The following is a 239,310-nucleotide window of genomic DNA, read 5'->3' on the forward strand; positions in this document are numbered from 1 at the left end:
GCCGCTGCGGGATGCAGCTGCGGGATGCAGCACCGGGATGCGCCGCCGCGGTTCCCCCTCCCACTCCGTGCGGGCGTGCGGCGCCGAGGGGGGGCTGGACCGCGGCGGCGCGCGCGCTGCCTTCATCCCCCCCTTCCTCCTCCTCCTCCTCCTTCTCCTCCTCCTCCTCCTCCTCCGAGAGCGCGCTCGCTCGGCCGGGAGCGAGGAGCCGGCGGGAGGATGCTGCAGACGGCGGCGGAGCCGGGCGCCTGGGCAGGTAGGGCGGGCGGGGGCGGCCGGGACCGGCAGCTGCGGGGCTGGGCTGTGGGCACGGGGAGTTGCAGGATTAGGAAAGTTGTGCGTGTGGTGCTGGGGGGGATGCGCTGGAAGGGCCCCGGGAATCGGGATCGGGGCCGGATGTTCGCCCGCGCTCCATCCCTGCGGGGCAGGGGCGGCGGGGGCGGCGGAACCCCGGCCACACTGACCACCCGGAGGGGTCAGGCTAGGAGGGAAACTTCTTGAGCGGAACTTTGCCGAGGCCCCGGCGCAGCCCCTCTCCGGCTCGGGGCTGAGGTTCCCACGCCGAGCGGGACCCGCTGGGTGCCAGTAACCCCCGGTAAGCCCCGGTAACCCCCGGTAAGCCCCGCCGGGGTGCCCGCGCTGGGGGTGCACGGCGTGGGATCCCCACGGTGTGTGCTGGACTCGGGTCTGCGGCAGCACCTGGGCACAGGCGGGGTTGGCCCAGGTGTGCGGTGTGCGGCCCGGCCGGGGCAGGGGGCGGTGGAGTGGTGGTCCTTGGGCCCCTCCGGGCCCGGCTGGGCTGGTGGACCCTGCGTGTCCCCCGGCTTGTTCGCGGGGTGCCCGGAGCTGGATGCTCCATGCTGGGATCGGGACTTGGAGAGCTGTGCTGGGAATGGAGCCGAGGCTCTGGCTGCCTCCACGGCGACTCTTGGCTCTTACGGAAAAGGACCTTCAGAGAGCTGTACAAAAGCACTTTCTGTTGGTTGTGTCTCCGGGTGGGAGCAGCGGGGTCTCCTGGTCCGGGAATGTGGAGGGAGAGCAGGATCCGCACTCAGCAGATTGACCGCTCTCCCCGGCCATTACCAATAGACTTTGCTGCTAACTTGGAGCAGCAGTGAGTTATGGTGGAAGCTTTTAAGGAGTTTGCATTGGGGTGGAGCAGGGCTGGGGCTTGCTGTGCCCCAGAGCGAACCCCACGGATCCCGGCACAGGGACGTGCCTGTGCCTGCCCTTGGCAGAGCCATGGCAGGGCGGTGAGCGCCGATCCTGCTGGATGGGCGGGTGGGAAAACAACATCTTGGCACAAGAGGCTGCGATTTGTTTTCGGAGCAAAATTTGAAAGTGCTGCTTAAATAGAGGAGGTGATTCTGTGTGAAGGTGAGGGGTCTAGAGCCTGGCATCAACACTCCTGGAGGCTCTAAGGGACTTCCAGGTTGATTCACCAGTGAGCAGAGATCAGCACCAGCTCACTGCTGCTGGAGCTGCCCCTGCCAGGGCTGGATGTGTCTGTGGGTCCCACGAGGTATGGCAGCACCTCTGCCCCACAGGGAGCAATTTTGGGTGAAAATATGAGGCAGGAGCTGGCCCTGCCCTGCTCAGTGCTGTGCACACATTGGGTTCACTCCTGGTTACCTGGGGTGTCTGAGTGGGGAATGGAGATGTTTGTGAGCTGCTGTGTCTGCATGTGGGGCACGGTGCCTGAAAATAGCATCAATGGGCAGTTCCAGTGTGTGTGACAGCCTGTGGATAAATGAGGCTCTGTCCCGGCTGCCAGCCTGGCTGGGAGTTTCTTCAGCCACTGCCATCCAAATCCATCACCACTGACTTTTTTTAAGTGACTGCAGGTGTTTTCCAATGGAGCATCCAGCCCAGCTGGATGATGTTTGTCATTTGGGTGGAAGGGCTCCGTGGGGATGGAGGAGCCGTATTGGTTCCTCAGTAGCTGCCAGTGTGATTCTGCCAAGCAGAAACTCTCTGTCCATATGCAGAGTTCAGGGCAGGGTGATGACACCGTGTGCTGTAGATTTCGTGCTTGTTCTATAATCTGCCACGTGTGTTGGAAAAAAAAAGGCTGGTGTGACCCTGGATGTGGCTCGGTCTGGGAATGCACAGAGCCAGGCTCTGCATTAGCAGGGTTGTGACGTCATGCCAGGCTGTGACTTCCCACTGTGAGTGTTGTACACGAGCATCCCTGAGCTCATATCCCTGAGCTTGCATCCCTAAGCTCGCATCCCTGAGCTCACATCCCTGAGCTCGCATCCCTGAGCTCACATCCCTGAGCTTGCATCCCTGAGCTTACATCCCCGAGCTCACTTCGTGCTTGGCTGGGGCTCCAGAGTGGTTGATCTCGGTGCCCCAGTGCTGTTTGACTCTGACAGAGCAGCAGCCTCTGTATGGAGAAATCAGGAGGCTGATTTAGTAGTCCCAAGAGTCAGAAATATTTCTGAGAGCTGGTGGCTCACTGGCCTCAGGGCTTGGACCCCAGTGCTGGACTGTGGAGGGCTGCATGTCCTGGCCATGGTAGGTGGTAGGTGAGGGTTGGGGTGTGGCTGCTCAGGTCTGGAGGTGCCATCCTGCTGGAGTGTGCACTGCCAGTGGGCTTGGAGCAGCCATCCCATCCCATCCCATCCCATCCCATCCCATCCCATCCCATCCCATCCCATCCCATCCCATCCCATCCCATCCCATCCCCATCCCTCCCCACCTGCCTGGCTGATGTTCTCTGCACTGTTTATGGGGGCTCATGTTCTGCCTAGCATTCCCAGCTGCACCAGGACAAGGCTTCTGTCAATGTGTCAATGTGGGACATGGACAGGGACAGAGAAGAGCTGCCCCAGCTCATTCTGCCTGCACCTGCCTGCTGTTCATCCCCATGGACTGGCAGGAATGTACAGAGCCTGGAGTGATGCTGTGGCCCCAGCTGAGCAGCAGCAAGAGCTTGCCTGGCTGTGGCCACCTACAGCCATTCCAACCCAAAAATACTCCTCGAGCATTGCCCCAGCATCCTCAGACATTGGCTGGAGGCTGGTAGAGGAACCCTGGTCTTTGGGCTCTTATTTGTTGTATTTCTGGGGATCTTCCTCTAGTTTGGCATTTATCTAATGTTTCTGGGGAGATCGATGTATTTCCACGAGTGCACAACACAAGTCTGCTATTGACTGAACAAGGACCTTTGCACGGATGTTCCCAATCCAGCACTGGATATGTCAATCACATTGCTTTACACTGGTGAATTTCCAGGGCTAAAAGCAAACCTGCCACGGAAGCACCAGACAGTCCCCAAAACGTGTCAGACTTACACATCACAGGGGCAATGATTGCTTTCCCAAGCCCTGCAGCCCTTCCAACTGCCTCTCCTGTTTCTCAGCTTGATCGGGACTGGAGTTTGAGTTTTCTAAAGCCAGAGCCCTCAGTTCTGCAGCTCTTTAATCATTTCTAGGGATGATAAAAATGCAAAAATGTGCACCCAGAGCAGAATAATGAAGCCCATGAGGGTCTATTTGTCAATTTAGCAATGATATTGTGATGTACAAAGGCTGTTTCTTAGTATGATGCTCTGAGATTGCCTCCAAAATAGTGCCATAATTTCTGTGTCAGAAAGCCCCTGCCAGGAATTATGTCTGTGCTCTCAAGGAAACCCAGGCTGCAGCTGCACCATAACAACTGCTCCATTTCTCTTAGAAATACAACAATTTACTTGCCAGTCATCAAAGGGAAACTGCAGATTTAGGAGCCATGACTGCTCTGCTGGCACGGGATGCCCCAGGTCCTGTGGGAGCTTCCCTGGTGTTCAACCAATGCAGGTGTTGGTATTTCAGAGGCATCAGGGTGCCCATGTGCCCAGCCTGGCTGCACCCTGGCCATGGCAGTGGGGCTGGCACAGGCACATTGGGCTGTGGGCACAAGGGGAGCTTTGCTCTGCATGTCTGTGAGTGCTTCCCCAAGCACTGCTGACTTCACAGGGGCTGAAGGTAGGGAGAATCCCTCACTGTCAGAGGGCCCTTTATGTTTTTTTTCTCTTTATAAAACCCACCACTTTCCCCCCTGCAATGTAAACAGCCTTTTCCCCAGGATGAATTCCCGGCAGGGTGCCAGGGAGAGGGGCTGGTGGTGGGTTTGGGGCTGCGGGGCCCTGCAGGGGTGGGCCCATGCTGAGTCCCAGTCATCAGGGAGGGTTCTGGGGGAACCTGGCTCTGGTGAGGGCTAAAAGCCCTTGATACCGAACAAATCTGTGCTGCTTTGAAATGGGAACGTTCCTGAGTCGTGATTTTCCCTGGCCTAATTATGGAGATTTTTTAATTAGTTGATAAGAAAGATCACTAGGAAATTGCAAAGGAGACATTGTGAGGTGAAGCCCTGATCTGTGCCTGTGTCTGCCTGGAGTCAGGAGCTGCTCCAGCTGCTGGACCTTGGTCAGGCAGCAGCAGTTGGGCTCAGGGTGCTGAGAGAACTGGGTATCCCTGTTCCTTCCTAGGGTGAGGTTCTGGATTCCTCTGGCCATCAGGTTTGATCCTGGAAGCTCTGCTCACTCCTCTGCCTTGTGCTCACCAGTCAGGGAATGAGCTGGGGCCTCTCTGTTGGGAGTCAGGCTGATGCCACTCTGTCTCCAGTCTGAGTATTTCTCCTTCTGACATCTGGCCACTGGCTCTTGCTCTGCATCAGGGGAATGAAGGAACTGTTGAATGTGGGGTGGGTTTTGTCTGTAAAAGATCAGAGGGGGTTCTCATCTTCCTATCACCTCCCAGTTCTCTGAGAGCTTTGCTGCCTTGGAATTGTGAGAATACTGCAGCCACTGCCCTGGGGACATCTTTGGTCACATCTTTGTAAAACCACACATGCAGCAAATCACACACGGCAAAGGGCTAAGAGCTCTTTGGAGGATATTTTTCCCTTTATCTGTTGGAGCAGGACACATGTGGAACCAATGACTTCCCTCTTGCCAATTGCCACTTGGCTCTTGCAGGTGCCACTGTGATGCTGCCCTGGATGTCCAGAGGCTTGCTGGACCCTGCCAGGAGCAGGAGCAGGACCCAGGACCGATGTGGCAGAGATGCCGGTGGCCACCACTGCTGGTGACTGGAAACCAGCAGAGCAGGACCCTAGCCTCCTGTTTTTGTGGATGTGCACATTTTTGGGGGATTGGTGTTTTTTTTTCTTCTGAACTTTTCCTGCTATCGTGTGTGATTTGCTGCCATCGGTCTCCTCGGCCACATGCCCAGGGGGCGCGGCGTCACCGCTGTTTGTCTTGGTCGGAAGCGCTGCTGCTCTGCATTCGTTTGAAGGGCTGAAGGCACAGAGCCGGTCTGTGCGCCGGGCTAGAGCCTCTTCTGAGGAAACTGAAATGCTTGTAGGAAAAAAAAAACCCACCAAAAAAATCAACATAAAAATCCCAAACAAGGGAAGCTTGTTACGGAGCCAGCAGGAGACTGGGAGTGGCACAGAGCGGCTGCTGGCCGGGCTGGGGGGCGAGAGCTGAGGTCAGGCAGAGGCTCCCCCCGGAGCAGGTTCCTCCACCTCAGAGCCCTCCCGCCCAGTGCTGGGTGTGCTTCGTCTCACGCAAGGCCAGAGCCTATAAATATCCCAACTCCAAATTTTCAAGAAGTATTAGGAACTCTCCAGGCTTATTTTTGAGGGCTGTTACGAAAGGGCTTTAGCGGATTAAAGCCCTCCCAGATTAATCTGTGCTCAGGAAGGCAGAGTGTGCAGGAAGGGCAGTGCTGGCACCCCAGGCCTGTGATGCAGGGGGTTCACCATGATTCCTGGGCTCTCCACTCCCCATCTTGCTGGGAGATGGGGCAGCAGCAGTGGGCTGGTGGGGCAGGGAGGGACACTTGCACAGAGCCATGTTTCCAGTTCTCCACCTCTCCCAAGCCCCACTGAGCCCCTCAGACCTGGCCAACATCTGTAGGGCTGCCGGTTTGCACAGGTCAATGTCAAATTTATGTGCCCTCTGGTTTCCAGAGGAAGTAATTAGCCAACAGGTGTAATAACAATCTAATAAGTGTGTCAAATAAGTGAGCCAGTTGTGGTATGGAGCATGCTGTGCCTTTGGAGGAGTCTTCCAAGGCCTGGGGATATGCCAGGTGGGAAAATAGCAATTCCCTTGTCCAGGCTGGGGTCTGTCCATCCTGAGTCTGTGCAGGAGCTCACTGCTGTCCAGGAGCTCGGGGAGGGACCTGGCACTGCAGGGTTCACACCTGTGCCAGAATCTCACCTTCCTGGCCAGATGTGGAGGGATGACTTGTGTGCTCTGTAACCACGGGAAGGCACAAAGCAGTGCCAGAATCTTGGGGCAGGATGAGTGCTGACTGATGCTGACTTAGGCAGAGTCAAAGGGATTTACAGACACCCAGCAGCCACCTGCATCTCCAGTGCTGGCCTGCTGCTGTGCCAGTGCTGCTCCCATGGGCATGGGGCTCTGGCCCAGGGAGGTGCCAAGGTGGGTTCTGATGGCAGAAAATCAGCTCCAGCACCTGCTGGCTCTTAGCATCTCCTTGGTTCTGGGAAAGCTTTTCACTTTGTCCTTGGGAACAGTTCTCCTTCTGAGGACTTGTGCAAACCTTCTGGCAAGAACACAGTGGTTTGTGACAGTGAGATATTGGCAGGTGGCAGGATGCTCCTGAGCACCCTGAGAGCAGCTCCCCACTGCCCACTCACCCCCTGGCTAGCCAAGGAGCTTTTCCTTCTCCTGACAGTGGTGGGAACTCCAACCCCTCTGCAGCCTGGCTGAGGGACTGCTGGCTGTGGAGTGACAGATAATGCAGGCAGGGCAGGCTGCAGGATCCTTGGAGGGTCAGGGTGGTGGGATGCTGCAGTCCCAGGTTGGGTCCCTACTAGGTGTGTCACTCCATGGTGAGGGTGATCGGGAGAGGCAGTGGTTGGTGAAGTGGCTGCTGCATCACAGATAAACAGCTGCCCCTTCAAAGCCTGTTTTGGCTGTGGGTGGAGCAAATCATGGCTGGCCCCAGGGTGCTCATGTAGATGGGGGTGATGGGTCTGTTGGAAGGTGGTCTCAGGTCTTGAGGGGCTGCAGAAGGTCGTGCATGGCCCTGCTGAGACAGCAACTCTGCCCCCAGCACAGGGATCCTCATGTGGGCAGGGCAGGCAGGGTCACAAAGACGCCTCTGTGGAGGATTTGGCCTCTCCATGCCTGCCCTGGCTCCAGCAGAGCTTTGATGGGTGTAAATCAGTAACAGAGAGCAGAAAACCCTGCAGAACCCAGACCCAGCAGTGCAGAGGTCTCTCACTCTCACCACCGAGCCCCATCCTGTGGTGGGATCAGGCACTGGCTGCCCAGCACCACTGGCTATCCCCACTGCCAAAAATCCTGCCTTTCTTCACCTGCTGACAAGGCATTGGAAAAGGGAGAATTCTTTAAAACATAAAACAAATAAATTTAGGTCTTCTGGTAAGGGATTAAATGGGGGCTCTCAGCTGTATTTATAGAAGGTTCAAAAGTAAATCTGTTCCCAGACTGAATAAATATTTTGCTCAGGCAGGCACGATCTTCAGTTCATCTGTCTTGCAAAGACTTGAGTGAGAGGGGAATTGATTTTCTCCAGCCTGAACAAGGCAAGCGCCTCTCAGACCCAGATAGAGAGTGAAGTCCCATTATCGGCTGAAATGGGGAAGCAGCTGGGAAATCATTAAAGAGAAAGCAAAGACAAATCTGCTTTAGAGAGGTGACAATTTGCTGTCCTCCACGGTAGCTGGGGCTGCCACCCCTGAAACTGCTTTGGGGCCGTGTCGCTGTGACCCCATAAGAGAGTTTGATGGCACTGGGTGACCATTGCCAGCTGCTCCCGGTGGGAGCTGGGAGAGGCTGGTGCCTGGCACTGGTTGTGTTGGTGACATTGATTGTGTGGATTGCACAAGGGAGGTGCCATGGGGGCACCTGTGAGTGCCTCAGCTCATCTCGCTGGGTGGAGGGGGATCTGTCCAGGTGCAGTGGCAGTGCCAAGAGCATTGACCTCATTCTCCACTCCTGCATGGATCACTGGGAGCTGCGGACACAGCGACAGCCAGGTCAGCGCTGCCGGACACGGAGTCACCCAGGGCTGGACCTGCTCTCACATGTCGGATTTCTGCACTCATACAGCTGCTGTGCTGTGGCTGCCCTGTCAGTAAGGATGAGAGGAAACTGCTGGCACATCCCTGTCACTGTCCCCAGCCTGCGGGACGCAGCATTCACACGGTCCTCGGGCTGATGCAGGTGGTCCGGGTGGAGGTTCCTCTGGCAGTGCTGGGTGTGCAGCACAATTCCAGCTCAAAGAACCTCTTAATTCAAGCCGGCACCTGGTGTTTGCAGACATCAGTCACCGCCAAGACAAGAGCTCAGTGCTTTGCTCTTGATAAAGGCAGCGCCAGCGCCGTGTGAGCTGCACAGCCGGGGCTGCCGGGGCTGCCCAGCTCCTCTCCCCTTGCCTTTTCCCAGGTCAGAAAGAAAACAATAAAAGGGAGAATGAAGAAAAAGTCAAAGCCCTTAGCAGTGTTTTCCAGCTTCTTCTCCCTGTTTTCCGAGACAGAACCACATCAAACAGATGTTTGCCTGTAAGGAGGTCCCCAGGCCCAGGTGGGTGCCCGGAGCTGGGACGGTGTGAGGGAGCGGTGGCGGTGCCTGGCGAGAGTTTGCTGTGTGAGCTCTGTCCGCCCCGCACTAAAAAAAGGCACAAAATGAGCAAAATTATGCGCTGAGTCACTAATCGTTCACCCGCTGCTTTAGTCACCAGTGCTCCCACACCGGGGGACGTTCGCTGAGGGGGCACAAACTGAGCTGTCACCGCGTTAAATGGATGTGGCCGAACGCAGTGAAGAGCTGCTGCTGCATGCACGGCTTCTGACACCAGCCGGACCATTGGGCTCCGTGGCCACAGGAGCTGCTCAATTAATGACACCTCCCTGATGAATGCATTGATTAATCGCGGCCGTGTGCGGCGGCGCCGGGGCGTGCAGGGCGCGGGGGTGGCGGCAGCTGCTGCCCGTGTCCTGTGACAGCACGGGTCACTGTCCTGCTCTCTGTCCTCCCACGGGTTGCTGTTCGGGTGGTGCTGGTGCAGTGTAGCACCCCTTGCTCAGGGGTGATGGGGCTCAGTGTCCCGTCTGCCGGTGCTCCCCAGTCTCCCCCACCCCACACGGGGCTGTTTCAGCCGCCTAACCCGCCGTGCCGGAGCCAAGCGTGTGTGAAAGAGCCTGTCTCAGCACAGGGAAGAGCCATAAAGGGCCTATTTATGGAGCTGGCTCCTCACAATGTTTTCAGACACAGCCCTCGCATGTTTTCATAACAGCAACGCCTCCACCTCTCGCCAGCTGCCAGTGGAGCTGAGCCTCACGCCGCTGTCCCCCGCACGCCCCGGGGGGCTGGGAGCCCTGGCAATGGGCTGGCTGCTGCGGGGCTTCCCGTTGGGATCCCGGCCCCGGTGCAGTCCCGAGGCGGCTCTTAGGGCCGTGCCTTGGCCGCCTCTCCCATCCTGGCTGCGACCTGGCACTGTGCCCGAGCAGGGACACGCTCGGACCCTTGGCACGGATGGGCCGCTTTGTGCGGCAGGAGATGGACTTGTCAGCAGCCCCTCTGCCCGGGCCGCTTCACCACCACGTTTCCCATCGCCTGGAATTCCCTGGCGGGCAGCACGGAGCACTGGGCTGCATCCGGCGCCCAGCTGGAGGAGCAGCAGCTCCCAGGCTTCATCCTGGGAATACTCTATGGAAGGATCAGCCTCTGTCCCAGCCGGGGCTCCGTGCTGCTCACTGGTCAGAGGAGCAGTCGATGTCTCCCCCCTGTGCCAGGTACTCTGGTGACAGCGTGGCAGCCGCTGCGGTGACAGCACGGCAGCAGTGGCAGTGTCGTGTACGTGTGGGAGGCAGGTGAGCACAGAGAGGGAGCAGGGAGATCTCTCCTGCTCAGCGCCAGTGAGCAGGAGTGGGGCTGTCTCATTGGCAGGGAGATAAGTAACTTTTCATTAGTTCATTTTGGAATTCCTTTCAAACAGGAACGCTGACCCACCCGAGCTCATTAAATAACATTAATGGCGCTGCCCAAATAAATATTCCAGCTGCCACCTGCACCGCCAGCCAACACTCGCTGCCCTCTGCCCTTCTGGGAGCAGAGGTTTCCCAGTCTAATTGGATACACGTGCTTCTCTCCTGACACCCATGACCTCCAGCGCAGCACAGGATTCTCACACTGCAGTGACTGGGTTCCTGCAGCTTCATCTGGTGCTGCAGGAGCGAGGCAGTGAATCCTGGGGCTGTGAATCCTGGGGCTGGCAGGAGCTGGGGGCTGGGAGAGGAGAGGAGACACCAAACCGTGGCGAGAGGAGGGAACGAATCCAGGCCATGCTTGTCACTGAGCTGATTAAACCCGAGCTCTGAAACTCTTCTTCTGTCCTCTAGCCAGTGAGCAATGTATAACTTCATTACTCCACATCCAGGAGACACTGAGGGATGTGGGCAATTCATTATCATCTGTCCCATTTCATTTCCCTGCCTGTCAGCTCTGGCATCCTGGTGTTCACAGACAAGTCAGGGTTTCAAGGTGTGAACTGAGGCTGAAGGCTAATGCTCCTGCAGCACAGCTCTGCACAGGACCCTTGCACCCCCATCACTCTTGGGCAACCCTCAGTAGCACCTCAGGGGGCTGAGGGATTTTGTGGCACCCCTGGGTGTGGCACCATCATCACCAAGCTCAAGGCTTTAGGGGCTTGACTTCAGAGCTGCCACTGTCAGCAGGGACCTCAGGTTCTGAGTGTACAGCATCATTCTGGGGAGCCCCAGCCCTCAACTGAGGGGAATGCAGAAGTGAGGGATGGTTTTGGACCCTGTTTTCTGATGCCTCTCTTCCCAATGGCTCTGGTGCCATTGTGCTGTCCCTTATCAGACAGGTTCTTCCTGCTGGGGCTGCCAGCTCGTCCCTGTCCCCCCAGGCTGCTCTGAGCAGCCACACCAGGGTGCTCCCCCCCAGCCCCAAGGCAGCAGCAGTGGGTTCTGCTGGGTGCTTGCCTCAGATCCTGGTGACTAATTGCTCTGCAAAGAGCATTTCTCACAAGTTTATTTTATAAGAAATGGTAACAAGGCTTTGATTTAGCTCTTCTTTTCCTTTCTTCCTGTCTTTTTTTATCCCTTCCTACCCCAAATGCAGAAGCCCCTTTGATCGTGTGGGTTCAGGCTCCGTAACAAGCATCTCTGTTTGTGTCGGGGAGTTGTCAGTGTGGTAACATGACAGCACAGTCTCCTTGTTGCCTCACACACAATGAATTATTCCTTCCACTCTTTCTCTGCGCCATCTCTGGGATAAATTACTGCTCCCAGATGGGCTCGTCACCCAGTGAAGCATCCTTAACCTCTGAGATGACCCCTGCCCAGCATGGAGTGCTGGCCACTGCGGCTCACCCAGGGCTGCAGCAAAACATTTGAGTGGGGAATTGTCAGCCTAGCTTGAAAGCAAATTGCTTTGCCAATTTATTTTCTTTCTTGTGTATGAACATATTTTTCTTAAAGGGATGCTGTCACATTAAATATGGAGCTGCCAACTGCAGGCATTAAAAAATCATGGGTCGTCCCATTTTCCTTCCTCCCACTCTAAATTCTGAGAAAACAATAAATTCGGGGTTCTTTTTTTACTTGTCACCTGCCTTTCAGCTTGAGATGCTTTTGCAAACTTTTCCCAGCGGCTGGGAGGTTTGGGAGCTCCAGCACCATGACAAGTGCCATGGAACTGGGGCAGATTGGGCTGGAGGTGGGGTGGCCCCTCAGCCACCTTGGGGTGTCCAGCTGTCCCTGGATCCATCTTCCCAGAGCTCTGGGCCAAGGGCAGACCCAGAGCAGTCCTGGGATAGTGCTCAGGAGCCTCCCCTCCCACCACAGCTGATGGGACTGAGCCATGTGCTGGTAAGGAAATCTTCCCCAAATCTATCCGTGAAGGGCGTTCACTGTCAACAAGTTGCCTGGACTCTGTGTCACTTTGTCACATCTCATGTGACAGATGCAGAAAGTCCTTTTCAGCCTTTATGTTTCCAAGCCCTTTTTTAGGGAAGGTAATGAAAGTAGTTTTGTTATCCTTTGACAAAGTGTGTTTCCATGCAGCCTTGCTGAGCTGGGGAAGGGAATCAGGCTTTTGTCACACTGAACAACTTTATAGCAGTTTCTGAAACGTGTCTGATGGATCTGGCATGGGAGCATGTCTGATCTGGTGTCAGGTAGCAGAAATCTCTCATTTATGAGTGATCTTATTAAAAACAGGTTCCATATGGGGCTGGGTTAGTGCTTTCCCTTTTTTCTGCTGCAGTGAATCTCCCTCCCACAGCTGCAGGTAGGGATAAGTCTCTTGCTACTCTTAAACTTTAAAGAAAAATCTCTTCTAAAGTTGCACAATACTGCAGCCTCATAGCTCAGCAGGGCTCAGCTGCGCCCCAGCCCCACCACATGGGCTCCAGAGCCTCCCCCAGCAGGGTGTTTGATAACATTGATTTTAATAAAGCTCTGGGCTTGTTTTGATGGACGGATCCAAAGCACTACATGGATTTAAACAGATCCCGTTGCAAATATCTCTATCTGATACCCCTGGCGTGACCGGACTGTAAATGTCACTTGCTTAGCACTATCAAATATTTAATTTGCGTTGTAATTGAGGAGCCTTTGAGAGCTCCAGCTTAAACTGGAGGTCTCCTGTTAGACAGCAGCTCTTCACAAATTCACTTAAAAGCCAATTTCTGCCCTGAAAAGCTCCTCAGGCAGAAGCAGGAGTGAGGGGAGCTGGGAGGGAAGACCATGTCAGCTATGGGACCTGCTGGAACCCTGCTCATCACTGTAAGTGCTCATGGTGGGTGTCCTCACCTTTGCCACAAGAACACATGGGTGGGGGAAGGGGATTGGCACCATGGTGGTTGTGCCAATGCTTGTGGTGTTGTGCCTCCAGTGGCGCTGCTGCTGACCTGGCTGTTGGTGCCTGCAGTGGGGGTATCAGCTCCCCAGGAGCTGGCCTGGATCTCATTCTGGATCCTGCACTTGTGGAAAATTGTCTTCTCTGGGAACTTCCTTGTGGCAGCTTTGGGGAACAGTGAGGGGATCACAAGGTGCTGCCAGGGCTCAGACTCTCCCAGTGCATCACCTGGTTCTCTGTATTTTATTTCCCAAGAGAGCATAGTGGCTCTCTGAGACGTGGCTCTGCCCTAATCTTTGTGCTGACCACAAGAATTCTGAAGGATGCTGTGATCTTGTTAGATTCTCCTCATCCAGAGGAGAGGCTGGGGGTGCACAGCCAGTGGGAGGTGATGAATCATGGAGCCTCAGTCCTTCCTCTCCCACTGCTGCCTGCACTGTGCTCACACCTACAGCCAAACTGTGGGGCAGAATGTCACACTCCCTGCCTCTGTTTGCTTTGCTCTTTTCCCTGCTGGTTTGAGAGCAGGTGTCACTGCCCAGGTTTGCTTTCTAGAGTGGACAGGCACGTTCCCTGCCCCACTGCAGAGCAGCAGCATTGTTCCCTCTATGGCATCTCCTTCTGCTGGGTTTCAGCTGTCCTGGCTGCCCGGGAGCAGGGCTGGGATCTGCTGATTCAGGGGACACGCAGCCCTGCGGTGTTAATGATCTTGATGTGCAAAGGAGAGGACAGGCGCAGTGGCACCGTGCTCCGTGTGATGCTCCCTGCCCTCCCGGGAGGCTGCAAGATGTCCCACTGCCCTTCAGCGTGAGGGGAACCCTGGAGAGCATCTGAGGGTAAGAACTGGGCATTTGGGGGATTCAGAACGGAGGGTTGAGGGTGGTCTGAGCCCTGTGTGTGCCCCGTGCCAGGAGCCAGCCTGCAGTCCGGAGCCCTTGAGGAGAGACAGCTCACACTAATCCTTGCTCTGACAACGCATGGTTTACGGACTGATCCTAAAATGTGCCTCGCTCTGGCATTAGTGGAGCATATGTCAGGGCTGGGGGGGCAGCTGGTTTGATGCAGTGTTATGAAATGCTGCAAGTGCTGCAGGCATGGCCAGGCCCCTCCAAAACCTGCCGTCTGCCTGGATCTGCTCAGCTCTCAGGCCAGGACAGTGAAGCATCTCCTGATGCTACAGCAGGTCCCCTGGGCTGCCTCCATGTCCACGGCAGAGCCCCCTGTGCTCATTGCAGCCAGGCCAGTGGCCTTCCCATCCCTCCGCCAGCAGCCGGTGCCTCTTTATGAAGTTACACAGGGAATTCTCTGGGCCCAACAATTGAGGCAGCCGGCAAAGCTGCCCCATTCCCCCATCTCCCCTGTCACTGAGAGCTGCTGTCAGGTGCATCCGCCTGCTCTTGGCTCAAGGTGGCTCCTCCAGTGCCACCCCTGCCAGCTGGCGCCCGCTGCCCCGCGTGACGCTCCGCGCTCTTTGGGAACTTGCTGAGCCACAGGCACCAACTCGGACGTGCCGGCTCTCGTCCGGAGGCTGCTGATGAGGGCTGATTTAGTGGCGATCGAACCGCATTTGAAATGCTCCTTGAAATATGAGACAAGTGTCTGCAGCTCTCCAGGCGTAGGGGCGGCCGCGGTGCCCTGAGGGCCGTGGCACAAGGGCAGGAGCCGGCTGTGCTCGGCGGTGCCAAGGGCAGGGCTCGGCGTTCCCTTCTCCAGCACCAGGTAGGAGCCTCCTGTGCCTGCCTGGGGCACCAGGTGCTGCCTTGAAGAGCAGTGTGCTGCTGTATGCCGAGCCCAAATGGGTGGGTGGGCTGGAAATTGCCTGGGCCAGTGGTGAGGGGGCTGTGAGGAGGCAGGATGGTGGGGCTGCTGCTGCAGGGGGTCTGGGGCTCCCTGGTGGCTCTGGAGGGGGGCATAGCCAGGGGCATGGCAGTGACAGGATCACAGAGCTGCTTAATGGTGCAGACCTGAGGTGATGGGATGCAGTGATTTGAGTTGTGCTTGGGTGAGGTGTTGTGGCAGCTCTGGCTTTCCTGAGGGTTCTTACAGGGACCACGAAATTGGTCCTTAGGGGATTTGAAGGAATTTTGTGACAACTCTTGGTGGTCACTTTCATATCAACACTTTCTTTTACTTCTGCTGCTTTTATTTACTGTTGTGTGTACTCAACTGGAGGGAAGGAAGGTGGATTCAGTAGAATGTAACCTAGTGAACTCAAGTAAGATTCTTTTTTTCCCTTCAGATTTCTTGCTCTCTTACCAAGTTAATGCACTTTCTGTTCAGGTGGTGTTTTCCCTGATCCCATATTGCTGAATGGAGAGATCTCCCAATCAGCTGTTGCCAGGTCCCCTCAGCTCTGTGGCAAAGGCAGTTTGACTTGGGGGAAGGTTCTGGTCCTGTGTGTTGGCTCTATTGAGTTCAGGCCAAATGAAAGTCCCATGGGACACAAACTGGTGCTGGTGGCAGGAGGGAGCACGAGGGTCACTGCTGGGATAGGACACTGAGAGAACATCCCTGCACAGATGTTCAGGCTGCATGAGCATAGGAATCTCTGTCCAGGCTGGGATCACAGCACTCCCTGTGCTCAGCGTGGCCTTTATGGGTCTCCCCCAGGTTATTCAGAATATAGGAAATGAGGGAAAGGACCTGACATGCATCAAACCTGCTTTCTCATCAGGATTTTGTAGCTTGGCCAGAACCCACTGCCCTGCTAATATATCTCATGCCCAGCTGGCGGCTTTTCTGGGATTCTGTGGGATACTGTGGGATGCTGTAGGATGCTGTGGGATACTGTGGGATGCTGTGGGATGCTGCTCCAGCACAGTGTGTGGGCACAGAGCCACTTCCAGTGACTCTGGCCTGTGCAGGAAGTGGAGTTTGTTTTGCATTTAGGTCCTGAGTAAAGGATGTCCCAGCATGGGTCTCCTCCAAAAAATCAGGAGCCAAAGAGACATCCCCTGTGAGGCTGGCAGAGCCCTGGGCTCTGAGGAAAGGGCAGCAAGAAGTGCAGGTGGCAGAGGGTCACCAGGGTCCTGGGAGGTGTCATTGATGCTGTTCAGCCGGGCCAAATCTGGGCAGTGGTGGGGGCATGGCAGCTCATCTCCCCCATCCAGGAGAACCCTGGGAGAACCTGAAAATTTGCAACTGCCTGCATGGAGGAGACAAAAGCTTGACCTCATTGGTCCTGGGGTGGGATGGGTGGTGGAGCTGGGATATGGTGACCCTGTGTTCTGAGCTGGGTTTGGCTCAGGCCCCTGGGTCACTCTGGAGGTGTCACTTAACCTTCACCTTGCCTTAGTCTCCATCCTGTGAAAAGTAACAGCCACCCATCCCCTGGCCAAAATTTCCTCAACGCTTTGCTAAAAAGAATAAATCTGCCCCAAAGTAGCCATCAGTCAGGGCACCACCACCCTGCACTCGTGCCATGACCTGTCCTGTGACCTGTCCCAGCCACGAGCCACCTGGTTCGTGGCCCTGACATCTGAGAAGCAGAACAGGCACAGAAGAAATTAAGTGAATGAGACAACAAGTGTGTGTGCAATTAGGACAGACCTTCAAACACTGCCCCGGGAGCCGGTACAGGAGCTGCTGCCTAATCAGAGCAACAGCAGTGCCCGTTTTAAAGACGAGGGAGACTTTGGGGATACTTTGTCCACATAATGTTCCAATTTTAGCTCTGAGTCCTGGGATGTAATTGCATTAAAAATACCCGGGGAGGGGGAGCATGCCAAGGGCACCCGGCGAGCTGCCTGGGCTGGCGTGTCCCCACCAGCGTGTCCCGCTGCGTCCCTGAGGCCCCGTCTCACATTCCTGCTGCTGATCATCTCCCAGATCTGCTTTCCGGTTGCTCTGCTAATGGTTATCCTGGGAAAGGCCTCTGGCTCTGTTAACAGCTAGTGGGAAAACCTCCCGCTCTTTTGGCTAAACGGGACTATTGATGGAGACACTCGTGGCCACCTCCGGGGTGCAGGAAGGCGCAGGAGGGGGCCGAGACCTGCTGAGGAGAGGGGGGGTGGGGGGTGGGGGGGTGGGTGCGTGGCAGCGCAGCACCGTCCTGCAATGGGGAACGCGCTGCCTTCTGTCCCCGCTGTCCCCTGTCCCCGCTGTCCCCTGTCCCCGCTGTCCCCTGTCCCCGCTGTTCCGTGTTCCCGCTGTCCTCTCTCCGCTTTGTCCCCCTGTCCCCGCTGCCCACTGCACCGTGCCCTCGCTGTTCCCCCCTGTCCCCTCCCCATCCCGTCCCCGCAGTCCCCTGTCCCCGCAGTTCCCCGGTCCCGCTCCCGCCGCCGCGGGACACACGCTCGGGACCGGCGCGGAGCGGCGGCGCCACCGCGGGGCCACGGCCGGGGCTGCAGCGAACCGAGACCCCCCCGGCTCCCCGGTGGGCCCGAGGACCGACCCCTGGTAGCCTGCTGGGTGGGCCCCCACGCCGGCACGACCCAGCGGGGTTTCGGATATTGCCTGAGCCTGAGCCAAAGCCCCCGGTGCGGACTCGCTGCCCCAGGAGCGTGCGGGGGACTGAGCCCCGCACAGTCCCCGTGCAGCCCTGCCCAGGATGCCAGGGACATCCCTGCAGGGCACCCTTGGGTCCTGCCTGGCCACCCACAGACAGCCCGGCCCCAGCCTTGGCCCCTTGGCGTGCCTGCGGGTATTTGTAAGCCGCAGCTGCCAGCTCCAAGGTGGTAACTGGATCACAGGGCTCGGGTGACCTTCGCGCCTCTGAGGCTGTTCTGGATGTCCCACCAATTCCCAGCTCGGGGTCGGGCAGCAGGAACAGTGTCCCTGCAAGGCAAAGGCCGCTGGAGGGCTGTCCCCAGCTGACCCCAGGGCCCTCCATGGGCAGCTCTGTTCTGTGGTGTCGCTGTGTGGGTCTGGGGCTCCAGCTCCTGCTGCAAGTTGGTCCCACAGAGCCCCGTGTTCAGGACAGGCACCCGCTGGTGGCCGACAGGGCCAGTGCCAGTCGTTCTCCTGCCGTGGTGGGGACGGGCTCTGGGACACCCTCACCGCACACGAGTCCTGCCAGCTGAATCTCTTGCCTGCAGAGAGTTGGTTCCATCCTAACTCTGCCTTGGGCCAATCCACAGTGCTGCCCACGAGTGAACAGAGAGACTTGACTTGACATAAGGAGTGTCATCTAGAGCTGGAAACTTGGAAGAAGTGGGTTCTTCTGTACTCCAGCACTAACCTCCTGGGAATGCTGCTGCTCATGTCGTCTTGCCCAAACGCTGTTGCACTTGCTCAGAGATCCCCTCGGATTCACACACACCACAGGCATGGGACCCGTGTTGGGCTCTCCTGCCTCACCTGGCACCTGTTCCTGTCCCCCTGTCCTCACAGTGGGTCTGTCCTTCCTCCTGCAGGCATGAAGCGACCCCTGAGCCCATCCCACAGCCCCGAGAGTGCAGTGCAGCTGGCAGAGGAGGCCAGCTGCCCACCCAGCCAGCCCGAGCAGCGCATGAAGAGGGAGAAGAAGCACCAGTCGTTCACACTTTGTGAGGTCTGCAATATCCAACTCAACTCGGCTGCACAGGCGCAGATCCACTACAACGGCAAGTCCCACCAGAAGCGCCTCAAGCAGCTAAACAAGGGGAAGATGCCTGCAGCCCAAGGTAGGAGCCCACCCAGCAGGTCAAGGTTGCCCAAAGGCTGCCCTTGCTCTGGCACAGCTGCTCTGTTGGGCTCGTGGAAAGATCAGAAATGCTGTATTTTGTCCTTGGTATCTGTCACTTGCTGGTCTACCTGAACTGCAGGGCTTCCCCCAGCTGTCACTGGCAGTCTTCAAGTGGTTTTGGGGCCCAAGAGGCCACGCTGCTGCAGCAGCAGAGGGATAGACACATGTGGGTCTGTCCATGTGCAAGCATGGTTGCAGCTGCTCTGTCTTTGTGGGTGTCTTCTTGAGTTCTGTAGAAGGTTTGTGCAGTGGGGACATGTGTGTCCAAGGCTGGAGTTGCTGTCAGTTGCTGGGCTACTGGATGCTGCTTTCCAGGTGCCAAGCTGACTGTGTCCCTGTAGGCTCCTGGTGTGCACTTCTCCTGTATCTGTGCTGAGTTTGACTCAAAATGCTGCTTAGATGTTGGTGCTGAGGTCTCTCACCTGTCGGCTGCGGCAGAGATGCTGGCATGTGCAGGTGCCGTGCTGCTGGGCAAGAGCTTGTGCAAGGGCAAGGACTCACTTGCCCTCTGTGCCATCTGCCAGCATTCACCTGGCTGGGCCCAGCTGGCTGCTGCATATTTTATGCACAAAAGCAGGGAAGTGTGCCCAGAAATGTCACCCTGTCACCATGGCTGACCTGCTCCGCCTGAGCCTTTGGCTGTGAGGGTTTGTCGTTAGCAGCAAACCAAGGGAATTGCAGAGAATCACAGAATGCCTTGGGATGGAAGGGACCTTAAATATTATATGGTTCCTTGCTCCTGCTCTTACTGGAGACTGGGCAGGCTGAAGCCATAAATTCCTAGCATGGAAATAGTCATGTGTGTGCCAAATCCTGCCCTGACTGATGCTGGTTTTGTTTGGGTAAGGCTTAGGATATGCAAAGGAGCAGGTCTCTTCATCAACATTACTGACAGATGGAAATATCGCCGGCTATTTTAATGGGGATAGGGCTCATAAATTCCAGCCTGCAGCTTCCAGCTTCTCCCCTCAATCTGGTTGTGGCCTGATGGGAGGCTGTCCAGGGATGCATTTCCTACTGAGCCAAAGAATCTTGGATCATGCCAGTCTGCTCTTTGTGCTTCTGCACCGTCCCTGACCTCTGCCAGTGTCACACCCCTGGGGCCCCGCGCTGTCGGCCCCACACGCTCCGCTCTGTGTGCACAGGCCTCTGATCTGCTTATGTGGGGAAACTGCAGGCAGCAGCTGCTCCCTGTGCCTCCCTGCCCTCCTGTTCCCACTGGAGCTGACCTTTCCCTGCACTTTTGGTTAAAAATGTCACTTCCAGTATTGTCACTGTGAGCCTTTCCCAGCCTCCTGAGACGTGACCCTGGTGGCTGGGAATGGACTGATGTGACTCCTGTGTCCCCTCTGCACCGGTCGTGCTGCTGGCACTGGAGGTACTTGGTGCCATATGTGTCCCCCCAAAATGCAAAAGGGATCAACCCTGTCTGCCTTGCCCCAGCGAGCTGAGGACAAGTACAGGATAAGCTCCTGGCTGGGCTGCAAGGCATGGGCAGGAGGGCACAGGCAAGGCTGGCAAGGTGATGAAGTGCTGGGGAAGCCCTGCCGTGCCTCACCACACTCCTCTAGGAGCCTTTCATCAGCCAGACTTGCACCTTCAGGTGCTGAGAAAATGCATCTGCCTTCAGTCCTGGGAGCAGTCGCCCCTTCTTGGGCAGCTGCCTGCTCCGGGGCTGGGCTCAGCCTGGCACAGCCCACAGACAGAAATGGCTAACACAGGTCTCCAGTGGTGTGTCAGCACTGGGAGAGTCTTGGGAGGTTAAAGACAGTGGATTAAATGAAACAATTCAGTTAGACAAAGATGGGATGTTCCTCTGGGCTGGAATCTCTGTCTCATGCTGACATCTACAGCTACATCAAAGGCAGCTTCCCAGCCAGCACTCAGTCTCCCTATTCCCCTCTGGCTCCTCAGATCTGTTCTTCCTGCACAGGCTGCGATCGCTGGCATCTCGTGGAGCAAAGCTGCAGAGGAGCATTGCTGGCAAACATGCTAATCAGTGTCATTATGATTCATTAGCTCTGTACCACAAAGCCCCTAACTTAAAAACAAATTATTGCTTATTAGCAATAAGTTTCATTTTGCAAGACAGATCCCAGACCCTTGTTGTCCTGTACGGAATCATGGTGAAGGTGGTGATTAGATACAGGGTGCCCACAGATGAAAGACGTTTTCGTGCCGCAGATGCCAGTTCTAATCCAACTGGGTCACGAGTGATTTAATTACTGCCTGTGATTTCCCAGGGAGCCCAAGCGATCTCAGTTTGCTCTCAGAGTGTTTGGGAACCAAAGCACTGTCTGGTGCTGAATGAGCAGGAAGAGCTGAACCACCCCAAAATGGGGAACTGTGGCTGCAGGGGCGTGGACAGGGAGGGAGCTGCTGCTTCCCCTCATCCTGGATCATCCCTGGGGCTCCTATCACAGGACAGGCTGAGCCGGAGCATTTCAGAACTTACACCCTGATCCCTTGCTCTCCCCAAAAGTCCTTTCCACCAGTGTCTCAAAAAAGTCATGGAATGTAAAGAACAGCTCACACACGCTGCTACCAGAGCATTGTCTCTGGGCTCTGCCAGCCCACATCTCCCTGAAAGGCAGCAGGAAGCACTCTCCTTTGGAGCACGAGGCTCTGGTTTCCCAGGCAAATCTGAGCTGACAGCAGCTCATACCCCTTTGGCCAGGGTCCATGGGAAGGACACACTGTTCAGGCATCTCCTGTGCCAGGAGGGTTCACACAAGCCCCAAGCCCAACTCAAACCACTTTTCTTGGCTTTGGAGGTTGCTGAGCTGCTCCCCCAAAACCGAGTGCCAAGGCAGGGCCAAAGCAGCTGGAGGCAGCTGTGCCGTGGGGCAGATTCGTGTCATAAGCTCTTCCCCCTCTCCAATATCCCGTGGCATTATGTACCCTGACCCTCTCCCTGGCTGCCTAGTGCTGTCACCCCCCTCACACTGGGGCTGCCTGGTGCTGTCCCCCCCCTTGGCAACACAGCCCTGGAACAACAGTTCCTTGCAAAGGGAAAGGTCCTGGTTTTCCCAATTATCCGCTGAAATGTCTGTCCATGCATGTTTGGGAGCAGAAAGGTTTGAGATGAGCAGAGAAATCGCTGTGACAGCTTCAGCATCACTGGGCCTGGAGCAGAGAGAGGGGCCCCTGGCAGGGGACATGGGGACCCTGGGGGTGCCTGGGCTGCTCTGGGAGTCAGGGGGGGCTGGCAGCTGCCGGGGAGATTATCTTGGGTTTCACAGGGGGTGCCAGATGAACTCCCTGATTTCAGCAGCTGGCAGGGAACCCACTCCCCTTGAATGGCTCCTGCAGAGCTGGGGTCACGGTGCCTGAGGCTGGGCTGTCGCCTGTTGCACTGACCAAGGAATCCATGGTTGTGCTCTCGGCTGCTCTGGGAGAGCCCTGCTGAGAGACAACTCCTGAAAACCACCCAGAGCAGCACCTGGGAAATCTGTGCCTTGGGGTGGAGAGCAGCAGAGGGAGGGGAACTGGTGGGTCTCACCACGGGCAGTCTGGCAGGTGTGTGATCCCATTCCATGATGCTGCTCCGTGATCCTGGGCCATGTTCCTTTTCCATGACCCTGCTCTGTGTGCTCCAGCATCTCATTGCTCAGCTGCATTCCCTCCTCCTTCCCCCACTGCTCTCTGCTGTCACAGCCTTTCAGCTGTTCATTACCCAGCAAACGGGTGCCAATCCATTTCAGCGATGTTCAGCGGGGCTTTGTCTGCAATAATCCCAAGGTATTGATTTAAATAATTTGCAAACATGTGGGATTAGGGTCTAATTGGGACTAATCGGGGTGCAGCAGTCATGTCACCACTAGGTCGGGGCTGGCACATTCTCACATCTGCCCTTGATGGAGCTCCCAGCCGTGCCCAGCCTTGGTCCCTGCCAGGACCTGCTCCAGCAATGCCAAAGGAAAAGTTGTTCTTTCTTGCTTCCTCCTTAACTCCTACAGCAGTTTGCTGCTCTCCTGCTTTTGGGACTTTTTGGACAAATTTGGCAGGAGCAAGCCAGTATCTGGCTGGCATGGGAACCACTTCACAGCGTCCATTGCCAGGTACACTGGCAGCACATCAGGCTCTCCCAAATAACCAATGGCAGATCCGTGCCCAGCCTAAGTGCTGAAGGGGATTTAACATTTGGCTGGGACAGACCCTGCATCTGCCAGGTGCTGATCAATACCTTGTGCCCAAGCAGCACCAGGGTTCAGATTTTAAGCTTCTGTGAATTTTTGAAGGACAAACATACGGAGTCCTCCTGCTCCATTGGCCTCGGCTGCTCCCTTCAGCTGTGAGCAAAGATGAACAAAAATAGCTTTTCAGATCAGATTTGAATAACCTGGAATCTCAGTGGGAGAAATATAATGGTTTTTTCATGTCTTAAAGATGTTGGCTGGGATCAGGAATAATTTGAAGAAGCTCAGTTGGGTAATTGTACATTTTCCTTCCCTCTGCTCACTCCCAGGCTTCTCCCTTCATGTTGGGGCATAGGGATGGGGTGCAGGGATGTCCCTTGTGGCTCCTGGGCACAGAGCTTGGAGGGCTGAGAAAGGGAGGGATTTACCCCTGCCACTGGGAATGGGCAGAAAACTCCTGTTTCACTAAATGCTCTTTTTCTACAAAAAACCCAGTTTCTGTGGGGGAAAGGACCTGTGGGTACCATGTGAGAGGCAGCACATGAGCCCAGACCCAGCACATAGACTTTGTGCTGGCCCATGAATCCAGGGAAAACTGCTCCCTTTCTTAAATCCTCAGAAAATACCCCATTAACTTGCTGTCCCTCTGAAAAGCCCAGCTATTCAGCTTTTTGTGGATTAATAACTGTAGCATAATTAATCTCTGATTTTATTGAGTCAGTAATTTCAAATAGAAAATGAATTGATTAGCGGTCAGCTTTGGCTGGAAGGTTTTTGTGGTGTGGAGCCATCCCCACCAAGACCTCTGGCTCTGCACCCCAGTTCTGGTCAGAGCTTCAAGGATATTTTTCCCTGACACACTTATTCTAAAAAGATCCTTAAAATTTAACCTCTTGGCCATAAAATGACACAGAGAAGCTGCAGGGCTTTTCTTGTGCTGCTGAGGCACAAAGGAGGTGGGAGCCTCCCTTGGCGGGGGCTTGGACACTCAGGTGGATGCTCCAGCTGCATCCATGGAAGGGCTCTGCCTTTAGAAATATAGAGACCAAGCCAAAATATATCAAGGCCAGATAATATATATCAAGTATCATCTTTGTGTGGGGCGGTGGGGGCTCCCCAGGCCATGAGAGTGTGGGGGTGCCACTGATGTGGTGCTGGCAGAGGCTGTGCTGCGCTGCTGGCAGCGGCTATTTTTCCCAAAATCAGTAGGAAATTGCCTCGTGCTATTTTTAAGCCCTGCAGTTGTGAGCCATCCCTCTTTAATCGCGGATTTCGCTGTCACTTTCTTCCACTCGGTTTGCTGTCAAGTTGCCTCAATGGTGTTTCACGGCCACAGCTCGGGGCTGCCACACACGTGACATTAATTAGAAGTGGATTAAGAACAACGAGGAACACGTAGCCATGGAATATTTCACAATTTCCCATGTAGCATCAGCTCAGCGGATTTGGAAGAGGAAACCTGGGATTTATTTTAAGCGGGGGGAAAAAAATGGTCAAAGCAGCAGCTAAACTGTGAGCGTGTCCCAGCTTGTCGGCACCGCTGGTCACCGTCCTGAGAGCTCTGAGCCTGGAGGGGCCTTTTCCAGAGCTCCATCAGCAACTCTGAGCAGGGGGTGAGGTGCCCCCTCAGGATGGGGTGATGCCCCCTTAGAAGGGTGCCCACTGCTGGGGATGTTTTAGGGTCAGACTTCTGGCTCTTGTGGCCGCTACAAGCATTGGATCCAAATCCATCTTGTTTGCAGGGCTTGGCTTTGCCCCCCAAGCACTTGGGGGCTGCTGTGTCTTAAACACCCCCAGGGAGGGCTGAGGCCATGGGGGACCTCGGCACCCTTGGGGGCTCTGCTGTTCTCAGGACAGAGGCAGCCACTGTCCTGCTCTGACATGGGGGAGAGGCAAACATCCTCCTGCATCCCACAGCTGCATCCCGTAGCTTCCCGCTCCCACCCCGGCTGTCAGTGGGGATTAGAGGTGCTGGGTGAACAGGTCGTGCCGGGCTGTGCGTGCGAGGGCCCCGTCCCAGAGAGCGCCGGGACTGAGAGGGGGGAACTGGGGAGGGGTGACAGCCACGGGGAAGTGACTCGTCTGCATCTCAGTGATGGAAACACTGCTCATCCCCCCTGGCCTGCAGCCTCGGGCCCCTCTCCGTGACCGCTGTGTGTGTGTGTGTGTGTGTGTGTCTGTGTGTGTCTGTGTGTGTGCACACGCGTGTGCTGCCCGCCCGGGGACACGGGAGGAGCGAGCGTTCGGAACCCGGCGAGTGGGTGAGGACAGGGGAGGCAGGTCGGGGGGAGCTGGGGGAGGGCAAGCAGTGGGTTGTGGGTAGTGTAGAGCTGTCACTGTGATTTAAGGTCGGCTGCTTAAACTGTTTTATGTTCCCAGACAGTAAGTCGTAAGCAATATAAAATTTTCTCTGAAGAGATGATCTCCCCTCGTCATGCTTCAGCCTCTTTCCCAGAGTGAGCTCTCCCTTCCATAACCCCGTGGTGTCAACACGGGTGTGCAGAGGGACAAAATGGGATTCTGGCCTTTGGAGCCATGTCCACAGCCTGGGACTGGGAACAGGGATCCAGGGGCCTGCTCTCTGCTCCTGGTGCTGCCGGGAGAGCTGGTGACACTGGGAACAGAGCTCTGGATGAGCTGCCCATGAGGGACTGTTCATAGCCATGTATCCTTCTGGCACAAGGACTGTGGCCTTTCCCTGCAGCCTCCCTGGGCTGCCCCCAACCCTCTGCTTTTGGAGCATGTGAGTCGGATCTGTTGGAGTTGTCAGAGCTGTTGGGGTTGCTGGAGTGGTTGGAGCAGGGCTGCCTCTGCCTGCAGGCACCGCCTGCTCACCTCAAATTCAGTTCCCTTCCTTTTGCACACCCCTGAGTTATCACTGCTTGTGGACAGCTTGCCCACAGCACTGCTCCAGCTCACCTTTGGTATTTTCTACTGCCACAGATTTATGAGGAATAGTTTGATTTATCTGGCCATTTCCATGCCAGCTGGAGTGTCTCAGTGCATTTGCCTGGGCACCAGCAGCGCTTGAGGGGCCAAAGCTAAGCAGGAACCTGATGGGCAAAACCAGAGACAGCATCACCCCTGGCTAATTAAACCTACAGAAGATTCTGGGTAGTTGGATTCCATGCCAAACCCCAGTTAGCTCCATATATACCCTGTGGCTCCCCAGGAAAGCTGCACTGGGCTAGGGGGAACCAAAGTGTGGTGGCAAGGTGGAACTCTCTGCTCTGCCCCTTCCAGGAGGGCCCTCCTCAATTCGATGGAAAATCTTACACTCTCTCTGAAACTATTTCCAGGTGTAATTTCCACCCCTTTTCTAGATAATTAAATATTTTTAGGTCATCCAATTTCTCCACCCTATTCACAGACCTGTCCTGGATGCCTTTATAATTAGCCATCTCCCTGGGAAAGATGATGAAAGTGGGAGGCACAGGCGATTGCTCCCTTACCAAAGCCCTGCCCATCTTGGCTCACCCTTGGGGGTCAGAGCTGGGGGTGTGTGTCCTCTAGGGCCACCAGACCCCTCCACTGTCACAAAGCTCCCAGGTTTGCTCCTTTTAAGTGCATAAAAGCAGAATTCTGCAGGAAGGATTCATTAAAAAACTGGGGATTAATCAAAAAATTGGATCCGGGTGGGCACTGTGAACTCAGTGTTTGGCAAGTCTCTGTTTATCGGGGGGGGGGGGGTGTCATGGGGGAAACTGTGAGCCACAAACCCCATTCTCTTTGTGTGGGAAGCCCCCCGGGGAAGGAGGATTCAGCCCTTAAAATATGTTACCTTAATCCTCAGCAAACTCAGGAGCAGGAAAGGTCAGCGCCTGCCTTCCTGGCCCGGCAGGGATGAACCGCCGGCGGCTGCTTCAGCCGGAGCCTTCTGCTTCTGATGGGGCTCAAGTTACAGAGCAGAAGAAAACTGATACACATTCTCCAGGTGTATCAGTCTTGATCCTATCTGGCGTCTTTCACCCCCAAATTATACCCTAAATCCTTGGTGAACAAAGTCAGCCAGAACGGCTCTGGAAGGCTCAGCAGACTTTGGGCAATTCTGGCTGGGCTTTTATCCCTGTCTCCCTCCTCCTTTACCGATGTGTTCATTTCCCAGTTCTGGTCACTATTTGCCTCTGGAGTCTAAGGCTGGGAAGAGCCAGTCCTGAATGCCCCTCAGCCAGCAAAGAATTTAACACTGCCCTCAGCAGGGTATGGAGTAATCTCTGTTGTGGTTCCTGGAGTCTGTTGTCACAAAGAACCCAGTGAACTGGTGACACAGGTGCCCTGGCTGAGCCCGAGCACCCTCCCTTTCTCCCTGCCCTCCCTCATCCTTTAAGCCACAAGCAGGATTCGAGCAGACCTGCCCAAGCAAGCCTGGCTCCAGGCGGCTGCTGGCAAATGCTTCCCCCTCTTAATGCATGTTTGGGATTTGCCTCTCTCGGGATGTGTGTGATGAGCTGAGGGCTGGGGCCTGGGGCTGTTTCACAGGAAACCCTCTGGTTCCATCCCCACACACTTGGAATGCTCAGCCATCAGTGTCCCACATGTGGATTTCAACCTGTGTCGGAAAGTGGCGACCACGAGGGCCTGTGGCATCTGACCCATGTTGCTTCTGGGGTTTTTTTAGTGCCTCCCACGGGATGGTGGAGCTGGTTGTCATGGCCTCTGGGCACCTTTCTCAGCCTCTTTGAGATAGATGCTTCAGCAGCTTCATCCCACAGTGGAGGTATCAGGGAGCTGCAGCCCTGGGCTTTGCTCCCTGGGATGTGGGGCAGCTGAGAGGGGGATGTGGGTCTGCACCCTGTGGGAGGGTTTGTGCTGCTGCCCTATGCCAGCTCTGGGGTACATGGACAAATATAGCAAGTTATGCACCGGACGGACCCACACTGCAGAGCCGGGAAATTCCAGTGATCCGCTGGGCTGGGCAGGGAGGGCCGGAGGCGTTAATAGCTGGGGCTGTAATCAGCACCTGCAATTAGCCTCTGCTCCAGCTGGCCTCAAAGGCTCGGCCACAAAGTGCAGCATCCCACACCGCCGTTCCTCCCTCCCCCCCCTCCGTGTCACTCCAGCTCGAGCCCTTTCAGCCGTGGCGATGCCGGCCAGGACCTGCTTGCCTGGCTGGGATAAATACAGCATGAACTGCAGCTGGGAGAGGATTTATTGAGGGAATTGCTGGGTAGAACTGCAAAGGCTGGTCAGGGCTGGGGGTGAGGGCAAATGGAGGATGGAATGGGGGTCAGGGCTGTAAATCAGCCCAGCCGGGCCCTGCCAGAGGGGCTGGAGGTCAGGAGATGCCAGACTTGTGCATAGCTTGTGGTTATCCCCGAGGAAAGGAGAACAGCCATCGTATGGTTGTCAGCCCCCTGCTCCTCCCAGTCTTTACATTTCCAGCTCTCTCTGCTCGACGCTCCCTGCAGTAACGCCAAACTGCTGATGACATTAAACAAATTAATATCGGGTTTAAATAGCCTGCGGGAGGCCCGGCCAGGCGTGCGGGGCCAGCTGTCAATCCCGGATTAGCGAGTGCCCCGGCTAAACTTACTGCTGCTGTTAACGACCCTGACAGCAACACCCTGCCCGGGGCTCTGCCAGTGCTGCCCCGGTGCCAGCCGAGCCAGGGTGAAGTCTGGGAGAAAGATCCGTGCTGTGCCCCGGCCCTGCAGCAGCACCCAGAGGGGCCCTGATGGCTTTAGTGCTTTTCAGTGCACCAAAATTCTGTTATTTACCCCAAAAGTGCCTAGTCTGGCTGTGGCACACGGGAAGAGACTCAAGCATCTCATGGTTTAACATGTTCATTTTCACTCTGCTTATGGCCCAGCGGTTTCTGCCCAACTCTTTGTATTGTTTGACTTGAGAAAAATATTGAATTCCTTCCTTGTTCTTGTCTCCTGTTCAGGGAGGCAGGGGAGGTGATTGTTTCCCCTTTTCACAAGCAGGTTTTTCATCATTTCCATGTTTAAAGGGCAGTAATGTAAGCAAGTCATGAGCCTCACCTCCCGAGAAGCCAAAAATCAGCACGGAGAAGGTGCTGCCATGAGGAGCCAGCTGCCACAGTCTTTGCTGATGAACTGATGAGGAGGACAGTGGACTCTGGGCTCATGAAAACCCCAGTCATGGGGGGGCTGAGATGAGCATCCCACCCGGTCCAGGCTGCCCTGGGTGTCCACTCGTGTCACCCCACAAGCTGATGACATGGCTGGGTCAGCCCCTGTGTGTTTCCAGCACTCAGGGCTGGGGCTGAACGGAGCAGGGACCCCCAGCTGCGGTCCCAGGCAGGGACACACGGTCCTGCTGCAGGAAAGCCTTTCCCAGGGCTCGGGATGCGCGGCTGCCGCTGAGTGTCCCCTCTCCGAGCAAACCCGGCGGTGGAGACCCGCGGGGGCATTTCGGCACAGGGTCACCTCAGAGCGCTCTCCGAGAGAGCCCCGAAGGCGCAGCGGAGGCGTTGAGGGTCCCCAAGTTTCGGGGCAGCCCCGGCGCGGGGGCGGCCGTGCGGGGAGGGGGAGCGCCCGGTCCCCCCGCCCATTTCCCCGCTGATACCCGGCGGCTCCGGCAGCTTCTCCCCCCGCTCTGCTGCGGGGCCGAGGCGGGGCCGGACGCGGGGCGAGGGGCGGCGGGAGCGGGGCTGCGCCCGGCCCTGCCCTGCCCGCAGCTCTGCCCGGCGAGCGGGAGGCACCAGCAGCGCGGAGGCGACGCAGCCGCATCCAAAATGCTCCTAGGTGGGTGAAACGCAACTTTCCCGCAGCCTCATCTCTCCCCGTCGCCTTCCATCTCTCTCCCTTCCATCGCTCCTCCATCCCCCGGCTCTCGGCTGGCGGAGCCGCTCTCGGGGCTGCAGCGGGAGCGGGGCAGCCGCGGGGCTCGGGGGCCGGTGGGGACCGGGGTATCGCCTCTTCGCTGTCCCGGGGCTACCGCTCCCCGTACAGCCCCGGCTTGAGCACTCCCGTCTGCTGCCGGCTTCCTTCAGCTGGAGGAAAGGGCACTTTTCAGCGTCCGAGCTGTTCTTTATGGGCAGAATGGGTTCTTATTTTGCCGGGAGCTCTGTGCAGACTATATGTATGTGGGGGTCTCTTCTCCACTTTGTGATTTTGGCCGCTAACTTAACTCTAAATAGTGAAACACTGAGGTGGGTTATTTACTGCCGGGAAAGAACCCGGGAATAAGCGGTACTCAATGAGTCTGGATTCAGAGTGAGGGGCTAGGAATGGGCTCGGCATCAAACTCAAATATTGATTCACCTGTGGGGTCTCCATCCTGTTCCCAGGAGGGCTTGGCTCCCCAAATCATCCTCATGAGATTTTCTTGTTTCTAAGCGAATCATGTCGTTCCCATTCCTTATTGCCATTCTGCCTGAAAACCCCGTAAAAGAGCTGCTCGTGTTATTTGCATCAGCTGAGGCTGTACCCTACACCCACAAAATGGTCCCTCCCCGCCCAGCACATAGGCAGCCTGTTCCCTCGGCTCCCAGCCTGCTAATCCTAATTACTTACGGGATTCAAGCTGAGTTTGACTCACTGCATCTTATTGATTTTTCCCAGGGCTGCAGAAAGAGGAGGGAAAAGGTTGTGTGCTGACGGGGCTGGATTTTGCCCTTGCTCTTTGTCTGGGTGTCAGCTCCAACTTGTGTTTCTGCTGCACCTGCGATGCAAATGTTGGTTGCTTTTTGTGTGATGTGAGGCTGGGGGAGAGTGACCAGCAGTGTCCTTGCGAGGGTGACCGGCCAGGGTGGCCAGTGGCCGGTGCTGGAGCTCCGTGGCCAGGCTTGGCCGGCGCGGACTCGAGAAGCGGAGCAGCAAACAGAACGTGACGCTGTTCTTGGACCCGTTTGGTGTGGATTCAGGGCTGGTAATTTTAGTGGTTTTGTTATTTATCAGCGTTTACTTTGCGGCAGGTGCTGGGGAGGGAGTGTGGCCCCCTGGCTGCTGGCAGCGATGGGTCTGGCACGTCCCTGTGGGCAGTGGTGCCACTTCTGTGTATGTGTGTGTGTGCTGTGCACATCCATGTAGGCATGGACATGCCTGGTAACATGTGGCTGGCATGTGCTTGTGGGTCCTGTGGTTGCCTGAGGGCAGTCAGGCCAGGAACATGGATGTTGTTAGCCTGGCACATCACTCAGATGCCCATGTTGGGGTGCCTGTCTCCCGTGAATCAAGCTGGCCCCAGCTGTCTTCCATGGATCAGTTTAATTTTTCTAATAGTTTGAAACACAATCTTTTCTCTGCAATGTCTTTCCCTGGCTCTCTGGAACGCGTAACGGCACACAGGATATTTATCTGGAATACTCGTCAGGCAACACAGGCTTAAAAGGAAAGCAAAAATCCAACCCCAGCGCTTGCTTTTCACTCTGTGTGGCCTCAGATATGGAGGAAACATTGAATAGCCACTAAAGCTTCAATTTTGACCCCGCAATGTCTTGGGCTCACTGATGATCCCCATGCCAGGACCTTGCTGCTCCAGGTGGAAGAATGTGGTAGTCAGACAGTGCTTTCATGGTGATTCCAGCCCTCTGGGGAGCTGTGGGGGTGATAGTGTGGGGAGCCTGGCCCCACTGAGCTGCTGGGTTTGGCTTTGGGGGTCCTTTGGCAGACGGTGGGACTAAGCTTTCCCTGGGGTTGTTTTGGGTGGATTTGCCTGTAAATGCAGCAGTTGTTTTTATTACTGAGACTTGCTCCAAGCAATGTCCTGGGGGACACATCTCTCCCCTGGTTTCAACCCTGAGCAACATTGTGGGGGGGCACAGGGGGCTCTGACCTCCTCCAACAGCCTCAGCCTCCCCTTCAGAGTATTTTTAGACCAAGCTGTCATCTAATCTTGACCTCCAGGATGATGTGGGCTAGAAAATATCAGTGCATCTCCAGCATCAAGCAGAGGATATAATTCACAAATCTCTTTAGTCCATTTTTAATTATGCCTCACCTTGCTGCAGTAATGAACTGCTAACAAGTATTTTGAGCAAATGTGAACTTTTTTTTTGAAGTTTTTCAGTGCCGATGCTCCTGGCAGGTGCTGGCGGCACTGAGGCTTTGATGCTTTGTTTCAGCACCCACCTGATGTCCCTGAGCTTGTAATGACTGCAGGGGCTGGGGATTTAGCAGATTGCTTTTTTTTGCCTTTCCTGAGCGGGATGTTGGAAGGAGTGGGCTGGCTGCTCCCACTCTCCTCCAGAGTGATTATATTAGCATGGCCTGGGTAGGAGTGGCGGAAATTACAATGAAATACTAGAGGTAGGAAATAAAAATCTAATTAAAAAATAATGACAGATGTGTGTCATCTTCCAAACCCTAGGCATGACCATCTTGGCTGTGGGGCAGCCATGGCTGCTGGGGGGTTGTGTGCTTCAGCTGTTGAGGAGCTGTGCTCAGGGAATAATGCTGGGAGCAGAGAGCAGGCGAGGAGAGGTGAAGGGCTTTGGTCTCTCTAAAACTTGGGAGGGGAAATAAGTGAGTGGACTGGGATTTGAAACCCTCTTGGTCCCCCAGGACTTGCCCTCCTGGAGTCTGAGTTGGTGGGCGCCCTTGGGGCAATCTCCCCTTTTCCCCCTACCAAGCAAAGCTGGGACTTGCTGAAACCCATATAGTTTCACTGCTTGGGGGGGTTTTGGGGACAGCTGTGACACTGTCACATGCAGTGGTTTAGGTGTCACCAGGGTGGTCTGTGTGCAGTGCTCTGGCACATGTGGGATGGCACTGCTGAGAGGGAACAGCCCAGCAGGGCTGGCCACTGGCTGGAGCCTGGCTCTGCCACTGACCTACCAGGTGGCCCTGGCCATGTCACTTATCCTCTCTTCTTGTGGGTCTCCTTGGCTCTCTGGGGGCTCAGTGCCAGCCCAGCCCCAGCTGTGTGAGGGAGGCACCTGCCTTCAGGTGCTTCAATAATAGAAATCATTAATTTTCACTGCTAATGGAAGAAACGCTGCACTATGAAAAATGTGCGTTGGCTTGGAGGCAATTCAAAAGGCTGGTGGAGACGGGAGCCCCTAATTTGTTCCAAATTGGTTATTTCACTGGAATGGTGAGAAAGCATCAATCTGAGGAGCTTTTCTCCCTTTTCATTTCTGTCAGCCATTCCTCAGCTGTAATGAATTGGACTTGGCTGCAATTTTTACAATTTAAACAGTGTCCAGAATAAAGGCTGAACTGATCAGGGGCTCTGGTGCACTCCTGAGCTCTCCGTCTCTTGGGAGGACCCAGCCCTCTCCCCCACCACCCAGGGAGGTGTTGGCAGGGCTGTGGGCAGTGGAGCCCAGATCAGGGTTCAGTGCTTGCCAGCTCTCTTCTGCTGCCTCCAGTCAGGATGAGCCCACATCCCTCCGGAGCCCCTCAGGACCTGTGGCAGAGGTTGGTGTGGTCTTGGCTGGGCTGCACCAGCCTGGCAGCACTGCTGCTGTGACACAGGGGACACTGAACTGATTGGGATCTCTGCTGGGGGAGGCATTCTTAAATGCTGTTTTTTCAGATCATTACCTGGCACATGGGGAGCGTTGGGAATTAAAATCCAAAGGGAGTTGGGCTCAATGCTTGTGGACAAGGGAGGAAAAGCTGCTATGTAGAGCAAAACTGATAATCAGTTTTGCTCCTCAGCAGCTGTTTTTGATATTGGTACTGTGGGGGGAAGTTCCCTATGGCTACTGGGGAACAAGATACAGCCCAACCACCTCCCAAGGACCAGGTGCATGGACTGGAGGAAGCCCAGGGAGCGAGATCACTCTGTCCCTGCTTCTGCTTCTTGACAAAAGGGCTTTGCCCTTCTCAGCTGCTGCTCAGAGGAGCCTCAGCCTGGAGCTGGGGTCGCCGGCGGGGAGAGATGAGCGTGCTCCCCCCCTTCCCCAGCCCAGCTCAGTAATCCTGTTGTGACCATGTCCAGAGTTTGCAGGAATGTCATCTGAGTTTATTTCAAGGCTTGTTCCCTGCCAGCTGCAGTCACGCAGCTGAAGGTTGTGACAAGGCTGTGCAGGGGAATGAGGCATGAGGATGCATCCTGCAAGCTGGCAGTGGCTGTGGGGTGTGTGTGGGGGTCCCATGTCAGCAAGTTGGGGGCTTCTTCTCCAATAGCACCTCATGGTTCCCTGTCTATGGCCCACTGCCCATCCAAGCCCCTCCACAAGGACCTGAGTGTGCTTGAGCCAGAGTCTTTGTGCCCACGGTGGTGCTGGAAGGGCATCTTCAGCAGAGGAGGAACAGCCCCTTGAGTTATGCAGGAGAGCTGGGACACAGCTGGGAAATACTGGGGTCCCCCAGTGTGTGTCCCATCCCCTTCTCTGCATGGGAACACCTTCTCCTCCCCATGTCCCTTCCAGAGTCTGCACACCCTGCAGGCCTTGTCCTTGCCAGATCCGCCCGTCAAGGCACCAGCCCGGGGGCTGAAGGAGTATTTTTAATTTGGCTGAGCTGACACGGTGCCGGGTGCTCTCTCCCACATGAGACAGAGGCTCCTCACAGCCTTCCCCCTCTGCCACACACAGCAGAGATTGAACTGAGCTGTCACCACCTTCGGGTGCGAGGGATGCAGCCGGGCAGCTCCCATGAGTCTTCCCTCCCCTGCATGCTCCCAGTTCATTTTGGGGGCTGTCACAGCTGGGGTTTTGGGTGCAGAGGGTGAGCAGGGACCTGCAGAGTGCTGGGTCTTTCCTGCCCCATGCCCTGTGATGGCCAGGGGAGAGAGGGCTGGGTGGGCAGGAGAACTGGGGGCTGTGTAGGGATGGGGCTCCCCAGGGTCAGCAGCTTTGGGATCACCAGCACCTCCGCTTCCCTGCGGGAAGAGTGTGCGTCATTCCCAGAGGCTGACTGGCTTAGAGCAGGGATGGAAACAAAATCTCATAAATATCTTTGGACTCGGGGATTTAAATTTTTTTAAGGTGATATGGCTGGGTTTGATCTCTTCTGTTCAGCTTCTTATAGATGCAGTAAGAAACCCTCGGGGAACCCATCCATGGATGTGGGGCTGGAGTGCTGGAAGGGGTGCCAGGGACCAGCCCGGAGCATCCCAGTGGGAGCTGCATACCTGGGGTCTGCTCTGGCTGCCGGAGGTGTGGGATGACAGTGGAAACTGGGACTCAGATGGAAACTGTGGCTCATGGCTGCTGCCACCCTCATGCCGCGGGGATGATGGATGTGCTGGTGTGCCCGGGGCACCTGCCCACCCAGCTCCTCAGGCACAGCACAGTCGGGAAAAATAGCAACAATTGGCTCGAGCCAAGGCGGCTGCTGCTGCTGCATGGAGGTAAACAGGAGTATCTCCACTCCAGTTCCTTTAGGAAAGACGTCTGACGTCCGGCAGCTCTGTGAGGGCAGAGTGCTCGGCAGGGTCAGGGACATCCTGCAAACGCTGCCCAAAATTCGTGTTAAAGCTTGAGGCTTCCAGCAGGAATGGATTTGCAAGGGAGAAGGGGTCAGTGGTTTCAGCCTTGCCCCTTGTGTGGAGCAGGCAGAGCAAACGTCTTCTCGTCTGGAGTCCACTGGTCCTGTGGATCCCAGTGCAGGGGTTCATGGAGGGGTCCCCAGGAGAAGTGGGGTTGGTTCCAGCGACTGCTAATTTGGGGTCGCTGACCTTTGCTGTCCTGCTCTGGATGCTGGGGACCAGGGAATGGGACCAGGGGATGCAGCAGGCTCCTGCCGAAAAACTCATTAAAAAGGCTCAATCCTCTTTTCTCGCGGCATTAGCACGAGAATAAAACGGGCGTGTTTTCATCCCAGGAGCCGGCTCTGGTTTCACCACCTCCTGCTCTCATTAACCCTGGGCTGAGGTGGCTCGGCAAGAATGTCCTCAGAGCAGGAAGAGCCTCTTGCCCCGGGATATGTGGAGGAGCCTAAAGAGAGGAATTAACTGGGGGCCGCCAGACCCCCCTGCTGCAGAGCCAGCCGGAGCCAGGTACAATGCAGCTCCTAATCCAGGCGAATTCCAGTGGGACACATCCCTCCTCATGGCCCAGCTCCACACCGGGAGAAGGGCGAGTCTGGGTGGGAGCATCCTTCAGCTCCCAGGCACAGGATATGTGCTGGGAAAGGAGGAGCCAGGCTCCCATCACGGGTCCCACGGGACTCTGGTGCCCATTGGGCTTTCAGTGTTCTCAGGAGCCTTGTTTGGGGAAAGCAAAGGTGGCACAAAATCTGGAAGTAGTCGAGAGGCTCTAAATTTCACCTGCGTTTATTGCCAAAAGAAAGTTTGTTGGGATGTGAGGACCCCTGGGTTCTCCTCGCTAGGCAGCCCTGAGGCAAGGGGGTAGGCTGCAGCCCCAGCCCTGCAGCTGTGGACCATGAGCGCAGGTAAGCAGGAACACCTGGCGCTCCCTAAAGGGCTTGGACTGGGATCCTGCCAGTGGAAACTCTGTGTCCACGGCTGGAGGGGCTGCCCTGCCCACGGCTGCTTGCAGAACACTTCCAAACCCAGAGACACCAGTCCTGGCTGGCTGCAAACCCTCCAGCAGCTCACCCTGCTGCATGTGCCCAGCTCTCAGCTAAGATACCCAGTCTAGCGTTCTGCGGGCACTGGCTGCCCCCCGCTCCTCGCACCTGGGGGAAGGGGCAGGTGAGCTGGGGCGGGCACAGGGCTCGGTGCGCTCCCCTCCCCAGGGGCCGCAGCCACCACTGTCCCCGTGGCCTCGCCACGGCCGCGCGGCCTTCCCCATCCCGGCCACCGCTAGTGGCCACTGCCGCCGTGGGCTGCCGGCAGCATCCGTGCTCCAGACGGTCCTCGCAGCAAGATGGCTGCTCCGGTGCTCCGGTGAGCGCGGGGGCCGCCGCAGGCTTTGTTCCCGCTCGGGGCCGCGGGGGCTGCGGGCCACGGGGGCGGTGCCGCCTCCCAAACACCCCGCTGCTTTTTTTTTTTGTTTTGTTTTATTGTTGGCTTCGCGTTGCTTGGCTGGGTTTGTTTTGGTGGGGTTTTTTTTTATTTTTTTTTTCTTTTAATTAGATGATTTTTTATTTTTTTCTGTTTAAAATCTGGGAAGTTTGCAAGCCCCCCACCCCAAAGCTTATGGCAGCCTTTCCATGGTACGTATGTAGGGGCGGGTGAGCGGGGTGGGCAGGCAGGGCTGGGCGCTGGGCTGGGCGCTGGGGCTGCTCCGCTCACCCTCTCGGGCACGGGGAGACGCAGCCAGGGCTGGTGCACCAGGACAAGGCTCAGGGCAGCGGCTTGTCCTCTCTCAAGTACATCCTGATCCTGCCCAAACTTCCCTGCGGGGGGAGAAACAGGCGGGTGGGGGGACCGGAGTGTGACCCCCCTCCATCCCGAGCTGCTGCCGAGCCCCCCAGGATGCGCAGTGCTGCTCTTGCCGTGGGCAGTGGCAGTGAGGGGCGCTGGGCTGGTGCCAGAGCTCCACGGGTGCTGCGGGAATGGTGCTGGTGGGAAGGGGTGCCACGGCGCTCTGCTCCATCCCAACCCCCGCCCTGGCCTCCTGCATCCCACACACTAATTGCTGCCTTTTTTTTTTTTTTTCTTTTTTTTTTTTTTTTCTTTTTTTCTTTCTTTCCAAGCAGCAGCTTCTGCTGGAGCAAAGTGCTGTGGGGGCTGTGGGGATGGCTTGGGAGCGAATGGGGTCAGTGACAGGGATCCTCCCCCTGGGGCCATTGCAGCCCGGAGCTCGGTGCCCGCCCTGTGCAGGGATGGATGGGATCGCTGTGCCAGCGGCTGCAGTGCCGGTCACTCCAGGGCCACTCGCCAGCATTGCCCCGGGCACACCGTGGGGAGCGCTGGCTCCGTGGGGTGGGCGTTTGCAGAACTGGGAATCGTGGTGTTGTTCTAACGCCTGAATTGTGAAGGCTCCTTCCCCCTGCTCCCACAGCGCTGTGGCAATGGTGCTGGTTTGGGGGCTTGTTCTTCACAAAAACCCCAAGTTACTCATCAGTGTCTCAGCAAGTCATGTGGACTGATGGTATTCCCCAGTTTCCCTGCTGCTGAGTGTCTTTCTTTTTTCTTCTGCATTTTGGTTCTCCCCTTTCCCCATGCAGCGCTGGGTTCTTTCCCCTCCTCCTACCGACACCTTTAGCAAGGCTCAGTTTGGATTTTCAGTCCAGCTCATGGAGAAATGTGAGGATCAGACTGAGTGGGCCTGAAGTGTAGGGAGGAGGTCGAGTGAATGCTTAAACCCATCAGGTCCTGGTCTGGTTACATGTTTAAGTGCTTTGCAGCCTCTAGCTCAGTAGATATTTGGGAGCCTGGCCCGGAGTAGATCTGATGTGTCACCCCCTGGGAGGGACACTGGGATGTCACTGAATGTGCAAAGCATGGCTCTGCTGCCCTGGGACTGCCATGGCTTTGGCACTTCCCTGGAAGAGAGACAAGCCAGGGCTGAGAGCACACGTGTGCACACAAGCACGTGTGTCTGAGCTGGCTCCCAGTCACTCTTGTTCAGCTCCAGGGCCCTGGCACTCAGTGCCAGCAGCGGGTGCTGCTCCTCTTTTTTGAGGAGGGCTGAACACTCTTTTTTGGCCATTTCAGCCAGCGCTGAGCCTTCCTCACCTTCCCAGTGCCAGCACAGTGGTGCAGGTTGCTCCAGGGGGAAGTGTGTGGGTGTTCTTGTGGTGATTGGACCATATATGTGTGCACCAGTCCCACCAGTGACACTGAGAGCTTCTGGTGATGCTGATGAGGTGCTTGATGGGATGCCCCCCGTGTGGTGCTGGGGCTGTTGCACAGCCTGACCTGCCCTCTGCATCGCTGTCACTGCTGCTGCCACCATGCCACTGTCGCTGTGCCACCACAGCTGAGCCCTGGCTGAGGTTTACAGGGCCCTAATCCCTTTCCCTTGTGTCTCTTTCATCTCCAGTCGGACCAGGAGAGTGGTAATAGACCTTCTTACTAAATTAAATGTGCAGGCTGCTCCTCAAGGCACGGTGCGGTTCAGCCGTAGTTGATTTCCCAGCCACAGCAGCATGGTGCCTCCAGGGAAAAAGCCAGCTGGGGAAACTTCCAATTCCAATAAAAAGTGTAAACGCTATTTCAATGAACACTGGAAGGAAGAATTTACCTGGCTGGAGTTTGACTATGAGAGGAAGCTCATGTTTTGCACAGAGTGTCGGCAGGCGCTGGTGAAGAACAAACACGGTAAAGCGGAGAACGCCTTTACCGTGGGCACAGACAACTTCCAGCGCCACGCGCTGCTGCGGCACGTCACCTCCGGCGCGCACCGCCAGGCGCTGGCCGTGAACCGGGAGCAGCTGGCCTTCGAGACACGTGTCCACGGCCACCCCGAGCTGCGCTCGCTCATCAAGGTGGAGGTGAACCCCGCCAAGGTGGCCGTCCTCACCACTGTCTACTGGATGGCCAAGGAGGAGATCCCGGATGAGAAGTGCTCCTCCCTGCTCAACTTCCAGAAGTTCAACCTGTGCCAGGCGCTGCTGGCCTCGGAGCACAGCGAGTACTACCACCCTGGCAGCGTCAGGGAGATGCAGGTGTGTATGCAGGGCTGGGGGTCTGCACCTGGGTGACCGCTGTGGGTGTGTGGCCACTGCACCTGGCAGAGCAGGGATGGTACCCGTGCCCACTCTCTGTGCAGAAGCTCCCCGAGTCTGCCAGGCTGCTTTTGCAGGATGAAAGCTCAGGAGTTCAATTAGCACATGAGCACTGTGGGTTTTGCCTCTTTTGCCCTAAACTGAGTGATCAGAAAGATCAAGTAGCTGGAGAGTTTAGAAAGGATTTTCTGAATTTTACGAATGCTTCATGCCTGCTAAAATCAAATTAAATTTTTAGTGAGTCTTGGCTGTTTGCCATGCTTTTCAGCTCTCCACAGAGCCTTATTTTGCTGCAGATAGACTAAACCCACTAATTAGGTTTCCCAGCCTGTGGTGATCCTAGCAGCACTTGCACACACAGAGGAAGTTTTCCCTCCAAACTGGGGAGTTTGCCTGAAATGGGGGGAGTGTGAGTAAATGAGTAAAGCTGGGAAAAAAATTGTTGCCATTTTGCTGCTGCTCCTGCTGGGCCAGTGAAGTGGAACTGCTGGAGTTGAATGGGGCAGGTGGGTTCCTGATGTCCTGCCTCACTGACAGCACAGCTGGGAATGAGATGTTGGGGGCTGAGGGGTCAGTGCTGCTGGTGGTGCTATGTCTTGCTGCATCTGTGGGGCTGACCCCAAGCTCAGGACAGGAACCTCCAAGCTCTCAGCAGCTTCCCATGGTGCTTGAGCTGCCAAACAGGAGCAGGAGGAGAAAGCTTATTAGGGAAGAAGAAAGTGATTTCCAGCCTCTGTGTGTGCAGCTAGTGTAAGGGCTTTTCCCTGGCTTGGGGCTCATGCACTGCAGGAGCCTGTGGGTGGGAGCCCACCCGCTCACTCTGTGCCAAGTGCTGCACATCTCCCACTGCTTCTGAATCTCATTTGTGTTTCTCTCTCCCTCCCTGCACCCCTCCTTCAACTGGCCCAGGCAGCCATTGCCAAAGTCCTCCACAACGAGGACAGGCACAGGATCAGAGCCTCGCCGTTCATTGGGCTGGTGGTGGACGAGACTGTGGACGTCCTGGAGCACCGTAGCCTCGCCATGTTCACCACCACTGTCTCCCCCTGCAACGGGCAGACCTCCACCACCTTCCTGGGCAGCTTTGAGCTGCCCACCGGGGAGGCCTCCACTGTGGCAGGCAAGGTGGGTGAGGTGATGCGCTCCTTTGGCATCCCCACCATGAAGCTCACCTGGCTCAGCGCCGACAGTGCCTCACTGGTGGCCGAGCGGCTGAGCGGGGTGGGGACAGCACTGACCTCACTCTGCCCACTCCTCACTGAGGTGCACTGCCTGTCCCACGGCACCTCCCTGCTGCTGGCTGAGAGCATCAGCACCATCGAGTACCTCCAGAAGTATGAGACCACCGTAGATGCTGTGTACAGGCTCTACTCCAGCTTCCAGGGGGAAGGCGATAGCCTCCAGGAGCTGCGGAGAGTCCTGGACCTCTGTGAGATAGACCTCGGGAGCCCCAAAGCCATCCACTGGACTTCTATCTTCCCAGCTGTAGAAGCCATCGACTCCTCGTGGCCCACACTGGTGCTGCTGCTGGAGAGCGAGGCGGAGCGCTCACCTGTGGCCCGTGGCCTTTGCGAAGAGCTCAAGAAGTTCCAGTTTGTGGCCTTCACCAAGATCCTCCTGGATGTCCTCCCCATCTTCCAGAAGCTCAGTCGCTTCTTCCAGATCGAGGACTTTGACCTCTCCATCTTGAAGCCCATAGTCTCAGCCACAGCCACCACGCTGCAGGCCCAGCAGAGCACCAGTGGCCAGAACCTCCGGGAGTTCCTCAGCGAGATGAACAAGCACCCACAGGACGGCCGGGAGGGCGAGAGCCGCCTCTACTACAAGGGTGTTGAGCTGGCCAACTGCTCCCAAGTGCACCTGAAACACTTTGAGCACCTGAAAGAGAGCTACCTGGAGAGGGTGCGGGGTAACCTGCTGGACAGGTTCCCCAGCAGTGTCCTGGAGGCCATCAGCTCCTTCTCTGCCATCTTCAACCCCAAGTGCTACCCCCAGTCTCTGGAGGACATTGGCAGCTATGGGGTCAGCGAGCTGAATTTCCTGCTGCAGGTGTACTCACGGGTGGTGGTGAGCGAGAGGGCCCTGAGCGACTTTCCCCTCTTCAAACGCATCGTGTTCAGCCTCAGCCAGCTCTCTTTCAAGGACCTCTGTGTCAAGCTGGTCTACAGCAGCTCTGAGATGCATGAACTCTTCCCAGACTTCGCTGTCCTGGCAGCTATTGCCCTGGCCTTGCCACTGGGCTCGGTCCTTGCCGAGAAGATCAGCCGGGGCCGGGAGCTGCTGAAGCGCGGCCGGTCGCGCCATGCGAAGGATGAGGGGCTCTCTGACCTCATGAAGATTGCCATTGATGGGCCAGCCATCAGCGAGTTTAACTTTGCACTGGCCATCGAGTACTATGAGAGCATGAGGGAATCTGGGTTCATCATGGCACAGGTGAAATGAGCATGGCTGGTAGGGCATGGCTGAGCCCTTGGGCAGGAGCCGGGGCCTGCGGGCAGCCCCCAGTGCCAGCTCAACCCTGCCTTTCTCCATCACTGGTCACTGCTGGGGCTGGGCAGCCACAGTGGATGGTGACCTGCTTTGTGCTGGGAAGAAAAAACAGGATCCTTTGCAAAGCCATGCTGCTCCCACGACCACCCCTCCTCCCTCATGATCCAAACCTCTGTTTGAATTGCCCAGAGTTCAGAATCCTGGGACCACCTGAGATCCCAAATTGTGATGATTTTTTTTTCCGAGGGTTTGTCGTTATTTTGTTTTAGGGAGATGAAGGCAAAGCTCTTGAGCTCAAATGTCACGTTGCCTTTGCACAAAGATACCTAGCAGCTTTTGCTTAATGCTCTGCAAAAATATGGGATTTCTGTTATTCTGGAGCCTGGAGAGTGAATGCAGAAAAGGCAGCGCATCCTCCGAGCTCTGCGCCGACCCCAACATGCCTGGCGGTGTCATGTTGGTGTTCCTTGCACACAGCACAGGGTATTTTTAGCAGTGGCATCAAGTCATGATCATTTCAAGAGCAAGAGATTTAGGGAATGAGATTGTAATGGCTGAGGAAATAGTAACTTTAAATGCATCATTGTGTACATATGTGTATGTGTGTATATATATATAAAAATATACATATATAAATATATATATATTAAAAAGGTCTATCTTAATTTTCCTAAAGTTTTAAGTATAAAGATATCTAAAAGGACTTTTTTTTTTTTTTCAAGGACAGAATAAATTATGAGCAGGGGTACAAAACCAGTCAATAGCTAATTCTTGTTCTTTCCCAAATGTCCTCATGTCCCGGAGTTCCCTTTTCACCCTGAGCTCTTGGTGACCTGCAGTCCAGGAGAAAGTCCTTCAACACCTGCTTTCAGGACCAACTGAAGGTGTTCAGCTCGTATTTCTGCTCTGGAGTGTTACTCTCTGTCCTGATGTGAGCAGAGCTGTTGGTGCCCTCAGCAGCCAGGAGCTCAAGCCCCTCTGCCCATGGGTTTGGCAGTGCCAGCACTGTGGCCAAGCAGGGCTGGGATGCTGCTGGTGTGTTCCAGTGTGACAAAAAGCTGGTTTTGACTTGGAGTGCTGTTTCCTTCAGTTCAGACTGATTCTAATCAGCAATAAACCCAGTGCAGCAGCTTGAAGCATTACCTCAGTTGAATCCTGAGCACCAGCTTCTCTGCTGGGGCTGCCAAAGGCTGGATATGGGAGGATGTAGCAGATCTGCTGCCCCATGGTCCAGGTCTGGTTGCTCTGGGAGTCCAGTGCAATACAATCTGTTTTTTACTAGTCCAGATCCCAGAGATGTTGGAGCTGCACTGGTGCTGCCATCATGGTCCAGCATTGTGACTGGGTGTTGCCCCTTTCCTCTGGCCATCAGCCTTTGGCATTGGGGAGCCTCCTGGAAACATGCTTGGCCAGAGACAGAAGCTTTAAAACCCTTGATAAGGATTTAGAGACAACATCAAAATTTGCTGAGAACATCTCCCAGGCAGGAGGGAGCCTCCATGTGAATAAACAGCTCTGTCTCCATCTGGCCTGGGCAGACTCTGAGCCAGATGCTCTCTGAGGCAGCGGCGTCTGCGGAGATAGGTCCTTGGCAGACTCGTGTTGGTATGAGAACCTGCAGCCTTGGCCCTGCTGCCTACAGAGGCAGCTCTGGGAGGTTCACGCAGGCAGGTGTCAGAGCACAACAGTTGCTCTGCTCTGCCTCACATGGATCAGGAGAAAAACCTGCTGCAGGTGTGTGTTCAGTGGCTGTGTAGAGTGAAGGGGTGGGGGGACAGGCTGGGGAGGACAGCCAGATACAGTTCAGGTGAGTTTGGTTAAATGTAGGGCTGAAAAGTCCTTTAAATTCCAAGGGATCCCTACAAAAGGCACTTGTCTGTGGGACAGGAGCTGGGCTGAGCTCCAGAGGGCTGGGAAGGGGCTGAACCCCAGGTAGAGAATGTGCAGGCTTCGATGGCTCTGGCTGAGCCCCAAGCAGGGGACATGCAGGACCACATCAGGGACGTTGTAGTTTTGACATCTCTTCGTCAGGCCTGGACTGTACCTGTGGAACCGGGGCAGGTATGGAGACAACATCCCAAAACTGCAGCAGGTGCTCATGCCAGGAACACGTGATTCCTGTGCTCCTCTCCTTGCACCAGCCCCTTGGAATGCTCTGCAGAGCCTGGAGCATGTCCTGTCCCAGGAGGACCCGCAGTGCCAGAGCAGCAGCATTTTCTGGGAAGGTGGGGGTTCCTCTGCCAAAACGGGGGGAGACAGAGCAGGGGTTGTGACAAAAGGCTGCACCACAAAAAGCTGCTCCACCAGCACAGCTCCACCTGCTGCTGGCCATGCCGGTCACCTTGCGTAAGGTCGTGTCATTCTATACAGACCTGGGACCCTGCCACTCTCCCAAAAGCAAATCCCCTTAATTGAGTGCCTAATTAATACCTAAAAATACTGCCCTCAGCTGCTGCTGGAATCTGCCCTGCAGCAAAGGTAAGGCAGGACCCACAATGCCACGGCCCTGTGACCTTGGGAAGGTGCTCCAAGAGCTTCCTGTGGGTGCCCCAGCAGGGTGTTGTGACCTGCTGAGGATCTTCACTGGGGTGGCCTCAGCCCTCTTCCTGTTCCTGGGGGTCTTGTCTGCTTCAGAGACAAAGCCAAGTGAGAAAAGACCTGCCCATCTCCAGGGTCTCACGGGGGTTTCTGTGCTCTCTCTAACTGCCTGGTTGATCCCAGTCCAGAAATGTGTTTAACCCACAAATTTGAGCTCAAGGATGTGCCAAAGAGGTTGACATATCTCCTCTGTATCTTCCCTGGTGGGCAGCAGCTGCGGCAGGTGGTGACCAGTCCTGGGAGTCTGTGTCCCCTCAGCAGTTGTCCTGTGCCTGCCCAGTGCAGGAGCTGCTCCCCAGGGAGTGAACCCTTCAGCCCAAGCACCAGCAGACCTGTAGCATCCCTTGTTGTAATAATTGATTTTGAGGATGAGGTGACCGCCCATCTCTTGTTTCTCCCATTTCTTATTTCTCCCATATATATACACATATATATATATTTATATATGTGTATATTTTATGTTTTTAAGGCCAGTATAGTCCATGCAAATCACACTGGCTGTGACGAGTGGCACCCCTCGTGACCCAGCCCCAAGTGCCTTTGCTGCTCTCGCGTGGGGCCCGGCTGTGTGTGCTGGGGGGTCCTAGGGCAGCTCCTCTGGCGCCAGCCCGGCAGTCTCAAATGATTTGATGTAGAAACACTGTTTCACGCCTCAGAAGGTTAATTATGCACCCCCTCACCCAGTCCTGCTCGCTGCTGCTGTGACTTTATTTATTTATTTTTAAGCGGTTTCACAGATTTCCCTTCTGGGCGACTCTGGAATTAACTCGATCAGTGCACGCCTGATGAAGCAAACTGTAATTCCTCCCTGGAGTCAGGCCTGGCTCGGGGATGGCTCCGGCGCCGTGGCAGAGCCGCCGTGTGCGCTCGCCCAGAAAGAGGTCGTTGGTGCCCGTGGGGCTGGCAACGAGCACTCGCTGCTCAAATCCAGGGAATCTCTCAAACTTTGAATTTCAGATGCATGTCTCAGATCCTGCACCAGCCAGGATCGGCATGGGGTGGGTGCAGAGCAGAGTGAGGAGCAGCACCAGCCTGGGGTCCTCATTCTGCATAGCTGGTGTCAGGGTGTGGGGGCTGGAGGGGGGGCTCAGGCTCCGTGCTGTCACAAGGGGTGGTGGTGGAGAGCGTTCCTGCTGTGAGAGTGGGTGCTGGCCACTGTCAGCCTCCCACAAGGGTATTCTCAGGTCCAGGGGGGTGGTGGGATGGGGTTGTGCTGTGCTGAGTTAAGGGATTCATGATGCCTTTGAGGTGAAAAAGAGCCTAAACCCCCCAAAAATCCAAAGGAAGGAGGAACATTGACCTTGTCCTTGCTGCAGGAAAAGGAATGGGGCTGTGAGTGCGTTGGAGGGGGTGTGAAGCTGTGTGGGATGTGAATGGGCTCTTCTGCCTCACAGCACTCAGAAACCGTTTCTTATTTATTGCATTTGATTAGTTATTTTTTATTTTAGCTTTTCTCCCTCTTCACTCCCAGAGTTGGGCATGGACTCCCTCTGCCACTTGGAGGATGCTTTCCTGTGCTCATCATCTGTGATGAGTCTCAGGTGGGATGGGGAGCAGGCTGGAGAGAGATCTCTGCTTGGCCTTCCCTCCCTCCCTCCCTCTGTCCCACGGGTGTTTTGTGTTGAAACAGAACATTATTAATAACTCCAGGCTATTTTTAAATCTCACGCTGGAGCGCGTGGTTCATTTGCGGGGGACGGGGAGTGGCGGCTGTTCCACAGGAGTGGGGGCAGCCCAGCCCCTGCTCCAGTCCTTTGGCTGCTGCTAGCAGCCAAAACCTCACCAGCCCTGGTGAAGAGCCCCAGTGGTGCTGGTGTGGGGAGCCCAGGGCTGTGTGGCTCCATGGAAGAACCCAGGGAAGGGGCTGCTTCCCTGAGGGAGGTTTGGATACCTTTTGAGGGTTTGGACTCCTGCTTGTGTCCATGCTCTGATGTGGAGGTGGCTCCATCCAGCTTCAAACTGGGGTGCTGGTTTTGAGCCTGGAAAGCAAAGGGGTGCCCAGGGCCACTCTGGACTGGGACCTTTCCCTGGGGGAGTTCTGGAGTCCATGGCAGATGTCCCTGTGTGCCGTATCTTGTGTGCTCTGTCCTCCTGCTGCAAGCAGGGATCACCAGTGCTAACACTGCTCTTTCCCTCTGCCTGCCCAGGTCCCTCCGGACACAGCAGCCCCCTCTTAGCATCATTGCCCATCCCTGGCCGGCCTCTTCATCCCCCCTTGGATATCAAGCACTTTCTGACCTTCAGACTCAACGGGACGTCACCGCTCAACCTCTTCCCCAACTTCAACACGGTGAGTCCCCAGGAGGGAGGATGGGCATCGGCTGCTGGACCCCTCCTCCCCTACAGCAGTCCCTCCTCTACATGGCATCAGTCCTTGAACCCTACCAGGTAGTTTCTGGATTGATTCCTGGGGTCTTTGGCTGCTGGACACCAGTTCAACATTCCACTTTGCCCTTAGCTCGGAGAGGTTCCTGCCCAGCCAGTGCCTGTCAGTACCAGAATTAAAAACATGGTTCATTTTAACCAAGATCAATTGGATTTTGCCCGTGGAATCAATAGTAATAAAGTAGCTCTGGAGAGCAGTTCATTAGTCGAAAATTAAATAAGGAAAAGAAAAGAAAGAGAGAGATTGTACTACAGATATGAGGAATGTGGCTGGTGCTGTGGATGTTGGAGGAGTCAGACTGCTGGAGGGCTGCTCGTACTCCCCGCTTGGGCTCCAGGTCCCCAACCTTGGACCACCAACCCAGGTGCCTGGGGTGGGCAATGACACGTATCTTTAGAGATGTTCCATTAGACAGTTAAACTGCCATGGATGTGGCCAAGGACATACCACCGTGTCGGGTGTGAAATGGTGTTTTGCTATGCTGCACTGCTCCCCCAGGCTGGTCCCAGTCCAGTGGGAGTGTCTGTAGCCCCTGGGTGCTGCCTGGAATTGTTGTGGAGCAGATTCTGCTCTGGAAAGGGCAGTGGGCCCGGGGGCTGCTCCCCATCTCTGCCCTAGAGGCACTGCATGCCGGTGTTTTGGGGTTCAGTCAATGCCCATTGTTTTCTCTCATGAACCTGGAAATGGGACTTTCCTGAGCCCCATCCCTGCTCACTGGCCTTTTGTGAGTGGCTTTGAGCTTAAACATGCTCGGAAGGTGCAAATTATCGCTGAGATCCTCAAAGACAGTTCAGAAATTAAGTGCAGGATTCCTGTTGCTATTGAATGGGATTCAGGCGTCTGAGTCCTTTAAGCTCTTTTGAAGCCCCAACCCAGTCTCTCCCCGGGCTAATGAGTTGGAACACAGGACAGGAGGGATTTTGATGCCATTATAGTTCCTGCTTTTTGTCTGGGCTCTTTTTTTAGTCACTGGAGTCAGGACTGAACTTGACCCAACGCCTGTTGTTCGCTCCTCTTGGCTCCCACCTGCCGCTGCCTCAGCACGTGTTCACCCACGGTTGTTGCTTTTAAAAAATTAGTAATTCGGAAAATGAATCTGGTACTTGCTGGAGCCATGCAGTGTCACATGGCTGCTGTACTCTGTGTGAGCTCCTGCCACAAAGGATGGGTCAGACATGGACAGAGATGCCAGGGGAGGCTGTCCCAGAGAGTCAACCACTCTGAGCTCAGACCTGAGCCCAGTGTGTTGGCTGATGGTCTGGGGCAGGAGCTGCCCCTTTGGGGTGTGTCTGTGGTGGAGATGTGGCTGAAGGAGGCCAAATGAGGTTCAGAGTGTGCTGGGCTGGTGGCTCAGGAGGAGCCAGGGCAGAGCTTCCATCCCACAGGATGAAGGGCTGGAGCATCCGTGCAGCCTGAGCTGGTCTGGCAGCTCTGAAGCAGCCAGAGCAGAGGCTCCATCCCTCAGGATGTAGGGCTGGAACATCCTTGCATCCTGAGCCAGGCTGGTCATACTCCACTTGAGCCTCAGTGTGGGGAGAGGGTAGAGGACAACAGTCAGAGTCTGCCCCTTGCTGAGGTCACTGCCACATTGGAGCTGCTCTACAGCAGGATCCGGGGTTCCCCTCTCATGCCCTGCATTGCTGGTGAGGCTGTGAGGGCTCAGCAATGTCCTGCAGAGCGAGAGCTGTTTGCACTGCCCAGCAGAACACTCTGCACTCAGAGCAGGTCACAGGGCTCCCACGAACCCAGCAGATGTTTTACTCCAGAGCGAACAAAACCCTTCCAAGCTGCCTCCTGTCACTTAGAGCAACAGCCAGGGAAAAAAAAAAACCCTAAGAGCACTGGAGGCATGTTGCTTGCTCCAAAGGCCCTTCCCTTAGCTTGAGATGTTGCAAATCCCCAGGACCCAGCAGCGCCTCGTAAAACAGAGGTGTGATCTGAACGAGGCTGCATCCCTGTGAATTCCTGCTCCTGACCTCAGCGGCGCAGGGAGCTCGGTGCAGGGATCGCTATTTATATCGGCAGGAACATCCAGGGATAAATAAAGTAATGTGAGTCAATACAAATTGACTATAAAGCTGGGATCTTTATTCCCCAAGATCACGGTGCCCAAAGCCACCTCTGTTACTGGCTCCATTCTTCTGGAAACCATCAGGAAGAGCCTCAATCCCTGGCTGCAAGCACTGGTATGTACGGCTGCAGCACAGCCCCCTGCCAGCCCTGCGGGAGCTGGGGGGACTTTTCCATATCTGAAAGAGCTGCCAGGGCATGCGATGGGGAGGAGATAGAGGGATGTTTGTGTTCATGTTCAGGGAGAAGCAAAAGGGCTCTCAGGTGGCACCAGGCTTCAGACGTGCTCAGTGCAGGCTGGGGCTGGGCTAGGCTTCTGACAAAGCACCTGGGACCATCCATGTTCCCATGGGGGTGACAGCTGAAGGCTTGAGACAGTGCTTGTGTTCGCTTTGGGAGCAGCAGTGGCCACCCAATGGCATGTGCCTTGGCTGGGATGCCTGGGGCTGGGGTGAGGAGCCAGGTTCTGAGTGTGCTGTCCAGCCCAGCCCCTGGGGACTCCTGAGTCCTGTGCCTGCCCAGAGCAGTTGCAGGTGCTCTGGTGGACACAATTCCTTGCTGTGCCACAGGGTTGAGCAGGGTGGACTTGGCAAAAGTGCAGGAGGTGGAAAGACCCAGTTGGGGCCATCACCCTGGCTTAACCCCAGGAGAATGAGTAGACCCTGTGCTGGGGCTGTTCAGCACCACCACTGTGTAGTTGAGGCTCAGACGTGGCCCTGCCACTGGCTTCACTGGCAGGTTTAGGATGAGGCCAAGATGGTCCCTGGCCTTATTTGTGTCCTTGTGCCAGCATCTGCCTTTCCTCTGCATCCTCCTCTGATCCCCACCCTGATCATGCTGCAGTGCTCAGGGAGTGGATGAGCCCATGGGAGCTGGCAGTGCTCGGTGGGTGCCAGTGTTGTTTGGTGGCAGCTGGTGGTGCTTGGTGCAGCAACCTGGTGGCTGACACTGCTGGGAAGGTTGGAGCCGTTTTTTCTTTTCTGGCAGCAGGGTGGGTGTTTCTTTGGAAAAGAAGTGCTGGCCCAGCAGCCCAGCAGCATGGGGGTGCTGCCGGCAGCACACTGCAATGTTTGTTGTCAGGCATGGAGCAGCATCTTGGCCATCTGTATCTTCCTCCAGGTCTCTGCCGAACCCCAAATGCCTCTTCATTTATATGCCAGATAAGTGAGTAAAATTTCATAGCAAACAGGCACTTCATTAATCACCTGCTTTTACCATTCTGCTCACTCCTGGAAAGGAATTTGGGGTCTTGATAATGGCACTGTTGTCCAGGCATGTGCCTCGAAGACTGATGCACCTGTCTCGGCAGTGAAATAGCTTTGCAGAGAAATACGATCGCTGAAAACCCCGGGCTCTCCTGACAGCAGGACTCAGATAAGATAATCTCCCTGTGCCACAGGGTAGGGAACAATACTTGCATTATAGATTGGAGCCACGCTCAGACAAAGAGGTTATTCTTATGTTTTCTTCCTTAATAAATGCATTTTGTTAAAAACAATTATGGCTTTTGGAAGCAGTTAGGTGCTTGGGCTGTGGAATGAGGCCGAGCCCTGGGGTGAGACAGAAGGGACAGGGCCTGGCACCGGCCACATGCTTGGCCCCACCACAGCCCTGAGCAGGCTGGAGGACAGACATGGCTCCTGGCAGGTCATGGAAGTGGTTCTGTGTGTGCCCAGCCCAGTGACTGAGTTGTCATTGTTGGGTTTGAGTGGCTGCAAAGTACATGTGGGCAGTAGTGGGGCAGCCCAGAGAGGCTTTTGTGGGCACTATATTTTGGGTGATCTGTGTTTGTGGCAGCAAGCACTGGTGTCCCTCCTGCCCTGGCACCCATGTGGGCTGTCATTGTCCTGTGGGCTGGCACACTTTGCCCTGCTCGTCTTTGGCATTGTATTGGGGACATTCCAACTTTCTGTTGGTGAGGAACACATGGAGAATGAATAGCCAGATGCTTGTTTTGGCCACCTCTGTCCCCCATTTTGGTGGTTTCTGCTTCTGCTGAAGTCAAGGGTAGCCACTGAGGTTCAAACAGAAACTGGTCATTTGCCACCTGTGGCACAAGTGTCTGTGTGGGGGGAGAGGAGACTTTGGCACACACTAGGGCTGATGGGATCTCATCCCTTCTGCCAGACCACAGCCAACACTTGGACATTGTGGATTTGATGGATTCAGGAATGGTTTAAGCAGGACAGGAGCCAGTGTTGACACAGCACATTGCTGTGTGCAGGGGAGCCTCCATGGCCACAGGGCTCCTCAGCAGATGCAGCCCCTTGCTCCTTCCAGCTACCCAGTGTGAGCTTGTGGTGTTGGCAGTGGCTCCTTGGGAGTGTAACTGGTGTGGGGATCACCAGGTCATGGTGGCATGCCAGGACAGCCATCAGGACACAGCACCCAGCCTCCTTCTGCCCTCCCTCCCCTTCCAGATGGACCCGGTGCAGAAGGCAGTGATCAGCCACACCTTCGGTATGCCAGCCCCGCTCAAGAAGAAGCAGTTCATCTCCTGCAACATCTGCCACCTGCGCTTCAACTCTGCCGTAAGTGGGGCCACAGATGGGGCTGGGAGAGAGTAGGGGGCACCGGGCAAGCCCCTGTCAGGGGCATCCTCAACAATTGCCCAGTCTCAGCCAGCAGAGCTGCTGGTGCTTGGTGTCTGCCAGCACGGGGGCTGTGGGCTACTGGAGCTGCTCTTGCCTCCCCTCCTCTCTGCCTTGCCTGCAGAGAAGCCATGCCAGCCTGGCTGTGCTGGATCTGCAGTGCCTGGGGCTGACGCTGCTCTTCCTAGCAAACTCCCTCGTTCTGGGCTTCATGATTCCGCTCCACAGCCAAGCAGCTCAGAAAAAGCATTGCTTCCCTTTTTCAGGCTGCTTCCCAGCTAGAGGTGCTGTGCTGGGAGAGTCAGTCTCGCTATGTGCTCCCAGTGTCCCTGTGAGCACCCCATGCCCTGGTTCCTACTCTGCCCCTGTCCCTCCAGGTCCCCCTGGCTGGCCCAGACCCTCGCAGCCTGCGGGTGTTCCAGCATGGAGGCTGTGACCTACTTTGGCTGCACCCAGCCCTGTTCCAGGCGTGTTATCCAGGAGGAGTTTATTGTCTTTGCTAATGAGGCACCACGCTTGGACTGGCCCTTTGCTTTCCCACATACCAGCCACGGCTCCAGCCCCTGTTCCCAGCCCTTGGAAAGCTACAGAGGGAGGGAAGGGAAGGGATGGGATAGGATGCTTCCCCCTGCCGAGCCTGTGAATCCTCAGCTGGCCCCCAGGAATGCTGTGCAAATTAATCTGTCCTACTCAGGGGTACAGTGTCTAATTCATACTGGGGTTCCTCTCCATAAATCACCAAAACAGGGTTGTTTTGGGGGACAATGCAGCATTGTCCCTGTTGGGAGGACACCAGTGTTTAGGGGATTTTTTTTTTTGTGGCCATTTTTATCAGTTTGGTGCAGACATGAATCCATCAGAGTCACGCTTCATTATCCAGTGTTCACTGAGAGAGAGGAGCTGGAGACGTGAACCATGTGTTGGACACCCCTTAGGATACAGTGGGTGATGTGTCCTCCCCACCAAAGAACCTCTTTATTTCATTTTTACAGCAACAATTCATTGGACATTTCTGGAGGCATAAATTTTGCCTGCAAGCTGCTTTTAGGAGCGACTTGATGCATTTAATCAGAGCAGGGTCCTTATCTCGCCAAGCAAGCAATGTGGTGATGTCTTGGAGGGTGATACCTTGGCCTCAATATGTTGGTGTCAGAGCAGGCTGGGGAGGGGAGAGGAGGGAAATGGCTCTGTGCTACACCCCACTCCCAACACCCCTTTGCAGTAGTCCTACCCTCGGGGTGGATGCCACCAGGTAAGGTGGCTGCACTAGAAACATGCCTGAGTGGCCACATCCTGGGCCTGACCTCCTCACCTGCCCTCCCCATGTCCATCTGTCTGTCTGGTCACAGCAGTGACGTGGCCACCCTGGTCTTTCCCCGCCAGAACCAGGCAGAAGCCCACTACAAGGGCCACAAGCACGCGCGGAGGCTGAAGGCCATCGAGGCCATGAAGAACAAGCAGAAGGTGGTGGGGGCTGCAGCGGGGACCCCTGGCCAGGACAGCACAGCCGACCTGGCCCCCAGCCCTGTGGGCAGTGGGGAGCTGGGCAGCACAGGTAGGAGGAGGGGGCGTGGGGCTGAGGAGGCTGCGGTTGGTGTGGCAGAAGTGCCACTGGTTTATAAATGAGCTCCTGTGCCCGTGGGGGAACAAGGGAGTGTTTTCCCTGTGATTTGGTGTCTCTGGGAGGTGTTTTGTATGGGTGCAGGAGAGAAAACAAGCCCTGTCTCACACATCCCAGGGCTTTGCCACATGCAGGGATGGGGCTGGTGGGAGCCGTGGCAGCACATGAGCTGGCCTGAGGTTTTGTGCTGAGCCCAGCTTCTATGTACTGCAGAGAACAGCTGTAATAGGAGAGACCTGGGGAAGAGCCGCCCTTGGCAGGGATGGATGCATGCAGACATTGTCTGAGATGGTCTTGGGGAAGACGGGGGTGCTCCCTGAAATCCAGAAAACCTGTTCAGGCACAGACAACTTTCTGTTTCTGCCCATTTCTTTCTCTTTTCCCCTTTTCCCCTTTCCTTCCCCTCTTGCCAGCCGATGCCAGTAGCCCACAGGAGTTGGAGGGTGAGGGCAGCAGCCTGGGGCTGGTGCCCAGCACTGAGGAATCACCTGTGGAGCTGCCAGGCAGTGTTGCCCCGCTGGGCTCCCCACCAGCCTCCGAGCTGTCGGAGGGTACCTCGGATGCCACCAGCGTGGCCTCCTCGTCCGCCCAGGCAGCTGAGGCACAGGCGGCAGAGTCGGGCAGCAGTGTCAGCTCGGCCCCTGAAAGTGAGAAAGAAGGGAAAAAGAGCAAACAGCACCTGTATTGTCCCACCTGCAAAGTGACCGTCAACTCACTGTCTCAGCTGGAGGCTCACAACACTGGTAAGGGCATTACTGGGGGGACAGGAGGGAGGGGCCCCCTGCCACTTAATCGAGGCTCTGAGCACAGGCCAGCCATGCCCTATAACCAAGCAGCCTTGCAATGAAGTACTGAGCATTAATGAATGTTGCTGTAGTTAAAAAATGTCCATTAAAATGACCTGCACAGATAATCCGTGGGACTTTACCTGGGCTGCGGCTTCTAGGGTAAATTTTCACAAGGTCAAACACTCTTACTCTTCATGTCTCAATTAAGGACATTTCCAGCTACTTTTGATCAAGTGATTGAGGCTACTTTATTTTCCATTTAGCTTGAAGCTGATAGCCAGAGCTTCTTCCATACCTGGAATAATACTTCCCAAAGCAGCTCAGTGGTTTGGGCTTGTGGCCCTGTGGAGAAGACCCCTGGGAATACAGCTGAGCTGTGGAGCCCATAGCCTGCAATGACTCGTGGGCTGTGCAGGGCAGCCCCTTAGGGTGGGCAGCTGTAGGAGCTGCTGAGGGTCCCCCTGAAGCCTTGGGGTGGCCAGACCCACCCTCAGGGTGGTAGAGGAGGTGGCAGCCATGGTACAGGGGTCCCCAGGGGGTCTGCAGGCCCTGCAGTTCCAGCTCCTGGCTCGCCCCTTTCTCTAGAGGATGCTTAAGTTGGGCAACCCCAACTTTAAATGGAAGGTCCTTTTCTGCCCCAGCTCAGCAAGTTCTGGGAACCAGTTCCTCCCATCCCACTGCCTGCTGGGGCAGCAGCAGCTGCCGTGTGCAGGGTTGGCTTAGGACACTGCTGCGGCTTAGCTGCAGACGTGTCCTTTTGCTTTTGTCAGCTCCAGTTACAAATTCAGGAGCTGATTTGGGGGAAAAGAACAAACAAACAAACAAACAGTTGCAGGCTGGCGCTGCTCCGTGGCTGTCACACAGCTCCTTGCTTCACGCCTTAAAAAATAGAATGAATTAGCAGGGGCTTAAATTACTTGCTCCCCGTGCACCCTCGCCATCCCGGCACTGGCAAGGACAGGACGGAGCACCCTGTCCCCAGGTGTGTAGGGATCTTGGGTTCCTCCTTCCCCACCTGCTGTGACCCTGCTGAGCTATTCCTGGCTCCACAGCCAGCTCTGCTCTGACCTTGGGCATGGCTCAGATGCTGCAGCACGGCGGGCGACGCGCGCCCGACTCCGCAGACTGTGCTAATGCCCGGGGACAGGCGACAGGCTCCAGTGCATGCTCAAAATAGCAGCTTCTCCAAAGCTGGCACATGGAGGAGGGGTCTCTGGGAAGATGAGCATCTCTGCTCTGCCTGCAACGTGCAGTTTGGCAGGGTTTGGGAATGGACTGCGCAGCACTGGCAAAAGTCTGGGCTCCCAGGCAGCTCCCTGTCCCCTCTGCATGCAAGTGCTCCTGGGCACAGGTTGATGGGGTTCCCTCAGTGCTGTTGGAGGGCACTGTTCCTGCTGCTGTGGTACTGGCATGAGGCTGGGCTAGGTTTGCTGAGTGTCCCCTCTTGCCAGGCGCCAAGCACAAGTCAATGCTGGAAGGTCACGGCACCCAACTGCGGCGAGGCCGAGGCAAGCTGCTCTCCCGGGCAGGGCACAAGTCCAAGCGAATCGGGAACAAGGGCAGCATCAACATCCAGAACAAGGCGTTTCACTGTCAAGTGTGTGAGATCTACGTGAACTCTGAGACCCAGCTCAAGCAGGTGACAACGCCCTGGGAGTGCCTGGGCACTGGGTGTGGGTGTGCAGGGACTCAGGGTGTGTGGGTACCTTCAGGATGATGGGTGTCCCCACAGACCCGAGCCGCACAGCACCCCAGCTGTCCTGGCTCCCAGTGATCGAGCTGTTTTCCCCTCCAGCACATGAGCAGCCGGAGGCACAAAGACAGGCTGGCAGGGAAGCCACCCAAGCCCAAGTACAGCCCCTACAACAAGCTGCAGAAAAATGCTGCCCTCGCAGTGAGTATTCTCAAGGTACCTGTCTCCCTGCACAGCACTTGCTTGGTTTGCTTGCAAAGCCTCGCTCGCCATCAGCTGCCCTTTCAGTGAGTTGTGGGAGCTGTTTCTCTTAAACCTTTGTTTCCATCACCACAGCTCAGCTTCTCCCCTCAGGGAGAATGAGCTCTGGTGGTGGGTTTTGAGTCTATTCCTGGGAAGGCCAGCATGGGGATAACTTGGGAGTGCTTTGGCAGCAGCATTCACAATGGCAGCACTTGTGATTCCTCCACCTGTTCTGCAATCTCACGGTGTCTCCTCCTCCCTCCCTGCAGTCCAAGCTGGCTTTGCAGAAGCACCTCACCAAAACCCTGGCGACCCGTTTCCTGCCGAGCCCGCTCACCGCCGCTGCTGTCTGCGCCATGCCTGGACCCCTTGCCTTGCGACCAGCAGCTGCCACCACCCTCTTCCAAGCCCCGATCCTCGGACCAGCCCTTTTCCGAACGCCGCCGGCCCACGTCCGTCCCACGCCGGGTCCCATCGTCTTCGCACCCTACTAGAGCCTCTGGCCCGCCGAGGGTCTGTCCACTGCAGCTGGGCTGGGCTGTGGGGGCTGTGCGCTGGAGGCAGAGCTCCTGGTACCTCCTCTCCTGGCTGGTGGGAAAATGTAGTCGTAGACATCAACCCCAGCTTCTCCTTTGCTTGGAGAGGGCTCCCACTAGAGAGAGGTGCCCCAACAGAGCCCGGCCAGCCCCGCCGCGCATCCCCACCGCTCCCCCAGCCTGTGCTGGCCCCGTGCTCAGCAGATGAGCCCAGGCAGTGCACGGAAGAGGACAGTGTCCAAATCAGCAGGACCATCTCATGGCCAGAGCCTGCCTGTCCTTGGCCTGCTGGCTGCTTCTTCATCGCCCTCCCAGTTACCAGACTGGAAGGAGAGGAGCTGGCTGGTCCCTGAGAGAAGGAGCATCCCTCTGGTCCCTGCCAGCCCAGTGGGAAGGGAACTGTGAGGGGAATCTCAGCCTAGCTCTTACTGGGAGAAACAACCCCAGCACAAGTGGGAAGCTGGTAGTTTCTCTCTCAGCCTGGGTTGGCTGTGCCCTTGCCAGCTCTGCACCTGCCTGTGCTGGCAGGGGGTTTCTGTGCCACCCACCAGCCCCCCATCCCCACAACTCCCTATGTCCCACCAGCCAAAGAGACCGGGGGTGGCGGGCACCGGCCACACCGACCGTATCCTCACTCCGAGAGCAATAGCTGACCCCAGGGCCAGCACCTCCTCCCTCCAAAGCACACGGGCCCTGCCCCGGCCCCAGAAGCACACAATGGGCATGTGGTCAAGCTGGGCCCCACTCATGCCCAGCAAGGCCAGGAGCACCAGGCTGTCTGGTGCTGGCTCCTCGAGGAGGTGACCCTTTGCTTGGCGCCTGTCCTTGTCTCTGTCCCACTGTGGGGACAGTCCTGCCCCTACCTCCCGGGAGATGCTGTGAGGCTGAGTGAATGTCCCTAAAGCACTTTCAGTTCTCCAGTGAAAGGCAACACTGCTGCTCACCTGCCTTGCCCAACCCTCCAATCCCATCCTAGTTAGGAGCTTCCAGGAAGCTACTGATGATTCCCGAAAGCAAAGGTGTCCTCAACAACCTGGACAATCAGGTGGCAGGTGCACCCATAGCCTGCGGAATGCCAGGCTCTGGAGGGACCTTGAGGCCATAGCTCTGCGTTTCACTGTGCTCAGGCAGCCCAACCATGACCTGTCTGGGACTGTCACCATGGCGTTCTGGGTGCCCAGCACGCTGCTGTACATAGAGGGAGTTGCATCCCAAATGGACCTTTCGCTGGAGGAACACCCCACCCCGATCTATGCAATCCAGGGGAGCAGCTCACCCGCTGCATTGGCTGCCTGCGATTCCCTTCGGTGCTGATGCATCCATGCAGCTGGAGCAGAAGAACCAACACGACACTGAGCTCTGTCCTCTCCCTGGCCCAGGGTGCTGGTTCAGACCTCTGCTGTGACTCCCATTTCCTCCCAGCCCTCGGGAAGAGGCAGGTTGGCTGTGTGCACCTGGGAATCCTCACGCACAAGCACACATATCTGACATCTTGGCCATAAGCAGCGCCCAGATTTCAGAAGGATTTTGCCCAGCATGCTCCGCCGATGCTCAGGATGGGTCCTGGCACGGGGAGGTGGACAGGAAGCGGCCAATGGGTGACTCAGATGGCTGAAACATATCTGCTTCCCAGGCTGGAGCCTCGGCAAGGGCAGGAAAGCTGCAGGAGGGAGCACACACCTGCAGGGTCTGTAGGCAGCACCAGCTGTGGAGCCACCACTGCACTCCTGCCACAGAGACAAGAGAGTGAGGGAGCCCCTGGGTATGAATTCACCTGCTCAGGGCATCCCTTCCCCAGAGGAGGAGAGTGGAGAGAGGACACCAGGAGAAGACTGAGCAGCTGTGCATGGAGAAAATGGAAAGGTCTTGCAGCAGTGGTGGGATACGTGACTTGGAGTGCAGCTGAGGGAAGGAAGGCTCCCAGCAGAAATGGCTTTGCTAGGGATAGGGAGATTGTCCCACAGCCCAGGGGACACGTAGGGACCCCACATCGCAGGGGACAGGAGCCTGTGCTGGTGGGGCCCCAGGGGACAGGAGGGACACTGTCCCCACTCCCCAGTGCCAAGCAGCCCGTCGCCGGCACGCCTCCAGCCACCCCTGCCCGTCTCACTGTGCCCTTCCCAGGCCCTTGGGGTCACCCCCAGTCCAGCTGCAGCAGCAGGACAATGGGTCCCCTCCTGTGCTGTGAGCCCCTGGTGCCATGCCCAGCCCCTCAGAAGCATGGGAAACCAGGAACAGCTGGGCTCCAGCTTGCAGAGCTGTGTGGCACCAGTGGGCTTGTTCCCCTCCTTTGTTCCAAAAAGCCTGTGCTGGAGCCAGGACTGCTCCTTGCCCCTCACCACTGAAGTCCTGACGCACTCCTGTTCTTGGCACTTTAACCCTGTGAAAGCCATTCCTTCTAGTAACAATAATATTGCAACGAGCTGCGTAAGAAACCCCCGTTATGGCATCGCCCCCAAATCCCCTCCTGCTCTCCAAAGCATTTACTGCCTTTGACTTAGCACATGCTGTACTAGGAGTAGGGATAGTCCATAGCGCTCGGTAACGTGTGCCCCTCTGTAAATAACCTTGGAGTGATGTGAAGTTTGATTCAAAAAACCAGAAAAAAAACAAACCCAAAACGGAATATCCAGACTCTAGGGACTTGGCCAGTACCCTGCTGTAATGTTCATTGTATATTTTTTTGATGTACTATAACTGTTGGGAAAAAAAAAAAAAAGGAAAATATTTTGATAACCGAATCTCATCGCTTTATTGTGTTACTCAGTAAATAAAAGGAACAACTATAAACACACTGGGGCTTTTCATCAGTTCTTTTCCTACATCCAGACTACCTGAAGGGAACGAGTGTTGCTAGGTAGGACTGGGACACCTGTGCCTTTTCTTTTGGTGGTTCTGACATAAGGCAGCATTGTGACAGGTGGGCAGTGAGAGCTCCCATAGCCCAAAACATCTGAGGTGTGCAGGGTAAGTACAGTCCCAGCTCTTCTAAGGACCTAGGTATGCAGGTGAAGCACAACCCCATCCCCTCCAAGCTCATGGCTGAGTCTGCACTCAGGAAGAAGGCTGGAATGGTGGATTTGGGCACCCTGCCCTCAGGAACAGCACCTGCCCTGCTCTAGGCATTCCCTGGGGCAGCATGCCTGGATATTCCAGTGCATAAAGGAGCAGTGGACACTGCCAGGGTAAGGGACAACCTGCCAGGAAGCAGCAGAGAGCAAGCTGGGGCAGGGCAAGGAGAGATGCTTGGCTGGAGGAAGGGCCAGCAAACAGGCTCTGTCCAATGTTATCAGGAAATAGAAAAAGAGGGAGTAGTTCCCCCTAGATGTGGAGGTGATCCCCACGTTCCAGCCAGCCTATGCAGTGCCTCTGTTCCACTCTCCCAGCCTGCACCTGAGAGCAGAGGGGGTCACTGAGTGAATCCTGACCTTCCTGTTGCACCTCTGACAGCAGCAAGGGCTGGGCAGGGAGAGGAGTGGTTCTTGTCCCACTGCCTCTCATCTGCCAGGACCATCCCTGGCCCTGGGATGATTGTTCCTCCTGCCACCTGCTTCCCACAGGCTCCGTGACACCAGACAGGACTCAGCAGGAGGTGTGTGCGAGGGAAGCAGGAAGGTGAGGAAGAGGAGGTGGCTATGGAAGGGAAGGGGAGGCAGGCTCAGCCATCCATGGATCCGCTGCCCTTGTTCTTGCGGCTCAGGGGAAAGGCAGACTTGCTCTGTGGCTGTGTCATCTTGCTGGCCAGGTAGATGAAGGGCTCGATCAGCGTGCGCCGGTCAGCCACGGACACCTCCCACAGCTTCACCTTCTCACCCTTGGCCCAGTGCTGGGCTGCATCGTGGTCCACCCGGCGCTGCTCCTGCAGGTCACACTTGTTGCCCAAAACCACAATGGTGACCTGTTCCAAAAGGGTGAGAAGGGCCCCTGACGACCAACCATGGAGCTGCAGGGCTGGCTGGCTCTGCCATGCAGACCCTCAGTGGTGGTCCCGGCCCTGCCGCTGATTCCCCATCCACGTCAAGGCCTTTTGAAACCCAGTGATCTCAGTGCTCCCTTCCCTTCATGCTGGGGTGTGTGTGTGCCAACCCAGCCCCAAAGTGGAAGGAGCTTTTGAGCACCTGTATGCTCAGATAGCATCCCAGGAGATAGCCCTTACTCCTGAGAGTCTCACAGATCAGGGACCCATCAGCACCTTGTGACAGGCTAGAGAAAACAAAGGTGAGAACCTGCCCCAGGGGAGCAAATCTCACTCCACAGCCCCTTCTCCCGGGGGACTCACCTCCTTCTTATCCTTGGACTTGTCAATCTCCTTCTTGAGTAGCTCGACGCGCTTGAAGGACTCCTTGCTGTCGGTGCTGTAGACCAGCACGTAGCCGTCGGTGCAGGAGAAGCAGTGCTTGGGCAGCTCCAGCCCGTCCCGCAGCCCCCGCGTGTCGTAGAAGCGCACCTGCTCCCGCACGCCGCGGTCCGTCTCGATGGAGCCCACGTAAATGTCCTCCTGGGTCTCGATCATCTCCGAGCCTGACGGGTGGGCAGGGGACACGTGGGAACCCTGGCAGACCCCGGGGAGCTGTGCCCTCCCCACACCGCCGGTGTGTTTGGGGGTGACCGGGGACAGCTCTGCCCAGGGCCAGCCCTGCCCAGGGCCGGACCCGCTCGCTACACCCGAGGCCGCCGCCGCCGCTCTGGGGAGCTGCGGAACGGCCTCTGCCCGGTGCCGCACTCACCGACCACATGGTTCCCGTAGAGCAGCTGCTCCAGGATGGAGGTTTTCCCGACCGAGGCCTGCCCGCACACCACCACCTTGCAGCTCTTGCCCATCCCGCCTCACCGGGGCGGCGGCAGCCGAGCCTCACCGGCGGCGGCGGGAGCGACGCGGCGGCGCCACAGCGCCCCCCTGTGGGCGGGCGGACCGCGGGCCCCAGCGATGCCCTGCGGCGGCAGGGGGCGTGGTCTGAATAAGCCCCGCCCACCGCCACAGACCGAGTTCCGCCTCCCTCCCGGTACCGGCCCCGCCCCATGTCGCCGCCGGGCCCCTCCGCGAGCGCCCCCTGCCGGCCGGGCCCCGCCCCGCTCCACCGGCGGAGGCCCCGCCCGTTCCGGCGCTCACCCCGCCCCGCCCCGGTCCGGCCCAGCCCCGCGCGGTAAGATGGCGGCGGCGGCGGCGGCCGAGGCCGAGTGCGATGTGGTCATGGCGGCGCCCGACGGGCCCGGCGAGACCGACAGCGACGAGGAGGCGCGCAGGTAGAGCGGCGGCCCGGGCGGGGAGAGGGCGGCCCCTGTCCCTGCCGGTGGGCGGGCCGCGGCCCGGGGAGGCTGCGAGTGCCGCAGGGCCCGGGACCGCGGTGCAGGGCGGCCGCAGGTGCTCGGCAGGGCCGGGAGCGCGCCCGGGGGCTCCGGTCGGTGCTTGCCCGGGCAGACCCCGCGGGGAAAAGCCTCTGTCCGAGCCGGCCGGGAGCGGCGGCGGCCCGGGGCTCCGCAGCGGGCCCGGCGGGCGGTGACAGCCACGGGCCGCACGCGGCGGGGCGCGGGAGCCGCTGGGTTTGCGGTGCGGTGCCGGTGTGTCCCGGTGTGTCCCGGTGAGCTCCGTGTGCAGCGGAGTTAGAGCAACCCTCCGTTACCGGGGTGTCCCAGAAGTGCAGTTCACACCCTCTGTCCCGGGGCCACACACCCTCACCGGTGTCAGGGGAGCGTGTCCTCCCCCTCGCTGGGGAGGGAAGGATTAAACTCGTGGGAAGAGGAGGCTCCACACTCCTGAACCCTTTGCTGCTTCGTCACCCCATTCCCCTGGTTCCTGGTCCGTTTGAAACCTGCCCACAGTGGGTCTCACTCTGTCCTGCCTTGCTGTGGATAACGGGAAAAACGCCTTGGGCAGAGCCCTGCTCTGGGGATGCTCCATCATCCAGCAGCTCCTGGTTTGTCTGTGCCGTGCCCTGGTGCACCGTGCCCGGGGCAGCTGCCAGTGTCACCTGAGGCAGGAGGAGGTGAAGAAAAACATCTTTCCCGGATGTTTTCCCTCCAGGAATGAGTGATCTGGAGTGCTGTGGGCAGAAAAGTGGGCAGGTCCCTGTCCAGAAAACTCCACTGGTTTTAGTGGCAGGTGCCAGGTTCGTCTCCCAGGGAGCTGGAAGGAAAGAAGGTGAGGCATTTGCTCTGGAAGATGATTCAGTGGAATGAAGAAGAGGAAACAAAACCAAAAGTGTCCGTGGTTTCAGATTCCCGTTGATGGCTCCAGGGATTCTGTGGAGTTGAGGCCTGAGGAGCAGCTCCCTGGGGAGGTCCTGCTGAGCAGGAAAGGAGGAGCTGCTGAGGAGGCACTTGGGGCTCACAGAGCACTGGGCTCGCCCAGCCTGTGAGGCTGGGACAGGCCTGTGTGGGCCCATCACTCCTGCCCCTTGGGCAAGCAGAATGTGCTGTTTGAAATGGTGAAAATTGGCAGAGGTAAAACCCTGGCTGAAGGCACAGGTGTCTGCAGGTAGTGACCTCCAGCTCCTTTCTTCCTTCCCGAGGCCCTGCTGTGCACTGCTTTCATTATGTGCCTTCACGTTTCCTTTTCATGTTCTTTTGGGAATGTTGCACCTTTCCCTGGCTAAAATGGACCTGTATGGGCAGGAGCTGATTCCTTGGCTTTGCTCTGGAGGAGCCAGCCCTGCACACCCCAATTTCTTTGCAGTTCTGTGCATTAATTTCTTCCCTACCCCAGCCCTTCCTGTTTCACTGCAGTAGCTCAGTTGCTCTTGTGAAAATCAGAGCAATAACTGCTGTATTGGGGAGTGGAGCTGAAGCCTCAGAAGGTGTTGGGTGTTTGTGAAACATCCCGGGCCAGGTAAGAGCTGGGTGAGCTCTACATGGGACGCACTGATTTGGTGCAGCCTTTGGGATGTTTCTGTGCTCACTTCCATAAAAATCAGCAAAAATAAGTGAAAACCTTTTCAGAATCCTTTTGACAATTCAGCAACAAGGGTTCCACATTCTGTTGTTTCCATTTAGGGATTATAGTACAGCAGAATATGGATGCTTTGCTCAAGGATTCACCTTTGTCCAAATGCACGATTCTGTTCTCCATGACCTAATAGAACTGGAAAGTTAGAAAACCAGCAAAAGGGGAGATCTGCATTTCAGAATGGCTGTAACTAACGCCCTGAAGCAGCTGCAGACATGCCAGAGGGCTCCCAGGGTATCCAGAGCACAGGAATGGAGTGTGGTCACAGGATAATTATTGTCTGCTGCTGTGCTGCCTCATGGATTGTTGGGGTCCTGGCAGAAAGTGTTGATGTAATTGTGTTAATTTTATCCCTTGGTGCACCAGCGGAGCAGCTGATGAGCAGGACTGAGCCACCCCTAAAAACTCACTTGTTTCTTCATTAATTTTAAAGGTTTCTCACCCATGGGAACAGTTTTTCCCTGCTCCCAGCTGCTCTGTGAGCTTGGGCCCCTGGAGCTTTGCCAGGGAGAATTTCCTTGTCATCTTCCTGGCACCTCTGGGTCTGGCTCCTGTGCATGCTCCAGGCTGGATCTTTCTCCTCCTTCTTCAGCACTGGAGCATGTGGAAGCCTCTAAAGCAGAAATACCTCCAGCTGTTGGGAAAATAGTGTTATGAGATTGCAGAGCCCATGCTGCAGGCTTGGGATGTGTTGGTGCCTCTGTGGGGCATCAGCATTTCCCACAGCAAAGTGACGAGCACAGAGTGACCCACACAGAGTTCTGGAGGTTCTGGGCCTGGCCAAGCTGTGGGGTCACTGGTCAGGTCTGCAGGTGTTACCTGAAGGCTGTCAGACGTTGCTGAGGACCAAGAGGCTTTTCCAGTGCATGAAGTGAGGTGCATCTCAGTGAGGCTCCTTGAAAATGAATAGATGTTTCTTGACAGCTTTTGGGGCAGCACTGGCAGGAGGGGGTGTCATCTGAGGGGCACCAGGTCATTCTGGGATAACCTGGAGAAGGCTCTTCTCTTCCTGTTCTGCTTGTAAATGGGCACTGGGGTTTCCCAGGTGATATGCTGCCCATTTTACTTATCTGGAATTATTTTATGATCTTAGGAGCTTACCAGAAGCAGCAGAAGGTGCTCGTGTAGTTGTTTGCATCTCCATGCATCTGCAGAGCATTTGAATATCTAACTTAGGCAGGTGCTTTATCCAGTAGGAAAAGGTGTTCCATACCTACAGTTTCAGCCTATTTCCTTAACATGAAATGGACTTCTTTAGAGTGAATCATAATGTAGATGTAGTTGTTTTCCCATGGAATTCTTAAGCTGGCTGGCTTCCTTCATTCGAAAGAAATTGCTTCCTTCAAAAAAACCAATCTCAGGCTGATTCTAGACCCTTCCATGGGTTTTCACAAAAGTTACGCCAAGGCTGTGCCAGGCGTGATGGGGGCATTGCTGGGAATTAGGTTAATTCCGAGCTCCGGGAATTACATAACGGCACAATTAAAGCTGGGGCTCGGCTGCTGTTCTTACTCGTGGTTGCAGGGAAGGTTTGGGTCAGTTCTTGGATTTCTTGTGGCATATTTTGGTTCTTGCGACTCTTTTGGTCTTATGAACTTGCCCTCAGGTATGAGGAATGTTCTGAGGCTTTGAGCACCTTCTGGGTTCAGGTTCAGCTCTGCTCTTGGAGAGGCTCGACTCAGCCCTTTGTTACATTTTCATGGGTGAGTCTTTCACCCATCCATGTAGATATTTGGGTGTCCAGACTCGGATTTCCTGGGCTGAGGGTTGTGTTGAGTCTCTGCCATGGTGTCTGTGCTGCCCGCGGAGCAAACCCGCCGGGAGCGCGTTGGGGGGAGCTGATGTGCCAGGAAACAGCTCCACTGTGCCCTCAGCGGGTCAGCACTGCCCTGCCAGGGCATGGGAGTGTATTACACATGAGTGTGTGTGCCCACTGCTCTGCTGTGCCCTCAGCGGGTCAGCACTGCCCTGCCAGGGCATGGGAGTGTATTACACGAGTGTGTGTGCCCACTGCTCTGCTGTGCCCTCAGCGGGTCAGCACTGCCCAGCCAGGGCATGGGAGTGTATTACACATCAGTGTGTGTGCCCACTGCTCTGCCGTGCCCTCAGTGGGTCAGCACTGCCCAGCCAGGGCATGGGAGTGTATTACACATCAGTGTGTGTGCCCACTGCTCTGCCGTGCCCTCAGCATGTCAGCACTGCCCAGCCAGGGCATGGGAGTGTATTACACATCAATGTATGTGCTCTCTGCCCTGCTGTGCCTCAGCGGGACAGCACTGCCCAGCCAGGGCATGGGAGTGTATTACACATCAGTGTGTGTGCCCACTGCTCCACTCTGCCCTTGGTGGGTCAGCACTGCCCAGTCTGGGCACAGCAGTGTGTTACACACAGCATGTGACCACTGCCTGGGGAGCCTGTCCCAGTGCCCAGACACCCTCTGGGGGAAGCACCTTTTCCTAATATCCAACCTAAACCTCCCTCATCCAGCTCCAGCCATTCCCTGGGGTCACTGGTCACCAGTGGTTGCCTCTCTGCAGCCCCTCACGAGGGAGTTGTAAATATGTATTCCTTTATGCCTAAATCCTCACTCAGTGTCAAACCTCACCTGAGGACAGCTCTCTAAAGTGCACCCTGTGTTTCTTTCTGGCACACAGACTGTTTTGTTTGTCTTCCAAGTCCTGAAAGAAGGGAGGAGAGAGTATTGTATGTCCAGGGAAAAACATGATTGCTAATTTTAAGCTATAGACATCTGCCTGCTGTAAACTGAATTGAGATCACCCAACTTATTTTACCCCAGAGGCTGAGTCACATCTGACAGCTGAGAATTTGGGTGGGATTTCAGCCCCAAAAATGCCTGATAAAGGCACCATATCCTATTAAAGAAAAGGCCTCTGCAGGAACTGCACAAAATAGGGAGGTGTGTTACTTTTGCCAGAGCATAACGGGAAAGATTGCTTGGTCAGGACAGGATTTTGGAGCCTTCCTTAAATCCTGGCTATTTTAGGATTTTGCCACCATTTCATAATGGAGGCAGGCAGTGAAGTGGGAGTGAGGGTCAGGAGAGCTGAAAGATAGTGACTCTGCCACCTGCTTAGATGTTGAATTTCTGTCACTGGTGGTATTGCCTTGGCACATGCCTGCCCAGGGGTTGTGCCAGCACACCTGGACCAAGAGCTGCTGGGTTACAGATCCCTAAAGGTTCCCATGACAGAAAATCAGCTGTCTGCAGGAGTCTCATTGGGAGCTGGAGTGGGAGGTGGAAGCCACGATCGGCACTCGAGCGGGGGCAGCGTATGGAAGCTCTGAGGAGGAGGCAGGAGTTGTTAGGCAAGCGTGGGATTGTGTCACTGTGTGCAGGATGGCTTCTCTGAGAGCTGCTGTGCTGGGAACGAGCAGAGACTGAGCTCTCACAGGGCACAGGGAGGTGAAGGAGCCTTGTGCTGGTTCCTCTCTCCCTGAGCAGGCAGTGAGCTCCATCCCCAGAGCCTGAGTGTGCACGGAAGTGTCAGCGCACGCAGCTGCTGTTTGTCTTCCTTGGTCTCAAGCTGTTCCAGAGGAGGTTCAGGTTGGATGTCAGGTGGAATTTCTTCACAGGAAGAGTTGTCAGGCATTTCCCAGGGAGCAGCTGGAGTCCCCATCTGTGGAGATGTTCAAGGAATGACCAGACATGACATTCAGTGCTCTGGTCTGGTTGACAAGATGGTGATAGGTCACAGGTTGGGCTCCAAGATCTCAGAGTTTTTTTCCAACACAAATGATTCTGTGGTGGCAGGTTCTCTGGGGTGACCGGGACCAAAGTACTTCAAGTATTAGAGATGCTGAGAAATACCATAAAAGAGAAAAAAATAATTGCCTCGTTTGCAAGGACAGTCACTCCCACCAACCCCTCCTGTGCCTGTGGTGCATGTGAGTGATGAAAGACAAGCTTCTTACCCAGCTCCTTGGTGCAGCTCTTCTCCGTTTCTGTGTCCAGCATGGAGCAGCCCTGCAAAGACACCGACCCTGTCACAAAGACACCCATTCAGCTGGGGGCGTATTTTTAGCAAAGCACGATTCTTCTTCAGTGTCAAAAGTAGCAAGTGGGGAGCGCAGGCCCCAGCAGCGCAGGAGGCAGAATGAGCTCATTGAGGCCGCAGCATCTGTTGGGGTGAAACAATCCCCAGTGAGATCAGGGGCTGCAGTTCTCCTTGTTGGAGCCAGAGCCGTGGTAAACAAGGGCTGTGTGCTCTGTATGTCATCAGGGCACAGCAGGGCAGAGCTGCTTCTGTCCTGGCTCTGGAGCTCAAGCCCAGCCTGACAGCTCCAGCAGGTCCTTTGCCTTCATGCTGTGGAGGTGATTTGCTTTCACAATTTTCATCATTAAGCCTTAGGCCATGTGAGCAGCAGAAATACCTGTGCTCTCCTTTCTGCCAGTGTCACCCGAGGCACTGTGATTTGTTGATACATTGATCTGTATTAAAATACTTAAAAGGAAAACAGACCGATAAAAAAGAGTAGAGAAACAGTCATCCTTGTGTGGGGGTGTTTCTCTGGCATCTCAAACTGCCGGTGCTTTCTGAAAATTGGTTTTGCAGGGGTTATGTTTTCTTTCTCGCATTTTCCCAGCTCTTCCCAGCAGTTTGTGGCAGATGGGATGCTCTGGCAGGCAGCCTTTAGTGTGTCTATTAGGTGGTAATTCCTCATGACAGGACAGGTAAAATGGCTGAAAGATTTGTGACTCAGCCCACTGTTGTGCTGGACAGGTTGTGGTGGTGGCTCAGGTGAATTCTGCCATTAGGACTGTTCACCCATTTCTTTAGACTGTGCAACAGAGACCTGAGGGAAGGAACTTTTATAGAATCTATGATTTTCTTTTCTATTTGTGATTACAGAAACAAGAGAACAGTGAAACTCTTTACTGCCTAGGCTCCAAAAGTGCAGAAATGCTGAGTAGTTTTTCCACTGTATTTAGATATTTGATCTGTAATATTCAAAAAAGGTGGTTGTGTTTGGGAACATTTTAATCACGCAAAGTTTGCATCCTGATGCTTGTGATAAGGATCAATCCCACAGGCATATCCTTGTTGCACATCATTGTAGCTGGGAGGGTGCAGAGCTCCTGGGACTGTGGTGGGTACTGGCTGCTGAGGAAAAGCCAGACTGGAACACCTGCCTCAGGCTGGGGCTGAGGAGGGATGGCAATTTCCCATCTCCGATGGGTGAGTTCATCATTTTCTGGAGCAGGGTGGGAGGAGCTGACCCGAGAGCCAGGACAAGGCCCTTGAGGGGATGTGTGCCACCCCCTTGCTCTGCTGCAATTCTTACCCATCTCATCTCATCCCTGGGTTTAACTCCAGCAGTGCTGTGGCTGGACTCAGCTGGGGTGTAGCCCACAGCAAAACTTAAAACTGAAAGTGAAGAGCACACTTCCCAGCTTCCAGTGTCCATTGTTCTGCCAGCTGGGAAATCTGTGATGGCTCAGTGAAAACAACCCCTGCATGAGGTGGTTGTGTGGGAACAGCCAATGGCAGCCTGAGCAAGGCTGAAAACATGGGAACTTGTTCCAACACAATTTGCTTTGTTCTCTCCCAGGTCAGCCTGCTGAGCACTGCTCACATTTGCTGTTCCTTCACTGTGATGTGCTCTTCCTCTTGCCCTGTGAAAGGCTGAAAGGAGATCAAGGAGGAGAAGGGTGTTGGTTTCCCTCAGGGGAAGCTTTGCTTTCGAGAGTTTAAGGGAAGCTGCTTTAAACCATATGTTGTGTGTTTTAAAAAGTCCCAAACTGTCTCTGCAAATGCTTGCTCTTGAGTGTGAGGACTATTTCTAGACCTGTTGCCAAGGCAGTGCCAGGCTTCTGTTGCAGGCTTGTACCATATTTTCTCTTTGATTTAGCTGTCTTTTGAATGTGGAAATTGTTCTTGGCTCTGGTTCGTAAGTATGTGGGACTCCTGAAAGAGCCAGCACTGTCTCTTTTGTTCTGAGGTGCAGCACCTTGCAGGAGGGGGCTGTTGGATGAATTCCATACCAGGGAGTTCTGATGGACTCTCTGAGGGGACTCAAAGGTGGCTTTAGGCTTCTATTGCATCCCTGTAAAATTTGGCCAGGGAATATCCCTGAGTATCCTGGGTGAAGTGCTGGAGTGTCTGGGAGGCAGCAGGAAATGGGGTGTGCTGGGCAGTGTGTGCTGAGGAGATCTCACGAGAACTTACATTTGGAGCATTAAACAGTTATGCTGAGGTTGCTTGGGCATCAAATGCTTGTCATGGTCACAATCTGTCTAGTGCTCAGTTCTTCTGAAAATGTGGTGTTTTGCTTCCTTTCAGAGAAGCAGAAGCATTCAAGGAGCAGGGAAATGCATACTATGCCAAGAAAGATTACAACGAAGCATTCAACTACTACACAAAAGCCATAGGTGAGAACAGCTGATAATATCAATCTTTACTGAATACCATGTCTAAAATTGGAGCTGGTTGTTGATTTCAGACATACCAGTGGTGTTTCTGACAGCACATGCTGAATGAAAACCTCTTGCCTGCTTTAATTACCTTGGGAAATGTCACCAGATCGATAATGCCAGTCAGGGCCAATGTTCTTAAGTGCCACAAGTTGTGCAGCTACTGTGTTATGCTGATAGTGAGTCTTGCATTGTCTCCAGATACATGTCCCAATAATGCCAGTTATTATGGGAACAGAGCTGCCACGCTCATGATGTTGGGGAGGTTCCGAGAAGCACTGGAGGATGCTCAGCAATCAGTCAGGTTGGACGACAGCTTTGTACGGGTACGTGGAGATCTTCAGGCACCTCTTTCAGTCCCTTGTCTGCACCTGTTACAGCTCTTGCAGCTCCCTTTTACCTGTGTTCCCAGGGCCATCTCCGGGAAGGGAAGTGCCACCTTTCCCTAGGGAATGCCATGGCTGCCAGCCGCTGCTTTCAACGAGTTTTAGAACTGGATCATAAGAATACCCAGGCACAGCAGGAGGTAAGAGGATCTTCAGGTTTAACTGTCCCCAGTAGATGCTGAGGAGGCTGAGCTGGCCAAAGGAGAAATGGAGAATAGTGTAAGGCAGCTGCCACTGTTATGTCCCTTTCACAGGGTACATTTTCCTGGACTTCCAGTTCAGTCACTTTGTTTCAAACTGATTTTAATGCTGACAAAAGTATTCATGTAATCTGTGTTATTGGTCCGTGGTCTGCAGTACTTTTGGCTCTGACATTCAGGGACTGGCTGTTCAAATGCTGCTTGGTGGCATTTCAGAGCAGACTGTCCTGCAGCACTCGTGTGTTCTGTCTTTCAGCTGAAGAATGCCACGACTGTGCTTGAGTATGAAAAAATAGCTGAAGTGGATTTTGAGAAACGGGATTTCAGGAAGGTGAGATTAACTTGTTTGGTGTGGTCTTATATAAGAACTGGTGTGTTCAGCATGGCCCAGGCAGGTGTGTGGCTGGTTTCCTTGCTGGGTGTTTGGGAGGTGCTGTGCTGCATCTGTTGGAGCAGGGCTGGCTGGCGAATGGTGTAAGCTCTGAAAGTGGCAGAGCTCATGGTCCCTGAGCACTGACCGAATGACAAGTGGGGAGGTGACTGGCTCAGGCCAACCCTCTGTCACTGTTTGCTTTTCAGGGTGAGTGGAGTAATGATTGAGCTGTTTGAGACAGATTTTGTCAGCAGCAGCATTTGATCATGCTTTGCTCCTGAAATGCATATCCAGGATTCTTCTTTCTCAACTCTTCGAAAGGAAAGAAAAAAAAGGCAGGCTGTGTGCCAGCCAGAGAGTCGTACAAGGAGGAATGCAGATCTGCATGGGGCATTCTCCTTACAGCTTCCAAATCTTTCTTCCCAAGGATTGTAACAGGATGCAGCTGGTACTGACCTGATAGAACAAGAAATGACACCATAAAATCTGAAAGGCACCAGGCACTTCTCATGCAACTGTTTCTGTGCAGTGGATGCATGTAAGGCTCAGATTTATCCCAGAAAGGAGATTGTCTGGTACATTGAGCTCATTGTTCAGGTCACTCTTAGGCTAAACTCAAGATTTTGGAAGGGTAAATCCCAGCTTGGTATCACCTAATTCTGAGAAGTAAATGGGATGTGTAATCAGTGTGAATTTCCTGTGTGGGAATTGCCCTGCCTGTATTGCACGTTCTGGGCATCTGCATCTGTCCCTTACTTCCCCAGTCCCACTTCACTGGGGAAGCTAACATGAAACGTGATCTTTGTTTCTGGAGAGATGCTCCTGCCTCACCCAGGAGCCCTTGGCTCTGGAGGACAGTGCTTCCCACAGCAGGGCCCCGTGATGTCACGGGCTGAGGAGCAGATGAACCTTGGGAACAATGCCCCGTTCTTGCACAGATGTCCCCACCAGAGTGCAAGGATGGAAAAGACCCATTAGATCACCCTGCCCATGGCTGTCAGGCCAGTGGAAGATCAGCCCTTGCACTGTAGTTTTTTGTGTTTTGTCCAGTCCAAACTGTCTCAATCTATTGAATTTCTGTCCTTCCCACGTGTCTTTATACTGCAGGAAACAGGGGCAGGATTGTCCTTCCTGGCCCTTCCTTTAGGGCTTACAGTTTAGAGGACTTAAAGGGATGGACCTCCTACAGGTGTCCCTAGAGTCTTGTGTAGTGCTGTGTTGCAGTAACACAGCAGATGCCTCAGACCTTGGCACACAAACCCCTTTGAAAGGTACAACCTGCTTATGAGGAAAATTTTCCAATGAAATGTCTCTCCAGCAGCAGTGGAGGTGGGTGTCTGCACGCTCACCATCCTGGTCAAACACAAGTCTCAGGCGTGGGACAGCTGTTCAAACCAGGCCCTTGGCTCTTAGCTGTGCTCACTCAGGCCTGTGGTTTCTCCCACCCCAGGTTGTGTTTTGCATGGATCGTGCTTTGGAGTTTGCTCCCGCATGTCACCGGTTCAAAATCCTCAAGGCCGAGTGTTTGGCGCTGCTGGGCCGGTACCCCGAGGCACAGTCTGTGGCCAGGTGAGTGTCCCAGGGCTGGGGAACACCTGGTGGAGTGTCCTGGCTGCTGCCTGTACTCCATCCTGGAATAAGTGAGGGAATATAAAATACCAATATTCCGTAATGTGTGTTGTGATGGGGAGGGAGTGTGTGAATTTGTCCCCATTAATTCACAGAATGATTAGGTTAAAAGAGACCTTCTAGATCGTCGAGTCCAACCCAGCCCTAACACCTCAACTAAACCATGGCACTGAGTGCCACATCCAGTCTTTCTCTAAACACATCCAGGGGTGGTGACTCCACCACCTCCCCAGGCAGACCATTCCAGTACTTTATCACTCTTTCCATGAAAAGCTTTTTCCTAATATCCAACCTATATTTCCCTTGATGCAGCTTGAGACTGTGTCCTCTCGTTCTGTTAATTGCTGCTTAGAGAAAGAGACCAATCCCCACTGGCTGCAGCCACCTTTTAGGAGGTTGTGGAGAGTGATAAGGTCATCTCTGAGTCTCCTTTTCTCCAGGCTAAACAACCCCAGCTCCCTCAGCTGTTCCTCACAGGGTTTGTGTTCCAAGCCCCTCACCAACCTCATTGCCTCCTCTGGATATGCTCAAGTGTCTCAATGTCCTTCCTAAACTGAGGGTCCAGAACTGGACACAGCACTCAGTGCCCTTCCTAAACTGAGGGGCCAGAACTGGACACAGCACTCAAGGTGTAGTCTGGGTGTGGCCTGAGTGTTCCTGGGGAGCTGCATCCACACCCCATTCACAACCAGCCATCCTGCTTGAGGAGCCTTCTGTCCTTTTGGCTTATCTGTACCACAGAATTATTAAAATAACTGATTACCTTAGTAGAGAAAGGTGCTTGTGGAGGTCAGAGGGAACCAGGAATAGGAAGATTTCCTTTATTGCTGTGTGTTGCAGTGATATCCTACGGATGGACTCGACCAACGCTGACGCACTGTACGTCCGTGGGCTGTGCCTGTACTACGAGGACTGCATTGAGAAGGCTGTGCAGTTCTTTGTGCAGGCCCTCAGGATGGCCCCTGACCATGAGAAGGCTTGTCTTGCCTGCCGGGTGAGTGCTGGGGATGGGGCTGCAAAATCACTGAGATTTGGGGTTTTTTTAAAACCCAACGCATAGTTTGGTTTTGCTGGATCAATCCCTTCTCCCTCCCTCATCATTTTTTTTTCCCAGATTTCCAGGAGCAGGCAGTGTCAAACCCTTCCCAAAGACAACCAGCTGCTGCCTCAGATAAAACCAAGCTCCTAGAAACTGTTTCTCAGCAGATTGTGATACTTTCAAGCAGCCTTCCCTTCACTCTTTTTTGTTCCCTGGTCAGAGGAGCAACAAAACCAAATACTTTGGTTCTAAAGGAACTCCTGACTTCCAGGTCCAATATCCAGGTCACCACCCTGACTTTCATTAACACTGTTCCTTTGTGTTGCTCTTTCCCTGGTGTGATTCTTTCACCAACTTTAAATCTGTTCATGTGCTCTCAAAAAGTGAGCCCCCAGTCCTTTTATTTTAATCCATAAATGTACTGCAGTGTCATATTCTCATCTTAAAAATTAGGCAACCTTTTTCCTATGGAGGATGCCTGGCACTGGCTGTTCCTTAGTGCTTCTCTTGGGGGCAAACCAAAGTTCTTCCAGATCATTTCAGCTGCTGGAGCAAGGCTGTGACTTGTATCCTGCAGCAATGTCTGAAACCACATTAGAACTCTTAATGTCTGAGGACCCTTGTTTGGCAGAACAAGGTGCTTGGTCCCCTTGGCCTCGTGTCCTTACCCAGGTGTGTTTCCTTTCAGAATGCCAAAGCACTTAAAGCGAAGAAGGAAGACGGGAATAAAGCGTTCAAGAAAGGCAACTACAAACTAGCATATGAACTATACACAGAGGCATTAGGAATAGACCCAAATAATATCAAAACAAATGCCAAACTCTACTGTAACAGAGGGACGGTTAATTCAAAGGTAAGGGATGGTCACCTGGGAGGTGTCTGTTGCCATATCCCTCACCTTGGCAGTGATAAATTGCAGATCAGTTATTCTGGAAAGCACAGGCCCCCCTGGCTGCTGGGCAGCTGCATCTCTGAGGCCATGGGCAGTGTTTCAGGGTTTTGTGCTTGCACAACACTTGGATCAGTTCCTAACAGCCAGAACTCAACTCCTGTAGAAACAAAACTCAAATACTTGGTCTGCATGGAGTGGGAGGGAGAGGAGGGACGTGCTTTAGCCTTATCTTAGCAAAAAGCACCCCTGTCTCTGTTTGTTTCCTTCCCAGGAATGAGCAGATGTATTTTCTTACTCTTGTAAATCATGTCTTGCTTTGTGTTTTTATGTTAACAAAAAAAAAAAAAAAAAAAAAAAAAAAAAAAAAAATTTAAAGCACCATGACATTTCAGCTTTGCTGTTGAATTTTAGTCCTGCTCTATCCAGAGAAACAGCCAGTTATGTGACAGTGCTCCCAATTTCCACTCTGTATCCTCTGGGCATTTTTCTTCTTCAGCTGTCCCAGTGTTGCTACTGCTTGCCCAGGCACCCCCAGTTGGTCAGAGAGACAGACTGTTCCCAAAACCTGGGAAGTGGATGAGCTGGAGGCCACGTAATGGATGTCTCACGTGTTTGTGTCTGAAAACAAGCAATGCTTTTTCTTAAAAATATTTCTTTAAATATTTTTAGGTTTATCTTTCTGCCCAGGAATTAGTTTGAACACAGAATTGGGATTGTTATCAGGAGGGCCCTTAGTTTTGATGGCATTTCTTACTCAGAAGTACCACATAGCTCTGTCATATCATTGGCCAAGCTTCTGATTTTTTTCTCAGAGAACAAAAGCTCTGTGTTTGGGGGAAACTGAAAAAAAAAAACCTAGACAGAGACACAGAAAACAGTGAGATTTTCCCAGATTCTTCACACCTTTCATTTGCCTAAAGTCATGACGCAGAATTTGTTCTCTGTATGGGGTTCACTCACTTGTGTCTGATGTTGCAGCTTAGGAAACTTGAAGAAGCAATCGATGACTGCACGAACGCAGTGAAGCTGGATGACACGTATGTCAAAGCCTACCTGAGGAGGGCACAGTGGTGAGTGCACCTTGGCATTGGGCACCTAAGCAGGTGTGTGGGCAGGAGCGTCCTCCTGGCAGTCCTGAGAGACAGGATCACAAATCTGGAGCTTAATTGAATAGAAGGGGTGGAGCCCTGAATTTATTCCTCTTCCTTATGCTGCTGAGGAGATGGGGGTAGCTCTCTGTGGCCTCTCCTGCCTGCCAGGATCTGGCACTGCCTTTTGATGGTGTATTTATAGAATCATTTGGGTTGGAAAAGACCTCCAAAATCACTGGTGCCAACCTTTGACTGATTACTGTGTTGTCAACTAGACCAGAACACTGAGTCCCACATCTAGTTGTTCCTTGAACATCTCCCAGAATGATGACTCCACCACCCTCCTGGGCAACCCGTTTCAATGCCTGACCACCCTTTCAGTGAAGAAATTCTTCCTCATGTCCGATCTGAACAGGATTTAGGGCGGATTTGTTCTAAAACTTGACTTGACTTACTGTGTTTATAGACACTGTGTTTGTAGATGTTCTGTCCCAGACAGCCCCTCTCTCTCCATGTCTGCCATGGCAAATTTACAGTAGTTGGAAAAGAGATGGAAAAGGACCTCCAAGATAATATTTTCCAACCTCCCATTTCTGTAATTGCTCAGTTACAGTGAGTAGACAATGTGTGAGTAAGGCTAAGGGGTGACAGACAGACATGTCCCTTGGAGGTGCCAGGGTTGTCACTCCTGACCAGCACTGCCAGTGTGTAGCTCTGTGCCAGCTCTGACCCTGCACCAGCTTCCTGGAGCTCAGGCTGGCTGGGATCAATTCCTGCAGCTGCATATTGGAATTATCAGGTTGTTAAAACAGAACTTGTGCTGCCAAAGGAGTTCACAGTGTCCCCTTGGAGCCCAGAGTGCAGGTTCCTGTGCCAGGGTTTCCCACAGGTGTCAGGGCTCCCAGCAGCAGCCCTGTGTGGGCTCCTCTGAGGTCTGATCTGCTGCAGTCCAGAGCACTTCTCTTAATCCACATCCACCCAGACAGCCTGTACTGAACCCCTTTTGGTTGTTCCCGTGGGGGACACCTTGGCCACCAGTGTTTCTTTCCACAGTTACATGGACACAGAACAATATGAAGATGCTGTAAGAGACTATGAGAAGGTTTATCAGACAGAGAAAACAAAAGGTGAGCAGAAGGGCACTCTGTGTGCACAAGTTTCCTCTGAACTGGCAATTTTTTTGTTGTTCTTTTTTCCCCCCCACAATATGCTGTGATTTGCAGCCTAATACCCCAGCAGGACAATATGGAGAAGCCCTCAGAAGCACTGGAAATGCCTGTCCCTGGTCTGGTTTCTTTCCCAGCACTGAATGCTGAGATAATTCAGCTTGTGTCTAAAGCAGTGCACTGAGTTCAGAATGCCTGGTTTTGGTTCTTGTTTTGACTGTCCCCTTGCTTTTTGAGTGGCCTGAAGTGGAAGGGATGAAATAACTCCTCCCCTGTGGTGTTGTGCTCCTTTCCAGAACACAAGCAGCTCCTAAAAAATGCACAGGTGGAACTGAAAAAGAGCAAACGGAAAGACTACTACAAAATCCTGGGGGTGAACAAAAACGCCTCTGAAGATGAGATCAAGAAGGCTTACAGGAAACGAGCACTAATGCACCATCCAGGTACCCACAGCAGTCCTTATGTGCCCTGTGCAGCCATCACTGAGGCAGAAGTGCATGTGGAAGAGGGAATTTCTGGGAAATAGCAGCTCTGACCCCACATATCTGGAGCATGTTGTGGGACAGGAGCTTGGAAATGTTTAACATTATCCATTTGCACTAGAAATTAAAAGCTTTTTCCTGCTTGTTTGTGTATCCCCAGACCGACACAGTGGAGCAAGTGCAGAGGTACAGAAGGAAGAAGAGAAGAAATTTAAGGAGGTTGGTGAAGCCTTTACCATCCTGTCAGATCCCAAGAAGAAGGCTCGCTATGACAGTGGGCAGGATTTGGAAGAGGATGGATTAAACATGGGAGGTCAGTGCTCTTTACAATACTCTGCCATGGCAGCCTTTAACAAGATCAGACCCTTCAGAGTCTGCCTTATCCCCTAAAGCAAGCCTCCTGGTGGGAATGGTTCCATGAATTTACTTGGTTTGGTCCCTGACAGCATTAGGATGGCAGAGCTGAGCATTTCTAGTTGGGTGGGATACTGGTGGGTGTTGTCCTTGGCTCAGCTAGTGGGCAGGGGCTGCCATTAGGCAGAAATCTGTCACAGGATGTGTTAAACACTGTAATTGTGAGTCCCTGAATGCTGCTTATCCAGATCCTTGGGCTGCCCCATAGCAGGTTCTTTCTGGGACAGCTGCTTTACCTGTTTGTGGTCACTGCATGGCCCCAGGTGCTGGGAGCCAGCCCTGTGCCCCCTGCTTAGCCACTCTGAGACACTGTCTGGACCCTCAGTGAAGTAACAGCTCCTGAACTGTGGGAATGTGATGGCTTTTCACTGCAGCTCATTAATTCCTTCTCTTCCCTATAGAATTTGATCCAAATAACATCTTCAAGGCCTTCTTCAGCGGGCCAGGGGGCTTCAGCTTCGAAGGTAGGTGAGGTGTTCTCCTCCCAGCCTTGGAATCGTAAGTACACAGATCCCCTGGCAGGGCAGCTGGGACTCCCAGTGGATGTGCTGCTTGAGGAGAGCATTTGGCTGTTGCACAAATCTAAGAGCTTTTACGAAGTTCTGCCAGCACAGTGTCAGCTGGTAGCTGGTTCCAAAGCCACAAACCTGGGGGCTCCTCTTTTGGAGCTGTATATGAGCTTGGCCACCCGTGTGCTGCTTAGGATTGCACTAAACCCATTTGGATTTGAAAAGTCCTGATTATCTTCCATTTTCTTTTTCAGCTTCTGGGCCTGGAAATTTCTTTTTCCAGTTTGGCTAAGAAGCAAACAAACACAAATCAAACCACACATACCTGATCTGCTTCTTTTAACCTCGAATACGGACAGCCCCAGACTCCTCCTCCATCACGTCTCGTTGTCCTTCTTAGAGCAGTTTCATTTCTGGGTTGGAGCCTCTGTTTGTGTGTTGTGTGTGTGAAGAGGAAACCAGCTCGGGAGGGGAAGGCTTGTGAATTTTGTTTTACTGTTAACTTTATTAAAAAAAAAAAATAAAGCTTTGAAACTTTTGGTCCCTCCATGCTGGCCCGTGCTTTCAGCTGCTTCTGCCCCTCAGCACAGAGGATTTCCTGGAATCTTCCCAGAATCTCCACGTGTGAGAGGGAGAAGGGATTCCTGGTTTGTTCTGGTTGCTTCCAAAGCAGCATGTCCAGGGTTTGGAGTAACTTGTAAGTTATCTTAATCTTTTGGAAATACTGCCAAGGCTCAATCCAGTTTCGTACAATCCCATTTCACCTGCAAGCCTGGCTTCTTGGCTCTTTATTTCTTTTTTTCTCCATGGTTCTCCGAGCAAGGCCCACTTGGGCATTAAACTTCCGTGATCACATGTGAGCTTACAATTCTGTATCAGAGAAATGCTGCTGAAAGAGCAGCTTATGTGAGAATTCCCTGTGATGCAGCTGGAATTAAGGGCTTTGTGTTCCCAAGATTGTCCTGTTTAAGGGAATATTGAATTTGCTCTGGGCTGAATTCCTTCACTGTACTTTTTAAAATTAATCCACTTGAATATTTTATATTTGTGCTAAACTTGATTTTGTTGAGCTTGATGTGTGATTTCCTGTTACTGATCCATGGTATGGATGAGTCTTTCAATGCCAGGTGAATTCCAGGCAGGGATCGTGGGTGCTTTGGGATGTGCAGGGCTGAGCTCCTGGTGTGCAGCAGCTGTGTGTTTACTTAACCTGGTTGAATGGTTTTCCCCTGGCAGTGATTTACTCCTCCAAAGCAGCAAGAAAAAGCAAAGTCCAGCTCTGAACTGATAGTCTGTACTTTATCTTGTGCAGTGTCAGGATGGGAGCTGGAGGCATGGATCAGCTTCTGGCCTGGAGCCGTGTCTTGATGGGTTTGGTGTGGAGCACTGCCTGTTAGCAGTTTGATTTTCACCTGAAAGGTGGTGTTGCAGCAGGGTCTCAGCTGGGAGAGGGCTCTACTTCCAGAATTCCCCCCTTTTCTCTACAGCATGGACAGCACCTTTTTGTCCAGGTGCCCTGTGGGAGCTCCTGTCTGTGGCAGGTTCTGGAGCACAGAGCTGTCAGGCCCAGTCCCGGGAGGGTGTGCCCAGGGGAGCAAGAGGCAGTGGGGCTGTGACTGGGGTCCTGGGCTGGTGCTCAGTGAGGGGCAGAGGGGCTGTGGCCAGAGTCCTGGGCTGACCCTGCAGTGTGGGGCTGATGGAGTTTGCTCAGAGAATGGGTGTTTGTGCCGAGAGAGAACCTCCCAGTGACTCTGTGTAACACCTGGTTTGCCTTCCCAAAGCAGAACAAACACTGCAGGGAGCTCATTGCACGAGGTGATCACTTGGAGTGCCACGTCTTTGTCTTCCTCCCTCCCCAGGGCTGTGCTGCCCTTCAGCAGGACAGGGGCTGGTGCAGGGCCACGAGATCCCGGCAGTTCCAGCGGTGGCGTTGCTGTCATGGTCCTGCCGTGGTGTTTGGTCAGGATTCTTGACAATCTGCTTTTGTAGAGAGAAAATTTAAGGGCTCAAATTTTAGCACTGCAGAATAGAGTATTTTACAACTCGTTTGAAACTCAGCTTTCTAAGTGAGCCAGTGCTGAGTAATACTTTCAAAACCCAACTCTCCCACGTTTATTCCAACGTCCTTCACAGGGACAGTGAAAGTGTCAGGGATGGACCCACCCAGGTGCATGTAGAGCAGCTGGGTCCTGACACTTTTCAGGCTCTGAAATGGTGAATACGTGGGGAACTGAAATACTGGTCTATGCACACTGATGCTTCCCCAGCTTTCCTGGCACTGTAATATCAGTTTTCAAGGCCTGTTTAGTGGCATTTTGGATCCATGACATCTCGTCCTGTGTGTGTGTTGATGTCACTGTACAGTCTGGGCTGTTCTCAGTCTCGTGCTGAGCAGAGCCATGTTCCATGTCTGTCAGTGGGTTATTCTCATTTTCCCCTGCCCCAGTGAAATGTGACCAGCTTCCTCCCTTCCTTCTCTCCGAGCTGAGTGAGCCTGTTCCTTGGAGCACAGGAGTGGAATGGCTCTGCTTCTGGGAGAGGAAGTGTATACAGCAACTATTTATAACCTGTACATGAATGCATGATTTACTGTAGTTAAATATTCATATGGTGAGTGCCAAGACTTTCTACAGAGCATTGTTACGTGAATCAAGGTGAAGGCAAATGCATAGAACCATGAAATGGATTGGGCTGGAAGGCCTTTAAAGGCTGTCATGGTCAGGGACACGTTCCACTAGCCCAGAGTGCCCCAGACCCTGTGCAGTCCCTGTTCCCCCCAGCACAGAGCAGGGCTGAACAGGGCTTGGTGGCACCTGGCACCTCAGGGCAGCAGCAGTGTCCAGTGGCACTGTGACCTCCACCGTGTCCCAGCACGGCTTGGGGAGACAAAACTCGGCTTCTTTCCAAAAAATGGACTCAGCTGTGCATTGCTTGGAGTGTTACCTCCACACATGGTGGTTTCAGGACATCATCCAGGGGTTGTGGTTGGGTATAGCTACAGGGAAGTCGAGTGCCAGTGCTCCAGCCCCTCACAGCCCTCCCAGGTGTCCTGCAGCCCCGGGGGGCCGCCAGCTCCACAAGGGCCACCAGCCCCACAGGGGCCACCAGCCATGGGGATTTGCTGCAGAGACCACAAATGAGCATCTGTAAGTGATGCTGTGCCTGCTCTGTTTCTAGAAGGACAAAGAGCACACAGAGGTGCAGGAGGTGGTGGAGGGACTGCCCAAGGCACAGGCGTGGTGGGATGGACATGTTTTGGTGTGACACTCAGCCTGGCAGCTCCTGCCCAGGGTCTCTGAGAGGGAATGGCTGGTGCTGTGAGAGCTGCTGCCAACAAGAAGGACGTGGAAAGAGCAGAGCTACCATGGCTGAGAGCTAGACCAGGCTGGTGTGTCAAGGGGTGTCTTTCACCAGCCAGATTGGGAGTAGATGCTCTGAACAGCTCAAGAGCTGGTGAGTTGCTGTCAGCTTCTCTGGGAAAGTTGTGAAGAGAAGTGTGTGAGGAGTGTGGCTGTGGGCAGAGCTGGCATGTGAGGGCTCTGCTGTAGGACTGCAGTTTTGGCAGGGAGATCAGGAATTGTGTGGCTGTTAGGCTTTGCCTTGGATGTGGTTTTGTCTGGCCATGCTCATAGAATCATGGAATAGTTTGGGTCAGAAAGCTGTGAAGTCCATTTAGGAGGTTCTGGCCATCTTCTTAAGGCTTCTCATTGCTTTGGCTGCACAGAAACATACCTGGTTTGGTTTTGATCCTGGGCGTGTTCAGTGAACAGGATCTCCAGCGTTGCTGGCTGTTAGAAATGCAAGTTGGAAAATAGGAGAAAGACAAGTTGTTCAGGTACAAGAGTATTATCTATGGAATAGCAGGTCCCTCCACTCTGTATCTGCTGAGATACAGAGTGGATGCTGCTGTGCTGCTGTGCTGTGTCTGACACTGAGGCTGGTGCCAGTCCCTGTCCAGCCACACTCGCCCTGGATCTGCAGCCATCAAACAGCCACTGGGTTGAGCCATGTGCTGCTTTGCCATTTCCAAATGACTTTCTCAGTTTCAGTAATAACTCCAGATATTCTCTTATTTCCAATGGATGGTTTTCATCCTGTTTAAATTCGTGCCTTGTCCTCTCCCCTCCTCTTCCCTAGGGAACAGGACGACTGTGTGGTGCACCCACCCGTGTCCCTGGAGCAGTGCTAGTCCCTGGGTGGCTGTGGCAGGGGTAGGTGGCAATAGCTGGTGGCTGTCCCTGCCCTTGGCTCTGTGGGGCCATTCTGGGTCCCTGCATGACTGTGGGAGCTGATGTGAAATGCTTTGGCCTTCCTGGCCAGGCCCAGCTCTCCCCACTCCCACTGTCGCTGATGGCATTATCCCTTCTTGGAGCAGTGCTGGGCATTTTTCCTTACCCAGATCTGAGCTTGGAGGGACAGCTCTGGTGTATTGCTGGGAGCTGGGACACTGTGCCCAAGCTGGAGCTCCAGGGGTGGCCCAGGAGGGCAGGATCCATGGGGAGCCTGATGCTCCTTCCAGTGGGAGGAGCAGCCCAGCTGCCATCGCAGCCTGTCCGACTGCCCAGCCCTGTCCCCACTGTCCCCTAATGGCTCGTGTGAACAGAGTGTGGTGTGAGGTGCTATCCGAGGGGCCACATGGGGAGCACCCAGAGCCCCACAGTGCACGTGTGTCACAACATCACGGAATAGTCAGGACAAATCCAGGCACCGATGCGAAGCCACTTGGAGAGGAGCTTGTCCTTGCGCTGCCGTATTTATCTGAATTGGAATTCGGAATGTTTACCTCAGTGTACATAGCTCAACCTTTCCCTGGGAGGAAAGGGGAATTGCATGGAGCAATCGCTGTCTCATTGCTTTGCCAAACTCCTCATCCTCTCCCAGCCAGGCTCCGCATCGGTACCAACTGTCCCTCTTGGACCTTTCTAGGATGTGAATGGTAAAAATGTGAATATTTGTTGTTTACTTCCTTAGCAGAACTCCTGATGCCGTGTTTGTATGGGAAATCAGCCTGAGCAGACCCATATGCAATCGGTTTTACTTTATTATAAACTGTATATGATGTACAAACTAATAAAAACTCAAACGACGACAGTGTCACGGTTGTTCTTGAACAGGCAGATGAAGGAGATATTCCAGCTGTGTATTCCGGTGCTGGAGTGATCTGGGCGCTGGGAGTGTGGGCTCAGCCGGCCCCTGAGCAGGTGCTGGCAAATACCTTGTAGAGCTTTGGTGGAACAAACCCTTGAGGTTCTTTCAGGAGAGGCCCTGGCTGAGCATTGGGCACTCGGCTGCTGCCAGTGCAGAAGTTTGAAGGGGTTTCTCCATGAAGGGTCACAGGTGCTCTGGGTGGGTTTATAGCTCACTATTTTATGTTATAATGAGAATTTATTCTTATCCTTTGCTTCTGAACAGCAGGAACTGTTTTGCTTTCATGGCAGTGTTTGGCACCAGAAAAGCACCAAAGCTCTCCCTGTTTTTGGCCTCAGCAGTCAGAAGAGAAATGCTCCTTGCCCCAGCAACATTGGACTCGGGGTGGGCTGTGCCCAGCCCCAGCCCAGCCCACGCCTCAAACACAGTCAGTATTTACAGCGTTAGTGTGGGTTAATGTCACTCTGCTGCTCCCCAGACCCTGAGCCTGAGCCAGAGCAGGAGGTCGAGCTGGGACCTTACCTGGGGCTGTTAGTGGAGCTTTGTGTTAAACAATGCCCAGGAGCCACCGCCCTGCTGGGCCAGGGCCTGGCAGAGCACAAACCCAAGTTTCAATAAAAGATTTAATGACAGAAGTGCTGGGTCAGTAACTTCCAGCCAGGGTTTAGGTTTGAGCAGACGTGAGTTACATGGTTAAGGTGCCTCCGCTTTACACTACGGGGTTACTCCAGCCTAACTCTTAACATTCAAGTGCATTAGAGGAAGGGAGTAAAATCTTGCATGAAGTCCAGTTGTGTACTTCAGACATGATTTTAGTTTCTATCAAATAAGATGGAAAAGATGTTAGTTCATCTCTTCCACTCCCTGCCAAGGCAGGATTGTTCCCTACAGGACACGGGGATGGTGCTTGGTCCAGCCCAGGCAGAGGGAAGTGGCTGGAGCCGCTTTGCAGGAATTGGCTCCCTTGTCCTGGTGCTTCACTTGATTTCCCCAAAGTTCATGGTTGGTGTCTTTAAGACATAATGTGGCACAGTGCTCTCCTCCTGGCTGTCCCCAGAGCATCTCTGCAGTGAGGGACCGGAGCTGGAATGGAGCCCACTGGGCAGCTGCGGGACCGGCCTGCGATTAGATCTGTCCTTAGGGGCCAAACCCTTGGTCAGGACAGGACTCCTGACAGGAGTGACCCATGCCTGGGTCTTGCTAGTTCTGACCTTGTAATCAGCTGCCAGAATGGCCGATGTCAGTCCCTGGGTGTGGTAGGGGAGGGACATCCTGCAGTTCCCTTGGCTTCAGACCAGTGACTGACAGGCTTTGGTCAGTGCCAACAGGTAAAGATCAAACGATTGTGGTTCAGAGGGAAGCGATAAAAGCCCCAGAGTTGATCTTTCTCCAAGGAAGAAAACAAGCAGGACACCCCAGCTGGTTCCTTCCAAAACTCACATTAAAATCCGTGACAGTTTCAGTCAGGAGTTGCTTGTTTTCTTCCTTTTCTGAGGCCGATAACTCCCCAGAGGCTTCACGCTGGGGTGGGCAGGAGGGTTGACTTTAGTAAAGGTAGAATTATTTCTCTTTACACTTTTAAGGTTACAGGAGTTACTTGCCTTTTAAAAACAAACCGAGGAGCTGCCCTGCCTGTGCTCCTAGATGATGGTGCAGGAGGTAAAGGCAGAGCCCCGTTTGTTGGTGCTCTGCGTTGGCACAAGTTTTCCCTTCCCATAGTATCCCGAGAATACCGCCCTCACATCAATCTTTTTAGACAGAACAAGCATCCACATACCGTTATTATAATACAGCAGTTTCCCTCCTCCAATTTCCCCCACTTGCTCCCCTTTGTTCCCCGCCTTTTCCAGCTTCACAAACTCCAGCAGGTCGAGCCCGGTCTGGACGGCTTCGACGCCGTTGGCGCAGCCGAGGGTGATGTGGGCCCGGCTGCCCCGCGGGAGGTTGTCCGTGGGCAGGATCTTGTCGGTGTCCCCAGGCCAGAGCAGCAGCTGCTGCTCGCTCAGCTCGATGCGAGCCCCGACAGTCTTTGTGGTGATGAACAGTGCCGAGATGGAGAGGGTGAAGCCTTTGCCATAGGCAGCCTTCACAGCCTGGAGGAGAGGGACAGGCACACGGGGACAGTGTTAGTGCCTGTGCACGGGGGTTCACGGTGCTGCACTGGGGTCACTGTCCCCAGGCTCAGGGACGTGGCTGCTCGTGGCAGTTCTTGCTGTGACATGGTCAAAATACCCAGAGCAAAGAGAAGGTCAGTGCCTGATGTCCCAGCTCCGTGGATTCGAGCTGGTAACGTCTTTGTCCTTCACAAATTCTGATGTTTAACCTGGGCTTACGTGCTCTGAAATAACCCATTGGGGAATCTAAATACTTCAATTCATCATAATTCAGCTCAAGCTGTCAGATATTATGCTGGAAGTCGTGTATGATCGGGGAGAGTGGGAGTATTTTGTTTGGAAATAAGAAACAATCACCATCTCCACAATGTGGAGTTTTCTCTGCACAGACCACACAGATGTAGTTCCTGTCCTTCTATTTGGCCTCTTGGGTCAGAGCAAAGTCCATCCCCAACCCTCCCCCAGGCTCATGGATGCCCTGCTGGGGAGGGAGGGGACGTGGGGGGTGTGGGGAGGAGGTGGGGCCCCAACACTCACTTCCTGCTGCGCATATTCCTCAGCTCCGGCTGCTTTCCCAAACTCAGTGTATTTCGTGGTGCAGTGCAGGACCCCAGGTGGCCTCTTCACAAAGTAGCTGGTGAGATCTATTTTTATTTTGGGATCTTCGACAGAAGGAACTGTAGATATAGGTAAACAATGTCACTGTCACAAAGTGATCCTCCCGATGTCAACCCCTGAGCCCTGGTCCCATCTCAGCTCCTTTCCCTACCCCAGCCTTCACATCTCATCTCTGCCTGCTGGGGAGCACTGGGTGGGAAACCAAACCCCTCCCTCCTCCCAGGCTCACCACAGATGGAGCCAGAGAACAGAAGCTCCTCTGCATCATCATGGTTCATCTTAAACTTGATGATGTGAGAGTCCCCTAAGGGATGGAAACACTCAGACTTGCCCATTTCTCTCTCTTTGTCTTTTTCCCACCCAACCTGTTGGAACCAGGGGACACTCGGGATCTCATGTCCTGCTGCTGCCATCCAAGCTCAGCGCCCTGTGGGGCCAGAGCTAAACAGACTTAAGAAAAACTCTTTACTTACAAAACCAACTTTGTCAGCTATGAGCACCAGGTTAGTAGCTTTAAAAAGCTTTTTGTGACAGCTTTAGAAATTGACTTTAGAAGCTGATCAGACTTGTTAACATCAACAGGTAAGAACATGGTAAGACAACATCTATACATACAGTATTTACTCTCCTTTTTGAAGGCTTTGAGACTCCCAAGCTCATCCAAGAATGCCTGGCCAGCCTTCCTCAGGATCTCCGAACTTCTTTTGCTCAAAAACCACCCAAAATACATGGGGAGGAATTCCTTCTCCAAGCTTGGCTTCATCTTCTTCAGCTCTTCCACAGATAGTTTCCATTGGTTCTTGTCCTTTAGCTGGGGACAATCCAAGCGCCACGGGGTTTTGGGCTCGGCAAAGATGACTTTGTACCGGTACTTGTCAGCAATGTCAAAGAGCTGGTCCAGCCGTTCCCGCTCGTGGTGAGTGTCATCCAAAACAATGACGCTGATCTCCCGTTTGCAATAGTCAACTAGATCCTCATCCACCTTGGAGTACTCTTCGGGAATGGAGCTTCTTATTAATGGTGTAATTTTATAGTGATCAACAGAGATGACCTTGCAGGCATCTTTGTACCGATCGTGGATGGCCTGGGCGAGGGTGGACTTCCCACTGCCAGGCAGGCCCCGGAGGATGAAAAGGGTTTTGGATTCTTTGAGCGTGGAGATGGTGTCTTCATCATCCAGGAATGGGAAATGCAAACTCTCAGGCCTCTCTTTCGCTGATTGAGTAGACATTTTTCTAAATATTTTAGGCAGGAAAGTGTGACTCTTCTTGGAGAAGCCTCTGTTCTGAAATGAAAGGAGAAAACACTTTGCACGGCAGGAACCCCAGAGACAATGTGGCCCTGCTGGGACCTTTAGTGGAAAGGATGGGGCACAGGGAACATGTCCCCCACACTTCCTCACTTGCGTTCCCTGTTCAGCTGACACCTTCTCCCACAGCTGCTCTGGCTGGTGGCACAACAGGGATCCACTGCATCCCACCCAAGGGCTGAAGGTTCAGCCCTGCTCCCTGCTCTGGCCTCGGCAGCTGCAGTCCTGCCCCACGAGGAAGGGGTTTCTCAGGCACCAAGAGCTGCCATAAAGCCCCAGCCCAGGCAGAGCTCCTCGTGTGGCACATTCAGTCTGAACACTTGAACAAACACCTGCGGCTGCCGGATGCGAGGGCAGCGACCCGTGGAGGAGCCCAAAGGGAACTGAAAGTCCCAGCAGGCTGAGAGCTGCCTCACTCCTGTCCCTTTACCTGAATCACAGACTCTGTTCCCAGGGAAGAGGCTGTTTCCTAGAGCAGCCCGCAAGGATGATGCTGTGTCTCTCTCAGCTGCACTGAAGATCAGCAGCTGAGCATCTCACAGGAGGGAATTTGGGCTCTTGGGAAAAACAACTGAGATGGCTTCCAGGAAAGCCAAACCCCTCCAGGCAGTTTTTAGGCAGAACTCGAAAGTGAAACCTCTAGTGCTGTAGGAAACGAAACACTCGTGGTTGGCAGCAGTGAGCGGGAAATACCACCGGCAGCTGGCAGGGGCTCTCCCTCCCCTCCTGCCAGCAGCTCTGGTAAGCAGAATCCCAGATTAATTCCCGGTAGGGCCTGGGAAAACACGAGACTGAAAGGAAACGAGGGATTTCTTCAGCTGTGCAAGTCCTCAATAGCAGCAACGAGGCAGACACTGTTGGGTCAATACATGAACTTTCCACCCCCCCAGCTGCCTGTGGGCCAGCCCAGCATGGGACTCACTGGACGTGCTTAAGCCACAGACCGTGGCACTGATGCCCAAGAAGTGAGTTTTGCCTTTGATGCAAAAACTGAGAAGTTTTACATAAAACAGAACTGCTCAGCCTGGGCCAGAAAAATGTTTTTCCAGTTTGCAGTTTTCAAAAAATACTTTTCAGATGTTGATTTCCCCATCACTTTATTCCAGAAGGTGCAGATGGTTTTTAGTTCCAAATGCCCTGGGAGCAGGAGCAGGACCCCACAGTTCCCACGGGCATTGCCTGCCCTTGGTTCAGTTACAACTTCACACCCAGACAGGGACGAACCCTGAGAGCAGCAGGGACCTGCGGGCTCCCCAGCGACCCCCGTGCTGCTTTCCCCGCGGGCTCGGGGCTCCAAGTGCTCACACAGGGGGAAGCCGGTGAGTTCCCTGCAGCGCTGCTCCTTCTCGCAGCACAGGTGCTCCCCGTGCCAGGGGGTCGCAGGGCCGGAGCCGATGCTGTCCCTGCACCGGGCTGTCCCCGCACCGGGCTGTCCCCGCACCGGGCTGATCTGCGGGCGGGGACCGGGGCCGCTGTTCTGCCGCGGCAGCTGCTGAAGGGACTGAGGCGCTTTTCAGCCCCGTTAACAAAGGAACAATCGCGGCCCCCCCGGGCCATTGTTCGCCGCCGGCTCGGGGACAAGGGGCGCCTTCACGGGCCGGGCCGGGCGGACAAAGGCTCCGCAGAGCCCGGGGGAGGGGGGTCTCGCCGGACAATCTCCCATTGAGCCGGGCCCGGCCCCCCCCGCCGCCCCCACAAAGCTCCCGCTTGTCTCCTGCTCCCCCAGGAACAGGGAGCGATGGCTCCCGGCCCCGGGCTGCCCCTGCCCCCGCAGCCCCCAGGGTGTCCCGGGACCCCCGAGATGGAGCCGCGGGCCCCCGGGGCCGTTCTGGGGGTCCGGCTGCCTCCACTCCCCCCCAGACCCAGCGGCCGCGTGTCAGCGACTCTGCCGGCGCCTCCGTCCTGCTGGGAACGGGAACCTCTGCCGGGGGAGCGGCGGCCCCGATGCCGATGCTAGTCCCGATCTAGCCCCGATCCTACCCCCATCCCGCCGGCCCCGCTTACCATGGTGAGGGCAGCGGCTCCGGGGCGGCCGCCGGTGCGGAGCGGCGCGGCGGGGAAGCGGCTCTGGGGCGGGAGCGACCGCGGCTCCTTTCATAGCCCCGGGGCCCGCCCGCCCCCGAGGGCCGGACCGAACCCTCCCCGGGGCTGCGGGGGGGGCCCTGGGGCTCAGCCCCCCGCCCCGCCCGCCCGCGGAGGAGCCGGAGCCGGGGACGCTGCCGGGACAGCCCGGGGACGCTGCCGGGACAGCCCGGGGACGCTGCCGGGACGGGCCGGGGACGCTGCCGGGACAGCCCGGGGACGCTGCCGGGACGGGCCGGGGACGCTGCCGGGACGGGCCGGGGACGCTGCCGGGACAGCCCGGGGACGCTGCCGGGACGGCCCGGGGACGCTGCCGGGACAGCCCGGGGATGCGGCGGGGCCGGGGCCGCCAGAGGGGGGGGACGGGCCGGGGGAGCAGCGCTCCGGACACGGCGGCGGCTCAGACCAGCTCCTTCCCTGCTAGGGACACCCCACTCCAGTGCTGGGTATGATGCTTGCTCAATATTTATTTAATCTTCCTGCAAGGCTCTACTTTACCCCGCTGCTTTTATTTCCTTGTCCGTCTTCCCCTCTCTAACTTTTCTGTCTGCTTATGTATCGTTTCCGTCTGCTTCTGTACCGTTTCTGGCTTCCTTTTACGGCTTTTAATCTTGATTCCCTTCCTCCTTTTCCGCATTCTCAGTGGTGCTTTTTATGTTTTTACTGCTGAAGACGCGATCTGGGAAGGGAAAAGGAAACTTAAGACAAATCCTAGAACTCAGCAGTTGGGCACAAGAAAGACCCCTGTGCTCCGTTATCTTCACCAGGAAATCTCACTCCGGTCTCGGTCCTGTGCTGGGCTGCACGGCCTGAGGGGAACAGCCCCGGGGGCTGCGGGCACAGCGCCCTGCCAGGACCCTCCCACCGAGCCCCAGGAGGGGTGGGACAGGGCTGGGGTGTTGGGGACACCGGGCCGGGGTGTTGGGGACACAGGCCCGGGGTGTTGGGGACACTCAGGGAGCGCTGCCATCCCCTGCTCTAAGCTGTTCACGGCTGGACCTGGGAGCGCAGCTGAAACAATGCTGGACTTCCACCAAGATTTTAATGTAACACTTGCAAGGAAATGGATGCTGTGGGAATTCTAAGGTGCTGCTGATGTGCAGTAGAGTGGGGTTTTTTTCCCATTTCTGGGTGCAGAGGTGTGAACAAGTACCTTCATGTGAGGGAAGTGTCCCGCCTTTGCCGCTTTTGTTCAGCTGCTCAATGAAGCTTTTGCTCACATTATCCAAGGCCTGAAAGGGATTAAGCTCTTAACAAAAGCCCCAGAAATGCTGCTACATACTCAAAATTTTCCTGTTTTCTTTTGTTCTCTGCTATCATTACCAAATCCTTTCCCCTACTGTAAAACTGCATTTTTACGGCATTACTGGCTGCTGCTCCCAGAGGCTGCCCAGAGCTCCTCCTCCCCTCAGCACCCCCCTTACCGCAATGATGCCCTTTTGAGCAGCTTCACTGGGCACAAGCTTCGCCTTCTCCAAAGCCCTTTCAAAAGTCATGATTGCAGCCGGGTAATCTTTCAATTTCACTGGAACAGACAAGGATATCAGCTGGTTTAGCCCAGGATCGGGAGAACAGCAAGAAATAATCAAGCCAGTCTTGCTCTGAGCAGCTGCTTTGGCTGTTAAATCCTAGAGATGTTTTCAGACCAGAGTCTCCACCCTGATAACAAACCTTGTACCCACATCTTTACCTTGTGCCTGTGCCACCAGCACGGTGGCGTGGAGCTGCCACTCCACATCTCCCTCTTCATCTGCTGACTCCAGGGACTTCTGGCCATAATCTTGGGCTACTTCAGCTTTCCCCAACTCGAGGTAGCACCGCCCAATTTCATGGAACAGCCAGGCCTTCTCCAGGCTGGATTGGGCCAGTGGAATCTTCTCCTCCCAACTTCAAGCAGAATAAGACAGACAGACCTTTAACCAACCCTCACTGGGTACAGTTACAACTCAACCACTGATTTGATACCGAAGCATTGATTTAGAAGAATTAAAGACTTTATTTAAAATAGATATTGCTGAGGTAAGGTAGCTAAGCTTCCCTTTTGTTAACAGAAGCCAGATTGAAGGAACTGATAAATCATGGAACCTGTCAAACTATCAATAGATTCCATGAATACAATACAATCATAAATCAAACAGTCCTGGAAAAACAGGATTCAGTTGTCACATAACACTAAAAGTTAAAAAGTCAGAGCTGAGGAAGACAATCTTTCTTCATCATTTTGGGACCCCACCTCATAAAAAAGACCACCAACCCATTTCAAAGAACAAACTACTCATGCTTAATGGCTTTTTGGCTAATTACCACACAAAGCAGGGAATGAGATGTACCAGAGTTATGAATATGCATTTGTGTTTTGGGTATTCAATACTCCTGTACATAAAAGACCCTGTGATCATCTGTAAATTGTGTGTGTGTATTTGGGAGCTGCACGCTGCTCAGCGTTGTAATAAACATACACTTTCTAACTTTAAACTGTTAGAGAGTCTTTGTCTGTCATAGTTGGATATTGGTATTAGATCAATATCCATATTTTTTAAAATATAAATCAATAGCAAAGGGCTCAGGTGTGAACATTTCCCCAGGCCTGGCTGCAGTGAGTGACCTGGGTCACTCCAGCCCCAGGTGCCTTTGCTGCTGGGCTGTACATACGCGTTGATGGCCTGCTGGAACTTGCCGACCCGGGCGTAGACATGGCCGATGTGGTCCAGGGCCCGGGACACGCTGTCCGTCAGAGAGCTGAGACAGGAGACAAAGGGGTTGTGGCACTGACATCATCCTGCTCCTCACTCACTCACTGGGTTCCTTCAGCCTCACAGTCCCTTTGGTGCTCCCCATGCTCTCAGAGAAGCGTTGGGAAGTAAAGGGCCCAGGTCAGGCTGAAAGTCATTAAATCAAGGTTGATTTTTGATTTTATCTGCAGCTCTGGCAGCTGAACCCATGAGACACAGGGGAAATGGTTTAGCTTTGCCTTTGATTATTATTAATTTTATGCAAATCTGACAGTCCTTGGGAAAGTCCTCAGCAGTCCTTTCCACTTTTCTTTGCCTCTGTTTCCCTCTGTGTCCCTGCCAGTCACGGATGATTTGTGTCTTTCAAAGTAAAGACACAAAAAGGTGTCTGCGGTGTGTCTCCAGGCTCCTGACACCAGCCCTGATCCCGTGCTTGGACCAAGCTTTGCTCCATGCTACAGGCAGCTCCTCTAATAACAGACCCTGTGGGCTTTAATTTTTTTCTTTATCCTCATTCTCATTTTCAGAAGCGGCTTTGCCTACCCTTACCTTAGAGCTGGAAAAGCCATTATATGCGAGGAGCAGATAAAGGCGATGGGAGTCATGGAATCACAGACCCCGTTTGGGTGGGAAGGGATCACCTGGTTCAAACCCCCGGCACGGGGTCATTAACCGGGTCATTAACCGGGTCATTAACGAGTCATTAGCGGCGGCTCCAGCCGCAGCCGCCAGAGGGCGCAGCCCGCCCGTCACCGCCAGCCCGTGAAGGCACCCCGGCGTTCAGAGAGGTCCCGAACCCTCCCGCCCCTCTCCCGCTAATTCCTGCTTTTACCCGGCCCCCTCGGGGAGTGGGATCGCCAGGAGAGAGGCAGCCTTTTCCTAAACCAACATCCATTTCCAAAAGGATTTTTGAAAATGAGAAACAACCACTCGGTGATATTTTAAAAGCTCAGTGCACTACTGCCAAACATAAGTCCCAAATCCCTTCAAGCCACTGTTCCATGATTTCTGCCATGCTTTGAAAACCGTTGCTAAATCTAAGACTACATTTTGGTCTGCTGTGGTTCAGCTGAAAGAGCCATGGGATGTGTCCTGTGCAGACAGGTAAGTACACCTGGAAGTGACCTTTATTTCAAGCCATGCTTAATAGTTTCTATGAAAAGGAATTTAAGACAAAATGTAGCAGAAAACTGGTGCAATTTCTTCCTGAGAAGGAAGTGCTTGCTCAAGATTCAAGTCTTGAGACTGGGGCTTGTATTCTTTTGCTTTGCTGCAGCAGAGGTTTTGATGTGCCCTGAGCTGTGGGCCCTTAGAAATCTGCTTCAGGCTCCTTATTTTGAATTAGTGAAGATCAAAAGTCACCACAGGCCCTAATACTTGGGCAGAGCTGAATGTGTAACCCTGTTAAACCCCCCAGGTGAGAATTACATTGCCCAATGCTAAAACACCCCCACAGAGGCACTTTCCCCTTTCTCCACCCACCTGAACTTCCCAGAACTTACTTCTGCCTAGCACAATCCAGATCCATCTTATGGCTGCGCAAAGCTGCCTCCATCTGTCCCATGGCCAACTGTGCATTCCCAATGTAGCTGTGGAGAGTCCCAATCAGCTCATACTTGTTGGGAACTTCATTCTCTGACCATGCTTGTATCCGCTTCAGCAGACGCTCAGCTTTCCTGCAGCTTTCCTCAGCAGAACCTCTGGCCAGCGCTGGGAACAGGGAGCAGAGTTTGACACTGGGGTGTGACTCAAAGACTTTGAGAAGTTGTGAATTCCCAACCTCTGGAAGTGTTCCAGGCCAGGTTGGATGGGGCTTGGAGCAACTTGGGACAGTGGAGGGTGTCCCTGTCCATAGTAGGGGGTGGAACGGGATGAACTTCAAGGTCCCTTCCAACCCAAACCTCAATACTGGGGTTTTGAGACCTGGTGAAGTGGCCAACCCTCAGACAAAGCTTGGGAATAGTTAGAGCTCCCCACGGCAGTGGGAGGCACTCAGCTTCCAGCCAGGGACCTACACAGCTCAATATCCTCCATATTCTTTGCAATGGATTTGCTAATGTCAGATGGTTTCTCTTTCTTGTCCCGCATCTGCTCCTCCCGCAGGACCCTGCGCTCGTACACCCGGGCGTACATCGGCTTCTGCTGCTGCCAGAAGTCCCGCCGCTGGTTCAGGTAGGAGATGCCACCTGAAACCAGGTCCATGACTTTGATCCCGTGCCTTGTGCTGCTCTGCATCAAGTCTGGAAATAAAATAAGGTACAACTCAGGTGAGAATCAACAGACCTGAGTTCCAGCTCAGTGGGGAATTGATTGGGAATGTTTTTCTGTTCTGACACAGACAGTCTTGGAAAAAGCGTTCTGTGCTCCTCAGAGCTGAAGTGATGAGAGAGTTAACAATAAACTGTTACTCGTCCCCGTGTGGTTCAGTGAGTTGAGCTCGTGTTCCAGTCTCATATCTGTGGCCTTCTCTGCTGATCAGAGCCAAGAAGGGGCCCAGTAAGTGGCGCCAGCTGTGCTGAGCACCTGTCCTCTGGGACAGAACATCTGTATGGCACATCTGTATTGACAGGGCACTTTAAACAGTGCTGTGGATCAGGTTGGCAGCTAGAAACTGAAAGGGCTTTTACCTGCCTGCAAACCAGACTGTCCACATGTGTAATTAATGCTGGCAACACTGTAAAACCTATGAGCAAACCAAATCTTAATTACTTCTCTGTTTCTGGGGGAAAAGTTCCCTAGAAATATGACTAAAGGAGAGTAATCTTTGTGTCTTTTTCTAAAATAAGATACTTCTTCAATTCCTGCATCTTGACCTTAACAGCATTTACAACAAATCCACAGAGGAGTCACAGTCCCATGAGCAGACACCTGCCTGGGTCCTCTCCACTGTGAGCACCATGTGCTACATGAGCTCTGCTACAATTAACAAAGAGTCATAGGGATATAAAAGAAGAAAAGAAATAAAGAAGAATAAAAAAGGGATGAAAGAAAAATAGAATTTGCTGAGAAGGAGAAACACCTTCATCCTTGAGCAACTTCTCCAAGAATGCCTTGTCAGCATAAAGCGCTCCCAGAAGCTGTTGCTCTGTTTTTGGACTCTTCTTCTTCATCTGTTTTTGTTCCTTAGTTGGTTTGGTCTGCTGTTTCTGGCTGTCTTTTTTGCTCTGCAGCTAGAAAAAAGCAAAAGGAGTTGGGGGACATCAGTGGGGAACATTGGAATGAGCAGAATTCTGTTTATACTCCATATAAGACAGCTTATTTTTAAAATAAAAGCAAAAAGTCAGTGTCTCAACAGCTGCTTTGGCCATGAGCAATTGAAATTCTGCAGCCAATTGTGTACCCTGGGGATCACAAGGGTGTTACAGAAAGGGTAAGAACTAGTTCTGGCCTCTCAGAGGAACAAGACACTACTGCAATGGAGCGCTCAAAAGTGAAGCAATAAAGAAAGTGTCCATTATCAAAACTGTGACCCTTAAACATCAGGTAAACCCAAAGTCAATATTGGAGCTCACTGTGCCCTCCTCGACCTCTGGGCTGTTACTCAATAGCCTCGGATGGGTGTCTGGCAATACCTCCAGATATGAGCTGGAGGAGAAATTCCAGGTTTTGTTCCTGCATGGTGCCTCTTCCTGCCCTTTTGCCCTCCCCTTTAAATTTTGGGTGGCTTGAGCCAGACCTGCACTAGAAACAGGTGACAAACACTCTCATGACAGGCCAGTGTGTTTTAATGCTCAAGAGGCCTTTCAGCAGCCACAGCCATGTCCCTGTGGGGACTGTCACTCCTTTGGTGTCCATTTCAGCATTACAGCTCTAAAAGCTTCTTCAACAGGAACCCCATGCTGTACCTCTGCCTGCCTGCTCACAAAGCACAGCTCCTCCTTGCTCTCCAGCTTCACTGAGGATGGATCTGCAGACACAGAGGAGTCTGTGTTAGTGCTGCACAGCAGCCATGCAGGGTGTTTCAATAAAATGCCCATAAAGGTGCCAAACCCAACACGTTTGGTTTCAACCAAAGCTTTTCTAATTCTTTCCCATGGAGTAGGGGGTGTTGGTTTGTTCTGGGAGCATGGAATGCAGCTCATCCACCAGCTCCTCTTGGGATTTTAATTCACATGGCACTGGGGGGCTCCTGATGCAATATTCCTACAGACAGGGTACATCCTGCATGGAAGCTGAAGGAGAAGGATGCACGTTCTTCTGGGGGATCACAGCTGGAGCAAAAAATGGAAGAAAAGCTATTTTAAACATTTGTGCACTGATTAGGGCAAAAGGCCCATTGTGTTTTCACTTGACTCCTAGTACCACCATCTGTCTGCACCCTGGGAGGGAAGAGGGAGGAACAGCTCTTTGTTTGGTCTGAGGGATGGACAGAGCTTCTGAGGCTGCTGCAGAATTCCCTTCAGTGCAGCTACAGGGCCCAGACCAGCAGCACAAACACAGGCAAGTCATGGGAGCAGGTGTTCCCATCCATGCAGGTGAAGCAGAGTCAGGGAAGCAGTTTGGGGATGTATCCTGTTAATGCGTGTGCATTTCCCAACTATTCAAACATCCACATCCATGCTGAGGTGTTTCCATGCTTCCCTGCATCCCAGAGCTATTGCCTGATAAAAGAGTTTTCTAGTTTTTTAATCTATTCTTGTGCCTGCAGCCCTGGAGGTCCAAAGGTGGTTAGAGCTCTTGGCTCAGGATATTGAGCTGGGAAGATTTCAGCTGGAGCTGTGACAATATCTGAGCATTGTGCTAAGCTCAGGAAGCAGCAGGAATGGAGGAAAGCAAGTCAGATCTGGAAACCTTCCCTGTTTTTTAAATAACTATCCCATATGAAAGTGCTGCAGGCTCTGGTGCCACTGGCACATGTTAATCCCTGCCACTGGGGGAGGGCTGAAGTTTTGAAATTTTGGGAGAGGGAGGCCCTGGCCTACCTGGGAATCTGTGTGGGGTGTGAGTGGGGTGTGCCAGGTGCTGGGCAGGGACAGGCTCCGGGATGCACCGGGGCGGCTCCAACCCACCGGGCAGGTTTGGCAGCCCCAGAGGAGCCCTGCACGGGTGTTCCACTCACGTGTCAGAGGTGGCAGCCCCAGCTGAGGTGTCTGTGCCCCACAGGGGGACACATCCCGTCCACGCCTGCTGGCAGGGCTGAGAGAAAAACTAAGGGAAAAGGGATTTTCTGTTTGTTTTGAACCCCACGAGGTCGTTGGCCTTTCCTCTACAGGAAAGGTCTCTACAGGACCTGCTCGGTGAGCTGAGCCAGGCACGGTGAGAGCAGAGCTCGTTACAAGAGTCAACAGTTTCACTGCTCTTTTGCAATGAAAATTGGAGGAGAGTCAGGATTTCAGGAGGGCAGTCTGAGGTGGCATGCCACATTTCATTCTGGGCTTTGAATGCAGGGATAAAGGTCTCAAAATTGATTGTGTAGTTAGTGTTGGAGGTAGATCATAAAATCATGGAATCCTGGAATGGTTTAGCTTGGAAGGGACTTCAGAGCTCATCCAGTTCCATCTCCTGGAATTCCACCTCCCATGGGCAGGGACACCTTACAGTATGGCAAATTGCTCCAAGCCCCATCCAGCCTGGCCTTGGACACTTATAGGGATCCAGGGGCAGCCACAGCTTCTCTGGGCACCCTGTGCCAGGGCCTCCCCACCCTCACAGGGAAGATTTTCTTCCCAACATCCCATCTAACCCTGCCCTCAGGCAGTGGGAAGCCATTCTTCCTTGTCCTGGCACTCCAGGCCCTTGTAAATTGTGTCTTCAACTTTCTTGTCAGCTACTCTCATGTACTGGGAGGCCACAAGCAGGTCACTGATGAGATGAACTGCTCTGGTCTGTATTCTCTGGAAAGTTTCCATGATGACTTTGGAAACTGGAGTGTCAGGATTCACCTACAGAACTAAAGGGATCAGACACTGTGTACAAACAGGTGTTCATGGGAGAAAGAAAGAATGAAAGGAAAAAAGAGAAGGGTTGCTTCTTTGTGGTGCTTCCTGGTGCTTCTGGATTTATCTGCCAGAAATAACATGGACCCAGAAGCAGAGAGGCTCTGGTGTGGGGCTCTTGGGTCACTTTTAGAGCTGATTTGCCATCAGCTGTGCCCTGAACAGCGTTGTCTGGGTTCATGGGGGCCAGAAAGTGACACTTCTTACTCCCAATGCAGTTGACAATCGCCTCCTCAGCCTTGTTGATGCCCAGTTGGAACTTGGGCAGGTCTGGGCGGAGCCTTCGGCCTCGGTGGTAAAACACCAGAGCAAACTCAAAGTCACCCATGGTGTACAGTGTCTCTGCTTTTTGGTAAAGCCCCTAAAACGACATTTCAGGGAACAAATTAATAAAATGAGGGAAAACTTTGAGAGATCTCAAGTAACTTCTGTCAGGCACACGTGAGAGCCCAGGGCTGTAACAACTTGCACACATTAAACCCCAAACCTGGAGGTGTCTAAGCACCTCAACAGCTCTGAGAGCAGGAGGAATCTCAGGAGTGTTTGGAGTGAGCTCTCTCCTCACAGCTCTGCCTCAGATCCTGCAGGGTCTCACAGATCCTTGGCCACCCCTCTCCAACCCCTTCAGCTGTTACCTCAGAGAACGTTTTGTCAATTTGGAGTGAAGCTTCCGCATCTTTCAAGGAGTTTTCTGTGTCTCCAAGTTTCAGAAAACACCTGGAGCGGGTGATAAGGCAGTGCTTGTCTCCTGCTCTCAGCTTCAGTGCCTGGAACCACAGAGATGGACGTGTCACCAATGCTGGACATGTCACCACACATGGGTAAGCCACCTGTGCTGGCTCAACACCACAAATACTCAAGTCCAGGTATTTGCTGCCACAGTTCCTGCATGGATGAGGATGATTGATGAGGGATGAGGATAAAACTACAAGGATTTTACTAAAAAGAGTCTTCTCTTGTTTTTCATAGGTGCTGCAGGCGCTGCCCTGTCCCTGAACTACCCCGTCTGGGCCACTCCTCGCGCAGAGCCCTCCTGGGGACACGTCCCTCCGTGCCTCCCCCTCTTGCCGCGGCTCCCTCCGCTGCCTCCTGTCCCGCCTGAACCGAACCGCGTCCCGTCCCGGCGGCCCCCCCGAGGCCCCCCCGCCGTGGGCAGTTCGGTGCCCTCGGGCCGCGGCGCCCTCACGTCATTGAAGCAGCCCAGAGCCTTGTCGTGCTGGCCACGCCGGCTCAGGGTTATCCCCTCGCTCATAAGGTTTCCGAAGGTGACGACGGGCAACTCGGCCTCGTCCGCCATGGCCGCGCCGCGGCGCCGTTGCCAAGCAACGGTCACAGGTAACAGCCGCTTCCGGTGAGCGGCCCCGCCCCGGAAGTGACGGAGGCGCCCGGCCGGTGCCCACGTGGGGTCCCGGTGTCCCGGGTGGTCCCGGCCCCGCTCGGGCCCCGGTGCTGCTGCCAGCGAGTGCCCGCCGTGCCTCTGCCCCGACCCGACTCCGTGTTCTTCCACCCGCGCTCCCGGAGCCCTGCACGGCCGCTCAGCACAGTCGCGGTGCCTCGGCGGCTGCCGAACCCCGGGCAGAGCCGGTTCCTCTGCCCCAGCGGGCAATGGCCGGTGTGTTCCGTAGGGGCAACACGAGGGCAGCCACCGCCTCCCTGCAGTCAGTTATTCGGTACTGGTTTGGTGCTCGCCGCTGGCCCCGGTGTCACCGCTGAGGAGTCTAATCCTGGTCAAATAATTAACGAACGGCAGATGCTGCTGGTTCACTCACACCAGCGCGCCAGTCCTGACTTTATTTTGGCGCTGGGTCAGAGCCTCCGCCAAGATTTGTGCTTGAAACACTTTGTTCCTGCCAAGTGACTCAGAGTAAGGCGGGGGGAGGGCATCTGTCCCGCTCGGAACCGGTGACACTTAATGTCACCACGAGGCAGATGAGCGCTGCCAGGCTCCGGAGCCCGCTCGGCGCTGCCCTGGGCCTGGCCCTGGCCCAGCGCCGCTCGCCGGCCGCCGCCGGGACGGGAGGCGGGGTGGGAGTCACGCCAGGATGGGGAGACACGCACTGCCGAGCTCTGGAGTGGGCGGCCGGGCGGACACACCCCGTCCCCAAGGAGCCGGGCAGGGAATTTCAGGCAGATTAAGAGTTCGGCAACTGTTTTGCCGGAGATTTTCCCCTGCTGGCATCGCCGGGTGTAAACGCCGTCCCCAGCGGGGTGGGCAGCAGCGCTGCGTTCGCGAGGGGCTGTGGCAAGTCTGTGGCCAGCCCGGTGACACTGTCATGGGGACACCACAGCCCCGGCCATCGGGGCAAGGCCGCCTGTTCCCCGCGCCGGGGGCTCCCTGGGCGCCGCTGATGAGCGCGTTAGTCACGGGCTGGAAATACCAGGGAAAAAGTGAATGTGCGGTGGGTGTTCCTGGGAAGCAGGAGAGCCCGGCGGCTCCCTTGAGAGGCTGGAGCAGCGGAAGGCAGGACACTCCCGGTCCTTCGGGAGGGTCCCTGAGCGTCACAGCGTTCTCGCCCCGCTGTCCCGGTCCCCGCAGTGGCACCGGTGACCGGCCCTGGCAATCCCGCCACACCCCCGTGGGTACCACCGGGCACCGCCCGCTCCCGCGGTCACCACACGCCCGTGGGAGGATTCCCGGCATGTCCCGACGCTGAGCAAGGAGCCCCGTTCCCGCCGCCGGTACCGTGGGGCAGTGGGCCTGCTGACGTCATCATGGCCGGTGACGTCAGCGGCGGCGGGTCCGGCGTGGGGGGTCACGGCCGCGGTCGCCGCCGGGGGCGGGGCGAGGGTGCCGGAACTACAGCTCCCACAAGGCTACGCGGCCGCACCCCACCGGCGGTGGCCAATGGGCGCGCGGCAGGCGCTCAGGCAACGCGCACGTGGCAGCGGCGCCGGCCAATGGGCGGCGGCGGCGGCCGTAGCCTGATGGGCCGGGGAGGCCGCGCTCCGCGAACAAAAGGCGGCGGCGGCGGCGTGAGCGGACCCGGAGCGGCAGCGGAGCGGCAGCGGCCGAGCGGGGCCCAGGTGAGTGCTGGAGGGGCTGCGGCGCCGAGCTCTGCCCGGCACGTGGCGGGGCCTCGCACGGCCCCTCTGCCGGCGCCGCCGGGGCGCCCACGCGTCTGGGGCGGGAGCCGCGCTGGTTGTGGCCGGCCCCGAAAGCTCGCGGGATTCCGGACGAGCCCCGGGAGCGGCCCGCACCCTGCGGAAGCGCCGCGGGCTCGCCCAAGTAACGGGTGTGCCGGCGGGAGCGGCTGTCCCCGTGCGGTCCGAGCGGAGCCCTCGCCCCGGCCGGCACGGCCGCCCCTGACCTTGCGGGCGGCGCCGCCGTCGCTCCGCCGGGGTGTCCTCACAGCGGGGCTGGTGCCCGCTCGGGTCCCGGTGGCCGGGGCGGCTCTGGGGCACGGACAGTGTGCGGTGGGTACAGCGCAGAGGTTGCCAAGGGGCAGGGAAAGGGGTCTGGCTTTATGCGTATTTCGCCCCAGGTCCAAGGGGCCCTTGACCAAAGCGTCTCCGCTGCCATAAGGAAAATCCTTTCGTGACCATCCTGGAGGAGCAGCCCCGCGTCGGGATCACGCCATTCCCGTACGAGCAGCAGCGTGCACAGCCCATGTGTCGCTCCGTTCCCGGGACAGTTGGCTGTGTTCCAGCTCTCCTGTTTGCTGCTTGCAAACACCTCCTGTTTGTCTTGCTGCTTTCGAAATTCTCATCCTGCTATACAGACTCTCCCTTCTCTCTGTTGAACAGTCTGTAGGCTGAAAGCTGAGGTCCACCCTGACTATTGTGTCTGTATATACTCTTTCTGATCCCTATCGGGGTTTGGAGCTCAGAGTATTAGCTCTGTGGTCCAGTGCTGTTACCCGAACCCTGTTGGGTTTCCTGCATGTGAAACTCTGCAGCTCTCTCCAGGTATCAGTGCTCTTCCCATGCTTCCAGCACTGCCTGAAGTGGTTCCCAAACAATGACAGCCACATTTGGAAGTCCTGCCCACCTGTGGTGGCCTTTACTGCTGTACACCGTGCAAGTGATTTAAGGAATACGCTTGTTAAGGAGCCCCAAGGGTGCAGAAGATGATGGTCTTTAATGACAGGATTCCCAAATTCCTCCCTTGTGGCACTGGGTGCCCACCAGGTGTGGGGAGCCTGTCTGCTGCTCTCTGTTAGCCACATGTAACTGGTCCATGGTCCGTGCTCCTTCCTGGCTGCCGTGCTTTTCTCAGAGATTCCATGTGTGCAGGGAGCCTCCCCCGGAGCTGGGCATGCAGCACCTGTTTGCATCACCCTGCACAGCATTTCCCAATCGCAGCTGCGGGACCGTGACCTCACGTTGGCCACGGCAGAGCCCGCACCATCCTCTGATGAAACACTCGCGTTTGCCAGGTGGGAGCTGATGTAACTTTTCATGCTGCCATGGGCTGAAAATACTGGCTTAGCTTGAACTGTGTTAATAAATGATCCGGAATGGAGGGGAGAGGCTGCTTTATGGTGTGGGTTTGTTGACAAAGTTCTTAGGAGAGTGGGCGTCAAGTCTTGAGTGGAGAAGGGAGTCCTTTCCTCCTGGCCTGAAGTGTTGTTCAGGTGCCATTGGAGGATGGTTCCAATCCAGAGCTCAGAGAATTCCATATGTGAGCACCACTTACTGTATGAACACAGACTGGTGAAGCTGAGTTACACCTCTTCTTCTGGTTAGAAGAAAAAAAGAACTAATTCTATGTCTGTAATACTTTTTCTCCCCTTGCAGAGCAGACCGTGTCGCACTGAGCAGTGCCACATCTTTGCTCTCCTGGGAATCAGGGAGACTTTACCTGTTTCTCCATCTGTGTTTCCTTTGGATTTGTTGCATGCACCCCTCAGCTGGTTGCTTATATATTGGGGCAGACATATCAGTTTTGTCACAGCAAACACGACATCTAGCTCGAGGACTCTTGCCTACCTTGCCATCATCCCTCTGATTTTCTCTGTCAATACACTCAGGAAACTTTCCTCAAGCAGCAATTTCTTTGCGTATATTTGACAGGTGATGTTTTGAGGGAATAAGTGCTGCTGAGCTCCTGAAAATATGATCTAATCCATGTCTCTTACTTGCTCTGGACTTGCTAACAAAGGCTGGAATCCAGCCCTTTTTGAATCAGTGGGTATGAATGATGAGAGAAAGGTCTCCGAGGTGTTGCAGGGAAGCTGTTAGTGTTGGAGCCTCACTAAATGAACACAAATCATTCATAGAAATCTGTGGCACTTGTGCTGCTGACATGAATCTGCCCTTGCGTGTGGTGGGTGCAAGGTCTGGCGCCTGAAATGCTGAGAAAATTGCAGATCTGTCTTGGCTAATGAATGTTGAGCAGAGCAGTGGAACAGAATGTTGTTATCCCACAGCTTGTGTTTTAGGCAGAGAAAGGGACATTTTTCTTGAGTTTAGCTTCAGAGGTGCAGCCACTGCTCTCCCCAGCACTGGTCAGCACTGCAGGGGCTAAACATGACTGAAAATCAGATTATTCTGACCAATGAGAGTTTGAACCTGTCTCATTCCTGGGAAACTGGGGAGATTCAGTTCATCTGCCTCTGTAGTGACACAAGTCTATGTCCCTGCTTGGTGTTAGCAGAACAGATGCAGTGAGTTAATGGACCTGCCGTCCTGGCTCCCTGGTTGTCAAGGGACCTGCACGAGCACACACAGGCAGGAATTGCTGATGCCCTATGGATTATTTTCCTGCTGATCTCTTAGCTTAACAGTTCAGCAGACTGAAGCAATTGCTTTGTGCTCTCTGTCCTACGAGAAAGGCAGGGTTAGAAGAGTGGAAAAACGGAGTGAGGGGCACGATTAAAGACTTGCTAATGTTTAGGAAATGTGAAACTTGGGCAGATAAGGTCCGAACAGCCTCATTCCTGCTGTTCTGTTGCCACGACACAAGGATGTTATTATTAATCTACTGCTATTGTAAGAAATCTGTAGTTTCCTTTCTTTACCCCAATAGTGCTACTGCAAAAATGAGGTGGTGAAGTTGAGAGGGAAACCAGGGGAGCAGCAGAGTGGAGCAGTATAAAAGAGACCAGAAATGGTTCTGAGAGAAGAACAGCTCTGCTTTGTGTCTCTCAAGTTTAAGAAATCCCATGTGTGTCACTTGTTCCCACTGAGGTTTTTTTTACAGGACTATTCTTAATAAGACCTGAGGGACACCCTGGGTCCAGTTTCCTGCAATTGCAGGGTATTCATTGGCATAACCCACATCAGCCTGAGTGGTTTAGTTTGTAATTGTGGACTGAAGTTCTGCAATGCTGTTGAGAGGATCTGTGACACCCTGGAGAAATGAAAAAAACTTAGGTTTCTTAAAGAAATATGTTTGCCATTTTATCATTTTTCTTTCACCCATCTGCTTCTGCTGCAGTGATATGTGACACTGTTTCTCTGGGACAGCCCAGAGCAGACTCTGGAGTTGATGGATTTCGAAGGGGTTTGAAGCAGTAATATTGCAATTCCCTCTCAGGCAGAACAAATGGTGGCTGCAGGTACTGTGGGAGCAGGGTTTGCTCTCAGAAATAGCTCTGCTTAAAGTACAAATTCCAATGGAAAATTTTGGGCTCTACAGCACAGATGATCTGTGTGTGTGCAGCTGTGGGGCCGGGCAATGGTGTGGTGCTTGTGGGAGCCTGTCTGGGTGTGCCTGCAGGATCAGGCTGGGCTCTTGGTCTGGGGTTTGGTGTCCTCTGGCTGCTCACAAGAGCTCCCCTCTTGTCGGACCACCTTGGCTTTGGCACTGGGCTAATAAACTAACAGGGGCTGTTTCAGTAGGCAGTTAGGGGCAAGTGTTTCTAGTGACAGGAGTGGGAGTTGAGTCTGAAGGATGGGGTCTTGCAGAAACGTTGCCTGATCCTGTTTTGAAATGGAATTAAATTGGAAGCTGCAGCTGAAATCATGTTCAGATTTTACATCAGAACTCTTTGAAAGCAGGCCTGCTGATCTTTGTCTTTTGCCCTTGCTGTAGCTTTGCCTTTGTGATTCTTAACCCTGAAATTGCATTTGAAAAGATGGCAGTGGCAAAGTTGACTGCTCGTCCTTATGCATAGTTATCAGATTTCAGTAATAGCACCTACTCAGTCTGACTTATTTGGTTTGGGAAGCTCAGGGAATGCAACCTGCTTCCTACTATCCTTGGGATGGACCAACCTCCTTCTTTCTGCTCTAGGGAGAAAAGTTCTTTATTTCTAATTATGGCTAGTTAATTGCTGCCTATTCTGTGTTTGTTTACAGGATGAATAGCCCAGCTGATTACTAATGGTTATTTACCCAGAGGGCAGTAGAAGAAATAACTGGAATTTAACTGTTTCCCTCTGTGGGTCTGAAGTGGGGTATGTGTTTTGTGAGGCAGGTAGTTTTACTGAGCTGTTCTAGTACTTGGCTCTCCAGGTGCTCAGATGGAATCTGAACTCCTCTTTTTTGTATTGGTGCTCCTCTGCTTTGCAGCTCTTCCAGAATCCATCCCAAGGGTGCTTTTGCTTCCTGCCACACTGGCTGTGCTTGGGGAACAGTGACATGACCCCAGTCACTCAAAATGCAGGAGGAGTTGCTGCTTGACCATCCCTGTCAGCAGTCTGACCCCACAGATACACCAAACCTGCCAACTGATCACAGCACTCAGTTCTGATCTATGACACATTCAGACAGGGCCACTGGGATGAAGTACTTTTTTAAATAAGTGTTTATGGCAGCTAAAAATAAATGTATTTTTGACACCTATGACTTCTTTGCTGCATATCAAAAAGAATAGTTACAGTCTTGAGGTCATAAAATCATTTGCTTACATCAGTTTGGAATATACTCGAAAAGAGAAGAAGAACATCCATAGGAAAGGGACTGAATTAGAAGTCTTTCTTAATAAAAAAACCCAAAACAACAAAACCAACTGTATAACCTTAATCTTTGTTGTTGTCTTGAGCATCTTATTCTGTCAGATGTAAAGCTCTTTCCAAGCAACTTGGTTCTGAAACAAGGAAAAGCAATTATGTAAACCTATTCTAGTTTTGGTAATACTGGCAGTGTTTTCTTTTCCCTTTAGAAAAGGGATGGGGATTGTTGATATGCCCACAGTCAGGCTTGACTGGGAATATGGGATGCTTCAGGGCAGAGAAAGGGAAAAGTTGCTAAAGTTGCAGGACATATCAGTGGTACTGGAGAATGGCACCCAGTGAGTGAGTGGGAGGGAGGGGATCTCTCCCTGGAAATGCTCCAGAAAACGGTGTAGGTGGGTTACACCAGGAGCAATCCTGGGGTGCTATGACATTGGAGAAAGCTGGACACTGCCCTGGATGTGAGAGGATGCTCCAAGCTGTGGCTTTGGGCAAGGCTTGGTGGTGGCTGGGACAAGCTGCAGGGATTCTGTCTTTCCCTGCAAACAAGGCTGGATGAAAACAGTGTGTATGGCAGGGGAACGGGCTAGAAGTTTTAAGTGCCATGAGTAGCTCTTGCTTATCAGGGCAGTTTTATAATCTTATGTGTAATGGGGAGACTTTGGTTTTCTTTGAGTTTGTGTTGAGCTGGGTTGAGAGTTCTTGGCCAGAGCAGGGCTCTGTTCCTGATGGATTTTTTTTTTTTTTCCCCATCCAGACTAGGTAGCCATGTCAGCCAAAGCCATCTCCGAGCAGACGGCGAAAGAGTTCTTGTACAAGTTCATCAGCACATCCTGTGCCATCCAGAACCGATTCAAGTATGCCCGGGTCACCCCAGACACAGACTGGGCACGGCTCACTCAGGACCACCCGTGGCTCCTGAGCGAGGTAAGGACAGGTGTCACCCTGATTTTTAGCTTTCTGATGTTTACATTCTTGGACTGGAATTTTCTCATGCATTGTAACATAAACAAAGTGGATTGTTTTAGCATTCGTCTCTGTGATAGACTTCTGGCTTGACCAATGAGGTCAGAGAGGTGTCAACCTCGTCCCCCAATCGCTGGTCAAAGTCCAAACCCTTAATAAACTTCCCTTAATAAACCTTAAACTCAAAATAAATTTCCTTCTTTCTCATCTCACAACCTGAAGGTGTGAGTGTGATCTTTTTGTGTCCATCTGACAACAGACAGGGACAGCAGGATCTGCCTTCCTGGAGCACCTGAGCACTGCTCCAGGTTCTTCCTGAAGGACTGGTCACTGTTGCTGCTCTTCCACAGTCACTCCCAACCCTGTTGAAAGAACAAGCCTTGCTTCAAGGCTCAGTATCACTTCATGGGGGGCTGATTATTCCTTTAAGACTGTGAAACGCAGGAGCAGAGATAGCTGTGAACCAGTTGCTCATAACTGCACAGAAGGTAAAACAGGTTGATTCAGACAGATGTCAGTCCCTGTTCTCAAAGCCTTGCTCTGAAAATCAGAGCGCTCTCTCCATATCTGGCATTAATGTTAAGTTAGGACACTACTTAGTTTTCTTGAATCCAAGCAAAATGTCAGGGAAAACTTCCTTTTTTAAATTTTTTAGTGCAAAATCATTTATTTCTGTATCTCATATCCTCACACTTTCTGTAGAGAAAACATATCCAGAGCTCTTTTTATTAGCTGTCCATGCTGGCTCCTTTCCAGTGGTTAATTATATTAAATTGTTGGCTGGAGAACATGAATTGAATGTCTCATAGTCCTTGACTGACTGACTGATGGAAACCCTGCACTAATTAGATGTTCCATGCTCAAGTGCCTGAATGAACTGCAGGAAGAGATCAGCACTGCTTCTAAAAGCCTTGCAGAAAGCCAGAAGGGAGCAAGGATGCATTTCGGCCTTTAAGGCAGGTTCTGTAAGGCTGGAAAAGGCTTCAGAGTCCAGCAGCAAGACCATGCTCAGTGTCCTGTACTGCAGCACAGTGTGTTCTGACTCTTTAAGTTGCTGAAGTTGCAGGACATATCAGTGGTCCAGGAGAATGGCACCCACTTCTAGTTTGTTTTTTTAAAAAGATATTTGCAAGCTAGAGATGTGTGTAACCCAGGAGCAGCTATCCACGGGTATCTTATAAAGAGCCACAGTCAGTTGGCTGAAATGTGCATGAACCTGGCCCTAGCCAGTCTCATAAGCAAAGTGTAGTGACAGCAGGAGCTTTTTTTTCTTTTTTTGTGAGCAACTGTCTGTGTCTGTCATGACTTTTATTGGGTTTTTTCAACAAAAAAAGACAGAACAAGCTGTCACCTCAGCCTCTGATGTCTGCTCACAGCTGAGTAGAAATAAGGTGGCTTTTCTCAAACTGCAGCATAAAAAAAACCCCCCAAACTTGCAGGTGTGTTGTACTAGGAGCTGGATTTGCCAAGATTAAAGAAATTTTGCAAGGATGTGTGCTGTGCAGTACTGATTTAAGTTTTTACTTCTCTATCTGCAGAGAACCACTCAACCAAAGTCACTTCCTAATGCTTCTTCCTTTAAATCTCTTGCCCAACCTTTGTAGCGTTTAGTGGTGAAGCCAGATCAGCTCATTAAGAGACGTGGGAAGCTTGGACTGGTTGGGATTAACCTCACTCTGGATCAGGTGAAGGCTTGGCTCAAGCAGCGCCTGGGCCGGGAAACCACGGTGAGTGCTTTGCTTTTTGTTCCCAGGAACAGAATAAAAGCTGTAAAATCACTGGTCCTCTACTGCAGCCAGCCCATGTGCTTTGGCTGATGATTGAGTGTTACTTCAGGCCCTTATTTTAACTCAGTGCTGCTGTGTAATATTTATTTTCCTGGGAATGACAGTGCAGCACTAATGATAATGAAGTGCCTGCCATCCCTGCTGCTGTGTGCTGGGAGCTGATGGAGTTGTGCTGCCTCAAGGAATTTATGCCTTTGGCTCTGCTGGGATTGATTTGCCACTGGCTCTTAGCCGGTGTGGCAAGAATTGGGAAACAGCAGGAGCAGCATTGCGAGTGCTCCCTGTTGGGAGAACGGTGGGTGTGGAAATTACTCCTTTAGCACAACAACCATATCTAAAGCAAGGACAGGGCCACAGACTTGGGACCACTGGTGTCCTCAGAAGCAGAGAGTATCCCCCAGTGTCTCCTGAGCCTGGAAATACGGATTTGGCTAACAGGAAAGTGCCTACACAGAACAGTTCTTGGACCCATAAGAAGAGGCTAAAGGATTCTCTTGCTCTTCTGGTGCTTCCTGATACCATTTCAGGGTGAACACTACTCTGAGGCCTCTCCTCTCACTAGCTCAGGAATTCCTCACTTCTGAATTTTCCAGTACACCAAGAGCAGCTCAAGCCCTTGTATCTTGCTGTGCTGAGCAGGACCCAGTGACAGTGCTGCCTCTGGGACAGGAGAGGAGAGCAGCTGTCTAGGTGTAATTCTGATACCACTCTGTTCTGTTAGGAATAGGAAAGGTGACCGACTCCTGTAACCAGATATCCTGGGGTTACAGTGCTGAATGCTGTGCTGGAGAGGGAGGAGTGGTTCCCCAGGAGGCACAGTGGAGAGGGAGCTGTTTTAAAGCACTGCTGATTAATTCTCAAAGCTGTGCTTATGCTGTCACAAATGTACTGGACAAGTGGTTATGTGTGTTTTTCTTGTTTTCTATCCCCAGATTGCTAATGCAAAGGGACTCCTAAAGAACTTTCTGATTGAACCCTTCGTCCCTCACAAACAGGTTAGTACACCATTAAAGCAGACTTTTAAATCCCTTTGGGCTTCCATGCTTACCTTGATTGGTACAGTGGAGAAAGCAGAAGTTTGAGAATGTGCTGTTGAGCTGACAGTATTGCTGCACACCCCTGGGCAGTGTCAGGGCCACTCCAGCACTGCTGCTCCTTGGGAAGCTCAATGTTGGGCTCAGCTGCCCCAATCTCAGCACTGGCACAAAAGCCTCTCCAGGGTCTTCTCTGGGTGTCACTGATAAATGCTTGTCCCTGCTCTGTGGTGCAGGAGGAAGAGTTCTATGTGTGTATATACGCTGCCCGTGAGGGAGACTATGTGCTCTTCCACCATGAAGGGGGTGTGGATGTGGGAGATGTGGATGCCAAAGCTCAGAAGCTGCTTGTGGCAGTGGATGAAAAGCTCAATGAATCAGATGTGAAGAAGCATCTCCTGCAGCATGCACCAGCTAACAAGAAGGAGTAAGTAGAGATGGAGTTCTGGGTAGGACTAGCCATGCAGCAGCTGCACTCTTTTATCTCAGTCCCACATCCCTCTATTTTTCTTAGCCTGAAGCTCACTCTCCTGCCCTTCTTGCTGCTCTCCAGAATATGCCATGCATCCTGAATCCAAGCTCTCTGACCTTATCTCAGCTGCCTGTAAAACTCAAAAATAAGGTTTCCTAGTGCTGAACCTTTACTTGGCAGCAGCAATTGTCAGCCTGCTTAGGTCTCAACCTGAGACTCGAGACATGTACTGAATTCAGATCATTTGTGCCAGCACAGAAGTTTCTTTTGTTTACTGAAATAGTGATGAGATGTGGCTCTGACTGCTAATTCAGAACTTCCCTCTCCCTTGCTCTGGCCCGATCTCCAAAGTTATTGCCCTCTTCTTCCTTCTGCAGGCTTATCTGTAGATCTCAAGGCTTCTGCATCTCCCTCAATTAGATGCCCATACCTAGTTAGCTTAATATGAGTCATGATTTTTCCAAACATAGCATAATCCTTGCTGACATTGTGCAGTACTGAAGGGTGAAGAAGCCTGTCACTCCATCAGTTCACTGCAGCCTTCTCCCCATCACAGCTAACAAAGCTCAGATCTGACAAAGATAGGTACCAGCAGGGAGGAAACAATGTGCTTCTGTCTTGTGGGGAGATAAATCAGGCTGCATAGCTCTGACAGTTGTGAGCAACTGTGTCCTCAGCAGAGTTTGGTGGAGGGTAATTAAGATGAGTCATCAAGGTCTTCCTTCCCTTGAGTCATCCATCACCCAGGCTCCATCTAGAGAAGATGAATGAGAATGAAAGAAATTGATGCCGAGTAAATTTGCAGATTGCCTCTCATACCAATGAACAGAGCAGGCTGTACTTTTATTTCGCTGCTTTCATTAACTTGTGTTACTTTTCTATTTTTTACAGCATCTTGGCCAGCTTCATCTGTGGCCTGTTCAACCTTTATGAAGATCTGTATTTTACGTACCTTGAGATCAATCCATTAGGTAATGGATATTTCTGGAAGCAGAACTTTCTGTTCTGAAATACTGAAATGTGTTCTTGATCCTTCCTTTGGTTCTGTAATTCACAACAGCACCAGGTGCCATGTGTAGAAGTATGGAAGTGGCAGTGATATGTCTTTGAGCTGTTCATTCACTGAATTAAAAATGAGGAAATGAAAAATTCCCTTGAAGGGACTGTTAAAGCAGTACTGAAGAATGTAAAAATTGCACTGTTAGAACAAAACAGCCCCTGAGAGAGCCTGGACCATGGCCACCTTAACTGGTTAATTCCTCAGGGAGCTTGCTGGGGCTGGTCAATACTGCTCAGTGCCAGGGGAAACATCAGTCACCAGCTTTTGCAATGATGTCTGTATGGTACCAGATGTTGGAGTAAATCTGTAATATGTCTCTGTACAACCCAAAGCTAATTGTGATGTTTTTCTCTGCAGTGGTGACTAATGATGGTGTTTACATCCTCGATTTGGCTGCGAAGATTGATGCGACGGCTGACTACATCTGCAAAGTGAAGTGGGGGGATGTGGAGTTCCCCCCTCCTTTTGGCAGGGAAGCTTACCCCGAGGCAAGTGACAGCTGGGATTCCTTCACTGTGTCCTGAATTCACCATTGCTTGTATACCCATGGCTTTGCTGTTTCCAGTGGTTTTGTTGCTGTGTCTCAAGCACCTTGGCAGTGCTGTCCAAGATAACCTGTGCACAGGTAGCTGTAGTCCTAGGGCTGCTCAGAATCACATTCTGAACTGCAGTTGCTTCCCAGCTCTGTTTGGTCAGTTCTTTAACTCAGAATTGACTTTTTGTAATGGAGGCCAATACTGAACTTTCCTCAGCTGTGGGCCAGAGCTCTGTGCCTGTGCAGAACTTCCTTTTGTGGTTCCTGCTCAAGTTGCTCCCCTCAGCATCACTATTTTTCTCTTGGAGCAGTGGTTACTGGGCGCCCTGTGGGAGCTGCTGTTCCCTCAGTGTTTCAGTGACAGTTCTGAAAGCAGCTGTGTGCAAATGCTGCATCCAAGCATGAATCCAGAGACAATAACCACCATTTCTGAAACTTTTAAGTAAGATGTTAATACACCTCTTTTTACAAAAAGTGAGAATGAGATGAGGGCTGCAGGCAGCACTTTACTGCAAAGCTAGCAGTGCCTGTTCTCCCCCCAAATTCCCTGGATCTGTACTGCTGGATGCACAAGCACTGTTCCAGACAGAGGTCCGAGCAGTTTCAGGGGCTGTTGGAAATAGAGCTCTCTCCTTAATTATTCTGTTACTTATTTCAGGGGTCTGCTCTTCTCTCTCCAAAAAGATTTCTGTTCTGACTTTTTCATTTTAATGATTATAATTATGCTTCAGTTTGAAGTTTTTTGTACTGTGGCCAGGAAATCCATTTAGCTGTTCCTTTCCATGTAGCTTGCTGGATGCCAACACTCAACTCAATTTGCTCTTAAAAGGATTAGTTCAGGTTTTGTCTCTGAATCATCCCTCTTGAGTCCCTGGGAAGGTTGTTATGGCAGAGTCTTTGCTGAGAATGTTAATGAACTCTGATGAAGTGCTGCTCAGCAGCCTGGCACACTGGGCTGCAGGAGCACCATGTTGAGCCAAATTACAGCTCTCAGTGATTGTGTTCCTGGCTCCAGCACAGCCAGAGTGGTCACCATGGGTGAGATGATTTCTAGATTTTCTCAGGTCTCAGACAAGGCCAGAACAGACTTTACAGGTCTGTTCAGATTTTGTGCCTGTCGTGTGCTGGTGGAATGGAGCTGGGCCTCTCTCTCTGGCAGTGCTGTGTTTTTATCTCTGCTGTCCCTTAGCTGTAGCTGATGAGGTGTGATTACTGTGTGTCCAAATGCACCAGGAGTATGAACCCTTGGGATAGAAAAGGCAGGTGCAGGGGGAAGCTGAGGTTGTGCTGCTCTCTCTGCAGGAAGCCTACATTGCTGACCTGGATGCCAAGAGTGGGGCCAGCCTGAAGCTTACAATCCTGAACCCCAAAGGCAGGATCTGGACCATGGTGGCTGGTGGTGGTGCTTCAGTGGTGTACAGGTAATGGAAGTGAGGTTTCCAGAGGGCAAGGGTTTCAGGTGCTGAGAGAACATAATTGCTACAGCCTCTGGAAAGTAGACTCTCCTAAAGCCATTTTTCCCACACTGTGGCTGTTAGGGATCTCCTCAGAATGACGATGCTGTACAGATTTTTCACCAGGCTATGGAACATAGTGTTGCTTAGGGAATTTAATTTTGGAAGGGTTAGGGTTAGATACAGTTTCTTACAGAAACTGACTTACAGCTCCATTCTGACTTACAAAGAAACAAGCTGGCTGGAGGCTGTTGAGGGTAATATGATTGTTGTAGTGGCCACTGGGTTTGTATCTGGGGAACATGACAAGATTAATTGTGACAGGCACCAAGAGGAGAGCAGCTTTCAAGCAGACAGCACTGTCCCTCTGTTGAGAATCCCACTTCCCCAGGGATTTGGAACACTTTAGGAACTTTATAGTGACTCAAATTATAACAAATCTCTTAAATAACTGGGTTTTTTTTATTTTTAGTGACACCATTTGTGACCTGGGGGGTGTGAATGAACTGGCAAACTACGGGGAATACTCAGGAGCCCCGAGTGAGCAGCAGACCTATGACTATGCTAAAACCATCCTCTCCCTCATGACCCGAGAGAAGCACCCAGAAGGTAAGGGAGATGCTGCAATTCCAAAGCTGTGAAACTGTGTCTGGCAGAAAAAAAATGGACAAATCTGGGCTGTTACTATGCTTAGCCTTCCTTGGCAGCACTTTCAATGTACTGCTGCCTTCTGAAGGAATCAGGGCTGGATTTCTGGATTTCAGCTCTTGCTTCAAAGAGAGGACTTTTGGTTTTCCATGGGGCCTGAGAGATCCTTATCAAACATTCCTGCTTCATAAAAGGTGTTATCTTCCAGGCTCTACTAAACTTAACTGCTTTAGGGTTTTTTCCTACTAAATACAACTGGTTACTCTGCAATTTTGTTTCACTTTGTCCTTAACTGCTTCCTGATCTCGGAGTACTCTGCACTTGAAATGGTTTTACTTACCCATGTTTCTTCCCTTAGGGAAGATCCTGATTATCGGAGGCAGCATTGCAAACTTCACCAATGTAGCAGCCACCTTTAAAGTAAGTCACCAGTCTCAAACATCAGCAAACACACAGTTGTCAGCCCCCAGCCCTTCTTCCCAATTCTATGTTTGGCTGAGGCTCATTGTCCATCTCTTCCAAGAGTTCCTGAGATGATGGGACAGGGTCAATGTCTGGCTGCCTGGGTCACCTGTCTTGTGTATTTCTTTTAGGGCATTGTGAGAGCAATAAAGGATTACCAAGGCCCTCTGAAGGAGCACGAGGTGAGGATCTTTGTACGAAGAGGAGGCCCGAACTACCAGGAAGGGTTACGTGTCATGGGAGAAGTTGGTAAGAACCGAGCTCGTCCTTAAGTTTTGTTCTTGCATCTTGTTTCTGCCACTTGCTTTCTGCTGAGCTTTCTCAAGGTGTTAAATGCCTCACTTTGGTAGAGCTTTCCCCTGAGGAGGCTGACTGTTCTTGTGTGCTCCCCCAGGGAAGACCACGGGGATCCCCATCCACGTCTTTGGCACGGAGACCCACATGACAGCGATCGTGGGGATGGCGCTGGGCCACCGGCCGATCCCCAACCAGCCGCCTGCCGCAGCCCACACCGCCAACTTCCTGCTCAATGCCAGCGGCAGCCCCTCGGTGAGTTCCTTCCCCACTGTGAGAGGAGATGTGGGTGTGAGGAGCCTCATGAAGACAGGTGCCCCTGTCCAAATAGGCTGGAAATACATTCGGCTACCTGTATTCATAGGAAGCTTTAGGAAAACAAGCATGACTACCAGTGCAGTTTATCAGGAGAGGCCACCCCAATGCCCATCTCACTTGTGCAGAAAATGTGGCCTCTCAAAGCTGACAGTGTGACCGTTCAACCTACTGGGTCATTCAGTTGTCTGTTGCTTGACTGAAATGGTCCAATCTGAAAACTCATTTTCTCTGATTTTCTTTGTATAGCCGAAGTGAAGCCACCTCCTCTGTGCTCCAGGCCATACCTGGAGCACTGCCCCTCACTGACTTGGCTTCTGAATCTTTCAGACTCCAGCACCGAGCAGAACCGCCTCCTTCTCTGAGTCCAAACCAGATGGTATTGCTCCAGCTAAGAAGGCAAAACCAACAGCACCTCTTGGTAAGTCTAGCCCTGGGAGTGCTGCTGGCAATGCTCTGCTGTTTCCAAAGGCAGGATGGGCATGAGACAAATGCTTTTTTTCCTAGATATAAAGGGAAGCAGTTCTGTGGTGCCTGCCTATCTTTATCTTGAGTGTAGTTAAGTGGTTTGGCATCTCAGTTGTGCCATGAGCTCATACACATGGCGAGTCAGAGTTGCCCTGATCTGGGATGTTCAGGAACAGCAGAAGAGGAAGTGCAGTGAGAGGGTTCCACACTGCTTATTTTTTAACAAGAGCAAACCCAAAAGCCCTGAGTGCTGTGGAGAGGAGGGCTGCTGCAGCTCCTAGGTGGGCCAGCAGCAGTCAGCTCTGTCATACCATTGCATGAGTGATTCTCTCTTTAACAGATTCAATCCCAGCCTCCAGACCTGGTTCAGGTAGGACCTGTGTGACCAGCTGAATGTGCCTGGCCTTGCTGGCAGCTGACTTTTTCAGTTCTTGGTTTTGTTGCTGTTTTTTCTCTCCAAAAGTTTGCTGTGTTGTCTGGTCCTTTCCTCCTGCCCAGCATATTTAGCTGTCACCACGTGAACTTCTCATCTGTTTTTTCAAGTGCAGATCACATATGTCTCTGCACAAATACTTCCTATTTCTGGGGGGAGAGGGCCAGGTCTCAAACAAACTTTTTTTCTTCCCATCCCCCGCAAAACCATCACAGAGAAGAACAGCCTGAGGCACATAGTGAAAAGCTCTGTTCCCTTTGCTTTTCAAAAGGAGGAGTCATGAATTGTGACCAATAACTGGTATCTTGTTTCAAGGAGAAACAACGTAGTGCAGGGGCCCTGGTTATCAGGTTTGGAAAGTAGAGAAAAGTCACAAATTAACTAAATGTTGCCTTAACAGTCCAGCAAACCATTAAAGCCTGTGCTCAGTGAAGCCATTTTATGGGGACTTTAAGACTCTATTGGGCTCTGTGCTGTGTGAAAATAAACAGCTGAACGGGGGGCAAAGTAGAGCTTCAAGTTACCTCCCTTATCATGAGGAGGGACAGTAGAAGGGGAATTCTTGGATTGTTGCTTGCATGCTCTCAGACAAACATCATCACCTCTGAGTCTGCATTTTGGTGTTCCTGGGGACACTCATGCTACGCCCTTGCAGAGACCTGCAAGATAAACAGAATTTTTAGTTTCCAAATGTTGTAGTGAGTCTGAAGTGTGAGTGTGTAGGGCTTGGAGAGCAAGGACTGATTTTTTTGTGGAAGCCAGAGGTACAGTGTCCCATTTAATCCCTAATGCTATTTACCTTTGAGCTAAATCCAGAAAGAACTCAGCAGTAGTCCAAGTTGGCATCAGCAGGTGGATCACCTCTGAATTTTTACAAGTTTTAAAATTAATTCTGCCTGGAGTCAGAAGGAGGGACTCAATGTTGTGCTGTGATAAGTGCTGTAAATAGACTTTTAGCCAACAGTCCATCCTCACTTGCTGAACTGTTGCTTTTCCCATGACTCTGTCTCCTGAAGCCAAGTTTTGGGCCATACATAAATTCTTGGAGCCATCAAATTTGTGTTGGGTTCTGATCATTAAAAAAAAAAAGAAAACTCGAGTATGTTGAGCTCCTTTATTTTCTTTGTTCCCCCTATTTCCTGCCTGGTTTTTTGTTTGTTTGTTATTTGTTGTGTTTTGTTTATTTTTAAATTTCCTATCATTCTACTATGGTGCCCTGACCAGCTTCCCATGGTTCCCTCAGACTGTGGGCTACATGCAAATAAATACATGAAATTCAAAGTTCTCTTCAGCTTTGTATAAGAAAACTGGGAGAAATATGGAAGGCCCATGAGAGGAGAAGCAGAAGCAGTTTTCACTTACCTCCTCTGCTATACCAGTTTCCTCCTGTGATTCACTTGCCCATTTAGTGAACCCCAAAACCTGGCTGTTGTGTTCAGAATCCAGGGAATGGGTTGCTGCTTCATCTACAGTTTCTTCCTTAATTTGGACAGTGTGGCTACTCCATCCTGCAAAGTGCAGTTCATCTCCTGGGTTCAGTTTGTGGGAGGGGGAGGAATACAGTCATCCAGGAGCCTTTCAGCAGGCATTTGGCAAAGTTGCAGTTTGTGTCTTGCTTAGGTGTACAGTTTGAAGATGGCTTGGTTTTTTTCCCTCTCTCTGAGCAGGTAAAGCCACAGCACTGTTCAGCCGCCACACCAAGGCAATCGTGTGGGGGATGCAGACCCGGGCTGTCCAAGGAATGCTGGACTTTGATTACGTTTGCTCCCGGGATGAACCCTCAGTGGCTGCCATGGTTTATCCATTCACGTAAGTAGCCTGTGACTGCACAGCTTTTTCATCTCCCTCCAACTCTTCTGTGACCTTCCTCCTCTCTGTCTCTGTGGTTTTTTGGTGGAGCTGTGCCCTGGTCTCCATCCCTGCTGGAACACCTTCTCCTCTGCTCCCTTCCACCCCCAGGCTGGCTTTGTAGGCTGCTTTCTTCAACCATTGATTTTGGGCTGTGCTGTTGAAACAGCTTAATGTTCACCACAGAACTGAAGTTCCATTTCATGTGCTTTTAAAAGATGCCCAAATTCTGTTCTTCACTCAGTGAGTTAGGCAGATGTGACTATCTGGGCTTTCTTCCCAGCCCCCTGGCTCAGCAAAGGCAGGCAGGCAGTGTAAGTCTTCTTCCACTCACCTGCTGTTGGCTGTGTGCTTGTCTGAGACACCTTGATTTGTGCCTGCAGCAGCAGGAATTGCCCCTCCAAATATTATCTAGAATCATAGCTGTGCTGACAAACCAAAGCAAGCACGTAGCCAAACAAAATTAAAAAAAAATAAAATCTTGTTCATATTCTTTCCAATAGCAGCAGTAGTTAACGGGCAGGAAGGCTGTAGATCCTTCAATGGATAGAGAGTTCCCTTATGGTGTTTATCCTATCTTACTCATCTCTAAGGGATGAGAGGGGCTATTGGGTGTGCATGAGCTGTTTTATTGTACCTCCTCAGTGTGGGGGTCTCCCTGTGGGACAGGTAGGGAGAAGGGAAACAGCAGCTGTTGCTTCCAGCACAGTGAGGTGGGAGCCCAGAGTCAGGCAGGAGCTTTGGTTCATTCTTGTGGTATTTACAGACATCCTGGAGAGCTGATGTCTAATCAACCTCTGTCCTGCAGAGAATTTCTCCTCTTGACAATTAAGACCTTGTACTGTTACTCTGCAGCTCTGATGGTAATTGCAGCTCTGTAATAACTTCTCAGCAAGTGCAAACCTCAGGATACTGAGTGCAGGCACATTCATTTCTGTAGGTGGGTGGCAGCCTCTGGCAGTGCTGGACTTGATTAAGGAGGGAAAAAGCAACAGGGATTTAAGTTTAAGGCTACCTATAACTGTCTGATTCTGCTTGATCTTTTGGAGGGAGCCAGGCTGGCAAAACCTGGAATATTCTGTATGGGAGCATGGCCACTATCCACACACTTAAATGACTGCTCAGTCAGACTTCTCTGCAATTCCAGTCAGAGCATCTACTATGTATGAAATACCAACAGTGAAGCCTTCCCAGCTGCTTCCCCTCCAGTGCCTGTGGGATGAGCAGAGTCCCACTGTAGCAGGATTGGAAAGCTGACTGGCCCTTCCATTTCTGTCCTGGCTGTTCCCCCAGTCCAGTGTTAGCACCAGCCCAGTGACACAGCTTTGCACACCTCTCATTCATTACTCTTTCTGTGCCTCATTCTGTCTTCCAGCTTGGAGTAGAGTTAAGGCTCTGGTAACTTCACTATGGGAGAGCTTATTCATCTTGCTGGATGCCTCTGTCCCCATTAGCCCGTCTCCTTCCATATGCTGCTCTGTCCTATTCTCTGAAGAACCTTCTGCTGTCATATGGTCCCTCCCCAGACACGCTCACGTGCTCGTGAGTGTCTCAGTCAGTCTCGGGGGCTGAGAATGGGGTTTGTAAACTCCTCTGTCTGCATGCACTGTGTCCCTTTGCCTTTCCAGCAGCCTTAAGGTCAGGGCTTTTCCATCTTCTCTTCCACAGTGGTGACCACAGGCAGAAGTTCTATTGGGGCCACAAAGAAATCCTGATCCCAGTCTACAAGAACATGGCAGATGCCATGAGGAAGCACCCAGAGGTGGATGTTCTCATCAACTTTGCATCCCTGCGCTCTGCCTATGACAGCACTGTTGAAACCATGAATTATCCCCAGGTGAGTCCAGGATCCAGAAGAAGCCCAAATGAAGAAGGAAGACCCTGTCAGCAGGGTACTGGTGTTTCTTAAACCATGATGGCATTAGCAGATTGTCTTGGTCTTCTGGCTTAGCAGATAACCCTCAATTCTAACTCCTTGCAGAATGTAAGGAGGATGCTGGGGGTCCCTGGCAAATCCCAATGCTAGACTTGGAATTTGTTTAAGAGGAACTTGGTGCTTCTTGGTTAGCAGTAACTACTTTAGGCTGACTATAATAAAGTGCTGGTCTGATGTGCAAGTGTGGTATATAGGTATAACCTTACAAAAGAAAGGCCATGTAAAATCATGGCTCAGGCCTGTTACTTTGGCTAAGTATAGCTAATAGCTGGCCTGATAAGTACCTGTGAGAATCAGCCTGTCAGCCTGCACTCATGAGAAAGGAATCTGCACCTGTGTCAAGAAAGATTCTACCCCTCTGAAACATCTTCCTCCCAGGTGGCAAGTATATAAACTCCACCGGCACATACACTAGCAAATACTAACCAGTGGACTGAGTTACAGTAATTTGCTAACCAATTAGAATTAAACATGATGCCTTCTGATAACCATACAAATATGAGCTGTGAAGAATAAAGATTGGCTGTTGTAGATGAAGAAACAGGTGTCTTTGTCCATCCTTACTGTGATGTACCAGAGGGGGAAATTCTCTGATCAGAGCATTGAGCCTCTTGTGAAGATCATGGCAGCCTGCAGATTGATGCATTGGGCCTTGCTGGATGAGAGTGCACAGAGTGACCTCCCAAGTATGACTTCCCTGGAGCCTGACAAGGGGCTGTTCTGTGGGGTACCAATGGTTTTCTTTCTCTTGCTGCAGATCCGCACCATTGCCATTATTGCCGAGGGCATTCCAGAGGCCCTGACTCGCAAACTGATCAAGACAGCTGATAATAAGGGAGTCACCATCATTGGGCCTGCAACTGTAAGTACTGATGGCTGCCTTCTCCTGTCTTTCTCAACCTTCAGATCAGCTTTCTCCAATGGTTGAAGTGTATCCTACAATCCACTTTGTCTTTAGTCACAGGAACTGCATGCTAATCTCTCATCTTAAAGTCTTTGCCAACCTCCTTTCTATATATAAATGCCAGCAAGGCTGCCTTACACAAATGTTCTTCAGTTTCATGATTTTAAAGGGCTTTACACCTTTCTCTTTAATAGGTTGGCGGGATCAAGCCAGGTTGCTTTAAAATAGGCAATACAGGAGGGATGCTGGATAACATCCTGGCATCGAAGCTGTACCGTCCTGGCAGCGTGGCCTACGTGTCCCGCTCTGGAGGGATGTCCAATGAGCTCAACAACATCATCTCCAGAACCACCGACGGGGTCTATGAGGGGGTGGCCATCGGAGGAGACAGGTATGAGTTCAGTAGGCACTGGTTTTCAACTTGGTCAATAGAATTGTTGGTGATTTGGAGAAGGAAAAGAAGGTTGGGTGTTAATTTTTCTTTCAGAAAAGTATGTGAAATAAACTTCTACCATTTCCCCTGTATTGCACACAGATATCCTGGTTCAACTTTTATGGATCATGTCTTGCGTTATCAGGATACTCCAGGAGTGAAGATGATTGTAGTACTGGGGGAGGTGAGTGAGACCATCTGAGAAATACCTGTATGTGGTTTTTGTTTTGGAAACATCCAACCCAGTTGCAAGGATGCTAAATAGCAGCTACTTCTACTGTTCTTGAATATTTCAAATTTTATTTCTTGCTGATTTTGTCAGAATAAATTTAATACATTCCACAGGCAAACATAGTCTTCCCTCTTAAAAAAAAAAAATCAGAAGGTTTCGTTCTGAAACTTCAGCCATTACTCTGTAAAAAAGGAGAAAAACTCCCATCAATGCTTCTGAGTGTGTCTAGGAGCTGGTTTTATCAAAAGTGCAGCTTGGAAACATCTCTCTCCCTGCAGATTGGAGGCACAGAAGAGTACAAGATCTGCAGGGGTGTTAAAGAAGGCCGAATCACCAAGCCAGTGGTGTGCTGGTGTATTGGTACCTGTGCCACCATGTTCTCCTCAGAGGTATGTGCAAAAATGGGGGCAAATGCATAAAATAAGGATATATCCACAACAGGAAGAAAAACTCAACTTCACTCATTGTACCTAAACCTTCCAGAACTGGCAGTAGTAACTTTAATGTGCAAAAGTCCTTAAATATCAATGATAAATATATCTTGCACTTCTATAGATCTGTCACAGGAAATTTGCAGGAGATTCTTCTTACTTGTGAAGGGACACCGAAGATCCCAGGGAAAGCAACAAGTTCCAATAGCTGCCTGTTTCTGGAGTGGGGATGGCAAAGATCTATATTAAGCAGCTCCAAGTGGGGCAGTTTAGGGAGGCAGAATGTGAATGAATGAGCCTGGAGGGATTCCAGATCAGAACATCCCTGTGGTTACCCTGCTGGCTCTGACTGCAGCCAGGAGTTTTGGTAGCCCAGAGGAGACGTGTGCAGGCACTGGTGTTCCCAATCAGGGCTCTATTGTTGCACTCTCTGCAGATAACAGTCTGTATTCCTTAGTGCTCTCTCTTTTCCTGTTTGTAGGTGCAGTTTGGCCATGCAGGAGCTTGTGCCAACCAGGCCTCTGAAACTGCTGTAGCAAAGAACAAAGCCTTAAAAGAAGCTGGAGTGTTTGTTCCTCGGAGTTTTGATGAGCTGGGAGAGGTCATTCAGTAAGTCACACTCACAGGGCACCTTCAGCAGTGGACAAAAGCTGTCAGGGCACTTATTCTGGCCTGATAGGGAATATATTTCTGCTTAAGGAAAGCAGCTTCTACCCGTTGTGGGGTTTTAAGGTGTAAGTTAGATCACCTCGCTTGGATCTCTTAGAAGTACCAAAGTTACTGAATGGATTCTCTCCCTAGGTCTGTGTACCAGGACCTTGTGGCCAAAAGAGTGATTGAACCAGCTGAGGAAGTGCCTCCTCCAACTGTGCCAATGGATTACTCCTGGGCAAGGGTGAGCTGTGCTATTTACCTGCTTTGGGGTTTCTTGGAATCAGACAGGGCATTCATTGGCTGTGATTCTGGGTGCCACGTTGGGGTTATACCTTTGTGCTGTGTAGTGTAGTGTGAGCTACAGGCTGTGCTGGTTCTGGGTTGTGGAAGCTGCTCTGAGGGCAAGCCTGAGGCATTGCTGTTTGCCCACTCTGCCCTGTGCTGCCCCTCTCTGCTGGTGTGGGTCATTTAACATCCTGTCTTTACACTGCAATTGCAGGAGCTGGGGCTGATTCGCAAACCAGCTTCCTTCATGACCAGCATCTGTGACGAGCGAGGGCAGGAGCTGATCTATGCTGGGATGCCCATCACTGAGGTCTTCAAAGAGGAGATGGGAATTGGAGGAGTTCTAGGCCTGCTCTGGTTTCAGAGGAGGTGAGGCTGCTCTTGTGAAAGCTTGCAGATTCTTTGGAGTTTTTCTTGTTTATTAATACACTTTAAAGCAAAAAAAGTAATTCCATGATTTCTTTGTGAAGGTATATTCAATGGAATGCCATCTCTGTATTCCCTCCATGACACCATGTCAGCATTTTTGGGTTACATACAGCATGTTTTAATCTCAGGATGAAGGTTTCCATGAGTCTTGTGGTGCATTGAGGAAATTTCTGTATTCTAGGCCTTATTCACAATCTGTGATTGCTTGTGTTGCCTCAGCTCTAGAGAGACTGGGGATTTTACAAACATTTGCATTTGTGTTCTGTCCCTGACTGGTGTGGTGTCTGTGCCCAGGTTACCCAGGTATGCCTGCCAGTTCGTTGAGATGTGCCTGATGGTGACAGCAGACCACGGGCCAGCCGTGTCTGGAGCCCACAACACCATTGTCTGTGCCAGGGCTGGCAAAGATCTGGTTTCAAGCCTCACTTCAGGCCTTCTTACTATTGTGAGTACCTGATATTCAGGAGGTTTAGCTTTGTTACTCATTACTCTAAGTTTATTACTACTAATTTTTGGATTGACTGCAGACTCACAGACTGGTGGTGCCTGTCCACTCTTGAATTTCAACTTTAATAGTTTAGTGCTCTCTGTTTCAAATCTGGTTCATTTTTCCAGTAAGCCATAAACTTTGTCTCCTTTGAGTCTAGAAATATTTTTGTAGCAGCCCAATTGCTATCAGTATTGACTCTGTTTGGTTTCCTGAACTCTGACAAGAGTTACTAAAACAGACACTGGATTGCATTTTCCCCCACGTTGTCTCTAGCAGAAATGCACTGGTTCCAGATTGGCACTTGTGTGAGAGATAAGCAGATGCTTTCTCTCAGGTGCCTGCCCCACTCTCATGTCATGAATGCCAGAGACCAGGAGGGTGGATGGGGGAGATAATCTTGGGTTTGTATCTTAATTGTGCAGTCCTTTGATGTAATTGCCTTTGTGTCTTGCACCCAGGGTGACCGGTTTGGGGGAGCACTTGATGCTGCAGCCAAGATGTTCAGCAAAGCTTTTGACAGTGGGATTATCCCCATGGAATTTGTGAATAAGATGAAGAAAGAAGGGAAGCTGATCATGGGCATTGGACACCGAGTGAAATCAGTAAGAAAACTGCATTAGGATGAACTGGAGGGATTTTTAGGGGTGGGTGGGTGAGAGCAAAACCAAAGCAATTGGCAAGTTTCAGAGACAGCTATTGACCAAATTCTCCCAGATCTACAAACAGTATCAGTAAAAGGCAACATCGTTAACTGTATTGTGCTCTGAACTTGCAGATAAATAACCCTGACATGAGAGTTCAGATTCTCAAGGACTATGTGAAGCAGCACTTCCCAGCCACTCCACTGCTGGACTATGCACTTGAAGTAGAAAAAATCACAACTTCCAAGGTGAAAGGCGCCAGCATTGAGCTGCTCCAGGCACTGGTTCTCATGGGAGGGAAAGTGACTGGGGCTTAGCTGTATTTTCAGTGCAGTGCCTCATAAATTGTTGCTGGGGATGGTGTCTGGGGTAGAGTTGAGGCCAGGTACAGCTCCAGTTTGGAAAGGCTGAAGGCATTTGGCTACCAGGAAAATGCTGAACAAGCCAAACCACCATCTGTGTGGCCACTGTCCACACTGGCACTGCTGGGTGTAAATCTGAGGCTGTTGGCACATATGCTGGCCCGTGACTGGGAACCTCTGGGGCTTGACCCAACAGACCCCTTGTTTAGGGCTGGTTTTCCAGCATTTCCATTAAGTGTAGTTCTTGCTCAGGCTGCTGAGCAGCCTCTCCATAGCTGGGCTGGTGTGTCCTCAGCCACAGGCAGTCCTCAGATCACCAGTGGGGAAGGTGCCAGGTGAACACCATTTGCACTGCTGACATCTTCATTGGGGTGTGTTTTATTTCCTGCAGAAACCAAACCTTATCCTGAATGTAGATGGTATTATTGGAGTGGCCTTTGTTGACGTGCTCAGGAATTGTGGCTCTTTCACACGGTGAGTGAGGGAGGGCTGTTTGTGGATCATGGTCCTATGGGGAGCTGTACTGCCAGCTCTGAGGGGCAGAACTCCATGACACTGGGAAGGAAACATAGCCTGGCCTGGCTTTTGGGGTCAGAAAGCTGTCAGGGGAATTTGTGTGGCTTCTACTAGAGCAGGTGGCAGCCCATGTGAGACTGATTTCTTAAATAGATGATTACCAGCAGCCATTTATTTTCCTTTTTTTTTTTTTTTTTTTCAGGGAAGAAGCAGATGAATATATTGATATAGGAGCTCTCAATGGCATCTTTGTACTGGGCAGGAGTATGGGATTCATTGGTGAGTTTGCCACATCCTCCCTCCCCTTTCCCCCTCCTCCTGAGGCTGCCCTGCCCCAGGAACACCAGACAAACCTGAAACCCAGGGGCATTCAATGCACTCCCAAAATCCAACTCAAGACAAAGAGGAGGGACAGGACTTTTGTAACATGAACCACTCCCATTTCAGGACACTACCTGGACCAGAAGAGGTTGAAGCAGGGCCTGTACCGTCACCCTTGGGATGACATATCCTATATCCTGCCAGAGCACATGACCATGTGAGAAGCTGCTGTTGCCTTGGAATGCACCAGGACAGAAACCTCTCCAGGGGACAGCCACAGTGGGACTGTGATGTATAAAGATGATTATCAGAACAGAGACGTTGAGCTGCCTGGTCAAACTGTGCAAAGCGACTGTTTTATAAGGATAGAAACTTAATCTAATAAAACCAAAACTTGTGCTATTTCCTCTGTTACCTGCTGTATTTAATACTGTCTCTCACACTTCTATTTTTTTTTTTTTTTCTATTTTCATTTTGTTTCCAGAAGTGATTTAGGGTTGGGGGGTAGAGTTTGGCTCACAGGTATGCCTTACTGAACCTGACTCTGGTAACAAGCTGTACCTTTCCCATGAGGGGAATGTGCCTGTCATTCTCATAAGCCACGACTTTGGAATTTTTTTTGTTGTTTGTTGTTTTTCAATATGTTTACCATGTTCTTATCCTTGGTCTGGCTGTACCTGAATCCAGGGACCACTGCTGATGTATAACCAATGTTAATCAAGCTGGTGTAGTAATTTAAAGTGTAAAGTTGTAACATACTGCTGTGAAAACTGTGAAATTCATGTGTCTGTATTTATGCAAAGAACCTCTCCTTTCCTCTGACTGCTACTCTGTGCACTGTCACTCATGTGATCTGCAGCTGCAAAAATATCTCAGTAATAATTTCAGTGTCCTCCTTGTCTGTGTATTGTAACCAAACACAAATAAATACACATTACTAATTTATTCTTTTTCCATCTCTGGCTTCTGCAACTTGTTCCTAAACAATGTCTATGGGGCTGTGTGATAAGTTGTCATTTAACAAAATAACAGCCTTCAACGTAGTTACTCCTGAGGGTCTGTTTCAGGTGATTTAAAAGGGGAGAAATAAAAATGAAACTGCATACAGCTTTCACCTTGCCTGTTGCAGTGTAGGTCAAAAAGATAAAACCGAAGGACACAAGCAAGCCATGACTGATAGAGCCTTATACAAGAGCTAGGGAACTGCACTGTGTATATAGCAAACATGAAATAACCATATACAGCTCACTGTATTGTAATTAAAAACCCTATGGACCATGGAGTGAGAGAATTCCTGATTGCTCAGGTGCAGCCTGAGAGGGCGAAGGGAAGAAGAAAATGATGAGGATTACCTGAGGCTCCGAGTGGGTCTGGGCCGTGGCCCCTGAGCCCCCCGATGGGACACGAGGCCCCGGGAGCGCCGGGGCGAACCCACGGCGGGGAACCCGAGCGGGCGGGGGGTCCCGGGGGCTCCGGGCTGAGGGGACGGAGAGCGGGGGCTGTCCCGGCCTGCGGGGACGGGGATAGTGGGAAATCCTGAAGGGTCCGGGGTGAGGCGATGCGGCGTCCCGGGGGCTCCTGGACTGAGGGGATGGGGATCCATGGGGGGTCCCGAGTTAAGGGGAGGCGGGATCTCGCCAAGTGCCGGGCTGAGGGGACGCGAGGTCCGGGCGGTGCCGGGCTGAGGGGACGCGAGGTCCGTGCGGTGCCGGGCTGAGGGGACGCGGGGTCCGTGCGGTGATGAGCTGAGGGGACGCGGGGTCCGGGCGGTGCCGGGCTGAGGGGACGCGGGGTCCGGGCGGTGCCGGGCTGAGGGGACGCGGGGTCCGGGCGGTGCCGGGCTGAGGGGACGCGGGGTCCGGGCGGTGCCGGGCTGAGGGGACGCGGGCTCTCGGCGGGCTGCAGGCGCTGTCCTGGCCCCGCTCCCCTCGCGGCGTTGCCCTGCAGAGGCGCGCTCTCCCCGCCAGGCGGCACCGCCGCGCGCCCGCCCGCCATGCCGGACAAGATGGCGGCGGCAGTGGCCGGTCCGCAGCCACAGCCCGGCCCCAGCCTCGGCCCCGGTCCCGGCCCGCCGGCGCCCGAGGCGGAACGCGGGGGCCCGCGCGGCGGCGCGGCGGGCGGGGAGGCTGATGCGGAGGAGTTCGAGTGCCCGGCGCACTGCTCCGACCTGGCCTGGCGGCAGAACGAGCAGCGCCGCCACGGCCTGTACTGCGACATCACGCTGGCTTTCGGCGGCGCGGGCATGGCTCGCGAGTACCGGGCGCACCGGTCCGTCCTGGCCGCCGCCACCGAGTACTTCACGCCGCTGCTCTCGGGGGGGTTCGCGGAGTCGCGCTCGGGCCGGGTGGAGCTGCAGAAGTGGAGCTCGGAGGGCGGCCCCGACCCCGAGACGGTGGAGGCCGTTATCGGTTTCATGTACACCGGCACCATCCGCGTGAGCCCCGGCAACGTCCATGAGGTGCTGGAGATGGCGGACAGGTAAGTGCGGCCGGGGCGGCGGCTGGCGGGGCCCGGGCCGCGGCATCACAGCATCACAGACTGCTGGGGGTTGGAAGGGACCTGAGAAGTTCATCTGGTTCCACCTCCTGTCATGGGCAGGGATACCTTCCTCTCTCCCAGGTTGCTCCATCCAGCCTGGCCTTGAACAACTCCAGGGATGTCTAACTGCCTTGTTTGTCCTGCAGGTTTCTGCTGACCCGGTTGAAGGACTTCTGTGGAGAGTTTCTGAAGAAGAAACTGAACCTCTCCAACTGTGTGGCAGTTCACAGCTTGGCCCACATGTATTCCCTGAATCAGCTGGCCCTCAAAGCACAGGATATGATCAGGAGAAACTTCCACAAAGTCATCCAAGATGAGGAGTTCTACACTTTGCCATTTCACCTAGTCCGGGACTGGCTCTCAGACTCGGAAATCACGGTAGACTCTGAAGAAATCCTCTTTGAGACTGTTTTGAAGTGGGTTCAGAAAAATCCTGAGGAAAGAGAGAGGTACTTTGAAGACCTCTTTAAGCTGCTCAGATTGTCTCAGATGAAGCCCACATACCTGACTCGCCACATCAAATCCGAGCAGCTGGTGTTGAGCAGCGAGGCCTGTGTGAAGCTGGTGTCCGAGGCCGTGGAGAGCCATGCCCTGCGCTCTGAGAACCTGCAGTCTGGGAACCTGCAGCATTCTGCCTGTCCTGCCTCGCTGCTGCCGCGCTTCGGCCAGAACATGGACGTCATCATGGTCATCGGCGGCGTGTCCGAGGGCGGCGACTACCTGAGCGAGTGTGTGGGCTACTTCATCGACGAGGACAGGTGGGTCAACCTGCCTCACATCCACAACCACCTGGACGGGCACGCCGTGGCCGTGACAGAGTCCTACGTGTACGTGGCTGGCTCCATGGAACCGGGCTTTGCCAAGACTGTGGAGAGGTACAATCCAAACAGAAATATCTGGGAGCAGGTTTCAAACCTAATCACCAGGAAGCATTCCTTTGGCCTTACTGAAGTGAAAGGCAACTTGTACAGTATTGGTGGACACGGCAATTTCAGTCCAGGCTTTAAAGATGTGGCCATTTATAGTCCTGAGCAGGACAAATGGCTGAACCTGGAGTCGGCACCAAAGATCCTTCGGGATGTCAAGGCTGTCTCCGTGGAGGACCGGTTCGTGTATCTGGCTGCCCGCACCCCGGTTGACAGTGACAGCGAGGACGGGCTGAGGGCTGTTATTGTCAGATACGATGCTGAAACCAGGCAGTGGCAGGACGTGGAGTCCCTACCCCTCATCGACAACTACTGCTCTTTCCAGATGTCTGTTGCCAACACCAACTTCTACCACACGGCATCGTGCTGCCCCAAGAGTTACCCCATAGACAATGAGGAGGCCAAGGGAAAGATCTCCAACAGGGCCTCGGATGAAATCCTGGAATCCTTGCCCCCTGAGGTCTTGAGCATTGAAGGAGCAGCTATTTGTTACTACAAAGATGATGTGTTTATCATTGGGGGGTGGAAGAACAGCGATGACATTGACAAGCAGTACAGGAAGGAGGCCTATCGCTACTGTGCGGAGCGGAGGCGCTGGATGCTGCTGCCCCCAATGCCACAGCCCCGCTGCAGAGCCACTGCCTGCCACGTGAGAATCCCCTTCAGGTGCCTGCAGGGAACACAGAGGTACCCCATGCCACAAAATCTCATGTGGCAACAAGATAGAATAAGGCAAATGCAGGAAAGGCAGATGCAGGAGATACACCGATACTCCCTGAGCTTACGGAGGATGCCACGCTCCCAGATCGAGTGCTAGTGTCTGCAGTGTCACTCCTGATGAGCCTAGGAAATAAACCCGTTTGTTAGGCTTGATGTGTCTTTATAAGACATGAGGGTGTGGATTGGATCTGACGTATAAAACCAGCATCTGTTGTGTGCTGAAAATTCAGAAGCTCAGAAGTTGAGGGTGGGTGGGAATTGAGACACTCCATGAATCCAACAGTATTCCTTAATGATGCCCAGGGAAAAGCTGTAGCCTGTATCGGGCTGTGAAATGTCTCTGGGAACATTAAGCCTGTTACTTCTCTCCTCAGATCTTTCGTTCCAAGGGTTTCTGTAGAGTTTGTCTCTAACAGTTCTACTTGGAACATCAAAGTTATGTCTTTTAATAATTTAGTGGTTACATTTGTGTGTGCTTGAAAGCACCTGTTTCATTTGCACTTATCTCTTGACATTCCTTTGATTCTCTCCTCAGTGACTAAACTTCACAGGATTGCTGTTGGTGTACTTGGCTTTCCCAAGCTGGAGGCAAGTGCAATAGTTCTGTATGAAACAAAAGCACAATCTTCCTTTATGAAATTACTTCAGGATGTTTCTATGTGTATTAAATATTTTGTATTTGTCTGTTATAGAGAGGCTGCAGAGTTTGTTTATAAGTGGATGATTGGCTGGACACAAGACACTTGGCTAAAAGAGCTTGAGGCAGTGAATTTTTTTTTAGGTGTATTTGCAGGTTTGAGTCTGTCTCTGACTCAGGCTTGAGAACTTGGGTCAACAGCCTGAGCGAAGGAGTGACAACCAGCAATGAGCCACCCACCCACTCTGGTTGTTCAGTTCAGTCCGAGTGGATCAGTGAGAGTGGGATTATTTCCCGGGAATACAGTGCAACCTGAGCTACTCGTAGGTCTTTTCTCAAATGTTGCACATGTTTTAATTGTAGAGAAAAGCGATGGAAGAGCCCCTAGTGTTCCCAGCCCGTCTCTGACAATCAGAAGCCTTTGCCCTCCTGTGCTGTCTCAAGGGCCCCCAGCAGCTGTGCTGCAGCTCTGTACCAAGCTGGCACATGTCCTTCTGCAGGGGAGAGAGCTGGGCTTCCAGAGTCTCCAAGTATCTCAATCTCCCCACTTGCTGTGGGGGTGAGATTTAAGCTCATTTAAACACCTTTTGGCATTCTGAGGTGGCTGTACATGCAAGTGCCCCTGGTTGGCTCTGGATTGCTTCCTGCTGCACTCCCAGGGAACAGCACATGGGATAGTCCCTTTGGAGTATCCCTGCCTCTCAGTTACCTGTCCCACTGAGCACTCCTCCTCCCCAGTCCAAGAAGTTCCAGGACCCTTTTATTTACCAACTGTTTCAGTGCATACTTCCTACCTCCTTTTCTCCCCATCCTTCCCTTCTTTTGAATGTTCCAGGTTTTTTCCATGCAGTCTAACTCAGGATCTTAGGGAAGGGAATGGGAGGAGTAACCTGGCTATTAAAAAATCTGTGTAGACAAACCTTTCTGGAAAACGCATTAGTGTTCTTGGGTCATTGATGATTTGCTGGTGGTTTTGATGTGGGTGACTTCTTTGCAAAGAACTTTTAGCCAGTTTGGGGTTTGTTTTGGTCTTAATTGTTTTGCTTCCTGAGCTGCTCATTCTCCTTTTCCAGTTCAACAGGCAGCCCAGATCATATCTGAAACGTGGGGTAAGTCTTTCCACCACTCAGTGTGTAAAGGTTTTTCTGATGTGTACGTCTCCTAATGCTCCACTTTGTGGCTCCTGGGCCACTTTGTTATCAACAACTTGTCTGTTTGTGAGAGAGTCTCCAGCCTTAGTTAAAAAAAAAACTACCAAACTTGAAATTCTGAAGAGTTTGTCTCAGTTTACTCCTCTCTGGTAACCATGTTGTGTTTTCTTTGCCTGTTTGGTTGTTGGTGCAGGTGAAGTCTATGCTACTGGCTTTATGCAAGAGGAAATAGGTGAGTTTAAGGTGATGTTTGCAGGTTAATGTTCCCAAGTAGCTGCTGCAGGCTCGTAAGCTGGTGGTTGATCCATAGAGTCTGCCTCATGAACTCTTGCAGGTCTGGCTGGATTAGTGTTGAGGTGTCTTTCTCTGCCTCGGCCAGCCCTGACACCTCGACAGTATGAGGGTACGGCTCGGTAGCAGGGTGAACCTCACCGACCCCTGTGAGTTCTTGTCTTGCATGAAGGAGTGAAGCAACGACAGCAGGAAAAAAGAGGAGACTGTTCTGGGTTAACTGCTGGCTTTATTCATCAGGGTGTCTGCCCCAGCAGACACCCCTCAGCAGAAGCAGCGGGGGGAAAAGCGAGGGAAAAAAATCTTCTTGAACCCCCAAATGCAACACCTTTTATTGGGGGGAGGAACTCAGGGATGGGTCTAACTGGGGACAAATCAGGGGCCAACGGGGCATGGCTCTCTGGATAAGTGACATACATAGTAACAAATTAATAACTCAGGTGGGGAGACAGCTGAAGTCTTGTCCAATCACTTGGGGTTTTTCCTGGAACTTTCCAGACTTTTGGGAGAGACCCCAAAGTGACAGATAAGACCCAGGGGCTGGATAACTTCTGACTGACATAACTGGGGTTGGGATGAAACCAATGAGGGTGGAACATGGGTGCATGGGGCAAACCATTATAACTTATTAAAATGAACTTAATACAAGGAACAAATACATACATAAAACTGATAAAACCAAACCCACACCACTACAGATTAGGTGTAGAATTGCTGCTCCTGCAGCAGTTTGTGGTAAAGTGCAAATGCCTCCAGTGCTGAATCCATTGATGTAACAGCAGTCTGTGGGAGCTGATTTTAAAATACTTGCCCAGACTTTGCACCAAAGGAGTTCATGTCCTCCACCCTGCTGGACCAGCTGGAGGCATTTAATAGGCAGTTGGAGAGTGGTAGGTCACCACCACAGCTCTCTCCAAGCTCTCTTGTAGTCTATCATCAAATACAGACAATTTGTAGGGAGAAACACTGACATGGTTCTTTCAGTTGGAACAGGAGCTGAATATTTAATGCATGGCACTGTGCAATAGAGGCGAAAACAGACCTTGCAGTGTTGCTTTTTCTAAGCAAAATTGCTATTGCACTTCCCAGGAGGACTTTGGGCTGACGGACAAGCGTGGCATTTACTAAAAACACTCCACCCAGAGGCAGAGTGAGCCCAGCCCCATCCCTGGACAGGTAACCCATGTGTGCCAGCCGCATGCAGTGTGTGCCGTGCTGTCCCTCCATGTGCTCCGGGCTGGGGGGGCCTGGCAGCAGCACAGGCTGCTCTTAATGTTTGCTCTGCCAGTTCTGGGATAGTTTTAAGCAGCTGGGTTTTTTTAGCCTTGAGTCGCAAGGGACCAGTGGCACTGATGTGGTTTGTGACTGATAGGTCAAATTTGCATCACATGAGGTGTTGGGAGAATTGCATTCATGGCTGTGGCTGGCACAAGTTTAGCCCACAAGCCTGTGAATCTATCACAATTCCACATGCCTTTGACCACCATAGCTTGCTGGGTGTTTATCAAATGATCCCATAAACAAAAGCCTGGCAATTCTTGCCATGTGTTTCTAGAGGCTGGTCAGCAGTCAGCAGGATCCCAGTGTGTGTTCAGTAAGGGTGAGAAGGCTGGCCTCACTGAGGGAAAAAAGGACATTGTGGGGAGTTTTCCTCCTCCTTAGGACAATCACACCTCCACACCTGTCCTGATACCTGCCACCAAACACACATGTCATGTCCTGGCTTTTTGCTCAAAGTACCAATGGCACCTGCTGGGTGCTGGCAGTCACTTTAGTAACTCCCAGGGGCCATATGTGTACATAATATTTTATAATACCTGGATACTCCATTAGTAGCCAGGGATTGTGTGGGTTTTTAATGACTCCCTTGCACATAGTGGGAGACCACTCCAGAGATGAAGCAAACAGCCCAATGTTACACATGCCATGAACAACTGTACTCCACATTCTGCTTGACTATTACAATGGCATTTCTCTCCATTACAGTAAATACTAAAATCCAAACTCTTGGCCCATCTTGGGTGTTATGGAATACCACAGTGGTTGGCAACAAACCCATTCCCAAGGAGTTAGAACTTTTTATGTTATTCTTAATGCAGCCTTGTAACAGAATGTTTTAACATCCAATGGGGTTTGAAATGCAAGCATAAAGAAAGTGGTTTGTGGCTGGAGTCCTGGGTGGAATATGATAAAACAGGTGCTCTTGAGGATCTAACCCTGTTACTAATATGAATGTAGAGTGTGGAACTAACGAGCTGTTTGATGACCATTAATAGTCAGATTCTCCTCGTGGGTCCATGTCACTGTGGGTTGCAGCAGCTCTGCTCTCCTGGCATATTAAAAGAGGGACAGCAGTGTCCTGGAGAGCAGCATTCCTGTCCTTACCTGTGAGGTAAAGTCGTGTATGTCATAGATCCTTTGAAACAGATCCTGCTGTCCTGTTCTTGACCTTAAATATACTGTACTAAAGTTTATTGTAAGAGGTGAATTAAAGAAAATAAACCTTTTATTTCTCTAGCATTCTGTTGTGCTTTTGATTTTTGAAGTTGATAAATACAGTGCGGCTGATACTCACGTTGGGTAGTGCTGTTGAGTGAAAATTTGAAATCCTAATGATCCTTTTGGCCTGTTACAATTGTTTCTATTTTAGAACAAGAGAACATACTCCCTTGCTGCCATGGAGACTTTATTACCTGAAGAGAACTATTTACACAGGCATCCAATGCTGGGATGCTCAGAAGACTTTATTAGATATGCAGGACTATTTACACAAGCATCCAGTGATGGCTGATCACAACACTCCTAGTTAAGGGGAACTATTTATAACGGTGAGCTCCGAGTTGAATTGGTGAACAAGATGTCCATGGAGGAGCTGTGCTGGTAGTAGTGTTGCCTGGCGATGTATTCCATGACATTGGAGAGTCCTGGCACCACGCAGCAGCTGACGGCACTGCGGGTGATGCCCATGCTGTGGGCGTCATACCACTCATTGGTGTCCTCCTCGTAGCACTCGGTGGCAACGGTGGTGCTGAACCCATTGAAGCCCCCGACCACGAACAACAGGCCGTCCATCACCTCAATGCCAAAGTTGCTGCGTGGGTTTAGCATGGAGGGCACGGCATGCCAGGCGTTGGCGATGGGGTTGTACGCTTCCACACTCTGGAGCCGGCTGTTCCCATCAAACCCTCCAACCTGTGAAGGCCAAAGGGACAAGAGCTTGAGAGGGCCCTTTCCTCAGCTGGATCCTGGCACCCACAGTGAGATGGGAATTGCTTCCGCCTCCCTGGCTGCAGTCTGTGCATGGCGGAGAGCACGAGACCTCCGAACATGGCTCTTGCTGTATTGTTCCCTGCTCTCTGAGGAGCTTTCCAAAGCACTTTATGCACCTGTCAATTTTGACAGGTCTCCAGAGGTTGGATGCTGTCCATAAGGAGCTCAAACAACGGATGAACAGGCCCAAGCCCCTGCTCTGTGCTGCTGATGCTGTTGGCAGTGGCAGAAATTACATTCTGTGCTGCAGCTGCTTAAACATTGCCAAACACCATTATCATACTCTAAAGCCTGTGATGGGTGATAACATTCTCAAGAAGTGCATCAACTGTTCTGGCTCTACACTTCCCTAAACCTCATGTAAACACATGGGCACCCTGGGGGTCTGGGAACTGCAGCCAGCCAAAGTGCTGGGTGGTGCTGGCCCTTACCGCGTACACCTGGTTCCCGTACGCCATCACCCCAACTCCGCTTCTCCTGCTGCTCATTGGGGCAATCAGGGACCACTGGCTTGTGGTGGGGTTGAACACTTCAGCTGAGCTGAGGCACTGATCGCCATCAAACCCACCACAGATGTAAACCTGGGGACAGGAGAGGTGGGAAACTATGAATGGGGTGGTTAGACCCTTGATGAGGAAACACGTTGAAGAGAAAATGAATGGCGTAGCAGGATTTTTGGGGCGTTCTGTTTTAGAAGGGAGATAGTCTTGTCATCCTGGGTTTGAAGTAGCAGCAGTGCAAAGAGTTGATGCCAGCAAGATTCTGACTCTTTGATTTTCCAAGCTGCATGAAGCTGACATGCCTGGTATTGCACCTATGGCCAGGAAAAGAGCTGTGGGGCACCAGGTGGACAGGAACTCTGGCAGAGTTTTTGTACCCCTGGTCACATCTCTGCCACACCAGGCAGGCTGCTTTATATCTGTAGCTCCAGGACTTAATGAATTGTTATGAATTTAAGTGTTACAAATTTAGTGAGGGTTTATGTGAACTTTCTTCATGCAGCAACCCCAACTGCTCTTAGTTGGGGTTAATTTACCTTTCCATTCAGCGTGGTCGCACTGGCGTCACTCCTCTGCTCATGCATGGGGGTGATCAGGGTCCACTGGTTGGTGTCTGGGTCATACCGCTCTGCTGTGTTGAGCCGCATGTACCCATCAAACCCTCCCATGGCATAGATGAAGTTGTCCACAACGGTGACGCTGACATAGCAGCGCCGTGAGTGCATGGGCGCTACCTGCTGCCATGTCTTCTGGAGTGGATCAAACCGTTTGACGATGTTGAAATAATCTGTGCCATCGAATCCACCGATAACGTAGACGTGGCCTTTCAAATAAGCTGAGCCATGATAGGCAACGGGGCTCTCTTGCTCCCAGGGGATGTTCAGCCACTTGTCAGTGCGGCCGTCGTAGGTCTCGATGGCGCTGGTGGCGCCACCCCCGCTCCAGCCCCCGATGGCAAAGAGGATGGCGTAGGGCAGGCGCGGCCGGGTGAGTGGGTTGGCATTGACAGAGGAACTCTGGCCGTAGGAGTTCAGGTCATAGATTTCGGACAGGGCACTGATGATGAGATCTTTGCAGCTAGTGTTGTCTTTTACGTACTCGTGAGCTTTCACGTTGTTCATGAAGTAGTCGGATTGTAGGAGTGCCAGTCGAACCTGAAACATGCAAGGAGGAGGTTGGAGTACTAATACTGATGGTTTCACCCTTGGTAGCCTGTGGGGACAGCTCCAAAGCGAGCACTGCACTCACCTTGCTGAGCAAGCAGGCGATGTGCTGCCTCCTGTTCTGCGGGTCGTGAGCGATCCACCTCAGCACAGCCTCAAACACGGCTTCTTCTCGCCGCACGTTAAGCTCATCCTTCTCAATGATGTGTGCCAGCTCCTCGGCAGAAAGGTCTAGGAACTCCTCGGACACCTGGGACACCTCCTCAAAGTGATGCAGGATGTACACGCAGGCAGCAGCACGCAGGTCGGGGCAGTAGTAATAGTCAGTGAGTCTGCAAATGCCAATGCAATTCTCAAAGCATAGCCTGGAACTGAGGAACTCACAGCACAGGCTGACGATGCCCATGACATTGAACTGATCTGCTGCAGCCAGCAAACTCTCAACGTTGTCCTCTGTGATTGGTACTGTCCCGGTGTAGGCGTAATTGATGATGAGACCCATCATTTCAGGTGAAATGCCAGGGATTTGATAGACCATCTTGTCTGCGCTGTCCCAGTTGGTAAACAGAGTCCTGAAAACATGATGTTGCTGCATTAAACCCTGCCCCTGGATCCCCTGTGCTCCCCCTGCCTCTAGGGCATGAGTTTTGGCACTGGTAGGCCCCATTGTTTATTGATTAATATTTTACTTGCTGGTTGTTTAGAAAAGGAGACCAGCATACCAGAGCTGGAGGCAGCTGGGCAGGGTGCTTCCTGAGAGGAGCAGAGGAGCAAAAAATCCCCCCCATTGCCAGCTGCCCACGCTGTGGGGATGAGCCCAGGACAATGGCCAGTGCACACAGCCAGAGCATGTTCAGCCTCTCACCCACCAGCACCCCAAGTCCTTCTCCCCAGGGCTGCTGTCAATCAGTTCATCCCCCAGCCTGGACTGATACTGGGGTGGGGTTGCCTCCACCCAGGTGCAGCACCAACACTTGGTCTTGAACCCCAGAGTCACAGGGTGTGGGGAAGGCAAAGCTGCACCATGGCAGCAAGGCCAGGCTGGCCAGGCTCCAGCCCTGCACTGTGTCTGGGGCTCCTCCGACACCACTGCCAAAAGCCATTGAAATGTGGGTTAATCCTGGTGTTCAGGGAGGTGTGAGGACTATGGGAAATCACTTGATAAGAGGTTCAGGGCAGGTGGAAGTCCTGGAGAAGTGCTGAGGCAGGGTGACCTCAATTAGGGAATACTCTTTGCCCCCATCCCCCTGTGTTTCAACTACTGACCTGAAGTAGATACTGCAGCAAGAAAGGATGAGCTTGTGAGCCTTGAATTCCACCCCATCTACACTGATGATCACATCACAGAATTTCCCTTCCAGGCGGAGTTCATTGGAGATGCTGCATTTCCTATCACTTATCTTCCTCTCCATGTTGGAGGATAAATATTTGGTAGGTCTCAAGTTATCCCTCACGTTGGAGCCAGAGGCAGTGGACCTTGCTGAGGTGTGTGGAGCACTCTGGTGTTGTCCCCAAACATCCAGCACTGAGCCCCCTGGCTGGTTCTGGATTGTGCCCCATAATGACATCACAGAGATGCAGGGGTGACCCAGGCCCAGCATTCTGTGGTTGCCCCCAGCCTTTGCTTCCCTGCAGCCTGGGTTATACGGGGTCCCAGACCTGCACCGTGTTGATGGTTGCTTGGAGCAAAACCAGCCGTGTGATTGATCCCCTGGCAACCCTTCAGTGATATTTCACTGGGGTGTAGCAGCCCCCAAATGTGGGTATGAACCACTGCTGAAGGGTCTTGTGCCACCTCGCCCAGGAGGAAGCTGAGTCCAGCTCATGTAAGTGCTGTCACACACACTGTCCCTGCTGCTTTGTCAGTGGAGGTTTAGGTTATATATTGGTAAAGCCAGGAATTTTTTTTGCCCGAATGGGTTGTCCAGCCCTGGCACAGGCTGCCGAGGGCAGGAGTGGTGGATCCTCATCTCTGGAGGGTTTTAAAAGTCTTGTGGATGTGGCACTTGGGGACATCGGTTAAAGGTGGCTTTGGCGATGCTGGGGGATTCTTCTTTGAGGGTTTCTCCCCCGCCCGTGTTCCCTGACTCAGTGTCCCCGGTGCTCCCGGGGCTGCGGAGTGTTCGGTGCCGGGCGGGAGCCCTGCGGGCACGAAAAGGCCGGTGACCTTTTTATTAAAAAACAAAACAAAACAAAACAAAACAAAACAACACCACTTCTTTTTTTTTTTTTTTTTTTTTTTTTTTTTTATCTTTCGCCTTCCCGGCTGGTCTCAAGGGAAACGCAAGCCCCGGCCGGAGCTGCGGCAGGCGCGGGGCGGGGCGCGGGAGGATTCGAGGATTCTCCGGCCGCAGTAACCACGGAACGCCCCCGGAGCCCCGCCCGGAGCCCCGGGCCCCCCGCCCCGTTCCGGTCCCGCCCCGGTCCCGGTCCCGCCCCGCGGCTGCGCGGCCCGGAGCGAGCGGAGCCGAGCGGGCGAGATGGTGAGCGGGGCTGCGGGCCGGGGGCGGGGGGATAGAGCGGGCTGGAGCCTGTGGGGACCGAGGCGGCAGCGAGCGGGGTCTGTGCCCGCAGGTGCCCGAGCTGCAGAAAGGCACGGTCCGGATCCGGCAGCCCGAGCGTGTGCGGGGGATCATCCAGGCGCTCCGGGAGCAGGGGGTGGCCAAACTGCAGGTACCGTGCTCTGTCCTTCTCTCAGCTGTCCCTTCCTCGGCCCGGCTTCTCCCAGCCCCCCGAGGAGGCACCTGCGGCCAGGGGTGCGGCTGGAGAGGAGAACCCCCAGGGGACGGGGAGCTCGGGGCTGGAGGCTCCTCCCGGACGGACCTTTCGGCTCCCAGTTCTGAAGCTGTAACTGTGCGCCCGTCCCCAAGCCCTGCTCCGCCCCGGCGGGGTGAAGCCTCTCGGGGCCGATAAGAGCTCCGGGGTGGGAGGGTGAGGACACCATCGGCCCCACGGCTGCTGGGAGCGGCCACGTCGTCGCTGTGCCCCCTGGAGACTGCTGGTGCAGCGCCTTGGGCTCGCTCTGGCCGCTGCAGAGTGCACTGGGTCACGCACGGGTTTGGTTTTCTCCCCTTTTCCAGGTCATTTCTGACTTTGACATGACGCTGAGCAGGTTTGGTTGCAATGGCAGGCGCTGCCCCACATCTCACAGTGAGTGGAAGCCGTTTTTACTGTCACTGGTTCTGGTTGGTTTCTGTGTTTGTATTTGATGTGGTTCCTGTCATCCCCTATGCCCCCCTGTGCCAAGCCTGGCTGCTCCATCCTGTCCTCCCCAGTGCAGGTCTGGGCCTCATTCCCTGGTGCCAGCTGCCCACTGCCGGAGCCAGGAGCCAGCTCCTGGGCTGGCTGCCTTCATCCCCCTGCCCACGGGCACCAAGGCTGTTGTCTGGCCAAGCCAGGCCCTCTTATTGGGGCCTGCTGTGGGCTCAGAGTGGGGGCCACTGTGTTGGGACTCACAGTGAGCCTGTGCTTGTTACCCTTGCACCTTGCTTGACCCTTGCACTGCACAGGATCACAGTGTCACCACAGCTTGTACTGGGAAGAGCCAGCACTGAGATGCAGGGAAGTTGCTGTAAAAAAATCTGTTTATGATTCTGTGCTACGTCATTGGCGTTTTATTTTCTTTACAGATATCCTTGATACCAGCCGTGTTATCAGCGAGGATGGCAAGAAGAAGGTGGGTGCTGTGTTGTAAGGCACACTGTCTCTTGGCTCAGTGATTGTTGTACCTGTCACCCATCATCAGGAGGTCACACTGGCTGGTGTGGCAGCTCTCCCAGCTGTGGTGGCTGCCAGGATGGAGTGAGAAAGTGTCCAGGCTGCATTTCAGCCAGTAGTGACAAAGGAGAAGTTAAAAAGGGAAGTCGAATTTGCATGTGCAGCTGTGAGTGTTTCAGTTTGATAAGAAGAAGAAGAAGGGTAGGGTTGTCTGTACCTTCAGCATTAGGAGCGAGGTAGGGGCCAGCCAAGCTGCTGGGAGTTCCAGGTTTAGGAAGAGCAGTGGAGAGCTTCAGAAATGGCTGTGTTTAGGAAGAGCTTTGGAGAACTTCAGAAATGCTGAAATGCTAGTTTTCTTTAGTCTCTTCACTTTGTTCTTTTTCCCTCTGTGTGACATTCCAGCTGAAAGACCTGCTCCACTATTACTATCCCATTGAAATAGATCCCAACCGGACCCTGGAAGAGAAACGTCCCCTCATGGTGGAATGGTGAGTGCTGTTTGTGGTGACCTTGACCTTGTCCTGACAACCTCTTTTCCCTGAGGACTACAGGACATGAGGCTGAATCATCCCTGGGCTTGGCAGCAATCCCACAAGGTTTAGTTGTTGTTTCTGACTGCTGAGGTCCTCTGCTTAGGAGCTCTGTCACTCCTCTTTTCCCATGTCAAATACAGGTGGACTAAGGCCCATGAGCTGCTGGTGCAGCAGAAGATCCACAAAGGTGACATAGCCCAGATCGTCAGAGAGTCAGAAGCGATGCTCAGGTACGGGCACGGGATGTGATGCTGAGGTTTGGGCATGAGGATGTGATGCTGAGGTACAGCTTGGCTGCCCACAGCCCTTCTCTCCTGCCCATGTAGCCAGGTCTCTGTGCTGCCACCACACCCCAGCGTAACCAGTGCCAGCCTCCCTTGCCTGCTCCCTTGGGCTGTGTTCTCATGGAGTCAGAACATGAGCCAGAGCCTGAGCTCACTCCTTGGCAGCAGGCTGCTCCCTTCCTGCTCTGAAACCACTACCCCTCTCTTGGGCCTTGGCAAGGAGCAGCTGAGGGGCTTGTGCTGGGCACAGCTCCCCATTTGCAGGGCAAGCTGCAGGGGCAGCATGCAGCTCCCTGCTTCCAGCAGAGCTGTGTACTCTGCACTGGAACTGCCAAGCCTTATGCAGGCCCTTGGCTCAGTAGCAGATTTCAGCCACAGCCCAAAAAAGTTGTGCTAGAACTTGCTGCTAAAGCTGACCTGGCAGCTGTGGCCCTAAGGCCGGCTCAGAGAGCTGGGCTCTGCCAGGTTGCTGCCAGGCTCAGGGGGGAGATGGCTTTTCATGAGCCCAAGTTCCACTTCTGCATGGAATTGTCCTGGCAGACTGGGGTTGTCACAGGTTGTTCTGATCATCCTCCCAACCAGTCCAACCTGTTGCACATCTCCCACGTGGTTCCTGCCAGCGCCCACTCATGTGGGTGTGTGCAGGCAGGCTGTGCCCTATGCCCCTGCTGAGCAGCTGATGTGCTCAGGAGATGCCAGGAAAAAGGCTGGAGTGCTCTGTGTTCCCACAAGTGCCCGCCCAGCTGCTGCACCCACAGCTCTGGGGCTCTGCACAGGGGAGGCCATGGAAGTGCTTGTGCCACAGAGAGTTCGTGCTGTTTGCAGAGCTTACATGTGTGTTTCTGTTTGGGAAGTGGAGGGCAGGAACAGGAGCTGGGCTGAGTGTGCTGCCAGCACAGGGAACGAGGCACTAGGCTGGGAGCTGGTAATACAGCCCTGTGCAATGGACACTCCTGCTCTAGGGATGGCTTCAAGGAGTTCTTTGATCAGCTGCATAAGAACAACATCCCCCTGTTCATCTTCTCTGCTGGCGTTGGTGATATCCTGGAAGAGATTATCCGTCAGGCCAATGTCTTCTACTCCAATGTCTTTGTGGTGTCCAACTATATGGACTTCAATGATGATGTGAGTTCTTGCATTGCATCTGTGTGCTGAGTGTGTGAGGGGAGTGGTGTGGGGCTGGGACTGAGGACTGAGACATGATTAGCAGTGACACCATCGGGTTAAGAGCTGTCTGCCTGTCTGTTCCATGTGCTCAGGGAGTCCTCACACACTTCAGGGGACCTCTCATCCACACCTACAACAAGAACAACACCGTGCTGCAGGGCACAGGGTACTTCCAGCAGCTGAGCACAAGGACGAACATCATCCTGCTGGGGGACTCCATGGGTGACCTGACGATGGCAGATGGTGTTCCCAGCGTGGAGAATATCCTCAAGATTGGCTTTCTCAATGACAAGGTGGGTGAGAGGAGCAGTTTAGTGCTTCCTTACCAGCCTTCCCCAGGTGCCAGGTCTGGGCCCAGCAGAGGGAGGGGCAGAGGGCTGTGCCCCAGTGATTTGGGCTTGTAAGAGATTGGTACGAGCTCCTGTGAGGTGTGCAGAGGGACCTGAGGGTGTCTGCTGGGCTCCTGCTGTGTCTGAGAAATGGTATGGGTAGTTACTGACCCCCTTTTCAGTAGTGAGGGCTGTGGGTGGAACATCCTCACTCTCATCTGTTGGTTGTTCATGGTCCTGGCAGGTGGAAGAGCGGAGGGGGAAGTACCTGGATTCCTATGACATTGTTCTGGAGAGCGACGAGACGCTGGACGTGGTGAACGGGATTCTGCGGTACATCCTGACTGAGACATGAGCTGGGGACACAGTGTCCCAGCTCCAGCCACACAGCAGGCACTGGGCAGGGACAGAGCTGGAGGGGACCTGCTGGTACTGCCTGGGCTCCATCCTGACCTCACCAATGCCCTCGGCCAGCCCTAGAGCAGGAGAGATGGAGGAATCTTCTCCTTTCTCTTTACCCCAACTCTGCCTGGCTCTGCAGTTTCCCACCCAGACTGACTCTATCCCACTCAGACTTCATCCCACTGGGAATTCACCCCTGCCACCTCCTGAGGCCATGACAAACCATTCCATGTTTCAGACAGAGATGTTCTGCACTTGCTTCAGCAGCTGAGGGTGGGAAGGAGATAGTTTACTGTGGGCTGAGGACAGTCTCTCTCTCATGTTTTCTGTGGGCATCAAAGCTCCCGGGCTTACTCTGGTGCCAGTGCAGCTGCTGGGCTGGTGTGGCCCTGCTGGCCATCACATCACCCAGCCTTGTGTCTCAGGTCACCCGTCCCTCTTGCACCAGTACAACTCTTACTGTGGAAAAAGAACTTTTTCCAGCCGTCCCTGAAGGCCCTGGAGCTTGGCTGTTGCTGCTGCCCAAAGCCAGAAGTAAGTTTGTCTGCCAGGGATCAGAGGAAGAGGGGTGGGAATGGGGGAGGAGGGGCCAGTGGCAGAATTTTGAGTTTTAAGCAATGTTTTACCTGACCATGTTTGTGTACTAAATTTCTGGGATGATCCTGGACTCTCAGAGCAGCAATAGAAAAAGACCATTTTATTACTGTATAACCTCTGGTTATGTGGGACTTTGAGAAGAATAGATTTGTAGTCCGTTTTGGAATAAAAACATAATTGGCTAAAGCTGGGTCACAGGTGGTTTGTATGCAGCACTCAGGGGCTGGAGCTGCTCTGCTCCCTGGGCTGGCACTGGCAGCTGCCTCTGCTCCCCAGCTCCTCATCCCACCAGAGCCCCCAGCCATCTCTGAGTGCTGGAGCTCTGTTGGCTTTGGTGGAGGCCTCCAGGCAGGAATTTTGGTTTCTCCTGCCAGACTCAGTCAATGCTGGAGCCTAGAATCCCCCTGGGCACTGGCAAAGCTGTGTCACTACCCAAACACATGGGAAGGTTTCATGGCAAAGTAACCAAACACAGTAAAGCTCCTTGGAAACCTGGAGGAATTATTTATTTGGTGCAAGGCAGAGTCCCCACTTGAGGGGTTGGCTCTGCATTGCTGTGCTCCTGCATTTCTTCTGTCTCCGTCGAGGACAAATTGCAGAGGCTTTGGGCGCCAGAGCTGTGCTGGTCCCAACAGGAGGACCTGAGCACTCCAAGGCTGTGATCTGTATTCAGGCATTGAAACTAAATGGGTCTGATTTGTCTCAGTCACTGGGGGCTGAGAGGTGGGGAGGGTGTGAAGGGGGACAGTGCTGCTCCCTGAGGGCTGGGGGATGAGGGTCTGTTTCCCTTCTCCCAGCTGATGAGGGGTTTGCCAGGTCCCACAGTTCTAGGGGACCCAGACTTTTGGAATGGCAGATGCCTGCAGAATATTGGGGTTTCACCCTGGGAACCTGAGCCCCCTTCAGCCTCTTGTCCCGGGGAGGATGGCAGCAGGGACAGAGCAGGGACTGGGACAAAAGGCTTCCCTTTCTTTTCTCTAAAGAATTTTAAGTGTTTATATAAAAAACCCAATCCCCAACCCTAAACTACAAAATGCTGTGGTGGAAGTGGGGAGGAACCCCCCTGTATCTTGCCTGGCCCCTGAGGCAGCACAGGCAGGTGAGGGGGCTTGAGCTGGACCTGCAGTCACTGGTGGAGGATGAAGGGGCTTAGGGAGGGGACATCTTGGAGGCTGAGTTTTCCTGCTCAGGAGAACACATCAAAATACTCTCAGGTAATGAGAGGTGAAAATCAAAACCCGGCCCCCTGCAGGACTGGGGAGGGGCAGGGGCAGATTCCCAGGGTGGGAGACCAGCCATGACATGGCAAGGATGAGTCCTGTCTCCAGGAACATCAGGGACTGCTCCTCAGAGCTCCTCATGAATCTTCTCCCGGTCCTCGTCCGACTTGAGCTTCAGCTCATCAGGTGTGATCTTCCCGTCCTGGTTGCGGTCCTGGTTCTGGAACATGTCAGCAATGACTTTCTCTGGGTCAGAGCTCGGCATGAGGCGGCCTTTTCCCTCTGCCACATGGGTCTTGATGAAGGTGGAGAACTGGAGAGGGGAGAGGGAAGAGAGAAGAGATGCTGCTTGGCTCTGTGCAACCAGCTCTGGGCAGGGCAGGGAGACCACGGCCTATGATGAGGACAGGCAGGGACTGGAGCAGAGGCTGCCCTCGGGGACATTGCCCACACACAGCAGCAATGCTTTGGCTGGGGTGTTCTTCCTGCACAGCTCTCCAGGCTCTCAAGTGCCCAGGGACAACAGTGCCTTTCAAGTGCTGCCACCCAGGGTGGGTTCCCCTGTGCCCCCATCTCCTCCTGCATCCCACCATTTGGGACCCACTCACCTCATCCGCAGGGATCTCCCCGTCCTTGTTGAGGTCCATCTGCTCAAACAAGCTGGCCGGTGGGTCCCCGTGCCAGATGAAGAGGTAGCCCTCAGGAACCCCCTCCTCCATGGAGATCAGCTCCACCTCGAAGCGGAGCACGGCGCTGCCAGGCACCCCCCGGGCTGGAAAGACAGCAAAGGCTCCAGCACCACAGGGAGCAAGGCAAAGCCCTGGCCCTGAACCCCACAGCCCTGGCAGGCTGAGGGGTGATGGAGCCCAACAGGAGCCCAGCAAGGCTGAACCACCCAGTTTGCATTGCACACGTTGGCTGCTGCTCCCTTACCTCCACTCTCCCCATGGCCCAGGTGTGGGGGGATGATGAGCACCCGCCTTTCCCCTGCACACATGTCCAGGAGGCCCCTGTTCAGCCCCTCAATCACCTTGTTGGCCCCCAGAGTTACCTCCTGGGGCTTCTCATAGTCGTGGCTGCAAGAGGCACAGAGGAAACAGTGCAGGTGAGACAAGTCTCTCGGATCTAGTGGGCAGCCCTGAAATCCTCACCCTTCCATCCCACCATGGCCAAGAATCCCACACTGTCCATCCTGATATGCCACGAAGTTCCACACCCTCTATGCCACAGCCATGTCCATCTCACTGTATCTCTTGAACCCTCCTCCCTGCTGCCCCATCCTGCTGCCCTATGGCCAATGCTCCAGCACTGCCTGTTGCAGAGTGGATGGTCCCACTGCCTGCCCACCCCCAGCTCGGTCTGGCCCCAGGAAGGATGGGGATGCTCGGGGCACGCACGAGGAGAAGAGCTGGGTGCCATCCAGCAAGGAGCAGTTGTAGTGGTAGCGGACAAAGTCCCGGTCGCGGGTGGTGACGTTGCAGCCCTCGGGCCGGAACACGGTCTCGATCTCCACCGGGTCCTCAGGGTTGTGGAAGTCAATAACGTGGACATCAAAGATGAGCACGGCTGAGCCAGGAATTTTATCTCCTGGAAGAGAAAGGTGAAAAAAGCTGCTGGAGCACTGCAGGGCTGGCTGTTGAAGCCTTTCCCTGCTTCTTCCCACATCCTTTGGTGCCCGTCCCTCAGAGCCCTCTGCAGATTTACCTGCACCGTTCTCCCCATAAGCCAGGTGAGGGGGGATGACCACTCGGCGATGCTCTCCCACGCAGACCCCCTGCAGCCCCTGATCCATGCCAGGGATGATGTAGCCCTTCCCAATGTAGGTGTTGTAGGTCTGATTGCGAGAGTAGCTGCAGCAAGAGAAGCCCCAGCACCATCAATCCCCCCAGCCCCTACACCCCAACCCACACCCCTTCTCCCAGCCTCTCTTGCTCCCCCAGGAACCAAACCTTGCTCCAAGAGATGCAACAAACAGATATTGTCCTTTTTAGTCTATTTCATGCCCACTGTCTCCTCTCCAGCCTTTCCTTGCCAGCCGTGAGGCAGGAGAGGACATCAGGGGCTCTCCCAACACAGCCACTTCTTCCCACACCTGGAGTCAAAGAGTGTCCCGTCCATGAGTGTCCCATTGTAGTGGTAGCGGACAAAGTCCCCGGTCACAGCCCGGCGCTTGCAGGACTCTGGCACCTCCAGGTGCTCCAGAAAGACACCATCCTTGGGATTGTGGAAATCCACCAGCAGCACGCTGAACACCAGCGATGCCTGTGGTGGGATCACGGTCCCTGGGAGAGGACACAGGTCAGCATGAAGGAGGATTCTTCTACACCAGGGGGCTCTGGTCAGAGCTGGGAGGGAAGGGGCTGGCACGATGGGGTGGTGCCTGGCTCACCGTAGCCCTTCTCCCCATAAGCCAGGAATGGGGGGATGATGATGCTCCTCTTCTCCCCAGCACACATGCCCAGCAACCCCTGGTCCATGCCCTTGATCAGCCACCCAGTGCCCACGTAGGTGTCATAGGTGCTGCCCTTGCTGTAGCTGGTGGTGGAGAATGAGGGTGGGGGTGGCTCTGGGGCCACACCAGCAGCCCCAGCCAGAGCAGTGCTGTGCCAGAGGCTGGTTTGGGGCGGTCATGGAGCTGCACCAGCCCTGCTGGGGAGCGGGGAGGGAGTACAGGGTGAGGCTGCTCTGACTGTGTGCTCAGCCTGGTGTCCCTGGGTCACAGCCACCCCTAGTGGCCCAATGTCAAGGCAGAGGGTGCAGCCCAACCCTGCAGATCTGCCCTGAGGCCAGGCTGCATCCTAGTGGCCCATACCTGGAGTCGAAGGGGGTCCCATCCAGCAGTGTGCCGTTGTAGTGGTACCGCACAAAGTCCGAGTTCTCCACCGTGCGGTTGCAGCGCTCGGGCTTGGACAGGGTGGTGATCTGCAGCTTGTCGTTCTTGTTCCAGATGTCCAGCATGACCACATCAAAGTACAGGGTGGCATCTGGGGGGATCAGCCCCGCTAAAGCGGCACCACAAGGACAGAGTACCTTAAGTGGGATGAACACTGAGCCCAGGCCAGCCATGGGCTCTATACCCTGAAAACTCCCCTGAAGCTGCCACCACTCAGGACTGCTGGAGACCCACGCCAGCTCCTGGGAAAGCAGCACAGTCTGGCTGGGGGCAGGACCCCTCACTCCCAGGGAAGCCCCACTTCAGCACCACTCGCCCTGGCTATGGATCCACAATTAGGCCACATCTGCCAGGGGGGCACTGGAGCCCTGTCCCTGCTAACACCAGCCCTGGGGGGTTTTCTCCCTCAGCCCCCCATGCCAGGGCTCCTTACCCACGCCGATGCTGCCGTAGCCCAGGTGGGGTGGCACGATGAGGTGACGCCGCTCGTTGACGCACATGCCCTGCAGCCCCCGGTCCATGCCCGTGATCAGCCGCCCAACGCCCACCACACCGGCCACCGTGGCCCCTCGGTCATAGCTGGGGCAAAGGGACACACCCATCAGAGGTGGGAAAAAGGATGAAGCTCCCAAAGCTGCCAGTGCTGCTAGGCCAGAGAAGAGGGACAGGGCTGCCCCCTGCCCAGTGTGCAGGTCTCCCATCACAGCCTGAGTCCCTGTGTTGCAGGCAGAGCCCATAGCTCGAGAACTTGGATCCTAGTGGGCTCAATCCCATGCTGCTGGAGGGTAGCTGGGGGCACTGGTCAGGACTTCAGCCTGAGCCTGCACCCCCAGAAGCCATTCACACCCTCCCCAGATCTCACCCACTGAGCTGGGCTGGAGGCCGGCAGCTCTGGGGCTTCCTGCTGCTTCCAAATCATTTTGTGCAGAGCACATTGGAGCTTTACACACTGATGAGGAAAGACAATGTCCTGGCCTCATTTTTAAACTGCAAATTTATTTTAAAACTTTAAAATACTCCAATAAACTACTAGGGCAGCAGATGTCCTCCTGGGAGAGAATTCTTTTAGCAGTGAGTGTCCCCAGGCTCCCACTGCAGTTACTTTCTCCCCCATTGATGCTCACAAGAAAGATAAGACACATCAAACTGTGAACCCCTTTGCTTCCTAGAACTACAAAAAGAACACCTGCCTGGAAAGTTTTTATGACTACATGGTGCTGTGGCTGAGCCCCAGCACAGCTCCAGTTGTTTCTGTGTCCCCAGTTCTCCTCCCTGCTCATGGTGCTGCAAACCAGGGGCTGCTCCAACCCTGATTCCCAGCCAGCACGAGCAGAGCAGGGACAATGCAGGGGCCAAGGAACACTGAGCCCAGCAGAGCTCTGGGATAATGAAGGGTTTTGCTGCTGCCACGTCTCAAAGTGCTCTAAGCATTTTCCTTCCTGTGCAGCACATGTAGATACGTGTTCCTGAGTGCAGAGCGTGCCAATTGGGGCCAAATCATTCCTGTGCCCTGGACGGGCAATCCCACAGCTCTGTGGATCTGAAGGGCTGGGAGCCTCTGTGAGACCCAGTGGGGCAGCCCAGGCAGGGGCTACAGACAGGGGCTGCAGCCTGGGCTGGGTGTTCTGTTCTCTTCAGGCTGACGCGTGTACAGGGCTCCCAGTGTCACCCCTGCACGCACCAAAAGCCCCCCTCGGTTCCAAGCCGGGGGTGCCGGGCGTTGTCTGGCACAGGCAGCTCCCTGCCCTGGCCCGGCCGCCCCTGCCCCGGGGCTGGGGGACACATGCGGGGTCCCCACAGCCGCCTGCCTGCCCCGGCAAGCGGGCTGGGGGCTGGGGGAGGCATGCAGGGTCCCGCCGCGGCTGCCCCCCGCATGCAGCCGGCTCGGAGCCGCGGCCGATACCTGGAGTCAAACTTTTTGCCATCTTTAAAGGTCCCATTGTAGTGGTAGCGAATGAAATCCCCCATCTGCGCCTCCCGCAGGCAGATTTTGGGAATATAGTATCTGTCTATCACCACGTCTTCTAAGGGGCCGGGGTCCCCCAGCGCCGGGGCCCCCAGGACGCCCAGCAGGAGGAGGAGGAGGAGGAGGAGGAGGCAGCGGCTGCCCGCGGCCGTGGCCATGGCGCTGGGCTCAGGCGGCGGAAGGGCCCGCCGGGGAAAGGAGGAGGGAGGGAGGGGGGTCAGGACGCCCCTTTCCTGCCCGGGACGCCCCTTTGCCTTCGCTTTCCCGTCCCGTCCCCTCCGCCCGCTCAGCCCGCCCCTCCTGGAATTTCTGTAGACGTGTCCGCGCTCCCCCCGCCGTGCTGACACCGCGGCAGGGCACGATCCGCGGCGGGAGGAGGAGTTATTCTTTATCCCTCTTTTGTTTTTCAGCTTACTTTCCCCCCTCCTTATTTATTTCTCTTCTTCCCCCTCTATTCCTCTTTTTTTACTCTCCTCTTTTTTAATTTATTTTTCTCCTCTCACTACTTACTGTCTCTCTCTCTTTTTTTTTTTCTCCTTTTTTTTTTTTTTTTTTTTTTTTTTTCTTTTCTTTTCTTGGGCAATTCCTTATCCGAAGGAAAAGCTGACGGAGGCATTGGGGAGCGGCTGGAGGCCCGGCCCCAGGTCCTAGCGCTCCTGTGCCTCCTCCTCCCTCTCTTCTTCCTTCTGCCTCTGCCAGCTCATTGCACCCAGCCCAAGATGCTCCTGGCTGCTGCTCAATCCCAACAGTTCGGGAGAGTAAATAAAAGGAATTAAGTGTTTTGATAACAAGTCTGCTGTTGGCAGAGCCTTTACTGAATAGTGATGACTAAAAATGTGAAATTCTCCCAGCAGCCCTTCCCAGACAAACACAGCCTCAAACACTCACGGAGGTGTTGCCCACACATCCTGTACCCCCAAACCCATCGGCAAGAAACAGGCCCCTTTGGCCAGTGCCAGGTGGGAAATGCAACAGGCTGTGAACCCAAACCCAAATCCCAACTCGGCTCCTCTGAGGCTCAGTGCTACCAGTGAGAGCAACTGCTCCAGCAAAGCACAGTCAGCTCCCCCCGGGGTGCTCTGCAGCCCCCCAGCTCACCCCAGGGTGCTCTGCATCCCCCCAGCTCCCCCGGGGTGCTCTGCAGCCCCCCAGCTCAGTCCCGGGGTGCTCTGCAGCCCCCCAGCTCAGCACACCGGGGTGCTCTGCAGCCCCCCAGCTCACCCCAGGGTGCTCTGCATCCCCCCAGCTCAGTCCCGGGGTGCTCTGCAGCCCCCCAGCACAGCCCCGGGGTGCTCTGCAGCCCCCCAGCTCAGTCCCGGGGTGCTCTGCAGCCCCCAGCTCAGTCCCGGGGTGCTCTGCAGCCCCCCAGCTCAGCCCCGGGGTGCTCTGCAGCCCCCCAGCTCAGTCCCGGGGTGCTCTGCAGCCCCCCAGCTCAGCCCCGGGGTGCTCTGCAGCCCCCCAGCTCAGTCCCGGGGTGCTCTGCAGCCCCCCAGCTCAGCACACCGGGGTGCTCTGCAGCCCCCCAGCTCAGCCCCGGGGTGCTCTGCAGCCCCCAGCTCAACTCAGCACAGCGGGGCTGGGCACCCTCAGCTCCGCTTGGAGCAGCCTGGGGGACACGCGGCTGTCCCGATGGTGGGGACAGGGCCCCACACAGCCGAGTGAGTGCTGACAGGGATGGTGGCACCACAGCCCCGTGTGACACTGGGCACGGCCGAGAGCCTCTGCTCCGCCGGGAGAAACCTCAGCAGGACACTCCAGCAGCGTCCTGGCTCCTGCCCCGCGCTGTCACATCCCTCAGTGCCACCATCCAGCCAGCGATAAAGCCCTGGGTTTGGGCTGGGGCCAGTGTGGCCATGCCGAGGGCTGGCAGGGGACAGCTCTGAGGCCGCGATCTGGCACAGCACAGGCCGTGTGGCCTCGGGCTTGGCACCGCCGGCGGCGAGGACACCTCCGGGCACCGCCGGCCTGAGGCATCTCCCCCCGTGGTGCGCACCCCCCCAGCACCCCCCAGCGCCCCTCGCAGCCCCTGCGCGCTCCCCTCGGGCCGGCGGGGCCGCACTAAGACCCTGCGCGCCCGGCAGCACCGCCCACCCCGCGGCCCGCCCGCCCCCTGCGCGGGGCCCGGCGCGGACAGTGCGCGGGCAGGGGCGGCAGCGGGATGGGCGCTGCGGGGCCGGTACCGGGTCCCCCGCGGGCGGTGCTGCTGGCGGTGCTGGCGGCGGGGCTGTGCGCGGCGCAGTACGAGCAGTACAGCGTGCGCGGCTTCCCCGCGGCCGCGCTGGAGCCGCTGCAGCGCGCCTACGCGCGGGCGCTGGAGCAGTACGCGGACGCGCAATGGGCGGAGAGCGCGCAGGGGCTGGAGGCCAGCCTGCGGCTCCACAGGCTGCTGCGGGACAGCGAGGCGCATTGTCACCGCCGCTGCGCCGGGGAGCCCCCCGCGGGGGAGGGTCCCGCCCAGGAGCCCCGCGGGGAGCGGGACCCCGAGTGGGAGCGGGAGCTGCGGCTCTTCGAGCGGCTGCTGCTCCGCGCCGGCTGCCTGCGCGCCTGCAAGCGGGAGCTGCCCGTGTTCCAGCTGCGCTACCCGCCCGCGCAGACCCTGCGCGACTTCCAGCGCCGCCAGCCCTACCAGTACCTGCACTACGCGCTCTTCAAGGTGAGGCGGTGCAAATGGCAGGGGGCAGGGATGGGGGGGTCCTGCTCCGCTGTTCTGCACCACTGATCTTTCCCCTCCATCCTGCACTCCTCCACTCTGCCCCCTGACTGAGCACACCCCTTCCCGTGTCTCATCCTGTGTCACTCATCCTTTACCTCCTCTTGGACACCCCCATCCTGCATCTCCATCCTACACTGTCAGCCTGACCCTCTGATCTGCCCACCCTGAACCCCAGTCCCGTCTATCTCTGTGCCCCCAGACCGTGCTCCCCCCATCCTGCACCCTGCTGTCAGGTGTTCCCCCTCTCCTTCATTCCCCATCTGGCATCCCCCGCCAGCTCCTCCATCCTGCCCCTGAGCCGTGGCACGTCAGCATCATCTGGGACACATCAGGCAGGACGACTGGGGGGCCCCTGTGGTTGTGTCCCTCTACCCCACCTTGTGTTGCTCTGGTGGCCCAAGGTCTCCCTGGACAGGCAGAGTATTGCCTGGGGAGAGTGCTCAGGGGCTGCCCCAGCTGAGGGGCCTGAGCTGGAGGGTCTTGTGTCTCTGTGATTGCGATGGGACACGTGTCTGGATGCTCCATAAGAAAGAAGGACTTGCTCAGCTTCGCCGTGCAGACGTGGAGGGAGGTTTCATAAGGCATCCCCCTCGGGTGCCCACGTGTTGGCCAGAGTGTCTCTGGCAGGGGACAGTCCTCTGGGCAGGGTCCTGGTCCCTGGCTGCCAGCCACTGTGAGTGCTGTTTTAGTGCTCAGTGATGCAGCCCCACTCACCTGGCAGTGGCAAGGGACTGCCTGGCTTCATCCTTAATGCCTTTTCCTCTTGCTGCTCTGGCCCAAACCCATTTCATGGATGGGTCTTTCAAACCATCCTCCCTCCCTGCTGTCTGACTCCCTGAAGCTGCAACCTGAGAGCCCAAAAAGCAGCAGGGGTGGCAGCCATGTCTGAGGGCAGTGCTGGAGAAGAGCAGATATGTGGGTAAAACCCACATGGATCTGGCTCACAGGGATCACTCCTGGCTGGATGTGGGGGCTCATCAGGGGCTGAGCTGTCCCTGCTCCCACCTGGCTGTGCCTCCATGCACAGCCAGGAGGTTGGTGTGGCTGCAGGTACCCGCAATATCCATGTTCCCAGATCCTGTCTGTCCATCACTGCCAGTAGACGATTGTGCAGCGTGGGTTCAGAGCTGTTCCCCACAAGGATCACCCTCTGTCCTGCAGCCCAGGGGTCTGGCTGGGTGATGAGACCCCCTTGGCTGCAGCATTGCTCAGGCTGTCCTGCAGCAGGTCTCTGCACCGGCTCCTCCTCTCTCCACAGTCAAATAAGATCGAGAAAGCGGTGTCTGCTGCCCACACCTTTCTGCAGAAAAACCCCAAGCATGAGATGACCTTGAGGTACCTGAACTACTACAAGACAATGCTGGATGTGGATGAATACCTGGTCGACCTGGAAGCTCAGCCCTATGAGGTAAGGAGGGGAGGGGGCTGGGGCAGGAGAGGGGCTTCCCAGGGCTCAAAGCATGCCTCGTCCTGCCAAACCCCGAGGGAAGCAGCTCTCCCCCACTAAGCAGTGGTCCTCGGCAGCCGATATTCGTGCGGTCAGTGAAGCTGTACAACAACGGGGATTTCCGGAGCAGCGCAGCCGACATGGAGCAGGCACTGGCTGAGTACTACAAGGCGTATGAAGACTGTCTGGCTGGCTGTGAGGGTGCCTATGAGCTTCAGGAGTTCAAGGACTTCTACCCTGCCATTGCAGGTACTGGAGGGCTGGGGGATGGCAGACTTGGGGAGGTGATCAGGGGTGCAACACTCGACATCTCCCCCCAGACCACTTGGTGAGCGTGCTGCAATGCAAGGTGGACTGCGAGGCTGAGCTCACCCCCAACGTGGGTGGCTACTTTGTGGAGAAGTTCGTGGCCACCATGTACCACTACCTGCAGTTCGCTTACTACAAGTGTGAGTGCCAGCGGGAGCAGGGGGGGCTGTGCCCTGGGGCACTCTGGGGTGCTGTGGGCCTTGGGAGGGGTGTCACCCCCGTGTCACCTGGCTCTGCTCCCCGCAGTGAACGACGTGCAGGATGCAGTGCGCAGCGTCTCCAGCTACATGCTCTTCGACCCTGGTGACACTGTGATGCAGCAGAACCTGGTCTACTACCGCTTCCACCGCGAGCGCTGGCGCCTGCGGGAGGAGGACTTCGAGCCACGGCCGGTGAGGACCCCCCCAGCCCCCTGTCCCCTGGCCCTGCAGTGCCCAGAGAGGGGCTGACACAGTCCCTGTCCCCTGCCATGCCCAGGAAGCCGTGCGGTACCACAACCAGACGGTTGCTCAGAAGAAGATGCTGGAATTTGCCCGGCAGTATCTGCAGGATGATGATGAGGTACCTGATGGGCCTGACACAGGGTGCAGATGGTGCTTTTGGGGAGGCTGGGTGGTGTGTGTGGGTGCTGCAGGGACCTTCCTCAGGTGGGGGTCTGACCCCCCCAAACCAGCCCTGGAGCAAAGAATGCAGATGAGGCTGCTGAGCCTCGCTGCCTCCTCCTGCCCTCCTGTGCTGCAGATGGAGGTGGATGGCAGTGAGGGGCCAGAGGTGCTGGACCTGCCCTCTGATGGCGAGTTCGAGGGTGAAGGTGACTACGAGGAGGGCTTCTTCGCAGAGTGGTGGCAGGAACCCAAGACCAAAGGAGACAAAGACGACCAAGGTTCCTATAGCAGGGCTGGGGGCCGTGCTGTAGGGTGGGAGGGTCTGCCGCCCACACCTCTGGTGCCAGCAAGCTCTTCTTGTTTGCAGAGATCCTATGATGAGCCAGGTGAAGGGGCACCCAGCACCAACTGAGCTGGATGGTGGTGGCTCTGTGATGCCATCTCGGGGACATCGGGCTTTGGGCTCCTCCCAGCCCAAACTCAGACTCATGGGGAGGGGCCGATCCTGCCTTGCATCCTGCAGCAGGGCTGCCTTTGCCACCTGGACATCTGCTGCCCTGGCACAGCCCAATTCCCATCAGTGGAACAGCAGCAGCTCTGAATGGCCCTGCCTGCCCAGGAGCCTGGACCACTCCTGCCCCCAATGCCCCAAGAGCCCTGACCAGCAGTGATGCCTCACAGCACTGGGGTTTTCTGTGTCCCTCAGCTGCTCCCCAGGAAATGTGGATGATGCACCAGGATCGACCCTTGTGATGTCTTGAGGGGCTTGGGGGACTACCCCTACTTTAGGAACAATGCATAATGCTGCTGGAGCTGGTCCTGCCCCTTCCTGAGGCTCCTGCTCCTGTTCTTCCAGCCTTCCAAGCAATGTCAGCTCCCACAGCCCAGGTCCCCTTGGACTCCCCAGCCTGGTGCTACAGGGGGCTCCTGGTGTGCCACATCCCCATGTCACCACAGGCCTGCAGCCTGGTAAGGCTGTGGTGCCCATGCCCTGCCTGTGCCTTGAATTTTTGCCACACCAGCCCTCTCTAGCCTTAAGCTCCATTAATTTAAGATTTCCCCTCTTGCACAGTTGCTCTTTTTATATATTTACTGGTGCTGAACTTTTAATAAAATCCAGACTGGTCTTTTCACAGCTGCCTCCACCTTCCATGCGCTGCCACCATGGGATCCAGGAGCTCAGGGTGGGAGAGGCCCTGCTGTGGGAGAGGAAGGGATGAGCTCAGGCCTGGATGTCCCCACAGGTGACTTGGGGGAACTCGTGGAACTGGAGACCTATGGAGGCCATGAGAGCAGCCAGGCTCCTGTGAGGCTCTGGGTTCCCTCAGGGGGGTCCCCAATTGGGATCCAAGGCACCCCCATTGTGCAGGGGAGGCTCTCAGGTGGGGTAAAGGGGGGAGCTGCAGGGGGCTGGAGAGCAGCATGTCCTACCCCATATGGATCTTTAGGGTGTGGCATGCATGACCTGATGTTTGTTTTGGAGTGCAACACTGACACTGCTCCTTGGGGATGCATCATCCTGCTCCTGGATCGGAGGGTGCAGCCTGCACCTCCTGATGAAGGTGGGGGGTGGCAGGGTGGGATGACCAGCCTCCTGCCTGCATCAGGGTGTTTTGGGGGTCACCATTGGTGCTGACAAACCCGTGCCAGTCCTAGGCAGGAGGCGTCGGGCAGCGTGTGGCCGCTCACTCCTCCCTGCCATGCTCCCGCTTGGCATGGAAATTGGCTACGAGGACTGAAACTGAGAAGCTGAATCACAGCGTTGGCCCCAGGGAAGGGAAGGGATGGGAATGGAAGGAAGAGGATGGCAAGAGGCTGCCAGCACCCCACCCTGCCCTGCCTGGAACCCCTGTTCACCGGGGCTTTTCCAGCTCTGCAGGGCACTGGGCAGGGGCTGAGCCCCCAGACCCGTGGGCAAAGTTCAGGGCTCAGGGAGGCAGTGCTGGGAGTGAGCACCCACTGCACCCCTGTGCCGGGAAAGGGCTGTCCTATCACTTGGGAGGAGTGGTGTTTGTCACTGATGGGTCACAGCCACCTCTGGAAGGGAGTGCCAGCCTGGTGGGGTGTGGCCGGCAGCGCTCGTGAATAGATGAGCGAGAAGCACTCGGCCCAGCGCTGGCAGCGAAGCCGAGGGGACAAAGGGCTGTGGATCTTCCCAACAGCTGGGCGAGGGTGGCACTGGGCCCACGGGGCCTCCACCCTGCTCTGACACACACCTGGGCACTGCGTCCCTTCCTCAGCCCCACGCTGATGTGGGGCAGCTCTTTGCTCCCACTGATCTACTGGCACCAGGCAAAGCCCCTTGCAGCCATGACCTGCAGACCATGACCCGGGGTGCCCCGGGTCCCCACTCCCACCTGCAGCCACTGGGTGTGCAGGGGCTGGCTGCATCCATCACCCCTGGGAGTGCCAGGCAGGAGCAGCAGCTCTGGGAACGGTGGTGTGACCCCAGCAGTGGCTGTGACCACCTGATGGTGAGCACGGTGACCATGGCCACCATCCTGTCCCCCAGGATGCAAAGAGTGGAGCTGCAGGGCAGTGCCAGGGGTGCAGAGATGGGATACAGAGTGACTGATTGGGGACATGGAGGTGGGATGCAGGGGGATGCAGGGGAATACAGGGGCGAGGCTGCAGGAAGGGATGGGTTACACGGTGAAGGCATCGTCGCACTTCCCTGACATCCTCGACCTTGACAAAGAGGGGAGTGTGAATGAGATTTCTCGTTTTGAGGCTGACACTTCAACCCTGCCCTGCCATGTCGTGCTGTGCCGTGTGCCCATTTCCTTGTGCCGAGAGCTCTCTCGCTGTGCTCCGGATCTCCCGCTCAGCGCACAGCCATGAATTCCCTCTATCTTGCAGGGGCGGTGGAAGCTCTGTCTCCCACCTCCCTTCGGAGCTGAGAATCCCCGCCTGGCAGCGCTCACAACCAGACGTGCCAAGGAACCGTGCAGGCAGCGAGGGTGCAGGATGGTCCCTCCTCATCCTCACCGGGGCAGAATCCTCCTGCTCCCCACACCTGGGGGTCCTGAGGTGGGCTGGGACATATCCAATAGATGACTGGGCACTGGGTGACGGCGGCTTCGCCCGGGACGCGGCGGCAGCGCCCGGCTGGACCGGTCCGGCGGGGGCCGGGTTGACGCAGCGCCAGCAGCCCCGAGCCCTTCCCGAACGCCGCTTCCTGCCGCCCCCGCGCTCCAGCCTCGGGGGGTCCCCGCACGGCCCGGGGGGTCCCCGCGCCCCCGGCCCTGCCCCGGGGCGGCTCCCGGCCCCACCTGGCCGCGCCCACTGACGTCACCCAGGTGGTCCCCTCGTGGTCGCGCCCTCGTTCCGCCGCCGCCGCGCCCCGCGCGCCCCGCCCCGCTGTCCAATCACCTGCGGGCGAGGGGCGGGGCAGCCGCGCCCCCGCCAATGGGGAGCCGATAAACACGTCCGGCGGGGGCGGGCCCCGGCGGGCCCAGGAGTTGATTGACGTGCTAAGCATCCAATAGCGGCTCGGCATCTCGGGGGCGGGGCCTGCGGCGGGCGGGGCGGCGCGCGGGGCGCTGCTCGCCTTTTGTTCGGGCAGGAGCGGGCGGGCGGCGGAGAGCGGCGGTGAGCGGGGACGGGCTCCGGGATCGGGACCGGGCGGGGAGGGCCTGTCGGTGAGTGGGGCCGGGGCACCGGGCACGGGGAGCGCCGGTGAGCGGGACTGGCGCGCCGGGCACGGGGAGCGGCGGTGAGCGGGGCGGGGCACCGGGCACGGGGAGCGGCGGGGAGGTGAGCGGAGCCGAGTCAGCGAGCATCGGGCACGGGGGAGCGCGGTGAGCGGCGATAGGCCGGCGGAGCTGGGCGGTCACCGCTCCGGTGAGCAGGGACGGGGCCAGAGCACCGGGCTGGCGGAGATCGCGGCGGGGACGGTCCGGGGAGCGGAGTTGGGAACGGGGCCGGGGTCGTGGCCGTCGGTCGTTCCGGGCTGGGCTGCACCGGGGCCGTGCGGGGCTGGGGAGAGGCTGCGCTCGGGGCGGGGAGGACCGGGGTGTCCGGGCCGGGCAGCACCGGGCGTCCCCCTGTCTGGGGCAGGGCTCCCCGGGGCTGCCCGTGAGCTCGGCCGGTCCTGCGCGGGACCAGTTGGGCGGGTCCCCGGGGCTTCCCCCGTGGGCAGCTGGGCTGCCCTGGCTGTCCCGGCCTCTTCCCAGCGCTGCGGGAGCGAGTTTGGGAGTCGCTGCTCCGCGCTCCTCTGCGAGGCGGTGACTCCGGCCCCGGCCCCGCCCGGAGCTGCCGCTGGGCGGGCGAGGCCCTGGCACGGCGCTGGCCCGGTGCTCCGGGGCTCTTACACAAACCGGGCCGCTCCGTGCCCAGAGTCACACCTGGGGACACCGCGTGCTGCTCTCCAGGCCACCAAGGATCGCCTCCACATCTCCGGGGCTGCCCTCTGCCCACCGCCGGGGATGTGAGAGCCGGGGGCTGAGAGGGCCAGGGGGGAGTGATGACCTGACATCACCCCGACATCACCCCGCGGGTTACGGGGGGTCCCCGCTGAGCCCCTGACAGCGGCCATCCGGACCGGGAAACGGCGGGGGGAGCGAAACTTGGCTGTTTGTCTGATGTTTGGAGAGGAGAGAGAGCGCGCTAATTGCGTTAGCTGAGTGATTAGCTTAATTAATCAGGTTTACAGCACAGATGAAAGGATAAATGCTGAAATGTTGCTGGGAGTTGCCCGGAGAAGGCAAACGTGGGCTGTCATAAGAGCAGCGCGGGGAGAGGAGAAGGAGCGCTCGGGAGGGCACAGTGAGCGCTCAGGGGGGCACGGCTGGTTCTGGGGACGGGACAGGGTGTTCTGTGCCGCTGTTGTGCCTGCACGGCTGTGAGAGCATCAGCCTGCACTCTCTCCAGCCAGGCTGGAAGTTCTTGCACCTCCAGCTTCCCCATAACGCTGTTGCAGTGCCTGGGTGAGTCCCATGCCTGGTTTGATGTTCCCTTGTCAGCTTCCCCATACCAGAAGGGTGGTGGGGGCTGGGGACACCCCGTGGTCGCTTCACGTCCTGCTCCAGCCCACGTCGTGCTGGTTTTGGAGCTGGTGCCAGCCCCGACCAGCTCGCCGGGTCTGGTGTCCGTCTGCCATCGGCTGGTGGGGAGCCGGGGGCGTTTGCTCCCTGCCAGCTGCCGCGGGGATGGAGCTGGAGCCGTGCCGGGGGCGGTTGCTCCGGGCTGGCAGCCGCATCCAGGGCAGGTGCAGTGTCCGCGGGGGCTGCTCCAGGCTCCGCTCTTGGAGTGTCCGGCCCAGCCGGAAACAGGGATGAGAAAATTACTGGGGTCCATTTCTGTGTCCTTGTCGGTGTCGGGGCTGGGTGGAAAGGTGCAGGGCACCCGCTGGAACTGTGTTTGCACGTTTGAAGCCTGTGATCGCTCATTGTTTTGGAGGATTTCCATGAAGCGTCATGAAAAACCCATTTTACTGCTAATTTGGCTTAAACAAGTTGGCCATCAGGACGGGGACGCCCGGAGCTCCTGGCAGCGGTGGCTGAGGGTTGTGCTCCCTCCTTGCTCTGTGGCTGCTGAGCGGGAGAAGGGACAGACGAGGGTCCCCAGGGCTCGGGGCGCTGGGGAAAGGTGGGGCGGCCCTCCCTCAGACAATGGCGTTCCAGTCTATTGTCTGGGCGATGTGCCGTGTCCTTGCCGGCTCCAGGAAGCGCGTTCATCCCCGGTGGGGAGGGGGGGGCTGGGGGAACGAGCCGAGCTGCTGGGAGGGGTCTCCTGGGGCTGGGTGTGCGAGGAGTTTGTGCACCGTGCTCGGAGCCTCGGCGGGTGAATCGTGGCCGGGCTGCAGCCGAGGGCCTTGGGGAATGTCCCCTCTGGTCCCGGTGCCGCATTTCAGCGGCGCTGCCCTAATCCCATTAACTCACCCCTTTGTTTCCCCCACCTGAAAGCCTTACCCAGCCCTCGCAGCCGGGCAGGCACTGCGGTACAGCTGCACGGCTCCTGCAGCTCAGCCCGTTCCTGACACAGTCTTCCCCTTCAAGACTGTGGTTTGGTGTGGGAGCGCTTGATGGGATTTGGCTTTTTATCACACTTCCAGATCTCCGGGATTTAAGAGGGCGCTTTTGCCGGGCGCGCTGCCGCTCGCAGATGGCAGAGCCTGGGAGCGAAGCTGCCCTTGGCCCCGCTCCGCAGGCTGGGGGAGCAGAGCCTCTGCACAGAGAACTTGCAGAACTTTAATTGCAGCATCTGTAGCGACGCTTGTGCGGGTTTTGAAGGTTTAAATTAGACTGGCTTCTAATTACCAGAAGTTAAAAAGAAACGTAGTGTCTGTCACAGCAGTATAAGCCTACCTTGGAGTTCACCCACCTAGACAGGGTGTGTGAGCGCCCAGGGCTGGGGGTGGGTGGTCAGACTCAGCCCCGTGTGGTGTCCCAGGCGGGTCTGTGTGAATGGAATCGGCTGGGGATGGCAGCTCGAGAGGACACCAGGGCTGCGTTAGTGCCTTGAATGGTGTTCTCTGCTTTAGGAGGGTTGGTGTTACCCCTTTTTGCTCATGGACATACTTGATAAAGTGGTGGACAAAGGGTGCAGGTAACTCCCCTTCCAAAAAGGCCTAAAACTTGACCTCAGCACAATGTCTGTGCTTAAACAGGGCTGGCTGTGCAGCCACACCCGGTTTGTCGATGGCTGCGGAGGGGGGAGGTGAAGATGTTTCTATTTAAGCAGAGGTTTGAAATACCCTTCTAAATACACCATCCCCGATGGGTTCTGCGGCGGCTGCTGACGGGCCTGGAGGCATCCTGGCACGCCTTGGACTCTCAGCTCCGGAATCGCTTTGGAAACAGGGCAGGAGCTTCGTGCCGCGGCTGCCGGGGCTTGTCGGGCAGCCCGCGACATCTGCGCTCTCTGTTCCCAGCGAGTCCTCGGCCTCCTTGCCAGGCGCGGAGCTCCTGGCGGGGTGGAGGCGGAATGCTCGGTGTTTTCCCAATACCCCACGCTTGGCTGATCAGACCTGGGCGGGGGTGAGGTGGCCGTGCCCTCCGGGGGGGCTGCCCCGCTGCTGGAGGGGGGCACAGAGCCCGTGGGGTGGGTGAGCTGGGGTTCCATGTGTGCCTTTTGGGGGTGGGTGTCTGGGTGAAAAGCGTGTCCCTGTGTGCGGGGGGAGAGACCTTTGGCTGCTGGCAGAGCCTGCCGTAATCGCGGTGACGCGCGGGCAGAGCCCTGGTGACAAATCATTAACTTGCTCCGACAGGCCGGGTGCTGACGGCTGTTGGTGATAATTTCTTGTGAAGCGTCTGAACTTTGCAGCTGTAATGCAACTGGATGGAGAAATTAAGCTGGGGCTCAGCACCTCTGCCCTCTTCCTCACTGCTCCAGCTCCTCTGGCAGGGCCAGGTGGCAAACCCTGGGTCCTGGACACCATGGCTGGAGCTGGGAACAGCCAGCAGAGTCCAGAGCCTGCAATTATAGTGTTCATAAAGAACAACTTGTTCTTTGTGCTCATTTAAACAAAATAATGATTTTTGATTTTTTTATCCAGATGGAGTAATTGTGATTAATCTCACCATGCCAGTTCTCCTTTCCATGGACAAGTAGCAAATTCCCATTTTCCCTAGACATGATTCTAGTGAGATCAGCAAACTATGAGGAGGAGATGAGCCCGTGTGGGTCCTCCTGATCCTGGTGCTGCTGCAGGTGGAGGTGTCTGTGCCAACAAGGGATGTGGGGAGAGGGATGCACTGCCAGAGACTCCACAGTGGGTCTTTGGCAGGTGAATGTTCCTGGGAAAGCTTTCCCTGGGCTGAGGGTCCTGCTGTGGGCCCTGCCCCCTGCACAGGAGCGGGGAGTGGGTGTCATGCTCAGTGCTGTGCCTGCACTTGCAGCGGGAGAGCACTTGATGGATAATGCTGTGTTGGTTTGTGATGTGAAGTGCCAAAACATCACAGCCTGGGCCTGGTGTGTGCTGGAGCTGTCAGGAGCTGTTAATTCAGGTGCAGGCGAGGCTTTTCGGGGACATGATCTGGGCTGATGGGGAGCATCAGCTGAGCGCAGCAGGTCGTGACAGAGTTGCCGCATTCTGGGGCTGTTCTGCTGCCAGAGCCTGCTCTGGTGCTCAGGGGGATGCAGCACCCCCAGCAAGAAGAGCTGGAGCTTTACACGAGGCATTCAGCAGCTCAAATGTAACAACATAATGGTAGTTGAAATATAAAGAAAGGTTAGGGCCCCCTCCAGTGAAGTAACCCAGATCTGAAGCTCCCGCACCCCACTGCCTTTTCTGAGTGCCCTGAAGTTGTCAGAGCTGGTGGAGCAGCCAGGAGCCATTCTGTACCTGGGTACATCCATACACAAAGGCCATGAGCTCCTTTGTGTGCAAGGCCAGGCCGGTGGTTTTGCCTGCTCTAACGAGAAGCTGATCCCCTGCCGTTGTCTCCTCCTCATTAAACTTCAAGCTGCTCTCGTTCCCCTTTGAATTCTTCCACTCATCTTCCCTGTAAAGCCCCATTGAAAGGGCTCCTGGTGCCGGGATCTGACTCGAACGCTTCCCATTGATGCTGGTGAGGTCTTGACAAGCTCCTTTCTCTGCCTGCTCCCGCTGCGTGTTCCTGAGGATCCTCTTCAAAACCACTGAAGCTTTTGTACAGAGTCTGCGGGGCCTTCGTTAGTGCTGCCCCAGCTCTGTCAGTCCTTGCTGTCACTTCAGAGCACCTTCAGGCAAGGGGTGTGGGTGTTGGGGGACTTTGGAGGTGCAGCTCTCCAGGGTGCACAGGGCTCTGGGTGCCCTTGTCTGTGGGAAGGCTCAGTGCTGTGGCTGTCGAGGCCGGGGCTGTCTGAGAGGGCAGTTGCTAATCGCCGGCTGCTGCAGGAAGGGGGGGACCGGAGATGGCTTGTGTGTAGCGTAAGTGCTTCTAAAATAGAGTCTTTTCTTGTGCTGCATTTATTGAATTGCCTTAACTGCCTCTTCCCCTTCCTTAAAAGCCTCGGCGACTGTAATTGCAGCCACTCGCACGCTCCCACCGCCGAGCTCAGCCCCTCACATGCTGTGGCTGCATGAGGGGCCCCCCAGCACTGCTGCCTTTTGCTCCTGGAGGATGTGAGCCAGGGTGGGGCTCTGGCAGCCCCCTGCTGGCACCCACACTGCTTCATGCTGGTGTGAGGGCAGGCTGGACCTGCATGTGATGAGCTCAGGCTGCCCTTCACACCCACTGACCCTGAGACCCAGTGCCTAGTCTGGTGCAGCAGTCCCTGCCTGGGGCTTGTGATGGTGCCCTTTATTCCCCACCAGCTCCAACTGGGGTGACCTCACACTGGGGATTGAGACCTGCTCACCCCAGGGACTGCTGCTCCCCAAAAAGTCCCTGAGCAGTAGATATTTCTGCATGAAACAGCACTCACTGCTTTCCTGACACTGTTCTAGGCAGCTCAGCCCTGTCTGCTGGCTCTGCCCTGCCTGGTGAGGCTGAAGGTTTCACAGCAGCTGGTGAGAAGGGCTAGTCAGGCCTGGGGCTGCATGTTTGCCAGAGACTTCCTCCGCAGACGGTGTCCCAGGGGGCTGGTGCTGCTTGGACTCTGATCAAATGGCTCCGGGGGCGGATGAGCTGCTGGCCGGTGCCCGACAGCCCGCGGGAGCTTCCTCTGCCTTCCTGGCTCAGGGAAGTGGTGGGAGAGTGATTAACCTTTTCCTGCCAGTGCCCTGCTTGGGTGGCTGAAGCCCTTGCCTGTCCTGCATCCCATGGCTGAAGCCTCTCAGGTGTTTTGGTCCCTTCCCCATTGTGGTGCCAGGAGCAGACTGGAGGTTCTCCCAAAACATGCTGTCCCCTCTGAGCAGTCCTCACATCTGTCTCACTTTTCCTGGAGGATTTCTCATTTTCCCAGGAGCAAGTTCTGTTTCCCTGGGGTCAAGGCTTGTGTGGAGTGGGGCTCAGGTGAGAGCTGGTGGCACTGTTCTGCCCTTCCTAATCCACCAGCCTGGTGGGGGGAGGTAAGAACTGGGCTCAGCAGCAATTGTCCTGCCCACAGGCCTGATGTGGGAGGGCTGGAGCTCACCCAGACATGCCCCCTGCTCATGGCTGACCCTTTAGTGTGGGTATTTTCACATATGCCCCAAATAACACCCTGTTTCTCCCTCCTGCATGAAGGTCCTTCCTGCTACAGCACTTTGCTAGAAACATTGCCAGGAAATGGCTCCTGATCAGGTGAACCCAGGTGTAACCAGCACCCTCGTGCCCCTCTCCCACTGATCCTGCTGAGGAGGAGAGAGGACACCTGAGGACAGAGCCACGCTGTGGAGGGTGGGGAAGAAGCTTGTGTCATTGTCTGCCCCTCACTGAGTGATGAGCAGGGCACACTTGACACAAGGTTCAGAAAATGTCACTGCTCACCATAGGAGAGTCTGACATTTGCTCTGCTGGCCCTGTCACCTCGGGTGCTGTTGGCCTCGCTGGCCCCTGTGGTGATGAGCAAACACTGTTAGGGGGATGCTCAGGGGAAGGACAGGTGCCTGTGTCTCTCCTGTGGGGCTCCTGGTCCCACTCTCCTGCTTGGAGCTCATCTGGGGCTGATCACCAGAGCTTGTGTCTGAACTCCAGGAGCTGTGCTGGCTTTTGATGTCCCTGGGTGCTGTGGTGCAGACAGAAGGGGTGGCTCATGCATAATGCAGGGCTCTGTACGGTGTCTGAGCCCAGCTCCTGGAGGTTTGGAAAATTAAGTGCCTGTCTGATGCCTGTAAATTGTGGAGTGGATGTCACTGCTCTACAATGGTGCAGCAGCATCAGCCCCTGCCAGATCTGTCTCACTGCTGCATGGGGTCCCTGCCCTGGCCCTGGTTGTGTGATCTTTTCTGCCCTCAGCTCTGCTTTCCTCCTGCCCACCTTATCCAGGGCAGCTTATCAGTGTTTGCCTGGGGTGTTGGGGCTGTGCAGGTGGGATGGGTGCTGGCTCACCCAGCTCCTGCACCATGCTGATGTGCCCTGCCAGTGCCACAGAGCACTCTCCTGCCTACCACTTCCACACTTTGTAAGGCACAACTATTGATTCTCTTGAGTTTCCTGACACAATTTAGAGACTCTGCCACCACGGCCAGGATGACCCAGCTGAAGGACTTGTGCTCCCAAATACCAATGCAGCAGCACAGGAGTGTGGGTGTGCAGCAGCACGGCACTCCCAGCTCCACACCGGGGCTCTCACGGCCCATCCCTGCTGCGACGCGGGGTGGGGAGCAGAGCTGCCTCTCCTGTCGCCCCTGGCACCGTGTGTCACACACTGTCCTGCCCCACCGATCAGCCATCCCAGCTCCTGCCCGCCGTGGGAAGGCTCTGCCTCCACCGCCCTCCATTAGCGGGTCCCTCCATTGCCTGACCACCGTGCATTATGCACAGCCCATTATAGCTGCTCTGAGTCTGCCAGCGCTGCTTGACAGCTCAAAAAATATTGGATTGGCAGGAGCAGCGCCCAGCCCGGCTCCGGGAAGGCGGCTGGGGCTGGGGCTGGGCGCGGGGGGTTTGCAGGATGCTCCCAGCCGGGGGGACAAGCCTGGCGGGCTCCCGTTTCCCGTCTGGCCGCTGCTCCCGCGAATGAGGGCTTAGGATTCCTCCCTGCGAGCGCCGGCCTGTGCAGCTGGCGAGGGCTCGGCCGCTCCTTGGGAACAGCCGGCAGCGGTGGGACGAGCCGCGCCAAGCCCGTGCGCGCCGTGCCCCGCCGGGCCGCCCCACGGAGCCGCGTCCTCGGCCGCCACCCGACGCCCTGACTCAGCCGCCGGCCTGGCGGGGGGCTCAGCTCGGCTCAGCTCCATCTCCTCGCTCCCCCAGGAGGGTGCTGGGCCCGAGGCTGCCGCCCCAGCCCGGCTGGTTGGTCCCTGCGGGTCCCGCGCTGTGCTGGCGGCTGGAGCGGAGCCAGGGGAGCGCGGCCGCCCCGGTCCAGCCCGGCGCAGGAATCGGGGCCGGTGCAGGTGGTAATTAGAGTGTTTGGAAGTGGGTGCTGCTGCGCCCAGGTATGCCGGGCGGCAGCTGCTCCCTTCGCTGCTTATCGCCTCTGAAACTCTGACTCATTCACTCCTGCGCGGCAGGGAAGGGATAGGAATCCTGGGTGATGGGTCATCGGAGGGCTGGGCGGGTGCTGTCTCAATCCCTCCCTCCCTGCCTGCCTCCAACCCTCCCTCCCCGCCTGCCTTCAACCCTCCTGGCCCTGCCGGGGGCCTGGATGCAGGGCTGGTGACTCACAGCCCTGAGTGAGCTCAGGCATTAATCCATGAGCCATCCTCCCTCCCCCTGTATCCCCAAATTAAAGACAAGGAGATCCTAGCCCTGCTCCCAGCAACCTTGGCTGGTTTGTCCTGAGTGTTGGGATGTGCCGGGCTGCCCTGTCCCGGCACTGAGTGGGGAGTGCCCAGCCCCGGACCACACCGTGGGGCGCCTGTGGTGCTGAGCACCCATGGGAGAGCTGAGCCGGTGACTTTGCCTGTTTATTTTTAAGTGCTTTAGGAGCGTCCCAGGAAGCTCCTAAAAAGATTCGTTTTATGCTTGGAGCTCCAGCCATATGGCGCTTGGAACTCTTGGCATGTCCCCAGCTCTTTGCAGGTCCTGTCTCTGGAAAGGGGTCTTAAAAAACCTCATGGGCAGCTGGGGGACCCTGGAGCTTGTGGTGTCCCACTGTGCTGGGCAGAGCCTGCCCACACCTTGGCCGTGGCAGTGGTGAGACACACGGCGTTGTGAGACACAGCGCTGTGAGACGCAGCCGCCGTTCATGTCTGAACATGAGCAACAAAGTGCTGAGCTTTGGGTTCGTCATCCCGGTGCCGCCTTTCATCTCCAGTGGGGGAGGAGGGCAGATAGGGATCGGCTCCATCTGCTCGTGGCCTGCACAGAGGCCGGCTGCTGCACGGGGGGCTGCTGTGCCATTCAGGGGCAGGAGGGTCCTGCGGCAACCTGGGCTCTCCTGGAGGCGTAACCTCTCCCCTCCCACCCCGCAGAGCAGCCATGGAGGTGATGAACATGATGGAGCAGCCAATCAAGGTGACGGAGTGGCAGCAGACCTACACCTACGACTCCGGGATCCACTCCGGCGTCAACACGCAGGTGCCCTCCGTCAGCAGCAAGTGCCTCGGGGACGATGACGAGGTGTATGGGAAGCAGTACACCATCAAGAAGACCACCACCACGAGTTACTGCCAGGGAGGGAGCCAGGGCCAGAGCCAAGCGCAAGGTAAGCAGCTGTGGGGCCTGGCACATCCTCAGGCTCAGCTGCTCAGCTTCTGCTTTCCTCTTCCTCCCCCGTAGCCATGCTGCTGCTTCTGGGTACTCCTCCGTGCTGACTTCCACACTCTGGGAGTTGTTGCTGCCTAAAATATGCTCCCTCCTGTCCTCCTTCCCAGCACTGAGAGGCTCTTGTGGGGGTGGTGCATGGTCAGCCCGTGCTGGCGCTGAGCTGCACATCGGAGTGTGCCAGCGGGTTGGCTTGAGATGGGAACAGCTGATCCCGGCCCACAGATCTGTCACCTGCTCTACTGCCTGTCTCCCTGCTGGGAAACCTGTCCCAGTGTGGCTGCCAGAGCTGCCAGCGTGTGCTGTAACACCACGTCACTGCCACAGCTTCTCCTGCTGAGGCGAGGACAACTCGGAGCCGCAGCCTGGAGTGAAGGAGATGCTTCCCCCCAGCTTTATTCCCTCAAAGGGGGCTGGTTTGCTCTGCTTGCCTCTGCAATTCCCTGTCAGCAATACACCCTGGAAGGTTTATTTGCTAGCTCCTGCAGGGATCAGATCCCCCTACGGGACCCTGTGCGTTCCTTGTGCTGCAGAGTTGGGGACCATGGGTGGCTACTGCAGTATCACACCTCAGCATCCTCGATGGGGAGGGCCCCAGCGTTCTCCTTTTTTCCAGTGCCAGCTCATGCAAAGTTACAAATATCCTTAATTTTTTAATTAATGGGCCTTGTGTGACAACTGCCTCATCATGCTGCCTAATTGAGTGTTGTCTTATCTCTGTGCTGCCGGATCTGTTTACGCTTTGAAGCTCCAGCTCTGTGCAGAGTGTGCCGGGACTGCTGACGTGGCTGGTGTCACTGCGCTAAGCTCTTGCTCATCTTGTTGGGATTGGGAAGCAGGGCTGGGAGCACTCCTTGGAGAGAGCCTTACACTGCCTTCCTGTCCACCCCTGCAGCGGACATGGAGGCTCAGCTGGCCATGACCCGTGCCCAGCGCGTCCGGGCTGCCATGTACCCCGAGACGGTGGAGGACCGCTCGCTCCTCATCACCACCCAGCTGGAGGGGCAGCAGACCAACGTGCAGCGCCTTGCAGAGCCCTCCCAGATGCTGAAGTCAGCCATCGTGCACCTTATCAACTACCAGGATGACGCCGAGCTGGCCACACGTGCTATCCCAGAGCTCACCAAGCTGCTCAACGATGAGGACCCGGTAAGGAACTATGTTTGCTGTATGTGTCTCTGGGCTTTCAGCTGCTGCACAGATGAGCTCCCGTCTCTGTGGGGCTCTGTGGCCATGTCTGTCACCTTCCTCTTGGCCAAACTCCTGGTGGCCTCGGTCCTGTACCAGGACTGAGCCCACCTCTGCCCAGCCATGTCACCTCCTGTCCTTGGTGCACAACCCCTTCCCACACGTCCGTTCCTCTCCCTCCAGGTGGTTGTCAGCAAGGCAGCCATGATCGTCAACCAGCTCTCCAAGAAGGAGGCGTCGCGCCGCGCGCTGATGCAGTCGCCGCAGATCGTGGCGGCCGTGGTCCGCACCATGCAGAGCACCAGTGACCTGGACACTGCCCGCTGCACCACCAGCATCCTGCACAACCTCTCCCACCACCGCGAGGGCCTGCTCTCCATCTTCAAGTCTGGTGGCATCCCGGCCCTAGTCAGGATGCTGAGGTACACAGTGATGGTGGGGACTCCAGGGGGGTGGCAGAGCCTGGCAGCTCCTCCTGGGCTGGGGGCAGAGGAAGGGAGGGTTCATGCTGCCCTCAGTGTAGGTCCTCCTGCTCACCAAGACAAGGGAGTGGGAGACTGTGAACCTGTGGAAACCCATGGGGTTTGCTGTGTATGGAGCCTGCATCGGGACAGGAGGAGGGGAGGGCTAGCTGACCCACACTGCCCTGGTCACAGAGTTGGGGCTCAGGCTCTGAGGTGTCCCTTCCCTGGGGCCATGCTGAAGGGTGCTGGTGGGTGCTGGGTTCAGGGCAGCCCTGGGGGCTCTACTGCAGCCCGGTGAGTGTGGTGTGGTTCCTGCACTGATGTGGTGTGTGCTGCCTGCCCACAGCTCACCTGTCGAGTCAGTTCTCTTCTATGCCATCACCACCCTGCACAACCTGCTGCTGTACCAGGAGGGGGCCAAGATGGCTGTGCGTTTGGCCGACGGGCTGCAGAAGATGGTTCCCCTGCTGAACAAGAACAACCCCAAGTTCCTGGCCATCACCACTGACTGCCTCCAGCTTCTGGCCTATGGGAACCAGGAGAGCAAGGTGGGATGGGGATCCCAGACTGACAGAGATGTGGGGTAGGCAGGAGGGGGGTGGTTGCCCAGCTTTGCACCTCACAGATGTGCAGGAGGCAGTGCTGGAGACCCCACCATCTCGTGTGTCCCTGGTGATATGACCGGAGTATTCCTGCATGCCAAGGGGCTGGAGCTTTTGCCTGGCTTGTGTCCTGGCATGAGCTGGGGAATCTGGAGAGGGGGTCCCAGCAGCCCAGGGCTGCCACGCCCAGCCCTTCACTCTTGATGCCTCATCCCTGGAAGTGTTCAGGATCAGGTTGAACAGGGCTTGGAGCCACCTCGTCTAGTGGAATGTGCTGCTGCCTGTGGTGGAGGGTGGAACTGGATGGTCTTTAAGGTCTCTTCCAACCCAAACTATTCTGGGATTCTGTTTTGCAGCTGATTATTTTGGCCAACGGAGGACCCCAGGCCCTGGTGCAGATCATGCGCAGCTACAACTATGAGAAGCTGCTGTGGACCACGAGCCGCGTGCTCAAGGTGCTGTCGGTGTGTCCCAGCAACAAACCTGCCATCGTTGAGGCTGGTAAGAGAGGCTGGGGCAGAGCCACAGGAGGAGGATGAATGGTGGTGTCAGGGCGATGTGGATGAGGATGTGTCCTCCTGCATGTCTGTGGGACGGGCAGAGGTCTGCACAGCCAAGTGAAGCCACCTGTGCTGGCCTGGATTCCTGCTCTGAGGGCTACTTAAGACATGTTCCTGGCATTGTGTGTGGGCAGGATCCATCCTGGATGTCTGAGAGCTCTTCACACACCACATTTGGCTCCCCTGAGCCATGAGGCTGCTCTGTGTACAGGAGCATCAGCCAATGCCCAGCCCACGTAGCCCTGCTGCCATTTGCTCCTCCTTCTGGTGGGATGGCCAGAGGTGCTCACAGGACTGTCCCCTTCCCTGCAGGTGGCATGCAGGCATTGGGCAAGCACCTGACCAGCTCCAGCCCTAGGCTGGTCCAGAACTGCCTGTGGACCCTGCGGAACCTTTCTGATGTGGCAACCAAACAGGTGAGTCTGCAGGACCCCTGGTTGTGCTTCAGTGCCACATTTTGGAGCTGTGTCCATGCTGGGTAGATCATGCCAGGCTGAGTCCAAAGCCCCCTTCTCCATGAGCTGCAGCTGCATGTGTGCCTGACAGGGTAAGGGGATGCCCCATTGTGCTTAAGTTACCCTGCAGCAGGGTGTGCCCTGCATCCCAGAGCACTGCTCACTGCCTGTGGCCCTGCCCTTGCCAGCTGGCTTCAGCACTCCTTCGTGTCCCCAGTGTGGGGCCGAGGCCACCACGGTCACTCAGCGGGTGCCACCAGAGTTTGCTCTGGCTCGAGAGCCCTGTCAGCCTGTCCTGGGCTGGCTGCCTGCCCAGCTCCTGGGGGAGCTGCCAGCAGAGCTGCTGCCAAGGCTGTTATGCCCTGCAGCTGGTGCAGAGATGACCCTAGCCCTGCTCTGGGTCTGCTCTCCCAGCCCTTTACTGCCTCCTGATGAGTTTTCCCATCTGCTGGGGCCACTCCATGTGGATTAGCTCTGATGCAGCCTGGAAACTATTTTGGCTGTCATGAAACCATCCCTGGCTCTGCTGACTGAAGGGTTGAAGGAGGATGTGGTCATGGTGCTTTAACTCCTTCCTGTCCTGCTGCTGGCTGCTGGCCAGCATTGCTAGGACTGGGGTCACTCCATCACCATGTGGGGAGTGCTGGCAGGGGCATTGGAAGTGTGATTCCAGCAGGAGACATTAAACTCGGAGTGAAGCTGCACATATTAGAGTGGCTGGGGCTCACGGTGAAGGAGCAGCTCCAGCTGTGGGGGATGGAAAAGGAGCCTTGGGGGGATGGAAAAGGAGCCTTGGGGGGATGGAAAAGGAGCTGTGGGGGGATGGAAAAGGAGCTGTGTGGGAGTCAGGAACACTGCGGCCCCCCCCCATCACTGCCTGCTGGGGGCACGTGGGGCCAAATGGGGGCTGGAACTTGGGTCTGGCTGTGTGTGCTGCTCCCACCTCCCATCCCCACTCCTGCAGGAGGGCCTGGACGGCGTCCTCAAGATCCTGGTGAACCAGCTGAGCTCTGATGATGTGAATGTGCTGACCTGTGCCACTGGCACCCTCTCCAACCTGACCTGCAACAACAGCAAGAACAAGACACTGGTGACACAGTCAAACGGGGTGGAGGCCCTGATCCACACCATCCTGCGGGCGGGCGACAAGGAGGACATCACCGAGCCGGCCGTCTGCGCCCTGCGGCACCTCACCAGCCGGCACCCCGAGGCCGAGATGGCACAGAACTCAGTGCGGCTCAACTACGGCATCCCCGCCATTGTCAAGCTCCTCAACCAGCCCAACCAGTGGCCACTGGTTAAGGTAAGGGGCCAGAGGGGTGTTGGGGGCAGGAGGAGGCCAGTGCCTGGGCTGGAGCAAGCCCCTGCCTGCTGTGCTGTGGTGGGATGGGCTGCTGAGGGGGTCAGCAGCTGGTGCTGTGCACAGAGTGATGGTGGCTGCTGCTGCCACAGCCTTGCTCTTGTTGGGTCGTATCCTTGACAGCAGCTGATTAAGAAAGTGCTTCGTGCTTTCTGCTCATTGGAATTGAAGCTCAGCTTGGGGAGGGGATGGATCCAGGGTGGGGTGAAGCTGAGTCAGTCTGCACCACAGAGGGGATGGGGTGGGACAGATGGAGAGGGGTGCAACCAGTGGGTCTCTTGGGGAGCACGTACTGTTCTGATCCACAGCTGAGACAAATCACTCCTCCCTCCTCCAGGCTACCATAGGCCTGATCCGCAACCTGGCTCTGTGTCCAGCCAACCATGCCCCGCTGCAGGAGGCCGCCGTCATCCCCCGCCTGGTCCAGCTGCTGGTCAAGGCTCACCAGGACGCCCAGAGACACGCGGCCGCCGGCACACAACAGCCCTACACGGTGAGTCCCCACCCCTTTGCCCTGCTCCCAGCATGGCCTGGCACCCCAAAACCCAGCCTGTCCCTGGGGGTGCCCTGTGCCTGCACTTCAGGTGGCTGTGCTCTGGTGTGAGGGCCCTGGCTGAGCTCTTGTTCCCTGGCAGGATGGAGTGAAGATGGAAGAGATTGTGGAGGGTTGCACAGGGGCACTGCACATCCTGGCCCGGGACCCCATGAACCGCATGGAGATCTTCCGCCTCAACACCATCCCTCTCTTTGTGCAGGTCAGGGCTGTGGGGACACAGGGGCTGCACTGGGCCACCTCCTGCCCAGCCTGCACAGGGAGCTGCAGCCCTGGGCTGCATCAGGACATGCCCAGAGCACAGGGGCTCTTTGCTGGCTGTTTCACACGGCTACTGATCTCTCCTGGCAGCTCCTGTACTCGCCGGTGGAGAATATCCAGCGTGTGGCAGCCGGCGTGCTGTGTGAGCTGGCCCAGGACAAGGAGGCAGCAGATGCCATCGATGCTGAGGGGGCCTCGGCTCCCCTGATGGAGCTGCTGCACTCCCGGAATGAGGGAACAGGTGAGTGCTGCCATGTCGGGGGCTATGCTGGGGACTCTCCTGGCACTGTCCCAGCTGGGGCTTCTGGGGCTCTGATGCTGCATGGCAGCAGGAGCTGAGGCTGCTGGCCATCCCTACAGCCACCTACGCGGCCGCTGTGCTTTTCCGCATCTCGGAGGACAAGAACCCTGACTACAGGAAACGTGTCTCCGTGGAGCTCACAAACTCCCTCTTCAAGCACGACCCGGCAGCCTGGGAAGCAGTGAGTATTCCAACAAGATCTTTTCCCTGGGGAAACCAGGATGTCAGGGGATGGCCCTGTCCTGCTTCCAAAAGCTGTTGCCACCACCTCCAACCAGAGCTCAGACAAGAGTGACTGTCAAACAGTGGGAGGTGGGAGGCAGATGGGCTGTGGCCTCAGCTCCTGGGTCATGGCACCACCTGGAGCAGGGCTTGCCACCACATGGCCCCTGAGCATCATGTACATGAATCTCTTCAATTGTGCCACCTTCTTCCATAGGCCCAGAGCATGATCCCCATCAACGAGCCCTACTCAGATGGTGAGTATGGCACCAGCCCTCCTTGCAGGGTCCCCATGGGCTGGCTTATGGGGGGGCAGTTGCCTCATGTCACCAAGTCAGGCTGGTTTTAAAACCTTTTTCAAGTGACTGTCAGTCAAATTCCAGTCCAATGTGCTGAAGATTGGGGGTGCACTGTGGGATGCTCAGCACACACACCTGGTGCCCTTGGGCTGGGGGATGGTGGGGGCCCTTTTACAGCACCACATGTTACATGCTGCCCTGGGTCAGGGGACAAGGAGGTGGCTGAGATCTGGAGAAGTCATTGGCTGATGGGAGCTGAGGTTGCCACATCCCTTCCCTGCAGAGCTGGACCCTGGTTACCGCCCCATGTACTCGGGTGACATCCCCCTGGACCCCATCGACATGCACATGGACATGGATGGGGACTACCCCATGGACGCCTACAGCGACGGCGTCCGAGCGCCCTTTGCTGACCACATGCTCGCCTAACCCGCCTGCAGCCCCACACCAGGTACCTGCCAGCACACCTGGGACGTGGCCACAGGATGGGTGGCCAGGGGAGGCAGGGCTGGCTGATGGCACCTGGTGTGTTGGGGGGTCCCCAACCAAGGTCCCTGGCGCTGCCATGGATCAATGTCCCCGTCGCCTGTGGGCCCAGGGGGGTCCTGTGCCCTGGTCTCTTCCCAAATCCCCCTCAGTGGATGACAGGAGTTCTCTGCCACTGCAGGTGTTCTCTCCATGCAGAAGAGGGTGGCCCCAGAGCTGAGCATTCGTGAGAAGGACTTGGGAGACAGAAGTGCCTGAGAAGACAAAACTTTTCCATTCCCACAAGAGGTTTTATTTTTCGATTTGTTTTCTTCGCTGTGGGGCTGTGGAGAAGGTCCTTCCTCCTGGGACTGCTTCGAGCACCTACTGCCACATCCAGCATCCAAGATACTGTTTCTGAAGCTTTAAAACACAAACCTTGCACCGTTAGTGATCTTTCATTGGCAAAATAGTCTTTTCTATGAATATATATTTCTTTTTTATTTTTAATATGGTGCCAACGGCTTTTGCCGTCTTTAAGTTTGTGCTTTCTAACTTCCCCACGATTTGTTCTGTGTGTTAGTGTTCTAGGAGAGGAATCTGACATGGAAAAACCCTTTGCTTGCTGCAAACTCCAACTGAATCAGGCCAATCCAGAGTTTGCTGAAAACAAAGGGTCCCCGTGTCCCAGGACCTTTGGGGTGTCTGAGGTTTAATTCTTTCCCATCAGCTGCTGGGAGCTGACTTCGTGTCCCTGTCCTGCCAGTCCCCATAGAGGAGTGACTCCAGCATTAGGAACCGTGTCCTTGTACTGATCTTTGTTGCACATTTTAACCCGTTTCCCTTCTCTTTGGTGAGTGGTGTGTTTCCGTCCCCTCCTCCCTTATCTAACGCATTTTTTAAAAGAGGCTTTAGATCCGATGGTGGTTTAACACTCCAGCTGGAAAGGGATGGACAGTTACTGGAGTGTGGGTCAGGAATGGAAGATTTTATTATTTCTGTAAGTTGTTTTTGTATAGACCAAAGCAAAGAATAAAATAACCCCTGCAGCCCCGTGCTGCCCTGAGCCTGTTCTTCTGTCGGCTGGGGACGGTCCCTTGGGGCACCCAGAGGAAGGCACAGCCATCACCCTCTGTGAGCCCATGGCAAGTTCCTGCATGGGGCAGAGTGATCCTGGGGAGCTCATTCCCATGCCTGGCACCTGCTTTGCCTGGACGTGGGCCCAGGCTGCCACAGAGCACGGCAGGGTACCGAGGTTCATGTGCCGTGCCCGGGACAGGAGCAAGCGGGGACAAAGCAGCAGGAGCTGGTCTGGGAAGTGGGAACTGGGGGGAACATCCTGCCTGAGCTGAGCCTGCTGTGGCTGCAGCCAACCCCAGTGCTCAGGGAAATGGATCTGCTTCCTGCCACAGCCTGTGCCAGGACCAGCGACGAGCAAAACAACAGCTGCTTTCCGGGCAGCCCCAGCAGAACCCAGTGCACTTCCCCAGGGCAATGGGGCTGGGGTGGCTCATGGGGTGAGCCTGGAGGCCAGACAGCCCTCAGCCTGCTGCAGCTGCTGCCAGAGCAGGAGACAATCAGTGACAGGCTTTGGCTCCAGCCCTGTGTGCCTGGGATGGGGTTTTGGCTGTGCCACGCCTGGACCCCACCTTGTGGCTCCCAGTCAGCCCTGCTGTGGGTCACAGGGATGCTCCTGCTCTCAGCTCTGGCTGTCCCCAAAATGCCAGCAGGTCTGCAGATGGCCTGGGGGGGGTCAGATTCTGCAGCCATCCTGGAGCCATGGGCAGGGATGTGCCTCAGTCCACTGCAGGAGAGCTGCCAGGGGGCATGTCCGGTATTTTGGTGGGGAAGTGGAGCCAGGGGACATCTAGACCAGAGCAACCCGAGGTGCTTGCGGGGTCCCCAGGGAGCGACATCCCCGGGTGGGCTCCGGGAGCGGCGGGACGGGCTCCGGGGTCCCGGCATCCTCAGCTGCGCTCCGCACCTGCCGGGGAGCGGCTCTCGTTGGTGGCGGGGGTCGGGAGCGATGTCCGAGGGCTCCGCAGTCGCCGCCGCGCCGGGAGCAGCGCCCGGTGTGTGTGCGGATCTCCCGCCCCGGGACCGCCAGCTGCACCAAACCCGGCATCGCCCGCACTGCCCGGTGCACCGAGCCCTCGGTGTCCCACCCCCGCTCCGGGCCGCACCCGCTGCCCGCTGTCACCGGCTGCGCTCTGCCTCCTGCGGTGTCCCCCAGGCTGCCGTCGGGCACCCCGAATCCCCGGGCAGCTCCCGCAGGGGAGCCCCGGGCCGTGCTCAGCCGGTCCCCTCTGTCCCCCTGGGGCTGTCACAGACGGCGGGAGAATTTGCCTCGTCTCCCCCCTTCTCACGGGGCTTGGCCGCTCCTCGGGAGGTGCCCGGGCAGGAGGTGCAGGACGGCATCGGGCAGGGCAGGGAGCAGCAGGCGCGAGTCTGAACAGGTGCCTGGGGCGGCCTGAGCCGGGACCCTGCCCCTCCTCCTGGCCCGTGTCCCATCGGTGCCCGGGACCCCCGTCCTGCTCCCGCCCAGCTCCCCTGGGGCAGGTCCGAGCGCTGGTGGAGGGGGGACAGTGGGGTCCGGGGTCAGTGGGCTCGGGGTGCGGTGGGAGCAGCTCGGCACGTGTCTGAACAAGGCTCCCCCGGGGAGAGCGAACGTACGTGCAGGAGCTGGGCCAAAGGCAGACGCAGGGCTCTGGCAGTCCCGCCTGAGCTGACTCACCGGCCCGGCTCCCTCCCCTGAGCCAGCGGCAGCGCGGCACCTCCACACGGTGGGTCCCTGTCCTTCTCTGGGGATAAGAGGGTCTGAGGGTTTGGGGCTGGGGAGCTGTTTTCTGGGTGCAGGATTGGGCCTGGTCTGGTGGTCCCAGTGCCATGGGGCAGAGGATTGGGGCAGGCTGTGGGTGGGCTTTGGGGTCCGCATGTTGCCTCGTGCTGTCCCTGTATGCCAGGGGAGAGCAGGGTGGCCTGGTCTGGGTGCTGTGCATGTGGCAGTGACCCTGAGCACGTACAGAGAGAGGGCAGCAACGCCCTGGCTTGGGCCTGCAGGAGGGAATGAGGGGGTGTTTGTGCCACAGCCCCACAATAGTGGAGGTGGGAACAGGGGTGGAGATGCGGCAGGGGGTTTGTGCAGAGGCTCCTGCCCTGCAGGGCAGAGGGGCAGCAGTGCCAGCAGTGCCAGCAGTGGCTGCAGCCCGAGCCAGAGCCATTGGAGGTGGCCAGAGAGCAGGGATATGCTGGATTTATGGCCCGTCTCATGATGTGTTTATGGTTCGGACGGGGCAGCCGCAGATGCTGCCCAGCCCAGCCCTGCCCTGCCGTGCCCTGCCCTGCCCTGCACAGCAGGTCCCTGCTCTGCATCCTGGTGCAGACAGGGTGGAGGCTCACAGATGGACTTTGCTCTTCGAGGTGGAGCTCCCCGGGGCTCTCCCTGGCACTGCTGCCATGTTTGCCCACTGCCGGGCAGCTCGACAACTCCTTCCCTGTTTGCTCCACAGTCAGCGACCCAACAGGGACCTCGTGGGGGGACAGGGTCCTGCCCTGTCCGGTCCTGTCCTGTCCGGCCCTGGCGCTGCTTTGGTGCTGAGCCCCTCACCTCACGTAGCAGCCACCGCAGAGCAGGTACGCTGACCCCTCGCCTCTGCCAAACCTGCCCCTTATTCAGGGGGGAGCTGAGCTGGAGTCTATTCCCACAGCTCTCCTGTGTCATCGGCAGGGAGCAGAGACACCTGGGCCCTGGCTATGCCGTCCAGCCCCTGGGCTGGCAGGTGTTGCCTCCAGGAAGGTGTTTGTCCTTATGGCAGTGTGCTGGGGGATATAAGGGTTCAGAATGTGTCCCGGGTTCCTAGGGCATCACCTGAACAGCTCCTTCCCCCCAGGCAGGGGCCGGAGAGGGGACCCTGCCGCCCACCAGCGCCGCTCCAGGGAGCCAGGGCGGATGGTGCCTCTCCCCATGGCAGCCAGGCCCCCACGTACCGCCAGCCAAACTGGACACCCCGGTCCTTCGAGAAACCCTCCCCAGCCAGAGCCCACCTGTCTGCCCCCTCCAGCCCAGCCCGGACTCACCTGTCCCTGCCTGTCCCCACAGCAGCCCAGTGTCCCATTGGTCAGACACGGCCACACACCGCGATGCCGCGACCATCACTGGTGGGTAGAGCTGAGGGTGCCAGTGGGTCCCCTGGGGGAACTGGAGTGAGGGGGGTGAGGAGCTGGGTCTACTTTGGGCTGTTCCTTCATCCTGTCCCCATTCTGTGGCCGGAGATGAACCACTGGCCCAGCATCCTTCACCGTACGCCTCATCCCACCCCCGCTGTCCCCAGCGCCTCTCGGCTGGGCAGAGCGTGGCCAGGAGATGGCAGCAGGACCCTGCCCGCAGACAGCGGGGCGATGAGGGGGGAGCAGGACAGAGCTGGGGAAGGGTCCCTGAGTGCCACTCTGCGGGGGACCCCCAATCCCTACCCTAGTGGCTCTGGGGACAGACCCAGCTGGTGGCACCAGCCCCAAACCCCTGGGGGACAGAGTGGGCTGAGGAGTGCAGGAGGCACTCACCTGCCACAGCCCCCAGTGCAGCCCACTACCCCCATATGCCCCCCACCTCGGGCTGACACCGTGTCCCTGTGTCCCCAGAGCTGTGCAGCACAGATGTCCCCGAGGTGGAGCTCATCAGCCTGCTGGGCGAGCAGCTGCCCCGCTACACCCTGCGGGCTGACACCGTGTTTGGCTACGACCACGGCGACTGGCTGCGAGCCTCCCCCGGCCCCCCGCAGCCTGTAGCCCCCCTCACCCCCCAGCAGATAGAGGCCACCCTGCAGTATTTCCGTGAGTGCCCGTGGGCGGCGGGGTTGGTGAGGGTGGTGGGCACGGACCGAGTGCCTGTGTGGAGTCGTGATGGCGAGGACAGCCTGGGAGCTAATCACTGCTAATGGGATTGACGGGCTGGATTTCCTCACCCAGAACATCCCGGGCTAATTCTGGGAGCAGCTTCTGCTGAGCCGAGCCGGATACTGGGAGAGAGCCCCCATCATTTCCTGGGACCCCCTGAGCATCCCTGCTCCCCTGTGCCGTGGCTCACAGGGGTGGGACACTGGTGGGGTTGGCAGAAGGTGTGCCAGTGAATCCCAGGGCTGCTGCTGCCTAAACATGACATCCTGGAGCAGGGCTCAGGGCCCCTGCTGCCAGTGAAGCCCCCAGAGCTGTGGGGATCCCAGGGGAAGGTCCCTGCAGCCCCCATGGCCAGGCAGGGGCAATGCCCATGGCACTGTGGCCCATTCCTGGTGTGAGGTCAGGGTTCAGCGGGGGGCACAGACGGATTATCTCTGCTTTGTTTCTGCCTCTGGCCTGCGCGTGGCAGGGACAGGATTAGAGCAAGGGGCTGGGGGATGGATGTGGGGCAGTGGGAGACAGATGGGGCTGAGGCCTCCACCCACCTGCTCACACCAGGCTGGGCTGGGGGTAAACCTTCACCATGCCTTGCCTTTCCGGCTGCTCCTCTCTCTGTTCAGCAGGTGGTGGGGTGCATGCCCACCCTCAGCACTGCCCCCTGCAGTGACAGCACAAGGGACTGAGCTCCCAGCCCTGTCTCTGTGCCATGGGATAGGGAGGATGCAGTACCACAGCACCCCAGCCCTGCTCCAGGGGCCCGTGGCTCTCAGTCCTAGACTCCTGCAGGTCACAGATAGCCAGGCCTCCAGTGCCACTGGCATGTGCTGGTGTGGAGCCCATGGCGTCATTCCTTTACTGAAACCTTTAAGCTGCCATCAGAAATAGCCCCCTGTAATCTGCTTGCACAGGCACAGGGAGCCTGCCCAGAGGAGCAAATCCTGGGGCAGGGGATTAGGGAGAAGCAGCTCCTGCCTGTCCATGCTGAGACCTGTGCTTGAGTCCTTGGGGTCCCTGGAGGGTGGGTGCCCAGTTGGTGGTGCTGGCTGTGTCCCAGACCTTACCAAGGGAAACACCAGTGCCAGGAGGAGGGAGAGGCTGGGACTGAGGGCACCTGCCCCAGTCCTCACTCCAGAGGGAACTGGTGGTTACAGCCAGATGTACTTGAGGCCGGGATCCCAATGGGCAGGACTCAAGCAGGCAAAGGTGTGTGATGGTGAGGAGCAGCTTCAGCTGCATCCATTCACTGATTGTTTGGGTGCTGCCAAGGAAGGGCATTGGGGCAGGTGATGAGGACAGAGCACGTTGGCATTTCCAGTATCACACCCACGTGGCCTGTGCTACGTGCCTGCCAGCTCCTCCATAATTCAGCACACCATGATTTATTCAGTTTTCCTGCTTCTGTGCTGCTTCTGCACCAGTATGGTTGTGGGGATGGGAGGATGCCAGCCAGGGAGTGTGGGGCATCCTGGGTGGGGCATGGAGGGGGCAGACTCCTACCAGCCCATGCTTGGAGCCAGGGGTGGTGAATGGGGAGGTTGGAGTGGGATGGAAATGCCTCTTTCCTCCTCAGGGACCTGGCAGGTCCCAGCATGGCAATGGGCACTGAAGGTGCAGGGTTTGTGATGTGGATGATGATGGGGAGTCCAGCCCTGGGATGGCAGAGCAAGGCTGGCCAGAAAAATGTATCTTTACCCTTATGGAGATCCCAGCCCTGCATGGTCATGGCTTTGCATGAAGGGCCCAAAACCTCTCCCTGTCCTTCCCAGGGGGCAGAAGCTGCTGTCTATGCATGACCCATAGTGTCAACACTGCCGAGTTACTGCTCAGGGACCCACAGTGTCCCCTCAGCAGTCATCACCATCCGTGGGGGCCTGTGTACCCAGACTCCCCGGGCTATGAGCTGGGACAAGAGGTGGGACACCTGCACCAGCCCCCAGGGCTGAGCAGGATTGTCCTGGTTGGTTCCCCAACAAGGCCCCCGGTCCCAGGGTGCCTTATAGGGATCATCTCCCCGGGACGGCCCGGAATAACGGGGGGAATGGACTCTCCCGGGCAGCCTCGGGCACCCCCCGACCCCGCATCGCCCCCGCTCTGCTCCCGTCCGGCCCCGCCCCCGGCCCGGCCCCAGCCCCGGCCCCGGCCCCGCCGCCGGGGGATGCGCCGGGCAGGTGCGCGGGGACCGGGCGATCCTATAAATAGGGGCGGGAGCGGCCGCAGCGGCTCCGCTCAGCGCGGCGGGGCTGGGCTGGGCACGGCAGGGTGGGCACAGCGGGCTGGGCGCTGCGGTGGGCTCGGCACGATGGAGATCTGGAGCAGCCCCACCGCCTACGATGAGTTGAACGGGAACGCGGAGCGCGGCGGCGGCGCGGACCCCATCGCCAGGGAGCTGGAGGAAGGTGAGGGCGGCCCGGGTGGTCCCGCCCCGGGGATGGGGATGCGGCTGCAGCGGGGCTGGGCTCCCCGCGGGGCTGGTCTGCAGCGGCGGGGGCCGGGGTGTCCCCGGGGCCGGGGCTGGTCCGGAGCGCTCAGGGCCGGGGTCTTCTCTCGGGAGGTGCCCCCACCTGTGCGGGGTCTGCTCCCCACCTGTGCGTTCTCTCAATCCCAGTGTCCCTCGCCATCCTCTGGCCCGGGTTTGCCGCCGCACGGTCCCTTGGGGACCCCCAGGGTCACCCCGACCCTGAGGAGGCCCGTTCCCCATGGCGGGGGCGGCGGGGAGAGGGGCCCTGCCGGGTCTGCGTGTGCCCGTGGGGAAGGGCGTCCCTCCTCCCGTGGGAATGGGGTCCTCCCCTCCCGCATCCCGCCGGACCGGGCCCGAGATGGATGTTTACATGTTTGCCAGCGCTGCAGCCCCCGTCTCCCAGGGCCAGCCGCTCGCTCCAACCGTAATGATGCTCATGCTCTAATTATTTCCAATTAATGGCTCAGGGGCCTGACGAGGTGCACTTGGGGACCCCCGCGGGGAGCGGGTCCTGTCGGGGTGCAGAGAGGGGGGTGAGGCTGTGACTGGGGTTGGCCCCTCTTGCCATGGACGTGTTTGGGGTGCGTGTCCTCTGGGCCGTGGGGCAGCACCGGGGGCAGCGAGGACTGGACGGGACCGGGGTGGCGAGTGGGGGCATTGCCATGACAACACACTCACCATTACACAACCCCAGCTGGGGAGGCCTAATGGGATTTGTGCGGCTGAGCTTCCCCGTTAACCCACTTCGTCTGCGCGACTGGGGGGGTGGCTGTGCCTGGGGACGCGGGTGGGGGCCCCGAGGGCAGCCAGCGCTGCTCTGCCAGGGGAAACTGAGGCACACGCCCTCGGGGCAGCAGCGCATCAGAAAGGGCATGGGGAATACTGTGTGCTGCGGGCAGGGTGCGGAGTACAGGCAGGTCCCGGGCTGTAAGCGGGGTCTGGGGTGCGGGCAGGGCTCGGGGCTCTGCGCCTGCTCCCGCCTCCCTCCGAGCGCACGGCTCCAGCGCCGCCGCCTGGGTGCGAGCCCGGAGCTGCCCGGCAGGAGCCGTACCGGGGGGACCGACGTCTCCGTGCCCGCGCCTCCTCTCGCTGCCAGAGCCCCAGAGAGCAGCGCGGGGAGGCAGAGCTGTAGCTGGGGCCCGGCTGACGCTGGGGTGTTGGTGTGGTGGGCAGCTGCCCGTTCCCGCAGCGTCCTGTCCGCAGCTGCCTCTGTTGTTGTGTTGTGCAGCTGGAGGGGCATCGGGTGGGCGCGGGCTGCAGCATCCCCTCCCCCAGAGAGAAACTAGGCCGGGGGGGATCTGGGGGAGGGGGCTGGGGACAGATTGGAGGGGACGCCGCCTGTGAGCCCGGGTCGACACGGTGCCACCCACAGCTGTTTATGCTGGAGCTCCAGCCTGCTTTCTGCTGGAGATGTCACCTCCCATCCTGTCTCCAGTGCTGCCCTTCCCCGTCCTCCCTCTCTGTCTGTGAGTCCTGCAGTGGGGCTGGCACTGTGCCCGTGCTGAGGTCGTGGGGTCAGCGAGGGGGCCCAGCATTTTTCTTTGCCACCCCAAGGTGCGGGCTGGACTGGGGGTAGGTGTGAGCCCCGTTTCCCATGATGCTGTCACAGCTGTGGGGATCCCTGACTCCCTCTGCCTGGCACTGCGTGAGGTGCCACCCAGCAGACAAAAGATCCTTTTTGGAGACCAGCCTGGGGCAACCTTGGGGGGATAGCGCTGAGCCCCTGGGTCAGTGCTCCCACAGTGTGGGGGTTCACCTTCTGGCCCTCTCCCCCAGTCCTGTGTGCTGAACGGGTGGTCAGGATCACGAAGACCTACCACGATATTGACGCCGTCACCAACCTGCTGGATGAGGTATGTTGGAGATCCCACCTGTGTGAGGGCAGGTGGGACCCTGGGGACACAGGGGGAGGAGAGGAGAGGGGAAGGGATGAGTCCCAGCTGAGGCAGCCCTGCCCCTTGCAGAAAGAGCGGGACCTGGAGTTAGCAGCACGCATTGGGCAGTCCCTGTTGAAGCAGAACCGGAGCCTGACTGAGCGCAATGAGCTCCTGGAGGAGCAGCTGGAATTGGCCAAAGAGGAGGTAACAGCTCCTGGGCACAGGTCTGGGCCTTGGCCCCCTGTGTGCCCCCCTGGGGGCAGCTGTGGGCCCTCAGCCATGTCCTGAAGCTCTCTGTCTCTCCAGATTGCACAGCTGCGCCACGAGGTCTCCATGCGGGATGACCTTCTCCACTTCTACACCACCACAACGGAGGAGAGCGAGCCCACCACCACCCCCTCCACACCGTGAGTGGGAGTCCCTGTCCTGCCACTCACCTGGGGCAGAACTGCCCCTGTGGGTTGGGCAGGAGCCATCACCATCCCTAGGGTAGCACTGGCCACACTCCTTTCCCTCCCTTGGTGGCTGTGGGTCCAACCCCACAGGGTTTGGTCACTGCAGATACCTGGGGGCTGGAGGAGTGGGCAGGGTGTGAGGGGCAGCCCCAGCCTGCCTGCACTGCAGTGCTCAGGCCATCCCTGCTGTCCCCAGGCTGCGCAGGCAGGAGTCCTCAGTGTCCTTGCAGCAGTACTTCCAGTACGACACCTTGCAGCAGAAACTCAAGTGCCTGGAGGAGGAGAACCAGAAGCTCCGTATGGAGGTGAGCAGAGCCAGCTGGAGGATGCCCCTCAGTGCCCACCTATGCCCTGCTCTCCATGGGGGGACCCCAGCTGCCCCCTCAGGGAGACAGGAGGTCCTGCCTGCCACGCTCAGCCCCTCCAACCCTCTCCCCCAGGCCACCAGCATCGCCACTGAGACCTGCCAGTACGAGGACCAGGAGCAGCAGCTGATGATTGACTGTGTGGAGCAGTTTTGTACGTAGGGCTGGGGGGTCTGCAGGCACTGCCCAGCAGTGTGGGATGGGGCTGGGGTTGGGGTGGGGACCGTGCCCCGGCGGTGACAGACCCCGGCCCTCCCGCAGCCGAGGCGAGCCAGCAGGTCGTTCACCTGTCGGAGGAGCTGGCGCGCAAGGCGGAGAACGAGGCGCGGCAGCAGGAGGAGATCACGCAGCTCCTGGCGCAGGTGGCGGAGCTGCAGCAGAAGTGTCGCACGGTGAGGGTCCCCTGCCCGTGCCGGGGGGAGGGCGGTGCGGGCACAGCGCCCTGACCTGGCCGCTCCCGCCCGCAGTACGGCTCCGAGGTGGAGGAGCTCCAGCAGCACCTGACGGCGAGGAAGGAGGTGGAGCAGCAGCTCCGAATGGAGGTGAGCCCGGGGGAAGCCGCGAGTGCCCGGCCTGCCGGGGGGTCCTGCCCCGCTGCCCCCGGGGCCGCGCTCGAGCTGTGCCCGTGTCCTCGCAGCTGCGGGACCTGCAGGAGAAGTACGCGGAGTGCGGCGGGATGCTGCAGGAGGCCCAGGAGGAGGTGAAGAGCCTGCGGAGCCGCAGCCTGCCCAACAGCACCGTCAGCCGCTACAGCGCGCCCAGCCTCCTGCCCGTGGTGAGCGCGGGGGGCGGGCGCAGGGTGGGGATGGGGGTCCCTGCGCTCCCCTCCACTGACACAGCCTACCCCCGTCCCCAGGACTCGCTGGCGGCCGAGATCAAGGGGATGATGAGGAAGAGGACAGACAGCTCCTCCTCGGACTACAAGTGAGCGCTGGTACCGGTGGCTCGGGCTGTGCCCTGGGGCGGGGTCCGGCTCACCCTGACCTGCTTCCCACCCGCAGGACCTGCCAGCGCGTCTTCGACACCGTGAAGGCCGTGAACCAGGCAGCCAGAGCCCGGTCTTGCTCGGAGTCTCCCCACCATGCTCCAGGCTCCAAGCAGTTGTCCGCTGCCCCCTCTGGGGGTGCCAGCACCCCCCACACCGCCTGCTCCGGCTCGGAGGGCGCCCAGTGAGTGCTGGGGGATGCACAGGGGCTGGGCTGGTGGTGACCTGCTGGGCACAGCAGGGCAGGAAACAGCTGGGGCAGGGAGGGCAGGGTCAGGCTGGGCCCGGCACAGCCTGAGGTGCAGTGCAGGACATCCTAACGCTGTGCCCGCCATCAGGGCCGAGGGGGCCGGCGAGGAGTCCCGGGCAGCCCCGGGCCAGCAGGACCTGGAGGCGGCGGTGCAGCGGCTCTCGGTGCGGCAGCAGAGCCACGTCTCCGAGGAGCGCTCCTTCTTCGAGGCCGAACGGGAACGCAAGCTCTGGCGGCTGAGGGATGGGGCGAGCTCCAGTGGCTTCCTCACCCCCGAGGGCAGCGTCGTCTCCACTGGGACCAGCTACTCGGGGGGCTCGGAGCTCACTGCTGCCTCCAGCTTCTCCCTCGGCTCCCTCACCTACTTACCCGACAAACTGCAGATTGTGAAGCCACTGGAAGGTGAGGGGCAGAGGGGATGCAGAGCTACAGGTGCTCTGAGGGTCCAACACCCCCGCCTGAGTTCCTCCCGTCTGTGTCCCCCCCAGGCTCTGTGACACTCCACCACTGGCAGCAGCTGGCACAGCCCAACCTGGGTGGGATCCTGGTGCCCCGTCCCGGGGTGCTCACCAAAGACTTCAGGCAGCTGGACATAGACCTGGAGGAGGTGTACAGTCTCAATGATCTGGAGGAGGATGATGTGGACACCAGCTCCTTCCAGCTGCTCCCTACCTCAACACCCGCCAAAGCCAAGGAGCGCCCCAGGGGTGAGCGTGGGCTGAGGGGACGGAGGGGACGCAGCCCCCGGGGTGGCCCTGTCCTGTCTAGGCTGCTCCTGGCCTCCCCCTGCGCTCCCCCCTCTTGCAGCAGCTTGTCCCCGCCACCCGCCTGTCCCCGCGGGGATGCTCCGCCTGCAGCTGCGCAAGGGCCGTCCTGGGGCCGCTGTGCCGGCGGGAGGAGCCCTCGCCATCGCCCTGGCGAGCCCCTGCTGCCCCCCGGCTGCCTGGAAGGGGCCTGTCTGGGACAGACGGCATCTCCTGGTCTCAGCTGTGCTGGCTGCCCCCTCTGAGCAGGCACCAGACACAGCCGCTGCTGGAGCTGTGCCCCGAGCACGGAGCTTCCAGCCCAGCTTTGGCTGTCCTGCCTGCCCTCCACCAGTGTCCTGCCCCTCTCCCCATTGACCCCTTGTCTCCTGTCCCTTCCAGTGTTCCTCTCTGTTAACAACCTCCCCCAGACCCCGTCTACCTTCACCATCACCACCTGCCACATCCTCCACCCCACCACTGCGATCACCACGGTGACTCCCAGGTAAGGCAGGTGACACCCCGGCCACCTGCACTGCCTGCACCGGCCCCTGGCCCTGCTGTGCCCCCCGAGCTCACTCCTCCTCCCCCATGCCTGGCTCCCTGTAGCTCGAGGAAATGGCAGGCCGGGGGCCACCTGCAGCCCCTGATGTTCTGAGAGATGCCAGCACTAGAAATATCCCCAAATCTGGCTATTGGGGTGTCTGTGTGCCCTGGGCTGTCACCTCACTGGGGCTGGGACTGGCCCCCTCCTCTGCACTGCAGCACCCTGATGGATGGACAGTCTTCCTTGGGTGGGCTCGCCCAGGGCAGCAGCACCCCGGGCAAGGAGCAGCGAGTGCTCCTGGCACTCCGGGAAACCGACACAGCTTTCCTCCCTCCACACTTGGGCAGCAGCCAGGAACTTTTCCCAGCCGGGTGCTGGAGCTGTCCCTTCCTTAATGAGCACCGGTGATTAGCCCTAATGAGCCCCCCGAAGGCTCGTTGGGGGTTGGTTCGAGCTGGAGTTCACTGTTAGACAAAACCCTGGTGTGTGGAAATTGTTTGTGGAGCAGTGACTGTGTCCCAGTCTCTCTTGGCTGCTGAGGAGCAGCCCCCAGCACTCCTCTGTGAGCTTTGGGGTTCTTGAGCAGTTTGCAGCATGGGGGTCTTCTACAGCCCAAGGCTCTTTAGGTGAAGGAGGACAGGGGGTCCTACTCTGCCCTCAGCCCTGCCTGTCCCATTCAGCAGCATCCCCCAGGACAGGGCCCCCAGCTGATCCCCACTTCTGCTCTCTTCCCCTCCAGTCTGTATCATGCCGTCGTGCCTTCTTGTGGGCCCTCTGAGGGGCTGAGCTTCAGCTGCCCCTCACCAGAACAGACTCCCCCCACACTGGCGCTTGGCCCTGGACCCCCGAGCACTCCCATGGGACTCTTCAGGCTCTCGCTGGGGCGAGATTTCCTCTTGGCACCAGGGACTGGATCCTGGTGGGCCTCCTCACTCCACTCCCAGGACCCTCAGCATCCTGAGCCACAGCCCTCCCCTGTGCCCAGGGGTCAGGATGGACCCAGGAGCAGCATCTTCAGCTGGAACCTGGTGGAGAAGTTGCAGCGCCTGGGGCTGGACAAGGTGGTGGCCAGAGGGGAGATGTCCACGGCCCAGAGAGGGGCCTGGGGCACCCAGAAGTGACACTGCTGCAGAGCCCCCAGGCTCAGGGTGAGCCACATCCTCTTCCTCACCCATCCATGGGGAAATGGAGACAGGACAAGCTTCAGCTCCTGGTGCTGGCCCAGGTCCATCAGCACTCCTGGCACCAGCATGGGGGGCTTTGCCCTGGCTGCAAGGACAGAACCCATGTATGGGGGGTACAGGGGGTGCTGGCTGACCCTGTCAATGCTGGGGCAGTATGGACCCTTCACAGGAGCCAGTTCCTGGCAATAAAAACTGTTCCTGCTTCTGCTGAGCCTGTCTGTGGAGCGAGGGGCAGCCTGGCCCATTTGGGGCTGTCCAGATGCTGCAGTGAAGGATGATGCTCAGTCTGGGCCCTGGTGTGTCCTGGGGCAACCCACTGGGGCCAGGGGGCGACTCCTGCACCCTGGGCTGGGCCCCTGGCCAGCACCTGGACCGGACTGGCTTTTACAGGGAATGGTAGTTTAACTCTTTCCTGCCCACTGAATAGCAATAGTAGCAGCACCCACAGCTTGGGATGTTTCTGGGGGTGCATCTGTTGCTCCCCACAGCTGTGTCCCTCCCTCCAAGCTGTGCCCCATCCCCTGGCAAATAAATGTGAATTCACAGAGCAGTTTGTGTGTGCTGTGTTTGCTGCCGAGCGCAGTTCAGTGTCTGCCCTGCGTGTCCCTCTGGGGCTGGGGGCAAATCCCCTCTGCCTGCCCTCCCAGGCTCTCCCCAGCACTGCCAGGAGAGCAGAGGCCGTAGTGCCAGAGTTTTATTGTGGGAAAGGACATGCACTGAGTGTGTCAGTGCTCTGCAGGGCCAAATCCAGCCCAGCAGCTACACAGCTCCAGCCTCATCCTCAGCACTGCGGCGGCCGAAGTCCATCCAGTCGGGGTAGTAGTGGTCGTGCAAAGCCTCGTCCTCATGCACAAAGGCCTTGTGCTTGTTCAGCTCTGCCAGGGCAAAGGCAGCAGTCAGAGCTGGCACGGGGGTCAGGCTGTGCCCCCTGAGAGCTGCCCACCCTGAGCTCCCAGTACCTGTGAGGATGCGGGGCAGGAACTGGGACAGGCGGTGCTGCTGCTCCTGGGACAGGTACTCGGGCCAGTCCCGCCGGACCAGGCTGGGGGGGTGCTGGTGGGGGTCCCCCAAGGCACCTGGTGCCTCTGCTGCTGGCCGGGGTAGGCACAGGCAGGCGGCCACTGCCAGGGCGAGGACAAGACCGAGGCACAGCGGCACCTTCATGGCTGTGGAGAGACTGAGCAGGGGTGAGGAAATGGGCGAGCTGCGGCCCCCGAACTGGGACATGCTCAGCCTGTGGTAAGGGTGACCTGGGCACTCACCCCCAGGCCATGGCCAGTTCACAGTCTTCTCTATCCCTCCCTTGGGTCCCCAAGTCCCCTCCATTCCTCCCACCTTTTCCCTAAGTCTTCTCCATCCTTCTCTCCTGGCTGGTCCCCAATTCCCCTAGATCAGGGTCAAGACAGAGTGATTCACAAAGATCAAGTCCCACTCCTTGCTCCGTGCAAGGATGCTGAAAACTAAAGCACATGGCTAAGAACATCATCCAGTTCCTCCTTGAACTCAAACAGCTGGGGAGCTGGGAGTTCTCGTCCCCAGGGCATGGCCAGTCCCCAGATCCCCTCTGTTCCTCTTAGTGGGTCTCTGAGTTGCTTTGTCCCTCCCATCTGCTCCTCAGGTTCTGTCTCTCACTCTCTCTCCCAGCCGGTCCCCACATCACCTGCAGACAGTGCCAGAGGCCCGTGAGACTCACCTGTGGGTTCTGAGGCTCAGCAGGACGTCCTGGTGGGTGTCCCAGTGGAGTGTCCTGGCGGGTCTCAGTGGGTGTCTCTCCAAGATTGCCCCAGCTCAGTCTCGCTTTTAAAGGCGCTGCTGCGGCTGCCACACCCCAGGGCGGCTCCACACGCATCCACCCACCCCCGGGGGGGCCCCAGGGACCTGTATGTGCTCACAGACACACAGAGATAGACAGACATACAGACAGACACAGACACACAACTGTACAGCCATATCCATAAATACACATATATAGGCACACATGTCCATACACATGCCTGGCCACACATGCACACAGGTGTGTTCATGGCTGGCTGTATATGGACACACGTGAACACAAATCCAGGTGCAGCTACCAGGGCACCGTGCCTTGGCTGCACGTTTGTACAGAGCAGTAGAGCTCTGTGTGCAGCTGAACATGCACATGCATTATTATATAATAGCAACCTCACAGTATAATACACTGCAATGGTGTGTGTATATATATACACACACACACACATACAAACACAGAGATATATAAATAATACAGTAAAAATATAAGATTTCATACAGTATAAAATATAGAAATATATAATGTGTACATTTCTAAAAGATAACATAGTTTATGCATCTATGTAAATGCATCCAGGTATCCATATGTACACATGGGCACAGACTCACAGCTATAGGCATGGACACACGTGTCCACATGAGTGTGTGTTTTATATGGATGATGACTACATGAGGTAATTGTATGTCATGGAGTGATGGAGGGTGTGTGGAGTGGGATGGATGCATAAGGAATACCGTGACATATCTCTCTCTATATATGTATCTACACATATATACATATGTATGTATGTATGTACAGAAACACAGATATATGTATACATATATATGAATGCTCACATAATATACATATATATCTGTTTATAAATACATATGTTTATATGTACATGTCTACATATGTGTTTATACAAATATATATATATATACATGCATACACACACACACACACATATATATACACACAGACACACACCCACACACATGTTGGACTCCATGATTTTTGGAGGTCTTTCTTAGCCTAAATGATTCTGGGATTATGTGTATATATATATATATATGTACATTTATACACGTATATCTAAATGTGTATATATCTAAATACACATTTTTATATATATATGCATATATATACATACATATATATGTTTATAAATAGCAACACATATGCATATATCCGTATAAACACACATGCACAGGTATATACATGTATAAAGAAGTATGTGCACATACATGTATTCTTACATGTGCACGTGTGTCTGTGTGTCTGTCTGTACACACACATGGATGTACTCACACCCTGACACCCACCTGTGTGCACACATTGATAGCCTGTTGTGCCAGGGCTCCCAAGAGCTCTGTGCCCAAAGGGTTTGGGGCTGTTCAGACCTGGGGGCTGTTGGGGCTGTTCAGACCTGGGGGCTGTGTCTGTGTGTGTGTGAGGCCACTCACCAGGACACAGACCCCAAAGCAGCCAATTCTGCAGCTCTCCCTGCACCCCGAGAAGCTTTGGGGTGTTGTGGAAGGAGTGGGCCCTGCTTGCAGTCAGAGCCCCCTGAAGATCCTGGACTGTCCCACATTGGATATTGACAGTTCCTGCTGCCTGTAATGACCCCCTCATCAGTGTATTTGTAGAGACCATTTGTCTCCCTCCTTCAATAAACTCCATGAATGACATCCTGGGCTGGGGCACGTCACTGTCCCATGTCCCCTCGTGTCCCCAGTGAGCCGTGCCGGGGCTCCTCAAACATCCCTGAAACAAATGGCCTTTGGATGGCCGGAAGGCAGCGGCGCCCAGCGCCCCGCGGCATCGATCGCTCGCTCCACTGAGCACGTCGCACGAGGAACAAACAAATTGTTTTCCAATTTCTGGCTTTTAATGGCTCAATCTGGACCAAATGAGCCATCAGGGTGATGGGGGCATGGTGGCTGCTCCCTCCAGGGCCACAGGCTTGGCATCACCTTGACGCAGGTTTGTTACCAGGCCCGTGTGCATTTGGGCTGGACCCTTCTCCAGGCCGAGCTGGAGGATGGACCAAGCACCCCCAGCCCCTGCCTGGTTGGGGCTACCTGTCCTGGCAGTGGCCAAACTGTGGGCAGCCTGGCAAGTCCAGCAGGGAGAAATCAAGGCTGGACATGCTCTGACACACAAGGGGCACAGGAATTCTTGGTGCATCTGCTCCCCAAGGTACAGGCAGGGCTGGAGGTCGCTCCAAGGGATGGGTAGGGCTGGACATCACTTCCAGGCACAAGCAGGGCTGGAGGTCACTCCAAGGAATGGGCAGGGCTGGAGGTCACCTGCCTCCCCTGAGCACTCACAGGCTTCGTGTAATTGCAGCAATTTGGTTTCCAAGAGCAAAGTCTCCGGGAAAGTGGCAGTGAACTCAGTGCTCCTGAGCAGCATGTGGGAGATGAGGGTCATTGTGGCAGTGGATGAAGAGTTCGAACCTGCTCTGGGAGGCTGCCAGGAGCATGAGCAGGTGACCAGGGTGGGAGCAGCCTCCCAGGACACCCCAGCCCTCCGTGCTGCAGGACAGATGGGCTGGGGGCAATGGGAGGGAAACCCTGGGATTCCCTGGGCAGTCTTTGGCATTTCAGTGCCTTTCACACTGCTCTTGTGCTGGAGGCACCTGCCAGCCCCCAGCATCACTGCTGCCCTCAACCAGTGCATTTTACTGAGATGTCATTCTTGCTTGTTGAGCTTGAGCTCAGAAAACAAAGAGAGCACTCAGTCCCTGACCTCTGGCAGAGCCTGACCCGGGTGGCAGCGCCTCTCCCTCCTCCCCAGAGCAGTATTTGGGAAGCAGAAGTGCTAACCCTGCCCTGGAACTTACATGAACACAAGAGCCAGGTCAAGGGTGACGGAGCCCGAGCAGGGAATGACTCAGCACCCACCCACTCCTCTGCTCTCCCTCAGCTCCCGGCAGGAGCAGCAGAGACAACACAAAGGGAACTTCCTCTTCCTGTGCTGGGGCAGAGTGGGGAGCAACCCCCAGAGCAGGGAATGCCACCAGGCCCCTGAGCACTGAGGTTGTAGCACTGCTGGCAAGAGGAGAATGTGCTTTGGCCCCTGGGAGTGACGGAACCCACCACGCACGGGCTTTTGAAAACCGGTTTTATTTAAATAACTTTAAATACATTACAGTAAAACATTAGAAATTAAACCAAAGCCATGTTACTGCACAGGGTGTGAGGCAGCAGCAGTATCACCACAAGGCTCAGCAGCTCCAGCTACAGGGAAGCTCCTTATGTTAGTCCAACATCGAGCCCTGGACACAGGTTTAACCCAGGGGACAGATCTTCCACATGCCTGGTACCTCAGGCTTGCTGGTACTGGTACCTGAACTGGCACCATCTGGCCTCCAGGTCACTCTTCTGTCACTCCTTCCAAGCCAGGCTTCCCCAAATCCCTCTGCCTCCAGGAGCCAGCACTGCCCAGAGGGACAGTGCCATGTCCTGGGGCCTCACACCAGGGCAGGACACGATTCCCCTCTGTCAGGATGGAAGCACAGCTGGACTGAGGAGCCATCAGGACAGGCCGAGTCCCTGGGCTTAGCTGGGAACAGCTGGAACTTGTGGCTTCAGGCTGGATGGTGCCACTGCCCGCGTTACCTCTGGGAAATGAGGGACAGCCAGACGAGATAGCATGGGCTCGTGTCAGTTTATTACATCACCAATTACAACAGTCCAGACTCAACAGTGGACCCAAGATCGTTACATTACACAAACCGGCTGGTTTTAAACTTATGACAAGGGACAGGTGGGAATTTCATGGTAAGGATATCTTCTTGCATAAAGCTCCAGTGGGCCACAGGCACTTAAAACCCGTGGACTTTCAGCTGGTCGTCTTTAGCCAGTCCAATCTGCAAGACAGAAAATGCATTCACAGCATGGGTTGATGCCTCTGCTGCCCATGCCCAGGGACCTGTGTGCATTTAACAAACTCGTGTTTATTTTAGCAAGCAGCAAGCTGAAGGTGTCCTACCTCCACGAGGAACTGGCAGATGTTCTTGCGCTGGTCACCCTGCAACTGAATCACTTCTCCATACTCGGGGTGCTCAATTACAGTACCATTGCAGGCAAATTTCTGCAACAAAGACACAAAAACTTCATTAGCACCACATTAACACTCCTGCTGGGCGTGGCTGCTGCCCCCTCGAGCGCCGAAGCCCCACCTTCTTGAAGGCCTTCACCAGTTTCTTTTTATCGTAGTCATCCGCGATGCCCTGGACTGTGGTGAGGGTCTTCCTGCCGTTGCGCTGCTGGATCCTTATATGGATGTAGTCCTCAGTGCCGGCCGGGAGCAGGTCATCACCCTTACTTGCATCCGCAAAGGGGTCTGTGGGGAGCGCCGTCAGACCCCGCCCCGCCGCGCCATTGGCCACCGCGCCCGCCCATCACGCGCAGAACACGCCCCATTGGCCGCCGCGCCCGCCCGTCATACCCTGGCCCTGCCCCCACACGCCCGCCAATCACGCATGGATCCCGCCCCTACCCCCACCCTATTGGCCGCCGCGCCCGCCCGTCAGGCTTGGGCTCCGCCCCCACCCCCCCGTGGCTGACGCAACCGGGCCCGGAATAGCAACTGCGCCACGGGGCGGGGCCAGGGCGGGGCCCGCGCGCTCCCCCGGCCCCACCGCACAAAGGGCCTCACCGAAGGGCTGGAGGTTCTGGATAGCGGACATACGATACGCTTCCCTTCCCTCGGCGGAGGCGGCGGCGGCTGCGGCGGGGGCGGCTCTGGCGGCGGGAGCGGCTCTGGGCGGAGGATGCTCTCGCGGCGGCGGCTCGAGGCGCTGTCAGGGGGGCGGGACTGCCGCCGACCGCTTATATACCGCCCCTATGTGACGCCATCACGCACGGCGAACGAGGGCAGTGATTGGCCGCCGCGCGGGGCGTCAGGACGCATCGGACGAACGCGGCCGCGCCCAGGCTCGCGCGGGGGGAGCGGGGCGCATGCGCAGGAGGGGGGCCCGGCAGCGCGCGGGGCGGCGCGTGCGCAGTGCGGGGCCTGGGCCGCGGCCGAGACCCCCGGGACCCCCGTTCCCCCTCCGGGCTGCCTCCACCGCCCTCGGGATCCCCCTGCACCCCAAAACCCTCCCGGGACCCCCAAAATGCCCCTGGGACACCCATCCTCCTCCCCGAGACCTGCAAAATACCCCCATGAACCACAGAATACTCCCCGGGACACTCAAACACCTCCAGATCCCCTTGGGGCTCCCCTCCAAAGAACACGGTACGCCCCGAAAACCTCACTGGGGCTTCAAGTCTCCTCCAGCCCTCCCAATTTTTTTTTGGGACCCTCCAACCCTATGCAAAACACTCTTGTTATGCCCCCCCAAACCTCTCTGGGACTCCTGAACTTCCCTGGGATTCCCAAAACACCCCAACCCCTCCTCCACTGTCCTGAAATCTCCCTGGGGCCCTCTAACCCTTTCAATATCCCCTTGGGACCCTCAACAGGCTGCTCCCCTTCCCTGCCGGCCCCTCGCTGGCCCCTCACCAGCCACACATTGTCCAGCCGTGGTGACCATCACCCTCCAGGTGGCTGCAGGAGCCGGGGGCAGCCAAAAGCAGTTTGCCCATTCCCAACCCTGCATCCATCACATCCATCCAGCACGACAGCCCAACACTGCCCGGGATTGACCAGAGCTGTCTGGGGCTCCTGTGGGCACTCCAAGTGTTTCCCCAGTCCTGCATGTCCAGTGTTTCATCTCCTGGTGTCAGGAACACGCAGCAATCCCGCTCTCCAGCCTGGGGTGACACTGCTGTGCCCGGCCCAGGGTGGCCCTGCCAGCCCAGGTTGGCCTCCTGAGCCTGGCACAGCTTGGTCACCACCCTGCAACTGCTTCTGGAGTGATCTTGGGTCCACTCCTGCTGGAGCTGCAGCCTGGGAACACTGGGAGCTCACCTGTGGATGTGGTTTGGTATCAGGGTTTGTCACTGGCTGTCCCCACAGTGGCACCACACCTGCAGCACGCAGGGAGCCAAGTGCTGACAAAGAGGAGGGTGCTGTTCCCTGCTGCTGGCAGGGGGATGCTCAGAGGACACAGAGTTATGGAGCAGGCCTGGGGTTCTGCTCCTGAAGGGAAGCGCTGAAGTTGTCACCAGAATCTGACAGGAAAGGAAGGTTTTTCTCTTTAAACGTGTGAAATGAGTCCCCTGGCACCTACTGCATCTCAGCTCAGTCTGGTAGGCCTTGACAAACCTCAGCCTGTGCAGGGTGAGCTCAGTTCCTTTTGCTGTCTGTCTCCAGTGCTGGCCTGTGCCACTCTTGCTCCTGGGGGCTCCCAAAGGCCTGGCTGGGTCAGCACATCCCAGTAACCCGTGCTTGGGAAGGGGCAGTCCTTGACCTTTTGTAATGAGAGACAAAGGTGTACTTGGGAGTCAGCTCAGGAGGGCAGTGAGCCCAAAGGGGCCCGAACCAGGGGCAGTGGGAATTGGTGATCTCAGGTTTAATCTTGTTCCTGAGTCCTAATTTTAGGGCCTGGAGCCTGGCTCACAGTGTTAGGACTGAGCTGCTAAACACGGACATTCCGTGGCTTTCCCAGTGCTGCCATGGATTAACCCCCAAACTGGCAGGTTTGGGCTGTGGCTCAGCCAGCACGGGGACTGCTGGCACAGGAACATCACATCCCGTTCGGAGACATGGTATGGGTTCTAAAAATACCCTGAGACTCCAGATACGAAGAACAGTAAATCTCTGACAATTAATGGGGTCAAAAGCCACATGGATCTAGACAGAGCGTGAGCTCTCCTCTGCACATGGAGTGGGAACATCGCCCTGGGGAGGCCTCCTGAGCCTGCTGGGCTGAGGATCCTGTATCTGGAGCTCCTGGGCTCCATGTGGATCCCCTGCAGCCCCAGCTCCCTGTGTAGGTGTTCCTGCCCTGTTTCAGAGCCATCTCTGAAGCACGACGTGGGTTTGACAGGTTATTGGCAGCTGGGTGTGCTGCCATCTGGGGCTCCGGCAGACACCACATGGGTCGGATGTTGCATCATTCTTGGGGGTTTTATTTAAGATAAAGGCAAATGATTTCTCTTGCACCGGGCAGAGGGAATTGTTTGCATTGCTGTGTTTGTGTCTCTCTGGTGTTTCTGAAGCATCTGTCTCTTCTCTGTGACAGATCAGCTGGAGAACTGGCTGAAATTTTCATTAGAATATGAATTTGCTCCATGACCACCATGAGCAAGCAGATGGTTCTTTTCTCTCCTCTTTTTCTGATCAGACTTTCCTTCTCTCCCAGAGAAGGAGCTGTCTCTAGCAGCCGCATGTTGGAGTAGCCAGACAGGAGAAGCAATTAGAGGTTTGCACTCCATCTTTCTGCTGGAGGCATTTCCAAGTCCTCACTGCAGCCAAAGGGCTGCTCTTCATATTCAACACCAAACACTGGAGCAGAGCCATCAGTACCTTCAGTCTGATGTCAGCTCTGGGCCAGGATACCCCAGAGAGTCGATTTATCAGTGTCACTTCTGATTTGCACAGTCCACACAACACATCCTGATTGTGTCCTCACCACTGGGCCCTCCAGAGCCTTTGGTCCAAGGCCAGAAGAGGCGAGTATGTGTCAGACACCAGAGCTGAACCCATCATGGGTGAGGGCTGAGAGCTGTCAGGGAAGTGTTAACATCCGATTTTTGCTGTGAGCAGGATTCAGAGCTGGCGCCTACAGTCATGAGTGGCTTCGGCTGGGCCCCCCTGCACCCTCCTCCCCTCTGCCCGTCTTTGGGTGCTGGTCCCGACCAGTCCTGCCCGAGGAGGTGCCGCTCCCTGCTCCCCACGAGGTGGCAATGCCGGTCTCCTGCAGGAGCAGCTCGGCAGGCAGCTCCGAGCTGTCTCCAGCGCCTGGCAGACAATCCAGTCTGTCCCCCCGGGCTGTGCGGGCGCTCCGTGCACCGCAGCCCCGGTGCGGGGGCCCGTGGCCGTGCCAGGGGAGCTGGAAAAGGCTGTTCAGGGGCAGCAGGAGGAGCAGAGGGAGCCCAGAGCCACCTGTGTGCTGTGACACCTGTGCTGTCACTGCTCACTGAAGGCATCTGGGGGTGCTCCTGGGGACCATTGTGCTCCTTGGCAGCCAATGGCACTGGTGGCCTTGTGATAAGGAAACGTGCTGGTGGTGACAGGGTCTACCCAGCAGCAGTGCCCCTGCCAGTCCTGAGGATGTCACAGGGAAATGCTCCCTTGTACCTTATGCAGACAACAGAGTCCAGTGTGATGCAGCCCAGGGCTGTGTGGGGGTCCTGCAGGAGCAGCCCTGGGGCTCCTGGGGGCTCTTGGTGGGTGACCAGCCCAGTCAGTGCAGTGCTTACTGCAGGTCTCTTTCCTTGTTGGGTCCTGCAAGGCCATTTTGGAGACATGGTACGGGTGCTAGAAATACCCTGAGACTCCAGATATGAAGAACAGTAAATCTCTGACAATTAATGGGGTCAAAGGCCACATAGATCTGGACAGAGCATGAGCTGTTCTCTGGGAGTGGGTTAGAGCTGCGCTGTGCTCTGAGGTGGGAGGGTCTTGGTGCCACCCCCACCCCACCTGGGAAGTGCAGCAGAATGGAAGGAATCATCCTGGCATTCGGCTTTACTGCTTCTCCTGCAGCTCAGCAATGCCCTCCGGGCTGGGACATTCCTAGAAACCAGCTTTTCTCCTCCAACATCCTTCCTGCAGCCTTTGTGTGACTGCACAGACGGGGATTCAGGATGAGCTGGATGTTTGATGGATATTTGATCCCATTAATCAGTGCGGGCAGCACTGACAGGCGTCAGCCCTGGTGATTAACCTGCTCCTGGAAAGAGCAGCAGGGTGAGCCCGGTTGTCATGGGGCCAGAGGCAGTGCAGGGATTCCCTGATCAAGTCCTACGTTCCCTTTCCTTACACATCTAGTCCTGGCATTCACATCCCAGATTTGCAGACCCCGGGGTGTTGCATGAACTGGCCACTGCCCACCCACAGTCGGGGCTTGTGGGATGCTCGCTGTGGTCCCAGCTGTCAGACACTCGTGTTGGAGACACTGGACATGGTGTGACACATCCAGAGGGTCCCACACTCTGCAAGGGCCGGTCGTGGGCACATCCTGATTCCTGTCAACCCAGTGACCTCCAGGCACCGACGTGGCCCTGGGTGTGTTACAGTCACTGCGTTTAAGGGTGTTTATTCATCCTCCCTCGCACTGCTCAGCTCCCGCTTCCCCTGGCAGGGCCCCCACCCTCCCTCCTGTGACACCGCTGCTCTCCGCGAGGTGCCAGGAGAGCTCCAAGCACAGGCTGAGCCCGCCCGTGCTGCTGGTGCAGGTGAGCAGGAGCAGATCAGGGGCAGGGGGGAGGAACCTGGCTCAGCCCTCCCAGCCGCTCCGTGCCGGTCCCTGTGCAGGAGCGATGGAGCGACTCAGCTCTGTCTCTCCAGGCCGGTGCTGGGGGATTCTCTCAGGGAAGGTTCTCTAGGATCTTGGAGATGCCATGGTTTCCTGCAGAGAAGGGGTGTTGTGCCCTCCACTGCAGTCCCAGGCAGTTCCTGGGTCATTACTCTCTCCTCCACCCATGGGGATTCCCCTGGCCAAGGTCGATGTCCTGTGCAGACACCACTCCGTGCTCACATCGCAGGGAATGTATTGAATAAACATCCACCTTGTGGGGGTCACAGGGGTCCAAAAGCCCAGCCCTCACCTGGGGCCTTGGCATCAGCCTGGAGCAAACCTGACATGAGAACAGGGATCACAAAGACCAGGAAGGGTGGGAGCAGCTCAGGGCAATGGCTCTGCTCTGTCAGACACCCTCAGAACCACTGGGAGCCCCGGGAAGTCCTGGCCCCTGCCTAGTGACAGGCAGCAGGTCCAGAGGGTTTTCTGCAGTGGAACGGCCCAGCCCGGGCATCGAGGGCAGCTTGAGCAGCAGGGAGAAGGACGGGCACAGCCACGACAGGATTTTCATTCCGTCTCCTGATGGATTGAGGAGCTGTCGGCACCAGGCGCAGCCAGCGCGGGGCTGACTCAGCCTCGGCATCGGGCTGTGCCGGGAGCAGGGATCGTCCCTGCACGGCAGCTCTGCCTGGCAGCCCCACACAGCCTGTCTGAAAATGCCAGTGAAGCTGCTCCAGCCAGACACGTCCTGCTTTGCTGTAGTTTGTCACACCTGAGACAGGGGACACAGAACTGCTCCAGTGCCACAGAAAGGGGCAAAGGTACCAGGCTCAGCTCCACAGCTCCATCGCTGCAGCACGGCTGGGCTGGCCAGCACAGCCAAGGAGCAGACTGGGACATGGGGTCCAGCTGGAGATAACTCATCTCCCACTGCTGCCCAGCACGGCTCCAGCCCTGCTCCACCCAGTCTCAATGCCCCATCCCTGGAAGTGTTCAAGGCCAGGTTGAATGGGGCTTAGAGCAACCTCATCTAGTAGAAGGTGTCCCTGCCCATGGCAGGGGCTGGAACTGGATGAGCTTCAAAGTCCCTTCCAACCAAAACCCTTCTGGGATTCCACAATTCTATGATCCATCTGGGATGGATGCCCTGCAGGGCAGGGCAATGCAGCTCTCCTGCCCTGCAGCCCCTTGCTTTCATCTTGCCCTTCCATTCTGCCTGGGCCAGGCACCTCCCCTCCATTCCCTGAAGGGAATTCCCTGCTCCATGCCAGGGAGAGAACTGGGGCCATGGAGAGACCCTGTGATGAACCTTTGCTGGAATCTTGTGTGCCAGGCAGGGCCCTTCTGGGCTGGGCTCCTGGCATGTGCCAGCTCATCACCAGCCCCAGCATCATCACCAGCACTGGCAACGTCTTTGGACACAGGATGGGAGCATCTGGGCCCTGGGTGCCCAGCAATGGGAATAACTTGAATGCACTGGGAAACACAGTGAAACCCTCCTCCCAGGTGCCCTGATACCTGCCCTGTGCTGCCAATGCTGCCTGGCACAATGTGGGTCACAGCAGAGTCCCCCTGTCCTGACACAACAAGGACAGAGGGGACAAGCCTTTCTGAGCAGCTCTTCACGTCCAAGGGCTCTGAGACCCATGAGAGGAGCAGCCCAGCCCAAGGGAAGAGCATCCCCTGCCCTCCCTGGAGAATCAGTGCCCACTGTGCACTGGCCCTGTGTCCCTCAGCTCTAGCCAAGGAAGGAATCAGCCTGGCTGCCAAACAGCTCAGGCATTTGATCCTGCCCTGGTGTGACAGGGGATGGACACCAGGCTGAATCCACTTCTTGTTGATCTGGGGCTAAGGGCCAGGAGATTTTTGGGGTAACAGTAGTAGAAATGGTGAGCACAGGGCAGAGCTTTCCCCACTCTGCTGACTCGAGCAGAGAGAGGGGCAGGTCAGGCCAAACACCTTGGTCAGCACCTTGCCTCACTCCGGTTCGTATTTCACTTACGAGGCAAAACCTGCGCGGGGTGTGAGCACATCCCCACGCAGCTCCAGCCGCAGCCCGGCCCCTTCCCTGCCCCGCAGCCAGGCACACTCATCCCTGCCTACACCAACTCCCCGAGGGCCAAACACTGGCTGTGGGCCAGCGATCCTTCCCGCTGCCAGCCCCAGCCCAGCCCCAGCTGCCCGTCCCAGCATGATGCTGGCACTGCAGGGATTTGCCTCTTACAAAACACTTGGCCATGGCACTCCCTTGCCAGGTCGGGAATTGGAGCTGGGAACGGGGGGGGCTGGGATGGCCACACTCTGAGGTCCCAGTGTCCCTGTTCCCAAAGCCCAGACAGGCACTGGGACAGGCTGGCCCTGGAAGGGCACAGATTGCAGTGGCAGAGGACACTCGAGAGGACATCAACCCCTGGGGTGCTCAAGGTCCTTCAGAGCCACAGGTCATGTTTGCTGCCATGCTGTGCAGCTGCCTGGCCCCCTGTGCCTGTTCACTCTCCTGGGGCTTCCCTGGCACCCTGGAGGTGCAGGAGCAGTGTGTTTGTCCCAGAAATGCCTGATCACATCTCAGTAACCAGCAAGAGCCAGCCTAGCAGGGGGACAGGGAAACCTCAGCAGGCACTGCCTTGGGGCTGCAGCTGTAAAACTGCTCGGTGACAGCCCCTTCTTTTGGTTATGAGATGTCATGGACCCCTAAGCAGAGGCATTTCCATGAAACAGCACTGCTCAGCAGCCGTGTTCATGGTCTTCCCAGCAGCCACTGCACTCGCCCCCTGGCATGGAGCTTCCTGGGAAAACCAGGTCAAGATGGAGCCTTCCAGCCTGTGCAGATTCTGCTGTGCTTGTGCCACAGGCTCAGTCCTCCACTTGCCAGAGGCAGAGCCACAGTGGCTGAACCGGCGTGGGGCAGGAAGGGCTGGCAGATCAAGAGGATTTTGGGGGCACAGGGAAGCCCAGGTTTGGGGTGCCGGGGCTAATATTGGCCCTGAACCTCCCAACCCTACAGGAGGTTCTTGCCAGGCTGGGCCAGGTGTTCAAACCCCATAGGGTTGAGATCAGAAGTGGGCACTGCCTGGCTCCCCAACTGTCCCCCTGCTCCAGGGCAGACTCTGGTTGCATTTATCTTTTTTCCTTCACTCCTGAACCAGGAGCAGGAATTAAACTCCCCACAGCCTCCCCTGCTCAGAGGCTTTTTAAAAGCCTGTCAGCCTCGCTGGAAACAAACACGACACAGGGAGCAGGGGCTGCCCAGAGGCCCCCAGCACGCAGCCCCTGGGCAGGAGACCCCCAGGCTGGGGGTGCTGGGCTGAGCTGCAGGCGTGTCACCGGCGTTGTTTTGGCTGCCGGGGCCGCGTCCCTGCCGCGGCTTGTCCCCACGCCCAGCGCTGGGCTGTGATTAGCGAGGCGGGTCCTGCCTGCGTTCCCATCTCCGCGTCAGCGCCGCCGCCCTCGCGGGCGCTGCCAGGCGGTGCCCGCAGCCAGGTGTGCCCCAGCCAGGTGTGCCCCAGCCAGGTGTGCCCCAGCCAGGTGTGCCGCCCCGCCGCCGCGGTGCCAAATAAGGCAATCGCCCGCGCCCTTCTGCTTGCAAAACACTTTGGACTTGGTGCTCTGCTGACGCTGCCTGTTCCCAGCAGCTCCTGGGATGTGCTGGAGGCTGAAATAGCCCCTCTCCCCCTTGCTAGGCTGCAGCCGAGAGCCCCGGGACCCTGCAAAGACAATCTCTGAACCCCCACAAGGGCTGGTGTCCCTTCAGCAGTGCAAGGGACACGGAGAGGGGACAGAGGCACAGACCCACAGTGTGAATGTGGGGCAGCCCTGGCCATAGGGCTCACACCCCATGCATGGAGCTTGACTCCCAGGCCCAGGACATGAAGGAGCTGCTGCCTGGCTGGCAGTGCTGGTGCCACACTGGCCTGGCTGGGGTCACCTGTGTCCCTGGTGCTGCCAATGAGCTACAGAGCAGCACCAGGCACAGACCTGCACTGTGGTCAAGGCTCACATCCCTGTCACAGCCGCTGCTGTGCAGCTGCAGCACAGCTGGGCCAGGGCCAGTGACTGATAGGACAGCAATTCCAGCCTCCCAGTGATCCCACAGGGGGGTCACTGGCACAGGGTGGGAAACAGCAGCAGCTGGAGGAGGAAGAGGCAGCAGGAGGCTCTGGCAAAGCTGGTTCAGGAACGGGCTGCCTGTGTCTCTCCATGTTCATGGGTTACAAGGAGAGGCTCAGGAACAGGGGGATCTCAGGTCTTTCCCAACTGGTTAAGCATCTGAGGTGAACAGAATGTGTCCAAGGGGTTCAGCAGATCCAGCCCTGTCTGTAATTTGGGAAGGCTGTGTGCCAGCTGGGGGTGACAGAATGCCCTGAGTAGATATGGGCCCTCACCCAGTGAGTCTCATGTGTCCCCCGAGTCCCCCAGTTCCTCACAATGCCCTGGGTGAAAGCTGTGGCTCCCAGGCAGTCACTGGGGAGGTGTCCCCAGCCAAAGCAAAGGTGAAGGGCCTGACAAGGCTCCAATTGAAGGGCCTGAGTGGCCACCCATGTGGCTCCAATCTTTTAGGGACACTGGTGCAATCGCCTCCCAACCCCAGCTTCCATTCACCAAAACCACCCATTCTGATCTCCAGGGAGGGGTGGTCAGACCCTGGCAATGCTGAGCACTGAGCTGCACTGACCCTACAGAGGGAAAGGAGGCACCAGCACCCTGGCCTGCAGGAGCTCTGGGGACAGCAGGAGAGGGTTTAGGGGTATCTGCAGAAAGACAAAACCAAAATTGGGCCGGCAGGAGCCCCCCCAGTCCCACTGGGCTCCCTGGGCAGGGCTGTGGCTGGGCCACGCAGGTGGAAAGTTATTTCTCAGGAACTGGCTGATGGTGAAAGTTCTTTCCCAGGTGTGGCCCAAAAGGAATGTAAATCCTCTGAAGTCCTCATCTCCCCTGTAATTACTGTCAGACAAGTTTCAGCTTGGAGCTGGGCCGCCCCAGCCCCGGGCGTGGGAGCGAGGGGATGACGCACCGGCCTGTCCCTGCAGCACACATGTCCCCTCCTGCCCCAGGAATGCGTCCCATGACTCACCGAGACCGCGGGGGCAGCGAGGGGGACAATGAGGGGAGAACCTGCAGTCGGGGTGCTGGGTGGGTGCACACCACTGGGCTCATGCAGGTGTGGGCCCCCGTGTTCTCCAGCCTGGACGTCCCATGGGATGACTGAACAACAAGTCACTGCTCTCCCCCGGGGGACAGCCTTGCCTGTGCTGGTGTCCCAGCAGTGTCCCAGTCCCAGGGTCTCAGCAGACACAGAAGAAATGTGCTTCCCTGGCTCTGTGAGGGGTCTGACCATGCAGGGCAGTGCTGGTCTGGTCTGTGCCCCCAGTGTCCCTCACCCTGACCAGTTCCACAGGGATCATACCTGGGGCATCATCACTGGGCTGGTGGACATATTCCTGACAGCTGTGGGCCAGCAGATTCCAAAGGGTCTTGGCTCATGGGGCTATCAAAACTGAGGGCCATTGCTCAGGAATGACAGGGCCTGACACGTCTCAGGGGTGCCTGTGCAGCTGGAGCTGGAGCAGGAGCAGGAGCTGGAGCAGTGCTCAGTGGCATCTTGGGGCCAGGGGCTCAGGGGGAGCCTGCTGGGGGTGTCCCCAGGGGGAATGACTCGGGAAGGAGCCCTGCACAGTTCCCGCATACCATGGCCGGGCTCTCACCCCTGAGCTGTGCACCTGGGGGCCGGTCACAGACACGGGGCTGGAGCAGAGCAGAGTCCACATGGCCAAGGCCCGAGTTCCCCGGCAATGCCAGTGCCAGAGGGGCTCTCCCTGTAGCCTGTGTGTGCGGAGCAGCCTCGGGTGCGCGTCAGAACTGCGCACTCCAGGCGAGCACAGGAGTGTGCTCACCTTACACACCTGCTCAGGCTCTCCTCCCCTCTCCGCCCGGCTCTGCCTCAGCACCCGCCCCGGCCGTGCGGCGGCTCCGACCGCGGGCCCGGCTCTGCGGCACCGGCACCGGGGGCTGCCCGCCTGGCTGCGGGGCTGAGGAACTGCTGGGGCGCGGGGAGCAGCGCGGGCAGGATTCAGGCAGGGATCGGCTGCCCACAGGGCATCTGTGCACACCCCTGCACACCCCAGTACTCCCCGCACACCCCTGCACACCCCAGTAGCCCCACCGCACCCCAGAACTGCCCCGCGCTCCCGCCCCGTCCCCGCCGCGCTCCGCCCCGTCCCGCCGCGCCCGCCGCTGCCAGCAGGGGGCGCCCGTGCGCAGCGATCGCGCCCGCGGGCACCGCCCGGCGCCACCGGCGCGTCCCGCCCGCTCCCACCGGGACTCCCGCATCCCACCCGGCTCCTCCCGCTCCCACCGGGACTCCCGCATCCCACCCGGCTCCACGGGCACACCCGCATCCCACCCGGCTCCTCCCGCTCCCACCGGGACCCCTGGATCCTCCTGCCCCACGGGGTACACCCCAATCGTCCCGCTCCCCCTGGGTACCCCCGATCCCAACCGGGTCCACTGATCCCGGACCCTCGGATCCCCCATGTCTCACCGCATCCCCTCAATCCCTCTGCTCCCCAGGGGTCCCACCGGGTCCCTCTGCACCAGTACACAACCCATACTGGGATCCCAGCATCATTCCCCAGGGCAGGTCCCAGCCCAGATGCCCAACTGCAGTCTGATCACACCCGGGGCTCCCGCGGGGTGGGGGCATCACTGGGGCATTGGGACCACCAGCACCACCGGGACACCGGGACTATTGAGCCACCCGGGCATGGGAACCATTGGGACCACAGGTACCACCAGGACCATCAGGACACCAGGACACTGGGGCATGGGAACTTCTGGGGCCATTGGCACCACCAGGACCAGTGGGACACTGAAGAACAAGGACCACGGGGACCATTGGCACCACCGGGGCTCCCACCATTCGGTTCTGCCCGAGAGTCTCAGCCCAGCCCTGGCGCTGCAGAACCACATCCACGCACTGAGCAGGGGATGGAGTTTATCCCAAGCACCCACAGGTCCTGCAGCGCCGGGCTGAGCCAGGGGTTCGGATTAACAGAATAATAACAGAGGTGAAGCTGTTTACAGAGCTGTAGTGTGTAATTACTGTTACGTATCGGAGAATCCACCGCGCTCCGGGCGAGAGCGGGACCAGCGTGTGCCAGGCCCAGGCAAGCCATCTCCTCCTGCCAGACACGGCTGATGGGCCTTGGCTCTGCACTCCAACTCGTGTTCAGAAAATCATTAGTGTCATTAGAGCTCCAGGGTGGAGCAGTGGCCCTTGGCCAGGAGTGCCACGGGCATGGCGAGGGAGCTGGAGTGGGAATGGGGTCCCAACAGGGGTTTAGCAGGGTGGGGGCTCAGGTCCTTGGGGGGACCCAGGGAGGGATAGGGCAGGTTTATTGCCAGGGGCCTCTGGTAGGCACCGACTTTTTCAGTCTTGTTAATGACTTCATAAATCTCCCTGCCAAGTACAGATTAACGAGCAGCCAAGTCATTACCACCATGTGGGAAATGATAGTACAGCCCAGTTACAGGGACTGCTCTGGGGTACATCTCCTGAGCACAAGGGCTGGGCAGCCCCTTCCCCTCCCAGCAGCTGTGGTGGCCTCCTGGGAGCACGGGCCCATTGTCCCCTCAAGTGCATGAGGTGACAAGGCTGTGCTGCACCAAGGCCATGGCACAGCCACACCACAGCAACACCTCCCACAACCATCAGCCCTCGAGGAGCAAGAGAGAGAGAGGGCAGGAGGGATCCAGAACACACAGCACATCCTACCTGAGGGGCCAGACCACAGCCCTCTTCCAGAGGGGACTGAGACCAGAGCTGGGTCCCACCAAGGAGAGGGCTTTCCTGGGGGCAGCTGGAAATCAGAGTCTGTGGGGGCTGTTTCCATTGCTCCTGCCCATCCTCCTGGTCGTCAGGCCTGTGCTGCTGTGAAGGGTCTGCATGGGGCCAGGACAAGGCCTGGATGCAGGAGGGCACTTAATGCCAGCAGAGACTCACTCCTGTGGAGGAGTCACAGGGCTGGTGGAGTCCCTGTCACCACCAGCAGGTTTGTCACATCCCCCTGGGGTCTTTGGCGTGACTGGCCTTACCCCAGAACAGGGATTAAATCGTGATTCCCTTCTGTGAGCACAAGCATCTCCAGGCCAATGCTGGTACCTGCCTCTTCCCATCACCAACGTCACGGGTGTCCCAAGCCGGGATTCCCATCCAGCTGAAGACCTTGCCCCGGGGGTGCAGCGGGTGTGGGTGCAGGATGAATGTGGGAGCCGCCGTTGGTTGCCCACAGTCAGCAGAATATTCGTGTGATTCCTGCCAGCTCTGCCATGCTCAGTGAGGGGAGAGGAATGAGCAGACAGGGTGTGAGTGTATTGCCACACCGAAGAATGAGACATGAGAAAATGCAAGAGCTGCTGCTGCCTGGAAGACAGATGCTGAAAAACTAACGTGGGAAACCCCAAAGGTAGGAGTTTGCCACAGAGATAAAGCTGAAGAAATTCCCGGTGGCTTGGGATTTTGGCTCTGCTCAGACATAAAAATATTTTTCTGTCTGAGTAAAACAAGCCCTGAGGTGTGTCCATCTGTCTTTCTTCTGCCCACCAGAGTGAGTCTGATCACACCTCTGACTGCAGCTGAGGAGATTCACAGGGAGAGGTCCCACACAGCTTTGGAGCAGCTCATCCCTTGGGCTCTGGACAATGGTCTGGTCTGTGGTTCTGCACACTGTCACTTGCCTGAGCCCAGTCTGGAATGTATGAATTGGGATGTCACCCGAGACAGCCTGCAGGGAGCCAAACTGCTCAGTGCTGAGCTTGCTGGAATGAATCCCTCATCCCCAGGCAGAGGCAGAAGGGCTGAGCCAGCCTTTGGAGACAGGACTGGTGTGATCATCATTTGTTCAGTATCTTCTTTGATAAGATGTGCCAGCAGAGAGGCTGAGCTTAGCCTGGGGTGGGCTGGCAGTGCACAGGGCTGTCACAGTGCCTGGGTGACCATGAGGATGAACAACTGCAGTGGGACTGGGGGGAAGAGCTTCAACAATTGTGGAAAGACCATGTCGTGCCAGATGGGCCCATGATTGTTGAATGCAGCAGAGAGAACCCCATTGCCCCACACTGCCTGGCCACTTGGATGAGCAGCACAGCTATGGACTGGCTGTGTCAGCAGTGCTGATTCCTTCGGGATCACTCTGTGAGGGGATCTCCTTGGCACACAACGGTGCCAAAACAGGCAGAGTGGGTCTCTGCTGGGGAGCAGGTCTGTGCCCCAGCGTGGCCCTCACTGGTGGAGATGGCTCATGAAGCATCAATGACACAGGGCTGGGACCTCACCTGATGCTTTGCAAACCACTCAGGACCTGGGCCAAATGGAGGAACATCTCCCGGAGAGGAGAGGAGAGGAGAGGAGAGGAGAGGAGAGGAGAGGAGAGGAGAGGAGAGGAGAGGAGAGGAGAGGAGAGGAGAGGAGAGGTCGTCAGTAGCCCAGGGGGGCCCTGATATGGGGCTGCCAATGGGGCAGCTGGAGGGTCCCACTGGCACAGCAATGTCTGGCTTCAGTGCTCCAGTTTGGAGCCTGGAGAGGGACAATACAGAGTCACTCCCCTTGTCTTTCCCTTTGCCCGGCTGCCTCTGCTGCTGCCTCCTCTCCTCTGCAGCGCCTGGGCTGGGCTGTCTGTGCATCTCTCAGTCTCTTGGTGTGGGCAGGAGGGGATTAAATGGGGTGGCATCACCCCCACCCTGCAGCTCGGGCAGCCGAGGCTCGGCTCGCTGGCTGATGGCAATGTGCCCCGGGCTGCCCAGAGGGAGTTTCCACTTCACACAAAACCACTGTTTCCTTTCATGGTAATAGGATCTGGGATGGCTTTTTCCAGATAATGTGGGGGGGCCGTCAGGACATGTCCTGGCAGATGGTAAATAATCGACAGCTGAGATAGAAACAAAGACATCATATGTCACTCCACACCTTGATATATATTTGTTACCTATTTTGTGTTGTTCAGACTTACAGAAAAAACCCGTCAGCAAGAGTAGAGTCTGTGCCTGCCATTCCTCACACTCAGGAGACACCTTTCCCAGGCCTGCAACCCTCAGTGAGTTCCCACTGAGCTGGGAATTGCTGTGGAAGGCACTCAGGAGAAGCTGGCCCACAGGGGAAACACGATGACTCCTAATTAGCTCTAATTCGTGACATTAAAAGCATAATTAGATGTTATTGTTTGAGGCAAATGCAACACACTGACCGTGGCCATTTCACACCAGCCCTCCCCACTCTGGGCACTGTGTGTGCAGCGTGGTCACCCCAACAGATAATGTCACCTCCTCTCCTGTGCAAACAAAGGAGTTCAGTTCTTTTCTCCCCACTGCAGCACATAAGGCAGAGATTGCATCTCCGGCGTGCTTCTTGCTGGAACAGACTCCGATACCATCTCCCGAGCATTATGATGTGTTCTTTCTTTTTTTTTTATCTCAAGGGGATTTGTTGTGGGTGAGTGCTTCAGAAAAGCCTGGGAGATGGAATTCTTTTGGCAACATGGAATAGCTGAAGCAGTAATACTCCTCTGTATCCTGATGTCCCATCAACAGCCATTGCAGCAGAGTTCTGTGCTGACGGTTCCTGATGTCAGAGTGGGTTTGATGTGGGATTGTTGTTCAGGAGCTCAGTCAGGGGCCAGGGCAGCAGCTGACCCACAAGAGCATTGGTCAGAAAAGACCAGGGAAATGCTGATATTGCAGGACAATCTTCGAATTGTCTGTGTGACATCTGCCACACCTGGTAAAAGAACTGAAACCTAGGCTGAAGTTGTGATAACAGAAAGAAAAGCTGTAAGGCCAGATATCCCCTACCTGTGGGCTGTAGAAGGGCTTTGCCTCCTGTTAGGGCAGTTGGCACCTTCAGGTTGGCTTGTAACTTGGCCTAAAATGTGGCAGTGACTTGAGGGGGGGTCAGACCTCACAGCACAGGTTTTAGCCCATGTGGGAGGCTCAGGGCCAACGTGGGAATTGCCTGCAGCAGGAGGGTGTTTGCTGGAGCAGACATCAGCAAAGTGAGTGTGTTTGGAAGGACTGGGAGCAGGGGTGGCCCGGGGTGGCTCTGGGGCACAGCTCACACACGATGGCTGTTGGGTAATCCAGTACCCCCCACTGCAGAGGGAAACGGGCCAGGAACATCTGATATTTGCCCTACCAGGTTGCTCCAGGATCGTGTTGGAAGTTGAGCACTGTCCTCTGCTCACTCTGGCCTTTACCAGTGTTGGGTTGTGCCCAGGTACCCCCCTTCCCCAGCTCTCTGAGGGAGGGGGAACGTGTGCATTCTAAACTCCCAGGTTTTGCAGCTTGGGGAGTCAAAATTCCAAATCTGAAGCCCACGGGTCTGAGGCAGTGGTGCCCAGAGATCAGAGCCCTCGAATGAGAGGATCCAGAGTCTCTCTCTTGTTAAGCTGTTCCCTTGGTGGCTGCCCAGAAAGTCACCCCACACTCCTGGAGCTGCTAAAGGGAGTGTGACTGCTGTGAAGCCCTGAGATCTAACAGGAGGCAGATAAAGCCTTGTTGTTATTGTGTCCTTCGGGGAACATGAAAGAAAGGAGGCACCATGAATTACTGAGGGTGAGGCTCTGGGAACATCTGAGCACCTCCAAAATCAGTTAGTGCATTATAATGTGAAAACAGCCGGAGGGAGCTGGGAAGGAAGATCACAACGTGAGGGAAAGCACAAAAGGGTTCCTAATCCCTATAACTCCTTCACTACCTCACAGGCACCTCTCTGAAAAGCAAAAAAAACCTACTTTTATTTGAGAATGCCATGGCTGGAGCCAGGCAGGCCGGGCTGGGTGTGCGATTTTCCACTGTGCACAACAAGAGCTGGCATCACATCAGTGAAGGGCTTTCTTCCCAAGTAAGAATAAAACAGTGCAATGCCACATTTCCTGCTTCTTTGCTGCTTTTTTCACAATACCTGTCCAGCTACGCAATCATTCTGTTCAGTCCTTCAGTAGCCTGGGACAGGTGTGGCCAGCACTGTCCCTCTCCTTTGTGCTGGTGTGGCCAAACCCTCAGTGTTTGCAGGGTCCTCACACCCAGTGCTGGCTGTGTTGGGCTTTGCCCACCAGCACTTTTGATAGAGGTGCTGCTGGTCCTGCTGAGCTGCCATTGGCATTGCTGTCTTCAGCTGCAAAGCTGTAGGAAAAAGCCTATAGCACAAACACTGATAAGGATTGATCATACTCTTCCTACTGATAAGGATTTACCCTACTCTTCCCATTGATAAAGACTGATCATGTTCTTCCCATTGATAAGGATTGATCCTTCTCCTCCAATCAGGGATTGCAAGTAACATGCCCTGGCTGTGGTGTCTGATAGAGTTTCAGTTCATCTCCTCTGATTTAAGGATGTTTAGGCATTCAACCCTGCCTCAGTGTCGAGAGAGCAGAAATTGTGGCACAGGATTTTTTAGCTTCTCCACATTTTTTAGAAGTCACAGACAGTTTCTGTGGGATTTGGGAAAGGTGGTGGAGCACAGCAGGTACTGCTGGGAAACATTACTCATCTGCTGTTTAATCTGACTGAAACCCCACCACTGCAGGGACTTTCCAGTCTCCGTGGGGAGATTCAGCCCAGGCTGGTACATAAGCAGAAATTGATGGAGTTTATTCTCCTTTGAGCTACAAGATTTCTACCAAATCCTGTATCAGTACACAAATCCTGCCAGGTCTGTGCTTGTCCTGCAATGAAGATCCTGACAGGGAAGTTTCCATCTGACTTTGGCATGGCCCTTATAAAGATTATGGATGTGCAGAGCTCTTAAGTCAGCGGCTTCCCTTGGCTTTAGACTCTTTAAAAAAGCAAATAAATAGATTTATGAATTTTTGCAATTATACTTGCAGGTGACTTGGTGGATGACAGAGGATTCACTTGTGTTACTTCATGAGGGAGCAGCGGGTGGAGCTGGAACGGACACTGGGAAAGCCAAAACATAGCCCTGAGCAGGGACCGGGATCACACCAGGTGCTGGGAATGGAAGCGGAAGGTCCCATATGAGCTGTAGTGTTGCCGGTGGGATGTGACAAAAGATGTGAAATCAAGGAGAGGAAAATGATGATGCTGGAATTTGGCTTTGGCTCTCAGGGGTGTCGAAAGGCACCGGCAACGCCTCTTGGCCGGGCTATAAAGGGCCCCAAGGCAGGGGAGCGAACACTCGCTGTTGCTGCTGTTGCTGCGCTGCCCGAGCCGCCTCTCTCTCCACCTCCAGCCTCCAGCATGAGCACCAGTGTCAGGCAATACTCCTCCTCCACCTCCCTCAAGGGATTCGGGAGCCTGGGGGGAGGCTCCAGCAGGATCTCCTCCGTGCGGATCGGGGGAGGAGGGTACAGGGCCCCCAGCGTGCACGGCGGCTCCGGCAGCTACTCCGTCTCTTCTTCGCGCGTGGTCTCGGGGCTCGGCAGTGGCTTTGGGGGCAGCTACTGCAGCAGCGCAGGCGGGGGCTTTGGGGGCAGCTATGGGGCCGGCTTTGGGGCCGGCTTTGGGGCCGGCTTTGGAGGAGGCTTTGGAGGCGGTGACGGCATCCTGCCGGCGGGGGAGAAGGAGACCATGCAGAACCTCAACGACCGCCTGGCCAACTACCTGGACAAGGTGCGAGCCCTGGAGGAGGCCAACACCGACCTGGAGGTGAAGATCAGGGAGTGGTACAAGAAGCAGGCACCTGGTCCTGACCGTGACTACAGCCCCTACTACAGGACCATCGAGGAGCTCAGGAACAAGGTAGGATGCTGAGATTAACACAGCGGGATGTCGTGTGTCAGAGTGGAAGCAGAAACAATGACTGTTACCTCTGTAATTAGTCAGCACTAATTATGTAATAAAAAAAAATGTCCCACTGGCATGTGTGGAGTGCCCGGCTGGAAATTAGAGATGTCTCAATGTCAGCTTTTGGTTACATCCTCGAGAGTGGGACAAATGGCAGTTTTCACTGGCAGGAAAAGATCTAAGAGGACGTAACACAAAAATGAAGAAAACAGACAAGTCTGCACTGATCATGTATGATCTTGGGAGTTTAAAATTAAGGTGCAGGGAAATTTGCAGCTGTGGGCAAACTGTGAAACACTGATGTCATATTTGGAAACATTCAGGCAAAGAATTTGCAAACTTGTTTCAGCTTCTCCTGTCGAGGAGATTTAGATGATAAAGAGAAAAACATGGAACTGACCAATAACGAGCTTTTTGCCTCTTTTGGCAATTGCTGCTCCAGGGCTGGAATTGGTGCAGCCCAGCAGCTCGGGGGGATTCCTTTCCATTTGATTTGAGTCCCAGCATACCATTTTGGAGGAAATACTGGAATTTACATTCTCAGTTACTTCCCATGCATGAATTGCCCCCAGCAATTCTGGAAGCTGTGGACAGCTGGAGCTGCAGGAGTGCTGGCAAAGGATGCAGGGAGCTCGGTTTTCCCCCCTCTCCTCAACAGAGTTCTCTTGAACTCTGCCTTGAATCTCCTCCCAGTGTGGGTTATTTGCTCCTGCTTTGGTAATATGAAAATCAGAATCTGTAGGCACCTGCTCTCTGCCTTTTGCTCCATTTCCGCTGCCAACAAATTAAATCCATCCTGGAGCAAGGTGTGCCAAGCACAGACACCCCACTGGTCCCTTTGACCTTTCCACAAACAGCACCTGCCCTGAAGGATAGGAACAAAGGCCACCATCAGATTTCAAACATCTTATGTGGCCTCACTGCTTTTTGAAACACAGACAGATTTTTGGAAAGGGAGGTCATAGAGTAACCAGCCCTTCCTACAGTCAGTCTCAGCTGCATCTCACTTGTCCTGATTCCAGACACACTTCTGCTAAGGAAATGCTAAACTTCCCCAAAAGTGTTGCTCCTGTCCCAACACTCAGCCAGGAGGAATTCCTGACACTCCTAATATTTCACTGTCCAGGTGTTGGTGGCCACAGTCGACAATTCCAACCTCCTGCTGCAGATTGACAATGCCAGGCTGACAGCAGATGACTTCAGGACCAAGTAAGACACATTTCCTGGAAAAAAAATGGAGTTAAAGTGTGCAGGGAAGTTTGATGAAATGCAGAGAAAATCCCATCCAAAGCCCAGAAAGGCAATGTGGAAGCAAAGCCTTCAAAATGGGGGTGCAATTTCCAAAGTAGATGGTTATCTCAATCTTACAGGCACCCAGGGATTGTGTTGCTTCCATCCAAACCCACTATTTTATTCCTGTTGCTTGTTTATCTCTGGCACAGCCTCTCCCTGGCAGAGACCTTGCCCTGTGCTCTTAGCTGTGTGTGTGCAGCTCCACAGAGCCCAGGACCAATACCAAGGCCTGGTGGTGTCAGGAGCAGGGTGATGTTATGGGCTCAGGTGGACATGTTTAATCAATTTTCCCCACTTTCCTCAGCATTTCCCCTAGGAAAGTTATCAGTGGGGCCATGTAGTGCTGCCACAACGCCAACAGCAGTGTGGAGCAGCAAACAGCAAACCCAGGTGCTGTGTGCCCAGCTGGCAGGAGCTTGTGCAGTTTTGCTGACTCTGTGTGTGTGTCCCCAGGTTTGAGTCTGAGCAGGCTCTGCGCATGAGCGTGGAGGCCGATATCAACGGCCTGCGCCGAGTGCTGGATGAGCTGACCCTGTCCAGAGCCGACCTGGAGATGCAGATTGAGAACCTGAAGGAGGAGCTGGCTTATCTGAAGAAGAACCATGAGGAGGTGAGCACAGAGCTGGGCTCTAAAAAGGCCACCCTGGGCCTTGAAATTTGAGCTCTGGTCCAGCCTTAGGGCTACACTGAGTTCTGAACTGCTGGGGAGGAGGTGGGAAGTGCTGGTGAGGCAGCAGAGGGGATACACTCTGGACAGCAGCACATCCTCCCTGGAGCCTGTGGAACTCCCATTCAGCACTTGCCACATCAGTAATACCCACTGTGGCTGTTAGAGGTTTATTAACAACCTTCACAGCTTCTGGCTGGAAAGGTCTGTTCCCTGGGGAATGAACCAGCTACAGGCCCTGCTTTATTCTCTGGAGAATTAATTCCAGTGGGGATTTCTCAAGAATATGAATATTATTTTATTTATGGTCATGGAGCAGATACCTCAATTTGCCCCCTTTTGATCAGGCCCCAAATGCTGGCTTTCCTGAAGAACTCTGTCTCAAGAGGAGCATTTTATATGCCAGTTCTTGGATTGCCTGAAGATGTGTTTCTCTTTTGTGTGTCAGGAAATGAATGCCCTGCGCGGGCAGGTGGGTGGAGAGATCAGCGTGGAGATGGACGCTGCTCCTGGCATTGACCTCACCAAGATCCTGGCGGAGATGCGGGAGCAGTACGAGAGCCTGGCAGAGAAGAACCGCAGGGACGCCGAGCAGTGGTTCTTCACCAAGGTGAGGAGCTGGCAGCGAGCAGCAGGCACGGGGCCGGGGCTGTGGCCGCTGCCGGGGCTCTGAGGGCACGGCTTTGCCTCTGTGCAGACGGAAGAGCTGAACCGGGAGGTGGCCATCAACACGGAGCAGCTGCAGAGCGGCAAGACGGAGATCACAGAGCTGCGGCGCACGATCCAGAGCCTGGAGATCGACCTGCAGTCGCAGCTGAGCACGGTACGAGGGCTGGGCTGCGGGCGGGGCGGGGGATGCAGGGCTGTGCCCACCCCAGGCACCCCCCTGAGCCCAGCCTCGTGCCCATCCCACAGAAAGCAGCACTGGAGGGCACCCTGGCCGACACCGAGGCGCGCTACGGCACCCAGCTGGGCCAGCTGCAGATGCTGATCACTGGTGTGGAGGAGCAGCTGGCCGAGCTGCGCTGCGACATGGAGCGCCAGAACCACGAGTACAGGGTCCTGCTGGACGTCAAGTGCCGCCTGGAGCAGGAGATCGCCACGTACCGCCGGCTCCTGGAGGGCGAGGATGCCCAGTGAGTGAGGGGTTTGCTGGGATGGTGGATGGCAGGAGATGGGTCATAGTAAAGGAAACAGAATATGAACCATCTGCATCCCCTGGAGAGTTCTCTCAGCCTATTCCCTGACCATTCCATGCAACAGGGTCTCCCTTTTCAGTCCCACCAGTCTACAAGAGCCCAGTGGCTGTAACAGCCCTGCAACATCCCTGGGTTCCACCTGCCATCCTGTGTGATCCTGGGCAGGGAGCAGGTGCTGCTTGTTGCACTGGTGTCTGAACCCCTGTGTCACACACCTGTCCTTACCGGTTTCTTCCTTCAGTTGGGACACTGGCAGTTTCCAAAAGCATTTTAATCATATATTGGTTCAAGAAATAAAGACAGGGTTTAAATAATAATTACTCACTTTTTTCCTGTTTCTCACTACTTTTTCTTTGTTCTCCTCCCATAGCATGTCTTCCCACTACGCCTCTGTGAAAGAAGGTAAGAACAGGTCCTGGCTGAAGCTCTGATCATACACAGCTTTCATACCCTCACCCACCTTCTAAGCATAGACTCCTTTTACTTTTCTACTAAAGTTACTATTTTATTATATTTCCAAAATTCAAACTGATATACAAAATTTTATGAGATAACATTTATTCTGTAACAAATATTTCAATATATCAAAACGTGTTAGAAAGTATCTGAACAGGCTGAATCTGTACAATTTAGCAGTAGGAATGTGGTGCTAGATTGGGTTTCTGACATGATGATTGTAGTAACAAATCTCTAAGGCAAAGATCTTTAAGACACTTCCTCCTTGCTGCCCTGGAAATAACGGTTCCTTCTTTCCCCATTGCAGGACCAGTCACCACCCGCCAGATCCGCACCATCTTCGAGGAAGTCCAGGATGGGAAGGTGATCTCCTCCCGGGAGCAGATCACCCAGGCTGCCCACTGAGGCACTGCCTGTTTCGCTGCAAACCTCACCCAGCACAGCAAAGGAGATCCCAGCTGATATATTCTTGCCATATGGATCATCAAAAGCACCTTCTTCCACTATCACACCCCTCCTTATCCTCTGTCACTTTTCTCTCAGCTCCATGCCACACACAGGAATCAAATAAAGCTTCTCTTTGCAATCTGGCAAAACAAGGTCTGGTCTCGATATTCTTGGGTTGTCCCACCCCTGCAGCTGTGGGACAAAGCTCTTCCCTGGAAGGAGCAACATTCTCCATGCTTGGTACCCTGATGGTGGGGCCTTCACACCCACACCTCTGTAACTCCTGAGACCTGGTGGCCTCAGGGGAGAGGGTGTGGAGGGGAGTCTAGAAAGGAGCTGATGCCACAGGTGGTGGGAGGTGCAGCCTGTGAGAATCCCTGTGTTTCACAGATTGGACAAAGCTCTGCTCCCCCACTGCAATGCGCAGCAGCAGCAGTGCTGAAGCTTTAACCCAGCAAGGCCAAGCAAGTGAACAAAGCCCAAGTGATGCAGACAGGACCCTGCAAATGCCCCAGCTCTACCCCAGGAGCTGTTCCCCATTCTGGATCCCAAGCTTTGGGGTGAAATAGCCTGAAGCTGCAGGCCGGGATCCATCAGCTGCTGTCCCTCCAGACAGGCAAACTTAGCTCAGTTTGGTTCATGCTTCCAAAGGCGCCACTGAAGGGTGAGGAAAACAGTTATGGGAAGAGGAGGGTATGGTCTGTGCAAGCAAAAGGATTAAAATTCTTCTGGGAGTTCTTGTGGCACTCCCCGGCTGCCAGTGGCTGCTCCTGACACAGCAGTTCCCACTGCTGTCAGCTGGCCCAGCGTTCCTGGAAAGCCAGTTCAGACACATTCTTGGCTGCATTCTGACACATTTATTGCTCTGTAAATCCAACTTCTAACTCAATGAAATGAATCAGAGCAAGGAGACTAAGTGAGAGTGAGAGCAGAGCTGGCCACACAACTTTATGACCCTTTCCAGAAATCTGTCTGGAATTTAGGAGGAGATAAGAGAGAATTCTTTATTTTTCCCTAGACGCTGGAATGATGCCTGCAGTGCATCATCTGCCCTGCAGCCAGGTTGACAGGGCTCCCAGGTTTTGAGGCCCCCCCTGCCCCGGCCCTGCAGCTCTGCCCAGTGCCATGGGCTGTGTCCTCTCTGCCCCCTCAGAGCAGACCCCTGTGACCCTCGTGGGGCACTGGCTGCCGCGAGCAGCCCCAGCATCCACTGAGCAGAGGAGACACGGTTCTCATTTAAAGTTTAATGCTAATGATGAGTGAGCTTATCAGTAGGGTCGGGAGAAATGCTGCTGCACATCCTCATGGAGCATCACGGATGATCCACGGGCCAGTAGCAGCACAATTCCTGACCCTCCCAACTCAAGGCACTTCCAGCCCCAGCACTTCCACAGTCCTGCAGACTGTGCTCCCTCCACTCCCACAGCCTTGAGAAGGGAGCCCAGAGCAACTCGGGGACTCTCCCTGGGGGAATTCATGTCCCAGGGCTGGAGAAAGACAGGGTTGAATGACTCAAGATCAGATGCCTGAGAAAGATTGGGACAGACACAGCTTGCATGGCCACACCCCATTCCAGGTCACCTCTTAGGGACCCTATTGTCCCCATGGGTGGTGCAGGGACCACCAACACCTCTTGCAGTTCCTCCGAGGCCCCTGCCATGCCTGTGCCCCTCTGGCTGTTGCCCTTGTAACACCCTGTGCAGGGATGCTGAGGTGCTTCGCTGGAATTCACCCTTGCTTTATATTTTCCTTCTGTAAAAGTCTGGGCACACCTGTGTTCCTATAGAAACAACAAATAACACTTTGCTAATGAAATCTCCTGCTTTAATTATTCCTTGCTACTGCACAGTGTGAGGGAGGTGTGGAAAACAGATCCTTATGCCTTGAGCATTAATAATTAGCCCTGACCTTAGGAAACCCCACCGAGGAGGGAGCTGCAGGGTTGGCTCACACTGACAGGCAGCAGCAGCTTGAGGCAGGTCTCAGAAAGTGGGAATTTAGTCCAGAAAGATGGTTTGACTTCTCAGGCAACAGTCAATTCCTCTAACAGAAAAGACCACTTTAGAAACAGACATTAATGTGTGGTTTTCAGCTCATTTTAGGGAACTTTTCTATGATAATTTGATTTCAGGGCAAACTTTATAAACATATAAAAAGAGGGAAGTGGTTTCATCTAGGTAGCATCTGCATCTGCTGATATGTAATTTTGGAGCCATAACTTCTCCATTTTCCCCCAACGTAAGGCCCCAACATATGTTTAAACACCATTGTGCTGCCATGAAGCTGCTGTTATGCCATAGAACTGGAATTCTGATTTTGAAATATATTAAAAATGGGCTCACAGTGTGCATGTGCTCAAGAACAGAGGCAGGATCTGATTTAATACTCAGCCTTTACTTCAAAGAGTGTGATAGAAACAACATGCAGTCCTTGTGGTTGTGTTCAATGGGAGGTCATGGAAATAACATCCTTAGGTGGTTAATGTAGTTTAAAGTCTTAATTAATGCTCATGATTTTAATTGCTGCCCTGTGGCATTACCAAATTATCACAGATATTCTGGGCAATGTGTGTTTTTATAACATAGCAGTTCAATGGCAAACAAAGATGAAAGAAAAGGCAATTCCCCATACAGGAAGAGCAGTGAATCACCTGTGTGACACATACTGTGATGAAGTTACTGTGTGACAATGTGACACCTGGGCCACTCTGAGGGGCTTCACTCAGGGCAAGGCTGAGCATTTGGACTCACACAGGGGCTCTGTACCGGTTCTGTGTCTGACATTCCCCTTTCCCCACATCATTGCTGCAATCAGAGAGGACAAACCACAGCATTGCCTGGGCAAAGGTGAGGAAATGAACATGGGGACGAAGCACATTCCTGGGAGCGACATGTCCCGGCCGCCCCCGCACTTTTCCATCTGCACCTGGGGAGGATGAGTGGGCGTCCCCTGGCCCCGTGCCCGGTGCTCACACGACACGAACACGCTGACTCCAAGGGACAGAAATGCCCAGAGCCAGCACAGCAGAGACTCCGATCCTCCAGCTCTCCAAGTTGCACGGACTTGTCTCCATTCACCAGTGGCAAATGGGAAGATAGGGAACCACTTCTGCATAGCAGCCAACTCCTGATATTCCAAAGATACATCCCACTCCTGTACTGTCTCCAGCTTTCGGCAGATGGAGGGGAGGGAGTTGTGCCCTTTGAGCTCCTCAGCAATGTACCTTTGTTCTTCCTTCCATACCCTCTCTCCCCTCCTTTGGCAAATGATCTAAGGAAGAATTTGGCTGTTGGGAAGGGGCTGTTGGGGCCTGCCTGTGGAGACAGCTCAACAATCCACCGTGTGCACACATGAGCAATCCCTTCCCCTCCACACCCTGCATGATGAGCCAGAGACACTCAGATTGGTGGGTCCTGCCCGTGCTGTGGGTCAGCACAAAGAGGTGACAGCATGGCCTGACTACCAACCAACCAACCACACCACTGAGCTCAGTTCTGGAGCCTTTTTGCTTGCCGGAGACAATCTCTGTCTCTCCTGAAGTTCTGTTCATGCGGGAGCTGTAAATTCCAAACTCAGTGAAGTTGTCCTGCCTGGTCACAACTGACAAAATTGTCCATCACAGAAGAGATCACTGGCATTAGCTGCTGAGCTGTGCTCCTGTCAGCTCTGTGCTCGTTCACAAAGAACACAAACCATCCTATTACCTTTCCACAGTCCCCCACTCTTGGGTGGTCTCTTAAGTGAAGACTCCAGTGAGCCCTGGAGCACAAATTCCCTTTTCATTGCTTTTTCACTACTGATCATCCCTCTCCCTGCGGATAAAGGAGCGGACTTGTATTTCCAGGATTGGGAGCCAAGTGCCTTCCAGCACCATTGTACTCACGGGGCTTTGGAGGTGCATTTAGGGCCTCACAATACGGCTGCTGTCTCTGCAGGTGTGTGAGTGCAGCCCAGGCAGGGACAGGAAACTGTAGCTGGGACAAAAAGCCTCAGTAAAAGAGATGCTGAGCTACTCCCTCAAATGCTGCCTGTACCGTTCTGTTTCAAAGCTCACAGTGCAGAGGGAATTAAATCATAGCCCTGAGCAAGGAGCGTCCTTCTTTTAATCACACCCGACAATTTACTTGGAAACGGAAGAAGCATAAAGACACTCTTTGTAAGAGAAAAAGCTTCTAGTGGAATATGACAAAAAGCATGGATAGAACAAAGGCAAAAATGACGATTCTGGAACTTGGCTCAGGTTTGATGAGTGATGAAAATCGTCGGGAATGCAAAAAAAAAAAAAAAAAAAAAAAAAAAAAAAAAAAAAAAAAAAAAAAAAAAAAAAAAAAAGTGGCAACGCCTCCTGGCCGGGCTATAAAGGGCCCCGAGGCAGGGGAGAGAACACTCGCTGTTGCTGCTGTTGCTGCACTGCCCGAGCCGCCTCTCTCTCCACCTCCAGCCTCCAGCATGAGCACCAGTGTCAGGCAATACTCCTCCTCCACCTCCCTCAAGGGATTCGGGAGCCTGGGGGGAGGCTCCAGCAGGATCTCCTCCGTGCGGATCGGGGGAGGAGGGTACAGGGCCCCCAGCGTGCACGGCGGCTCCGGCAGCTACTCCGTCTCTTCTTCGCGCGTGGTCTCGGGGCTCGGCAGTGGCTTTGGGGGCAGCTACTGCAGCAGCGCAGGCGGGGGCTTTGGGGGCAGCTATGGGGCCGGCTTTGGGGCCGGCTTTGGAGGAGGCTTTGGAGGCGGTGACGGCATCCTGCCGGCGGGGGAGAAGGAGACCATGCAGAACCTCAACGACCGCCTGGCCAACTACCTGGACAAGGTGCGAGCCCTGGAGGAGGCCAACACCGACCTGGAGGTGAAGATCAGGGAGTGGTACAAGAAGCAGGCACCTGGTCCTGACCGTGACTACAGCCCCTACTACAGGACCATCGAGGAGCTCAGGAACAAGGTAGGATGCTGAGATTAACACAGTGACATCTGCATCAAAGTCACTTGTAAAGAGATGACCTTGTTCCTAACAGCTGGAGGGAAGAGGCTTATCAAATAGCAGGTAATTAGTTTGAAATGAAAACCAGAACTTTGGAATAACAGTCACTATGAACAGCAGATCACCAGGCACCAGAATGGGGTTTCTGTTGACTGTTCCAGTGTAGGGAGATAGACGGGGCAGGAAAGGAGTCAGACAGTAATTCAGGTTACCTGATGCTACTTGCTGCCACACTGTCACCTCCTGCCTTCATTCTTACTACTTGTGCCCCATAGTTGCTCCCTGTTTGGCTCCTGATGGAGCTCTCAGCAGGCAGGGACTTGTTATCTCTTGGCCCTGTTCATTGCTGAGTGATATGCAGATGGAGATGAATAGTCATTCTCACAAATACCCTACAAATCAGATTTTTTCCCTACACTTCGAGGAGGCTAAAGGTAGAGGTTAAAATAGAAGGAAACTGTCCTGTGGGATGATTGTGTTTTGGGAGTTACAGACACAGAGCCCACTGCATGGTTGGAACACACTGGACTGTGGTAGGTGCTGAAATCAAGTGTGTGTTCTGCTCTAAAATGCAGCAGATGAAATCATGGCCAAGGTAATTTCTTTATTCATAGCAGCTCCCTGGATGATTTTAAACAGAAGTTCTTCAGCCAAAACACCAGAATCTGCCCACCCCTCCCTGCCTGCCATTACTTGCCCCCCCTCAGCCCTTATCACTCATCCCGAGTGAGCTCAGGTTCACTGAGGGAATGAGGTGTGGGTGGTTGGGCAATGACATACCTGGTCTCTGAGAGTAAATTCCTGGGAAATGGGGCAGGGTCAGCCCCTGGGGGGAACTCGCATTCCTAAAATTTTTTTGGCTTCACCCGGGGGGGGGGAAAGGGCTTGCCTTGATGCAAGAAGCTCCTCTGCAGATTTCAGCATGTCAATGTGCTCTGATGAAGCACAGAAACATCTGGAGGCAGGAGCTGTCTCTGGATTTGAGTGATGAAGTGCTGTGTCTCACAGGAACCTTCTGCTCCTGATCCAGGGGAAGGCAGATCCTTCCCTCCCTCTCCCCTCTCAACTGGGAAATGACCACATCAATATTCCTGGATTATTCCTTGGATATTCCCTGAAGCAGGAGAACTCAGAGCTCTTCATTAGCTCATGGCTACAGAAATTCCTGCTCACTAAATGGCCAATCATTTTCATAATCGCAGAGCAAATACTTGCACCTCAGGTGTAATTATGAAAGCCAAATGAGGCAGGCACAAGGCACTCCTTCCTTCCTCAACCCTTTTTTCCTTCTTAGCTGGGCTGCTCCCATTCCCAGAGCCTGGAGTGCTGCCAGGGCTCAGCATGGTGTGAGCACCTGGAGGTGCCACCTGGGCAGGGCCATGTGCCCATGGCAGTGTTCCCAGAGGAACAATGTGGGTCTCTGCTAATGGGAGATGGAAATGAGCACCCCGTCTCCCTCTTTGCAGAGCCCACATGGAAGTTCAGCCCCATGGGCAGGAGACCCAGTGCTGCTCTAGTTCTTCCCTAGATGGGATCACTCACAGTGTTTGAAACGACTTTTTAACTCTTTCACTTATCCCCCATCAGATTCTTTCTGCAACTGTTGAAAATGCCAACATCGTCCTGCAGATCGACAATGCCAGGCTGGCAGCAGATGACTTCCGAACCAAGTGAGTCCAACACCTCCGAGAGCTTTTGTGAAAAAGGTGGAAAAGCCTGGCTGTTCAAGGTGCTTTTTTTGCACCTGGGGTTGCTCCACTGAACTGGGACATTTGGGAATAGTTCATCTTTTCCTGGGCACAGCATTGATATTTCTGGACTGTGAGAGCTGTGCACACACATTGAATTAAGGATTCTTGGCAAAAATACACTGAGCTGGGGAAGGAAAGACGAGAAAAATGCTGTATCAGGTGGGTGTATGCAACTGTGTGTGTGTCCCCAGGTTTGAGTCTGAGCAGGCTCTGCGCATGAGCGTGGAGGCCGATATCAACGGCCTGCGCCGCGTGCTGGATGAGCTGACCCTGTCCAGAGCCGACCTGGAGATGCAGATTGAGAACCTGAAGGAGGAGCTGGCTTATCTGAAGAAGAACCATGAGGAGGTGAGCACAGAGTTGGGCTCATACTGGGAACTACAAACATTCCTTGTGCACCAGGGAAACAGTTATGCCAAACACACAGGAGTCTCTGCAGTTAGGGCTGTCAGGAGACACTCTAGCAGGAAAGGAGAGAGAAATAATCCCTTCAGGCAGGACCTCCAGGAGGTCTATGGAGTTCCTCTGCTGGGTGCAAATAAGAAATTCTCATGATGGGAAGATGCCATGTCACTCTGACATGTGTTGTGTCTCTTTTTTTGTGTCAGGAAATGAATGCCCTGCGCGGGCAGGTGGGTGGAGAGATCAGCGTGGAGATGGACGCTGCTCCTGGCATCGACCTCACCAAGATCCTGGCAGAGATGCGGGAGCAGTATGAGAGCCTGGCGGAGAAGAACCGCAGGGACGCCGAGCAGTGGTTCTTCACCAAGGTGAGGAGCTGGCAGCGAACAGGGGGTGCAGGGCTGGGGCTGTGGCTGCTGCCAGGGCTCTGAGGGCACGGCTTTGGGTCTGTGCAGACAGAAGAGCTGAACCGGGAGGTGGCCATCAACACGGAGCAGCTGCAGAGCGGCAAGACGGAGATCACGGAGCTGCGGCGCACGATCCAGAGCCTGGAGATCGACCTGCAGTCACAGCTGAGCACGGTACGAGGGCTGGGCTGCTGGTGGGGCGGGGGATGCAGGGCACCCCAGGCACCCCCCTGAGCCCAGCCCCGTGCCTGTCCCACAGAAAGCAGCACTGGAGGGCACCCTGGCCGACACCGAGGCGCGCTACAGCACCCAGCTGGGCCAGCTGCAGATGCTGATCACTGGTGTGGAGGAGCAGCTGGCCGAGCTGCGCTGCGACATGGAGCGCCAGAACCACGAGTACAGGGTCCTGCTGGACGTCAAGTGCCGCCTGGAGCAGGAGATCGCCACGTACCGCCGGCTCCTGGAGGGCGAGGATGCCCAGTGAGTGAGGGGCTTTGCTGGGAGGGCGGGTGGGAGGAGATGGGTTGATAGACATGAAATGCCTTGGGCTTCAGGCCAGTCGTAGCTTTCAAGGCTGGTTTCTCTGTTCACACCAGCTGTGGATGCCCAGTGCTCTGTCCCTGGAGTCTGGCTGTAGTGGGATGCTGCACTGGGTCTCTTTCCCTGCTAGAAAGGGCCGTGGCTCCTCCATCCCTCAGGAAAGGCCAAGTGGAGCAGCACTTTTATCTCCATGAGCCTTCTCTGTTTTCCTCCTGCCTGAGCACAGAGCCTGTGTAGCAGCGACAACCAATGTTTGTGCCTAACATTTCTTTGGTTTTTTGCTTCTCTTGTAGCATTTCCTCCCAGTACTCCTCCGCCATGTCCTCACACTCTGGCAGAGATGGTAAGAACCCACCTTTCCCCTCAACCTGGGTCTTTCCCCTTCCCAGTCAAAGCAGGGTTGTTTAAAGCAGCATTTTCCACTCCCTTGTGGAATTTCCCCCAAGTCTTGAAGAATGTGCAATATCTGATAATGTTTTAAGAAATTTCTGTCCCTGCCGTGAATAATTTTCCCCCTTTCCTTTGCAGTCACAACGACATCCCGCCAGGTGCGCACCATCGTTGAGGAGGTGCAGGACGGGAAGGTGGTCTCCTCCCGGGAGCAGGTTGCACTCACCACTCGCTAGGACAGCCACTGGCTGCTCAGGAGAGCAGCAAACTGAGCCAAGAAGTGCCTGAGGCCAAGCGTGGCCAGGTTGTGTCCCAGAATGCTCCCTTCACCTGCTCTCCCGCCCGTGTTGCCTTCATTCCATGCAGGTGATCCTGGACACACTTAATAAAGCTTTTTCTCCTTGCTCGCAACTGCAGACTTGTCTGTCACTGACACATGATCCCTCAAAGCCTCCAGGTTCTGTGTTCATGCTAGGGAAAGTCCTAAGAAACCACAACAAGCCACTGAGAAGGGAAATGGAGGGATATGGGTTCCACCTGGAGGGACAGGGTTGGAGACAGCTTTTTCTAATGAACTCAGTGCTTGTAAATACTTGGGACTGGCTAAGACATAAACTGTGGCAGTGACACAAAATGAAGGCAACTATGGACTGATGAGGTTTGAGGTCAATGTGCCGCATGACTGATAATTAAAGCCAACAAAATAAAGCTCAGTTCTCTAACTCTTGGGATCATAAAAAGTCACTTTCTCCTGTAAGCTGAACTTAGATGCCTTCAGCAAGACTGCTGCTCTCAGGTGTTCTCTCTGAGACATGACCCCAGTGCCCACTCAGTCGGCAAACCTCATCCCTACAGGCCCGCTTGTCTCTTTTGACTGTCTTTAAATCACATTATCAGGCACAAAAACTTACAGGGCTACTCATGCTGCCCCAGGGCTGCACTTAAGAGGAACTAAAGTAACCATTGCTTAATCTGCACAGAGATGAGTAGCAATAATTTTTTATCACTGTCGTGTGTAGCAGATCATTGCTAAAACCCTTCCTGAAACGACGGCAGAGGTAGAAACGACGCCTGAGGCGGAGCTGCCGCTCAGGATTAGTGACGCGGTTGGGCAGCAGCAGGTTCCGGCTGTGCCTGTGCCCACTCGCCTGCTGGAGAGTGACTGAGGGAGGGCCAGAGAGGAGAGGAAATTGTTTCAGAGCTAAAAGCCTGATGGAATCACTGATGCAACTTCATGCTTTCTAGTCTGTGGTAGCTGGGAGCCCTGTGCATCAGCTTATGTTCATCCCACTCCTCAAGGATACGGATCTGGGGCTCAGACCAAAGGGAGAGGGAACAATTTGCATTAAATCAACTTCCCTTATAACAGTGAACAGGAGGTTCCTGCAGCTGAGGCTCAGCTCGCTCATCCTTTGGGTGATCAGTGGTTCATTCGTTCTCCCTCAGTCTCCCCACGGCGTTACGGTCCCCCTGAGCACTCCCCAGGGTGCCCCCTGGCCCCAGCAGGTTTGGAAAGAGCTGATGATGTCACACTGGGCATGACAGGACAGGCAAAGGAAAAAAAAGGAAACTGAAGAAGTGGGGAATCTGCCAGGTCTCTCCAGAGAAGGGAGTGTGAGATATTATCATTCTGTATCATCATTCAGCAATTACAGAAAAGGGCAGGAAACAAGACACAGCAGAGTGCAGAGTTCATGGACTGCATTGTGCTTCTCCTTTAATGGAATGACAGACCTTCCTTGGAGAAAGTCTTCCAGACCAAGCAAACCAGAGCTATCTCAAAAATGAAAACCGGATCAAGGAAAAATGCACCTGAGCCTCAAGCTGTTTCAGACTCTCTGGTAGCAAGCAAAGCTGCAGGCTGAAAATCCTGCGCAAACTGCTCATCTGCTTTTTTTCTTTTTCCTTTTTCTTTTTTCTTTTTTTTTTTCTTCTTTCTTTTTTTTTTTCTCATCAGAAGAGAGCTGTTTAATTTTAAATGGCTCTTAAAGTCTTGAACCATCTGCAATGCCCCAAGTGTATGAATACAGAAAAGCTTTCTGCAAACCACAAATACAACTGATTAAATAAAAGTAGGAGGCTAAAAGAAGACATCAGTCCAAGAGTAATTGGCTCTGCCGGCAGCACAGAGAGACATGGCCCCTTCTGCAGCCAACAGGGCACAGGGGAGAGATTGATCCAGCAGAACACTCAGTTATCTCTGGTATCTGTCACCCCTGCTGAGATATTTACATCTGTCAGTAGGAGCCTGAGATGAAATCCTGAGGGGAGCTTGGAGAACAGCTGGGAGAGCTGAAGGAAGAGCCTGGTTTGTAATCAGTGGATTCAGTTCCCCTGGGAGGATCTTATCAGGAGATATTCATCAACATATATTTGCATCAGTGAAAAATGCTTTAATTCTGCATACAGCTCAGTGTAACCCTGTTATCACAGGCAAGAGCAAAGTCCAAGCTCAGCACAAGTGATCTCTGTGTGACATTACAGTGCTCTGAAGAAGGAAGATACTACAGAACTATAAGGTAATATATTGCTTGTTATTTATTCTTTGCTACACACATTTGTCTGTGAAACATGGACAAATTGTCTCTCCAAGAGCTGGACAAACACTGGTTTTGGAGAGTATTTTTGAGATTTCCTGCAAGCTGCAAGGACAAGAAGAAAAGCCTTGTTAGAATTCAGCTAGGAATTACAGAGGCAAGTCCTCAGTGAATGATGGTGAAACTTTATGGACAACAAAACAAAAAATGTAAACTATGAATGTCCTTGAAAGATAGTTCATGATGGATGCACAGAGAAATCTATGGGATGCGCCTCTGTCAAGAGTAATATAAAATAACAAGAACACTGACAATTAATAGTACTGAATTAAGTATCATCTTTCCAATTTCTAAAGCCCCATGTGCTCCTCAGACAGTTGTTTTACAATGCCCTCTAGGAGGAGAATAGTTGTTATTGTTGTTTCCATCCTACAAAGCATGAAATTAACACTTGGAGGAGCTGAACGATTTGCCTGGAGTGACTTGCAAAGCTGGGATCAGACCCTGGAGCACCTGGTGTCACCATCGAGATGGAGATCAGCAGCAGTAAAGCCAATAACAGGCTGACAGAAAGTGGCATGACAGGTACCTGACCAGCCAGATAAGCAAATATTTTGTAAATGCTTTGTAAATTGAGAAGACCAGGATTTTCCATAGGTGTAACATGGAAATTCAGCTGACTGTGAGCAGAGAGGATCTTGGGTTGCCCCCAGATGAGCCTCTCCCTGGCCAGGCTGGCAGGTGCTGGCAGTGCCTGGCTCCAGCTCCTCTCCTGGCCCTCCTGTGCCTGGGCACCAGCAGGGACTTGGGGTTTGGTGCCATGTCTGAGTCACTGAGTCCCCAAGGAAGTCCTCTTGGATGTGAAAACAGCTGGTGATTCAGGGAGTATTTGTAGTAACGTGTAATGCTGGATCCCCTTCTTGCGGGCACATTAAATTTCATCTGCATTAACCCAGGAAATAGTCTTAAGCCTTAAAAAAATCCTGAAACTCCCAAAAGATTTCCCTCCAGGGAAATCTAATCTTTCTCATTTCCATTGCCCTGTCGAGTCTGATAATTCTGCTGTAGAGCACTCTTGGGAATAACTCCAGTACGTCCATCCTCTGCCAGCACCCCACTCTTCGTCACACAGCCCAGGACGCCGACGCCTGAAATATAATCCCTTCCTTTCTATTTTTTACAAAGCTCATTACGTGGGAGCAACACCTTTGCCTGGGGGCGGCTCTTCTGCTCATTTGTTACTCGAAGTAGTAATTTTTCCTGGTCAGACCTGTGCTGCTGCTGTTCCTGAAATGCCCGCGGGAGATCCTCATGTGCCGTCATTCCTCTGCTCCCCTGTCATCCCTCTGCTCCTCTTCCTCCCTTGGGGCACAGCGTTGCCTGCAAGGGGCTCCCAAGCCAGCCAAGGACAGCTCATCGGACCACTGCCCCTGGCTGCCTGCAAGCATGTGGGGAGCAAATTTCCGTCTGTAAACTCCAGCCAGGAAGTCAATCAAAGCTAATTCTGGAAAGAACCTTCCATTAGGCATGGAGATCCCGTCATTAGCAGATCGCCTCATCACAAAGTGAAAATCGCTTTAATAAAATGAGAGCTGTGACTGCTGGCAGGGCTTGAGGTTTGTTCTCATGTAAAAGCAAGAGCTAGTTTATAAAAAGTTTTGAATTTTGGAAAGGAAAAAGCTGCCAAGAAGAATTCCAGAAAAATAATGACTGAAATCACTATTCTCCTTTATAAAAGCTGTAGAAATTCTAATCATGAAGGAAGGAAGGAAGGAAGGAAGGAAGGAAGGAAGGAAGGAAGGAAGGAAGGAAGGAAGAGACATCACTGCTTAGTTTGCAATAATTGAAATAAACCCTCTACTCATTGTGGGTGTTTTCCTCACTGAAAAAAATCACACAGCCACGGGATGGCTTGGGTTGGGAGGGACCTTAAAGAACATCTCATCCTTCCCCCCTGCCATGGGTAGGGACACCTTCCACTAGACCACGTTGCTCCAAGCCCTATCCAACCTGGCCTTGAAAAATGAAGGACCAAATAAATCTCTATTAAATGAAATTAAATCTTTGCTCTGCAGTAATTTTATAATTCTTTGGTAGAAAAAAGACCAGTTGTGACCAAGCTGCAGGTGGGCTCCAGGCAGCCCTGCCTGAGCCTGATCCCTGGCTCCAGGCAGGGCCTGGCCACCACTGTGGCACCAGAGCCACCCTGGATTTGCTTCCTGATGACGGCTCTAACAAAGGATGGGCACCCACAGAACCACCCCACAGTTCAGGAGTGCTGGATTTGCAGTGTCAAGATAAAATCCAACTTAATGAACTTGCCCAAATGGCAGAAGCAATATTTGTGAGCCGGGCTGTAACTGACACATTCTTTATGCCACGTGTCCAGGTGACCTGGATGCCAAACCCAAAGCTGAACCACACATGGGTGAGAGCCAGCCAATATTAGCATTGCTATATTAATGTTATTAATAAAATGAAAGATTCAGATGACGAAACATTTTAATTATTTCCCTTCTTCCTCAATTCAGAATTCCACAACTAAAACATTAGTTTAATAAACTTTAAAAAAAAATCTTTTCCATTGTCCTTTCTAAATTTAACACCTTGATTTTATTGGAGAGTTCATGGTGCTGGTTGGAACTGGATCAGATCTCTGTAGGATCATGCATCTCCTGAAATTCTCCACATTACTGTTCCAGAAATCTTACGAAACATCCTGTGGGGCAGTGAATATTGAGTGAACTGCATGTTTGGTGTCCAGGAAATATCCTTTCGTAATTTGGATAGATATTTGACTATTTTGTCTACTCTTGAAAGCAGCAAAACAACCCAGACCTCTGCAAGGGATTGTTTTGATGGAATAAAGAGAAGGGATAAACCAGCCCTGGTACATTCCAGTGCAATATTCCTCTGTGCTCTCCTAGAGCATTTGAGATCTAAAGACCCAGACCAGGAGCTCACTCCACCAGTGGCCATGTGGAATGGAACAGACCCTTGGCTGCATGGCCCAGGGTGGTCTCCTGGCCCTGGTCCCAGGGACAGAGGCCAGCTGAGTGAGGGGACACCCTCGCTTCTGGTCACAAAGGGGTCAAACAGGCTCTGTCAGATAGTATGCCTTTCCCACAGCTTTCACTTTCCGGGTAGACTCGCCCACGCCAGGGATGGATAATTGCTGTGGTGTTTCATTCCCCGGGCACTCTTGGGTATCGTCGGGTTTTTGTGTCACTGTTGTTGGGTTGTCATCACAAGTCAGACCTGATGATTCAGGAAGTAACATTTTTGATGTAGTTTTGAAACACGCTTCTGTTAACCAAAGCATCTTTCTGTTGTGGGATTTCTGGAGACAAACGCCTTTGGGGAATTATTTCCGGCTGAAAAAAAAGAAAACACCTCCTAGCCAGGTCACAAGGAGGAAGAATAAACAGCCCTTCTCCAGTGGCACAATCCACAGGGACTGGTATAAATAGAGGACCAGGGGACAGAAGGATCACAGTTGGATCCTGCAGCAACCTGAGCACTTGCCTTGGGCTCTGTTGGCTCCGCACCCACACCATGAGCTGTACTGTCAGGCAGGTCGTCACCACCTGCACCCAAGGCAGGGGCAGCACAGGCAGCAATGCAGCTGGCACTGGCAGGAGGGTCTCCTCTGCTTCCTCGGGCAGACATGCTGCCTATGACTTGGGTGGTGTGGTTGGCAGCTTCTCCGGTGGCAGCGTGAATGAAGGATTACTCGGGAAGCAGCTGAGCGCCGGCAGTGTGGCTGGTGGGAGCTTCGGAGCCACCCAACGGGCTTGTTCTGTCCTGGGATTCAGCGGTGGAGGCATCTGCACTCGAGGCACTGGTGGCTTCCCCAGGGCTGGCGCTGGCTGTGGGGATGGGATCCTGTTTGCTAACAATGAGAAGGCGACTATGCAGAACCTCAACGATCGCTTGGCCTCGTACCTGGACAAGGTGCGGCTCCTGGAGGGGGACAATGCTGACCTGGAGTGCAAGATCAGAGAGTGGTATGCCAAGATGGGGCCCAGCTGTGAGCCACGGGACTACAGCTGCTACCACAAGGAAATCGAAGACCTTCAGAACCAGGTAAGCCCTTGTTTGTCAAGAAAATCCTAATATTTCATTGGGCTCTGCTTTCACATGTGCACAAAGCCCTGTCAAAGGGCAGAGGCAATGGCTCTGGAGAGGCAGCTGAAGCAATGGTTTATACAAAATGATGGTCTGTGGGAAGGGGATTCTGCATTTACTGAGCACTGATGCTTCAGCAAGGCTGGGTCCACCCAAGCTGGCACATGGGTTTCCCTGCTGTGATGCCACAAAACTGATTAATAACCCAATATATGGAATAATTATAAAATACCCCAGGTAGGTGTTTTCTCCAGGGCCTTCTGAGGCAGAGGAGGCTGCAAGCCCACATATTCTTCTTACAATTTCTTTTCCAGATCCTGTGTGCAGCCATGGAGACTAACAAAATCCTTCTGAACATTGATAACAACAGGATGACTGCTGATGACTTCAGAGTGAAGTGAGTATAGTCCCCTGCTGGCCCATGGAAGAGCAGGTGAAGGGTGGTGATTGGGAGATCCCAACCCTCTGCCTGTCACACTGTGTAGTAAAACAGATCTCTGACACCACTGCATGTCTGAAGCGAAAGGACTTGATCCTAAATTTTTTCCCCCAACCTCAACTAAAGGCTTTGCCTTGCTCTGCTGACATGCTGACCTTTGTTTGCTGCCTGTGGTTTAAGGTACGAGACCGAGTGTGGTCTCCGGCAGAATGTGGATGCTGACATTTGCAACCTCCGGCCCGTCCTGGACCAGCTGGCCAGCTGCAAGACCGACCTGCAGCTGCAGTGTGAGGCTCTGACAGAGGAGATGTGCTGCCTAAAGACCAACCATGAGGAGGTCAGCTCTCTCGGAATTAAGAAGAAGAAGGAAAGTCCCCCCAGGGGTGGATGGATATTACTGATACAGTCACGTATTTCCTGCAGGAAATGAGCTGTCTGAGGAAACAGGCGACTGGGGATGTGAGTGTGGAGGTCAATGCCTGCCCTGGCCCAGACCTGAGGAAGATCCTGGAGGATCTGCGGTGCCAGTATGAGACGCTGATGGAGCGCAACCGCAAGGAGACGGAGCAGTGGTATGCCTGCAAGGTACCATGTCCCCCAGAGCTGCACCCAGCTCTGCCCCTCAGGGGAAAGGGAAAAATGAGGGATTAGGAAGTGTCTTAATAACAGCAAGCATGTCACAGGTGTGCTCAAATCTAACTGTACTGCCCAATTTCCGTGTTCTGTCCATAGTGGAGGGGCCAGCACATGGTGTCACAGAGTCAGAACGGAATAAACAGGGTGTCAGCCTTGGACATGCTTCAGGGCACTGTGGGGTGTGGGGAGGTCTTGGACACCATGAGATGCAGTGGGGAAGTGAGGAAAGCGCTGTTCTTTTCTGACCTTGCAGGTGGAGGAGGTGAATCTGGAGGTTGTCACAAGCAGCCAGGAGATCGAGTCAAGCAACAAGCAGGTCACTGAGCTGAGACGTCAGCTGCAGGCCCTGGAAATCAATGTACAAGCCCAGCTCACTATGGTAGGTGATGCCACAAGGATTCACAGTTCCAGCTCTCAAGACCAGGGTTGTACCTGTATCAAACTCAGGTACCTGTGTGTTTGTTCTATTATCAGAAAGAAAACCTGGAATCCTCTTTGACGGAGACCGAATGTCGCTACAACAAATACCTGGCTGAGCTGCAGAACCAGATCTCCTGCGTGGAGCAGCGGCTGGCTGAGATCCGAGCGGAAATGGAGTGCCAGAACCAGGAATACAAGACCCTCCTGGATGTCAAGTGTCGCTTGGAGCAGGAGATCCAGACCTACCACTGCCTGCTGGAGGGCGGCCAACACGACATCATGTATGCAAACAAGGCTGGGTACCCTAAAATCTCGGTGCTTTGCTTTGCAGGGATATGAAAATTCGTGATCCTGGTAGGAAAAACAACACTGTGGTGAGGAACCAGTACTGACCTGTTACCAGACGGGGCTGATTAGAAAGCCATGAGGCGTCTGAGGATTTGGCTCTGATAAATGTCCAGGGAGCACACCAAAGACTATTCTGGGGCAAGGGAACAGGCTGGGAGAATCCCCAGAGCTGTCCCAGTCCCTGGCACAGTTCAGCAACTCTTTAAGGGCAACTTCACCAGGAGCTGGGCAAACAGTCATATAACTGAGTTTATTGGTTTGCCAGAGTGAGACATGATTAGGGACTAGCAGCTAAATTAACTGAAACAATGAATTATCTAAACATTTTCAGTTTCACACAACAATTTTAATTAAAGTTTTGGAGAATTTAATTTGTATGCAAAGCAGCTGGCTCTGCCCTGCCTTCCATTGACTGAGGTTTTGAAACAGCCAGGCTGTTAATTCCAGACACGGCTGCATACACAGAAAACTGCCCTGAGCACCCACTTACACCTTTTGTTTTGTTGGAAGAGGAGGCTTTGGAATGGTGGTGCCCTGACGTGGGCTCCCTTGGACTCTGCAATCCTAAATTATTTACACGAAAAATCAGTTTTTGTTCCTAAACGCCTATTGCAAGGGCTGAAGTGGCACTGTTAGTGCTTGCCCGGGGTAATCCTGAGTGTCAGATGGAAAAGCATCATCTGCCAAAAGCCAGGCGGGACGGGGGTGGATGGTGGCTGCAGCTGACCCTCAGGGCTGGGAGGGGGAACAGCGGCTGTGGCTGAAGAGCCGGAGCTAAAGCCAGTGAGGAGGGCAGGGGGAGATCTCCAGGGTGGCAGTGCCGGGGGTCTGTGTGGCCAGAGCTGTTTTTTTCCACAGAGGGTCGGCGGGGAGAGGAGTCGGTGCCACATCAGCTGGGAGAAGCACGGGGCTGAAAGCCAGCCTGTGCCAGCCCTGCCTGCCCTGAGCCCCGCCCGGGCCAGGGTCTGTCAGGTGAGGGGACCTCCAGGGAACTGGGACCATGAAATGCTTTTTTAGTGCTGGGTACCTGCGGAACAGGAGGATGAGAGGTCTCCAGGCTTTTCTGGGTGATGAGGAGAGGCTGGAGGGCCTTTTTCCTGGAGAGAGAGTGGGTTGGAATCAGACACTCAGGATCACAGCTGTGTTGGTGATTAACTGGGCTGTGGTGGGAAGCAGTGATAAGAGATGCAGCTATGGGATATTTATTTATAAACCTCTGTGCAGAAATTATGTTTGACACTGGAGGGTGCCCAGTGGTAAATGTGTGTTTAAACAAGACTTTCAGCACAACATGGGAATGAGGAACTGGCAGAAGAATCAGTCAGTCTTTCAACAAGAATAAAATTTAGCAAAGCTGGGGAGAAGAGGGAAAAAGAAAGTTCAGTACAAAAGCAAAGAGGTGTAAGAGAAAGGTACAGGATGCAAATCCCCCTGAAAAAAAACGATTCTTTCCACTCTCCTACAGGTCACTGCAGACCAGAGAGTCCCTGCCAGCCTCACTGCACATCTCCTGAAGAGCTCTCTGAAGAAAAAGTCTTCTGGAAAAACAAGGCAAAAATAACCTGGGAGTTCTCAGTTGTGCTCAGCAGCCATCAGAGGGACTCTGCAGGACAGCAACTCCTGGCCACCCTGCCCTGATCCCACCACTGCCCCTCACTCAGGCTCCCCTGGGTTGTGGCCGTTCTCTAACACTGACCAAGGCTTGTCTCCAATAAAACTTTGCTCCTGCTGACAGAGCCTTGTCATAAGAAATAATTTCTGCAAGTAAATCAATATACAAGTATTTAAAAAAATACTTTATGAATCCATCTTCAGTCTCTATCCACACAGCAATCACTACAGGGGAAAAGGAAAACAAGACATGTTCCCATCAGTGCTCCAGCTGAACTCAGAGGCTGAGGATGGGGATGGAGGGTGGAGGAGAAGGACCAGGTGATGTTGTGGAAAGGGATATTTGCTACCAGAGAAGGAAGCATGAGCCAAGACATGAAGCAGAAGGTAGTGAGGAAAGAAACACCCAGGGAAGTTGGGCTGAGGGCAGGGAAGAAGTCGCAGGGCTGTCTGACTGACAGTCTGCTACTGAGAGAGACCTCAGAAAGAAAAGGGAGTCTTCACTAAAGCAGGCGTATGCTAATATAATGCAATATAATATAATACAATATATCACATAGTATAATATAATACCCAACACCTGTGAGTTATTACAGATGCACACTAACAGGATAAAATCAAGACCAGCAAGTTTTCCTCAAATAATACCAAAGCAGGAATTTTGAAAGCCAGGCTCTGCTGGACTGTCCACACCCTTCTGGTGGAGGAAAACAATTCCCAGAGAAAACACTAAATAAAGAACCTTTAAATGAATTTGTAAAAAAGGCAAACAGGAAGAACCAGCTGGCAACATGTGGGAAGATAAAAGGGTGAGACAAATTAATATGTGGGAGAGAATTTTTTTAAGAGTGAGACACAATAAACAGACAGAAAAAAAAAAAGCTGCTTGTGTTTTATTAGCCCAGAGAAATGAATGACAAATGCATTTAGGAACACGACTGCATTTTGCTGTGTGTGCAAGCCAAGGCTCAGGATCCAGCCTGTCCCTCGTCGCTGGCAGCAGCATCCGAGTGATGGGTCGGATGGGCTGGGAGTGGTGGCACAACCCTTGCTCTTTGTTGTGGGGCTCTGACAGCCTTTCTCTCACGGAATATTGGATGGGGTTTGATGACTGACCTTAGACAGAGGTCTGACATGAAGGCTTTTAGCAATAAGGCTTTGGCGGATACGATGAGTCTGAATTAGTGCCTGTTTCTAAAGAGAGAAACAGCTCAGATGGTTCTGGAATGGCCTCTTCCTGGGCTCTGTCCAGGACACGTGTTAGCCCTGTGAAGTAATTGCTTTAATGAGCTCCTGGACAAGCTCTGTGTTACTTTCCCTGCTCAGTTCTGCATCTTCCATTCCTGCAGCACTAATTACACTGAGCATTTCGGGGTGGTTTAACCCACCTCAGTGCTGACACGGCACCTCTAAGGTCACTGCATTGCATCTGTGCAGAAATACAGCATTGCCTTCCCTGCCCAGTGTTTGTAACCTGGACAGCAATGGGAAATGGCGACAGCTGTGGAGACAGCACAGGAAGAGACAGGGAAGGGAAGGTAAATGAAATGGGGAGGATACGATGGATGGAACAACTCAACAGGAGTGACCTGGGACCTGGACTGCACAGCAGCTCATGGGTTGTGCACCTCACAGGAGCTTGTGCTGTCCTCTTGTAACATGCAAATCTTGTAAAGCAAGAACAAATGAGTATCTCCAAGACAGAGAGACTTGGGCTGAAGGTACAGGATGGAGATAGGAACCCAAGGATACAAAGAGCAAGGGGGAGTGCCCCTGAGAGAGGCAGGGCTGATATCAGCACTTGGGCTGGTAAACAGACAATGAAATGCCCTGTGACAGCTCCAGCAGATGTGTCTTTGTTGTAAGAGAGCAGGAACATGGGAATTACACCACCATCAGGAAAAATCCCTGAGGAATTAACACACCAGCAGTTTAAGGGATCAGTGAAGAAATAGGAAGAAAACAACTAGTTTTGTAAATTACCAATGCTGGAAATCAGCCATGAGTTCCAGACTGCACAGCACAGGCAATTATCTCTGATTACAGGTAAGGTGCATTAGGAAAAGCAGGCCATATTCTGGTGTGATGCATAAACTGTAATTTCTCTACAAAACTCTGTTTTATACAGTATACAGACAGGTACAGTCTAACACCCACAGTAACTATTTGTAAGGTTTAGATTTTTGTTTGTTCGCTTGTGTAACATTTGTAAAGAATTAGAAGAGATGAGCAAACTGCTGCTGTAACCCAACAGGAGATTTCTCAGCTCAATGCACTGAATAATATAATCTAAACTGCCTGTATGAGCCACATATTGAAAGTGTATTGAAATTAAGAGACTTTTTAGTACAACTATGATATGAAGATGAAAGAAGATAGTCTGGGGAGTTCTGGCTGCCCTGCACCTTTGCCTGCCTGGTTCTGTTGCACCACTGGAAAGTAGCTGAGTGCAGGAAGCACCTGAACACTCCAGGTTGTCAGGCTGTGACCTGATCCTGTGGCTCTGCAGCAGAGACCACAGGCTGAAGCCTTGGTTTCCCTCCCATCCTGCTCTGTGCTCAGCTCTCTGTGCAGAGTGGAATTGCTGCAGTTTCATCACCCATCACTATTCCCATCTGTCCTAAGAAATTCTCCAGAACTCTCCTCTGCCGTGATAACCTGCAGTGCCACCAGAGATGCACGTGCTGGAGGCCTGACTGCACTGTCAGCACCCGGCAGGTCCTGGAAGAATCTCACATTGTTCATCAAGTGAATCAGGGGAGACTGAACTTTGGTAGGAAGAAACCTGGTTGTGTCCACATCCAGGTCCTGCTGAACTTCTCCTTCAGCACTGCAAATGCTCAGAGTCTGCAGATGTCAACACTCTGCAAGAACGAAGCTGGAGCAGAGTCATTCCCTCAGTCTCCGAGGTGTATTTAAGCCTGTGCTGTTACCAAACCCACTGTGGTAATTATTTCAGTTGCCTTACAGGATTTGGCTAAACATGGTGGTATAAACCAATGAGTCACTAGTCAGGAAAAAGTCGTGGTCTGCATTTGAAAGATGGGAGTATGGGGCCTGGAGCCGGCTCAGTATCACATCAAAGGACTGTTTAATAAGTGATGCCTAATGGCCATTATGCAAATTATTAATGGTAATTACAAGTGACAAGATAAAATCATATTTCAGTGTGGTTGCACAAACATCACTGAAGCAATGCTTATGAAAGCAAAGTTCTGTGGAAGCAGACACACCTTTCTTGTAGTTAACACAAGAAAACATTATCAGCTTTGATAAGCAAAGTGAGGTGAGCATGTGGAGCCAGGCTGGGCACAGCGACAGCCACAGCTCCCACAGGACCAGACTGTCCTGCCCACAGCACCCCTTGGGAATGTGGCATCCTCCTGGCTTCTCCATCCCTGTGCACCAATATTCATCCTTATCCCCTCTTCCTCCCCTTTCACTCTCTCTTCTCATCCATCAAGCTCACAAGACTCAGCAGCACTTGCACTGATGTTGTGTGTGACCACTGCTGGTTGTCCTGGCTGAGGCCTCTTGTGGCTTCCTGCACCCCAAACCATTTGTTTCTTCCAGTCCTACACTGAGGCTTTACCCAAAAGGTAAATCCTTTTGGGATATGTTCATGTCTTAGACTTGCACAGTCCTTTCCCTGTGTTCTGCCCCAGGGATGTGTCCCAAGGGTACAGGAATACAATAATAACAAAACTGGAGGTAAAGAAATCAGTTTAGTGGGGAAAAAACCCAGTACTGAGGGAACACAGCCTGTGCCTGTCTTGGTGCCGAGCTCTGGAGCCC

The 239,310-nt window shown here is 55.0% G+C and overlaps 19 protein-coding genes across 24 annotated transcripts; 12 read left to right on the forward strand and 7 right to left on the reverse strand.

Moving 5' to 3' along the window:
- Nucleotides 1-204: 204 nt before the first annotated feature.
- ZNF385C (zinc finger protein 385C) lies at nt 205-56,091 on the forward strand (the record flags this gene model as incomplete). Its single annotated transcript, XM_083877567.1, has 9 exons — nt 205-256; nt 18,229-18,477; nt 46,353-46,495; nt 51,082-51,192; nt 52,636-52,807; nt 53,287-53,616; nt 55,113-55,300; nt 55,457-55,570; nt 55,867-56,091. The coding sequence occupies exons 1-9, from the start codon at nt 220-222 to the stop codon at nt 56,089-56,091; spliced, it is 1,569 nt and encodes a 522-aa protein (XP_083733693.1). The 5' UTR covers nt 205-219.
- On the forward strand, nt 38,433-42,498 carry LOC310918640 (uncharacterized protein C17orf113). The gene is made up of 2 exons (XM_083877566.1): nt 38,433-39,057; nt 40,027-42,498. The coding sequence occupies exons 1-2, from the start codon at nt 38,539-38,541 to the stop codon at nt 41,557-41,559; spliced, it is 2,052 nt and encodes a 683-aa protein (XP_083733692.1). The 5' UTR covers nt 38,433-38,538; the 3' UTR covers nt 41,560-42,498.
- Nucleotides 56,092-57,843: 1,752 nt separating the features above from the next.
- NKIRAS2 (NFKB inhibitor interacting Ras like 2) lies at nt 57,844-61,010 on the reverse strand. The gene is made up of 3 exons (XM_083877364.1): nt 60,861-61,010; nt 60,413-60,654; nt 57,844-60,031 (listed from the first exon to the last, which is right to left on the reverse strand). The coding sequence occupies exons 1-3, from the start codon at nt 60,952-60,954 to the stop codon at nt 59,792-59,794; spliced, it is 576 nt and encodes a 191-aa protein (XP_083733490.1). The 5' UTR covers nt 60,955-61,010; the 3' UTR covers nt 57,844-59,791.
- A 142-nt stretch (nt 61,011-61,152) lies between these two features.
- DNAJC7 (DnaJ heat shock protein family (Hsp40) member C7) lies at nt 61,153-78,237 on the forward strand (the record flags this gene model as incomplete). Its single annotated transcript, XM_083877569.1, is given in 15 exon segments — nt 61,153-61,247; nt 61,249-61,377; nt 69,379-69,467; nt 69,711-69,835; nt 69,922-70,035; nt 70,352-70,426; nt 71,919-72,037; nt 72,938-73,091; nt 73,825-73,989; nt 75,007-75,098; nt 76,173-76,246; nt 76,582-76,728; nt 76,928-77,080; nt 77,583-77,645; nt 77,945-78,237. Coding segments are annotated over 15 exon segments (1,632 nt in total). The 3' UTR covers nt 77,983-78,237.
- Nucleotides 78,238-78,347: 110 nt separating this feature from the next.
- On the reverse strand, nt 78,348-88,936 carry CNP (2'',3''-cyclic nucleotide 3'' phosphodiesterase). 3 transcript variants are annotated; one of them, XM_083877574.1, is made up of 5 exons: nt 88,884-88,936; nt 87,310-87,524; nt 86,186-86,855; nt 85,490-85,629; nt 78,348-84,931 (listed from the first exon to the last, which is right to left on the reverse strand). In XM_083877574.1, exons 3-5 carry the CDS (start codon nt 86,799-86,801, stop codon nt 84,479-84,481), a joined length of 1,209 nt encoding a protein of 402 aa, XP_083733700.1. In that variant the 5' UTR covers nt 86,802-86,855; nt 87,310-87,524; nt 88,884-88,936; the 3' UTR covers nt 78,348-84,478. The 3 variants fall into 3 exon arrangements, with proteins under 3 accessions (XP_083733700.1, XP_083733699.1, XP_083733701.1); XM_083877573.1 differs by lacking the exon at nt 87,310-87,524 and having other exon boundaries at nt 88,884-88,935; XM_083877575.1 differs by lacking the exon at nt 87,310-87,524 and having other exon boundaries at nt 86,186-86,850; nt 88,884-88,929.
- A 396-nt stretch (nt 88,937-89,332) lies between these two features.
- On the reverse strand, nt 89,333-98,988 carry ODAD4 (outer dynein arm docking complex subunit 4). The gene is made up of 12 exons (XM_083877572.1): nt 98,816-98,988; nt 98,265-98,396; nt 97,837-97,990; nt 95,539-95,600; nt 94,713-94,863; nt 93,709-93,933; nt 93,196-93,403; nt 91,614-91,700; nt 90,652-90,848; nt 90,386-90,486; nt 90,115-90,193; nt 89,333-89,640 (listed from the first exon to the last, which is right to left on the reverse strand). Exons 1-12 carry the CDS (start codon nt 98,924-98,926, stop codon nt 89,567-89,569), a joined length of 1,581 nt encoding a protein of 526 aa, XP_083733698.1. The 5' UTR covers nt 98,927-98,988; the 3' UTR covers nt 89,333-89,566.
- Nucleotides 98,989-100,568: 1,580 nt separating this feature from the next.
- Nucleotides 100,569-125,822, forward strand: ACLY (ATP citrate lyase). The gene is made up of 28 exons (XM_083877568.1): nt 100,569-100,653; nt 106,225-106,394; nt 108,038-108,160; nt 109,153-109,215; nt 109,491-109,681; nt 110,618-110,697; nt 111,144-111,278; nt 112,628-112,742; nt 113,248-113,384; nt 113,782-113,843; nt 114,017-114,134; nt 114,280-114,434; nt 114,825-114,915; nt 117,063-117,204; nt 118,912-119,080; nt 119,937-120,041; nt 120,278-120,474; nt 120,619-120,700; nt 121,027-121,137; nt 121,661-121,788; nt 121,981-122,074; nt 122,333-122,487; nt 122,842-122,992; nt 123,496-123,639; nt 123,813-123,926; nt 124,432-124,514; nt 124,759-124,835; nt 125,004-125,822. Exons 2-28 carry the CDS (start codon nt 106,236-106,238, stop codon nt 125,096-125,098), a joined length of 3,276 nt encoding a protein of 1,091 aa, XP_083733694.1. The 5' UTR covers nt 100,569-100,653; nt 106,225-106,235; the 3' UTR covers nt 125,099-125,822.
- A 1,048-nt stretch (nt 125,823-126,870) lies between these two features.
- KLHL11 (kelch like family member 11) lies at nt 126,871-133,658 on the forward strand (the record flags this gene model as incomplete). Its single annotated transcript, XM_083877623.1, has 2 exons — nt 126,871-127,355; nt 127,562-133,658. The coding sequence occupies 2 exons, from the start codon at nt 126,871-126,873 to the stop codon at nt 129,156-129,158; spliced, it is 2,082 nt and encodes a 693-aa protein (XP_083733749.1). The 3' UTR covers nt 129,159-133,658.
- A 302-nt stretch (nt 133,659-133,960) lies between these two features.
- On the reverse strand, nt 133,961-137,440 carry KLHL10 (kelch like family member 10; the record flags this gene model as incomplete). The annotated part of the gene is made up of 5 exons (XM_083877802.1): nt 137,340-137,440; nt 136,159-136,645; nt 135,447-136,064; nt 134,842-134,991; nt 133,961-134,332 (listed from the first exon to the last, which is right to left on the reverse strand). Exons 2-5 carry the CDS (start codon nt 136,609-136,611, stop codon nt 133,961-133,963), a joined length of 1,593 nt encoding a protein of 530 aa, XP_083733928.1. The 5' UTR covers nt 136,612-136,645; nt 137,340-137,440.
- A 752-nt stretch (nt 137,441-138,192) lies between these two features.
- On the forward strand, nt 138,193-143,278 carry NT5C3B (5'-nucleotidase, cytosolic IIIB). Its single transcript, XM_083877399.1, has 9 exons — nt 138,193-138,556; nt 138,648-138,746; nt 139,154-139,223; nt 139,703-139,749; nt 140,193-140,278; nt 140,464-140,553; nt 141,570-141,732; nt 141,867-142,067; nt 142,348-143,278. Exons 1-9 carry the CDS (start codon nt 138,554-138,556, stop codon nt 142,456-142,458), a joined length of 870 nt encoding a protein of 289 aa, XP_083733525.1. The 5' UTR covers nt 138,193-138,553; the 3' UTR covers nt 142,459-143,278.
- A 339-nt stretch (nt 143,279-143,617) lies between these two features.
- FKBP10 (FKBP prolyl isomerase 10) lies at nt 143,618-150,091 on the reverse strand. Its single transcript, XM_083877480.1, has 10 exons — nt 149,119-150,091; nt 147,649-147,794; nt 147,135-147,324; nt 146,712-146,857; nt 146,415-146,604; nt 146,027-146,172; nt 145,720-145,909; nt 145,256-145,398; nt 144,931-145,094; nt 143,618-144,635 (listed from the first exon to the last, which is right to left on the reverse strand). Exons 1-10 carry the CDS (start codon nt 149,337-149,339, stop codon nt 144,450-144,452), a joined length of 1,722 nt encoding a protein of 573 aa, XP_083733606.1. The 5' UTR covers nt 149,340-150,091; the 3' UTR covers nt 143,618-144,449.
- Nucleotides 150,092-151,339: 1,248 nt separating this feature from the next.
- P3H4 (prolyl 3-hydroxylase family member 4 (inactive)) lies at nt 151,340-155,388 on the forward strand (the record flags this gene model as incomplete). The annotated part of the gene is made up of 8 exons (XM_083877610.1): nt 151,340-151,834; nt 153,153-153,302; nt 153,419-153,590; nt 153,662-153,790; nt 153,897-154,042; nt 154,128-154,211; nt 154,392-154,533; nt 154,623-155,388. The coding sequence occupies 8 exons, from the start codon at nt 151,340-151,342 to the stop codon at nt 154,631-154,633; spliced, it is 1,329 nt and encodes a 442-aa protein (XP_083733736.1). The 3' UTR covers nt 154,634-155,388.
- Nucleotides 155,389-157,790: 2,402 nt separating this feature from the next.
- JUP (junction plakoglobin) lies at nt 157,791-175,248 on the forward strand. Of its 4 annotated transcripts, none has more exons than XM_083877620.1 (15): nt 157,791-157,846; nt 167,178-167,410; nt 168,365-168,618; nt 168,841-169,079; nt 169,468-169,669; nt 170,080-170,224; nt 170,596-170,699; nt 171,703-172,041; nt 172,436-172,591; nt 172,734-172,853; nt 173,003-173,153; nt 173,273-173,394; nt 173,653-173,692; nt 174,018-174,185; nt 174,402-175,248. In XM_083877620.1, the coding sequence occupies exons 2-14, from the start codon at nt 167,185-167,187 to the stop codon at nt 174,161-174,163; spliced, it is 2,244 nt and encodes a 747-aa protein (XP_083733746.1). In that variant the 5' UTR covers nt 157,791-157,846; nt 167,178-167,184; the 3' UTR covers nt 174,164-174,185; nt 174,402-175,248. The 4 variants fall into 4 exon arrangements, with proteins under 4 accessions (XP_083733746.1, XP_083733745.1, XP_083733747.1 ...); XM_083877619.1 differs by having other exon boundaries at nt 157,811-157,900; XM_083877621.1 differs by lacking the exon at nt 157,791-157,846 and adding an exon at nt 158,012-158,098.
- A 6,143-nt stretch (nt 175,249-181,391) lies between these two features.
- On the forward strand, nt 181,392-188,413 carry HAP1 (huntingtin associated protein 1; the record flags this gene model as incomplete). Its single annotated transcript, XM_083877679.1, has 15 exons — nt 181,392-181,488; nt 183,327-183,403; nt 183,515-183,631; nt 183,734-183,834; nt 184,079-184,187; nt 184,323-184,401; nt 184,509-184,639; nt 184,715-184,789; nt 184,885-185,022; nt 185,104-185,171; nt 185,249-185,416; nt 185,571-185,884; nt 185,971-186,189; nt 186,628-186,730; nt 187,512-188,413. 15 exons carry the CDS (start codon nt 181,392-181,394, stop codon nt 187,891-187,893), a joined length of 2,178 nt encoding a protein of 725 aa, XP_083733805.1. The 3' UTR covers nt 187,894-188,413.
- A 302-nt stretch (nt 188,414-188,715) lies between these two features.
- Nucleotides 188,716-189,130, reverse strand: LOC310918737 (gastrin/cholecystokinin-like peptide; the record flags this gene model as incomplete). The annotated part of the gene is made up of 2 exons (XM_083877691.1): nt 188,916-189,130; nt 188,716-188,831 (listed from the first exon to the last, which is right to left on the reverse strand). Exons 1-2 carry the CDS (start codon nt 189,118-189,120, stop codon nt 188,716-188,718), a joined length of 321 nt encoding a protein of 106 aa, XP_083733817.1. The 5' UTR covers nt 189,121-189,130.
- A 3,688-nt stretch (nt 189,131-192,818) lies between these two features.
- EIF1 (eukaryotic translation initiation factor 1) lies at nt 192,819-194,511 on the reverse strand. Its single transcript, XM_083877714.1, has 4 exons — nt 194,375-194,511; nt 193,896-194,059; nt 193,706-193,807; nt 192,819-193,583 (listed from the first exon to the last, which is right to left on the reverse strand). Exons 1-4 carry the CDS (start codon nt 194,403-194,405, stop codon nt 193,539-193,541), a joined length of 342 nt encoding a protein of 113 aa, XP_083733840.1. The 5' UTR covers nt 194,406-194,511; the 3' UTR covers nt 192,819-193,538.
- A 17,764-nt stretch (nt 194,512-212,275) lies between these two features.
- Nucleotides 212,276-216,887, forward strand: LOC310918592 (keratin, type I cytoskeletal 14-like; the record flags this gene model as incomplete). The annotated part of the gene is made up of 8 exons (XM_083877495.1): nt 212,276-212,822; nt 213,994-214,076; nt 214,614-214,770; nt 215,276-215,437; nt 215,525-215,650; nt 215,743-215,963; nt 216,397-216,428; nt 216,790-216,887. The coding sequence occupies exons 1-8, from the start codon at nt 212,322-212,324 to the stop codon at nt 216,885-216,887; spliced, it is 1,380 nt and encodes a 459-aa protein (XP_083733621.1). The 5' UTR covers nt 212,276-212,321.
- A 4,190-nt stretch (nt 216,888-221,077) lies between these two features.
- Nucleotides 221,078-225,742, forward strand: LOC310918589 (keratin, type I cytoskeletal 14-like). The gene is made up of 8 exons (XM_083877492.1): nt 221,078-221,867; nt 223,494-223,576; nt 223,849-224,005; nt 224,266-224,427; nt 224,515-224,640; nt 224,726-224,946; nt 225,300-225,349; nt 225,535-225,742. Exons 1-8 carry the CDS (start codon nt 221,112-221,114, stop codon nt 225,630-225,632), a joined length of 1,653 nt encoding a protein of 550 aa, XP_083733618.1. The 5' UTR covers nt 221,078-221,111; the 3' UTR covers nt 225,633-225,742.
- Nucleotides 225,743-231,488: 5,746 nt separating this feature from the next.
- On the forward strand, nt 231,489-234,442 carry LOC310918837 (keratin, type I cytoskeletal 19-like; the record flags this gene model as incomplete). Its single annotated transcript, XM_083877803.1, has 7 exons — nt 231,489-232,019; nt 232,376-232,458; nt 232,681-232,837; nt 232,924-233,085; nt 233,390-233,515; nt 233,611-233,855; nt 234,415-234,442. The coding sequence occupies 7 exons, from the start codon at nt 231,489-231,491 to the stop codon at nt 234,440-234,442; spliced, it is 1,332 nt and encodes a 443-aa protein (XP_083733929.1).
- Between the last annotated feature and the right edge of the window lie 4,868 nt (nt 234,443-239,310).

The sequence above is a fragment of the Zosterops lateralis genome, assembly GCF_965231275.1.
Source record: "Zosterops lateralis genome assembly, chromosome: 24".
Taxonomy (NCBI): Eukaryota; Metazoa; Chordata; class Aves; order Passeriformes; family Zosteropidae; genus Zosterops; species Zosterops lateralis.

Bases quoted from the DNA above. Each gene is read 5' to 3' on its own strand.
- LOC310918640 (XM_083877566.1), top strand. From the start codon at position 38,539: ATGGTGCCTCCAGGGAAAAAGCCAGCTGGGGAAACTTCCAATTCCAAT. The intron at 39,058-40,026 runs GTGTGTATGCAG...CAACTGGCCCAG, and splicing joins GCAGCGTCAGGGAGATGCAG to GCAGCCATTGCCAAAGTCCT.
- NKIRAS2 (XM_083877364.1), bottom strand. From the start codon at position 60,954: ATGGGCAAGAGCTGCAAGGTGGTGGTGTGCGGGCAGGCCTCGGTCGGG. The intron at 60,655-60,860 runs GTGAGTGCGGCA...CCCACCCGTCAG, and splicing joins CTACGGGAACCATGTGGTCG to GCTCGGAGATGATCGAGACC. The intron at 60,032-60,412 runs GTGAGTCCCCCG...CTTTTGGAACAG, and splicing joins AGTCCAAGGATAAGAAGGAG to GTCACCATTGTGGTTTTGGG.
- CNP (XM_083877573.1), bottom strand. The intron at 85,630-86,185 runs GTATGTATAGAT...CTATATCTACAG, and splicing joins CAAAAAGGAGAGTAAATACT to TTCCTTCTGTCGAAGATCCC. The intron at 84,932-85,489 runs GTGAGTGTTGGG...CCTCTCCTCCAG, and splicing joins AGGAATATGCGCAGCAGGAA to GCTGTGAAGGCTGCCTATGG.
- ODAD4 (XM_083877572.1), bottom strand. From the start codon at position 98,926: ATGGCGGACGAGGCCGAGTTGCCCGTCGTCACCTTCGGAAACCTTATG. The intron at 95,601-97,836 runs GTAAGAAGTGTC...CTGTGTCTGCAG, and splicing joins GATTGTCAACTGCATTGGGA to ATCCATCCTCAGTGAAGCTG. The intron at 93,934-94,712 runs GTGTTTCTCCTT...TTTTATTTCCAG, and splicing joins GAAGTTGCTCAAGGATGAAG to ACTTGATGCAGAGCAGCACA.
- ACLY (XM_083877568.1), top strand. From the start codon at position 106,236: ATGTCAGCCAAAGCCATCTCCGAGCAGACGGCGAAAGAGTTCTTGTAC. The intron at 111,279-112,627 runs GTGACAGCTGGG...CTCTGCAGGAAG, and splicing joins GGAAGCTTACCCCGAGGCAA to CCTACATTGCTGACCTGGAT. The intron at 123,927-124,431 runs GTGAAAGGCGCC...TATTTCCTGCAG, and splicing joins AAAAAATCACAACTTCCAAG to AAACCAAACCTTATCCTGAA.
- NT5C3B (XM_083877399.1), top strand. The intron at 139,224-139,702 runs GTGAGTGGAAGC...TTTTCTTTACAG, and splicing joins GCGCTGCCCCACATCTCACA to ATATCCTTGATACCAGCCGT. The intron at 142,068-142,347 runs GTGGGTGAGAGG...TGGTCCTGGCAG, and splicing joins TTGGCTTTCTCAATGACAAG to GTGGAAGAGCGGAGGGGGAA.
- FKBP10 (XM_083877480.1), bottom strand. From the start codon at position 149,339: ATGGCCACGGCCGCGGGCAGCCGCTGCCTCCTCCTCCTCCTCCTCCTC. The intron at 146,173-146,414 runs GTGTGGGAAGAA...CTCTTGCTGCAG, and splicing joins GGGACACTCTTTGACTCCAG to CTACTCTCGCAATCAGACCT. The intron at 144,636-144,930 runs GTGAGTGGGTCC...TCCCCTCTCCAG, and splicing joins GGGAGATCCCTGCGGATGAG to TTCTCCACCTTCATCAAGAC.
- JUP (XM_083877620.1), top strand. From the start codon at position 167,185: ATGGAGGTGATGAACATGATGGAGCAGCCAATCAAGGTGACGGAGTGG. The intron at 167,411-168,364 runs GTAAGCAGCTGT...CCACCCCTGCAG, and splicing joins GGGCCAGAGCCAAGCGCAAG to CGGACATGGAGGCTCAGCTG. The intron at 173,395-173,652 runs GTGAGTATTCCA...CTTCTTCCATAG, and splicing joins ACCCGGCAGCCTGGGAAGCA to GCCCAGAGCATGATCCCCAT.
- EIF1 (XM_083877714.1), bottom strand. From the start codon at position 194,405: ATGTCCGCTATCCAGAACCTCCAGCCCTTCG. The intron at 193,808-193,895 runs GTGGGGCTTCGG...TCTTTGTTGCAG, and splicing joins TGGTGAAGGCCTTCAAGAAG to AAATTTGCCTGCAATGGTAC. The intron at 193,584-193,705 runs GTAGGACACCTT...TCTGTCTTGCAG, and splicing joins TCTGCCAGTTCCTCGTGGAG to ATTGGACTGGCTAAAGACGA.
- LOC310918589 (XM_083877492.1), top strand. From the start codon at position 221,112: ATGACAAAAAGCATGGATAGAACAAAGGCAAAAATGACGATTCTGGAA. The intron at 223,577-223,848 runs GTGAGTCCAACA...GTGTGTCCCCAG, and splicing joins GCAGATGACTTCCGAACCAA to GTTTGAGTCTGAGCAGGCTC. The intron at 225,350-225,534 runs GTAAGAACCCAC...TTTCCTTTGCAG, and splicing joins CTCACACTCTGGCAGAGATG to TCACAACGACATCCCGCCAG.